Below are 203,940 nucleotides of genomic sequence, written 5' to 3' on the forward strand. Positions count from 1 at the left end.
GGCATATTGTCTCATTGTCATTCTCTTTCAGCTCAACTCTGGCCTCAGACACTTATGACCCTGGCTAAGTCACTTAATCCTGTTGACCTATTTCTTTCTCTGTAAAAATAAGTTGAAAAAGGAAATGGCAAAACTCTCCAGTATCTTTGCCAAGAAAACTTCAAATGGGATCATGAAAAGTTAGATACAACTAAAACAACTAAACCACAAAAATATTATTTTGATATAAATCAATTCCCACAGTCTCACCTCCAAATTAAAAAAACCCTCAGTTCTCTAAATTTAAGTTGTTTTTCTTTTCATTATGGATTTTTTTCTCCCTTTCCACACAGTGATTGTTACAAAAGTTCACTTCTTTAGTATTCCACACTACCTCTTTCCCAAAAATTTTTAGCAGAGGACTTCATCTTATATATTATTGAGAAAATAAGGACTATAAATTCCCCTTCTCCCCTACTCTATATATTGACCTACATATTGACACCACCTTCCATTATGGGGCTTTAATCCAGCATCTCATCCCCTCTACTCTATCATAGATTCCATCTTCTCCCATTTGTACCAGCATATTACCCCCCTAATCATTATCCCTCTACTCTTCAATCTCTTCCTATCTACTGGTTTTTCCAGTTTTCCCGTTTTTTTTTTCAGAAGATAAAACATTATACAGTTTTGTTGACAAATTGATGGGTACACATATTGAAGAAGCTGAAACACACACACACACGCATACACACACACACACACACACACACACACACACACACACACACACACACACACACACACACATTCTTCCACCTCTCCCTAAGCAACCTTAAGTTGAATAATGAAAGAAGTAATGGAGAAATAAATGAAATGCCAATTTTCCTTGACATCTTCCTGTACTTTTCCCATTCTGAATGTACCAGAGACAGTTATAGGGAACTGAATTGCTCAGGATGTTTTAACCTAATTCTGCCATCCATGCAAGCCATATGATAAGTCTTTATACTTAACTAAAATAACATCAGTGAGTGATACAGCATGGGCAGTGAGCTTGCAGGGAGTTTAGGGGGGATATGTGGGAGTGGTCCCCTGGAAGGAAACTCTTTTTCATCTAAGCTCAGTCTATTGACTCCTCAAGCTTCAAGTTCCTCTGACAATTGGGCAGGAAGTGCTTGCGGAACACACTAGAGACAGAGTAAATGCTCACTCTTCTGCAAGTTCCTTCCTTTTGCTCTTGAAATTAACTGAGAAAAGAGTTCAAAAGAAGGAGTGGGAGAGGCAGAACTTTCTAAGGGGGCTAAGCACAACGAATGAGGAATTTTAATGTTGTATTCTTTACCTTATTTTCAAATCCATTCAATAATTTTCTCAAATCTATATGAACGTATAACCCTTTCAGGTCATATTTGACAGGGAAGAAGCTCTGATTTGCAATTGGAATAGGACCACACAAGCTGAATAAGATACATTGTCCATATCTATAACCCTAGACTGGTCCAAACCTGGGCCCCTGGAAGGAAGAGGTTCAGCTCCATGACTGCATGTACAGAAAAACTCAGAAGGGATCTGTGGAAAGAGGGAGGTGTGAAGGAGGGCCACCTGGTGGCTTACACAGAGGTTGTTCCTCATTACAGCCTGGTACTGGAGCTCATCATGAACAGTCTTGCTGTCTCTAGTATCAAAAAGTAGATGTGAGTGGAAAGTTGTATTTCATGCCCCATATAACGAATATACACTTTCCTCAGCTGTTTTTGTTGAAAAATAAATTCCATGTTCTTGAGTTAATCAAATATCATATTTTCATCATCAACATCATCATCAAAATAAGTTATCATTTATAGTGCCTACTACATTGCTAAGCATTTTATAAATATGATCTTACAACAATCCAGGGAGATAAATACTGCTATACTCATTTTCCAGTTGAGGAAAATGAGCCAAAGTGAGGTGTGTCTTACTATATGCATTTGGTTTTCTCTAAGCTTACATAGAAAGCTGAAATTACTATTATTTTTTATGTAGCTTCAGATAATTTATTAGTTATTGCTTTATGCTATGAGTTGGCTGTAAGAATCTCCCTACCTTCTTTTGTATTATTCAATTTTATATTTTGATATTTTGTTCTTTCATATAAAGTTTGTTATCATCTAATCTAATTTTATGACACAGCCCCTCAGGATTTTGATTATGCTAATAAAGTAGCTGGTAATTCAGTATTGTGATTTTTGATTTTTTATTTATTATATTACTTTATTAGGACTATACAGCCATGCAGACTGAATATAGAATGATTTAGTTCTTTATTTCTGTTAAAATTGTTTTGTATTTTTAGAAATTCAGGGCGGCTAGGTGGCGCAGTGGATAAAGGAGAAGCCCTGGAGTCAGGAATACCTGGGTTCAAATCTGGTCTCAGACACTTAATAATTACCTAGCCATGTAGCCTTGGGCAAGCCACTTAACCCCATTTGCCTTGCAAAAGCCTAAAAAAAAAAAAAATTCAAGTTGACGATTGGTAAATTAATTTCCAAGTTTTTATTTTAAAAGAATCTACAACAAAAGATTTGGGTTTTTTTTGGTTTTGATTTTTGGTTTTGTTTTTTTTTTTTCATATACAGCAGACAATTACTAAGTGCTCAATTACTGTTAAATAGAAATTCAGTTTATTTTTTATATCTATTTGTTTTGCTGAAATCTACTATTTTCTCTGCTTATTTCAATATGCCAAATATCTGTGGGTTTGCTTTATTTCTTGTTGATTATCCTGGGTTTTTAAAGTAAATGATCATAATGTCTATAAATTGAGAAAATATAGCATCTTTGTTATCAATGCTCATTTCTTTAATTTATCTTGGATACAGGTATTGCTAGCATTTCTAAAACTATGTCAGATGATAATAGTAAGATTGGGTAAATATAATTGGTTTCCTGGTTTAGTCCAGTATTCATTAGCCTCTCATCACCCTATTTCCCACAGCACTTACTTTTTTTTTTAAAAAACAGTATTTTTTATTTTTCCCAGTTGCATGAAGACAATTTTTAATATTTTAAAAAATGTTAACTAGTAAGCAATTTGACATAGGTTATTAGGTTATTTATATATATATATATATATATATATATATATATATATATGCAATCATACAAAACATATTTCCATATTAGTCATATTGTGAAAGAAGAAAAAAGACCAAAATGGGTGAAAAAAAACAAGAAAAATATAAGGCGAAAATAGTAGGCTTCCATCTGCAATCAACCATGATACCTGCTTGATGAAATAGGATATTGTTTTTCGGTACAGGACAAGTCCTTCCTAGGCAGGTCATCTCACTGACTGACTTCTAACCCATAAAATCCTGTGTAAGATACAAAGATAGGAAAAAATCAGGTCTTTTTACCATTATTTCAATGAACTTCCATTTTTATGAGATTTGTTTTATAAAAGGCCATTTTTTAGCCAATGATTGCTATAGTCCCTTATAACTGCTACTATTGTGAATGTCTTCCTGTAGAAGGGGGTTAAATGATGGCCCTAGCTCTTGTGCATTTATTTATTATTAATTACATGCTGAAACTGTTAGTGCATCTCCTATTTGAGGAAACTCCTTTCCTAGTCCAAAGAAATACTTTATAAAACTTTATCCTATATATTGTTAGTGGTTTTATTTGAAGTAGATCATAACTGCCTCTAACTTCTTAGAATTGTCCTATTAAAAATTCAACAACAAAATTCAACAGTTTTCCCCCCTTTGCAATTTTTATAATAAGCCTTTCTGAATTTAGTATCTTGTTAAGGTAGACCTGATTCAGGCTACTCCTCTTGGGTTATTTGCAAGATTATTTAATGTTTCACACTATCAAGTAAGGCCAATTCCACTGGTTAAATTCTTTCTTTTCCCAGGGGTCTAAATCATAAAAAACATTTTTTCCTACTAGAGGGAGAGACAATGGTAGCATGACTGAGTCTAAAGCTGGATGACTTCCATATTGCTTGTCTCCTTTTCAAATTCCAGAGTTGGGAAGATTCAGAGAAAGCATATCAGAAACAGTAGAGCTGCTGTCTCCTGATTTGGTCCTGTGGACCTTTCTCTTTTCCCACTCTGAGGCCAGGAGTAAGCCAACAGCATGAGGGACTTTAGGCTATGTACTGAGAGGCAGACAAATGGGGATCACATACAAGAGCATGGCATCATCTTCAAAAAACAATTTGTGCCTATGATAGTTGAATCAAAGAAGGCAAACTCAGGATTGGTGGCTAAATCCACACAGTTGCTTCACAGAATCCCAAGGTAGCACATGTTTTAGATATATGAAAAAGCGTGGCTTCTTCCAGGAATAAATCACAGCATTCACATGGACATTCTGCACCTAATGGTGGGAGAAAAATAAATTCAGAATAACTTGTTGACCTATTTCTCAAACTTTTGGGACAAGGTAAGGAGGAATAATTTTGGATTGATAATGAAATTCTAAAATCATCACAACCTGATTTTCTTGTGATCCCCAATTTTATTGACTATATCCTGGTCAACAGGAGAATGAACTGAATTATCACAGTGACATCCAAGTCAAGGGCCACCAGAAACCCAGCACCTTCAAGGATTACGGACCAGAAACCATTAGTCTTTCCTAAGCATTAAGATAAGGGGAAAAGGTCATGATTGCTAAAGAATATTTTTCATCTCCCAGGTTGCCCAGGCAATGTGACAAAGAGAAATCTCTTCTTATTTAGTATTTTAATCTGTCCTTGTTATTGGTTGCCTTAATCTTCTGGAGGCTTACAAATCTCAATAAGCATTCTCACAAGGTGACCTTGTTCTCCCATGAAACACCCCAACAGTCCCAGTTCAGAGAGCTAATGTAATTCTGGATTGCTTCTTGTCCTTCTTTCCCAATTATGTTTTACTTCTTTGTACACCCATGCTTATGGGAGTCTTGCAAGGCCTGACTTAACAGGGATACCTAATACTTGAATTTCTTTTCAAGTGTCCTTCCAAGATCCCAACTATTTCCAAAAGGAGTCTGACAAAACCCAGCATTATGACTTTCTTGTCATATCTGGTTACCTCCTTGGCAGCAGCAAGACTTCCAGAACCCCCTCCAATGATAATTAATTCACAGTGGTAAGACTCAAGGGTCTCATCTGAGACTCTTGGTAGATTTTGAAATATATTTTCTTTATTGATCTCTCTCTCTCTCTGTGTGTGGCAAGAGCATTGTTATCTGCCATGGCCTTAAGGCATCTTCTTCCTCCAGCTAGCTCCCTCCCAGCAGATCTCAACTTTTTTTTAGGTTGTTTTTTTTTTTTGCAAGGCAATGGGGTTAAGTGGCTTGCCCAAGGCCACACAGCTAGGTAATTATGAAGTGTCTGAGACCGAATTTGAACCCAGGTACTCCTGACTTCAGGGCCGGTGCTTTATCCACTGTGCCACCTAGCACCTAGCCACCCCTCTCAATAACTTTTAAGAAAAAACTATCCTAACTTACAAAAGTCAGGATGTGACTTCTGCCAGATCCTCCATTTCAACAGCCAAATTCCAAGGTTAATGAATGTACATTACATCCATATTATGATACACTGCCAAGTACGGCTCTCATTCAGGTAACGGTCATCTGTGTGCCCACAGCCACTGAAGATTTGAAAGTGTGCCCAAAAGTCCAAATCTGAATACAGAAAAGATTGCTCAGGAGTTAGGCCATGTGTTTCCAAGTCTTCAAGGCAAAGCTGAATGTGATGCTCTATTGTTGCTCTCACTGCCCAGACTATTTCTTGCCTTCCATGAATGCGGGAACTGATTAGACCAAAGATTCATTACAGGCTTCCTAAGCTAGACCTAGGTCTTCAAGGAATCTCAAGCTTAGCCCTTGTATTTTATGGAGAGGATATAGAAGCAGTGAGGCAAAGTGACTTTCCTGAAGTCACCCAACAGTTTCAGAGGCAGATTCTGTCATCCTTCCAGTTTTCCATGCTGCTGCCCTACCAGGAACATCAGAGCGAGGCACATCTTTTACGCTTTTTCTATCATCTTGTGACCTGCCTAGGCTATACTCTCTTCCTCGCCCCCCCTTCTCTTTTCCAAGTCTCCCCTCTCTCTCTCTCATTCCTTTTATTTCCTCCCTTTATTTGTTGAATAAAGTTTTATATGCTTTGTTATTAATTTGAAAGCTGGCAAGGTGAATTCTGTTACTCTAGAAATAAAAAAAAATTTACTTGTGTTTCATTTTTTTTTGTTTTTGCAAGGCAAATGGGGTTAAGTGGCTTGCCCAAGGCCACACAGCTAGGTAATTATTGTCTGAGACGGCATTTGAACTCAGGTACTCCTGACTCCAGGGCCGGTGCTTTATCCACTGCACCACCTAGCTGCCCAAAAAAATATTCATAGCAGCTCTTTTTTTAGGTTTTTGTTGGGGTTTTTTTGCAGGGCAATGGGGTTAAGTGGCTTGCCCAAGGACACACAGCTAGGGAATTATGTGTCTGAAGCCAGATTTGAACTCAGGTACCCCTGACTCCAGGCCACCCCTTGTTTGTGTTTCTAAAAAGATTCTTTTTCTGTTTTCAGTGCTCCTTGATAACCAAAAGGATAAGTTTCAATGAAATCTGGGAAGACTTACACATTGATGCAGATGGAAGTAAGCAAAACCAGGAAAACAATTTATATAATAAGAGCAATATAATAAAGACAAACAACTTTGAAAGACTTTATGAATGATGACTAACCATGATTCCAGAGGACTCATGATTCATATACCTACCTCCTGACAGAGAAATAATGGATTCAGGAGAGATTGAACCATATTTTTTTGGATATGGCCAGAGCTTGACTATTCCTATTTGTTATAAAAATGTTGTTTTTCTTTCATTTTTTTTCCCATAGGTAGAAGATAGATTTCTTGGTTCATTGAAAAAATATAATTCAAATTTAAAAAACAAAGCATATAAAACTTTATTCAGCAAATGACTTATAAAAAATGAATTTCTATTTTATAACCAACTAAGAAGATACTAAAGTTAAGTAAGAACTTTGTAATAATATAAATGAAGAGTAAACTAGAGCTAAAAACACAATTCATTTGGAAGGAAAGGTCAAGAACATCAAAGAAATTAATGAAAAATATGAAGGAAGAAGGTTGGGCAGTAGGAGATTTTAAACCATATTATATGGTGGTGATTATCAAAATTATCTGATACTAAGAAATAGAAAGATTGAATATTAGTACAACAAAGACATACAATACATAGTGGTAAATGATTATAGGAACCTTGTGGTAGACAAATGTAAAGACTTAGGGTTTTGGGCTAACTCACTATTTGGTAAAAGTTGTTGGGAAAACAGCTGTCTGGCAGAAATGACCTTCAATGCCTTTCGTGGAATAGTCTTTTTTTGGAATAGTCTCCTGTGGCTCATAAATTCTCATTTGGAATGCAAGGTCTTTCCTCTAAGAATAATCTATCTTACACCATTTACTCATATCTCAAATACATAGAAAACTTTGTCCAATTTATAAGAATATGTGTCAAGGGACACAGTTATAGATTTTCAAATAAAAAAAGTTCTAAATCATTGATTAGAGAAGTGAGAATTAAAATAGCTTTAAGATATTAGTTTTAATCCATTAGACAGGTTAAAATGATAGATGGGAGAAATGACAGATATTGGAGAGAATATGGAAAAACTGGGACACTAATACACTAATAGTGCAACTGTGAACTACTCCAACCATTTTGGAGAGCAATTTGGAATAATACCCAAAGAGTTGCAAAATCACTATTAGGGCTGTTTCTTGAAATGATCAGAAAAAAAGAAAAAAGAACCCATATATTCTAAAATATAACAACTCTCTGTGGTGGCAAAAAACAGGAAATTGAGGGCATGTCCTTCAATTGGGAAATGATGGAACAAGTTGTGGTATATGATTATGATGGAATCTCTAAAGAAATGCTGTGCTTTGAGAAATGATGAACAGGCTGCCTTTAGAAAAACATGGAAAGACTTGAAAAAATGAAGACTGAAATGAGCAGAACCAAGAGAACAGTGGAGAGACAGTAACAGCAGTAATGTTTGAAGAATAACTGTGAATGACCAAGTTGTTCTATTATACTCAAACCAACTGCAAAGGAAAGTCAATTGGACTGAATCAGTCTCTAATCTGTGGATGGCCAGAGACAAACAGAGCAGGCTAGAGACAGGAAAGTTAGAAATCAAACAGATGTTTAATTTCAAAGTGAGGTAAAAAGCGGGCAAACAAGGAAGCAACTCAACACATGGGCCAGGCCCTCCTTAGGAAGGAACCTGCTTCATGCTTATACCAAAGGCCACTAGGCCAGCAATGAGGCTAATAGCAACAATGTAGCAAGTTTGAGAACCAGCAGGGCTTTATAACAAGAGCTTGTCTGAGCTCAGAGAACACCTGGTGCTGGTCAAAGCAATACAATAACTATGGGATTTTGGCCAGAGAATGAGATCATCCAGAAGGCGAGTGCAAAGGTTTGTTGCTCTGTCAGGCTCAGGGTGCAATCTGCTTGCTGGGCATCAGCTCGTCTCCTAATAGTTTGACAGGGCTTTGATGGGAGATGGTATTCACTTCCAAGGAAAGGATAAAAAGAATAATGCATAGTTTGGTCACACACACAAACTGTGCCAAATGGTGGCTTTCTTTAGTGTGGGGTGGGGAAGGAAGTTGGCAATTGGAAACTTAAAATGTAACAAAAAAATTAAATTAAAAAGAAAACTAGAAAGATAAAACTGGAGTAACATAAAGTTATATAATGTATATAATACAATACTAATGCATGGGATAAATCTCCACTTAAAATAGCTCCAAGTCTCACAAATTAGTGAAGATCAAGGAGCTGTAATCAAGATTCACACCACTAAGATTATATGCTCTAGCCTGAACCCCAGCTCCCTAACCCTGTTTCCTTCAACTGGATTGGTTAGGTCTCCAGTTACAATTTTTACACAAAAAATCTTTCCGGTAACAAAGAGAATAGAATATTTTCGTAAAATATTACCTCACCATCCAAATGGTGAGAATATCAAAAAAAGGACTTTAATGATCTTCAATGTCTATCTTTTTTGGAATGATCATTTTTTGGAATAGTCTACTGTGGCTCATAAGTGCTTATTTGGAATGCAAGGTCTTTCTTCTTAGAATAATAGTTCTTAATATTTCTTAACCCTGAGAGGACTTCACTAGGAATAGTAACCCTGTGAGGATTTTACTGGGGAATATTCTACTAAGGTTACAAATGCTGTAGAGAGAACATTCTAATGGGGGAAAAGAAATAGTTATCTTCATACCTCAGTGCCTTCAAAGGGTACAGAGTTAAATAAGAAAACCATATGATTCCTGGTAGATTGTTTAAGAGGAGAAACAGAAATAGGAGTAAAAGGAATATAAAAATAGGGAAAAAGGATTGGATTTTTCCCATATCTGGGGTGCAAGAGAACCCCAGTTACTCATATGGAGGAAAGGACAGGGAAATCAGGCATCAGAACCTCACTCATCCAAAATGGGCAGGATTTTAGATAGACAGCCATGCAGGAGTCTGGAGCAGAAATACATCCACGTCAGCAACAAAGAGACATGATGATGAAAGAGGACAGGGAAAAGAAATTAGACAGCCATGGTAAAGACAACTTTGAAAGACTTGAGAACTCTGATCAGTGCAAAAGCCTGTCATGTTTCTGGAGGACTTAGGATGAAACAGACATGGTATTTCACATGACCACTGTATGGAACTGTTTTCCTTGAATAAGCTTTTTTTGTTACAAGATTTTTATTTTCTCTTGGTTTTCTAATGGGAGTGAGAGGGAAAGGCGGCAGAGGGGTTAGCAAGACTGCTGAAAAAACAAAGAGGGTTGAAACATTTTTTTAAATACATAGAAGCAAACAGAAGGGAATACAGACTGAAAACTAGACATGCCATTTAAAAAACAAGGACATTGAAACAGTCACAGGTTCATATGCAATCCTTTAAGTGTACTGGGGGCCTAAAAGGGAAATGCTTGGTGGAGAGAGGGATTTGGATGTACACTGGACTTAAATTGGGTTCTTCTCTGCTTGCTTAATAACCGCAACCCCATCTTGAGGAGCAGTATTTTTCCCTTGGGGACTTTTGAGGAGAGTTCACTCTAACCTGAAAAAGAAAGAATTAAAGATTATTTTCCTCTTATAAAGGCTTAATTGGAGGAGCTTGGGAGGGAAGACAATGAGTTCATTTTTGCCCTGGGGAGTGAATTGTTTTTTTTTGTTTTTTTTCTTTTAGGTTTTTTTGCAAGGCAAATGGGGTTAAGTGGCTTGCCCAAGGGCACACAACTAGGTAATTAAGTGTCTGAGGCCGGATTTGAACTCAGGTACTCCTGACTCCAGGGCGGGTGCTCTGCTCTACTGTGCCCCCTAGCCGCCCCTGAACCTAAGGAGTGTTAAGATGTACTCAAGAGTACAAGGGGTTGAAATGATAGCAATTTGTATATGGGATTGAAGCCCAGGGGACAGGCAAGACCTGGATGTATAGATCTGTGAGACATCTGCACAAAGATAATTCAAGCCTAAGGAGCCAATGGATGAGGTCACCCGCAGAGAGAGCATCCTTCAAATCTGTCCCATTCTCACACCACACATGGCCTCCAGCTTTTGGTCAAGCCCTCACCTCTCCTCTGGACCCCTGCAATTGCCCCCAATTCCTTTCCCTTCTCCAGTACTTTCTCCACAGCACCAGTGGCTCCCTTCAATTACTCCTCTCCTTCCATTACTGTTCGCTCCTCCAGCAGATGTTGATCTTTCTTCACATTTCACTTCCAAGAATAGTAGCCACTTCTGTTATCTTGAAAAATAAGTGGCTAGAGAGCGCAGCTGGATGGCCCAGGCCAGGAGTCAGGAGGACCCGAGTTCAAATCCGACCTCAGACACTTCATAATTACCTAGCTGTGTGGCCTTGGGCAAGTCCCTTAACCCCACTGCCTTGCAAAAAAAAAAAACCCTAAAAAAAAATTAAAAATAAGTAAAAATAAGTGGACAGGCCATGCCTTGCCAGTACCCAGAAGCGAACATTCATTCATCTTTCCTGTTTAACAACGCTGCACAAATCTGTGAGGTGAGAATGTGGGGGAAGGGGGATGATGTGCCCCAGGCCTGAGCCTGGCAAGTCACCAGGCTTTTCTGCTCTCCGGTTCTCACCCGTGTCCTCATGTGGTGAAGAAAGCGTTTTAAAGTCTTACAGAAATGGAACGACGGTTTTTACTCTGAGGGTTTGGTGACTCCTGGCCCCTCTTTCAACCCCAAACGAGGCGGAATTCGCCCTCAGAGCCGGGTGAACCGGGCATCCCAGGCCGGGGTCGCTTTTGTTCCCTTGTTCCGTCCTCCCGGGCGCGCCTGGCTCTTGGGGGCCGCATTTGGGGTTTCCTGGCACAAGTGCCAGTTTGCCGGAGGAGCGGGAGGCCAGCCGCACGGACAGGCCTGGGACGCTCACGCGAGCCGGGCCGGCCGGGGCGGGGCTCGGGGCCCCGCGGGGTGCAGCTCGGGGCCCCGCGGGGTGCGGGCCCTTTCCCGCCCGGGGAGAGGCTGAGGCCCGCAGCGACGCCTGCGCAGAAACGCCCCGCGCCCTCACGCGAGAGCTCAGCGACAGGCGCGCGCTTAACGCCCCCTCACAAAGTGCCCGCGTCGCGCAGTGATGCCGTCAGCCCCGGCGCGCCCGCGGACGCCGGAGATTCACGTGAGGCGGCGCGCCCTTCGCCTCCCTTCCAGTCCCCTCCCTCCCTCCGCGCTCTGGGGCCCCGGCGCCCCTCCGGAGCGGCCGAGCCATGAAGGAGACGCCGTTATCCAACTGCGAGAGGCGCTTCCTGCTCCGAGCCATCGAGGAAAAGAAGGTAAGGAAGGAAGCCCGCGCGCCCTCTGTTCCCCGGCCGCCACCCTCGCGCACGCGCGGCGCCGAGCACGCCGGAGAGAGGCCAGGTAGGGGCGGGGCGGGGCAACTGTCATTCTCTGCCCCGCCCCTCTCCCGGCCGCGCTCGAGCGCTACGCATGCGCCCCCGGACGTCCGCGCGGGGCCGCGATTCCCTCGCGGCGGCCCCGCCGTCAGTGCCTAGAGGAAGAGCTCTGGGGCTCTTGGGAACGGGGCGCGAAGCTCGAGTCCGGCAGTCCGGGTCACGTGGGCCGCCCGGGGGTGGGGCTGGAGGAGCCGGCGTGGGCACGCATGCGCGCAGGCGCTCCCCTCCCCCTTGCAGGTTGTTCCCCCCCCCCCCAGTTTCTTGAAGCGTCACACGCAAAGCCTTGGGGGCCCGCGCTGGACTGGAAGGCCTCGGGGGCCTCGGGGGGCCGGGCCCGGAGCGGGCGGGAGTGGTGGTGGGCGTGGGAAGGTCACTGCCACGTTGGGGGCGGGGCCGCGGGCTGGGAGACGCGCTGACGTCACCAGCCCAGAGGAGGGAGGGGAGGCGCGGGCAGCCTGGGGGCGGAGCTAGTGGCTGAGCGACAGGAGGCGGGACCCGGGCTGTGGGGCGTGGGGGCGGGGCAGGTGCACCTGGCGCCCGAGGCGCTGCGATCTGCGCCTCCAGCAGCCCCAGGGAGAGCTGTGGCAGAGCCCGGGATGGCGCGCCCACCCCTAGAGACCATTGTCCGGAGCAGCGGCCTTGGAGGCCCGAGGATGCCCGTGACCTAGCCGGGTGGCCTTGGCGAGCCGCCGAACCCCGCTGCCTTGCATAAAACAACTCACAAAAATGCAGTGGGATGGGAGGATCTGACCTGCACAGAAACCTGAGGCCGAGGAGCGAGGAAGGCCCCTGAGCTGAGAAGGAAAGCTGTGGTTTGGACACATGACTGCAGGAGCTAGATTGCTTGGACTTGGGAAGACAGTGAGAGTGAGAAGGGAGTCTTGAGAGCTTTTTCTAGGAGATTCTAGATGAAAGGTGGAAGGAAGCGGAGGGCAGACTGGGGAAGAATGGGAGATTTTGCCCAGAATCATTTCAGAGGTGTGAGTTATGGATAGTAATGAAATCTGAATACATATCCTAGGAGCTGAGGTGAATCACCTGGGAACCAAGGATATTTGGGACATCAGCATGTTAAGGCAGCCTCAAATGTAAGCAGATGGGGTAGAGAGAAAGACTGGGTCACACACTGGACCAATTGAGAAAGGCAGGAGAATGACCCAGGCTAGATGGAATGAATATCAAAAGCTCTTAATAAAGGTTGTAAAACGGTCAAGAAGTGAAGGGAGCAGCAAGGTAAAATGTATCCCTACCTTCTGGCCTAATGTGTCTGGCTTTTTGTCACACACCTGTCCAGCCAAATTGGCCTTCTGGCTGCCCCTCACACCACCATCCAACCCCTGTCTCTGTGCTTTGGCACACACTGTTGCCCATCCTTGACTCACACTCCCTCCTCCACACCTGGAATTCCTGACTTCCTTCAGAATTGAACTCATGCACCTCCATGAGCCCTTCCCGATCTTCATCATTTGTAGTTCACTCCACCACCTCGATAAAATGTAAGCTCTCAGGCGACAGGTACCGCTTGATCAGTCTTCATTTATATCCCTAGTAGGTAGCTGATAAATATTTATGGATTGATTGGGGTCATGAGATAATACAGAATAGGAGAGAATTCTGTGTTTTCTGCAGCAAAGGTCTGTGAGGAGTGGAAGCAGAAGATGTCAGTAATGCAGTTTGTTTAAAGATAAATTGATACTGAAAGAATGGCACTGACATGGATCAGTATGAGGGAGTGCAGACAGGTGCTTAGTCTGAGCCAATAATTCTCAGAGTGTGCCATAAATTCACGTTATTTCAGATTTAAAAAATTTACAAATAATTTTGTTGGCATTGCTTGTCCTTCATTCTCAAAGAAGATACATCTGGGAGATAATGCTATGACAAGTCCATGAATTGGATTCGATTGGGGGGGTGCTGTTCTAAGTCCCCAATCTCACTTTTTCCTCGAGAACCATCTGTGTCCAGTGGCCAGATATAGATCAGGACAATTGGGGATGGCCCTGGATGTGAGGTAATCACATCCATGCTCAAGGTCACACAACTAGCAAGTAAAAAGTATCTGAGGGCAAATTTGAACTCAGGTCCTCCTGACTCCAGGGATGGTGTTCTATCCATTGCACCACCTAACTGCTTTAATTTTTATTTTTATACATTTAACTTACCTAGTCTTTCTGTGTTGAAAACTAGAATAACTGTCCCTTTGCACAGATGTCATTTCTCTGCAGATAAGTCCCTCCTAGCACTCTGTTGTCTCCAGTACTCCTGTTTAAGTTCAGAATCCTCCCCAGGTTGATACTACTCTGACTTTAACTCATTCAGATTCCCCTGAGCACAAATCCTGAACACAGTCTACGTTCTACCCAATTCTGCTCTTCAGAGACCTGTTCCTTCTTCCTTGGTCTCCCACAACTGAATTTTCCATGGTGTGACCAACAGATAGTGAGGACCAAAAAACTAAGTGCCGAGATTTACCTAATCCCAAACCAGCTTCCCTTTTCAAGTACATGTGTCCCAGGCCTTCCCCTTCCAGGGCTAACCCCAATGGGAATCACCATCACCTTATACTCTTCAGACCTTCTCCCTCTCCTTCCATGTGCGTGTTATTCATCAGCAATGGCCTCCCTGTGGATGCTTTATCATCTTGTGCCTCAACTCAGGCTCTCCAAAGCTGGTTTCTCCATTTTCTCATGTCCTGCTTGTGTCTCATCCCTCCATTCTCACTGAAGGTTCAGCTGTTTGTTGCCCATGGAGCTCAGATCTATAGGGGGGTGTGGTTTTTTGGTTTTTTTGGTTTTAGTTTTTTCGAGGCAGTGGGGTTAAATGACTTGCCCAAGGTCACATAGCTAGGAAATTATTAAGTGTCTGAGGCCGGATTTGAACTCAGGTACTCCTGACTCCAGGGCCAGTGCTCTATCCACTGCACCACCTAGCCACCCCGGTTTTGTTTTGTTTTAATGAAGATACCCTTTTATCAAACCCAACACCACAAGCCCTTTATTTCCACTGATGGTGGAGGCCCTTGAAAAAAATAAATGCCTCTGTGATTTTGTTAGTTTTTTTTTTTTTTTGGATGGGGAGAGGGAACTTGTCTTATTACTAGTCTCTACTATTAGAAATTTATCAATCTAGTTAAAGTGTTATAGGTTTTGGAGATAGTTGGTTTCAGAAATAAATGTCAGGATGATAGTTTAATTCAGCACATATTTTGAAATTTTCTATTGTGTACTGTGTCTAGTGCTAGGTGTTAGGGAGAGGTAAGGTTTTGGTAAGATATAATCTCTGCTCTCATGGAGCTGATGAATTAGTAGAGGATCAGATACCAACAAATAGAACTGAATGCAAAAATAACATAAACCAAAAGACTGTGTGAAGCCTGAATTCCTTTGAGTTGAATTAAAGCTTACAACTATAGTAAAGTTAATAACATTAAAATAGTTTAACTGTTAGACCTCCTGAAATGTCTCCCTACCTATGAAATTGTTATTTTTTTGTTGAAGCGCCTTGATGGTAGACAGACCTATGACTATAGAAACATCAAAATTTCATTTGGAACAGACTATGGCTGCTGTATTGTGGAACTTGGGAAAACAAGGTAAGAAAACCATTGGGTTTAAGTATAATAAAAATCAGCTGGAGCAATAATTCATGGGCTCAGCTCTTTTTGTCATTTGAGGAGTCTCTGAAACTTCCTTGGTCCTCCCTTTTTCTCATATGGAAAATGAAAAGATTGAACAGAATGTCCTCTAAGGTTGTGGAAGGGTAGCAATAAGCAGAGGTTTGAGTTTAGCTGACCCTTCTGAGCTGTGCCAGCTGGGCACAGATCTAGGTCCCAAGAAGGACAGATCAGTCCAAGGAAGAAGCAGTGTGTGTGTCAGAGCTCCTTGGCTGGCAGGGGTGGGGTGGTGTCTATCCAGCCTGGGCAAGAGAAGAAGATTAAATTTAGAAAATTTAGCAAAAATAGTGATGAACTGTAAGAAATGCAAATGTAGGTCTCACTGACATATGTTTTGTTTTGTTGTGCAGAGTTCTTGGGCAAGTGTCCTGTGAACTTGTTTCTCCAAAGCTCAATCGGGCAACCGAAGGTATTCTCTTCTTTAACCTTGAACTCTCTCAGATGGCTGCTCCAGCTTTTGAACCTGGCAGGTAGTAAATTCTGCTTCTTAAGGAGGAATTTACTCCGTCTTTTGGCAGGGGAAGCTGTATTACAGCACTGAGTGTTTGTTTTAATGATGAACTGTCATCAGCCCATTCCTATCTATGTTCATAGGCAGTCAGATCTCTTGGTGAAGTTGAATCGACTTCTGGAAAGATGTCTCAGAAATTCAAAGTGTATAGACACTGAATCACTCTGTGTTGTTGCTGGCGAAAAGGTACAGAATATGTCTTTGATAGTTAACACTAGGGAAAATGTCCTAGATTTGTGGGGCTCAACATCCATCCTACCTTCCCTAAGCTTTAGTTGATTTGACATTTTCATGGGGCATTTCATGGCATCTCTCCCAAAAGCTGATTAAGGGCATACTTAAAGCATTGTCCTCTTTATCGTTAGGAAGGCATAAGCATCACTTAATATTGTGAGTAGAATTTGTTCTTTATGAAGATCACTTGGTTTGTTAAAAACAAAAGGAAGCAACTGTTTTCTATGCCTTCTATTTATAGTCTCCCTCCCAATGAGCTTTAGGGTTTTCAATCAAATTCATTTCATTCCTTCTACTTAAGGTATTTCCTAGAAGCAGATAGCACTCTCTTCTTACAAATGAAGACCCTAATGCACACAAACTAAACTTCCCTAAAGCCAGACAAAGCAAGAGTTGGAACCCAGTTCTCTTGAATTTTAGTCCAGTGAATTTCCCCTGGAATGAGGTAGCAGCCTGGCAGAGGGGTCATTTTGGACCTCATCTTGGCAAATCCCATTCTGTTTCTGCATTCCATGCTTCAGGGCTTCTTCTGTTTGCTCGAGTTACAGAAATGTCATTCCAGTCTTAAAAGGAGTCAGAGAGGTTCCATTTAAGGCACTATCTGAGTAGTGGTCAATCTGGGAACATTTTATGTTAGAAGTTTATGCCAACTACCTTTCTAAAATGAGATTCAATTTAGTGAATGAAAACAGACCATTGGAAAATTACATTATTAATATTAAATCATCAGAAATCAAGACACTGTATATTTTAGATAGAGAAAATGGGTCCAGAGAGGCAATGATGACAGATATGTCATTCTCACTGGTAAGAGCCCTCACAAACCACATCCTGTGTTTGTTCCTCCCTACCAGGCTACCTGGTAGCATGTTCCTTGATTTTACAGATTTGCTTCTATATATATTTTTAAAATAATTACATTTTATATATAGTATACAAAGATTACTTTTTATTATTTTAATTTTCTTCCAGGTCTGGCAAATCCGTGTAGATCTCCATCTGTTAAATCACGATGGAAACATTATTGATGCTGCCAGCATTGCGGCGATTGTGGCATTGTGTCACTTCAGAAGACCTGACGTGTCTGTCCAAGGTGATGAGATCACACTGGTAAGTCTCCTAGCAGAGGTTGGGGGATCCTTGTGGAATGCTTGTTTCAGTGATGCTAATGTTTGGGGCTAAAATCCCAATCAACCTAACACAGCACCAACGGCAGAGAGATGCTTCTCAGTGGGTGTCATGGATAGAAGGCCACCTTGGCTCAGAGTAAGCCTTTTGTTCAGGTCCTGCCTCTGACATGTTGGAGCTTTGTAACTGGGAAGTCACTTCAGTTCTCAGTGACCCTAACACATTCTGGCAGAGAGAGTTTTCACATTAGGAATTCTGTACAACTGATGAAATCACAACTCTAGACCAAAAGACTGTATTAAGGTAGTTGTGGTTCTAGATGTGGTTTGGATGGAAGAAAATGTTCAGACTCAGGAAGAGAAGGATGCAGGAAAAAATGTGTAGGGTTGCAGTAAGGATTTTAAAAAAGTGTGATTTGATGGGGTGGCTAGGTGGTGCAGTGGATAGAGCACCAGCCCTGGATTCAGGAGGACCCAAGTCCAAATCCTGCCTCAGACACTTCATAATTACTTAGCTGTGTGGCCTTGAGCAAGCCACTTAACCCCATTGTCTTGCAAAAACCTAAAAAAAAAAAGTGTGATTTGAGAATCCACCAGAAAATGATAGAAGTTTCCATTCCAGTTTGTTAAATGTGCTCCCCTCATTAGATCCTCTCAACTACCCAGTGACAGTCGAGATACAGCTCTAATCCATTTTGCAGATGTAGAAGCCAAAACCCAGAGAGGCAGAAGGACTTGCCTACAGTCTCACTGTGGGTTACAGTCATGCCCAAATACAGTTCAGTGCAACCCACCTTGACTAAGAACCTTCTAGTATAAATGCCCTTTGATTGAGGGGTAACCAAATGAGACTTGATACCTAATAGAAAATCAGTGTTCCATGATAAAAAGAGGAATGGGACAATAACAAGAAATACATCAAGACATCTGTTTCTGGCATTTTGCCAGACAGTACAGATAAAAAGAGCAAAAACTAAAGTATTCCCTGCCATTTGAAAAGCATTTTGCTGGAGTTGGGGAAATACAGCAGAAACAAAAGTAAGCTAAGACAAGGAGATTGGAGGAGGCAGGGGGTTTAACCACTAGGGACCTCTTAGCTTTGAAGGACCCTGCAAGTTAGAGATGAGGAGGGCCCAGGGCAGGATTACCTGGTATATTGTTATAGGAAAAAGAATATCAAGTTCAGGGAGCTCCAGGGTGGTTATAAGGTAAGAGCATATGGAGGAGACTAATGTGAAACAAGACTTGAAAGACCTCAGATGGTAGACTGAGTAGTTTGGGAATCTCTAAAGATTTTTGAGAAGGGACGTGATGGCAATCAGACCTGTACTGAAAAGTGTATGAGCAGCCATGGGGAAGATGGCTTAGAGAGAGAAAATACAGGAAGACCAGTTAGCAGGCTTGTGCAGTACTCAAGGCAAAGGTTTAAGGGGGGCCTGAATGTGGAGATGGAAGAAGAGGATAAGTGCAAAAAAATGCTGGAGGTAAAGGCAAAAAAAAATCTGGTAGCTGTTTGGCTGTGTAGCATGGGATTGAGAGAGAAGAGTCCACAAGGGCCGGATTAGGATCATTAGGAGAGATTGGCATCCAGCAACAGTTGGAGCAGTGAGTTTAGGAGGACGGTTGAGTTTCACTTTGGACTTGTTCAGTTAGGGGTTCTAGATGAAACATTAAGCATCAATGCAAGATTCTAGAGATTAAAACTAGATAGATGTGGGAGTCATTTTCGAATGATGGTACAAAGGGCAGACCAAAAGGGAGAGAAGAGAAAAGGATCCAAGACAGATCTTTGGGAATATCTCTTCTTCCATGATAAAACAGCAAAGGAGACTTGAAAAAGAATAGTTCTGTACGAGGAGAATTGGGTGAAAGCAATGTCCCTCAAGTCAAGAAAGGAAAAATCTGTCTCAGAGGTCAGGATAGTCAGAAGGCTGAAAAGCTGCCCAGAACAGAAATAGGGTGAGGACTGAGGAATGGCACCAGTATTTGGCAACTGAAAGAGCTGGTAACTTCAAAGAAAGGTGCCTGTGAGGTCAGAAGTGTAAGAATCACACAGTGCTAGAGAAGTAAGTGGGGAGTAAGGCAGAGAAGGTTTGGAGAAGTGGCGCAGAGGGAGAAGGGGAAGAAAGGGAGACAACAACTCCCCACCATCTTGAGTCAAGGGAGCCAGCTGAGGTGAGCAGGGAGCCCCCAGACCTTCCCTCCTGGCCCAGGCTGTCAGGGCCATGACCCAGTGCTCTAGGAGGTAACCAGAACACAGGGTGTCAGAGAGAGGGGAGGAGGAAATTAAAAGATCCAGGTTGGAGGAAGAGCTGGTTGATAACAGAGCCAGGAATCCAGATGGCAGTGGGGTGAGACAGGTAGCAGGGGACATCTGAAGTGTGGGGACAACAGGAGGCAAAAGAAGAAACAAAGGCCTTAGCGAAACATTGTTATAGTGTCCATTGTCCAACCAAACACCAGAGGAGAGCTGGGCCATCCAGGCAAATGAGTGTAAGTGGCTGGTCATTTGGGTTAGTAATGGGATCAAGTATGGACTATTAGGGGACCTGAATTTGGATACTGCCTCAGACACTGACAAGTCCTTTAATCTCTTAAGTCCTCCATTTCCTCCTCTGTAAAAGGGGTCTAGTAGTATTTATCCATCTAGATCCTAGGATGGTTCTGAGTAAATTGTTTTGTAAACATTAAAGCACCATACAAATAAGGGGGGTCCAGGGCCAGGTTGAACTTATGCTCCATGGTCCTTTGTGTTCCTGAAATGTTGGGAAAGAACTCCCCCCCCCCAAAGGAGTAGCATATCCTTTTGTCTCTGAGGCTGGTAATCTCTGATAGATCTGAGTCTAGTACCCTCTGAAGCCTAGAAGCTCTCCTGGGGCCAAGGATTTAGTGGCATCATATTGGCATTTGGGTGCCTGAGGAGGAGACTGAAAGTACACTTGGCACTAGTGCAAGAACATGAGTCATCCCAAGGTGATACACTTGGAGGATGCTTCGGCACCTGCGTCCCTGGCAGCCAACCCACATTCTCTTGTGGCTCTCTGGAGCTCGGGTGTCTGGAGATTGTTTCATCCCCCCCCTGAGGCTTCTCCTGGACTGATACCCTCAGACCCAAGGAACACAAGATCATGGAGGCATGGAGAGGGAAATGATTTGTTTGTATTGCTTGAATTTATAGTTACTGGCCATTGTGTTTTTGTGCAGTATACACTGGAAGAACGAGATCCCGTACCTCTGAGTATCCACCACATGCCCATCTGTGTCAGTTTTGCTTTCTTCCAGCAAGGGTGAGTCACGGGAGGCTTATCATCAGCACAGTACCGAATGTCTAATCTGCAGCCGCTTCAGAAGAGTCTCACTGAGGGATCTGTGAGGACCCCCCCCAACATACACACACATACAAGTGCACATACATGCACTGGGAAAACATGAACATCATCATTATTCCATGTTGCCAAAAGAATGACAGAGTAAGATTCAAGTACGAGACACTGAAGTTGCCACTCCTGACTGTTGTCACCTGGCATCCCTTGTACAGTTAATGAATGCATGATAAAGATGGAAATCTGGGACTGCATTGGGATAGGAGACTTCCAGGGGAGGAATCTCCCTCTCTCAGTGAAGGTCAGCCCTAAGATTAGGACTTGACCTTAGAGAGGTGACTGGCCCAGGGTTCCTCCACCAGGACAAATCAGAAGGCAGGTGGGAACTTGGGGAGTGAGGACCTGGAAAAAGGTGAGGGCTGGGGTCAGGCCCAGAAACAACTCAGTGGACTCATTGAATTGATGGGGAAGAATTTCATTGTAAGATGAGCAATTTTGATAGAATATAATCAGAGTTTAGAGATAATTTTAGTTTTGCCAAATAATGGCATTTATTGTACTTGGAAATTTGAAATGAAATCCAAAAATGGAAGAGGTTAGGGGAAAAAATGAACCTGGAATAAATGTAAATCATATCCACATGATCTGTTTTTTTATTGAAACACATAAGTCGGGGCAGCTCAGTGGCAGTGGATAGAGCATCGGCCCTGGAGTCAGGAGTACCTGAGTTCAAATCCAACCTCAGACACTTAATTACCTAACTGTGTGGCCTTGTGCAAACCACTTAACCCCATTTGCCTTGAAAAACCCAAAAACAAAAAAAAAAACAAGTCATCTAGTTAGGCACAGACAAATTACGCATTATTTGAAGACAGTAATATTTGAGCTTTCACAGTAATTGCCCTGTAGGATCTTCAGAGAGAAGCATCTAGCATTCAGTCTGTCATCATTCTCTCTGACTTGCTTTCTGACAGCATGAGATGCCATCAGTTTAGTTTTGGTCATTGTATTTCTGATTTGTTCTGGACTGTGAATATTAATTAAAATATTAAACTAATATTAATTCAGAACTTACTTATTGGTGGATCCCAATGAACGAGAGGAACGCGTCATGGATGGCCTACTTGTGATCGCCATGAACAAGCATCGTGAGATTTGTACTATCCAGTCCAGCGGGGGCATCATGCTGCTCCAAGATCAGGTGAGCTGTTGGTAGATATGATGCTGGGAAGACCCCAAGACTAGAAGAGGAGGTTTGTGTGTGAACAAGGCTAGTTCTCGGCCATATGGAGCTAATAGGTGCTGGTCCTTATTAATACTCAGTATTTCAGAGTTCCACACTGTGAATGCCTCTTCCACAGTGCAGATCACCTCTCCATCTCTGGGTCTATGGAAAGTAGCCATGACCAAAAACTTTCCTCACTCAGTGCCAGCACTCTGGCCATGGGTTCCCCTGCCTTGGGCAAACCTGCAGTGATGGAGGATGGGCTACCTATAGCCTGAGCTAGAGTGTCATTGGCATCATGAAGGCAACCCCCCCCCCACTCCCATTTACTTCTCTTCAAGAGGAGGCACAAAGGGGAGCATGAATGTTAATGATGAGGGAGCAATGTGGGGAATTGTTGATTCTTGTAAGACTTAGAATCTGAACCTTTGGTAACCTAAGTGGTGCGGACACTAAGCTCAAGTCTAGATGGAAGTGACATTGAGGATCCAGAGAACTGAAAGCATGATGCAAGCAGACCTAATCCATGCCGATCCTGTGGTCTTGGGCAGGGTGCTGAACTTCTCAGGGATAGAAGATGCTGTGTTTCCTTGGTAGAGACTGTCCTCATTCAGGAATTCCCTAGGCCAATGAAACCAGACTTTCCTCCTCCCCCCTGTCCCTGCCATCTAAGGATGATAGGGGAAAATATCTGAGGTTGGTTTTTGAACCTAGCTCAAGCTATAAAAGCCTCTATTTGAACTGATGCTCAAAGCAGTGTTTTGTGGATATGAAGTATCTTTTCTCAAGGGATCTGAAAGATGGAGAGAGAGCAAATGTGTGTGTGTGTGAGGGGGGATTAACAGCATTGTTTTTTATCATAAAATGTGACCACAAGGACACAGAAACTCCCCCCCAAAAAAAACCCGCCATTATTCTGTTTTCTCAAAAGTTTTTGTCTGTACCTGCATTGAGGGTATCCTTGATAAAGGTATAGAAAAGGAATAAGGAGGCTCTCCCAGATGAGATTCTGTAGGAAACCAGTCCTGCATGTGACTGAAAGGTATGCTTAGTGGTTGTGATGATGAGAAATGAGACCTTGATGGAGCAGCATGCTGCCCTAAGGGCTCTTTCTCGCAGTGTGTCAGAGGCCTGCAACATCCTTAATGAGGTTCAAGCCTCTGATTATAAAGTTAATAAGCGAGGCAGAAGACGCTTGCTGCTGTCATGTACTTGTGCAGCCCTGAGGCCCTTCCCATTCTGTCAAAAAGCTTGGTGCAGATGGCGTCAAGCCCAGACACGCCGCACTCTCCCAATGAGACCGACAGGCACGGAGAGCTCAGCCTGCCAACCCTGGAAAAATCAAGTGTAGAGAAAAGGCCTCTAGTCCAGACCAGACGATATGCATTTGAGCAGCACTCATCTGTTAGTGATGACCAGCAATAGATGGGGACATTGAGCTGAGTCCAGAATCAGTCAGAAAAAGGAAAGCCAGCTGCTACTTTGAGGTATGGTCATGAACCATGGATGCTGCCCCCTCCAGAGATTTGAAGGTGAGGATGACCCCAGGGAGGCCTAGCAGGCACCAGCACCTGACATTTACCCAGAAATGATGAAGAGAGACATAACCAGGAGTGAAGGTGAAGGAGCCCTGAGGCCTGCGTGTCACTCTGGCATCTAAACTTGCCACCTGTGGGTTCAGCAGTGGCTGCTGGGGGATCAGCATTGGAATCAGCAGAGGAATTCATTTCCTACGGCCAAGTAAGTGATATAAGGGACCTCAAAGGGCATCCAGTGTACTGTCCTCAGTGCAGCCTGGAGAGTCATGGAGCTGGGATCAAATGTGCACATTTAATGGGTGCCTTCTGAATGACTGAGGTCTGCATCTTTGGCACCATTCCAGAACACCTCAGCCTTGGCACAAATGGCCTTTTGAAGAAATGTAGGATGTCATGAACATTTCACCCAACGGGGCAGCTAGGTGGCACAGTGGATAAAGCACCGGCCCTGGAGGAGTATCTGGGTTCAAATCCAGTCTCAGACACTTAATAATTACCTAGCTGTGTGGCCTTGGGCAAGCCACTTAACCCCATTTGCCTTGCCAAAAAAAAAAACATTTCACCCAAAGAGAACTCCTGCTTTTCTGAAAGAACAGCTGGTGACCGAAGTGCTGTAAAACACATTAGGTCAAAATTCAAAGGACCAGAACTTTAAATTATTTTGTCTCAGACAGTTGAGGTGTTTTTTTTTAATTGAGAAATTCTGGGATTAGTGATCATAGTGGCAGTCGTCAAGCTAGTAGTTTCAAAGTCAAATAGAAATGGGGCACAAAGAGGTATCTTAGAAAGCCCGGTTAACATTATTTAACAAATATTTACTGTAGTTTTGTTCACTTTGTTAAATATTTCCCACTTAGTTTCTAATTTGGCACAAGGGTGTTGTGGCCTCCGTAGGGCTGCTCTGCTTGGCACCTCTAGTACATCTCTGACTCCCAGTTCCATGCCCATTCATCATTTGAAGAACATCAGCACTGGAATTCTAGTTATCCCTTCCACATTGCAACTTTCCCTATTGCGGTTTCAGTATATAAGAAATGAAATAAAAATTGGAGGGGAGATTTACAGATACCACAGGTGACAGCTGAAAGGCAGTAGATGACCTAGAAGAGGTTTAGAAACTTAGAAACGCATAAGCTACATTTTACAATAAGAGACTATAAACAACTCAAAAGAAAAACATGGGGTAGCTAGATGGCCCAGTGGATAAAGCACCAGCCCTGGAATCAGGAGGACCTGAGTTCAAATTTAGCCTCAGACACTTAATAATTACCTAGCTGTGTGGCCTTGGGCAAGCCAAAAAGTTAATACTATTTTATCAACAAATATGTCTTTATTGAGTGCTTACAATGTAGTCAGCACTGTGAATGGAGGCAGAGATGAGAGGCTTTTTGTCCAAGGTGCTCTTGTTCTAATGGGAACAACAAACCTGGTCACAATTCTGTGTACAAGCTCCAGGCAGGAGCAGTCATGAAATGTTTAATTTTAGATCCAAGACTTGTAGACTTTTTAAGAACTTGGAAATTCTCCACATTCCTTTTTTTTTTAAATAGCCCTGTTCCCAGGTTGTTTTGACCTTTAGAAGCAAAGAAGCAGACCCAAATTAAACACACTAGTGGGAATCTCAAAAGGACTTTCAAAGATACTTCAAAAGATGATAGGAACATAATTACCTAGCTGCGTGGCCTTGGGCAAGCCACTTAACCCCATTTGCCTTGCCAAAAAAGCCTAAAAAAAAAAAATGATGGGATTGAAAATCTCTAGCAAGAAATAACTTTTATATGCCATCCAATCTTTTATTGCTGTTGGCTTAAATCATCATTTGAGCAGATGACACTTGAATAAGAGACTTAATTAATCTCCATTTCAAATCTTTTAAGTAACAAAATACTACCTTTAAGTCATAGGAAACATTCCAAAGATTGTATTTTTCTCCATTTAAAAAATAAGCACCTCTTTAGGCAAAGTTATTTAAATTTGTGGGCAATGTTTTTAGAGGTAGAACTAGCTTCATAACTGAGATGTGCCTGTTTTTATTGTATTAGGACAAGACATTTGCCAGGCTTTATTCTTTCATTAACATTGGCTTTCACAAACAGGTTTTGAGATGCAGCAAAATTGCTGGTGTGAAGGTGGCGGAGATCACAGAACTCATACAAAAAGCCTTGGAGAATGACAAGAGAGTGAGGTGGGTATGATGGAGATTTCAACTCCTCTGTATTCTTAGCCTGTCTGACTTTTCTCCAATGCATATAAGAGCAGCCACATATTCCACTTTCTTATGTAGATGTTCTACTTAGTGTTGAGACTCTTTTATCTTATATTTTCTGATTTATCTCTCATTAAAAGAAATTTGCTGGGGAGGCAGCTAGGTGATGCAGTGGATGGAGCACCAGCCTGGGGGTCAGAAGGACCTACCGGAGTTCAATTCCAACCTTAGACAATTACCTTGGGCAAGTCACTTAAAAGAGATTTACCAGGTTAAGATAATTCCTCTAAGTTACTGTGACTTCTTAAGGAACCAAAAGTAATAGCATTTATAAATGTTCTCCAGTTGAGTAGTTCCAACTGGATATTTTTTTCACATGTGGGATGAAGTCATGATAGCCAACAAAATGCAAAGCAACCTAATTTTGAGGTTCCTTGCCTATTATTAGATCAATTATTTTGCCCTTTTATTTTCTCACCAAAAAATAAAACAGGAAAGAAGGTGGAAAGTTCGGCTTTGCAGAATCGATAGCAAACCAAAGGATCACAGCTTTCAAAATGGAAAAGGCTCCTGTTGATACATCAGATGTGGAAGAGAAAGCAGAGGAGATCATAGCTGAAGCTGACCCTCCTTCAGAGACGTATCTGGAATCAGTGGCTATTTTTTGTAATAAGAGATCAGAGGAACCTAGCAGTGGGCCCATTACACACTAAATTTCGTGCTTCAGAGCTATTTATCATTTGCTTTTTTTCAAGGTAGTCATTATTTATTGAAATCTAGCTAGCAAAATGAAAAGTTAACATTCTGCTCCTAATTTTGCCTCCACAAAGATTTAAAGAGCCAGGCCACGCTATTCCATTGCTGGTAGATGTGTTTAGCTTAACCAAAATTTTGGGGACACCTGAATGTTATCTTTTGCTCTGTATCATAGAAATGACTGGGTCATATTTCTATTTGGTGCACAGCCTTTTATCTCAGCCATACTCCAATCGTGTTGTCAGTTCCACTGATGCTAAGTGCATATAATGGCCTATGTAGCTGACTTTATATGCAGAAGCAAATTGTGGGTTCATATGATTCTTAAGGGGAAAAAAAACACATGTGCATGGTATCAGATCAGATTTTGGTTGGTTTTTTCATTTCCTTGACAAGTTGAGTGTTTCTAAACCGGTGTTATGGACTCCTGGGACTGCCCAGATTGGAGAAGGGATAGAGAATTCCTGGGGCGAGTTGGAAGAGGAAGAGGAGGAGGATGAAGGGGGCAGTGATGAAGTCACCATTCTTGACAGTGTCAAGATGGAAACAGAAGACCAGAATGTTGGAAACCATATTGATGATGGTAAGTTCTGCTGATTAATAGTGACAGCTGAGCCATTGGTTTTCTTCAGCTCACTGCTTGGCTTCCCTTACTCCTTGGGGAGCTTTCCTGCTGAACCACATGCTCCTCAGGATAGCCAAGTCAACCCACCCCACCCCAGATCCTAGTCAGGAGAGAAGATAGCCAAAAGATGAATTGGGATCCTTAGGAGTCAATCAAGGTGACAAATCCATGCCCAAATAACCCTGTCAAATTGATTTTTGCAAGTCTGCAAAGGGAAATTGAATTCATTATCATTTGTAAAAAAAAAAAATAGCCTTGAATGCTATGATCTCAGGCTCTGAACTTGATGGGGGGAGGAGTGACTAACTCACTTCTTTGTGCAATTCTGCTATAACAGGTGGGGGGGGGGGGGGAGTGTCCCTGTGATTCTGAACTGAATGCATCCAGGGGATCAGAGCAACCTGACAAGCGCTGACCCACACCGGACTGTGCTTTCCTGAAAAGACAATTAGTTTTTTTTCTGGAAACGAAATTCAATAATTCATTTAATGAAATCTATATATTACAGCTTTGAATAATCCATACAGAAAACATTTATTGCAGACCTGCTATTTACATAGAACCCCTTACAAGAAATAAAATACAGTACAACATGGTTAAAGCTGGCCAAATGTCCTCAGACAGCCATCTCCTGACATCAGCTGATGGGGGGGGGGGAGAGACTTGTAGCTATTCTGAAGTTTACCTAGTAATAGGAACTACAGCTTAAGCTCAATAACATCTAACTTAATGTGCTTTTTCATTTTTTTAAAGATACTCCTATAGTTCTGTCAGATAGTGAAGAAGATGAAATCATTATTTTAGAACCAGGAGAAAATCCAAAGAAAACAAGGTAACTGATTATTTCTGATTTATTTCAGCAGTTATTCATGTTAATGCAAACGTGAACCCAACTCTTGATACTATATTTCAATATCAATATTTTCTGCAAATGTGAAACTTTAAAATGCATATTTAAGTAGCTAAATCTCACCTTAATCTCAGCAAATGGCCAAAGGTCCTTTTTATACTGAATATAGTAAATTTCTATGACCAAAGCACATGAAGGTTGGAAAAGGCAATTTTTTTAAGTTTTCTTAAGAAAATCCCTGGCCTGCCTTCTACCGGACAGTTCATTGTACCTGATAGCTTCAGAGGGAAGGCACCACAGACCTGTGGTCCTGACAAAAGATTTTTCATCATTATTCAAAGGGAAACAGGGCCTAGCAATTGCTTTTCCTTAATTGTGAAAGTCTAGTGGGACCCTGGCAACAGAAGCAAGGGTCCCAGGCAGTGATTGGGTCCTGCTCTGCTGACAAGGGGCCTGGAAGGTACCAGGCTCCCCTCCCTGCAGAACCTGAGGGAACACCTAACTAAAGGAAGGAAATGTCTATAATCTCAGATGCTTTGATTTCATCTGTTTACAGGATACAGGCCAACTCCAAACAGGAAAAAGTCTCAAGTAAAAAAGCAATTAGAAAGAAAAAAAAGAAGACGGCAGCTAACTAGAGCTTTCAAAGTACATTATTGGAAAATATTTGGGACTGTTTATATTTTCTTGATTTAAAATAAAAGCATCTAAAAAAGTGTCTCATGTAACTGGATTAATTTGAGAGGTTGAATCTATTAGTGCAGGCAGCTGTGAGACAGGTGCAGGGTCTGTGGCCCTGGAGACTAACCCTGGGGCAGCTGGGCCACAGAATCATTTAATCTCTTAAAATTTATTTCCTTTACCTGAAAAATGGGGCTTGTTTCTATCCCACATCAGATCCTAATTTGTTGTCAGGCCCTGGATCCTGCAAGTTACTAGCTCTACAATCCATAATTACTATCAAGGATCACTTGGGAGTTTCCTCCCTTCCATTTTGAGTTTGGTCAACGTCACTAAGCCTACAAAGAAAACTTAGGCGTGGACTGTTGATGCAGGCTTCCCCTATCTGGAGCAGCCTGGGAGTCATGCCCTTCTGCCCATCAGCAGCTGCCTCTGGTCCTTGGCAGTCCATGAGTGGCATGCATCATCAAGAAGAAGGGCTACATATGGTTTCTGGTTTAAAATCTCATTCTATTTGATGCTGCAGGAGAGCTGTTTTGGCAGCACAGGCAATGGGCGAGATAGGGCACCCTGGCAGGGACCGGCAGAAAAGGCCAATGGTTCCACAGGCATCCTTCCCGACCGGAACACTGTCCAGTCCTGCCCCAGAGGAGTGTGTCCGAGCTCAGGGGCTGGGAAAATAGATGAGCAGACACCAGGAGGGCCGCCAGCATTCTGAACTTGGCATCCTGGAAAGCCTCCTCCTGGGCTCTCGTACCACACTGTAAGGGAGCCAGGTTCAGCACCTTCTGATCCTAAGGGGTGAGCTCCCCTCCTCACTCTGCATAAACACACCACTTAGATCTGCAGCTAAATATGCAGGACAATTGCACATAGAAAAATTTACATTTAAAATCATAAAAATCAAAACAAGGTACTTCATAATCTGTAAGTGACTGCTCGAGCTTCAAGAAGCAAGAAGAGAGCTGAGCCTGATGAAAGCACCCAGCACGGCCCTGCTGGAGAGCCAGCTCCGAGCTCGGGCACCTTACAAGTTTAGTGTCTCTGGAGGATTGATGAGGGACACACCGTGGTACCTGCACAGGCAAGAGAGGAGAGAGAGCAGAGGGATGCTGAGCACAACTCCTGGAGGAGCAGCCTTGGCTTTGCCCACCCTCCCTTACTGCACACCCTGGCTCAGCGCAACCACAGCCTCCCTATGAGGACATACTGCACAGGTGGGCACCTAGTGCTTCCTCTCCACATGTCTAAACTGAGAGCCTGGGCAGGAGCAGCTTACTAAACAATTAGGATTGAACAGCCATTTTCATACAGATGCAAAGCCCCACAGATAGGGTATCAGATCTTTGCTCCTCAAATCTTGCCCCCCCCCCTCTTGGGACAGGCCAGAGGCCCTATCACTTCCCTTTGCCCCTTCTGTATCACCAGCTCTAAGCAATGGGGCCTGCAGGCAGACAGTAAGCACATGATGGGTGCTTCTGACTTCAGAAACAGCATGTATAAATGACAAGGACAACCTGCCACAGTTAGAAAGGCTCTTGCTTCAAAGGGGTTAAATGAAAAGATTTTCACTTGCTTACTTGGGTGTCTTGTATTTTTCTCGTATAGACTGCTGCGCGTGCTGTGGCGCTCTGAGGTAGGTCTGGTGGAGATCCATTAGGCAGGGCTTAAGACTTTCCAAGGTGTATCCTGTCTGTTGAATTAATGACTCAGGCTACAGGAAAGGGACGAGAGCAGAGAAGGATGAGGCTAGTTTGTATCAAGGGGAGCCCTGGCACTGAGCCAGAACCGAAGAGCAGAGTCACCGGCCCGGCTAGCTGCAGTTTCTCTCCCCTTTGGCTTGATGCACCCTGATGTGGATAGATCGCTCCTTTCAGTAGCTTACTAACTGGTTTGCTTTTCTGCAAAAGGGAATAAAGTTTCTTCTGCCCACATGGCAGGATCGTCTCCCCAAAATGATTTGTAAATACTCATATTGGTAAGCCAAAAAACATAACAGCTTTCTTCATAAAGGAGCTGTTGTAATACTGACTTTTCCTTTTAATAAAAGGAAAGCAGATGATTATAGCGATCTTAAACTTCATAAAAACAACAACTCTACAGCACAATTTACAATGTCACAAATACATACCCAGCTTTTCCCAGTGATCGTGTAGAGTGCTATATGAAAGGCAGCTCCTGCGGTAACTGATGGTAAATATTTCAGGTAAGGGTCAGCATCGATTAAGCTTAACTCTCCCAGAAACTAGAAATGTAAAAGTTTTCTTATTTAATCATTGTGCACATTTCATTTCTACTTAAAACATTAGCAAAAGTTCCATGTGTTCATGAATATAGTGTTAAACTGGTGGGAATAGTTAATGAGTCATCACTTGCCCTCTTTTCATCCTAATCAGTTCTTGTCAGTCATTGGCTTTCCTGTTGGCTCTGGGCCTCAGGAACCTCATACTTGAAAGGAGGGATTGTAAGAGGCCAAGGACCAGTGAAGAGACTCCGAATGAGTCCCCCAGAAGGCTGGACTGAAAGAGCAGAGGAGTTTACTCTGGAGAAGAAAAGGCTAGGGTCTGGGGCTCCCCTCAAGCGTTTGATTTCACCACAACTGGTTTCCTAGGTGGTATTTTATGCCTTCAAAGCATTCTGATGGGGACCAGATTCCTGATGTAAAGGGTGGGATGGTTTGCTTTGTAGAAAAGAGGCAAAAAATCACTGGCCCCAGAGAGCAGAAGCAGGCCCAGCACACAGAGATCCCTTACCATGGCTAAACTTTCCACTTTGGAATTGGCCTGCTGCTGATGGAGGAAATACTGAGTGAGGAACTGGTTGATGGTTGGTGCAGCGAGGTCGAAAGCAAGCACCTTGAGCACCAGGTGCTCCATTCTTAACACCTGCTTCTTGGTGTATGTGTCATCCGTGATGTACACAAACTCGGCCACTTCTGGGGGGTAGATCTCTTCAAACTTTCTACGGGAAAGAAAATCATCCAGGACAGTCAGACACAGCTAGCCAAAGCTATCACCAGAGACCTGACCAACAGCCTGCCGGGAGCTCGACGACATTCCAGCGTTCTAACTCTTGGTGGCTCAGGCCCCCAGCAGCACACCCCACACCCCACACCCCAGAGTTCCTCCTTTGGTGCTGCTCTTTCCAGGCTTTCCATTTCTTCCAGCCACCCAGGCTCTACCCTAAAGAAAATGAGTTGCTAAGTCTTGCCTATCTTAACACTGTTTGGCTCAGAGCCTCCCCTTCCCACCCCCTGGCTCAGGCCTGGACTCTGGTATAGCCTCCCAAGCTGAACAAAAGCTGGTACCTCGGGGCTCCAGGATAGACACTGCTACATTCTAGCACCTTGCCTCCCACACTTGGAACCCTGGTGTCCTTCCTGCCCCCCCCCCCCCCGGCCTTTCTTTGACACCAATTCTCATCTCCACATTATCCCACTCAGGATGAAGGCTCCTTGGGGGCAGAACTCACTAGCAGAGACCCAGGTCCATCATGGGATGTCACGCTGGCCAAATGCAGCTCTACCATCCCTGGGTTCTAGGGGGTCCCTTCCCTGCTCTAGGCCTCTGACACTTCATGTGGAGAACTCTGTTGGACCCCATTTTTCCCCCCCTGGCCTTGATGCTGCCTTGGATCCTGGGCCAAGCGAGAAAATCCAGATGGGGTGGGGCTCTAACTCATCAAGGAAGAGTCTTTTACTGGATGGGGCCTGCTAGGGCTCCAGAATCACTGATGCCCATTGTGTAGGGTAAGAAGACTGATGGAGCTATTTCATTATTACTGAGGATAGGGACACAAGGCTGTTGATGAGTCAAAAGCGAGGGACTGAGGAAACCAACTAAGCACGGACACCAAGGCCGAGGAGTACAAAAGGAGACAGTCCACCCAGAACAGGATGAGGAGTGCACAGCTGATGCTGAAGGTGGCAGCCCCCAACCAGGGACCCAAGAGGGTGCCAGCTTTCAAGGTGATCACCTGTCTGAGCCACCTCTAAACCTGCCAACACCCCCCCCCCAAAAAAAGGAAAATCCTATGTGTGGGCATGCTCTGAAAACTCCTTGCTGAGCTCAGCTCTTCTGAAAAGCACATTTAGAAGGAAGTTAAACTAACACATCAACTTTTTGAAAAAATGCTAAGGTCTTGCCAAGTCAGACCTGTAATAAAAGGAGGGTATGTGTTGGCCCACCTCCCCCCCCCATTATTTGGTTCTCGAATACAGGCCTGGTTCCAGCCCCAGGGATCTGACTTACGAGGCAAGGAGCATGGCTGCGGTTCCAACCAGCTGAAGCTTCCCCCGCAGCACCGACATCGAGGACAGGAACCTATCAATGTAGTTCACAGCCAAGTGGAGAGTCTCATTCTGGAGTTTGTACTCCTCTCCCACTTCCACCAGCCAGTCCACTAAGATGGCACGCATGCTGTTGGTTATATCCGGTTGCTTCTTCATGTAGCCCACTTTGGGCTTACACTTAACCTGGTAAGAGATTTGAAGAGCTGGAGGTCAGGGAGGCTGGACCCTGTCCATTGTCCTGACTAGTCCCTTCACCAACTCTGATATACCTCCATTTCTCTAAGGTACAGATAGATGTCTTCATGGTAGTCGGGGACTTCATTGACATTTGGTGGCTTTTCCTCTGATTCCAATACCACGGACATGTCCATAGTGAGGGGAGATTCTGAGAAAGTTTCAGAAAATACAGGACCAAGGTTAATCATTTTGAAGGTGACTGACCAGTCAAGCCTGGTGTATGGATTCATGCAAATGACATCAACCCTCTTTCTACTCATCTCTTGATAACAATAGCAACAGTTTGGATTTCTACAGCACACTTTGGCTTTCCAAACACCTTCCTTAACAATCCGACATCCAAGGAAACTGAGGTCAAGAAGTATAGGCGGCACCGGCCCTGGAGTCGGGGACCTGAGTTCAAATGCAGCCTCAGACACTTAATAATTGCCTAGCTGTGTGGCCTTGGGCAAGCCATTTAACCCCACTGCCTTAAATAAATTAAAAAGAAAAGTCTAGGCAAGAGCCAAGGTGGCCCTGCCAGCATCCAGTATCTTGGGCGCCCATACTGTTGCCCTCTGCGAGCCATTCTCTCGGCCCTCCTCACGGGCCCCGGACCCCAGTGAGAGCGCTGGCCCTGGCAACAGTCCTAGGCCGGAGCCCCACAAGCTGGGGGGCGCCAGGGCCTTGCCCAGCTTAGGGCCGCTTCTGAGCTCAGGCCCGGGGGCTTCCAGGCCGAGCTCCGCACGGAGGGCGGACGGGACACTCGGGGCCGGCTTACGGCCGCATCTGGAGGAAGCTGTCCTGGGGTGCCCCGTGCCCGCGCCCCCCGCCCCGGGACTCACCGAAGCTGCCGTCCATGGGGTGGTCGAGCGGCGCCAGCGGCTTCCGGGGCTCCCTGGGCTCGGGCAGGGCCAGGGCCGAGCTGAAGCCCAGGGCCTCGTCCTCGGGGAACCCCGGGGACCTCTTGGCCGGGCCGCCCCGGGCCCCGTGGCCCCCATGCTCCGCTTCGTCCACATGAATGCTGAAGGCGGGCTGCTTGCCGGCGGCGTTCCAGGGGGGCACCGAGCCGGGCTCCTGCGCCGCCGCGACCTGCAAGGGGAAGCCGGGCGGCGGGCTCAGGGCTCGGACCCGGGCCGGGCCCGGCGCGGCTTGACAGCTGCCACTTCCTGGGGGGAGGGGGCCGAGCGCGCGGGCGGGCCGGCCCGGGATCCCGCGCAAACGTGCGGGCCGCTGCCGGGCCCGGCTCCGGGCGCCCGCTCCCGCCCCCTCCCCCCGCGGGGGCGCCGCACCTGCTCCCGCGGGCCCCCCCCCCCCCGCGCCCCGGGCCCCCTTGCAGCGGGGCCGCGGAGCCCGCGCCCCCCGCCCGCGCCCGGCCCCCCGCCCGCGCCCCGCGCCCCGCGGCCGCCGCTCACCCTGCGGCTCTTGGACTTCTGCGGCGCCAGGGTGGCCGCGGGGCCCGGGCCCAGGCAGGGCCCGGGCCCCGGGGCCCGCACGTTAGCGCGCAGCACGCCCAGCACGGTGCGCGTCCTGGCGGGCTGGGCGCCGCCGCGCTTGTCCGGGTGGATGTTTTCCTGGTTCTCGTCGGGGCCGGCGTCCCGGGCCGGCCTGGGGGGCTGCGGCCCCGCCGCGCCGGCCGCCGTGTGCCCCAGCATGGCGGGGGGCCAGCCTGGCGGGGCCGGGCCCCGCGCTGCGCCCCGCGGGCTGCGCCGGCTCGGAGCGGGGCCGCAGGCGGGCACGCGGGCCCGGGGCGCGGGGCGCGGCGGGAGGCCGGAGGCCGGGCGTGCGGCGGGCTCCTCGGGCCGCAGTGGCAGCAGCAGCCGGCGCGCCGCCCCGCAGCGCAGCGCTCCGCAGCGCACAGCCCGCGCCCGCTCCCGCCGCTGCCCAGGCCGCGGCCCCGGCTCCCCTCGCCGCAGTTCAAGCGTCCCGCGACTATTGAAATGGGCCAATGGGAGCCGCGGGCGTCCCACGTCAGCGCGCGCACGCGGGCCCGGGGCGCAGCGCGGGGCGGGGCGGGGGGAGGGGGGGGGCGGGGCGGGGCGGGGCGGCCCCGGGGCTGCGCCGAGGCGCCGCCCTCCTCCCGCCGGGCCTGGGGATGGCGGGGCCGCCCACGTGGGGCCTCGGTGGAACCCAGGGCGCCCCCCAACCGGGACGGCGGCCGGTGCCCCACGCAGAGCCCCGGCCGGGCCCCGCCCCCGAACTGGCCGGCCGGGCCGGGCCGAGGTCCTCCAAAACACGGCCCCCTGTGGCACCCCGGGTCCCGGGAGGCCTGGAGGGATCGGCATGAACCGATGCCGAGCCAGACGAGCAGGGCCAGGGGAACGCCGGCCACCCCAACAGCACCACGGGGGTGAGGACCAACCTGGCTGGCCCCGCTCGGTCCATCAGGGCACCAACCAGGGACAGTTTGGGGCGTCTGCACTGGAGGATGCCATCTGCGTGCGGAGAAAGAGTCGTGGAGTTTGAACAAAGACCAAGGACTGTTTACCTTCAATTTTTAAAAATTGTCTATTATGTAATTCTGCTCCATCTCATACTCTGTTTCTTCCTTAAGGATATGCTTTCTCTCTCATCAATGTAGACCATGGAAACAATGTAAAGACTAACAGACTGCCTTCTGTGGGGGGTGGGAGGAGGGAAACGAGATTTGGGGGGAAATTGTAAAACTCAAAATTAAATAAATTAGAAGAGTTAAAAAAAAAAGACCTCTTTCCTCCAAGGCTCAAGAGACATCCGTCCTGTCCTGCCCTCCGCCACCTCTGCAGTGCCATCTATGTGCCCTATTGTGTCCCAGGATCATTTCTCATTCCCGGCAGCTCCAGCCTATGGGGCCCACCCAGGGGTGCCATCTCACACATGTGGGAACCTCGATGAAAAAGCCAGAAGATCACACTGACCATTATATGGCATAACCCACCCAATTCCTAACATAACACAGGAAGACCAGCAAAAATACCTAGTCAAAGAAAGTAAGGCAATACACTGACTAGAAGCTGGAAACCAGCTCAGACACCTACTAGCTATGTGATCTGGAGCAAATAAATCACCTGGGCCTCAATGTCATCATCTGTAAAATGAGTCACATCAAAGATCCAAAGGTCCTCGCCAACTCTAAGGGTATGTTCTCATGAAGCTAGATCACTTCCACTCATAGTTCCCTCATTGTGAAGTAAAAATAATAATTATCCATTATACTTCCTGGGGAGGATCAAATGGGAATTCAGGCAAAAGTATGCTTTAAAACAAAACCAAATCTCCTTCCATACTGGAAAGTTGTTACTGTCAATAAGTCATCTCCACAGCTCTTTAAAACTAGTTTTTCTTTAGGCTAAAAATAAAGAACATTCGATTTTTTTAAAGAACCATCTAACAAAAAAGTACAATCTTTTGAAAAATTTCAGGACAACATCCAAATGATACATTTGAGATAGAGTTCAAACTGTAACAATATTATAAATCTAATCTGTGATATGCTTAAAACTATTCTTTCACAGACTGGACTGTCTCAATGTTCAACATCATTTTGCATTTTAAGCTGCATCAAAGAAAGCAATCAGGGAATTTTGGTCGTAACTGTCCAGAATCTCCAGCAGAAGAGGAACTTTGGTCTTCACATTGGTGCCTTTAAACTTGAACTTATCAATGAAGAGGTCAGTGATCATGCCTGAAAGAGAAATGTCCATTTTTCAGCCAATGGCTTTACAACCCCAAAGGACATGTTTGCCAAAAGGCTAATGTATCTTTTGAACAGAGCCACTTAAAGAGGTTTTTTTTAGAGTCTTTCATTTTTTGGTCCAGATTTGTGATTTCATCATTTACAAAAGGGTGGTCATTGTTCTTAAAAAATATTAAGTACAAGAAGACCCACTTCTAGGACAGTGGACTCTAAACCTTTTATATTCAGTCACTAAAGTGATTGATGGGGGCAGGCAGCTAGGTGGCACAGTGAATAGAGCACCGGCCTTGGGAGTCAGGAGTACCTGGGTTCAAATCCAATGTCAGACCCTTGATAATTACCTCGCCTTGGGCAAGCCACTTAACCTCATTGCCTTGAAAAATCTAAAGTGATTGATAGAGAGGCCACAGGAACTTCCCAAGCAAGAAGAGTAACATGGTGGATGAATGGAGGAGAGACTTGAAGTGGGCAGACCTACAAGCAGACCATCACTATAGTCCAGAGGTGACCTGAGGAGGGCCTGTCCAGGGGTTCAGTAGTATCAGAGCTCAAATCAACACACCAGTGGATCAGATAGCGGGGCATGAGGAACTGAGGATGATATGGAGGTTGTGAGCCTAGGAAGAGGGAAGAGGAAGCAGAGGGAGAAGGGAGTCTGGGAAAAGAGTGGGACACATCTACTGGACATCTGATTCACGAGGTCCAATAGGCTGTTGGTGGTGAGATGCCAGAGATGCGCAGAGAGGATGGGGTGAAGGAGTGGATCTGAGAATCATCAGCATAGAAATACTGGTACAGAAGGAGAAGCATGGCCTGTGGGACACCCCTAGTTAGTGCCTGTGTGCCTGTGCCCTGGAGAAGATCCATGGAGGAGATGGAGAGGATGAGAGAAGAGAGGGACTGCCTGTCAAATGGGGCTAAGAGAAACCATCAGACTGGGCAGCAGCTGCCACCCTTGGCATCTTAATCACGGCCTCACAAACTGCCCCTGAGCCTTCTGCTGGTGCCCCTCCAGTCAATCATTCAGTATCTATTCTTATACCTACATCTGTCCACACTGTCTCCCAGGTAGGACCTCAAGTCCTGGAGGATCTAGACTGTTCTGCTTTTTTCTTGGTTGCCCTGGGTGATGGGGGCTTAACAAAGACTTGACTCTCATTGCCTCCCAGAAGGCCCTGGGTCTCGCTGACTCACTCCACTGCAGAGCATATACCAATCTATACTCCAGAATGATAGATAACATAAATATCTAATATATACAAGGTCATAGAGACTATATAATGAACTCAATTCTCATTCCCCCAGACTCCTTTCTCCCTCTTCTTCCTATGCCTGCCTTCTCTTCTTTTTGAGGGCATCACCTTCCTCCTAGTCACCCAGACTCACACCCTCCAGGTCACCCTCAGCTCCTCACTCCCTCACACCCCAAGATCCAGGTCATCAGTGTGTTGATTTGCCCTCTGAACTTCCTTCCCTTGTGCCCCTTCTCCCTTCGCAGCCTGGCCTGGTGAGGCTGCTGTGACACCCCCACCCCCCACCTCCACAAGAGCCCTGCCTGAACCACCCAAGCTGCTCTGCCCCTGGAGAGGCAGAGACAGAAAGATGAACCACAACCCCCCAAATACCAAGGAGTCCACTGTTCTGGGGTATCAGGGTTTCAGGGTATTAATTCCCCGTACCATCAACTTTAGTAAAGGACAGAGACAAGTGTTCCAAGGGCAGTCTGTTTACAGGACACTAGTAACTCATCTGGCTATTAAAAATCCTATCCTAGTTATTTTGCCACAATGCAGATGTCCTGGCCTTCCCCAGATCCATCAAGGTTTCCATTTGATTTGATGAGGTTGTAGTTTTGGTTTGTGGCCTCACTGAGACTTCAGAAAGGGTGGGCTGGGCTGTCTACAACCCACAGCTGTCTTCAGTGTCCAGGGGGTCTGTCTTAACAAGGGTTGCTTCTAAGTGTGGTCAGGACCCTGGGAGGAGGCACCCAGAGCTAGCAACTCCCAGGTGAAGAAACTCTCTCCCCCAGTGTAGGCAGTCCCATCTGGTAAGGGGAGCCTCGAGCCTGGGGGGCCGCACTGAGCCTGGCACTGGGGTCTTCCTGACTCTGCCGTGTCCCATGCATCTGGCTGTCTTTGACAGAGAGCACCTAGAAACAAAACCAAACGCCTCTGCCTTGGACAACAAAGAAAGCAAAGGGAAATAGGAAGGCCACCTGAGCCGGCAGGCAGAATGCTCTTTCCTCGTTTGGAAATTCTGAACAAACGGGAAGTGATCTTGAACAAGTGCCAGCCTTCCAGCATGGTGGCCTGGATGCCTAGCCTCCTGGGGACCTGAACTTCCAAGGCAGACTGGCATGGGGAGAGCTCATCCACTACCCTAAATTCACTAAAAGAGTAGCCACAGGAAGAGCTCAAATATTTCCTCATGAAGATGTCTTAAGGTAAGAGCTGTATTTACAGTTGCAGGATTTCACATGGATCCATAGATTGAATGAGAAGAAATCACACATCTTGGAGCCCCTGCTTTGTCTTAGGACTTAGTAAGCTCTGACAAATGAGCCCAGAGAAGGGGGCCAGGATGGTCTGGCATCGCCTGGCACCCAGCAAGGAGGTGGGCAGGGATGAATGTCCTCACAGGCCTGAAATACACACAGACATTCAGATACACAGAAACACTCACACAGATTTATATACACATATACACCCACACACACACACCCACACCCACACACACACACACACACACACACACACAGACCACAGATCACACACGCACACAGACATATACACAGACCACATATCACACACATACAGACACACATACAGACCACAGATCACACACACACATACAGATACACACACTGACACATGTGCACACACAGACCACAGATCACACATACACACAGACACATGTACACAGACACACAGAGACCACAGATCACACAAACACACATACAGGCATGCACACATACAGACCACAGATCACACAGACACACACAGACACACAGAGCACAGATAACACACACATACAGACACACACTCACAGACCACAGATCACACACATACAGACACACGTGCAGACACACAGAGACCACAGATCACACACATGCACATAGACATATACACAGACCACAGATCACACACATATAGACACACACACAGACCACAGATCACACATATACACATACACATGTGCACACACAGACCACAGATCACACACATATAGACATGCACACACTCACAGACCACAGATCACACGCACATACAGACACGCACACACACAGAGCACACCGACACATACACAGAGCACAGATCACATACACAGAGCACAGATCACACACATACAGACACACACACAGACACAGACACAGACACACACACGGCAGCACTGTGCACTGACCGTAGAGCCTCTCCAGGTGGGCAGGCTGCTTCTTGTACTCCTCCTGAAGGTGGTCCGCCTCTTCAAGGATGCAGCGATATTCGGGGATCAGGAAGTCGGTGTTTCCTTCGTGCACCTGCAGTTCCTTAGTGAACAAAACCAAGGCCCTGGTTGGTTCTCTGTCCAAGGAACACAAAGGCCTCAGCCACTCCCTTCATCAGCCCCAGCAGGAGCTGCATGGGCGTTGGGAGGGCTGGGGACATCCGGGTTCTTCATTAAACCTCCCATCCTGAGCACATCCTTTGGTCCAGTCTTTCTCAAGAACTGGCTCCTGGACTAGTCCTCTGCTATCAAACCTAGAAGCATAACCAAATGACAAGCTCTCCTTCCCCTCCCAGACTCCTTCTCCCCTCACCTCGAACCCAAGCCATCCTGCTTTCTTCCTGGTTGCCCCTCGCCACCCTTTAAATAGCAAATCCACACTGTCACCACATCATGGATCATAGGATCTGGATGAACCCTTCGAGACCACCAGGTACAGAACCAGGGCCCCCAGCCTGGCGTGCCCCGCCCCCTCAGGTAACCCCAAACCTAGGATCAAGGCAGGCTCCAGGATCCTCCCCCCTTCCCCGTGGGCCAGGGCCTCCAGGACTCCCTGTGGCCACAAGGATTGATCTTCCTGGAGGAGTGGAGGATCAGGGCAGAGGCTGGACCTGGGCTGTCCCTGGAATAGGGAATCCCTTCTCTGAAACCAGGTCAGGGCCTCACAACCAGTATGGGTCAGAGGCAGGATGGAGGCCGGGTCTTTCTGGTTTCAAGACTAACTTGCTATTCCTCTGACCCACAACTCAACTCCAGACTTACAGAATGGGAGCAATATTGGATAATAAAATTTGATCAATAAAACATTTCTAAGATTGATAAAAGGCCAGGGTTTTAATCTCTTTCCTTTTCCAGAAATAATTTGGCAGCTACATAGCTACAACAGAACATTTCCTTTTTTTTTTTTTTTGGCAAAATGTCCTTGAAAAAATGGAGAACTTTATTCTTATTATCAGAAATCTGAGATTTAAATATCATGGGAAAATGGCTTAACCAGGTCAAATGAATCTGAAAACAGTGCTTACTTTTAAAGCATCAATTAATTGTACTTTCTTGGCCAACAGAAGCTGGTATTCCAGTTTTGGGTGGATCAGCTTTAATGTGTGATTCACAGATACTTCATTTATCTCTAAGAAAGAGAAGACAACAGATGCTAGTTGGTGTGGTGACTTTAATAATGCATACAATGTTTTTAAACTGAATTTTTTTTTTTTACCATAAGCTATATTGAGATTTATTTTTCTTTTGGTAGCTTCTTTAGAAAGTACATCTTTTAGGATGGATATCGTAGAAATGTTGTCTGATTTAAAGACTCCTTCTCCTTTTCTAAAAAATAATAATTTTGAAAGAACATTAGAAGAATATGGTCCAGTCCACAAATCCCTTCTGTTTGCAGCCTAGAGTTCAAATCTGACTTTAGAATTTATTAATATGGATCATATAAAATTTAACAATCGAGGGTGAACTCTTTGCAAAACTATAAACATGCAGCCGTGCTGAATTAACTCAGAGCCTCAATGAACTGGTAAATCCTTTAGTATCTATCTGAGCTGCCATAGGGTCCCAGCCAGAAGCTGGTGGTGGGTCAGCACTCATCTGGAGAAAGTTGGGGTGAGGGAGGCCTGAAGGTTTTCCAAGGACCACACCTAAGGGAAAATGCAAACATAACACCTGCCAATCTCATGCTTTATTCTAAAGGGGCACGACTTCACTGCCAGTCACTCACAGGACAGGCAGGTCAGCATAGCCCCCTGGAAGACAGGCAGGCAGCCTGTGCCAGGGGAGTTAGACTACCACCATTACCACTGTCCCCACCAACCTGTCCCCTCAGACTTTAATGGGAATAGCTCTGAACCCAAGACCTGGGGTGGCAGACATGCCCCTAAGGAGATGCGGTCAGGTCACTGCCCCTGCGGGGGCTTTAGCCACAACTCCTGGAGACCTGCGGCTGGACCCTCCTCCAAGTGTGGTCTCCCCCCCATTAGAAGTAGAGTTCCTGGAGAGTTGAGCTAAGGCTGATTTGGTCTTCTACCTGTATACCCAGTGCTGAGCCCAGGAAATCATTCATTCATTCATTCATTCACTCACCTAAAATGGTGTCTTCTCTGATTTCCTTCCTGTCTCACAATGGGGGTGGGGTAGGAAGCACCTTTCCTCCTTTTCTAATCTCCACATGTGCCCTCAGATCTCGTTTTTCTCAAGGTCCTTCATCAACTGTCCCCTTTCCTTCTTCCATCTTTAGCCTTTCCCAGATCATCACTTCTACAAATACAGCAGATTCCCTAACCACCACCACCATCACACCTTCCTCTAAGCTATCATCCCATTTCTCCCCTTCACCATCTAACTTCACTGGAAGGAGCAGAGAAGGCCTCTAGCCAGGGATGCTGGTGCAAATGCTTGGGGAGGACCCAGGCAGACTGGCTGGCTGCTGGAGTGAGTTCCAATCCTCAGGTTTGAGGAGCAGTGTTTGCCCCATCACTCTCCTGAAAGGGCTCTTTCAAAGCTTACCGACTTTTCTCCTCCCCAAACTCCCATAACTTGTCTGCTATACTAGGAGCTGCTGATGGTCCCTCCCTCCCTCCATCTTACTCCTGTCTTGTTGTCCATGACTCTAAGAGAGCAGAGTGTGTGTGTGTGTGTGTGTGTGTGTGTGTGTGTGTGTGTGTGTGTGCGCGCGCGCAACTTCTTAAATATGTAGATCCCAGTAGAAAATAATTCACATGCCAAAAGGTAGTTTGCATATACAGATGCAACAGTGAGTTCTTTATAAAGTATTTTTTTAAAATTTAAACCCTAATTACCCCCAAAATCAATATTTCCATAAGCAAAGAATAGAAAAAAGGATTTATATATGAAACCATGAACTACATAATTTCCAAAAACAATAAAATGAATTCAGTATATTACTTCAAAACTGTTCCATCTATTTCCTTCAGAACTTTATTTCTCCTGTTTATGACCAAGGAGGAGATAGAGAACATCATTAAAAACAAACTAGATCATTTTGATTACATTAAATTAAAAAGCTTTTGCACAGACAAAACACTGTAACCAAGATCAAAAGAAATGAGTAAATTGGGAAACAATTTTTACAACTAGTATTTCTGACAAAGGACTCATTTCTAAAATATAGAGAGAACTGAGTCCAATTTATTAAAAAACAAGCCATTCCCCAATTGACAAAGGTCAAAGGATACATAGAGGCAATTTACAGATGAGATCAAAGCAATCCATAGTCACATGAAAAATTGCTCTAAATCACTAATTATTAGAGAAATGCAAATTAAAGCATCTCTGAGATACCACCTCACACCTCTCAGACTGGCCAATAAGACCAGAAAAGACAATGATCAATGTTGGAAGGGATGTAGGAAATCTGGGACACTAATAGATTGCTGGTGGAGCTGTGAACTCATCCAGCTTTTCTGGAGAGCAGTCTGGAATTATGCCCAAAGGTCAATGAAAATGTGCATACCCTTTGATCCAGCAATACCATTACTGGGCCTATACCCTGAAGAGATGATGAAAAAGGGTAAAAACATCACTTGTACAAAAATATTCATAGCAGCCTGTTTGTGATGGCAAAGAATTGGAAATTAAGTGAATGTCCTTCAATTGGGGAATGGCTTAGCGGAACACTGTTGTTCTATTAGAAACCAGGAGGGATGGGAATTCAGGGAAGCCTGAAAGGATTTGCATGAGCTGATGCTGAGTGAGATGAGCAGAACCAGAAGAACATTGTACACTCTAACAGCACCATGGGGGTGAGGATCAACCTTAATGGACTTACTCATTCCATCAGTGCAACAACCAGGGACAATTTTGGGGTATCTGTAATGGAGAATACCATCTGTATACAGAGAAAGAAGTGTAGAGTTTGAACAAAGACCAAAGATGATTATCATTAATTTTTTTTTAGGTTTTTTTGCAAGGCAAATGGGGTTAAAGTGACTTGCCCAAGGCCACACAGCTGGGTAATTATTAAGTGTCTGAGACTGGATTTGAATCCAGGTACTCCTGACTCCAGGGCCGGTGCTTTATCCACTGTGCCACCTAGATGCCACGATTACCATTAATTTAAAAAAAAATTATCTTATTATGTAATCTTGCTTTCTCTTATACTTTGTTTTTTCCCTTAAGGATATGATTTCTCTCTCAACACATTTAACTTAGATCAATGATAGCATGAAAACAATGTAAAGACTAACAGACTGCCTTCTGTGGGAGGTGGGAGGAGAGAAGAAAGATTAGGGGAAAAATTATAAAATTCAAAACTAAATAAATTTTTTAAAAAAGAACTTCATTTCTCATCAGCGCATTTGTTTTTTGTTTGTCCCCCCCCCCCCCCCGTTTTTGCAAGGTAATAGGGTTAAGTGACTTGCACAAGGCCTGAGACTGCATTTGAACTCAGGTCCTCCTGATTCCAGGACCAGTGCTCTATTCACTGTGCCACCTAGCTGCCCGTGTGCTACCTAACTATCCCCCTCAATGCATTTTTAAAAATGCTTCAGTTAGTCTCAGTTGAATGTGATGAGAGAGAAATTATATCCTTAAGGAAGAAAAATAAAGTATAAGGGATAGCAAAATTACATAAGATAACGGGTTTTTTAAAAATTAAAGGTAATAGGGGCAGCTAGGTGGCGTAGTGGATAAAGCACCGGCCTTGGAGTCAGGAGTACCTGGGTTCAAATCCCATCTCAGACACTTAACAATTACCTAGCTGTGTGGCCTTGGGTAAGCTACTTAACCCCATTTGCCTTGCAAAAACCTAAAAAAAAAAAAAAAAATTAAAGGTAATAGTCTTTGGTCTTTGTTCAAATTCCACAATTTTTTCAATGGATACAGATGGCATTCTCCATCGCAGATACCCCAAAATTGTCCCTGATTGTTACACTGATAGAATGAGCAAGTCCAACAAGGTTGACCATCACTCCCATGTTGCTGTTAGAGTGTAACAATGTTCTTCTGGTTCTGCTCATCTCAGACAGCTGGCATTGTTACAGAACCTACTATGAGACAGGCAGTGTACCAAGCACCAAATCTGATGCTCACAACAACCCTGAGAGAGGAAGGGGTCACTCTTATCCCTAGACAAGCAGATTAAATGACCTGTCCAGGTCACATAGCTAATATGTATCTGAGGCCAGATTTGAACTTGTCTTCCTGACTCTAGGCTCAGCACTCAATCCACTGTACCAACTAAAAGAGCATTTTATTGGGGAAATAAGATTGAACAAGTTAATCTAGAAAGATCATGGAAGACCTTCAAAAACAGTAAGAGCATTCTTGGTCTCTTTCATACAATTAGAAGTTAAAACAGTCTGAGCCATGTCTAAAAGGAATCCCCACCATCCTGGAACATGGTCATGAAGCCTCTGCTTGCCCACCCCACCCCAAGGTAGTTACTGCCCTTGTCAACCTGCTCTAAACCTTAGCAAGTTTTACTAACATGAAGACAAAATCTGACCCTGAAACTTCTTCCTGCTGTTCCTGATTCTGCCCTCTGAATCCAAATACAACTAATCGATTCTATACTTCAAATACTTGAAGACCACCCTCCTATCTCCTATCCCCTATCCTTCCTGAGTCTACTCTTGTGATAAACATGTTCAGTTCTTTTAACTGCTCCTCCTGGGACTGCTCTCAACATGCTTTCTCACTTGGCTGTTTTCGTTTGGCTGTTCTCCGGCAAGCTCAGAAGTGACCCCGACCCTCCAGAACCCAGTGGGACCACACTAAAACCATGTTTGTGAAAACTAGGCCTCCTTCTGCTGATTCAGACCAAATTTGTAGTCCACTGAATGCCAAATCTTTTTAGACAAATCACCATCCATACCTTACATCTCCCACACCTCTACTTGTAAAGTTGGGGTTTTGAATCCAAGCGGGATTTATTCCTGAACATTGGCCTGGCGAGATCGTAGTGGCTAATTCGGCTGTCCTTCAATCACGCTGGTAGGACTCTATCTGAGTGGTCTTCTCAGCTCCTCAGGGTCAGGCCTGGCAGGTGGCAGGCAGGATCAGGGGATGCAGAGAGCTTCTGTCTCAGGATGGGGCTCAGTGTAGTCTGCTTCCCATTCCCCTGGGAATGCTCCAACATCTTCTAGAGCCCCATGAGTACCTTCTCCCTGCCCCCCACCCTGCTTTTTTTAGTTTCCTGCTGTATGTTGTATACCCTAGAGGGCAGGGAATGTCTCTATTTTGTTTTGTATCTTCAGTCCTTTGAAGCAGGTGCTTCAAAAAATGTTTACTGGCTGATGTTATCTAGTCTTTTCTTAGAAAAATTACAAACTGGGTAAGTCATTTAACTTCACTGCCTTGCAAAAACAAAGAAAAAGAAAAAGAAAAATTACACAGTTCCAAGATAAGCACAGATCCCTAGGACACTCCACTGGAGACTTCCTACTAAACTAGGGGCCAACCACTGAATCTGGCCAAGCAAACTATTTAAATCTTGGTCTAATCCAACAGTCCTCAAACATTTTGGTCTCAGGACTCCTTTATATTCTTAAAAATTATTGAACAGCCTCAAGGAACTTTTGTTTTATTTAATTATAACTATTACCATTTACCATATTAGAAATTAAAACATCTTGGCATCATTCTAAAAACAGTTTTGAGCTCACAGATGACTAGGGGTCCTAGGAGCACACTTTGAGAATATTTCCCATACCACAGTAGGATGAATTTCACCTGATGTTTTACTAACATCTAATTATTTACAACATTTCCATGATCTACCAATTTATTAGCCTCATCAAAAAGAGAAATAAGAGCCCCATTTTTGTTATCCCTAGCTTCTCTCATCAGCCTGAATCTCAACCCTTGTGACACCATTTTTTCAGGACTGTGCTCTGTCCTTCCAGAGCCCCTTCATTTACATCTACCTGCCCCTGCTGCCATTTCCCCATGTTTCTTTTTAAAGTATAAGTTAGGTCATGAGCTCCCTCTGCATTCACATTGGTCCTGCTTCACAGATAACTCCAGGTTTTTCTTCATCCCTGGAAATGCTACCTTTGTGTCTTCAGAATTTCTCTCAAAAATTTCCCATTTTCCCATAGATTTTTAGTCTATAGGATACTATTTAACCTTTGAACCCCGTGAAAGCTATTTTCCCAAAATATAGGGCCTAAGTATGTCAGACTAGATACCTGACTTTCCTTGCTTTCATCACAAACTCTAAAAGGGAGGAATCACTTCACGTGCCCCATAATTATCCTGTTGTTTCTACCCACTCCCAGGAACCAGAATAGATGCCCCCCTTGTTGGTTCCTCTACCTCCCCCCACCTTTTCACTAAGATCAGTCAAGAAATGAACACCTGAGATAGAGCCATGAAGGCAGAAGAGCAGGAAGCAGGCGAGGTAACTCCCCACAAAACTCCTCCAAGCAAATCTAGAAAATGCATGAGACCATATCTGGATAAGGACATTTTTTTAATAAGTCATAATGAGTCACTTTTTCCCACCAGGCTGACCTAGTGAGATAGAAAGTGAAGCCTGGACACTGAGTATGGGGTTGGGCAAGGAGCTGTGGATCCCAAGCCACTCTGAGCAGGAGGTCTCAGACCCACATGAGGGCACCACCAGCAGCTTTGTCATTCACTCCCCAGTTCTAAGACTGTTCAAAGACAGGAACCTGAACGTGGAGTGGTGTTCCACTGTAGAGAAAGGCTTCAGGTCTTTGGCTTAGAAAAACAAGTTCAGAAACAAAAGTAAAGGTGTGACTCGGGCCCAAGGAGCAGACAACAGTTCTCAGACCCAGCTTCTAGACCAATATGAAGCCTGCAAAGGCATGGCAGATAACCAATACCAACAAGGGGGCTACAGATAGCAACATCTACTCTCCTTCACACCCAGAACTCAGACCCAAGCAGCAGGATCAATCCACTCTGGGAGCACTAGAGATGTATAGGTCCCCAGTCTGAGCTGTTTCTTAGCTCCCAGAACAAAACAATACTCAATATATCAAGAAAGCAGTGAGAGAACCAGCCTAGATGTTTCTTCCAGATGTATAATAAGAGTCCAAGTCCCATCAGGAAGCAGACCCAAAGAATGAGCTAACAAAAAAAGAGAACCCTACCATGAGGAGCTCTTATGGTGACAAGGATGAGCAAGGTGCAAGTGCAGAAGAAAGGAAACCCCAGAGAATAACTCAAGTTGGATACAAATTCACAAAAACTATAAAAAAAAATGAGAGCTATGGAAGACAAAATTGGAACAGGAAATTAATAGCTTGATACAAGATACAAAACTCTGATCAAGCCACAAACTCCCTGAGTTTGCCCATGGAATTTTGTTCTAGGCTAGAGAGAGGTCAAATAATGGTCCAAATATGGTGGCTAGGTGGTGCAGTGGATAGAGCACCGGCCCTGGAATCAGGAGTACCTGAGTTCAAATCCAACCTCAGACACTTAATAATTACCTAGCTGTGTGGCCTTGGGCAAGCCACTTATAACCCCATTTGCCTTGCAAAAACCTAAAAACAAAAAAACCCAAAACAAATAATGGTGCAAATAAATAGAAGCCAATGTTTCCTTGAGGCAACAAGAAATGTTTTCACAAAGTCAGAAAACTAAAAAGTAAAAGAAAATGTAAGGGACAATTTCAAGAAATCTTAAAACTGTCCAAATTTCTCAGAAACAGAGACAAAGTTTAAGTGGAAAAAATTCACCAATTACATCCTGAAAGAAACCTCAAAATGAAAACTCCTAGGAACTTCATAAATAGAAATATACTGAGAGTAGCCAAAGGAGAATTCACACACTGAGAAGCCACAATCTGGATCACAATGAAATTTGGCACCTTTTTTGTTAGTGTTGTTCATACCACTACAAATAAACAGAGGCTTGGAATATGAAATTCCAAAAGACAAAGGGAACTAGGCTTTTTTTTTAATTTAAGGAAATGAGGTTAAGTGACTTGCTCAAGGTCACACAGCTAGCCCATCTGAATCCCCATTTGAACTCAGGTCCTCCTGACTCTAATACCAATGCTCTATCCACTGTGCCACCTAGCTGCCCTGGAACTAGGCTTTCTTGGTTGAATTTAGCCAACAACACTGAATATAATCCTTCAGTAGAGGCGGAAAAGGATGTTTAATAAAATAGAGAACTTTCAATATAAAAGCTGATATTTGTCTCAACTAAATGGAACATAAAGACAGAATTTATACAGGGAAGAAGGTAATGGGGGAGGGGCAAGGAACAACTTTATAAACTAATTTTCATCTGAATTGGTTCAAGGAGGGAAGAAAAAATATAATCACATAGTTGAGTATAGAAATTCATTCTACTCCAGAGAGAAGTAGGAGGAAAAGGGATTAAGAGAAAGAGGAGGAGAATAAGAGGGGAGAATAGATTAAAGGAGGCAATGGTCAAAAACAAAGTAGACTCTTGAGGAGGATACAGGGTTAAAAAAGAGAAAGAAAAGAATAAGAAAATATAATGGAGGGAAACACACACAGCCAAATTAGAAACTAGAATTTAACAATACATTGTTTATAAGAAACACACTTAAACAGAAAGGTCACACTGATTTAAAATTAAAGAGGCTGGAGAAGACTCTATTGTGCTTCATCTAAAGTTTAAGAAAAAAGAGGCAGGAACAGCACACAAAAACAGATCTAACTAAAAGAGAATCAGATTAACCTTAATGGATTTGCTCATTCCATCTATGCAATAATCAGGAACAGTTTTAAAGTACCTGTGATGAAGAATACCATCTGTATCCAGAGAACTGTGGAGTTTAAACAAAGACCAAAGTCTACTATCTTCAGTTTTTTAAGTGTCTTATGTAGAACATAATTTTCTATCTCTAATATTATATTTTCTCCTCAAGGATATGATTTCTCTCTCAAAACATTCAGTTTTGATCAATGTATACCATGGAAACAATGTAAAGACTAACAGTAGGGCAGCTAGGAGGGCCAGTGGATAGAGCACCAGTCCTGGAGTCAGGAGTCCCTGAGTTCAAATCCAACCTCAGTCACTTAATAATTACCTAGCTGTGTGGCCTTGGGCAAGCCACTTAACCCCATTTGCCTTGCAAAAACCTAAAAAAAATGATAGGTAGAAACTACTATTGTATATATAATTGGAAAACAAATAAAATATTAATTTAAAAAATTAAAATCAGAGAAAGTACATTTTTTTCTAAAAGGTACCACAGACAATGAAGTTATAGATACTCAAGCAGTCTTTTACTTCATGTATCTTCAAATTCTTTTTGATTTGCAGGATACCTTGCAAAAATATATTCTTAGAAGGCTTTGTGAGATGTACTACATTTCTGGCCAGGAATCTAACAATCTTATATTGAAGACTTTGATCCAGAAATCCAAATCCATTCTCAGACACTACCTTCTTAGCTAGCTATTCATTTCAGTCACTTGGGGTCTTCCGCGTCTCTTGCATTCAGTGGACAACAGCAAGGAAAACAAGCTACCAACTTTGACCTTTTCTGAGGGCTCCTTTCATCTTAAGCTAATTTCTGACCTCCCCATACTAAAAATGTTTAACTGGGTAAAATGTACCTTTCAGGGAAATCTAGTCCTTTATGTCCTCTCATTCAGGAGGAAGAAAAAAGGATTAGTGGGAGAGGTTAGAGCAGCACCTGAAGGTAGGCCTCCTCCCTCATCTCCAGGACTTCTGAGCTGCTGTGAAGGGGGAGGAAACCACTTGTCTTAAGAGGACTCCTTTCTTCTGAAGGTCACAGTGATCATAGCTCTATGCCACCTCAGTCAATATCTCCTGTCCTCTTCTTTCATCTGCATTTCAATCTCACCCTTCCAGATGCCACCCAGATATTTCTGCTCAAGGACTCTGTTGTCATCTTACAACTCAACTTTTCTGAAACAGAATTCATCACTTCCCTCACCAGACTCACAGGGCAGCCTTTTTTTGTCAAAAATTCTATAGATTCTCCGTTTTTTGAAATGGCTATGCTGTTCACCCATCCCTTCCAGTCCATTCTTACCTCCCTCTCACCTCCCCCACTCCCACAGCCCCAGCTTTTATCACATTATCCCTTCACATTTAATGAAGACTGACAATAACCTCCTGGCCCACCTACCAAACTTCTAGGCTCTCTCCCCTCAAATCCATTCTGCACAGCACTTACTCAGTAATCTTTCTTAAGGAAATTTTTTTTTTTTTTTTAGGTTTTTGCAAGGCAATGGGGTTAAGTGGCTTGCCCAAGGCCACACGGCTAGGTAATTATTAAGTGTCTGAAGCCGAATTTGAACCCAGGTACTCCTGACTCCAGGGCCGGTGTTTTATCCTTTTGTCCACTATGCCACCTAGCCACCCCTTCTCCCTGGTATTTCTGAGCACAAGGCTATCCCCGTTCCCCCACAAAATGTCTGGTAAACATCAGGAATGGACTTGTACTACTGTATCTCAGGTTCTCCAACTCAAAAATGGGATAGGTGCTAACACTTCTCCAGGCTTTTATAACGTTTCACAGTCTCCAGTTTGATCTCCTGTGGCCTCAGCCAGTGGCTTCGGCCTCCCTCTTTTCCAATCCAACCTTCATGTAGTATACAAATGAGCTTCTTCAAGTCTGGGAACACCATGTCCCCACTCAAAAAGCTCTGGGATGGGCAGCTAGTGGATAGAGCACCTGCCCTGGTAGTCAGGAGGACCTGAGTTCAAATCCAACCTCAGACACTTAATAATTATCTAGCCGTGTGGCCTTGGGCAAGTCACTTAACCCCATTGCCTTGCAAAAAATTAAAAAAAAAAAAAGCTCTGGGAGCTCCCTAACTGGCTATTTGTTTTAGAAATAAAAATGTCTAAGTTTGGCTTTTAAGACAACAAAACCAACTTTTCCACCCTGGGTTCAACTTCTCCCCAACCCAAAGTGAACAATGAGTTCTCCCCTGGCTGATCCAGAATTCACTCAGAAACATTTAACTTCCTTAGACTAGCTCTCATTAGAAAGTCTGTAAACTCAAGGACAGGGCTGCTTTGGGTTTAGCATCCCCACCTCCTCCCACCCCAGCTAGGGGCCCTTAGTCAAAGCTTCTCATTGATTCATTCAATTCATTCAATTAATTCATTCAATTCAATTCATTCATTCATTCATTCATTCATTCATAAGCAGAATAGGCTGCCTCAAGGGGAGTGGATCCCCCTGGACAGTGAAAGTTAAAGGTTACAGGAGGAGGCTTGCATTCTCATGACATGCAGCCTCTTTCAGCTCTGGCCAGAGGAAATCCCTCCAGACCCATCTCAGTTACTTCTCCCAGGAAGCTTTCCCTGCTTCCCTCAGGCCATCTCCTCCAGAGCTCAGATGGTGCCATAGCCCTTCTCTCCCCCCTTTCCCCTTCCCTCCCATCTGTCAAAGAGCTAAGAGTAGATCAACTCTGACAGGTTTCCTTCAAGAGATGCACCAGTCTCCTCCCCAGTAATTCTCAGGAAACCTACCAGGGCCAGAACTGGGGTCCCCACGGTTGTGTAAGTTGCTGAAGGGGAGACAGACAAGCTCAAGAACATCAGCTTTACCTGTAAGTGCTTTCCAGCTGTGTATCTAGGAATGTATTTTGAAAATAGAAAGTCACACAGTCTCCTGCCGGAGCTTTTTCTGGAACCTCGGGAAGGCAGAATACAACCCAGGAGTGAACTTCGGCAAAACTGAACTGACCAGTCAGGGTCAACGTGTTCATGGGTCTGCAATTTAAAAGAGAAGCCCAACTGTTAAAAGAGTCATTTTGTTTGACCCTGGAAAGAGAGGTTCCCAGAATTCCACCCCCAATGAGTTTTCATTTCTTCTCCTCAATTCAACTGGACAAGCATCTACTGTTTGACAGATGCCTCAGGATTTGGCACACCTTTTCCAGCTGCTGCAGGACCATCTCTCCCTGGGGGTCCCACAAAAGCATGTCAAAATCTAGATTTGTTGCCATTCTCCCTAGAGGGCAGTGCCAGTGTCTGACTAGACCACTTCTGACACTGGCCCCACCCAATTCCATATTTTCAGAACCAATTTCCCTGAAGCGCAGAGGTTCTCCAATTACAATCTGCAGTAATCTTGTGATTGTGTCACAGAGAAAAATGTCTTTGGAGTTGGGACTGGGGTGGGAGGGGCAAGGGTGATGGAACTGATCCAAAATTATATATGAAAACTGGGTATGAAGAAAGACCATACCAGCCAAGCAGTCTGCCTATAGTCCTTCAGGAGGATGAAAAAGGAAAATGGAGATTCTGCAAATAGTATCCAATGCCCTGCACTTTTGTTCATTTGGGAACAGTGCTGAGGGCACCTCCTATGATCTGTTTTGAGGAAGCAGACTGGATACCATGGAGGACTCAGATGGGGAGAGAGCTAAGACTACGAATTCATCTCAGGAGTCCACTAAGTGAAAGCAAAATGTTCTCATTAATTAGCAGAATCATTTTAAATAAAACCTCAGAGCTTAACCACACTGACCCCACTGAGGAAAAACCTACATATAACTTCACAAATGGTGAAATGAGAAAAACAAATGTCCTTAAATCCAATGAACAAGAAAATCCAAGTGTGGAGTCCTTTGTTTTACCTGTCATGATCGATAAAGTGAGTTCTTTGATGAAGTGAAAGCGGCTTGATCTGATACTGACGAACCTGGCAGGTTTTAGGCTGAATTCTGGGGGTTACATATGCTTGTAGTGTGCCATACTGGCCTTCAATTGATCGAATCTAATTCAGTAAAAAAGGAAAGAAGAGAGGGGGGAAAACTGATTTTAGAGACCAAAAGAATCTAAAGAAAATCTTTAATGGAAATAATTGAGTGTGTAAAGACCTCCTTTTTTATATATACAAGAACAAGTAACCAAAAGGAAAAAATGAGTTTTCCATTAAAAAGGTGATTTTTATAAAATCACTAAGCTGGAATAAAAAAATTAAAATTAAGCCAAATGATTTTATTTTATTAGGTTTTTGCTAGGTAAGGGGGTTAAGTGCGCCCAAGGTCACATAGCTAGGAAATTATTACGTGTCTGAGGCTGAATTTGATCTCAGGTCCTCCTGAATGCAGGGCCAGTGCTCTATCCACTACGCCACCTAGCCACCCCAAGTCAAATGATTTTCATACCATCTGTTACTAGTCAGTCTAATACAAATTCATTAAGCTGTATGCCAGCCACTGTACTAGGCAAAGATAATCTCAGATCTCGCAGTGCCCACAGACCAACAGGATGACAACACACCAATAACTGAGTACAAAGGAGATACACCTTAGGGCACAAGGCAACCCCAGAAAGGCTTCCTGCAGAAGGTGGAATCTGAGCCAGGGCTGCTAGGATCAAGAACAGAATGACTCAATTCTTGAGATAGTTTGAAATACTCCTGGCAGCATCTGAAATGTGCCATCTGTCCAGTTTTGACCAGCTCTGAATGGACTCCTCAAATGCCAAATCAATCTAATGTCTCTCAAACTACTTGGTCCCAGTCTAAGCCCAGAGCCCGGCACATGGCTAGAGCATGATCAATACTGACTCTTTGATAAGAACAGAGTTCCACAGAAGTTTAGATTAATATTAATTAATAATAAATATAATAAATAATTATAATTCATATTAATAATAAAATTATTATTATTATTTTGGGTTTTTGCAAGGCAATGGGGCTAAGTGGCTTGCCCAAGGCCACACAGCTAAGAGGGCGGCTAGATGGTGCAGTGGATAAAGCACGGGCCCTGGAGTCAGGAGTACCTGGGTTCAAATCTGGTCTCAGACACTTAATAATTACCTAGCTGTATGGCCTTGGGCAAGCCACTTAACCCCATCTGCCTTGCAAAAAAAAGCCTAAAAAAAAAATAGAAGCCATGAAAGTTTGTGAGGCATATTGACCAGAGCCACCCCTTGGGGGAGGACGACCTAAGTCCAAGTCTTGCCTCTGGCATAGCCTGGTGGTCAAACTGGGTACATCACCTTGCACCAGGCACCTATCTCAGATTCACTATTGCCAAGGGGGTACCAATCTGCCCTAGTGAAGAGAGTTTTCTCCCTAAGAGTACTCCTAGATAAATTCACAAGTCTAAACCAAAAGAGAAAAGGAACACAAAATTTAAGTAGCACTTCAATGCTCCAGAGTACTTCATAAACTTTTCCCCCGTTTGACCCCTAGAAATCAGATACAACAGATAGCAACTGCATTTTAGAAATTAAGGAACCAAGGTTTAATTTCACACAAGTAACAAATTTCCAAAGTAGAGTTCAAACTCGGGTGTTGGGCTCCAGGACTAGCTTTTTTCTTACTATACTATACAATGTTGCCTCTTTAAAAGTGAACATTTTTTTTAAAGCTTTGGCAACAGACATAAGCTTCAGTTATCTGAAAAAAAATGATTAACTTACTTGAAACAATAGTGTCAAAATGCTTCAAGCCACTCAAAACTAGCTCAGTATTTTTAGGCAGTGATATGCTTCATATGTTATGATAAAAAAAAGGAGCAATACTGACCAATAAGAATTTATTCCTCTCTAAGCAAAGGAGGGGAAGAAGGGCAAAAGTTGCCTATTAGTGAACAATTAACTACATCACTTAACACTTTTCAAGAAAAAAGAGACCTCAATAACTTCTATGTTAAAACTTTTAAACTCTAAGATTGAAAATTGAAAAAATAATGGATTATAATTCTTTTGCTATTAGGTCTGACATAAGTAGTTAATTAACTCTTCATTAAGAATGACCATCATTGGGGCAGCTAGGTGGTACAGTGGATAGAGCACCAGTCCTGGAGTCAGGAGTACCTGAGTTCAAATACGACCTCAGGTACTTAATAATTACCTAGCTGTGTGGCCCTGGGCAAGTCACTCAACCCTATTGTCTTGCAAAAAAAAAAAAGAATGCCAAATCAAGCCAGTGAAATAAGTTTTGAGCTAAAGTCTCATCAAAAAATACTCAATATGACTCTGATTGCAAAAGGGAAGCTTCAAAAAATTTCCTCTAATCATAAAAAATTAACTCTTTAAACAAGGGTACAAACATCTATTATTTAAGGGAAGAATTTAGATGAGGGCTAAGTGTAAGGAAATGAAAAAGATAAGGGCATTAGGCTTTTAATGAAGGTCACTAATATGCTCCTAAGGCAATAATCCAAAGGGAAAGTCAGATAAAAGTGCTGTAACTGATGGAATAGTTAGTAATAAAGACAAGCCATGGGATTTGAGCCACCATTCTGAGCCCCTTTACCTTAAGCTCCAGCCTTGTAGTATTTGCTTGGCACCGGTAAGTGGCCAGGAGGAAGTTATCATTTACCTGTGAGAAATTCATAGTTGATGAGAAGGATGAAGCAATATTATATAAAACAATTTCCAAATAGAACATTCATCCTGAAAGCATTCTGGTTAAAATTTGAGTATGAACAACCACAATCACATCTATATTTTTTTCATTTTTAGAGCAATAATTAGCAATTAGAGAAGATGTGATTCTTTACCTTTTTTTCCATCAATATGGTCTATTTTAAACAAGTCATATGAACAACATAGAACAATTTCTATTCTTCTGAAATCCAGGATCATCCAGCTGAAGTTGAGATCACATTTGAACTCAGCTCTTGCTCACTCCAAGCCTTTTACTCTATCCATTGCACAAGTGAAAACATTTCATGATTTGAGTTTTCAAAATTCAAATTCTTTAAGATGAAAATTCTATAGCAGTAATTTTTCCTAAAATAAAATCCCCTTATAAATGAAAACAGGGAAATTTTAGTCTTTTTTTTCCTCTCAGCATTTACACCTGACACAGGAAACTAATCCACCAAAACAAATTCACTCAAGCAAAATCCAAAAGCCCCTGGCTCCCTCCCACTGGTCTTAGGCTCAGGCCCAGCAGTCATAAGGAACAGCAGACCTGGTGGCAAGAGGGCCCATGCAAGGTAATGCCCAAGAGGTGGCAAATCACTTCGTCTAAACTCAAAGCAATTCTGATTTCGCCACAAGTCCTGTGTATTTAAAAGTCAGTCAAATTCACCAAATATTGGCAGGACTGAAAAGTCTTAATCCCAAGAGCTTCAAGTAGGAAGAAAAATTATGCCAAAATACTTCCCATTTTGGTTTTACTCACCTCGGCATCGGAACTGCTAAAACTAACCACAGCTGAATTCTTATCCACATCAAGCAGATCTATTGGAACATCACTCTAGATGGAACAATTGGATGGGGGGGTGGCAACGAGAAGAGAATAGAAATATTTCTTAAGTCTGGAAAAACCTATATGGTCAAGGGCTTTAAATTCTGCTTTATCTCTTAAATTAAGTTGATACATATACATACAATACTAGAAAACTATCAAAATTTAAGAAAACAATGAGCACAACTTACTGTATAATCAATTAGCATTCATTAAAACCAATAAACCAACCTCTCATAATTTGAGGGCATTAAAATACCCGTCAACATCCTCCGCCCCGCAATACACACACACACATACACACACACACACACACACACACACACACACACACACACACACACACACCCCAGCAGTACTAGGCCGAACTGCAGAATTTTTTTCCTAGCTCTACTGGAACTAGTCAAAACAACAGAAAAACTGGGTGGTCTAATATCAGTGGCAAAATGATGATCTCTAAGGTCTCTTCCAGTCCTAAAACTATGACCTAGGATGCTCATTAAACAGTAGGAAACAACTTGTTTCACAGCAGTCAATTGCTGCAATTAACTCTTACCCCTCGCTGACAAAGAAGCTAATTTTCTGGTCTAAAGTGGGCAGTTAAAATGTTAATATTACTAGGCTGGGAAATCTAGGCTTTTAAAGAAATGATCTTTAAAGAGATGGCAATATGAGATCACCTCTTAATAATGTTCTTCCCTCTTCCTTAGCCTCAGCTTATTCTTTTTTTCATTCTTTTATCTTTTTTCTTTACTCTTTTTTCCTTCCTTTTTTCCTTTACTCTAATTGTCCTTAGGATATTGAGATTAAGAGCTAACTTGGCTCAGTATTTTGGAGTAACTCTGGGTTTGAAACCCAGGCCTCCTGACTAAATCCAGTTGTCTTTCCACTACACCCCACTTCTGATCCCTACCCCATCCCTTCTTTCCTATACATTTTTAATCTGGGGCCTAATCTAAAATGAGAGAGAGAGAGAGAGAGAGAGAGAGACAGAGAGAGACAGAGAGAGACAGAGAGAGACAGAGAGAGACAGAGAGAGACAAGAGACCCAACACCACAACCCATGATACCATTTACATTTTCCTAAACTGGGGAATTGATGGGATAATTGATAAGTTGCAACATTAAATAATCTCATTTCAAAAATATTTTTAATTTAATGTTTTAATGATGACACTTTTATCTTTAGACCATTGTAATTGTAGACTTCCCCTCCCCCCAAGTGAATCTGCCTTCCCCTTTAGTATGAAGAAAAATAATTAGGCAAACACAACAACAAGATATATAATAAACATAGTTTTCCATCTGAGTAATCCATTTCTCTACCAAAATGGAAGAGGTTTTATTTTCTGACCTCTAGGACATTCACTGGTTTAATATAGTTTTTTAAAGTTTTGACAACTCATTAAAAAAAATGAGTTATTCAATTCACAAGCATTAAGAACTTTTATTAATACTGTTTCCCGCTATAAATCAAAATATTTATAGCAGCAGTTTTTATGGCAGTAAAGAAATTGGAACAGATGCCCATTCAGCTGGGTGGTGGTACATGATTGTACACATGATAACTCCAGAGAAATTTGGTAAAGACCTACATGAACTGATCAAGTAATGCAAAGAGAACCAGGAAAATAACATACATGGTGACTACAGCAATGTAAATTAACATAAAAAATGATTGAACTTGAATATGTGAAACTACAATTGACCAAGCTTGGCTCCAAAGAAGAGACAGAAAAAGGCTTCTTTGTCCTTTCTTTGTAGAAGTGGGGAGCTACTTTGTGGAGGTATGGAATACGGCCTATAATAGCATATTTTTTGATGTGTTAGTTTTGCTGAACTGATTTATTCTCTGCTCTAAATCTTATGAGGATTGGCTTTCTGGGAGGTGGGGAATAGGATGGATACACTGAGAAATGTAGGTGATGTAAAAAACAAAAAATTAATAAAAATGCATTCCTTCAAGATTCCTTCCAACCCCCCATGCATGATAGGAACAGACTAAGAGCCTACCCTCCTACAGTTTTAGTACAGTTGGGGTCAAGAAAATGGGACAGTTTGCTTACCTGTACCATGACATTATCAATAGCTGTTTGCACCTCCAAGATGAGGCTATAGCTGGCGTCATCCTTATTTAACGTGAATTTATCATTCACACTGAAGGACAGCACTGAAGAGACTGCTGTACTAGACTGGGATGACTGTTGATATTTCTCTCTTTCCTGAATTACCTTAAACTGCAAATGTTCCAAGTCGCTCCTACAGAAAGACAGACACACATGACTTCTGGAAGCCGACACACTCAGGAGCCTCAAAGATCAGCAACAGATCAGATGAGAAAGCCTGAATTTCTACAGTAGACTTGGTTTGGGTGTAGATGCACAAGAGAAATCAACTTTCCCACCCACATGGGGTAGAGGAGGCACAAACCTGTGGAGTTTGGATAATTATCTGAATTATTTAATGTTACTTCCTTTCAAAGTAGTCATTAAAGAGCCGTTCATTAACCAAGACATCACTAACAGAAAGGGGATGGCTTGAGAATCTGGACAAGGTAACCACAGGCGAAAGGAGCAGGTCAGCTCATAGGACTTTTGCTCCACCCTGTGGCAGGTAGAATGGGTTCAAGGTAAACCTTTATGGCTAAATAAATGCCAACTTCCCTGGCTCCTGCTTCCTGGCCTCAACAAGACACCTCTCTAAGGGGAAGGGGCACTTTCTTTCTCAGAATGGCCAGATTTCCTGTGACCACCAGGCAGGCTATGCAAGCAGTCCCCCAGACCAAGGAGACCCCAGTCCTAGTCTCCATAGCCATGATAATGTAGGCACGAGTACTAACAAGGGGAGCAGGCCTAAATGGCACTTCCTAAAGGCTTGGCTTGACTTCACCCCTCGGGGCTGCCAAGAGCTTCCACAATACTGATCTACACTGGAAGACAGGGAGGACTCTCCTACCCAGATGAAATCAGAGACCTGAGCAAATAACTCTCCCTTAACTGAGAGCACCGAGGTTTACAAGAACTAACTAAAATTTACAGACAGGGAAACTGATTCTCCACACAGTTAAAAATACCCAACCTTTAGAGAGCACTCTAAGGTTTGCAGAGAAATCATTTGATCTTCATGACAACCCTGAGGTTCTATTATCTCCTTCCTCTCCATTTTATAGATAAAAAATTGGGGCAGATGGAAGTTAAGTGACTTGCTCAGATAAAACCAGCTGGTAAGTGTCTCAGACTGGATTTGAACTCGCATCTTCCTGACTCTGACCCAGTGTTCTAACCATCACCAGATTCCTTATCTCACAGACATCAAAAGTGACAAAGCAGGGACTCAATCTCAGGTGTTCAGACTCTAAGCCCAGAGACTGTCATGCAGTAAGAAACTTCTACCGGGTCTCCCCCAATTAAATAGAAGCTCCATGTGCCTTTCTTTGACTCCTCAGTCCTTAGTATCTGCCTCATAGTAGGACCTTCCTCACTTCTTGTGGTCTGACTGAGTGACTTAAAAGGCAATGATGACATGGCCCAAGGAGCCAAGAGACATGAATGCTCCTCTCCACTTCTAAAGGAAAGGAGGGTCTCCAATGACTAGAAAGGAACAGAGATTCTTCACAATTAAACATTCAGGAAAATGAATTTTTTAACCTAAGGAAAAACACTTAGTATAGAATAAAGTTTTCAAACAAAACTTTAAAAATCAAAGACATTTTAAAATAAGCTAGAAAACCAAATGATAATGAAAATGATAACCAAAGACATTTAAAATGTCACTTTCAAAGAATAATGCATTTTCAAGTGAGCAAATCAAATGATCCACTCTGGAAATCAAATAAAAATGTTACCTCAAGGACGCAATCTTGTTCTGCATCTCCTGGTTTATTTTTAGTTCTTCCCCAGGCCCGCTCTCCTTGTGGACAGGCTCTGTGGTCAGACCTGTGACCCAGCCTATAGGAAAGAACCCTGATTATACATCAGAATGCTACCTTAAGGGCATCCAGAGGGATGTGTGAGATGACAGGTGCCCAGCCTCCTCCACCCTAGCCATTCCATCCACCTCCCAGCCCTTTTCCAATTAGCAAATCCCAAATGCATGCAAGATTAACAAAACAGGCTAAGGATTTGCCATTCTTCCTTAATAAGAGAAGCTCGGATTACTGGGTAAGGAATGAGAGTGATATACTTCAATCTATGAGTATGGGGTGGGGATGTACCTAAATCAATCCCTTCTCAGTGCAAGGCTTTGGAGAGCCACTTGGCCCGGAATCTCTCAACCCAGTGGCTTTCAATACTGAGGGACAAAGTGGTTGAAAATAAAGTAGTACCCATGAAAACAGTCATCAAGAGTTTAAGAAATCCTTCAGTTCTATAAAACAATTGGAAACATTTACTCTACCTGAATACGTGGTTAGCACAATTTCATCATAACCATCCTTCCCCACACAGCCACCCTGGATGGATGTGACACTTTCAGATAAGGCCTGTGAGGAATAAAGGAAGCAGGATGGCCTTCATCTTAAAAAACAGACTTCTTGTTAACCTAAGCAACATAACTAGTTATCCTATTTTCATGGTGATTAAAAAAATCTTGACTAAGGGCTCAGAAAAAGGGTTCCTGTTTAAATTATAAGGTTTCCTTAGGAATCCCTTATACCAGCTGGTTGTGATCCCTTACTCTAATACAAACAAAAATTAAACTACAAAGAGATAGTTCCCTGTGGTCAAAATGTTTGATTATAGTTCAATATTATGAAACTGTTCAATCTATAGATGAAGGATACACAAATATCTAGTATATAAAAACATATGTGTTATATAGACATAGGGTATCCATATACATGTTATAATATGCATATTACACATTATATCAATGTTGTTCAGTTGTTTCAGCCGTGTCCGATTCTTTGCAACACCATTCATGGTTTTCTTGGTAAAGATACTGGAGTGGTTTGCCATTTCCTTCTCCAGTTTATTTTACAGATGAGGAAACTGAAGCAAAAAAGGTTAAGTGATTTTCTTAGAGATACAAAGCTAGTAAGAGTCTGAGCCTAGATTTGAACTCAGGTCTTCCTGATAGCATCTAAAATCATATAAAACAATGCATTCAGACAAAATATGAAAATTAAACATTTCTGGATCAAATTAACCTATGGAATTACATTCATAGATTGCTAAATGATGTTGTGGCTCAAGAGCCAGACTTAGAGTGAAGAAACTGTTGTTACTGTTGTTGATCAGTAGTTTTAGCCATGTACAATTCTTCATGATCCCACTTAGGGTTTTCTTGACAAAGACAATGGAGAGGTTTACCATTACCTTTTCCAATTCATTTTACAGATGAGGAAACTGAGGCAGTGACTTACACAAGGTCACACAAGCTTGTTAAGTTCCTGAGACTAGATTGGAACTCAAGAAGATAAGTCTTCCTGATTTGCAGGTACAGCAACTATCTACTACACCCGAAGACATCTACTAGATGGGTAGCCCAGGAGTAGTCATTCATCTCTATCTAAAATGATGATGATAATAATAAGAGAATCTCCCACCCGAGATGGTTATGAGGATCAAATGAAATACCATGGAAAGCACTTTGCAAGCAAACCATAAACTGTTCTACAGAGGTGAGTTATTACTAGTATTATCATATTATATTATTATTATTATTACTATTATCACTTCTTTGATGCTAGAATAAAGTACTATCCACAGTAGGACTGACCTGGTCAAATCGGAGAACAGGCTCATTGGTAGCATCAAAACTATAGACTTCCACCATGCCATCATCTCGGCCAACGAGTAGGTCTTTGACACCATCTCCCACGATATCAAAATAGTCTACACACAGAATGCCTTTATGTAAAGAAGAAAGACAGACATCATGAACTGCAGATGAGAGCTCAGATGAGGTTGGAATTCAAGGCAGCACTTGGTGCTCCGAGGACTCTGGGATCAATTCCCTGCAGGAGGGTTCTTCACAAGGATATGGCCAATACCAGGGCTCATTCTGCATATGGCTCTGATATCTCCAAGTTTCCCTCTGTGGTTTGCAGAACACATTACTCCCTCCTTGAAACAATGTTATGAACAAGGATTAGTCTATAAATATCATTAAAACCATAAAGGAACTAAAATAGGAGTACTCTAATCTCATTAAATATATCCCTCATCTCAAGGACTTTACCTGAGGTTAAAAAAGCCTGGACTGAAAATCTTATTTATTTTGTTCCTATGAAAAAAAAGTTGGCATTTGACTTATTAATGAGCTTTTAGTTCAAGTTTTAGTTTGACATGTATAAATCGGGACCTTCTCAATAGCAGGGACTGATTTGATTTCAGTATAACTCAATAATCTTAGAGTGAGGAAATAGGCAAAATGTAAATGAATGCTTCCCAAAATATAACAAAGGAAACAGAGCTGGAATTCATAAGAAATGTTTAATATTTAAACCTTACTCTTTTCAGTTTGAGAGTAAATAAAAACTTCACTGATGGAAATTTTTATCTAATTCAACTATGATCTTACTGAGAAGCAATATGGCATGGTGGGGAAAAAACAAAATAAAATACTGGACTTGAAGCCAGTCAAGACCTAGATTTAAATCCCATTGATAATACTTCCCATTCAGGTGACTTAACATTTTTAGACTATCTCAATTTCATCATCTCTATAATGGTATTAATATTATCTGAAGTACCTAAAACTTCACAGGATTATTCTAAGAATCAAATGAGGAAAAAAAAATACAACAGAAACTCTGCAAACCTCAAAAGCATGATGGAATTGCTAGCTGCTACTACCATCACCAGTGTTACTTACATCCACCAAACATTTATTAAAACACCTGTTCTATTAATTCATTCATTCATTTATTTATTTAACAAAGTGATGAAAGTACAAAGATAAGAATGAACAGTTCCTGCCCTCAAGAACCCACATGATGCTAGAAGGAATGACACACAAATAAATACAAAGTGATACAAGGTAATTTCAATATGCACCTGTGGTAAGAAAGTGGCAAAGATGCCCATGTCCTCTGGCCCAGAGGGGCAGAGTCACCTGGACAAAACATGTGAGCCATGGTCGAGGAAGCACCTCCATTCAGACCACAACAGCATAAAAGGAGAACCAGGAGGAGCTGGGAAGTCAGAGAGACAGCTTTGGGAAATTGCTGCAGTGGTGGAAGAGGGAGATGGATCTCAGCTGTGGGCACTCTGCCCAGGGGATGAGAGGTGAGAGCCTGCTGAGAGTGCTAAAAAGGCCTGGCAGACATTAGGCACCAACCAGGATCTCACGCCATATCACGTATGCAGGTCATATGAGAAACAAATGAGGAGCATCAGAAGAGGAGATGCATTTTATAATTGGATAGGGGAAAAGTTCTTAATTATATAAGGATAGGAAACACAGTGGATGGTTCTGATTACATAAAAATGAAAAATAAAATTGACCAAACAAAATCAGTGCAATAGAGCGAGAAAGGTAAAGTTAATTAGGAGAGGGGAAAAAACCCACACCAATTCCTTTGCAAAAGTACTAATAACTAAAATTTATTAGGGAACCAATTCAAACACAAAAGAACAAGGCTCACTCCTCAACTGATAAATAGGCAAAAGATATTAACAGGGAATTCTCTCAAAATAAAAGACAAGCTATCAATAGCCATCTAAAAAATACTCCAAATAATTAATAACATGAAAAATTCAAGGCACAAGGGGATATGATGGAGAGTTTGAAACACCTCAATTTGAATCCTACCTTGGATATTTATTACCACTCTCACTCTAGAAACAAAGCCTTCTCAGAGCTTCTGGGTAAAATAAAGCACCCATCTCAAAGGGTCATTATAGGGGGTGGCTAGGTGGCACAGTGGATAGAGCACCGGCCCTGGAGTCAGGAGTATCTGAGTTCAAATTTGACCTCAGACACTTAATTACCCAGCTGTGTGGCCTTGGGCAAGCCACTTAACCCCACTGCCTTGAAAAAAAAAGGATCATTATGAGGATCAAGTGAGATAATATAAGCAACTTGCAAACCTTAAAGCATATATAAATGTAGTGTCATTATTATCATTATTGCTATTATTATTATTATTATTGGATGCACATATGAAAACAACTCTAAGATTCCTCTCTAAGTTCAGCAGACTTGTGAAAATGACAAAAAATAAAAATGATAGTTGTTGAAGGGACTGTCAGAGTGCAGGAACACTTATGTTTTGTGGTGGAGCTGTACTCTGGGAATCAACAACGCCACTACTAGGCTTAGACTCATAAAAGATCAACACAATATCAAATATCGATAGCAGCAAAGAATTAGAAATAAAGTGGGTACCCATCAATTTGGAAAGACAAATGACATTGAAATATTATTATGACATATAAATGGTGAAAGAGATGGGTTCAGAAAATCTAAGCACATGGATAGGAAGCAACTTGTTTATCCTTCATTTTCTTTTCTTTTTTTTTAAGGTTTTTTTTTGCAAGGCAATAGGGTTAAGTGACTTACCCAAGGCCACACAGCTAGGTAATTATTAAGTGTCTGAGGTCAAATTTGAACTCAGATACCCCTGACTCCAGGGCCGGTGCTTTATCCACTGCACCACCTAGCCGCCCCAGAGAAGCACATTTTAAAAATGTGATATTATATGCAATGTTGCATACCCATAGACCTGACCTCTACAAAGAAGTTGCAGGTAGAGGGAAAGATCACTTCTTATCCTCTCTTTTTTTTGGGGGGGGGGGGCTAATTTTTTTTCTTTCATATTAGCCAATTTGATATGATAGGTATAAAGTGATACTTAAGAGTTATTTTAATTTTAATTTCTTTTATCAATAGTGAGTTAGACAATTTTTCATATGACTATAGATAGATTTGATTTCTTCCTCTGAAAATTGTCTATTTATATCTTTTGATCATTTATCAATTAGGGAATGACTTGTATTTTTATAAATTTGACTCAGTTCTCTGTATATTTTTAGAAATAAGGCCTTGTTTCCAGGTCTTTGCAACCACAAAAAAGAGTTGCTATAAATATTTAGATGTCTATGGAAACTTTCTTTTCTTGGCTATTATCTTGGATATATGCCTAGATGTGTATATGTGAGCAGGGGTATTTCAATTATTTTATCTGCCCAATTCCAAATTCTAGCCAGATTTCTAATGCTACCCTTGGCGTGGTAGTAAGGCATTTTTCTTCAATTATTTATTGTAAAATTTTTGCCTCTGTCCTTAAAAAAATTATGACATCATTTCATCATGTTGTACCTCATTTTTGGTCTGCTCATTACTATATCTTTTTCTTTTGGGAATTTCCAGTCATTTTACTTCTTTTCTGGTGCTTCTGTTGCTATTTAGAGGGGTTCCTCCTGAAAGAGGTTCTCTTGGATCCTTTCATTCTGCCATCTTCCCAAAATTTGAGATTTATTTTTTTAATAGTCCAAAGATCAGTTGAGCAAGATTCTTTCATTTCTGGCCTTTTAAACTGCTGATCGGGGCGGCTAGGTGGCGCAGTGGAGAAAGCACCGGCCCTGGAGTCAGGAGTAACTGAGTTCAAATCCGGTATCAGACACTTAATAATTCCCTAGCTGTATGGCCTTGGGCAAGCCACTTAACCCCATTTGCCTTGCAAAAACCTAAAAAAACAAAACAAAACAAAAAAACCTGCTGATCAATCAACCAATTTGTATACCAGGAACTGTGCTAGAAAGTGAAGCTAAAAACAGAACAAATAAAACAACCCTACTTGAAAGTTACATTCTAATGGGGAAGAGAAAAAGAACTATGTAAGTCTCAGTAGAATAACTATAAAGATGGGGTTAATGATCATACCCATTCTCTCAGGATTGACTGAAAGATTACATACTATTTGTAAAGTACTCTACAAACCCTATGCTATTATATCAAAAGGGAATAAATACAAAGTAATTTCATACAAGGTCATCTGAAAACAAGGGCACCAGTAGTTTGAAAGGATCGTTAAAGTTGAATGTAGAAGATGGTGCTTGAACTACTTTGTTTTGTTTTTTATTTTTTGCAAGGCAATAGGGTTGAGTGACTTGCCCAAGGTCACACAGCTAGGTAATTATTAAGTGTCTGAGGCTGGATTTGAACTCAGGTCCTCCTGACTCCAGGACCATACTCTATCCACTGTGCCACCTAGCTACCCTTTGAACTATTTCTTGAAGAGAGACAAGGGTTTTGTGGAGCAGAGGTAAGGAGAAAGTATGTTCCAGCCATGAGACACTGCCAGAAGAACCAATGTAAAAGGACAGAGATGGGAGATTAGAAAAGAAGAACCTGGTTTAGCTGAACCACAAAGCTTGAGGGAGATTAGTGCAAAGAGGGCTGTCCAATGAGATTGGAAAGATAGATCAGAGCCAGGGAGTGAATAGCTTTAAAAATTAAATGAAGGTTATATTTTGATTCTGGATGCAATTGGAAGACACTAGTGTTGACTGAGGAAGGGAATCATATTCTCAGAATTGTGCTTAAGGAAAATCCCTTTGTTTGTTAGCAGTGTGAGGGATGAACTAGAGCAGAGACTCAAGGGAGGGGACCAAGTAGGAGGTCATCAGCTCCTAATCAGCCTTTATCCCATGGGTCACATAGATAAATCTAGGGCTTAAACTGATTAAAGATGATTTTTTTAAAAAATAAAAAATAACTTCTTTTATCTAGAAAGGTAAAACACACAACTACTTTTTTGCAGCCTGTAATAAATGGTAAAAATAGACCTTAAAAACCAAAGAAATGAAAATAAATATTAAAGGACTAAAAACAGGAAAAGTCTTGACTTTAAGATGGAATGATTTCCCTCTGAAAAAAATATTCATATAAACAAAATTAAAAATTATCATTCATAATAAATTCAAAAATTCAAGGAGGTCTCATAGAAAAGGAAATGAAGATTCTTTTTTTTTTTTAGGTTTTTTTTGCAAGGCAAATGGGGTTAAGTGGCTTGCCCAAGGCCACACAGTTAGCTAATTATTAAATGAGTCTGAGACTGGATTTGAACCCAGGTACTCCTGACTCCAAGGCCAGTGCTTTATCCACTACACCACCTAGCCACCTCAAAATGAGGATTCTTTAAGTTGGTTGTCCTTGAAAAGTGAATGAAATGAAATAATACAAACAATTCACTTTTATCACATAATATTTAATTATAAAACACTTAATATTCATTTGCTTTTAAAAAATTTTTATTTATTTAAAGCAATGGGGTTAAGTGACTTTCTCAAGGTCACACAGCTAGGCAATTATTAAGTGCCTGACTCCAGGGCCAATGCTCTATCCACTGTACCATCCTAGCTGCCCCTATTCATTTGCTTTTGATCTTTGCAACCACTTTGTGAGGTAAGGCAAAAATTATTATCCCCGTTAAATTATGATCTACAGATTTAATATGAATACTACTGGACTATTAAATTCCCCCAGTGACAACAAATGACATACCTCCTCTCTTTTTCTCATTTCTCATTTCCCATTTATGAACTGGGTTGGATGTGGTGATCTGAATAATCCCAAATTTTCCATCTGAGGTCCCAAACAGAAGATCCTCTCCAGATTCACCTAGGAAATCAAGGTGAAGTGAATGTTTCTCCCATTTACAATAGAACTTTAAGAAATAAATGATTTTCCTATCAGGTTCATAGGGAAAAATGTAAATCCTATGCAATAGAAAATGATTTGAATTAGTTTCTGGGTACATGCTCATAGAATGTTCAGAGTTTAAAAAGACCAGAGAAGAAATCAGATGTAGCCTCATTGTCAAAAGGGGCCTTGAGAAATAAACTTGCAAATAATTAATTTAGGGACTAGAATCTGAATCTTCTCATCCCCAAATCCTGAGTACTCCCCTGACTCTTTTAACTACAAAAGAGGGTACCCCAAAAGCCTTAATGCAATTTAAATTATTAAAGCTTTAATATGAAATTAACTTAATATTAAAACTGCTAAATTATTTAAATTTTAATTGATTTGATAACTCAATATTAATGTAATTAATAATGAAATGATATTAATATTGAAGCTTTCATTGGTTAGAATAGCCTTTGGTCTTTTGGGTTAGCCTGTATTTCTGCCAATATTTCAAAAAATGATTTCCTCACCAGTGGAAGGACTCCCTCCATGGGCAAAAGCTCGCTCTTGACCTCTCCACTCATACATTTACATAATCTGACTGATAACTTTGAAAGATACCTAAAACCAGTTAGGATGAAAGGTGGTACCTACCGACCATCATATTTATCTGAGCATAAACTTCATATTTTAAAACAGAACTTAAATTTTAAAAGGACATCCTATTTAAAGCTAGATGGTACTTTCTGGTTACTCTGGCAATTATTATGAAAGAAATGTCTTTTTGTTCTCATAAATGTCCCAGTGTTTTTAGTGGTTGTTCAGAATCTTCTTCTACAGTGTTAATTAGTCTTCATTGCAAGACACCCAAATGGGCTGCAATTAGGAAGTAACACTTTTTAGCTTTTAATCATTTTGTTAGGAGTTATGAAATTAGGGCCTATAAACAAGAGAAAATGGAGAGGACAAATTAATCATTGAGTCCACCAATTTCTTCATCAGCAGATCATTGCCTTGCTATAGTTATAATACCATGGGCCCTGATTTTCCCTCCAGTTTTTGTCCTGATAAACAGAAAAAAACTACAGAAATCCCATAACTCTAAACAACACAGGAATTGCTACGTTTTTAAGTTACCTAAATTATAAGTGATGATTTCTCTAAGAGGATAGAAAAAAACAAAATAAAATTTGTTTTCAGTTTTGAAAAAGGTTGGTGCTGGGAGGCTTAACAAAGCCAACAAGCTACCTGACTTCCAACAGCCCAGGCCCAGGCTCGGTCCTTCAGGAACCCACAAGAGATGGCTTCCGTTTCTAGATGCTCATTTCCCAGGTTCAGACACAAGTGCCTTTCCTTTCAGCTGAAGCAACAGCCTCCTGCTTGGTCTCTTTGCCTCTGGTCTGTCCGACCCTTGTGCTGCCCTCCTCCCAGTCCAAGAGGTTCCACGTGACCCACAGGATGACTCAGCTTGGGAGTTCAAGTCCTTCCCAATCCGGCCGAGGCTAGCATTTCCCAGATTGATGGCACCTCTCCCCTTCTCTCTTGCCTACATGTGACATTCTCTCTCCTACCTTAGTCTTTGGACCAGTGTTGACTTGCTCACTAAAGCACTTGTGGAAAACTGGATGTTACCATCATTGGCGCCTGTATCTTCATTTTCCCTATCATGCTCCAGGAAAACAGAGACAAGCTCTTTTCTAAGCCTTGTCCTCTGCCCCCCCCCCCCGCTAATACAAAGTTCTGCATGCAGTAAGGAATTAATGATTGCTGACTAACAAATAGAACACTTTAAGATACATAATTTGACCTATATGTAATACAAATGATATTACAATAGGACTCTATTTTATCAGTTCTTTTAGTTTGAAATAATAATGATAGAACTAGCTTTTATAAGAACAAAGATTGGGCTTCCAGTAACTACATCTACTCACTACTTACTGAAACTACAAAATATGTATTAAAGGAAAAAAAGAGTTAAAATGAACATGTCTTTTAAGATAATCACAAAATCATCGGATTTTAGAGTTGTAAAAAGACTTTAGGAGATGATTTCCACCCCTTCATTTTAATAGATGAAGAACACGACATTCTAAGGGATATTGCAATTATTTGGTAGCGATCAGGACTAGAACCAGGTCTCTGCAGACAGCTTCATAATGCTCATTCATTTCTTTAAAAATACACTGTGGAGGCCACTAGGTGGCGCAGTGGATAGACTACTGGCCTTCAAGTCAGGAAGGCCTGAGTTCAAATCCAACCTCAGACAGTTAATAATTACCTAGCTGTGTGACCTTGGGCAAGTCACTTAACCCCATTGCCTTGCAAAAAAAGTACATAGTGAAGAATACCCAGCTTTTCTGTCTCCTGTTTATGAGTTTGATTATTCTGCCTGTTAAAGGTTACCCGATTCACATAGGTATTGTTTTTTAATTTTTTCTTCTGAACTTCCAAATATTAAATAAAATAGTCACTTCCATATTTACATGAAACAGTAGAATAGAAGAGGATTAAACATGAAATCACAAAGTTCTGTAATACAGATAAACTGCTTCCCTTTTAAAATATATAACAAATTCATCATTTAACTTAAAAAATAAAACTGTAAAAGAATATTACAAACATGAAACTAATAGTTATGTGGTTTTGATAAGAACCTTTAAGCTAAGACATAAACAATGTAACATGCTCCCCTATTTGAGTATGAAAATATTGCCTATTTACCACCATTCCCATTGTGCAAGGCGAGGACAGTGGGGGGACCAGGGACTTCCACTTCATACATCATGTCAGATCCCTGAGGAAAAGCAAGACATAAAAACACTGAAATAATGGAATTCACCATCATGTCTTTGTATGAGTTTTACCCAGAGTAGTCTATTTTTTTTTTTAGGTTTTTGCAAGGCAAATGGGGTTAAGTGGTTTGCTCAAGGCCACACAGCTAGGTAATTATTAAGTGTCTGAGACTGGATTTGAAGCCAGGTACTCCTGACTCCAAGGCCGGTGCTTTATCCACTACACCACCTAGCCACCCCTATAGTCTAACTATTTAACAACTGGCTGTGAGAGGGTGAGGAGAATATGCTCAGGACACAGCTGTAAGCTTAATCTGCATTGTTCACACTTTCTTCATCCCTTTCTTAAGACTAGACAATCAATAAAACTATACATCAAGTCCTGATTTATAGTATTCATCCATTTCCAATGCTGAATTGCTCACAATGAAAATTTAACAACTGGATCTCTTGGGCCTATCCTAGCTGACTCCCAGACTCCCCTGGTTCTATCATAATGAGAAGGAAAGTGATCCAGGAAAATTAAGGGGATAGAAAGAAGGAAGGGAAGTAGGACAAGGAAAGGGAAAAGAAGGGGAAGAGAAAAAAGGGAGACCCTATAGTGTTACAAAAAACCTGTGAAGCCTCACTTGTGGGCAGAGCTCTGGGCTCAGTGGGGAGGGGGAGCCACAAAACCCAAGTCAGATACAGACCTGCCCTCCAGGGGCTGTTGCAAAAAATGGACTTTAAAATAATATTTACAGATATTTTTTCCTGCTTTAAATATTTATTTTCAATTTGTTTTATTGTACAGTTATCACTGACATAAACCATTGATTTGAACTCAATGGTAGGCTAAGCTAAACTCTGAATTCTCTTGTCATTTTTCAGTCCTTTTTCAGTCATGTCTGATTGTTTATGACTCAACTTGGGGTTTTCTTGGCGAAGACACTGGAGTGGTTTGTCATTCTCTTCTCCAACTCATTTTACAGATGAGGAAACTGAGGCAAACAGGTGAAGTGACTTGCCCAGAGTGACAGTAAGTGTCTGAGGCTGGATTTGAACTCGGGAAGATAAGTCTTCATGGATCCAGGACCAGCTCTCTGTGTCCTCTGATGCCTCCCCACTGCCCTTAATTGCAAAGTTGGAAGAGACTTCTAATACCAACTCCAAACTCTTAATCTCTAATCTTGTTATTTTGCTGTCGCTGTTCAGTCATTTCAGTCATGTCTGATTTCTTGTGAGTCTATTTGGGGTTTCTTTCACAGCTAGACAGTGTGACAGGATTTGAACTTCTCAAAATGAGTCTTCCCAATTCCGAGGCTAGTACACTGTGCCTCTGCACTGTCCATGAGTCTCCCTTTATCAACCCATATCACCCACCCTGATTGTTCTCATGTGTCTCCTTCCTTGGACTTTAGGAAGAAGAATAGAAGAGCAGTGCTTTTCATAGTAGCAAAGAACTGGAAATGGAAGGATGCCCATCCACTGGGGAGTGGCCAAGCATGTTGTGGTATATGACTGTGTTGGAGGATTACTGTTCTATAAGAAATGACAAGCAGGATGCTATCAGAAAAATCTGGGAAGGGGGCAGCTAGGTGGCGCAGTGGATAGAGCACCGGCCCTGGAGTCAGGAGTACCTGAGTTCAAATCCGACCTCAGACACTTAATAATTACCTAGCCGTGTGGCCTCGGGCAAGTCACTTAACCCCATTGCCTTGAAAAAACTAAAGAACAAAATCTGGAAGACTCATGTGAACTGATACAAAGTGAAGTGAGCAGAACCAGAAGAACACTTCACAATAACAGCAACTTTGTACTATGAGTGACTTAGCTCTTCTCAGCAATACAATGATCCAAGACAATTCCAAGAGTCATGATGGAAAATGCCATCCCCCATCCAGAGAAAGAACTATGGAGTCTAAATGTAGATCAAAGCATATATATATTTCCATTTTTTTTTTAAATTTTTGCAAGGCAAACGGGGTTAAGTGGCTTGCCCGAGGCCACACGGCTAGGTAATTATTAAATGTCTGAGGTCGGATTTGAACTCAGGTACTCCTGACTCCAGGGCCGGTGCTCTATCCACTGTGCCACCTAGCTGCCCCTATATTTACATTTTTTTCTCATGCTTTTTTTTCTTTTGTTTTGATTCCTCTTTGACAACATGACTAATGTGGAAATATGTTTAGCATGATTGCCTATGTATAACCTATATCAGATTGCTTGCTGTCTTGGGGAGAGAGGAGGGAAGAAGGAAGGAAGAAAAATATGGAATTCAAAATTTATAAAAATGTCTATTATAAACTATCTTTACATGTAATTGGAAAACATAAAATAGCATTAAGCAGGGAAAAATAAATATGACAAAATTAAAAAGGAAGAGAAGGAGCAAAGGGTCATGAAAGTCCTTGGAAGAGTAGGCATGCTTGCTTTGATATGGTCAGAAATTTATATCTTTTTTTTTTAAGGTTTTTGCAAGGCAATGGGGTTAAGTGGCTTGCCCACGGCCACACGGCTAGGTAATTATTAAGTGTCTGAGACCAGATTTGAACCCAGGTACTCCTGACTCCAGGGCTGGTGCTCTATCCATTGTGCCACCTAGCTGCCCCTATGGTCAGAAATTTAGAATCAGAATAATCTCCAAACAACAAAACTGGAGAATGTCCTTTAAACTGTCTCCCTGTGACAATGGATAAAATATTGTACACACTAATCTCACACTAGCAAGACAGTTTAAAATAAAAAATCAGTGCAGCACTAAAGTTAACAAATACAGTGACATAAAGAATATGATTCTCTAAGAGGAGACCTTGGATAGATTTCTTTAGTAATCATTATTATTTTAAAATAAGAGATAAAGGGTAGGGTATGTGTATTTGTGTGTGTGTGTGTGTGTGTGTGTCCTCAGTTTCCCCTTTTAGGTCCTCAGTTTCCCCTTTTAGAATTCTGAGCATCTTTCAAGGGTAGTTTATATAATACATCTTACATAAGACCTTTCCTCCACTCCCTCTTTTTGAAATTGCTTTATATAAATTGGTAAAGAATTACTTATTTATCTCTTGTATTCCTTCAGCCCAATGAGTGGGAACTTGTCTTTCTATTCCACGTCTCCTAATAAATGCCTCTTGAATAGAATATGGCTTAAATATGTCAAAGAAGAAAGCCAACACTAGTTACCTACTTGTAAAACTCGAAGCACTCTATCCTGGCAGGCCAGAATGGGTGTAATACAGGGCAATTTTTCAACCGGGAGACAGATCACATCATTGATTTTGTCCCCTGAGAGGTAATAATGTTGGTCTTTGCAGTCAGAGTAATGGTTATAGATGTAACTGGCACAGAGGAAGAGATCTGAGCCAGAGATGTACCTGGGAATTAGAAACAACACGACAATTAAAAAGCACAGCTCTCCAAGCAGCAAACTGACAATTTTCTTTTGAGACTAATGTAAAACATTTCAATTTTATCTATCAAATGGCACCGTTTTCCTATGGCCTCAAAGGACCCATAAGGCCTTTCTTCACTTCCCTCCTTAATTTCTACCTTTTCAGTATTATATTGACACAATTTTTATCAGGTTACAATTTCAATATTATGTTATTATACAATTTATGTTGCTATAACTTTTTTTTTTTAGGTTTTTGCAAGGCAAATGGGGTTAAGTGGCTTGCCCAAGGCCACACAGCTAGGTAATTATTAAGTGTCTGAGACCGGATTTGAACTCAGGTACTCCTGACTCCAAGGCCGGTGCTTTATCCACTACACCACCTAGCCACTCCAACTTGTTGCTATAACTTTTAAGGAAATCTTGAAGAAAAAGAAGTTTCAGTATTCTCCTGGAAAAATTCAAATAGAAGAAAATGAAAGCAGAGACACTCGAAAATGCAATTGTGTATTAAAGGAAAGCAATTAAAGATGAAGTTATCTTAAGGACAATTTATTCCTCCTAAAATTTTACAGAACGCTAATAAGAAACTCTTAATAGATCAATAGTAAACTATGAATTTTAAAAATCATTTTAAAAGTTTAACTGGTCGCTGTGGTGAGAATAGTATCTACTCAAGACATTATCCTGTGGGCTGAGCAAGGTTTTTTGGTTCACTTTTTCTTTCTCTAAAAGGCAGAAGAACCATCTCCAAGGTTTGACTAGCCAAAGAAACTAGGGCTTTTGATCCACTTAGGCAGAATCCCAGTGAGCTGGCCATAAAAGACCATCCCCAAGGAGTCAGTGCCTTCAGACTTAATGGTCATCCTTTGGGTGGCTTGATATAGATCTATGCTGAATATTCTTTCCCTGCTCAGGCTATTATTTCCTTTTATCTCTAAGTGTTAGCTAGTCTGTCAGAATCTCGACTTATTATCTGGAAAGAATTGACTTATTTTCACTCAGTGCACCACCTTACCCAGTTCAACTTGGATATTTTGTAGGGAATAAATCCAAAGGCTTTGTGTAAGACATACCATGGAAAAGATCTTCTCCAACTCCCATGAAATGGCATAAAATGGGTGGGTCCTATTGGCAACAAAATAAGGTGGCAGCAAACCAGTGTATTTGTGTGTGTGTGTGTGTGTGTGTGTGTGTGTGTGTGTGTGTGTGTGTGTGTAAAGGCACAAATTCTGGGTTTTTCTTTCAACCTGACTCATTTTTCTTAAAAAAAAAAAGTCTAGATAGTTCTCACAAAGAAGACAGGGAGACAGATGGGAAATGCAATATTGTCAAAATCATAAGATAGAGGATCTTTTTATGCCAACTAGGGGGAAGGTAGGTCTAGAAGTGGTATCCAAGCACATCATCTTTTCAGATAGGGTTTGATCACAAACATCTCAGCCAGCCAGAAGACCTAGTATGGTTTAAAAAAAGAAAGATAAAGAAATAATCAACATACATAGCTTTGATGCTTTCAGTGAGGTTAGTTTCAAATGAAAGGAACTGCTTTCCCCTCTTTGTGAAGCCTCTGATTTCAGAGCCTGTAGCCACAAAAATCTTCTCCTGGGGTGTGTTAAGTGCTCCTCCTAGCTCCAGTCGGGCAATCTTCAGCCCTGGTAAAGTCTTAAATACCGGCTGTAAGAATCATTAGTGACATCATTAATAAGTCTTTTTAAAAATTTGTCCTTTTTGCCATTAAAGAACATTGAATATCACAAAGTATCACAACTTTAGTGAGCAATTAAGATAAAATTTCATGTCTATTTTTAGCATTCTTCTTTGCTAAATGTTCTGTAAATATTTACTTCTATAAATAAGCATTCTTCTGTATACATGCATATTTCACAACACTAAAGACCAAGTACTATTAATATAGAATCTAGAAGGTCAACTAGCAAATTCACAAGGGCCTTGCTTATATCTCAGAATCATCAGCTCAAGCAAGAGGTTGGTCTGAATGAAGCCTTCCTTAAGCCTTCACTGTCCTTGGTGCCCATTGTAGCAGCTCAAGTAGGTGAATTTAACCCCCTAAGAACAGAGAATTTTCCTTTACTTTTGCTAACACTGAGATTAGCCTTCACAGCAGAATTTAAACAGAACTCTTATGAATTTACTCACACTTCTCTGCTAATGACATTCTCATCAATTTATCCTTTTTAAAATTTTTTCAATTAATAAATATTTCTTTCTTTCTCTCCTCCTTTACCTTCTGAAAAAGAAAAACAAGAAGCTTGTAACACCTGCATCTTTTTTTGTGTGTGTGTTTATATATGTATGGAGAGAGAGAGAGAGAGGTGAATATACCCATATCTGTATAAAAATGTGTTTATAGCTGTGTGTATCTGTGAAACAGAAGGGGCAAAGTTATGCTTTCTTTGGTATAGGAAGTTCCCATGAAGAACCCATCCTCTCAGCCAGTGTGGATGATTGCCTGCTCTGCAGCCTTGAGTCTTATAGTCACTGAGGGCAGGGCAATGAACATTAAGTGGTCAGTATATATTAGAGGCAAAACTTGAACTCAGGCCTTCCTGACTCTAAGGCTGAGGCTCCATGAATCATGCCCCACTTTCTCTCCCTATAAACACACAGACAATAATGGAAAGCTGTACATTTTCAATATAACATATATGTATGTGAGAATATCTCTTCTAGAATGAATGATTCCAATGATCCTCCAGACGTCAGAGGGGGTAGAAGTAGTCCAGTCCAGCTCTCCCACAACTAGTCCAACAAAGCTATTTCTTAAGACACCAAGACATTATGGAAGAAAAATTGTAATAAGTATATTTTGCCAACCCATCTTCACACAAAGGGACAGCTGGGAGGGAACCTGTGGGTCCTAGGGAAAGGGTCCCTCTAGACAAGCATGGCAGGAAAATAGGGTGGACCTGAATTTAGCCAAGAGCTGCATGCACTTGAACCACAATGGAGGCTCAAGGACCAAGAATATACCAACCCCAGGGTATATACATTTCCCCAAGTTGTCCATCATTCCTGAGGTCCTTGAAGAAGATAACACCTATTACCTGAAACTCATAAACTAGAGAGCAATAATAATAATAAAAGACTTCACACCACACCTTCCAGAATTGTAGAGTCTAGTTCCAACACAAAGTCTCAATCCAGGAAGTATCACTGGAAAAAATGAATAAATACAAGAAAACACTGATAGTAAAGAGGTACAGACCCAGCCATGCCTAAGAAAAAAGAGATTAACTCTGGATCATTTATAAGCAGGGTCACAGAAAAACATAGATATGCTTCAAGCTTTCCTGGAATTCAGAGGGAAAATAAAGAGTGAAAATTAAAAATTAGAAAATGTGAACACTAAAGGAAAGACTATGAAAGAAAGTAAGAACTCTAAGGGGGGGAGAAATAGGGAAAATGAATAAAAATGTTTCAAATAGAAGGTACAAAAATTTACTCAAGTAACAGATCCCTTGAACACTAGATAGACTAAAGATGAATGACTCCTTGGGACAATAGTTCATGAGTCTGTCCTCTAGATTCATGGTTGATCATTCACCACTAGCACTTCTACAAGGTTCTGTGGACACAAAGACAAATGAAGCTTACAATCTACAGGAGATGGTTCAGCAGGTCTGGATAAAATATGCCTACAATATGTAAAAAGATCATACAAAATAAACTGGGGGAGGGGAACTAAGACTTGAAGGGGGTTGAAGAGAGAGGTCCTGAGAAAGGGAGTCCATATCCAGAATTCTGAGGGGGAACAAGGGACTCTAAGAAATGAAGCTGAAATTTCAGCCATGGGAGACAGCAGTACAAAGGCAGAGATGGGTGATGGAGTAGCAGCAATCCTTGGGAATGGCAAAGATTTGAATCCCAGAAGGGAAGCGACCCAGGGAAGGGTTGGAAAGGTAGGAGAGCTAAGCAGCAGTCCTAACTGATGCTAGAGGCACCAGGGAGAGAGCTGCTGACACTTGCACGTCAGAAAGAATGGAGTGAAGAGGAGGCAGCCCAGAGGCAGAGGGCACAATGAGGAAACCCCAGTCTAGGCAAGAGGGGAGGAGGGTTGAAATAAGGGCAGTGGTTCGGGGAATAAAGAAAAGTAGACTGGACAAGATTTGGGGAGGAAAAACTCGCCAATCCCTCTAGAGAAAGCCAATTCAGCTGAATGATGAGACAAGAAGCCAAACTGCAAAGCCTTGAGAAGCAGAGAATGCAAGTGGATCTAGCTTCTTCTAGGAGTTTGTCTGAGAAAGGGGGGAGACAAAGGAAGAGAGCTTGAGGGATTGGTGGAAATCGAGGAAGCACAATTAAGAAAAAAGAAAAACACCAAGAACCCTATCATTTACCCTCCCCCATAGCTATTTAAAAATAAAGAATCCTGGGGTGGCTAGGTGGCATAGTGGATAGAGCACCGGCCCTGGAATCAGGAGTACCTGTGTTCAAAAGCAGCCTCAGACATTTAATAATTACCTAGCTGTGTGGGTTTGGGCAAGCCACTTAACCCCATTTGCCTTGCATAAAAAAAAAAAACACAACTAAAAAAAATGAAGAATCCCAATGTTTTATCTTTTTTTTATTTTTGCAAGGCAATAGGGTTGCCTTATCATACAACCAAATAATTATTAAGTGTCTGAGATCACTTTTGAACACAAGTCCTCCTGACTCCAGCAAGTGCTCTACCCACTGTGCTTCCTAGCTGCCCCTGTGTTTTATCTTTTCCTTAAAACTTTATGATTTAAAAAACTATATCTTATTTACAACTGGTATCCTTGCATTCAGCCATCCTTTCAATTTACCCAGTAAAATACTGACTGTTAGATTAACTTTCCTAAAATCTTTCTGTCCCTCCTTTACTGAAAAGCTTACAATGGTTCCCTGCCATGTCCCCACATCAAAGAAGGCACTGGGTTCTAGGAGCAAAGCAACAAATACTCAAAGGAAATGGGAGATGCATAGATTTAGAGGCATCTCCACTCCAAATGTTCCCATGGACTATTTGTGCCCGCCCTGTGCGGAGCCTTATTAGCTCCCTCTGGCCTAAACAACCAGTCAGACCCAGTCGTACCACTTTGACTCTCTTCAACAACGAAGGGCAACACTCAATAATGGTTCCCTCCTTCCACTCTCACCTTATGTACAAAACCCTCAGCCTCCTCGCCCCCAGCTCCCTGGCTGCCCTCATCTTCCCTAACCAATTCTTCCTTTTTCCCCACCTGATCTTAGTTAGACCTTGGCACCTGTTCCTTCCCCTGCAAGCTGCCCTTCCTCTTCCCTCCAGTCCATGGAAGCTCCTTTGGAAGCCTTCCTTACCTTTAGGCCTGAAGGAATGTCAAAGATCATCTGGTCCACTTCTGGTTAAGAGGTCATAGGAGGGTTCCTAGAGAGGTCCAGCTCTCTCACAACATCCCAGCAAAGTTCTAAAAGCGTGCCCCAGGAACAGAGAGGACAACTAAAGAGAAATGTCAATAAGCAGCCCAGAAACTGGGACATTTTGAGTGAGGAGAAGCCAGGGCAGAAAGAAACAGTGCTAGAAACTGGGACCTGAGACCAGTAGGAGCCCAGTTACTGTCCTGCTGGTGTAGCAGAGACAGAACCCACCCAGAAGGAAGTAGAGAAGGGGAGTGCCCGCATGCTGCAAAGCTCCCAAGAGGCCTTGGCCACAGCAGTCCAGCAATACCCAGCAGGGGCATCAAAATAGGTTGAGTCCATGGCCTGAGCATCACAACCATGGGGGGAAGGGGGGAGGTCCTTGCAGGGGGCCACCTGGAAATGGAGCCACCAGGCACGGTCTGGCAAGGGCAATGAAATCACAAGTGTAGCAGCAGCATCTGGACCAGAGGAACAGATACTGCAGGGCTTGTCCACCCCCTCCTAGAGTACAGGAGAGAGCAGTCAGACTGTAACACCAAATTCCAATACATAAACTAAGGCTGCAGAAAATGCCACCATGAACAATGAAGAAATATATATGATGGTTAAGAGAAGTTCACCAGTAAAACTCAGAAGAAGAGAATAACTCCTTAAGGAGTCCAAAGGGAGGCTAAGAGAACAGAATTACTTTGGTTCGAGGGAGAGGCTGGAAGAAAGGAAGCAAGAGATAAAAACTGAAATTATAAATAAAATTAGAATCCTTAACCCCCCCCCCAAAAAAAAGACTAGGATAGTTCTAGCTTAGAATAGATAAAAAATTCTGTCCAGTTTGTTCTGATTCTTCCACTTGCCCAAGAGAGCCTGGCACCAAACTTCTGGGAGGGTAGGGGTGGGGGTCAAGGCCTCCAGCCCTCCCTTTGGGGGGCAAGCAGTGCAACCCATCAATACAGGGCTCTCTGGATCCGTGTGTTTCTTCTTTCTCTTTTTGGGTGAAGGAGAGTGAAGCTGGCTATGAAAGTCAAGGAGCATGGGCTACCAGAAGTACAGTCCATGTCAGGATAGGCTTAAAGACAAAGAGTAGGGAGCAAAATTAAGTAGCCCAGAGAGCCTGGCCCAGCTGTCATTGCCATGTGTGTTCAGAGGGAAGGAAACTTAGTGAGACAAAGTTCACATGGAGACTGCATTAAATCTGAGCCCACTCTCCTCAAACACTGAGCTCTAAGGGGTGTGGGCCCCAGCTGTTTAAGGGAGGGTATGTTTGTATTTCTAAAATACTGTCCCTCTGTAAAAGCTAAAAAAAAAAGAAAAAGAAAAACTTTTCCCAAGTAGTAAACTCCCCACCCCCAAAATGGAGCAAGCAGAACTCAGTGCCTCTATGAGACATCAAACTATAGTACAACAAAATCAAGACTGAAAAAATAGAAGAAAATTTAAGATCTTAGCTATCAACAGCTTACACGAAAACAAATCAAAAACAGATCATCTAATAATCACTCTCTCTACCTGAAAACCAAAGCAAAATTAGATACCATATTGTAAGAAATCAGAAAAGAAAGCTGCCCAGATCAATTTGAATTAGAGAGCAAAGTAAAAATAGAAGAATCCACCATTCAACTTCAAGGGGGGAAAAAACTCAAAATTTCGAGGAATGTCATAACCAAAATCCTTAGCTTCAAGGTGAAAGAATTTAAAAAGGGAAGAAGCAGCCAATGAGGTCATGTCTAGAGAGATGGACCTGGAATAAGGAAGACCTGAGTTCAAATGCAGCCTCAGATACTGGCTAGATGTCTTAGATAAGTCATTTCACTGTTGCTAGCATCAGTCTTATGGATTTAATGTGAGGGTCACATGAAACCTGCCTAGCACAGGGCCTGACCCAAAGTAGGCACTAGAGAAATGCTTGTTCTTTTGCCTTTCCCATCCCTAAAATCCCTTTGCCCTTCTCATCCCTAAAACCAGGTTTGATGCTATATGGTTTAAAAAAAATTGACTTCAATAGAACAGAGGCATTTCAAGCATCCCTGATGAAAAAGCCAGAATTAGGTAGAATCTGTGACATGCAAACAAAGGAGAAACGAGAAGCCTAGAAAGATAAATATATCTGAACAATTGGAACAAGCTAAATGATGCATTAAAGCTTACTCTTCTAAGGTGAAGAGAGACAAGTGCCCCTTGAAACTCCCTACCTCTGTGCTCACAAAAAAAGGCAAAGTCAAGGGCCTGGGAATCTACAGAAAGAAAAGGAGGGTGGAGGAAAACACTAGAGAAAAACATGACGAAGAAAGGGGGAGAACTTATTTCTCCTAAATCTGACAAATAAGAAGAACATATAAACACAGAGAAGTGTGTGAATGAGGAAGGAGTCTCAGGAATTTCACCCGTGTCTGAACCAGACAAAGACAGGTTGAACACACACCCAACTAGGTAAAGAAATTTTAAAACTCAACAGGAAGACAGGAGGGAACAAGGAGGAGAGAGAAAGAAGGGCTTCAAAGAAGGCAGAACAAATTCTCACTTTGGAGGATAGATCAGAAATGGGGATCAAAAGGAGAGATGAAAAATGGGAGAATGAGTCATCAGAATTCTAGACTAGATGAGGATAAGTGGTGAAAAAGAAAGGAAGCAGGCTACTTCAATTGCTCATTTCTTTTTTTTTCAGGTTTGTAATCTTTATTCATGCATACAGTCAAGCTTTTGGAGAGTAAATCTCTATTTCTTAGTTCACTACACAACTTCAATATGTATCATCTGTATCCTTTTTGTGTGACTCTCCCAGGAAATTCCTCTTATACCCGTTTATTTCTATAAGAATATCATCTTGTGCTATGTCAGGATCTGGTTTTATTTCCCTTATGGTTTACATGCTCCAAGGAAAATAGGGGTTTCTTTTTAAAAAGTTAGTTGTTTCTCCTGTTAATTCAGTGTCTTGATATTTACAGCAAGTCTTTCAGTTGAGGAAAAGAACTGTTCTAACTGAAGTGTAAAATGGTTAACAATGGAAAAATGACAGGACAGGAATCCATCCTTACAATATATAAAACATTTTCGTCAGAGACATTTAATAAATAAAACAAGGCATTTGAAAAAAAGTCCATTGGAAGCAGGCACCAGAGGGTTGCTTGTGTCTCTGGGCACAGAATATATTAATAAAAGGCCCTCTTTAGAATGTTTGTTCCGTCGAATATGCAACCCCAACATACACGGATAGTAGCGAGTCTACAACAGGTTGTTCTATTGTGTCCATTAGGAGTGATTGCTGTGCAGCGCCTCCTAGGCGCTGCTTTTAATCCAGGTCTTTGACTCTGAGGCAGATCTCATTCATAAAGTCGGAGCACTTGGCGTTTCCTCCCAAATCTTTTGTCAATCTCTTTCCATCTTTGATTGTCGCAAAGCAGACGGCTTCTATCTTTACTGCGTGATCATGCATTCCCATGTGCCGGAGCATCATCACTGCACTCAGGAGCAGGGCTGTGGGGTTGGCCATGTCCTTCCCAGCAATGTCTGGGGCCATTCCATGAACTGATTCAAAGATTGCAATTCCATTTGCAGCAATATTTCCACTGGGTGTGACACCAAGACCCCCAATCAGGCCAGCACATAAATCACTAAGGATGTCCCCATACAAGTTTGGCATCACAAGCACATCAAACTGGGATGATCTTGTACCATGTTCAAACATACTGTATCAAGGTACATCTCATTAAATTTAGTATCTTTACAGTTTTCTGCAACTTCCCTGTACTTTTGGAGAAAAAGCCCATCTGACATTCGCATGATATTTGCTTTGTGCACAGTGGTCACATTGCTTTGGTGATTGTTCCTGGCATACTCAAAGGCAAACTCGGCAATCCACTTGCTTGCTTCTTCTGTGATGAGCCTGATGCTCTGGACAACGCCATCAACAATCACATGCTCAATGCCACTGTATTCTCCTTCAGTGTTCTCCCAAATTGCTATAATATTGACATCCATGTAAGGGGTTTTGTAGCCTTCGATGGAGACACGGGGACATACGTTTGCATAAAAGTCAAATGTTTTACACAGCAGGAGATTCATAGAAGGATGTCTGGCTGCTATCGGTATCTTTAAGGGGCCTTTCAGTCCCATCTTATTTTTGTCCATGGATTCTTTGGCTTCGGGAGGAGTCACCCACTTTCCTCCAGCTCCTTTAATAGCAGAGACATTCCTTTCTTACCACTGAATGGGTGCTTTGGCAGCATCAAAAATCTTCATAACAGAAGCTGAGATTTCTGGTACAATACCATCTCCTGGGATTAAGGTCACTGTCTGTACACCACCAGCCAAACCTTGGGTCACCTGTTTTGGGTTGCTGAAGGCCCCCAGCAGCCAAGATACCTTCGGAATCCATGTGGAACCAGCCATCACGTCCGCTCCACCTTTGGAATCCATGTGGAACCAGCCATCGCGTCCGCTCCTCAGGCCCCGGTGGTGGTGGCTATGTGCCAATTGCTCATTTCTGATGTTGATCATATTTCTCTTATTTTACCACTTTTTTCCCTTATATCAAGGGAAGTGGGGAGTATAAAAGGATATGCTGGAGGGACAAATATAATTGGTAATCATAACAGTGAATGTTACTTTAAAAATGTCACTTTAAAAACAAAAACTACATAGAAATTTAAAAGGAAGGATTAGAACAGAATTTACTGTATTTCGTGTGAATTCAAAAAAGCCGAAATGAACTTCATGATATCAGAAGGCAAATAAGACAGGTTGGGAGCAGCAACAGTGAATAGAACATGGGCCCTGGAGTCAGGAGGAGTTCCATCAGACCTCAGACACTTAATCATTGCCTAGCTGTGTGACCTTGGGCAAGTCACTTAACTCACTGCCTTAAATAAATATAAATTAAAAAAGAATGACAGGTTGGTTATGCAATATAATAAAAATGACACATTTCTTAAAATTAGTTTATTTATTCCATACCATATCATTTAAATTACCAAAAGATTATTTTACAGACCCTCAAAAACCAACAAAATTCATCTGGAGGAATAGGAAATAATAAAAAAAGGGGAGGAGGAAAAGGGTCTAGCAGTGTTAGTTCATCAACTATACTACAAAGTAGCAACCATAAAAACTATATATTTTAAAAAGAGAGAAAAAAAAAAAGTTGGTTAAATAGAACAAATTTAGCACACAAGACCAAGAAGCAAATGATCTTTTTTTGAATCCCTATAGAGCCTTTATGTATAACATTCAAATGTCTTATTTGTTTGCAGATTTTTTTTTCATATATCTATTATCATAATGTAATTTCCTGGAATTATGTCTTCTATTCTTTCTTTTTTATCTAGCTCAATGCTTACTGAGCTAGATACAGGGAAGACATTTAATAATGAATATTTAATTTCTCACTTTGTCTTACAACTGAGCTCCCATCATTATTTTTCTCCAATTTAAAAAAAAATCCCTAATGCTAATTGAAAGTATATCTAAGTTTAGGTCTCTGGGACAAGGAATTATATACATTTTATTCCCAACTATGTGTGGCAATGACTTTTCCCAAGACATTTATCAAGCAAATATATGCCAAGCTTTCTGTTGTTACCCTATTCAGTGTAAGTACTTGTATACAAAACAAGTTTTCTTTTTAACTTTTTTTAAATACTGTCTCCATCGTCAAGATATTCATTTTGAGGCTTTTTAAACTTAAAAGCAGATTCCAAAATGCTCCACTTACCATAGCTTCTCCTTTTTTGATGCCAAAACATGTAACCACACCATCTTGATCTCCAACAACCACCTTGGACAAATTGAACAGCATAAAGTCACTACTTTTATATTTTATTACTCATGCATAAAAATATTACTATTTTATTATTCAACAAATATTTACTTGGGAATCGATTTTGCGCAAGATACTATACTCAATATATAAGATATTACTTTGATTTGTGCAAATTAGAAAATCCACAAAAAACAAAACACAAAAATTCATAAGATTCAAAAAATTGGACCTGGGAGGAAAGGTTATGGATATGTATTATAAGGACATGTTCTCCAAATGAGAAGAGAACAAGAGGAGATTTGTCTTAAATTTCAGCAGGACAAACACCCATTAAGAATTTCCAGAGATTATCCCTCAAAGATCCCAGATGCTATAGCTTCCTCTGACATTCTTCAATAACATAAGAGGCACCCAATATGTGTGCAATGGTTTAAGCAACATTGTGCATTGAGGCAAAAAGATACAATAGACAATGCTGAAATTTTGTCTTCAGATGAAGTATGGCATTCCGGTAGGTGCTGAATTTGATTCACGATTTTAGATAGTGATCACAGATTTTTATATAGAAGCCACTTCTAATTACTTTTGTCTAATTTCTTCCTTTTATGATGAGAAAACTGAGTCCCAAAAGAGATAGTTATTATTTCAGCAGAGACAAGATCTTTAACTCTTGTTATTGTTTAATTAAAATAAGCACTCTTTCCTAGGGAGCCAAAGAGGATGCCTCCATCACCCAAATGTCTGATGATTTCTTTCTATGTAAATCCTCTTGGCAAGGCAATATTATCATCATTCAGAAGTTGACTAAAAATCCTCCTAAACTAATGAATACTCACCCTGTAGAAATTACTGAATTCACATTTATATAAAAACAATCCATCTTGTTCATCAGATCATGCCAAAGTGATGCTATTGTACCATTCCTGAAAATGTGATCAATAATTAAAGGAAACTGGGGCAGCTAGATGGTACAGTGGATTAGAGACCTGGCCCTGGAGTCAGGAAGACCTGAGTTCAAATCCAGCCTCAGACACTTGATACTCACTAGCTGTGCGACCTTAGGCAAGTCACTTAACCCCATTGCCTCACCAAAAAAAGTAATAATACTAATTAAAGGAAGCAGTTCTTTGTTCTATTTTATGTGGTTTTCTTTTCTTTACATATATCCAAAGACAATGCTACAGGGAACATTACAGGGATTATAAGAAAAAAATCAATAAACATTATTTGTGGAGTCTGGATTGTCAAATTTCAAATGTATGTTGATCTTCCCACAGATGACATCCAGCTCAAAGTGGCACCCATTGAGTTAGTCTCTGGGTACTTCCATGAAGCCTTTCCTCAGTTCCCCAGTTGCTGCAGCCCTGCTTCCCAATTACCCTATACTTATTCTCTATATATTTAATAAGTAGATACTTCTAGAGGGACACACTATGGTTCGTGATAGAATGTAAGCTTCTTGAGAGAGGACAATTTCATTCTCTGTATGTATATCTCCAGTTCCTAAGGCCAGGATTTGGTATTATATGTGTGCATAATAATATTGCTTGACTGATTTCAGGCAGGATAGATGGACAATGAGTTGGCTCCAGCATTTAACTGGAAAACTGCAATTTTTTTCAAAAGCCAGACTGCTCCCTTATGTAAGAATCATCTTCCTAAGACAAGTGGGCTCCACTCAAACAAGAAGCATAGGCCAATCCTGGGGCAAATGCAAGTGATGAGCCATGGACAGCTACAGGATCCCACTCATATCCCCAAAATGTATGTTGAGGGTCTGGAATCCCAAGGGTAGAAAAGTGTGAGTGGTTCTCCTGAGGCACAGGCAACATGGGGCTGCACTGCCTATAGAGAATTTTAAAACAATAAACACTGTATTCTGCAATGACCTTTAATTTGAAGAACTCCCAGTCAGTCTCACAAGACTATTCTGTGAAACAGTATGGGAACTGCAAAGCATAATATTTTTGTTGGGTACATGCAATTTTAGTTTTTGCAAGAAATACTTTACTGAATTTATATATATCTTTAAAATTGAAGTTTATTCTTATTTTTAATGGTTGATATTTTAAAACTAAAGAACAAATCAAGAAAATAAAGTGACATTGGTGGTATAATTTAGTACTCGCCTAAACTTTGTATTTTGCAGTCGTTTTGGTTTTATTAAACTTACTTGTGAAATGGGATTTTCATAAATCTCTTTACAAAACTTATGTTTATGTTTAAGACTTTTTCTAACTATTTGTTTATCTGTTGTTTCCTATGAAAGTATCCTTTTTAAAATTTAAATTAGTAAAAAGTATTCTTTGACCTAAGCAAAAACAGAATATCAAATCTGGCTCCATTCTCTCCCAAAAATGAATATATAAAAATAAATTTTGAGGAACTCATTGACAAATTTGCAGAAGTTCAGGCTCAAAAACAAACTGTGATATTAATATCCATTATTATGAAAAATCAACACGTATGTATAAGTTTTTTCTCTTTTTAAAAAAGCAAGGCAAGTAAAACACTTTCATTCTCTTTTCTTTTTAATACTACAATATTTTAAAATTAAGACATTTTACTGTACAATTATATGCAAAATTCAATAAAAGACAATTTTTGCTAGCTTCATTTCTTTTCTGGTTAATACAATTATTGTTTCATGATTATTGCTGAAAATAATTTTGCCATAAAGAGGAAGGAATGTTTACAATCTGTTCTGAGTGTCATATCTCTTGGGTATGCCACCAACTAAAGAACAGAATCTAGCATAGTGGGCAAATCCTTGGTACAGAACATGCAGAAGAATGTGGATAAGAATCACCAGAGAGAAGGATAAATGGAGTTCAGATCTCCAATGATGGGAAAAAAAATCCCTCATCAATGAGATCACAAATATACAAATATTGAAGCCTTTGAATTAATAAAGGAAAGAAAGCATTTTTAAAAACACAATTTCCAAATTTCCCTTCCCTATTCAATTTCTCACAATTAAGTCAAATTCAAGAGAAAACACATGAGCAGAGATTGCTACATATGTGGGAAAGAACTGGCACCTTCTGGGTTGCTCTGCGTCCTGATGCTGGGAGCAGCTTCATGGTCTTCTGAGAAGTCACACCAACCTAGGAAAACATAAGCCAGAGGGTTTTTAAATTAATAAATTATGATCACTGGAAACAAATTTCAGCCGATGAAATCATTTCCAATGAAATCTTCATAAATATCACTAAAGACAAACTTATAATCTGAATCCTTAAGGAATGCTAAAATTTTCCAAAGTCAGAACATCAACTTTAACCAGAAATAAGAACTTTTATATTTTAAATTACAAAATAAATAACACTGAAAACTTGCTTATGATCACACTAATTATTGCGGTGAGGGGCACCAAGAAAAAATACTTCTAAAAACTCTGGGTTTTTTTTAAACAGAGTAACAAAATATAGATTCTTCTTTAATAAAGTAATTTTCTTAAATCTTAGCAAATATGTAAATGTAATGCAATAGTTAGTTGGGGATCATATTGATAATATTTATTAAAGATCAAAGAGAACAATGATGATAACCAATTCAAATGATTAAAGCTCTTAGTTCAAATGCCATAAAATGTGCTGCAGTTTCATACTCTTTTCCCCTCATTGGATCCTCCCCTTATGGGGGGAAAGTTAGGTATAATTTTGCCCTCTTTTTTCTCTCTCATTGTCTATCTATAAACTAATAAGGTCTCCACAGATAATGTCCAGAACTATATACCTGGCTCTTGCCTCCCTCCTAAGCTGTAGGTACTCATCACCCATTGCCCATTGGATACCTATCTTTTTTTTTAGAAAGATTTATTTATTTTGATACAATTTTCCCCTCATTCTTGCTTCCCTCTCCCACCCCCCACAGAAGGTAGTCTGTTAGTCTTTACATTGTTTCCATGGTGTACATTGATCTCAGTTGAATGTGATGAGAAAGAAATCATATCCTTAATGAAGAAAAATAAAATATAAGAGCAAAATTACATAATAAGATAACAGGTTTTTTTGGACTCCTATCTTATAGGCAACTCAAACTCAACCTTTGAATTCATTATTTCCCCCACCACCAAACTTTGCCCTCTCCCAAACTTCTCTATTTCTTTTTTTTTCTTTTGGCAAGGCAATAGGGTTAAGTGATTTGCCCAAGGTAACACAGCTAGGTAATTATTAAGTGTCTGAGGCTGGATTTGAACTCAGGTACTCCTGACTCCAGGGCTGGGGCTCTATCTTCTGTGCCACCTACCTTTCCCTTGCACATCTCTATTTCTGCTGAAAGTAGCCCTATCTTTTCAGTCATCCAGATTGGTAATCTCATATTTATCAATGACTCTTCCCTCTTTGTCACTCTTTTTATCCAATTGGCTTGGGAATCTTGTCCATAACTACAAGATCTCAAATGTCATTGGTCCTCTTCTCTGACACAGCCACCACCCTGATTCAGGTCCTCATCACTTCTCACTTGATACTCCAATGACCTTCTCATCTTCTAGGTCTCATCAGACCACCCTCTGCTCAAGAAACTGCAAAGGCTCTTGTTTGATTCAGGGATGAAAGACAAGCCCTTCACTTGTCTCCAGACTGTGCTTCCAGGTTTAGAACACATTATCTTTCCTTCACAACTCTACAGTGTAGCACACCAGTCTTAATGGTCTGTCTCCATACCTCTATAGACTTGCTTTCATCCACCACTAAGAATCCTAAGTTTCTTCAAAGTTCAGCCCCTCATAACCTACCCCTACTTAAGCTTCACAGTCTTCATACATCTTCGTATGCTTTCTGTTAGCCCCTACATATACTCTGTGATCCTGTGATCCCCTTCCCATCTCTCTGCCAGAATGATTTCCCTCTTTTCTCCCCCTCTTGGCTCCTTTGATTCTCAGTAAAAATTCTGCCTTCTCCAGGAATCCTTTCCCAAGCTCCCTCAGAGCTAGTGCCTCCCCCTGCCCCCAAGACTGACCCCAGCTGACTCTGATGGTTTGTACATGATCAAAATGTTGGCCTGTTGAGACTGGGAGCTCCTGGAGAGCAGGGACTGCTTTCTGTGTGTCTCTCTGTATATCCATCATGGTGTACCAAGCCTGGTGACCAACACCCCAGTTAGTAGTGAGAGCCCTCCCCAAAAGTACAAGCACTGGAAACAGAGGAAACTGAATTTTCTAGGTACTCATTGTTCCCATACAATAGGAAGGAACCTCCCAAAGGCAGGAGCTGCTTCATTTTGTCTTTAGTGCCAGGTCCATTTGGAGGGAGGGGAAAGGTCCTTTCACTAGTATAGGTGGATTACTAGAAGGAAAGCTCCACCACTGATGCAGATTAGCATATATTGTCCAAATTAATTTTCCAGTTACTTAGAGCAAAAGAAGATTTTAAATAAGATACAAAGAGCCACAAATATATATATATGTATATACATGTACATATATATATATATATATATATATATATCAGTAAAATAATTTGTACTCAAGGTAAAGTTGGGTTCACTATCTACCTCCATTAGAATGTGAGCAGGAACTGTCTTCCTTTTTTTGGTACCTGACCCTGGGGCTTAGCAGAGGGCTTTGCACATATTGCTCACTAAACTCATTCAGCTAGGGGACTTGGACCAATGTATATCATGGAAACAATGGAAAGACTGCCTTATGGGGGAAGGAAGCAAGAATGGGGGGAAATTGTAAAACTCAAAATAAATAAATAAATAACATAAGCAGCTAGGTGGCACCGTGGATTGAGCACTAGCCCTGGAGACAGGAAGACCTGAATTCATCCTCAGATACTTGACATATAGTAGCTGTGTGACTTTGAACAAGTCACTTAGCCCTGATAGCCTCACATCCAGGGCCATCTCCAGTCATCCTGACTCACATCTGGCCACTGGACCCAGATGGCTCTGGAGAAGAAACGGAGGCTGGGGATGCAGTACAGCCCCACCTTATTCAAAATCAATTCATGTGCCTGTCATGGCATCACCTCCATGAAGCTATGAACTGTCCTTTGAGAACAAAGGACAAACATCATCAGCTGCATATAAACTTTATGAGATTCAAGACAGGTAACTCTCTAGGCTGGTTGTGCTTCTGTTGAATTGTTTTAGATGTCACTGATTCTTCATGACCCCTTTGGGGTTTTCTTGGCAGAGGTACTAGAATGGTTTGTGCTATTTCCTTCTATATCTTATTTTAAAGAGGAGGAAACTGAGGCAAACAGAATGAAGCGACCGTCTGGGTTCACACAGCTGGTGAGTGTCTGAGGCCAGATTTGAATTCAACAAAAGGAGTCTTCCTGATCCCAAGCCTAGTGCTTTATGCACTATGGGCCCCTAGCTGGGGTCAAACTCAAAAAGGGATGAAGGCCACTAAACCACACAGAAGTTTTCCCAAGTATCCACTCAAGAGAACCACCTGCTCACATTATCCATGTCCTGGTGCATTTTTATTCATTTGGGAGAGTGTTGATGGTTCCATGTTGGATAGCTCTGCTCTAGGTAATGACCCTTGACCTGCTCTGGGGAAAGAAATGTCATCAGTTTTCTTATCTGTAACTTGGGGGCAACATGTTGGGTCAGAAGGTCTCTGAGGCCCCTTCCAGCTCTCTATCTCTAACTCCACAAGCCTTTGTGTGACCTTGGGCAAGTCATTTCCTCCTCCATTAGACCTCAGTTTCCCTATCTGAAAAATGAGTGGGGTCCTCCAAGATCTGGCCATGGGGTCCTGTGAAAGTAAGAAGGGGAGAGCTCGGAAGAGGGAATGAGGAGAAAGTAGAGAAATGGGGGGGTAGAGAGATGAGGAAAGGGGAGAGTGGTGGAGATGTAGGGTTGAAGAGAGGGGGGAGGAGGGGAGGGGGAGATGAGGAGGGGGATGGATGGGGATGGAGGAAGGATGGGGAGGGAGGGGGTGGGAGTGATGGAGGGAAGGGGGAAGGGGGAAGGGGAGATGAGGAGGGGGATGGATGGAAGAAGGGAAGGATGTAGGAGGGATGAGAGGGAGGGGGCGTGATAGAGGGAAGGGGGAAGGGGAGATGAGGAGGGGGATGGATGGGAATGGAGGAAGGATGGGGAGGGAGGGGGTGGGAGTGATGGAGGGAAGGGGGAAGGGGAGATGAGGAGGGGGATGGATGGGGATGGAGGACGAGGGGACGGAGAAGGGGGGCTGGAGGAAGGATGGGGGAGGGGAGGGATGGAGGACGAGGGGACGGAGAAGGGGGCTGGAGGAAGGATGGGGGAGGGGAGGGATGGAGGCGTGCAGGCGGGAGGGGGTACGGAGGCCGCGTGGCGCGCCCCTCCCCGGGCGGCGGCGGGCGGCGGCGGCCGCTCGGGCCGCGTCTCTCACCTGTAAATAGTCGGCGCGGTTCAGGGCCAGCTCCATGGCGGGGCGGGGCGGGGCGGGGCGGGGCCGCGGCCGGGGCGGGGCGGGGCCGCGCACTAAGCCCGCCCTCCACCGCGCCCAATGGGAGCGCCGGGAGCCAGAGGGGCCAGGCGCCCGCGCAGCCTCCCTGACGCCCGGCCGGCGGGCCGGAAGCCCGGCGCCGGGAACTGTTTCCATGACGACGGTGACGCGCGGTTCGCTCTCCCAGCCCCGGTTAATTAGAGCTAACAAGCACTCACTAAGCGCCTGCGCTCCCGGGCCGGGCTGTCCGAAGTGGGTGCCAGGGGTGCCAGGGCTTATAATCCAGTGGGGGCAGAAGGGGGCAGGCGGCCGCCTCGTAGGGAGCCGCATCAGAAAAGTCCTGGCGAGGGCGCGGCAGGTGAGATGGCAGAGCGCCCTCCTGACAGGGAGGCGTGGAGGTGCGGCCCCTCCCCCTCAGGGGCCCAGGTGCCAGGAGGCCGGGGACAGTTAGCCCAGTAAGGAGCTCCCGAAGCCTGGTGGAAGCGTCAGAGAAATCCCAAAGCAGAGCGGCCGGCTGAGAAATGAGGGTCTCCTCCCACCGCTAGGCTTCTGCCCTCCTCCTGGGGGATGAACACACTCACCCCCCTCAAACCCCTGAGCTCCCCGTGCCTCCACTCAGGGCCCTTGAGCCACTCCCCCACCCCACTTTGGCCCCTCCACAAAAATGACCACACTCTCGATTTTACCCTTACACAGGTGCATGAGCTCTGAAATTCCCCCGTTGGATCCCTGCCCCCTGAATCCCCAACCCTCTTCATCCACACTGACTTCCAGGCCTCATGCCTTCATTTCTTTCCCATATCCTCACCCCTTCGCTAGCGAGGCTCTCATCCTTCCCCCATCTTGGTAAATCAATTCAACCCTACAATGTCCTCTTCTCTTGAGGCCCTTGAGTCTCCTTACCATATTGACAACACGCCCCAGCAAGCCTCAGCCTTGGATCACTTCTCTACCTGTACTACTAAATGATACTGGGAAAACATCATGAAATGGTTCACTGGGTCACTACTCAACTGGGCCCTCACTGCTGCAAAGCAGTCCTTTTGGTGTTCACTTGTTTGTCCTGTCTGACTCTTCTTCCCTCTGTTTGTATTTTTCCCCTTTTTTCACTTTATCCATATTCCCCAGTATTTTGTTTCTGAATACCACCACCTTCAGTGTGTTTGCCCTCCTATATCAGCCCCCTCCCCTTTCTTCCCCCTTTCCCTTTGCCCCTTCTTCCTTCCCTTCCTTCTGTTAGTTCCCCTTTTCCTCCCTCCTCCCTCTTTCCCCTTTTAATACTTGAAAGGTAAGTTTCTTTTCTTTCTTTTCTTTTTTTTAAAGGTTTTTGCAAGACAATGGGGTTAAGTGGCTTGCCCAAGGCCACACAGCTAGGTAATTACTAAGTGTTTGAGACCAGATTTGAACTCAGGTACTCCTGACTCCAGGGCCAGTGCTCTATTCACTGCGCCACCTAGCTGTCCCGTAAGTTTAACTTAACAGAGTGTATGTATGTTAACTGTGTCCAACTCTTCATGACCCAATGTGGGGTCTTCTTGGGAGAGATACTGGAGGGGTTGGCCATTTCCTTCTCCAGTTCATTTGACAGATGAGGAAACTGAGGCCAACAGGGTGAAGTGATGTGCGCAGGTCACACAGCTAGTAGAGTCTGAGGTCAGATTTGCACTCTGTCCCAATCCTTTTGTACCACTCTAATTGATTCACTATACCAGAACACAGTGGCTCTTCCAAACTTCTCCCTCTTCAAATCTCCCATGACTTAGATGAGAAACTGGCCTCATATTTTGCTAGGAAATAAAAGTGATAGTTTAGGGTCTCAGAGCATAGAATGGCAGAACTCAGAACAGATCACAGATTGAAAGCTGACCGGAACCTGAGGGCTAGGCTAGCCTTCTCAATGTACCCCTGACGCTAAGAGGGAACATGATTTGCCCAAATTCATGGAGATACCATAAGTACCATACCAGAACTTGGACTAGAGTCCTGGGACTCCAAATTTAATCTTGCTTTTTTCTTTCCTTTCCCTTTTTTTTCTTTACCAGAATACCGGATCTGAGAGAGGGGTCTTTGACCAAAAACTGTGAAGATATGACCAGAAAAATGGCAGAAAAAAACATCTTCTCTAAACCAGACCAAAAAAGAACAATTATATGACCAGGCTGAAGTAATGAAAATATTTCACAAGAAGACATGGACATGATAAGTAGTTAATGAATTAATAGTGAACCAGAATTAACCCAAACACCCTCTTGGTGAGCTCCTATCAACCCTCCTTGGGTTGGGAGCAGGAAGCATGAACTTCTTAGGGTTGTAACCTCAGCTACAGATTCTTCCCAGATACCCTCCCAAGCCTCAATCCCCAACACTCAAGAAGCAATGGTCAGCCCTTGATTCTGTCCAACCAAGTGAAGGAAATGAGGGGAAGGAAAGGAGCAATTGGACAGGCTTCAATTGCTTTTTCAGGTTCAGACACACAGGTTAGAGCCAGTGATAAAAAGAGGTCTGGGAAAGCAGCAGGAGCTAATCCTGGTCCTCTGGCAGGGATGCCAGGCAGCGCTTTATCCCTCAAGATGAAGTTAAGCCAGGTCCTAGAGACAATGCACCAGTGGAGGAGTCAAAAGATAAGAAATAGGGAAACAATATAAAATCCGAACCCCCCAAATGAAAAGGCCAGAGGACAACTTTACTTTCAGATATGTGTGATAATGAAAAATTAAAGCACTTTGGCTCCAGGTCACAGCACACACAGATATTCTGGGATTGTTCCCTCTTATTATATGAGGAAGACACTTGGCAATCCTTGACCAAAAAAAAGAAAAGCCCATCTTTTTAATGCTTGGTGCTTCTGTGCACCATGTGACCAAAGCTATATATGCCTCATCCCCCTCATCCCACAACTCTTGCCTGGTGTTTCTTTGTCAGGAAGTGGATAGTAGGTTTCCCCACTGATCCTGTAGAATCATGGTTGGTCATGATTAAGAATGAGTTCTTAAATCTTGTTTTTCTTTACAATATTAAAGTTATTATACAAATGTTCTCCCAGGTCTGTTCATTTCAGTCTGCATCAGTTCATACAAGTTTTCCCAGATTTCGCTCCTCCTTTTTTTAGTCTATTTTCTTTTTTTATTATATAAATATTTGCTTTTCCAATTATACACAATAGTGGTTTCTACCTATCATTTTTTGTAAGCTTTTGAATTTTACAATTTCCCCCTCGCTCCCTTCCCTCCCCTTCCCCCAAAAGAAGGCATTTTACATTGTTTCCATGATAGGTATTGATCAAAATTGAATGTATTGAGAGAAAAAAAACACATCTTTGAGGAAGAAATCAAATATTAGAGATAGCAAAATTATGTAGGACATAAGACAAGGTTTTTTAAAAAATTGAATATACTTTGGTCTTTGTTTAAACTCCACAGTTCGTTCTTTGGATACAGATTGGATTCTCCATCACAGATCCCCCAAATTGTCCCTGATTGTTGCACTGATGGAATGAGCAAGTCCATCAAGGTTGAACATCACTCCCATGTTGCTGTTAGGGTGTACAGTGTTTTTCTGGTTCTGCTCATCTCACTCAGCATCAGTTCATGCAAATCCCTCCAGGCTTCCCTGAAATCCCGTCCCTCCTGTTTTCTAGTAGAACAATAGTGTTCCATGACACACATATACCACAATTCGTTCAGCCATTCCCCAATTGATGGACATCCCTCAATTTCAAATTCTTTGCCACCATAAACAAGGCTGCTATAAATATTTCTGTACAAGTGATGTTTTTACTCTTTTTTTCAATGATCTATTCAGGATATAGGCCCAGTAGTGGTATTGCTGGATCAAAGAGTATACACATTTTTGTTGCCCTTTGGGTAGAATTCCAAATTGCTCTCCAGAAAGGTTGGACGAGTTCACAGCTCCACCATCAATGCATTAGTGTCCCAAATGTCCCATTTCCCCTCCAACATTGATTGGTGTCCTTTTCCAGGTTTCTCTTAAGCCATCCCTTTCACTATTTCTTTTCACAGAATAAAATTTGAATACATTTCTATATCATTTGTTCAGTCTTTCTCTCTGTCTCTCCATCTGTCTCTTCCTCTCTGTCTTGCCTATTAATTTACCTATTTATAATCTTTTTATTTATCCTTTTCCTTTTAAAGTATCCCTTTGGGTTCTCTACATAACAGTGGCATCACTTGCTCCAAGTATGTGTTTAGTTTAGTGATTGCTTTCCAGTTCCAAATTTCTTTCCAGAATGATTGGACTGAATCACACTTCCACCAAGAATACTTTAGTATGCTTGTCCTATCAGAACTGTCATTTTCCTTTTTTTTAAAAAATCATATTTGGGGGCAGCTAGGTGGTACAGTGGATAGAGCACTGGCCCTGGAGTCAGGAGGCCCTTAGTTCAAATCTGGCCTCAGACACTTAATACTTGATGGTGACCCTTGCTCAAGGGAGTATTACAAATGAAGTAAGCCATGGGGCTGTGTGGCCTTGGGCAAGCCACTTAATCCCATTGCTTTGCAAAAAAAATAATATTTGCCTGCGTGATGCCTGTGAGATAGAACTTAGGAGCACAGGTAGTGTGAAAAAATATCACTAAGTCACCTCAAAAATTAACAAAAGAAAAATTCACATAAACATTGTCATTTTGGACATGTAGACACTAGCAAGTCTACCACTACTGGTCATCTCATCTACAAATGCGGGACTAATAAGGGAAACATTGAGAAATTCAAGAAGGAGGCTGCTAAGATATGAAAGAATCTTTCTACTGTGACTGGATCTTAGATGAACTGAAGGCTGAATGTGATTATGGTATCAGGATTAACATCTTCTTGTGACTATTATTGATGTTCTAGGACACAGACACAGTCAAGAACAGGATAGCATTCAGACTGACTCTGCTGCCATGATTGTGCTGCTGGCATTCTCAAATTTGAAGCTGGTATCTCAAACAATGGCTCATCTTTTGAGTATACCTTTCTGGCCTATGTCCTAGGTCAGAAATAACCAATCGTTGCTGGGGTCACAATGGTTTCCACCAAACCACCCACCATCAGAAGAGTTTGGAGAAAATTTTCAAGGAAGTCAGGACTAATATTAAGAAAATCTGCTATACCCCTGGTACAATGGCTCTTGTGCCAGTATCAGGTTGGAGTCACCCTCTAATATGTCTTGGTTCAAGGGATGAAAAACTACCCATAAATCTATTAATGCTAATAGAACTATTGAAGGCTTTAAATTGAAACTTGCCCCCAACTCATCCAACTGTCCAGCCGCTGACTACCCCCCAAGATGTCTACAAGACTGGGGGTGTTGTTACTACACCTATCGACTGTGTGGAAACCAGCATTCTAACACCAGATTTGATAGTGACCCTTGCTCAAGGGAATATTACAAGTGAAGTAAGCCATGGAGTTCTGAGTGAAGTTCAAAAGGGGTTTCAATTTTAAGAATGTGTCTGTCACTAAAGCACTGATGGTGGAGTTCTGAACTAATCCAACCTTTCTGGAGAGCAATTTGGAATTATGCCCAAAGGGCAATCAAAGGCATACCCTTTGACTACTAGGTCCAAATCCCAAAGAGATCATTAAAAAGGGGGAGGGGGAAGGATTTACATGTACAAAAATATTTATTTTAACTCTTTGTGGTGGCAAAAAATTGAAAACTGCTACACATTCCCTTTCTTAGCTACAACAAAAAGTGCTGCAAACTCTTTTCTCCCTCTCTCTCTTTTCCACCTTCCCCTCCTTTATCTCTCTTACCACATATACACCTATCTATCCCCATCAGTTGGGGAATAGTTAAAGTGGTGGTATATAAATGTAATTCAATATGAATGTTATGCTATAAGAAAGATTTTGAGCAGGCAGAATTGAGAAAAACCTGGGAAGAACTGATGCTGAGTGAAGTGAGTAGAACCAGGAGAACATTGCACAACAATCAACTATGATTGACTTAGCTCTTCTCAGCAACCCAATGATCCAAGACAATTCCAAAAGACTCATGTTGGAAAATGCTAGCCACATCCAGAGAAAGAACTATGAAGTCTGAATGCTGATTGAAACATACTATTTTCATTTTCTTTGTTTTTTGCTTTCATGATTTTTCCCTTTGTTCTATTTCACAAAATGACTAATGTGGAACTAAGTTTAGCATGATTATACATGCATAACCTATATCAGATTGTTTACCATCTTGGGGAGGGGGGAAGTGAAGTGGGGGAGAAAAATTTGGAATTCAGAGCTATTTGGAACTATGCCCAAAGGGCAACAAAAATGTGCATACCCTTTGACCCAGCAATACCACTACTGGGTCTATACCCTGAAGAGATGAGGAAAAAGGGTAAAAACATTACTTGTACAAAAATATTTATAGCAGCCCTGTTTGTGGTGGCAAAGAATTGGAAATCCAATAAATGTCCTTCAATTGGGGAATGGTTTAGCAAACTGTGGTATATGTATGTCATGGAACACTATTGTTCTATTAGAAACCAGGAGGGACGGGATTTCAGGGAAACCTGGAGGGATTTGCATGAACTGATGCTGAGTGAGATGAGCAGAACCAGAAAAACACTGTACACCCTAAAAGCAACATGGGAGTGATGTTCAACCTTGAAGGACTTGCTCATTCCATCAGTGCAACAAGTGGGAACAATTTTGGGCTGTCTGCAAAGGAGAGTACCATCTGTATCCATATAAGGAACTGTGGAGTTTGAACAAAGTTCAAGGACTATTCCCTTTAATTTGGAAAAAAAAAAACAGATATCTTATTGTCTGATCTTGTTACCTCTGAGAATTCTGTTCTCTTTAAGGATATGATTTCTCTCTCATCACACCCAAATTGGATCAAGGTAAAACATGGAAACAAAGTAAAGACTGACAGAGTGCTATCTGTGGGGTGGGGGTGGGGGAGGGAAGCAAGATTGGGGGAAAATTGTAAAACTCAAATAATATCTTTAATAAAAAAATCTAAAAAAATTTGGAACTCAGAAATCTTTTATAAAATGGATGTCAAAAATCATCTTTACATGTAATTGAAAAAATAAAATACTAATTACAAAAAGAAACCCTCAAATATGTAAGCATCAGAGATGTCCATCATGTTTATGTTGCTGGTAAAGCAAAAATGAGCCACCAATAGTCCTAACCAGACCAAATCAGGGCTGGCTATGTCCTTGTTCCCAATTGTCACAAGGCTCACATTGTTTGCAAGGTTGTTGAACTGAAAGCTAAGGTTGATCATGGTAGTGCTAAGAAGCTATAAAAGGACCCTAAATTCCTGAAATGCTGCCATTGTTGGCATGATTCTAGGTAAGCCTGTGGTTGGAGAGTTTCCTTGATGATGCTCCTCTTTGTCATTTTTGCCCATCATGATATGAAGCAAACCCTTATGGTTGGGGTCAGCAAGGCAAGCTCTGCCACAGCAAGTCACTAAATCTGCCTAGCAGGCTCAAAGGCTAAATGAATATTCTGTATAACAGCTGCCACCCCAACCTTTTTTTTTTTTTAGGTTTTTTTGGCAAGGCAATGGGGTTAAGTGGCTTGCCCAAGGCCACAAAGCTAGGTAATTATTAAGTGTCTGAGGCCAGATTTGGACTCAGGTACTCCTGACTCTAGGGCTGGTACTCTATCCACTGCACCACCTGGCTACCCCAAATAGATTAGGCACAACATTTTATTTCTCTGGGAATTACCCAGCAGCTTTTGGTATGGAGACCATCTCAGAATGATCTTTTTGCTTTGTTTTTTCAAGGTAATGAGGGATTAAGTGGCTTGCCCAAGGCCACACAGCTAGGTAATTATTAAGTGTCTGAGGCCAGTTTTGAACTCAGGTCCTCCTGACTCCAGGGTGGATGCTTTACCCACTGGGCTTCCTAGCCACCCCCTGCCACCCCAATCTTAATCAGCAAATTCAGTCTGCTTTAAATCATATAAGTCCTCCCAAGTTTCTCTTAATCCATCCCTTTCACTATTTCTTTTCACACAGTAAAATTTTAAGTTTTTGTCAATTGGTCATTGATAATTTAATAGTAAAAGACTGGTAATGATTATAATATGTTGTAAAAGCTTCAGGAAGAAAGGAATGTTTTAATTTTTTCTGGACATTTGTTAAGTCATTCATTCTTAAAATTGGGTAATTTTTAAATGGAAACGATTGGATCAAAAATCTGTCATTGAATTTTCAGACCATTAAAATGAATTTTAATGTGAAAAAAAATACTTTTTCCAGAAAAAAACAACTTGTAAAGATTTCGACCTTTTTAATTACAATGATTTTATGTGGACAGAAGCTTGTCAATTTTATGCAATAAAATGCTTCATTTTTTTCTCTTGTGATCCTAAGCTGCTTGCTTTGTCAAGAGTTATTTTTTTATATTTAATAGTGTAAAGTATCTCTCTTCCTCTATTTTTTTAATGTGAACTTTTAAATCTAGGCTCTGAACCCATTTGGAACTTAATGCCATAGCATGTTGGTTTAAACCTACCTACAACAACTGCCTGCTTTCTAATTTTCCTAGCAGTTTTTATTGAATAACAAATTCTTACCATAGTAATTAGAATCTTTGGCTTTAATAATATTGCTTTTTTTTTAGTTTTTTTTTTTTTGCAAGGCAATGGGGTTAAGTGGCTTGCCCAAGGCCACACAGCTAGGTAATTATTAAGTCTTTGGCTTTATTGAACACAATACTACAATGCTACCATGCTCAGTTGCTTCTGGGTAGTGTGTACCTGATCTGCCCAGTTTATCAATTTTCCTAGTTTTAACACATTCACAATGGTTTTTTATGATTACTGGGTTGTTTTTCTTTGACAAGGCAATGAAGTTAAGTGACTTGCCTAAGGTCAACCAGCTAGGTCACCCAGCTAGGTAATTATTAAGTGTCTGAGGCTGGATTTGAACTCAGGTTCTCCTGACTCCAGGGCCGGTGCTCCATCCACTGCGTCACCTGGCTGCCCCTATGATTACTGTGTTTTAGTAAAATTTAGGTCTGGAACAACTAGGCCTGTTTCCTCCCTCCCCCTTTCATTATTTGCCTTGAGATTTTTGACTTTTGATTCCTTTAGATGAATTTCATTTTCCCCAAGTTCTATGACTGGTATGGTAATGCCATTTTTATTGTAATGGCACATCCCAGTCTTGAGCAATGGAAAGGTTCCCATGCTTTTCGGGATTTTTGTTATTGCTGATGTTAAAAAATGAATATTATAATTTATCAAAAAGATTTTCTGCTTCTGTTGATGTAGAATTGGGACTTAATAGTTTATGAGGTTTATAGTTTACCCCCCAATCCAAGAACAAAGAGAATCTATTACAGAACTTTGGCCATATCAGGCTGCATGATGTTAGTCAGGTGGTTAACCCTGGTAAAGAGCCCAGAAACCAGAGAGGCTTCTTTGAAATCACCCTTCTCAATCTAGTTTAGACCACAGAATAGATCATGTCTTTTTCCAGACCAGGGAAAGAATACAAATCTTATACTGTCAAACTGAATTCTGGTTGTAGATGTAATCATTGAATTATTTTTAAAAATAATTAGTATGGGGGCAGCCAGGTGGCACAGTAGATGGAGCACCGGCCCTGGAGTCAGGAGGATCTGAGTTCAAATCCAGCCTCAGACACTTAATAATTACCTAGCTGTGTGGCCTTGGGCAAGCCACTTAACCCCATTGCCTTGCAAAAACCTAAAAAAAAAAATTAGTATGGTTTATTAGCTTTGGAATTTTTCCAGACTTAGAACCTACCTTGGGTATTAATCCAACTTGGTCATAGCATATAATATTTTTAACATGTTTCTATAGTCCCTTTATTAATATTACTATTTTGCATAATTATTTATGAATATCAATATAGATTTCTATCTGTTTGTCTATCTATGAAGAAATTTTGTATGATTCGCTCTTTTCCTATTTTTTTAAAAAGTTTGAAATTTTCCTTGAATATTTGATAGAGTTTACTTTTAAATCTATTTGTTCCTGCTTTTTTTGGGGGGGGATGAATGCAATGGCCTTTTCAATTCTTTTCAATTTGGGTTATTTAATCATCTATTTCTTATTCTATCAATCAAGGTATTTTATATTTTTGTAAATACTCTCACACTGAAGTTTTTAAATATATAATTATTTTCTCTTTCTTTGTTACGAATTCTCCTTTTTAAATTTTTAATACTATGCTATAGTATTAATAATAATGATATTTAATACTGTCACAGGAAAGTATGGTAGTGAAGGCATGAGTTTAGGATTCAGATTGCCAAAGGGAGGTTAAGTTAGCTATAGCAGGGAGAGGCTCTGCATTCAGGATAGAGCATTGATCCTGTGCTACCTGATAGAGTGGTCAGAAGAGAAGAGGAGAGGACTCATGGGACCCTGGATATCTTGTATTTGGGTCACCAGGAAGTTCTAGTCAGATCCTTAGGAGTCACTGGTATTAAGTCATTTTTCAGTAGTGTCCAACTCTGTGACCCCATTTGGAGTTTTTTTTGACAGAGTTACAGTTCTCCAGTTCATTTGACAGGTGAGGAAACTGAGGCAACGGGGTTTAGTGACTTGCTCAAGATCACACAGCTAGGCAGTGTCTGAGGCCAGACTGGACTCAGCTCTTCCTGACGCCAGGTCTGGCATCCATTCCACTGTACCACCTAACTGCCAAATAAACTTTTTTTTAAACCTATGATCAGACACTATGCTAAACACTAGGGATACAAAAAAAAGAGGCAAACACCCCTGTCCTAATGATCTAATGACAGGAGATGGGTAAATAAAGGCATTCCTCCTTTTGCTGCTGGACATGTCCTAAGTATGCAAGGGATTTCTGTATTTAAATGATAGCAAGAGTTCATATTTTTATCACAGTCAATATAAGTGGATATTAACACAACACTTAAAATATTCACTTTTATTAAGGTCTGAGGATTCACATCAAATATTCAACTGGAAAATACACGTGAAATTTGGAAAGCTGGTTTAGAATGAATATGCTATTAGTAGAGCATGAAGGGAATTGTTTTTCCTTTTTCCTGATAACAGAAACAAAATTCTCAAGGTAGAAACTATAAAATCATTTGAAAAGTTATGAGTATCTCCAGGACATGCTAACTGTTGTCCCTGAATCTGGGAAGTTGTATTTGGCTCTGCCATTTGAGCAGGACTTTTTTTTATCTGGATATAGGATAGAAAAAAATTACAGTTTACATTCCTAAGAGAGTGTTATAGAACAGCTTGCAGGGTGAGAACTCATGATCTAGAATGTAAATCTCTAAGTGATTTAAACTAGCTGGCAGAAGTCTTTTTGAGTCTTTCCCCAGTTTTTGGTAATACATTTTTGCAAATACAAATCCTTGTGTTGAGATGCCTTATTGGCTCCAAACTTGATTCTTTATGGATTGCCAGAATCTTCCAGGAAGGGACTTCAAAGGGCATGTGGTTATCTGGAGCAGAATCTCCCCCACCCCATCCTAACATTCCTGTAAATGGTCACCCAGCCTTTGCTTGAAGACCTCCAATGAAGGGGGAAAATCCACTGCTTTCTGAGATGACTCACTCCACTTTGGGAGAGCTCAGAATGTCAGGAAGTCCTTCTTGACACAGAACGTAAATCAGCCTCTCTGCCCTTTGGCCATGTACTGTTCCTATTTCTTCTGTCTTGTGGCAAATAAATAATCTCCATTTCTTATGACAGCCCTCCAGTGCTTAGAGTTCGAGCCATTGTAGGAGTATCCAAATCCATTCAAATAGACTTCAAATACAAATGTGCCAGTGACTATGTTATTTCTACAGTTGAAGAGGCAGTGTGACAGTGGATAGAGTCAGCTTTGGAGTTGAAAAGACCTGCCTCTGACACATTGTGGAGTTCTCTGTAGAGATTAAATTGCAAGTATAGACCAAAACCAAGAAAGTTGGACTGGAATGATTTGTAAGATGAAAACATCCCTCAGTAAGGTGTTTGCAGTGATGGACACAGATGTCCCCTAGAAACAGGACTGCCAAGGGTCACCAGGCAAGTATAGATGTCCTCTAGAAACAAGATGGCCAAGGGTCACCAGACAAATATATAGTTGTCCCCTAAAAACAGGATGGCCAAGGGACATCAGGCAAGTATACAGATCATTCAGAAGGGTCCATTAGGAGATGTAGTTGTGTTTCAGAGACAGCTTTCCCTGCTCAACTTGGGAAGAGCCAGGATTGATTTTAGAGTTTTGAATGGGGAAGGGCCTTCATTAACCCAGGAAATCACAATTACTTTTTTTAGGGACAAAGAGCAGGTGATTTGCAGTAACAGCGGCAATAGATATTTGATAAGAGGACTGTCTTCTTAAGAATTAACTTCTGGAACCTTTTGCTTACAGATCTGTTTCTTTCTTTCTTTCTTTTTTTTTTTAACGTTTTTGCATGGTAAATGGAGTTAAGTGGCTTGCCCAAGGCCACACAGCTAGGTAATTATTAAGTGTCTGAGGCTGGATTTGAACTCAGGTACTCCTGACTCCGGGGCTGGTGCTCTATCCACTGAGATCTGTTTATTTCTTAAGGATCCTTCTGGGGAAAATGAGCCTGAGCTTTTCTGAGGAAACTCAAATTGTTGTTAATTGTCTCCTTTTGCTCTTCCCCCTACCTCTTCTATTTGAGATGATGGAGGCTGAAATTCAAAATCTTTTTTTCTTTTTGTTAAACTATTCCTTATTAGCATTTCAGATTTGTTTTCTTTTAGATTAAGATATAATTTCTAAAATACCTTTGACTTTATTTAGGTACAAAGATTGGAGGGACTATTGAAATACACAGATTTTTACAACCAACCATCTTGGAACAGGCAATTAGAAGTCACTTGAACCTGGAGGCTTTGAATTTTTGTTTTTATTTTTCTTAATCTGCATTAATAAGCCTCTAAAAATAACTGGGGGAAAAGGACAACTAGGAGGCCATCACCCTGGGTTGGAACTTGTAGTTTATCTCTTTGTCCCTAGAATTCTCACCTTTTTTCCCTAAAAATTTCCAGAGATGAGGTGTCCACAATTGGAAAAGTAATCTCTATAGTCAAGATCCATGGGCAGAGACAAGTGTGGGACATTAGACCTATCCCCTTTCTGTTAAAAGGGGAAAAGTCCTGCTCAGTCAAATTCTGCCCTCCTTGATGACATCTGCTGGCCGCATAAGCATCTAGCCCATGATATTTAGCTCCTGAAGCTCCTCAGAGCTCGGTCTATATAGAACTTCAGGCATTTCTTTTATCGTTCTTCATTTTAGTGTATGATTTCTTTGCATAAAAAACACACTCATGAAAATCAAAATCCACTCAGTGAGACTATCACATTGAGCTGCTAAATATCCAAGGCAGCAAATGAGAAGCCGGCAATAAGGTGTCAGCCTGGTAGAGAATTTAAAAGAAAGGCTCTGCCCTGTGAAAATGCACTTGGGACTAAATTCAAATGACCTTGAGAAATGTAAAGGAATCTAAGACTGAAAGGACACAATACACAATATGTATATACAGATATATAAATTAAGTACATGACAGTGTTCATTGCTTTGGACAGTACAATATCTTCTGGCTATCAAGCTTCTGATTCACAGCTCAAAGGCAACATCGATAATCCCAGAAGAAAAATTGTCTCAGTAAGTCTTCCTGAGCCCCATTTGCACATATAGAAATTTTTTTTTGGATCATTTGCTGCAAGGGAAGGTATAGGCTATTTCTTTTTCTGGCCAACCAGTTAGTGCAAATGGGGTCAGTTGTAAAAAAAGTAAAATGATCCATAATAGTTTAATGTAGTGTAGAGAGTCAATTAGGAGAGGCTAATCAACTTGATGCCATTAAGAAGGTGAGCCTTGGTTTGGAAATTTTGGTTTCTCATGTGAGTGTGAAAATGCCCCACAATGGGACCAAGGGCATGGATCACACTACATAGATGCCCTTCCTGGGATGGTGAGAAAGGGGGCTCTTTGGGGCATTAAACGTTGTTCTCCCACTTCCATTCAGGGCTTATTTGTCTGTTCTCACCTCTCTGGATCCCTCTGAAGGAAGATCTAGGCTCAGACTAAGAGCTCCCTTTGTGCCTAATACCAAGAAGTGGCTCAAATTCATTGCCTGAGTCAATCAAATGATGCCCATGAAGTTTAATCAATGGTTCACAAGTACTTAAGCTCAGGAAGCATCCTCAGTCTTCTCAATGAAGCCAACATAGTGAGATCATCATTGAGTTTTTTTAACTGGAAGGGACCCTGGAGGTCATCTGGTCGGACTCCCTCACTTTACTGATGAAGAAACTGAGAGGTGTGGCCCAAGGTCACAACTGTAGTAAATTCAACCCCAGGTTCGATGATTCTCAGAACATCTAAGTACTCTTTCCTCAACATCACACAAGAACCAAGACTACAGCTTCCCAAGGAAAGTCCAAGTAAAATGTCAAAGCAAGGCTTACCAACTTGTACCTTCATCCAGCTGGTCAGATTCCACTGATCAGCCCTCTACAACTGAACTGTTTTGTAAAATGCTCTTATTTTTTTAAAAATGTAAAAATATCAGTGCAGACAATTAAAATAAGATCATTTTGTTGATGGATTGAGCCAGTCAAATCTTAAAGTCTTTGCTTTCAAGGAAAGATTCACATAATAAAGGCAATGTATACTAAAAATGAACGTAGTCTTCTCCCTCCTCCCCCCCAAGTATCTGTTAGAAATATTATTGCCCGTATTTTGTGCTATGATCAACAAGAGACTCCCAGGCCTTGAGTCATTCACATCTCATCATGCTGGGATTTAGCTTCTCTGTGAGTTTATGGATCAGAACTGCTAACTCCTCTGTTGCTTGGGACTTGTCTTCCAAGAGTTCATAGCGTAGGCTTGAAATGTCTTGTTTTATTTCTTTCAGCTCACCTGTAGTATTTATGAGAAAAGATGGTGAAAAGTCATTTTTGGTCTCATCCATTGATTTAGAAAATATGTAAAATACATTCAGTGCAAAGAAGTGTGAGGATATCTTGAATTTCAAATTTTTCCCTTTAAAAATTCTACTAGGGGCGACTAGGTGGCACAGTGGATAAAGCACTGGCCCTGGAGTCCAGTCTCAGACACTTAATAATTACCTAGCTGTGTGGCCCTGGGCAAGCCACTTAACCCCATTTGCCTTGCAAAAAAAAAAGTCTACTAAACTACTGACATTTGCAATCACCAATCCCATGTTTATTTAACAACTGGTTTTGGATACAATTTGCTGGTAGGTGCAGAGGGATGACAGGACTTAGACCCAGAGATGTAAGGAACCTTAGAAGTGTTGTCTAACACCCTCTTCTCTGACCCATAAACAAGAATGCCTCCCACACCCATGGCTGTCTAAAAAAGGTGGGATACTACAGATTCCTTTAATTGAGAGGTATACTCTGGCTGCATTTGGTGGTCAGACCAAGGGTTTCCAACTAACCTCAGAGTTATGTTTGAGGAAGCAGAATGGGGAATTGAAAAACTTCGGATTTGGAGTTAATGAACCCAGATGTCACTTAATAGCTGTGTGATCTTGGCAAGTAAGTTTAACTCCTTGGGTCTCAGTTTTCCTCATCTGTAAACTGAGGAAGACTATAGAAAACAGATTTCCTTGACGCTCTAAAGCTAAAGGTCTATGAACCTAGTTTGATTCAACGAGGATTTATCAAGTGCACTTCCTGGAAGTGGTCAGTTCTGAGCAAGTTTCAGGACAGGAGATGGGAACAGAGAAAGAAGGTACTCCAGAGAAAGGGAATGGTATTTGCAGGTTGGGAACATGCCGGAAAAGGGAATAGTGGGCAGACAAGTTGACCGGTCCCAGGTGTCTGTACCAGAGAAACAGCAAGAAATAAGATGGTGAAACAGGAGACCTGAGGCACAGACTATAAGAAGAGGTAGGGTAGGCAGGTTCTTTAGCACAGCAAGGGCTGCTTTGCCTATTAAGGGGTTCCCCCCCATCCCAAGGATGACATTTAGCATCACAACAGCTGTCATAAATGATTTGGCCCATCACCCAAACTATGGCTCACTCTCAAATTATGATGTTAAACTCAAATAGGGGCGGCTAGGTGGTGCAGTGGATAAAGCACCGGCCCTGGAGTCTGGAGTACCTGGGTTCAAATCCTGTCTCAGACACTTAATAATTACCTAGCTGTGTGGCCTTGGGCAAGCCACTTAATCCCATTTGCCTTGCAAAAAAACCTAAAAAAAAACCCCCAAAAACTCAAATAGCAACAATCCTTGCAGGGTGAATTGACTTTGTTGTTGCTTAGTGGTATCGAACTCTTTGTGATCCCAAATGTGGAAAAATAATGGAAAGGTTTGCCATTTTCTTCTTCAGGGAATATAAGGTAAACAAAGGTCACACAGGTGGTCAGTGTCCAAGGCTGGATTTGAATTCAGGTCTTCCTGACTCTAGCACCAGTTCTCTAGCCACTGAGACAAGTATATTAATATATATATATAAAGTATATTAATAATATATATAATAAGTATATTAATAAAGGAAAGCACAAATTTACATTATCTATGCCGTATTGTATTTTTTATTTATTTTTGTTAAACATTTCCCAATTACATTAATTTGGTTGGGGAGATTGATGCCTAAGTTTAACATCTCTGAAATAAAGTACCCTTCAGTCAACATCCCTCAGACCTCCCTTATAAAAGAGAGCCTTGTGAATAAGGCAATAAGGCAAATATTGGTCTTAAATTCAGGAATTTTCTTAGAAAGATATTTCTAAGTCAGTTTGCCTTTTTATTTATAGAATCATCTATAAAGCAATAATAGAGTCTAACATTTACTATGATCTTTTTATTCTTTTAGAATATGTCTCCTTAACCTATAGATGAAGGGAATTCAGCATGAAACTGCTAGTGATGAAAGTTTTGGCTTTGGAGACCCAATACTTAAAATAAGTTAAATGATTTCCTTTGTTTTTACTAATATTAAGAAGATGGGTTTAATTTCCACATTTGCCTCTACCTACTAGCTGTATAAAATTTGGGGCAAGTTTCTTCAGTATCCTGAAAATGGGTTTTCTGCTTAACCAAGATTAATACACCATCAGTGCGGGAAAAGACTTGTAAAGATGGTTGGGAAATGTCAGGGGAGTCAGCATGACCTGTCACCAAAGGCTCTGCCCAGAGATCTTTGGTTTTCACCAAATGGGTATTTGGAGCTTCTTAGATATGGAGTCTTCATGGAATCCCTAAGATCCTAGACTGAGATCTGGAAGGAGTTTGAAAGGTCAGAAGCATCAAGCCCCTCATTTTACAATTGAGGAAATTAGAAAGGGGAAGTGACTTGCATGGAGTCCCAAAGCAAGTTTCTGGGATAGGATTTTAATCCAGATATTGGCCCCAAGTCTAGTGTACATATCATCTATGGTGCCTCTTGAAGTCATATCTAGGCCTTTTCTTCAGGACACCTCTCATTCCCAGTTCCCTCCCTTACCAGAGGAGGAGAGCTTCCTCTGGACCCTTCATTCTTACTCTCTTTTCCTCATGAACAAAAAACCCCTAATTTGTGACTGCTCAGATCCTTGAAAAACATGCCACAGCTTGCTCAGAAAGACAATTCAAACTTCTAATTTCTGGAGCGTCCAAAGGGCTCTTCCTACCCCCTCTTTCCCTCTCTCCTGTTTCCTTTCTCCCTCTTTTTCCTTTTCTCTATTTCCATCTTTGTCTCTGTCTTTGTGTTAGTGTATCTGTCTGTCTGTCTTTCTCCCTCCATCCCCTCAAGAGATATTGTCTTTCATCTTTGCTAAAACCCTTGGCCAAACAAATTTCTCCTCTGAGGACCACTCACCTTCATTGACTTCATCATTCTCCTTGTCCACCTGGGCTTTCAGAACATAACGCTTTATGAGCCTTTTCATTATTTGCTGCAGAAAGAAGACATAATTATACCCCTGTTTACATCGGGAAAGAATTCACAACTCACTCTCCCAAGAGTCCTAGGCACCTGTAAGCAAACATGCCAGGAGAGAAATGACTTGAATGGCCTCTGTCAGCGTGGAAGAACCCTGACAATCACTGGGGCCTGGGTGGCTCTGGGGGAGGGAAGGGGAGATGTCCCAAAGGCAGTGCCTATGGAGGCACAGATCTGGGTTTGAATTCTTTGCTCCGTTCTCCCCATGTAACCCTGGGAAAACTCCTTACCTGCTCACAGCTTCTGGGGTTTGTTTGTTTGTTTTTTTCCAAGTGAGGAAGATGAACCAACTAAGAGCCTAAATCCTAGGTCCCCTCTAAGCTTTGAAGATTGTATTTCTCCTGCCAATGAACTAGACTCCACTGCAGGATCATTTCCAGGATCCTCCCCCTCAATAATCCTTTCTGAAGTGGCCTTGCCAATGCCATCTCTGGGCCTCGGGGGTCTCTAACCCATCAGAAGACATAACATGGAAGCAGAAGAGTAAATGAGAAGTCAAGAGACCTCCAGGGCCCAGCAGCACCCCCCCAGGGCCTCAGGACCCTCATCTAGAGAATCAAGACGTTGGCATGACCAGTGGCGTTACCCCACCTCCCAGGGTGGTGACCAATGTTCCTGGAACCCCAAACCACCATCTAAAACCAAGTTCTTATCACTTCTCCACCAGAGCTTAGGGTCCAGGGCTACAGCACTTCCTGGACACTCTCCCTCAGGACTTTACTGCTTCCATCATGTCATGGAAAATCCTGCCTGACCCCCCCAATAGTATGCTAGTAGCAACATAGAGCACTCAACCTGGGGGGGGACCAGTGGAAAGAGTATGGGGCCTCAACACCCTAGAGGTGCCTCACCTTGGACCTCCCTCTACCAGGGACAGGGAGAGCAAAGTGCTGGTTTCCCAGTGACCTGTTACAAGTCATTTTGCTGAGAAATGCTAAGAATTCACAATTCATAGTATTTTGTGTTAACCAAATTTGGGAGCACTCTCATCCCCCTCCCCTGGCTGTTTCTCTCTTCTCTCTCTCTCTCTCTCTCTCTCTCTCTCTCTCTCTCTCTCTCTCTCTCTCTCTCTCTCTCTCCCCCTCCTCTTTCCCTCTCCCTCTGTCCTCATTTCTTTCTCTCCTTTTACCCTTTTCTTCTCTTTCCCTTATACATTTTCTCTTCTCTTTTCCCCCTTTTTTCCTCTTTAAAGCACTGGGTCCAAAGTCTGAAGACCTGAGTTAAAACTGAACCCCAAGAACTTACTACTGTATGACCCTGGACAAGTGTCTTCCTCCCTTTTCCCAACTATAACAACAGCCTTCCAGGGTTGGTGGGAAGATCAGTAAGGTAACAGTTGAAAATTGTTTAGCACCTTGCCTGGGACATGTGGGCACTTAAATGCTGGCTTTATTCCTTCTTCCCTCCTCTCCACCCTTTCTCCTTCCTTCTTCCTTTCCTTTTTCTTCTATTCTTTTTCTCTATCTTCTCTGCCTCTCCCCTTCTCCTTCTCTCTTGGCTCTCTTCCTTTCTCCTCATTTCCTTTCTCTCTTTGTGTTACCTCTCTTCTTTCCTCTTTTTCTTCCCTTTTCCCCCTTCCTCCTCTATCATCTTTTTCTTTTCTCCCTTTCTACTCTGTTCTCTCCTTTTCTCCCATTTCTCTTTCTCCCCGCTCCTGTTCCTCTTATTTTCTTTCTCCCTTAAAAAAAACATATTGTTAAGGCCACTAAGTGATAAAGGAAATAGAATCCCGGATTTGGAAGCAGAAACCCCTGGATTTAAATTCAAATCCTGCCTCAGATTCTTCCTAGCTGTGTGACCTTAAAGACACACATCATTTATCTTTCTTGCCTTATGATATCTATAAAACCTACCTGACAGGGTGGTTGGCTGGACCAAATGAGACAATCTATGTAAAATACTCTGCAAACCTTAAAAGTTCTATATAATGCTATTTTAAAAAACTTTTTTAATTTAGTATTTTATTCCCCCCCCCAGTTTAACACTATTTGATATGTTTGTTGATTGTCTATTTGAATTTCACTAGACTGGTGTATCTGTTGTGTGAATTCATTACCTGGGACTGAGGAGGGGAGTAAAGAGTGGGTGGATGCCCAGGAGATCAGAACCTCATTGCTAATGTCAGCAAGGGATCCCCCAGGAAGAGAAGGAAGGAGTCAGGACAATGTCTGGTCTAAGGGACTGGGGGCTTGGAGAGGATACTGCCAGGATGAGTGAGAGCAAACTGGGCAGAGGTCACAGTGAGAGAGGGTCCACAGTACAATGAGCAGAGCCCAGGTGGGGTGGGGAAGAGTGAGGCAGGCAGCACTGGACCAGCTTCACAACCCTTGGTACCTGGGCAACTTCCAAATCATACATCTAATATTGGTTCAGTCTTTGGATATCTGTCTTTGGCAATGATAGGTTTCTTATTTCAGTTCATAGCAGAATATTTAAACATCAAAGTCAGCTTTGTGCTAAACAAATTTGGGAACACTCACACCCCCCTCCCCAGGCTGTTTCTCTCTTCTGTCTCTCTGTCTCTCTCTCTCTCCATTTCTCTCTCTCTCTCTCTCTCTTATCCATGTGGAAGTAATGTGGAAGAAGCCCCAGCCCCCCCAGCCCCCTTCCCCCATATCAGCTCTGAATTTTACAACCATTTAACCAGCTACCCATCCTCACTTTCTGATACCCTTTATTCTCATCTGGGGGTTGGATCACCACCAGAAACAGCCAAAAAATTTGGAGACTAAATGATCAACTCAAAGGGAGAGGAACCGTGCTCAAATCTGGGTGCCCTCCACCATCCTTAAATTTGAGATCAGCTTCCAAATGTTTCATCCAATATTAAAATGAAAAATACACAATATCATTCAAGGCAGCTGAGTGGTACAGTGGATACAACACTGGATTTGGCATCAGGAAGACCTGAGTTCAAATACAGTGTCAGAGACAGTCTAGCTGTGTGACCCTGGAAAAGTCACCTCCCCACAGTCTACTTCAGTTTTTTCATCTATAAATTGCAAATTATAATGGCATCTGTCTTCCAGGGTTATTGTGAGCATTCATTGAGATAATAATTATAAAGTGTTACTAAATACTTAATAAATCTTATTTCCTTCTCCCCAACTCCCATTCTCCCTTCAAGGTGGTACTTATGAAGAGAAAGCCCCAAGAGATAGAAAATAATTTGGGGATAAAAGAGTTGCCTAAAGGCAAGACATTTATGAATCTGGGCCAGGATAACATGGCTAGATGGCTAGTCAACAAACTTGTACTGGTTTTCTGTAGCCTGACCTGGTGTTAACTGGTCTTCCCAAACCATAGCCACACTTGACTTAGAATATTCTGGAATGACTCCTTTGCACTCTCACATCCAACTCTAAAACTCACAGTACAAATGAAGAATGGATTCTACTCACAAACACACAGTTACACATGTGCACATACACAAATACATGCCCAATAAGCACTTACCTGATAGCGTGTTGGCTGATTGAGAATGCTGTTAAAACTGTGTGATTCAAAAACTCTGGAGTTAGACTGAGTGAAGAGGTTTAACTAGGAAAAAATACAATTAACCTAGTAAATGAGAATACATTCATTGGAAATCAAAACTACCATCTACCTTTCTATTTTCTCCCTGGGATTTCCGGAGTTCAAGTTTGGGGGTAGCACTCTTTTCAAACATGTTTTAGAAATAATAACTGAGGTTGGTTGGCAGAAGTTTTTTGAGGCAACAAGGTGGTGCATGATAGATGATGAATCTGGAGACTGGAAGGCCTAAATAAAAAATTGTGATTCTGGACAAGTCACTTAATCTCTGTTTGCCTCAGTTTCTTCAACTGTAAATTGAGAATAATTAAAAATGAAAATGAGATGTTTAAAAAGTATTTAGCACAGTATCTACAACTATTATTATTATTATTTTCAATGAAGTCAATATCCTTGTTCTTTAAAATATGGAGCTACTTAAATTTATAAAACCAATAAATACATTGCCCACATTGAAAATGTTTTCTTCTTTCTTAGCCCCACTATTGGTCCTGCAGATTGTTCTGAGGCTCTGAGGAGCTGGTGCTCTCTAGAAACGGGTCTGTTGTTCATTTTACTGAAGTGTTTTTCTTTATGAAATAAAGAAATTTTTTTCTGGGCTCCTTTTCTCTCATTAGAATATAAGATCCTCGAGAGTATTTTGGTTTTGGTTTTCTATCTGCAATGCCTATAATGTTATAATGATCCTGAATTTCCCATCAATGGAGGTCACCCTCCAAGACACTTTAAGAATTAGGCTAAGTGTTGCCTATGCTTTGCCATTTTGAGTGGATGGGAATGATCAATCAATCACTCCACTGATGAACCAGTGATACAGAAAAGGCAGAACTAACTCTGCTTCCCATGGAGGCAGAGGATGGAAGCCCATCACTATAACAGGAATGGCTCTCTATCCAAAAATTTCATTGCTACCATTACAGCTTCATTTCTTTGGATCTCAGAGTCCTTTTGGGATAAGAAAGAGTTATACCATAAGCTATTCAAAGCTCACACCTTGGCATCGGTGAACAAAATGTAGCAGAGTTCGATAACTACCAGATGACAGTAAGATCATGGGGGAAGGCAGGGAAAAAGGGGGGCACCTGGGAAGTGGCTGGGAGCAAGGGTGGACAAAATTGGAGTGGATATCAGAGAATCCTCACTGTCTCTACTAGCTTTCATTGTTGTCTACAGGATGATAGGATGGAATAGTGGGTAGCCAGCAGCCTTGGAGCCTGAAAGGTCTAGGTTCAAATCCCATATCTGGTACATCCTGGCCTGTGACCCTTTGCAAGTCATTTAACTCCCACCTCCCCCCAAGGCTCTAGGTGACTTTCTAAGTTGCAGATTAGATGACACCCAGCATTGCTAGCATTTCCTCACCCTATAGCAGTGAAATCTTTGGACTTCAGACAAACCTTCCCTAGACTGGTCAGATCACTATATAAGGAGGTATTTTGTTGCTTCCCACAAGAGGTTAGGGTTAAGGTTACCTCCACAGTTTGCAAGAGAGTTTTTTTAAGGTCACAGATCAAAATTCTCCTTCCCCACCCTTAATATTAAAAATATTGCAAATATTGTCATTCTCCCATTTTGGATTGGTTGGTACAGAAGCGGCATCTGTGAAGAGGATTAGGAAGAGAGAACACACAGCTCACTGTTAAAAAGTTGGAAAATGTGGATGGTGGGTTTTCCACTAGGTTTATTTTGGCCAGGAAGCCCCTGAGAAGGGGCTCTAGAGGGATCAACCTTTTTTCTATTTGTAGGATCTCTATTCTCTCTGAGAGCAGCAACATGTGTATCAGCTGCGCACCTTAAAATAGAACTCAGCTCTGTGCCATCCCTGCCACCATGCCTGTGGTTTTCTTCTCCATAGGTTTCAGTTTGCAAAACACAATCTGGATTAAAGATTTGCACTGGGGTAGCCAACTGCTACCCTCTTGTGAAGGTTTTCAGTTTTCACAACAGGAAGGATAGGGGATTGAGATTGGAATTGGACTCCACTGGGATGGGGTGCTCTCAGATGAGGAAATTCCTTAGAACAAGGCAGATCCCTTTCTCTATAATTATTGTTTTAGAGAATTGCTAAGAGCCATTGAGAGGACTTGTCACAGCGATAGTATATATCAAAGACAAGACTTGAATCCATGTCTTCCCAGTTCAAAAGTTGAAAATCTTTAAAAACTGGTTAAGTCCAGTTGTTAAAAAGGAAGTCAATTTCAGCCCCTGAGACATTTTGGCAAACCTGATCTTCAAATGGGCTAAATCTCAAGATAACAAATATTTCTTTATGGGGAGGTAGGATGGGACCATGAAGTTAATTTTAAGATTAACCTCCCTGGTCTTAGTTTCTTTATCTCTAAAAAGAAAAGGGCTGGGGCCAGCTAGGTGATCCAGTGGATAGAGCATCAGCCTTGGAGTCGGGAGGACCTGAGTTCAAATTCGGCCTCAGACACTTAATAATTACCTAGCTGTGGTTACCTTGGGCAAGTCACTTAACCCCACTGCCTTGCAAAAGAAAGAAAGAAAGGAAGGAAGGAAGGAAGGAAGGAAGGAAGGAAGGAAGGAAGGAAGGAAGGAAGGAAGGAAGGAAGGAAGGAAGAAAGGAAGAAAGAAAGAAAGAAAGAAAGAAAGAAAGAAAGAAAGAAAGAAAGAAAGAAAGAAAGAAAGAAAGAAAGAAAAAGGCTGGACCAGAGAGCTTTTGAGGTCAAATGCCTCTGTTTCCTTCTCTCTAAAATAAGGGAATTGGAATGAATGGTCTCTATGATTCCATGACTTATGTCAACCTCTACCTCATTCCAATGGTGACCAGGGTGACATCTAGTACATGGTGCCTTCAGGGAATAGCTTTGCCATCTGGTACTAACAATCATAAAGTACAAAATCTCTTGGCATTAGACCCTGCAGGAGAAATGTAAATCTCTAGAGAATTCCTCCAAGGAGGTACTGAAAAAACAAAAGGAATGTGTTGAAGTTACAAGAGTGATGGCTAGATTTTCAGTGTAAGAATATATACTTTAGAATTAGGCAAATACTACAAATTAGGGCTATTTTGAAGATTAGAGTTAAAGTGATGGAGAAGATGGGAATGATTAAAAACTTAAAAGTGTGTCATGCATGTATTTTTTCAATTTCAGAAAGTTGATTGTAAAACATTTGGTAAACTAAACTCAACCTTTTCAACTTGCTTTCTAATTATCCTTATGTTAGCTCATTTTGATTTTGATTTTTTTAACTTTATATCTGAATACTTTACTTTTACACTGAAGACTTGATACTTATCCCCAATGAATTTCATTTTATTTGATTTAGTCAGGGCTAAAATGAATTTTTGAATTTTCAGTGGGAGTATTTACACTTTGGAAATTAGGAAATAATACAAATCTGGGTTTGATTTATTGTTTTATCAATTGTCTAGACTTCAGACAATGATGGAGAAAATGTTAATACTATAGCTCAAACTTTAAAGTATATCATGTTTTCAGCTGAGTTGACTGTTAAATATTTATTAGCATACCTCTGGGTTTAGCCCAGTGCTTTAGACGTTTTGGATCTTTATGGTTCTTGACTATTATTTATTTTGTTAGCTACCTTTCCCATTCTGTGTCATATACAGAACTGATGAACATACCATCTATGTCACTGGAAAAAAATAAAACTTCCCAGGACCCAGCACCAATCCCTGGGGTATTCCATCAGAGACTTCCTGTCAAGTTGACATGGAGCCATTAACAACTATTTTTTGAGTCTAGCCCTTCAGCCAGTATTAAATCCTTTAAACTATATTACCCTCTACTCCACATCTCTCTATCTTTCCTCTAAAAATTGTATGACATACTTATCAAATGCTCCACTAAAATCTAGCTAAACTATATCTTGGCATCCCCTGGATCAGTCAACGTCTTGTTTAAAAAAAAAAGAAATAAAATTAGTCTGGTCTGACCTGTTCTAGATGGAAACAGGCTGAGTCTCTGCAATCACTGCTAACTTTTCTTGACATTCACTAACCATCTTTCATGACGTGTTCTCTAATTTCCCTAAGAATCAAAATCAAGTTCGTTGGTCAAGAGTGTGCAGACTTTGTTCTCTTCCTGTTTTTGAAAACTGGGACAACATGTGCCTTTCCCTGGTCCTGTGATACCTTGCCCTATTTTCCCTTTGCATGACGTAGCTTGTCTGGACCAATTCACTTGAATTCCCCAAGGGCAACTAATTTGTGTTCTCTTATTATTGCCTTATTTATCTTATAGAGCAACCCTCTGCTAGTCATTTTTATCAAAGCCAGACAGACATCATTCTCTCCCTGGCAGAGAAAACAGTAATAAGATCTGCTATCAGCATCATAGTCCCATTACTTCTTTTAATCTTTTTTCTCTCAACTGTGATGTTTAACAAGTGTGAGAGACATCATTTCTGAGTTTTTAATAATTTTAATAATAAAGCTGGAATTTTATTAATTAAAGAGGTCAGTGGCACTCTCAAATTCCAAAGAACCATCATAGAACTTACTCAATTCTTATATGCCCTGGGAAGAGTAGGTGTTCCTGAGGATGGCCATTGACTTGATTGGTTGACAACTAAGGAGAAAATGAATATTTTTATAAGATGTGGGCTCATTCTTTTGGGGTTATTTTTAGATTTTTTTTCAAGGCAATGGGGTTAAGTGTCTTGCCCAAGGCCACATGGCCATGTAATTCTTAAATGTCTAAGTTCGTATTTGAACCCAGGCACTCCTGACTCCAAAGCCAGTGCTCTATCCACTATGCCACCTAGCTGCCTCTAATGTGGGCTCATTCTAATGAGGGTCTTGACAGTATATAATTTGAATCACCCAAGTCTTGGAGACTAAATGGCTTCCATATCACCTGTCTAACGAAAAGAACTCTCATTTCCCCAATCAACCCATTCACCTAAACTTAGAATTTCTTTTACTGTCTTTATCAGATTTTAAGCTGGGTAAGGTTTTGCTCAAGATTTCCTGCATTGGTTGATTTCTGGATGAGAAAGTTAGGAAAGGGGGGAAATCTTATCCCAATACAATAATTAGCTCTTAAATGCAAGAAAGAAATAATAATTTCTCTCAAACTATAATGTTTTTTGAAAAGCCTGGATATTGTGTATGTATGTATGTATGTGTATAAGTGTGTGTTTGCATATGTGTGTGTACATTTCCTTTCTCTAAGGTCCTGAAGTCACTCCTCAACCTACTACATTAATTATACCCCTTTGGCAATGAAGTTTTTTAAAATAAGTTGCTTTTATAGAACACAGTTATTCCATCAATCTTGCCCATTCCATTTTGATTCCCCAATGCTACCATGGGCTAATTTAGTCCCTGCATATAATAACTGAAACTGGCTGCAAGAAAACTTGATGAGGCTGATTTGAGTTCTTCTATATCTGTATTCATTGCTATATCCTCAGTCCCTAAAGAAATTCAGATTACTTAGCCTGGAGAAAAGCTTGCTTGCAGATATTTTTGGGGGGTGAGGGAAGAGGGGGAATGCTTTTCAAAAATAAAAATAGATGATGGGAAATAGGCACTTGTTTCTACTCCAGATATAACGAAAGGAAAATGACTTTAAATTATAATAGCTTAAAGAATTAACTTTAAACTTTTAAAGTTTCTATTAATGGTAGATATATGGAATTAAAAAAAGCAAAATTTATAGTATCTACTCCAGTGGACATTGTTTTTGTCTCCAATGGGTTAGATGAAGCTTTAATTAAAGGCATGTACATTATCTCTAAAAGTCCTAGGATGGTACTAAAATATGGCTTATTCTATGAAAGTCCATGAAGAGTTCCAACACCTTTCAACTTCACAAATAGAAAATAGTCTACAAATAACAAAGGACAATGATGGGGAGACAAACACATTTATTTTAGACCTGGAGAAGTTTTCAATACCTACCCTGGACTTGGAGTTACCCATCCCCATTTCTATATCCTTTTGCAGTCTTCTCCTCCTGCACTTGGAAAAATTAACAATCCGCATGATGAGATAAATAAAGGATTTGGGACTGGGCACCAGACTGAATGGTGGAGGTAGCGTCTTCCCATCATCAAAGTAAGATAACCAAAGTTTTGAGCGAGCAAACTTCCATTCAACATCACTGTCATCCTGTATTACAAAGTGGGAAAAAAGACACCAATTTATATTTTAAACTAAGTAGTCTAGAGCAGAAATTCTTAATCTTGGGACCCCTGACTGACTTATTTTCATTACTGTATTGCAATATAATTGGTTCCCAATATAATTGATTCCACAATTGTCATGATGTGCTTATTGGTGGCAGATTATGTAGCCTGAAGCTAATTAATTGTTGAGATCTGGGATCCTGAGCTACAGTAGGACATAAGCCAATGAGAGATCAGGGGGTCTGCACTAATTGAGCACCAATATGGGGGAGAAGGTATAGATGGCCAATAAGCTTCATAAAGAGGAGAAAACAGAATAGGTGAAAGCCTTCCAGTTGATCAATGTGGGATTAGACTAATGAGTGGCTACTGTATTTCCAACATGAGGGAGATAGTGAGACAGTCTTCAAAAAATTGGGTTTTATGGAGAAGCTAGGTGGCACAATGGATAGAGCACTGGCCCTGAAGTCAGGAGGACCTGAGTTCAAATTCAGCCTCAGACAATTAAATTACCTAGCTGTGTGTGACTTTGGTCAAGTCACATAACCCCTCTGTCTTGTGGGGAAAAAATTATTTTTTTCCTTTAGTTTTTTATTTTCTTACTTTTTTTATAATTGCAGTTCAATATAATTGGTTTCATTTGTAATCCCTAAATATTTCATTTAATGCTTTAAAAATAGTATCCAAAGAAGAGTTCCATCAGCTTCTCCAGGCTGTTAAAGTAAAAGTAGTTCATGATACATCCAAGGTTACAAAGCCTCATTTAGGTGCAACAGAATCCAGTAGAACTTTTCCAGGATAGATACAGGTACATAAAAATATGTAGGTGATTTGTTATTTTATTAATCTTTTATTAGCTTTTCTTTATATTATAATCCCAAAAAGCAAATGAGATAACATTAATTACTACTGGGCTGCACTTTTTTATCTCATTACATTTTTATGAGAATTTATAAGATATACATATGGAGGACCAGCCTTGATGAAAACATGGAAATGCAGTAGGCAGACTTTTTTCTACAGCAGACACACCCCACTTTATTTATTGTCTATCTTTAAAAAAAAGGCATTTGGCTAAGTAGGGAAAGTCACTGAAAGCCATCCCTCCACAAGGAAATCTTTCATTTTATATGTTAAGATAAAACAAAATCCTTGATAAATGAAACTCTAGAGATAATTGTTCAGTAATCCTCTATTTATTAATGGAGTATAACAATAATAATAATAATAATAATAATAATAATAGTAATATCAAGATATGAGCTGTAGCTGGGATTTCATTGTTATTGAGTATTCTCAGGAGAGAACTCCTTCCACTAATGCAGGGCAGCACCCTCTCTGCAATTTGCAGTCTCAGTTGTCCAAATCTGAGTGGGGTTAAATGACCTGCCCAGGGTGGCACAGTTTGAATATGTCAGAGGTAGGATTTGAACCCAGGCTCTCAATCCACTGCAACACCCTAATCCATGACTTCTTTGGGAAGTAACCCAAGGGGCTGGCCATGACATTGAGAATACTCTACACAAGGTTCAAATGGAAGAGGGATTCCTCATAAATTATTGAGTACCCCCAATGTTCTTGTTTGTGGATGATATTATGTTGTATGCATCATGCTTCAAAACATTACAATAAGGTCAAGACTATTAAAAAGAAATTAGTGTAACAATGCATACAAGAAAAATTCAGTAGCTGAAAAGAGCCCATTTTCTAATTTTGGAGAAAAAGCTGTATGGCCAATCTATTAAGATGTGTTAGTCAAGACTGCTGTCTCAAGGTACTATCCCCCACCCCAAGTTGTTTTGCCTCTTGCTTTGGGAACAGCAGCCAAATCAATACTATCATTATTTCTGGAAATGGAAGGTCCATTGATTTCCCATCAGTCTGAACTTACCATCCCTGTGACTTTTCAAACCTAAGCATAATTCCTGGCCTTCACTCCTTTACAGGTGTTTTCTTTTCTTGAGGGTAGGGACCATCTTACTTTTTTTCCTGTATTCTCACTGATTAGCACAGTGCTTCATTCATTCAGTCTGGGATGGGCAGGTGAACAACAGATCACACTCTCCAAGGTTTACATTCTGGGTTAGAGGTTTGTGAAGGTTTGATCTGGTGTGGAATTACATTAAAAACTCAACCCTGATGCTTGACTACCTGTTTGATTGGACAGGGGTGGGACGGGGCTCTTCACCTCTTTAGACAAGGATTCCTCATTGGCAAAATGAGGGGCCTGGTTTAAGGTCCTTCCAAGCTGTAATCAATGATCTTTCAATCTCTACCATTCAGGGCAAACCCCCATAAATACCATATTATTAGAATGTCCTGGAAGAGATGCCCTCCAGACCTTACCTCAATTTCCTGGTAAGAGCTATTAATCATTGCAATCAGCATGTTCAAAAGGACCACAACCATGGTGACATTGTATATTCCATAGAGCACATAGCCAATATTTTCGATGAATTTATGATCATATTTGAGCACCACGGAGGTCACTTCTGATAATCCAAATATGGACCAAAACAAAGTCTTGAAGCTCTCCTCCACTCTGTTAAAAGAAGGGGGATCACAAGGATCAACAAACAATTCTTGTCATGAGGAATTAGACTAGAGGAACTCTGTAAAGCTCAGTTCCATGAGCCCTGAACCTTTCACTGTGCCTCTGTCTCTTCAAGTCCCCTCATCTATAAATGGAAATAATAATGTATGCATTTCCTGGGGTAGGTGCTAGAATAGCAGTGAGATGAAATTGAGATTATACAGGGTGTCCCAAAAGTCTTAGTGAATTTAAAAATTTTTAACAATAACAATAAAAATAGTTAGCACTTATCTAATACCCATAATGTGCCAGGTGATTTACAAATTTGATCTTCAAATGTTGATAGTATTATCTCCACTTTACAACTGAGAAACTGTGGCAGAGCTTAAATGACTTCCCCAGGGTCACACATCTAGTGTCTGAGGCTGAATTTGAACTTAGATTTTCTTGACTCTAGGGCTAGCATTTGTACTTAGAAGCATCTAGATATTGCTATATTTTAAAATTATAAATGTAACAAACTTACAAAAAATGGTACTTGAAAGGTTGATTATTTGAAATTTTAAGATACTGATTTTTCTTATTAAAATTTCAAACTACCATTTCATGCTATTTATTGTTTCAGGATCTTTGTAAAAACTTTTCTCAGCAGTGCCTCAAAGGATGGCAGTTGTAATCTCAGCCTTCCAGTCATCCAAAGAATGACGTTTTTGATTCATATATGACTGCTTTGATGTGTGATCACCCAAGAAAAAGCCCAATAGTGATAGATCAGGGGACCAAGAGAGATAAGCAAAACAAAATCACCTCCTATGCTGCTCCACAGTCAGAGAGAGATTCAAGCCAAAATTGACAGCCATACAATGAACAAGGATAGGGTGTGCCTTCTTGTTCAAATGAAAACTCTATTATTCAAAATATACAAAACTACTTAGTTTAAAGGAAATTATTCAGTGTAAAAGAAATATAAATGAAATGTCCAATTATATTTTTAAAGAAAATTGTAGCATTTATATTTTTGAGGTTATTTATCATTAAAACAGCACTAAGACTTTTGGACAGCTAGGTGGCACAGTGGATAGAGCACTGGCTTGGAATCAGGAAGACTTGAGTTCAAATCCAGCCTCAGACACTTAACTTCTGTGACCTTGAACAAGTCACTTCACCCTGACTACCTTGCACCAGGGCCATCTCCAGTTGTCCTAATTCATATCTGGCCACTGGACCCAGATGGCTATGAAGGAGAAAGTGAGGCTGGGGTCTTAGCACAGTCCCACCTCACTCAAATTCATGTGCTTGTAATGGCATTACCTCCATGATGTCATGGTCTTCTTCAAGAATGAAGGACAGGGGGTAGCTAGGTGGCACAGTGGATAGAGCACCAGCCTTGGAGTCAGGAGTACCTGGGTACAAATCCGACCTCAGATACTTAATAATTACCTAGCTGTGTGGCCTTGGGCAAGCCACTTAACCCCATTGCCTTGAAAAATCTTAAAAAAAAAAGAATGAAGGACAGACATCATCATCAAGATTTTGGGGATCACCAGTATTTATAAAAGCACTTTGAAACCCTTAAGACAATATTTTGCTGTATCTGTTTCTGGGCCCCCATTTGGGGTTTTCTTGGCAAAGGTACTGGAGTGATTTGCCATTTCCTTTTCTACCTCATTTTAAAGATGAGGAAACCGAGGCAAGGAAGGTTACGTGGCTTTCCCAGGGTCATACAACTAGTGTGAGGCTGAATTTGAATTCAGGAAGAGGAGTCACCCTGATTTCAAGCTCAGGATTCTGTTCACTGCCCCAGCTAGGGCCCGAAGCATAATATAAGTGCTGGTTGTTATAGTTATTGTTGATGATGATAACTATCATCATCAGACTAGATGCTATCAGACTAGACAGAGTCTCTTAGAAAATGCTTCCCAAGACTGGGAATCAGGCTGAAATAGATTGACCCCAAAACTCCTTTATCTTTGGGGTTTTATTTGTTGGGTTTGTTTGGGAATTTACCCCCTTATAATTCCTGAGGCTGTTTCCCAAACTTCAATGGCATTTCCTTCTTCTAGGCATTTGTATAGGTCATTCCCCATCCCTGCAATGCCCTCCCCTTCTCATCTCTTGTTTTCAAAATTCCAGTCCTCTTTCCTGGCTGAGATTCAGATGTCAGCCCCTCCATGAAGCCTTCCTTCCCTGACCCTCCTCCTGGTGAGGGATCTCTCCCTGTGCAGAATTCCCTCCATCACTTTTTCTGCTTCACCTCATCACACCCCACCTTCTATTAATTTATCTCTGTTTACACTGTTTTCCCCATCTCTTTCTCCCTGTAAAGGCACTACATACTTTTAAAATCTCTGTATAACCCCCTTTTAAATAACTTCTCTCACAGAGGCTTTGGTTATTGTTACTATGTTTCTATAACAGAGGAAATAAAATCTAGACAGTTTAACTGCCCTTGCAGACGGGTCTGTGAGGAAGAGAATGTCATGACAGAAAAAGTCTGTGAGAGATTACTATAGAAAGCAAGTCTGTGCAATTTTGAGAATTATGACAGCGATCCTTGGAGAGATTATGAGGCACACAGAGGATTAGGAGCATTTCTTTAGGTCCAGGCTCCACAAAGATGAGAAGTTGCTATTCCTAAAGAAGAGCTCTGATTGTACTTGTCACCAGGGTACTCTCCTGATCAAGAAGCTTCAGTAGCTCCCAATGGCCCCGAGGATAAAATACAAACTCCTTTGTTTAGCATTTGAAGTTCTTCTTAATAGTCTATTTGTCAGATCTATGGATACGGGAAGAATTTAGGACCAAAGAAAATATAAAGAGCATTACACAATAAAAAAATAGATAGTTTTGATTATATAAAATTAAAAAGTTTTTACACAGAGATTAGAAGGTATGTAGAAAACTGGGAAACAATTTTTACAATCAGTGTTTTTGATAAAGGTCTCATTTCTAAAATATAGGTGGAACTGAGTAAAATAAATAAAAATACATGACATTCCCCAATTATATTTTTTTTGTCCATCATTCTTTTTTTTTTTTTAGGTTTTTGTAAGACAAACGGGGTTAAGTGGCTTGCCCAAGGCCACACAGCTAGGTAATTATTAAGTGTCTGAGACCAGATTTGAACCCAGGTACTCCAGACTCCAGGGTCAGTGCTTTATCCACTATACTACCTAGCTGCCCCTTTGTCCATCATTCTTGAAGAAGACCATGACATCGTCAGGGACGTGAGTGTGTGTGGGGGGTCTGTTCTAAGTCACCTGCCTCACCTTTTCCTCCAGAGCCATCTGGATCCAATGGTCAGATAGAAATCAGGACGACTGGAGATGGCCCTGGATGCCAGGCAGTCAGGGTGAAGTGCCTTGCTCAAAGTCACACAGCTAGTAAGTATCTGAGGCTGGATTTAATACTCCCATTCTCCTGACTCCACTGCATAATTTTCAGATGAAGAAATTAAAGCTAACTATAGTCATATGAAAAACTGCTCTAAATCATTACTAATTAAAGAAATGCAAATTAAAACAACTCTAAGATACTACTTCACACCTATCAGTCTGACCAATATGACAGAAAAAGGAAATGATCAGTGTTGGAGGGGATGTGGAAAAACTGGGACACTAATCCAATCATTCTGGAGTACAATCTGGAACTACACCCAAAAGGCTATAAAATTGAACATGTCTTTTGATCCAGCAATGCCACTACTAAGTCTGTATCCCAAAGAGATCAGAATAAAAGGGAAAAGATTCACATGTAAAGTCAAAGCAGCAAAGAATCAGAAATTGAGGGGATGCCTATCAATAGGGGAATGGTTGGACAAGTTGTGATTTATAAATATGATAGAAATCTATTGGTCTGTAAGAAATCATGAGCAGGCAGACTTCAGAAAAACCTGTAAAGACTTTCATGAACCAATGCTGAATGTAGTGAACAGTACCTGGAGAACATGCAACACTGTGACGATTAACTATGATAGACTTAGCTCTTTTCAATAATACAGCGATCAAAGACAATTTCAAAAGACCTGAGATGGAAAATGCCATCCACATCCAAAGAATTATGGAGACTGAATGCAGAGCAAAGCCTACTATTTTATCTTTTTTAAAATTTGTTGTTTTGTTTTTCTCTCCCTATTATTTCAAAGGTTCAAATGTAGAACTCCCTGTTGGCACCGAAGGCTTCTCAGAATATGACCCCAGTTTACCTTTGCAGGCTTATTACACAAACCTCCCTCACAAAGGACCCTCCATCTTCTTTCCCCTGAAAAAGACCCTCTCCTCCCCATGTCTGGAATGCCTTCCCTCACTTACACCTCTTGAATCCCAAGTCCCCTTCAAGGCTCAGCTCAAGGGTCTCCTTTCAAAGGAGGTCTTCCCTGATCTCCACCTAGCTTCTACCACCTCCTTCAACTAAAGAAATAAAAATAAAAAATAACAACAATCAACAAGCCCCTCAGATTTGCTTTGTTCTATATGTATTTATATGTGTCCCTGAGGCATATAGGAATGGTGGTGGAAAAGGAAAAGCTGAGTGAAGTGAGAGAAACCAGAACACCAACATCCTGGGATGATCAACTTAGGTAGGCTTAGCTCTTCAGCAATACAGTGACCAAAGGGAATTCCAAAAGACTTGGGATGGAGAATTCAGTTCAATTTTTCCTTCCAACACTAGCTCTGTGATCTGGACAAGTCACTTCCCTACCTAGCCTCAGTTTCTTCATCTGTAAAATAAAGACAATAATAGCACCTACCTCACAGGTTTGTTGTGAGAATCAAAGGAGTTATTAAGAACTCCTTTGTAAAAGCTAAATCATCATAAAAATGCTAGACTATTCCCTTGTTGTGGTTGTTTCCCTCAGTAGAATATAAACTCCTCCAGGGTAGGGGTTGGTTTTGTTTGTTTTTGTGTTCAGAATGGGGAAAAAGCAACTAGGAGGTGCCAGGTCTGAAGTTTAAAAGATCTGAGTTCAAATCTGCCCTCCGACACTTGCTGTGCAACCCTAGGCCAGTCACTTAACCCTAGTTGCCTTAGTTTCCTGATTTGTAAAATGAGCAGGAAAAGGAATGGCAAACTGCTCTAGTATCTCTGTTAAGAAAACCCCAAATGGGGTCACAAAGAATCAGAGATGACTGAAAAACAACCCAAATGAAATGGAAAAAACATGCAGAATCAATGCCAGTTAAGACTGAAAATTATTTTTCAAAAAGCCAACAAATCTTTAAGCCAAATCCTTTTCCAATGAAGTGTCATATATCACAAGACTGATGACCATTCCAAAGACTGGCCCTTTGAAACAGAGCTTTGCTGGCTGAGGACCAGACTTTACATATAACCAAGAGCATGGTTGATGTTGGATCATAATGGTTTGGACAGGCTAAAAGCAGTGTCAAATCAAACAAGAGCAAATTTATTTTGAGATAATTTTATATGCATTTTCTCTCCTTTTTAATTTGTTGGGTTTTTTGTGAGAGAATTCTGAGTAATTTTTTACATTTAGAAAAATTCTGATGTTATGGAATTTAATCATAATAAACATGAAGTCCTTCATTTGGGCTGGAAAAAAAGCTTTATAAATACATGATGGGGGGGCAGCTAGGTGGTGCAGTGGATAGAGCACCGGCCCTGGAGTCAGGAGTACCTGAGTTCAAATCCAGCCTCAGACACTTAATAATTACCTGGCCGTATGGCCTTGAGCAAGCCACTTAACCCCACTGCCTTGAAAAAACTAAAAAAAAAAAATACATGATAGGGTCAGCTAGATGGCGCAGTGAATAGAGCACTGACCCTGGAGACAGGAGGAGCTGAGTTCAAATCAGACCTCAGACACTAATAATTACCTACTTGTGTGACCTTGGACAAGTCACTTAACACTACTGTCTTGCAAAAAAACCTAAATGAATGAATTAATGAATAAATAATTAAACAAACAAATAAATAAATACATGATGGGGGAGTCATAGATGGACAGCAATTTATCTGAAAAAGTTTTTGAGGCTTTAGTGAACCACAAGCTTAATACATCAACAATGTGATATAGCAGCCAAAAAAAAAATCTGTGATTTCAGGTTGCTTTGGAGGGTGGTAGTTCATATGTACTATCCTCTTGTTCAGAAATGATCTAGCAGAGATGTGAAAATTGTAGCAGCAAAGCTGATTCTATTGAACCAGATTAAAACAGAGAAATCCAGAGAATATTTAGCAAAAAAACATAAAAATTCCATGCCACATAGATAATGTGAAAGTAAAGTTTTCAAGGTCTCTATAAGCTGTCCCCAAAGATTCATTTCTATTTGGCTTTGCATCCAGTTACTGCCACTGTTAACAGTTTCCTCAGATTCCCATGAAGACTGGTCTTCACTTGATATATTTTTCTAAATGAAGTCTTGACCAACAGATTTGCAGTTTTATATCAAATTAAAAAATCAAATAAGAACAGAGTCTTACGTGGTGAAAGCAGAGTTGACCTTGGCCCCCAGGTAGTAGGAATACAGGATGAACATCCCAATCATGAAGGCTAGGAACACCATAATGAATAGGACCATGAACTTGAAGATGTCCTTCACCGTCCTGCCCAGAGAAATCTGCAAGGGGCCGAAGCTTTCATTAGCTGGCAGGATGTAGGCTATGCGGGAGAAGCTGAGCACGACGGCGATGGCGTAGAGGCCCTCAGATATGATCTGAGGATCAGAGGGGAGCCATTTATCTCTAGCTGGAGAGGGTGAAAAAGAGGTTAAAAAAGAGAGGCTTCCATTTATTATCCAGTTTGCTTGCCAGAAGAGCATCTACCGTGGCAGGCAGTATTTATCTCAGTGGCAGCTCCATGCTGTTGTTGACCCAATCATCCCCCTGGTCCCATCCTTCTTTTTCACTCAGATTTGAATTAAATGTTCTTTTCAACTGGGGGTGGAACAATCACAAAGGCATGTGTTGTCTTTTCCAACTGGGAGAAGACAAAATAAAATACTTAAGGGAAGAGATAGGGGGCAAATCCCTCTGACAGAGGTTGGGGTAACAGGATGTCAAAACAACTGATAGGGATTCAATTTTTCCACACCAGTAGATAAATAAGACCAGCTGACATTTTTGTATCAATCTGAGGTTTGCAAAAGATATCTTTGCTCACTGAGGCTGCCTGAGCCTAAGGCAACCGGAATTCCAATCTTTTTTGGACCCAAGTACTGATTTATATATGGGTGGTCTCTTCCCTGGGTAGGTAAGTTCCCCCAGGCAGCACCAAGTTTTTCCTTTTGTCTTTGTCTCACCAGTCCTTAGCAATGTGCCTGGCCAGATGATTTGACCTTCACAACAATCCCAGTAAGGTCATTACTATCTTTCTCACCAGTTAAAACTTGAAGAAACTGAAATGGTGGATTCTGAACCCAGAACTTCTTTTTTTTAAATTTTATTTTAAGGCAATGGGGTTAAGTGACTTGCCCAAGGTCATACAGTTAGGCAATTATTAAGTGTCTGAGGCCAGATTTGAACTCAGGTCCTCTGACTCCAGGGCCAGTGCTTCAGCCATCTTGCTGCCCCAAACCCAGAATTTCTAGATTCTATTTTACCACTTCTGTATAACAGTGTTCGAGGAACCAATCTCTGAGCATCATGTTCCATAAGAAAATGTCCCTTTTGGCAGCTAGGTGGTGCAGTGGACAGATCACCAGCCCAGGAGTCAGGAGGACCTGAGTTCAAATATGACCTCAGACACTTAATATAATTACCTAGTTGTGTGACCTTGGGCAAGTCACTTAACCCCACTGCCTTGCAAACACAAAAAGAAAAAAAAAGAAAATGTCCCTTTTCACAAGAGGGATAGCTCCTAGAGATTGTACAGGATCACTGATTAGCAACTCATAATAAGACTATAAATGAAGGACAAGGGTTTTTACATGTGGCCTACAGGTTTTTGATCTATATAGTCTGTGTATCTGCCCATTTCCCAAGGAATAAAATCCCAGGCTCTCTTCATAAGACTACCTTAAAGTCAGATGTAAGCAATATCTAACTTTGTAGGATAACACTAATAATGGCTCACATTGATCTAGCTAAGCTTCATTAAAGCCCTTTTTATCCATGATTTCATTTGATCCTCAAAATCATTCTGAGAGGGGAGGCTAAGTGGCACAGTGGAAGGGTGGCTAGGTGGCACAGTGACTAGAGCACCAGCCCTGGAGTCAAGAGTACCTGAGTTCAAATTTGGCCTCAGACACTTAATAATTACCTAGCTGTGTGGCCTTGGGCAAGCCATTTAACACCATTTCCTTGCTAAAACCTAAAAATAAAAAAATAACTCTGAGGGAGGTACCATTTCTACCCTCATCTTACAGATTGGAATCTGAGGCTCAGAGATAGACTCTTATTTGCTCACTGGTGACAATCTGAGAAAGGATTTGCCTTCCTGACTCTAAATCCAATGTGCAAGCACAAAGAAAAAAATAGCTAGTCTAATATGCATATACCTCAACTCTCTCTGCCTCCACACCTTGAAACATCTCTTTTCCTTCCCCTGTATCTTTCTCTATTTTTCTCTGAGGAGATAATCAGCTTAAGCCCCACCTCATCATAAGCACAGAAATTCCAATCAACCAATAAATACTTTAAACTCAATATGAAGTAACATTCCTAAAACCCCACCACAGAATGAAAACAAGCCCTTGATCAATTTGAGAGGTTTCTAGGGAATTAATCATTGGATGAAGGGAGAGTAGCTATAAAGAAAACATCTCTTTTGGAGGGAGGAAGGAATTTCTGTTACTCTTCTACTCCACCCTCACCTTTGACCAAGTCATCAGTAACAAAGAGGATAATCAGCTAGGATCAAAGAAAGGAGAACCATAGGAAGCATCTCAGCCAATCAGGAGCAGAATGGACCCTAAGGATAGATTGATCTAGAAATGCAGTCACTAGAGAAGAGAAGCAGCTTCAAAGCACCCAACCCCTTGTACCAGAGAAGAATGTCCATTCTGGCCTCCAGAAAGGTCTTCTAGGCCATAAAACTCAAGGAATTCTGAATTACCCCTGTCCACATAGCTATCCAAATGTGTGCCTTGACATCATCATACCCCCGATTTTAAGTCTGCTGTTCCCATGAACCTGGGAAGATCTGTTAGGTAGTAGGCCCCATGGTTGGTGAGCAAAAAAAAATGTTTCATGCCATTGTTCTCACTTTACTACTGCTTTTCCTGTGGTCTTATTAAATCTATTGACTGATTGTTATGGGGGAGCATACCAGTGGGGTCTTGGGAACAACAATATTAGCAACTTTTATCTTAGAAACCTGAGTAGTGGCTGAAGAACTGCAGATAGAGAGAAATGCAAAAAAATAAAAAATAAAAAAAACAACAACAAAACCCAAACAGCTCTAACTTTTCACTGGTAAAGAGGACCAAAGATAGGAATAGCTGGTGTTGGAGGACTTTTGAAAAGATAGGCACACTGATGCAAGGTTGGTGAAACTGAATCAGTCAAAAACCATTATGGATATCTGGATCCAAAAAAAGGTAATATCTCAAAAAGGGTTTTGAGGAGAAGGGAAGGATACCATATGGGGAAGGATACCATATAAAAATAATGTCTAGATTTTTAAAAAATTGACCATCCAAATAACTATAACAAAAGATCATTTTGATAAAGCTACATAATTCTCATGGCTATATTAGGAGGAATCATAGAGCAGCTAGAATAAGCAGTGGATGAGAGCTCTATGGAATGCAAGTTGAATTAGTTGATAAACATATATGGTTTCAAAACTGACTTAGCCTAGTCATATTTTTCTGACACTGGGGCAGAGTGCAGGCAGGTGATGAATGGTCTGTACTCAGGGGCTGGCTTAGCTAAGTTCATAAAAGCTCATCCCACAGAGTCCCAAAATCTTAGAGTTGGCAGGACCTTAGAAGTCAGCTGGCTCAACACATACCTGACCAAGAAGTTCTACTACAATGCATGCAGCATTCGATGTCCAGGACTTTGCTTGGGGAATGCCCTCCTGGGTGGGAGAATATGGCCATACTTTTGGATTGTTAAAGTGGATTGTTAAAGACCTATGAGTAAGAGCTAGTAGGGAAACTGATACTAGTGATGATAACTGATATTTTTATACTGCTGGAAGCTTTGCAAAGCACTTTTCAAATAGTATCTCTTTTTTCCTCACAACAACCCTGAAAGATAATAATTATTCCTATTTTACAGTGGCAGAGGCAGAGGTTAAGTGACTTGCTAGCCTATGTCTGAGGTAGGATTTGAACTCAGGTCTTCCTTACTCTCAGGTTCAGCTTTTTGTCCACTACATCACCTGGAAGAAGTTCATCTGTAACTTCTACTCTGAACTTCTCAATGTACTAAGAGATTAAGTGATTTGCCCAAAATCACAGAGTTAGTGTGCTTCAAATGAAAACACTGAACCTCAGCCATTTCCACTTCACTAACATCTTCATAGATCTGGGGCAAAATTGAAGGCAAAAATTCTTTCATTTTTTGGTCTCTCGTTTGAATTTTGCATTTTTTTCTAATTACATGTAAAATCTATTTTTAACATTCATTTAAAAAACTTTGAGTTCCAAATTCTCTACTACCCTTCTTCCTCCCCTCTCCCCCTCCATGTGCAGTCATGAAAATTATGTTTCTATATTAGTCATGGTGTGAATGAAAAAAGATAGGCTTTTCCTAACAACAAACTGGTTAGTTTTTCAGGAACTTTCATCTATGACTTCTAGTGCTGCCCTCAGAGGTCAAGCAAAACAACAGTTACCACTCCCACAGATACAGACTGCTTTAAGGTTTGCAAAGCAGACATATACTTCCCTAATGCTCATCACAGTCGGCTTCAGAGGGAAGTTGTATTGAGATGCACAGCAGAAAGCCCAAGATGACTTTCTGGGTGGAGAAGAGAGAGGGGACCTGAGGGAGGAGAAGATCTGGAGGGAGATGGGAGTTGCGGAGCTGTTGGTCTGTAGAATATTAAGCAGGACCAGTTCCAAGAGAAGGGACATGAGTCAAGGATGACTCAACAGTAAGAGGAGGCACCAGTAAAGAGGAGAGGGGGATGGGGATAGGGAGGGGATAGAAAGAGAATGTTCTGCTTTTTTTGGTAGTCAGGCATCACCAGGCACTCACTATACAATACCTCAACAGAGTTAATGCAAGGCTTCCCTTCAGAATGACTTAGTTCTCTCTGGTGTCTGTGATTGTGGTGACAGAACCCTAATTCATTAATTTGTGGAGAGATGCTGCCAGTTTGATCTTCCTTAACATATACACAATCAACCCATATTCAAGGTAGGAAGTAGGAAGACCCAGAAGTACTGTCAAAATCTCCTGACTGGTGCTAACCTGGGTAACCTTACACAAGTCATTTAACCTCCATGAGCCTCAGTTTCCCCAGGGATAAAATGAGGATGGTGGAATGAGGTAGCATCTTGAGATGACATAGAAAGGGTCCCTTCCAGCTCTAGAGTTAGGATTCTCTAAGTTTTCTTTAATTTTTATGGGTTTTTTTTTTGTTTTTATTTTTTTATTTTTATTTTTTTGTAGAGGACAATCTGGCTGTGTGATTTGATTACTCTAGGGAACTCCCCTTATGGAGCAGTCCTTCGTTGATTCGGCTCAGCAAGTCCTTTCAAGTTACCTGGGGGCACTGAAAGATCAAGAGATTGGCCAGGACAGCCCAGCAAGCCTTTCTGTCTTGGAGGAAGTTTGCTTTCTCCCTTATTTTAAATGGGTAACTTACCATAAGTGAAATACTGTATTTCTGGAGGCAGAGTGACTTCACTGAGGTCACTCCCTTCAATATAACTGTCCACATACTGCTGTGCTTTGGTGGCCTGAACAAAGGCTAGGAATCGGGCTGTGAAAGCTGCGATGAAGATGGAAAGCATCCCGAAGTCCAGAACATTCCACAGCTGTAAAATGTATTCCCTCGGCCCTTCGAGCCAGAGTTCCTTACATTCTGACCACATCATCCCTGTTGGATTGACCGGAGAAGAGACACAATCAGAGTTCCCAGCGAGCCATCTTTGTCCCCATTCCCCCAGACAGAAAGTGGACTTCAAAAAGCTCAGCTCCTTGGAGGGCCAAGTAACCAAGTCTTTACCTTCAGGAAACAGTCATGTTAAAATGCTAGAGAAAGATAAATGGAAGAAATGAAAATTGACAGAAAATAATCCACCCCAGGGGCAGCCAGGTGGCAAAAGACTGGCCTTGGAAGCAGGACCTGAGTTCAAATCTGACCTCAGACACTTGATACTCACTACCTGTGTAAAAGCTGGGCAAGTCACTTAACCCTTATTGCCAGAGAAATTCTTTTTTAAGAAAAAGTAAAGTAATTTACACCCCGCAAAGACAGGATTAGTAATATCCAAAGACTCGATACTCAAGGAGGTCCTAGAAATAGGAGTGCTACAACACTACAGATATTAGACACAAGAAGGAATGGATACCACCGTATTAAATGGGAGACCCTAGGCAAGTGTGAGACCCTTACGTGTTTCCAGGCAATTCTCTAAGACTATAAGTTGCCTATCTTCATTGATGGAAGGAGTTTTCACACATGGAACTCCCAACGCCCATGAAAACCCAGTCCAGCCTCCATCCAAACCCGAAGTATCACTGTCCCCATTTCATAGATGAAAAGAACTGTGGGACTCAGAGAATTGAGGTTAATGAACTTGCATTGAACTTAGCATTGGCAGGTGTGGTGGGGTAGCAACTAAATTAATCCTCCCTGACTTCCTGTGGAAGCATTTGAACCTTTTCCTTACTTATCATGGGCAGGATTTACTCAAATCTTGTTTTCCTGTCTATTGTTTTATTCACTATACCATACTAAAAAAAAAGTATGAGGATAAAGGACCAATCAATTAAATTTGTCATTCGGCCATTTTCAGTCACATTCAACTCTTTGTGATCCTATTTGGGGTTTTCTTAGCAGAGATACTGGAGTGGTTTGGCATTTCCTTCTCCAGTTCATTTTATAGATAAAGAAACTGAGGCAAACAGGGTTAAGTGACCTGCCCAGGGTCACACAGCTAGTTGGCTGAATCTGAATTCAGGAAGATGAGTCTTCTTGACTCGAGGCCTCGTGTTCTGCCCACTGTGCCTCTAAGCTGCTCTCCCTGGGCCTGCCTTTCCAATTATTGTAGAGGGCAATACTATCTTCTCAGTCCCTCAGGTTCATAACCTAGGTGTCATCCTTGATCCTTACTCCCAAATCCAAACTGTTTCCAAAGCCTGTCAATTTATCCTTGCAACATCTCTTGAATATGCTCCCTTCTCTTTTCTGACCCTGCTATCACTCTGCTACAAGTCCTTATTACCTTGGGCCTAGACCAGGGATGGGAAACCTTTTCTGCAAAGAGCTTTGTGAATATTTATAACATCATTCGCTGACCATAGAATATTATTAACTTAAAAGTAACCAGCTATATTTGGTCAAATATTTAATTAATTCACCCCTAAAAAACTCCAAGGTTCATTGAATTTTGAGTCCCACCTGGCCAGAAGTGCCAGACCAAATGATTTCAAGGGCTTGCTGGCTAGAAGCTCCTTGCCCCTGGCCTAGACTACTGCAGTACCCTATGGGAGGTCTGCCTACATCCAAGCCATTTTCCATTCTTAAGTGTTAATTTGATTGTCACCCCACTCCACCATGACTTATTCAATAAACTCCAGTGGCTCCCTATTGCCTCTAGAATCAAATACAGAAGGCTCTGCTTGCCTTTCAAAACCCTTTATAACTTAGCCTCCTCCTTCCTTTCTAGTTATCTTACACCTCACTCCCCTACATATGTTCTTTGGTCCATTGACATTGACCTTCTGGTTGTCTGTCCCACATTTAAGACATTCCATCTCTCCCCTCTGAGCATTTGTCTGGTTATTCTCCATTCCTGGTCTGGTCTTTTTATGAGTCAACTGAAATTCCATATTCTATAGGAAGATTTTTCCCAATTTCTCCTAATTCCAGTGCCTTCCCTCTGTTAATTATTTCCTATTTATTCTGCATTTTGCTTCTTTGTAGATATGTGTTTGCTTGAGGTCTCCTCCATTAGATTTAAGATCCTTGAGGGCAGGGACTATTTTTTGTAATCTTTTTTGATTCCCCAGGGTCTGGTGCATAATGCCTAACTGATGACTGACTAAGAATGGCAATAACTCTAATTCTTAAGAATATTTGGCCTTCAAGTCTAACTACTCAAATTTCAGTTTAGTAGCAGGGTTGAGAGAAAAGAGATTTATTGCCTCACTTGGACAGAGTAGCAACTCACCTGAGGGAAATTTCTCTCTTGTATTTGACTAAGTTCTGAATCAGGACCAAGGTTTTTCCTCTTTTCTACTTCCTCATCCAGAAATCAACCAGTGTGGGAAATCTTGGGCAAAGATTTACCTACCCAAGCTAAGATCTAATCAAAGACAGTAAAAGAAATTCTAAGTTTAGGCAAATGGATCAATTCCTGCTCATTGTACTTACTCAGAAAAGTCTGGGAAAATGTGGATTCTCCCTTTTGTCAGACAGGTGATATGGAAATCGATAAGTCTCTTGGACCAAGTCTTTGGTGATCCAAGTCACACAAGACTCTTATTAGAATGAGTTCACATCTAATTAGAATATGCATTCTCGGGGTGGCTAGGTGGCTCAATGAATAAAGCACTGGCCCTGGAGGCAGGAGTACCTGGGTTCAAATCCAGTCTCAAACACTTAATACTTACATAGCTGTGTGGCCTTGGGCAAGCCACTTAACCCCATTTGCCTGGCAAAAAAAAATCTAAAAATAAAAAAAAAATTAGAATATGCATTCTCTTATCAGCTAACTAGTCAGAGATTGCCATTCTCCAAGAACACCTACCCTTCTAAGGCCATATAAACTGTGAGGGGTCTTTGGCATTCAAGAGTGCTACTTTTTATTAATAAACATGTTAGTCTTATTAATAAAATGATTAAATTACCCAGCTTTTTTAACTTTCATACACATTTTCTTAGTATTTTAAGATTTACAAAGCACTACCCCACAATCCTGTGACAAAATTAGTGTATTATTCCCATTTTAAAGATGAGTAAACTGAGGCTAAAGGAGATAATACAAAGCTAATCACTATCAGAGCCAAAGCATTGAGTCTCCTGACTCAAAGACCAATTTAGCCCTTTCTATCAATCCATGCTGCTTCAATACATTTTCCTCAGTGTCTGAAGCTGACATGTAATGGCCCTCATTATTCCTGAAGGATGGCTGCACATACCAGAGAGCCACAATTGGCTTGAAGCTACAAGCACTGGTTGCTATTTTCAGGTCTATGGCTTGGCCTAATAGAGTCACCTCATTCCTCATGATTAGAAGCTATGTAGGACTGTCTGAAAGTTTACAATAATCCATTCCTCATTTGTTCCACTCTCTGAGGATCAGATGGCTTTTCTCCTTGCCAAGGTCAACCTCTCTTTCCCAAGTGATGTCATTCTCTCCCATTTCCTTCAGAAGCTGGCCCATTTTTGTTAATTTCCTGCCCCTCTCCCATCTTCAGTCTCTAGCTAAGAGTCTCTTCCCTGTTGCCTCTAAACATCCTTCACTTTCTCTAATTCTAAAAACAAACAAATCAAAAAACCCCAACAAATACACACTTCACTTAGGTCAAAGAAAGAACCTAATTTTTAAAGAAATGCACAAAAATACATGTTCCAAATCACTAACAGTAAAAAAGAATGTGAATTTAAACACCACTGGGGTTTTATTCCATACTCAATAAATGGGTCAAGATGATAAAAGATGATGGAAAAGATTTAAAAAGGATCATGATGTTGTGGCCTCCATGGGCATCAGTTGCAAACAAAATCACACCAAATCCCCATCCCTATTGACTTCTTTTTTTGGGGGGGAGAGGGGTTTTTTATAAGGCAATGGGGTTAAGTGGCTTGCCCAAGGTCACTTGGGTAATTAGTAAGTGTCTGAGGCCACATTTGAACTCAGGTCCTCCTGACTCCAGGGCCGATACTCTATGCACTGTGCAACCCTAGCTGCCCTTTCCCCCTTCTTTTTGACTCTACTTTATTTCATTTTTCTCACTAATTAATCACTTAGCTCTGAGCTCCCTCCCTCTTTTCTAGCTTAAAAATATCACATTAAATAAACTGGAAAAATTGCTTTCTCCATAAGCTTATTAGCAGCTTAAAACTGCACTAAAACTTTTGGACCATGTTGTATGTACCCAACTCCCTCATCCTTTAGGCTTAAATAAATGACAAAATAACTGTCTATATAATTTTTTAACAACGTAGCAGACAATGAAACAAAGACACAAATCATTTTTTACAATGTATTAGAATGGTCCCAGCCAAAGTCAACTTTCACTGCTAGAGCTGTCCTCTGCGTCTCACAAGTCAGCTCTCTCAAGATAGTAGCCAGTCTCTCAGGGATACTCTTTACGTGTTTCCTCCCCAAAAGAGTCAAATTTAGTCTTTTAGGAAAGGAGTCTTTTCTTAGTCTTTTCTCTCTGTACCTGGGTCAGAGTCATAGATAACTCTCCAGAATAAAAATTAAAGCCTTAGTCTCTTCAGAGTCTTCAAAGATAGCACTAAATCTGTAACTTTCTGAGATTGAACATTGCTTCTTTTTTTCTGTGAAAGATCAGGGTTAAGTGACTTGCCCAGGATTACACAGCTAAGTAACTGTAAAGTGTATGAGGCTAGATTTGCATTTGGGTCTTCTGGGCTCCAGAACTGATGCTCTATCCACTGCACCACCTACTACCCCATTGACCTTGTTTCTTAAAGGCAAAGTTAACAGTATACTCCATAGTAAAGGCCTCAAAGCTGGTATAAAAACTGGTGTCAACTTTATTTAAAGTAATTTATGGATAGCTATGGGAAAAGGCATCCAAAAGCATTTCTGTTATATTATGAATTGATGAGAAACAACTGGAGAGAAGTCAGCAAACTGTTCATATCCTGTGACCTTGTAAATGTTTAAAAAAAACCACAATAAAACTTAAGACAACACAATCTTTCACTTGAACTGCCATTCCCTTAAGCTACTGTCCTATATCCTTCTCCCTTATTGCAACTACCCTAGAAAAGTAATCTACTCTCTCCACCCCAACCTCTTTACTAAAGACCTCTCTGTTTACAAACCTCTCTGTTTGTCTTTCTCTCCCTGTATTTATCTCCTCTCTCTATCTATCTCTGCTCTCTGTGTCTCTCTATTTGCCTGTCTCTCTCCTGTCTTTCTCTTTCTGTCTCTCCATGTATTTGTCTGTCTCTCCCACTCTCTGTCTCTCCTCTCTCCCTCTGTCTGCTCTTTCTGTCTCTCTCTCTCTCCCTCCATCTCTCCCACTTTTTCTGTCTCTCCTGTTTGTCTTTCTCTCCGTCTGCTCTCTGTCTGTGCCTCTCTATTTCTCCCCCTCTCTTTCTGTGTGTCTGTCTGTCTCTCCCACTCTCTATCTCTCTCCTCTCTCTCTTCCTTTCTTTCTCTACTCTCTCCTTTTTTTCCAAGGCTCCAGCTCAGGCTCTAGTTCCTATCTGAAGCCTTCCCTGAATTTTCCTGGTTGTCTTTAATGCAGTTTCCCTCTTTGAATTGTTTTGTGTGGTCTTGCTTGAGGATGTGTTTCCCTACCACCCAAGCTAGAGTAAGTTCTGTGAGGGTGGGCACTGCTTCATTTCTGTTTTCAAGTCCCTTGTACCTTGGCCAGTGCCTGATCCACAGTAGGCAACCTGAGTTTAATGAAGCAGCTAACTGCCATGCTTCTATCTCCAATCAATCCATCATCAAGCATGTGGTTAGGCTCTGTGGATTGTCACTCAATGTTTAATGATTGATCTTGACATCTGAAACCAACCACTCTGATTTCATCTGTGCCATATGTTCAACCCCAACTCTGCCACTTCCCAACTGGGTGAGTTTGGAGAAATTACTTCACTGCTTGGTACCACAGTTTCTTCATCTGTAAATTCTGCACCCTCTCAATTCTAATTCTAAATCTATTGGCTGCATTTTTTAGTCTTCAGGAACCTCGAGTTCCTGTGGTAATGGAGGACTTTTAAAATACTTATAATTGAGGACTCACAAAAATTCTGCATTATCCCTTTAAATGGGAGCCTGATCTATTAATTATTTTTAGGTTTTTGCAAGGCAAATGGGGTTAAGTGGCTTGCCCAAGGCCACACAGCTAGGTAATTATTAAGTGTCAGAGACTGCATTTGAACCCAGGTACTCCGGACTCCAGGGCCCGTGCTTTATCCACTATGCCACCTAGCTTCCCCCTGATCTATTATTTTTTAAAAATTTTTTAATTTTTATTTAAGGCAGTGGTTAAGTGACTTGCCCAAGGTCAGACAGCTAGACAATTATTAAGTGTCTGGGGCTAAATTTGAACTCAGGTCCTCCTGACTCCAGGGCTAGTGCTCTATCCACTGCACCACCTAGCTGCCCTCTATTACTAAGGCTAATCTTTGTCATCCTCACAATGGAATCCATGGCTCTTGCTGCCTCTGCCATATTCTTAACACGATGCTGCCTTTCCTTTCCTTGAAGGAGATTTCTAGTGGGAGGAAGTTGATATTATTCTGAGGATGTGCCCCCACCACTCGCAGATCTTTTCTCAGTAGCCAGCCTACCCATCCAACCACAGATCTCAGTTTCTAACTTCCTCCAGCCTAGGGAACCTAGAAATGAGCAGTTGTCTGAGCTAACTAGAAAGCCAAAAGGCTTTCTATGCATATTTGTAGTCAAGCCTTTTGAGATTATGGAGAATTCCCATTCATCAGATCATACTTATCAAGGGCCTTGGAGAAGAGCAATAGGGCCAAGATCTGTGATTCTACTGACACTGAGAACTCCTCTAAAGAAGAAACTGCTCTACCAATCCAGGGAAGCATTTTCTCTTCAATTTAGAACCTCAGAAGGCTGCCTCAAGGACATGGCTTGTCCAGTATAAAACAACCCATATATGTTTTAGGAGACTTGAACCCAGTCAGCTCTTCCTGGCTCTGAGGTCAGCTCTCTATTTTCTTTTTTTTTTTGACTTTTTGATGTCAGTTTATTTTTTATGCATGCCAACATGCAGATATGAAACATTCAAAAGATACTGTAAAAATGAGGTGGATCAACTTTTTTTCAGTCAAGAATATCATGTTTTCTGCTAGAACAGTATTAAAAATATTTATGATATTAAAATATGTAAAAACATTTGCTGAGAAAATAGTTTAATTTTCACTTTTATTAAGAGGAAATGCATTCCTCTTAAATTGATCTCTGTGGAATATCTAATACTGCTTAGCAAAGCGCTACGTATACAGCAAAGGAGTCCATTCTTGTCACTATTGAACTTCCTGTTATGATATTGCTTAATTAGTAATACTCTTTTCAAAACAAAAGCTTACTAAGTCCACAGTAACGTAATTCGTATCCTGTCAAATGTCTTCAATAAAGAAGAGGATATTGTGCTTAAAGACTTATTCAAGAATTCAATATGCACAATGTTGAAAATATATGAGTAGGGAACATTCAGTGTAAACTCTGAAAGCTCCTAAATAACAGTGAAAGGAAGCCAAATTTCACATGTAAAGAAGTCTCAAAAAAACTTCTTAACTTCATGGCCTCAAAATATTTTCTTTTTTTCTTATCATTTCTCAATTTGCAATGATGTAACTTTTTTAACACACCTTTTTCCTTATGACAATAATTTTTATGATAGGAAAAGTTTCCTATTTTTGCAGGAAACATGATCAATAAAACTAATTGTGTTTTTTTTTGTTTTTTGGTGGTAGTGGGAGTTCTGGAAAGATAGAGTATTCAGAACACTTGATAATGTGCATGTGCTCAATCTATCACATTTTCTTCATCATTTTTTCCCCTTTAATTATGTCTATTTGCTCTCTTCCAGGTAGAGGTTATGGACCTTAATGTAGGAAATAATTGAGTCTAGAAGCAGATACTTCACGCTTCATCCTTGGTACAAGGCTTGTCTTAAGTATGTGGCACTCAAATCACTCTGCACTACAATCTTAACTAGATGTACATTATTTTGATAGGGAGTTAAAATGGCTGATTCAGTGATATATTGTTGAGAGTCATGTCCAGCCCTGCTAATACATACCAAGCCAAACTTTTCAACTATTTCTTTTTTTTTTCAACTATTTCTTGAATGCATTCATCTTTCCAGAGGTTGGGGGTTTGAAATATCCTCAGGACATCTGCACCACAGAGCAGCTTAACTCAGGAGCAGCTGTATGGGCTGGAGTGGCAATATCCTCAGTAGATATCTCAGAGTCTCACCTGGAGCATGTGGCCTCTTTCCTCTTGGGTAAGGATCTGAGCAATTCACTGTAGTGGTGTCTCAACACCTTCACTGTTTCTATCCACTTCTTTTGTTCACTCTCCCATTGATCCACTTGAATCCAGTTGGATGTCTGGAGGGCCACTTGTACTATGGCCACCTAGTGTTTTGCTGCTGCAAGATATTTCTTTTTATAGTTGTCATTTACTGGGGAAATTATGCCTTCAATCACCTGGTACATTCCTATTTGGTGAAGATGATCTCTAGCCACTTCAAATAAATGCAGGTGCATATTTGTAATGGGGTTAAAGGAGCCACAGGCAAGGAGAATAACTGATATCTTGCAACTCATTAGGAGCATCAAAATCTTGTTTAGCAGTACATCTCACATGGAGATTAGAAGTGATATAAGGACTTTTTCAAACTCTCTCTGCAGAATTCTGGAATGGATTGTGAGATAGGGAAGACACTGGCATAGGGCCGCTCAGCAAGGTGTACCTGAGAGGCTTCATATTTTTAGGGTGCACTGCTCAGGCAACTAACAACAAATAAGAAGGAGCTGGTCTGTCACTCAGGTTGAGATTCCAGCTCTCTATCTTCTATGCATGTTGTCTTTAGTATACACCAAGGTCCTTTAGGATAGTTTAAACTTCTCACCAAACTACTTAATAAACAGAACTGTTACTTATTACTTTGGGCCTAATGGTGCTGTGAAAAAATTACTTATATCCTAAGGGCACCATGAACTGAGAAAGTCTGGGAACCTCTAGATTATAGGTCTTATGCAAAAATATTTTAAGCCCTGGATAACCCAGGGCTTTAAAAGAAAAGTACAGTGTTCAACTGAGAAAAACCAAGGGGCATTGAGAAAAGAACCCCCTAGACTTGAAATCAGATAATCTAGATCCACATCTTGGCTGTTATTTGCAATTTGTGTGACCTTGGGCAAGTCACTTTTGGGCATTTATTTCTTCCTATATAAAATGAAGAGGTTAAACTAGATGGAGAAAGCTAGGTTGCAAAGAGAACAGAGTACTGGGTCTGCAATCAGGAAGTTCTTGAGTCCAAAACAAGCTTCAAACACTTATTAGCTGTTGGGATCTTGGAGAAGTCACTTCACCCTCTTTACCTAAATTTCCTCATCTGTAAAATGAACTAGAGAAGGAAACAGCAAACCATGCCAGTATCTCTGCCAAAAAAAACCCACAAATGGGATCGCAGAGTCAGAAATGATTGAAATGACTAAAACACAGCAGACTAGATGACATTTAAGGTCCCTTTCAGATCCAAATCCTATGCTATATGTTGTTTAAGATGCTCCTAATAAACTCGAAGAGAAGAATGCCATTTGGGTGGTAGGTTTTAGGGATAAAGGTCAAATCCTATATTGCTATTCAGGCCCAATCTTGTCATGGGGTAAAAATTATGAGGTTTATTGCTATAATTTTTATTTTTAAATTGAATGAACCAAAGTAAAAATGGTCTATTAGCTGATCTAGGATAAAACTGCAGGGAAGGAAATGACTATAATGCAAACTGAGAAAATGCTAAGAGCTAGGAGCTGTGAGAAAGGAGGGTGGGTTGGGAGAGGAATGAGAAGTGTAAAAATTTCCTGGTATCTGATGATTCACTATCTTGTTTTCATTTCTATTTGCTAAGAAGAAAAGGTGGGATATAATTCCTCTTCCATCATTGTAAGCCCATGAAAACTCAACTGACTGCTACAAAGGATGCCAGTATGCATGCCCCAAATCAAGGGAGCCAGAGATTAGGCATTGCCCCCTCCCAAGCTCCCTCTTTGCTGTGTGGGGGCCACACAGAGTTGAGCTTCCTGAATCTTTGCCCCTCATTCCTCATTCCTCTTAAACAAGTCGGAAAATACCTTCAGATTAGTCCTCCAAACTACCCTCCTCCCTGCCTTCCTTGCCTCACCAATCATTGGACAGTTGATTCTTTATTTCAAACTATCCAAGTGTGAGAAAGCTTAGGACCTGGGACTCAGGATGTTGTTTGTGTATGTCTGAGCAACCAGACTGCTGGAGAGGGGGCAGGGCTGGTTCCTACTGGTACCTGCCATCCCTGGGGGGCAGTATCGCTCTTTGGGAACAGCTGCCTCCCCTCTTGCCCTCAATCATCAAAAAATCTGGTTCTCCCACACTGCTTGGACTTCTGCCCAGGAATTTACCATCTGTGCAAGCAAGCCGGAGGTGGCCAAATGGATGAGGGATCCTGGGGGGAAACAAACAAACTAGCAAAATACCCAATTGAAACCTCTGATCCTAAAGTACCAGGAAACCTTCTCAAACAACCTTTCTACAAAGAAGACCAAGGTGAAGAGCTCTCAGTCCCTTGGGGTCAAGGGGCTACTTGGCCCTCAGGGGCTGACAAATCGAGGTATTCAAGGCCACACGGCCAGAAGAGGCTTCAGGCTGCAGAATCAAGTGGCTGGTTTTGGACTCAAAGACATTTTCTTTCTGGTTGGAGAGGCAATCCTTAACATTTCAAGGAGGCAAATGACTGGCTTGGGAGTCTTTAGTCAATATGCATTTATTACATATTTCCTATGTGCTGGGGACTTTGCTAAGCCCAGACTTACCAAAAAAGAGTCTGCCTTCAAGGAGCTTTCATTCTAGAGAGGGAGTCCTTCATCTAAATAGCTTCTTGCAAAAGGGGGCTTCAAGAAAAGGGAGTCAGAATAGCAAAGAGGTGGGGGTAAAGAGACAATGATCTTCTTCCCTCTCCATGAATCACTGCTCTTACATAGTCAGATCCAGTTTCTAAAGATAGGGGTGATTATTTTCAGTAGAAATCCATAGCAAATGAAGTAAACACTTGGTCCTCCCTTCATAACTTCCTAAGTCTGAAAAACATGAATGAATGGAAAATCACTCACTTACCTAGGACCCAGACCATGATTAACATCTCAGTCCAGGTGAACTGGGTTGTTTTCACTCTGAAGATTTGCTTTGGGTAGTCGATGACGGTGATGTTAGGGAGTGTCGTTATGCCCTCGAATCTGTCTGAGGCGTTAAATACCAGCAGGCATAGGAAAATGATGAAGGACGCAGCATGGGCCACAAATTTCATGAATGGGCTTCGGAGGACTTTTCCAAGCTACCACATGTAAGACAGAAATTAGAAAAAAAAAATTCACTTGAAGAAACCTGGCTCCTACTTGCTTATCTTTGTATTCCTAGTCCTGACCCAGTCCTTTGCACATACTAGGAGTTCTTAAAGCTTATTGCATTAAATGGAGGTCCTACTCAATTGATAAACAGTGTGACATAGTGGATAGAGTGCTAAACTGGGGAGGGGGTTCCAAAGACCTGGCTTCAAATGCACCCCGCCAAACTTACCAGCTTTATGAATGTGATCTTGTTTGAACCTCACCAGAATTCTGGGAGGCTGGTGCTATTTTTTTTAATAATTGAGGAAATTGAGGTTGATGTTGGTTAAGTGATTTGCTCACAATCATACAGCTAGTAAGTGCTTGAGGGAGGATTTGAACTCATGTCTTCCTGGCACTGTGGAGTCCCTAATGGCATCTAAAAGACAAGGGAGACCTGCCTTGGGGCAAACCTACCATATCAGGTCATATCCCTAAGATATCCTTGCCTGCCCTTTGAAGCTCACTGACCTTGTTTAGAAGGTCATGAAAGGAGATGCTGACAACGAGAAGGCCAAGTATGATCTGGATTCAGAAGACAGGAAAGGTTGGAATCTCAGCTCACTTACTAGCAGTGTGACCTTGACCAAGTCCCTTTCCCTCTCTGAACCTGCTCTTCCCTGTAAAATAAGGGGAGTAGAGTGTCTCTTAAGTTCCCATCCAGTCTTAAGTGTATAATCAAAAGACCCCAATAGTCATGGCTACCATTTTATAGTATTATAAAGTTTTCAAAGAGCTTGTCTCACCATAGCCTGTGACATAAAGTAGATGCCATTAGTAACCCCATTTGACAGAGGAGTAAAATGAGACAGAGTAAAGGGTCCCACAGCTAAGTGTCTCCAAATCTCATTATGTCCATTTAACAGATAAAAAGATTGAAAGTCAGGGGCTTCATCCAGTCACTTGCATGAACATGGGTTCATGCAGCCAGTAAGTTCAATGATGTTCAATGTCAAACACCTGCAAATGAATTTCAGGAAAGAGGATGGAATGACCAACTGCCTGCTGTGCCTATTCTTGCAGAAGATTACTGTGACGAGCCAATTTCTTAAAAGTCAAGGAGGAAAAGGACTATCCTCACCCCCCATTCTCAAAAGATGATCTTTTCCTGGTTAGTCACCCATATCAGCTATCCTAGTGTTTAGCACTCACCTCTATTTGCCTATTACCTCAACTATAAAACAGGGATCATAATAGCACCTATCTCTTGGAGTTGTTGTGGGGATTAAAAGAGATAATATTTGTAAAGCATTTTGCAAACTTTAAAAATCTATACAAATGTTATCACCACCACCACCACCATCATCCCCACCTAGAGCCACATATTTAGAGCTAGAAGAGACATTTATAAGTAACCAAGTCTAATCTTTTCATTTTATAGATAAGGACACTAAGGCCAAGGGAAGTGGTTTATGCAGGATCACACAACTAGTAAGTTGGGGATGCTGGTTTCAAATTCTTGCTAACTCCAGGATCCTGTGTTGCCTGTTGAAAGCCTTATCCTCCTGGGCTCAGTTCAGGTGATGTCTCTTCCATGCACCTCCCCAGGTCCATCTTCTCTCCCTTAAACTTTCTTGGAGTCCTTTCCTTACAGTTTGCCCTCTTATTCCCTACATTACAGAATGCTTTTCTATAGCTGTTATTTACCCAGGAGACATTGTATTCTAAGACAGATATGTATGGGTCATCTTTGCATCCCCAAACTGGCCTAATAATTCTTTGTTTAGTTTCAATGAATTAAATCAGATGAAAAAGAACTTAAAATGTTTGGTTTGGGGTCAAAAATAGAATTGCCAAGCAACCTAAAAATAATCCATTCTTTCAGATAAATTATATGCACAGTTGTGAAAGCAAGGTGAAATTAAAGGAGAGCCTGGGAATATTCTCCCAGAGGTTTCCCGGAAGCAGGAATGGGACTTAGATTTTATCAAAGGGAAACAAGGGATCTACAATGGGATATCTATTGGGAGAGGTCATGTTGATCTGGGGAATGCAACTGATCTTTTTTTTTTGGCAAGGCAATTGGGATTAAGTGACTTGCTTAGGTCACACAGTATCAAGTGTCTAAGGTCAAATTTGAACTCAGGTCCTCTTGACTCCAGGGCCAGTGCTCTATCCACTGCACCACCTAGTTACAATAATCTTAATAAAAACCAGAGTTTTGGATTTGAAACAGAAGTGGGCCCTCTCAGGACCACAATTGCAGCCTAACTTGTATGATCAGCCTGGCCTCCCCAGGCTTGTCAGAGGCATTTTGGTGTGACCAGACTTGGGTATATTGAGTCTTGGGCATCTTTGCCAGGCGCCCATCTGATCTTGATGTGGCCATAGCTGGTCATTCTCCTAGCTGGCTCCCAGGCTGAAGTAAGAGTAGCCTTAATGGAGTCTTAAGGGCCTCATCTTTAACTCCCTTCTGTCTAACCTTTCCCTGGGCTTTCAAGGACAAATTGAAAGAGGGGGGAAAAAAGAGAAAAGGGAAAAGGAGGAGGTGTTTGGTTCTGTTTTTTTTTTTTCCCTGAAGAAGCTAAGAACATTTTGTAATACTGGTTTGTAAAGGAGTCACTTCTTTTCACTGCATCCATTTTTCATCCCATCTTGAACAAAAATATAAAATGGCAAATCTTAATGCATAATATAAAAATCAACTTTTATTCACTTCATCCCTCTCTTTACTTAACTAGTTCCAAGTCAAACTCAGTATTTCTTTTCTCTCAAACCCACTCCACTTTCAAACTTCCATAGTTCTATCAAGAATACTATAATCCTTTCTATCTCACTGTTAGGAAGATATGGATTCAAACCTGATCCCATATTTTTACTATCAATATGACACTGACTAAGTTACTTGACCTCTGTCTCAGTTTCCTCATTTCTAAAATGGGCCCCTATAAACATGGTTTGTGTGACTGCATGTGAACAAATTCTCACCATCTCAAGTTGGGGAGAGAAAAGAGAAGGAGGAAAAGATTTGGGACCCAAAATTTAATTTTAATATTTAAATTTAAATGTTAAGTATAAACAGTAAAAATTAATGCTAAAATTGTCTTTACAATAAATAAAATACAAAATTAAAAATATCATTTACATATTTAAAAATATTATTACAAATAGTATCATCTGTCTCCAGGGGTAATATAAAGATAAAATGGGACAATCTTTATAACACCCATCATGAACGAAGTGCTATATAATTGCTAGCTGTTATTATTATTATTTTTACTCCTTACTATGTCTCATCCAACATATCTATGTTGTTGCTGCTCTTCCTGTACAATCTTCTCACTTCCATCTCCTTGTCCCTATTCACGTGTTGGCCAGTCTGGTTCAGGCTCTCAACGCCTCTCACCTGGACTATTACAATAGGCTTCTAATTCTAAGGGCCTCCCAAGATCCATTTACTCAGAGCTGCCTCACTTATTTTCCTACAGCATATGCAACTTTTTGACTCATTAAATTCCAATAGCTCCCTATTGCCTCTAGGATGAACTAGAAACTCTTCAATTTAGCTTTTAAACACCTTCACAACCTGGCCACCATCTATCTTTTAAATTTTTTGTATATCATTCTCTTCCTAAGAACCATGGGCCTAACCCAACAACCCTCCTTGTTGTTCCTCACATATGACTCTCCACTTCCCATCTCTGTACCTTTGCCTGGTGACCTTCAAGCCTACAATCCACTCCTGTTTCACCTCTTCCTCCCAGAATCCCATTTCCTTCCAAATTCTGCTCCAGTAACATCTTCATCAAGCCTTCCCTGAGCCTACCTGCCACCCCTAGCCACCATGCCACCATGCCCCCACCTCATCCAAAAATCTACCAAAAATTTCTTTTGTTTCTCTCATACAGATTTTTCTACTGGGACATTCACAAAAGCTCCTCAAGGGCAGCAAAGGTTGGCTTTTTTTTTTGCCTTTGTCTCAGTACTTATCATGGTCACTGATACAAGGAAGGCATTTAATAAATTCTTCATTGATTGATTGATTGATTGAGTTCAATCAGAAAGAGTTCAGGAACAAATAGCTATTATATATATATAAATGTATATCTACATTATAAAATTTATGTTATATTAACAATTATTAAAATTAAAAAGTAATCATAAAATTATATGTGTATATAATTTTATGATTTTACACACACACACACATACACATATATATATATATATGTATATGAATTTTACATTAAATATTCTATGGCCCAAATCTTGGGTAGATAAAATGACAGCCTTTGATGATTAAATAAAAATACTGGGATTGAAGACCAATGATGGAATCTCTGGGACAATCCAGCACAACAAGGTTCATGTTCATTCTGGTCCTAGCTAGTTTTAATTTCTTCTCGTGAGTCTCAATTTATTATCATTACTACTACTCCTAATAGCTAGCATTTTCAAAGCATTTTATAAATATCGATTTTATTCTCACAACAATACCAGAGAAAGTTGCTCTTATCATTATCATTACTGCTATTATTATTGTTGACTGTTCTTACTCCTTACTCTCTCTTCATCCAACATATCTAAGCTGTTGCTGGCCCAAAATTCTTGATGCAGTTAAATAGCTTTAATCAGCTATTAAGTTTAAATAAATTAATGCTTTAAACTGCTCTAGGAATTTTGGGGCACCATGCTTTTTTTATTCATGGAGTTTGGGTAAGAGAGGGTCTAGGAATAAGTTAGCAACCTTGTTGTTATTCTTATATGTTATATATTATTATATTATATATATACTATATATTATATTGTATCATATATTAATGCTCTGAGGGCTATTGCAAAATGACCTTTCTATAATTAAAAATTGATAGATTGGAATTTAATTTCATCTTCTATAGATTTATTATTATTATTATTTATTCTCAGAATGAGGAAACATAATAGATATTGCTGAGTCATTTAACAGTGAATGGAGAATGCCCATTAGCTGGGGGACTGTCTGAATAAATTAGGGTTTATGAAAATGATGGAATATTATTTTGCTGTAAGAAATGATGAAGTCTGGGAAGACTTATATTAACTGATACAAAGTAAAGTGAGAAGAACCAGGAGAACAGTGCACATAATAACAGCAACATTGTAAACGATGTAGTAACTGATCAATATAGTGATCCATCATAGTTTCAAAGGACTCAAGAAGAAAAATGCTTATTCACCTCTAGATAAAGAACCCAGAGACTGATTAAAGATTTTTTCCTCCCTCCTCCTCCCTCCCCTCCTTCTTTCCAATACAGAAATTTCTTTTATATTACTATGCATATTTGTAATGATGTATGTGTGTGTGTGTGTGTGTGTGTAAAGAGAAAGAGAGACAGAGACAGAGAATTTAGACTTAAAAAGAATTAAAATTTTCTGTGCTTTTCAAAAATAAAGAATAAATAAAAAATAAAACAGTGAACAGGATGGAGAAGCTAACAATTGTACTCCCTCTCTCCCTCACTCTCTCTCTCTCTCACACACACACACACACACACACACACATACACACACACATCATCACAGGACATTAAAGCAGAAAAGTCAGTACCCTGCTACATGGGGCGATCCAGTAGCCAATGGCCAGGAAGGGCAGGCCCAAGGCCACCACCAACACCACCAAACACTTGATAGCAATGGCCTGTTCTCGTAATCCTGAGAGGTTCTCGTACCAGATGGTCAAAAGCTGCTGCTGACAGTTGGGATGAGCCACAAACTGCAGACAAATAGAAGGAAACATATGTTACAGAGCCATGATCAGGGCAGGACAAACAGCTGATGTACTCATACTCTAGTCTGCCAGAGACTCAACTGCTTCTTCAGGACCTTAGGAGCCAGAAACTTCCCAGCAGAGTGGCTCAGGTCACTTACATGAACAAATAACCTTCTTTATGTCAGGGATCTGTGATGCTGTTGGCATGCACATGCCCTCCTGGCCCATCTAAGCCTCAGCACACTGCCTTGTGAATGTCTATGGCCAAAAGAAAATCATTCCCTGGCTGCCAGCCGCACTTGAAATAATGAGCCCCTTAGGACAATTCTGGTCCTTAGCTAGCAGAACTACAGAACAGAATGTAGCTGAGCTTATATTGAAAAATCTTTTCTCTTTTAATGTAAAAAATTGTGGATTCTATTCCTTTCCTCAGTCCCATGACTAAAAGTAATCAACCACTGATGGAGAACCACTGATATAAGACCAGCTGTATTTATATTTATTGATTTTTTTTTAGTTTTTTTTTTCCAAGGCAAATGGGGTTAAGTGGCTTGCCCAAGGCCACACAGCTAGGTAATTATTAAGTGTCTGAGACCGGATTTGAACTCAGGTACTCCCGACTCCAGGGCCGGTGCTCTATCCACTGTGCCACCTAGCCACCCCATTTATTGATTTTTTAAAAAGTATTTGCCTTGGGAAAATCTTTAGCTTAGTCACAAACAGAACTGGAAGGGATGTTAGAGGCCATTTAATATGACTTCATCTCTTAACAGATGAGGAAAATGAAGTCCAGAGAAAGACTAAGTAACTTGCCAAGGTCACACAAGGTAGCAGGGGTCAGAGGCAGAATATGGACTCAAGTCTGCTACTCTTGTACTCTTTCCACTGAATCTTATGTAGCCAATCTTCTTGCAACATTCAATGCTAAAGGTCTTTACTACAATAACCTGTAGAAGAGTGAACAGCACCCCCAACTTTTAGTAATAATAAGTAGTATTTTATATAAAGCTTAAGAATTGTAAAAACATTCTACAAAGAGTCTCTCATTTGATCAGTTATAGTTTTATCAGCAGAAATAATATTAGGGAAGATGCATCACCAGCTGGATAAGAGTCTTTTCCCCCAATGATGAAGCCCACAGTGCATCTGTGTCTAACCACCCTGGACCATTCTTGTCTAAGTCCTTCTTTAAGTTCAACCCAGGGATCCATCCAATGTGTTGGAGACCTTCCTTGCATTCTTCTGATGTCATGAGGACCCAGCAGAGCACACTGGATGTCCACTTGCACCACTCTCTATAGGACTAGCTGATCTTTTCTTCCACTTTGGAAGTTTCTCATTGCTCCTACATTGCAGCCTGCTCACACCCATCCTGCTGCAAATCAAAGGGCACAACAATCTCCAAAGAACCAAAGCTGTAGGACATGCAAAGGGCCCTAGAGAAGCAGACACAACTAAAAGCAGGCCAGAGCATTGTATCAAATGCCACTTGTGCCCAAGAAGTGTCATTCAAAGATGGCACCTGGGAAACATACAGTCACAAAAGGAGATGGACCAGCCTGTGGGTGAGAGCTCCAGTACTGTCCTGCAATGCACACCAGATGACCTAGAGGCCCATGTAGCCTATGTCCCATGAAGGATATAGGGGAAGGCAGGGATAAGAACTGCACAGGAGGAGGTTTGAATGAACTGAAATTAGCACCAATGATGGAGAACCTCTTCTGTTGCGATCATCAAGCCACCTTTGAGAGAAACATGTCCAAGTGTTAGAGGAAACATAATCACTAGTGGTTCTGTCAAAAATATACATTTTGGTAATAGAGCCAGTGTGGTAGAATGGCTCTGAGTTCAAATCCCATATCTGATGTTTATTATCTATGTGTTCTTCCTGGATCTCAGTTTTTTCAACTTGTAAAGTGAAGAGATGGGTGAGACAACTCCAAAGTCCCTTCTGGCTCTAACTCACCAACTCTAGATTATATATTACATTGCTTTCATAGCTGTTACCTAATTCTTTTAGGTAGATTCCCTGAATAAAAATTAAATTGAGTTAAATGAGGATTTCATTGAGTTCCTGGAGGCTGACTTCTTTTGGTGGCTCCTTACATTTATATCATCTAAAGCTTCCATGTTAAAAACAAAACAGGTATACATTCCAGGTAAAAGTGCTTCTCATAACCTTCTTGAAACATTGAGCATGAAAGACCTTTACTCTAAAAACATGAGGAAGAGTGAATAGTACCCTGGACTTTTTAGTATAAATAACTAGCATTTATATAAGGCTTAAGAATTGTAAAGCACTCTACAAATAGCCAGCCCTATGACCTTCACAACAATCCTGGGAGGTAGGTGGGAGAAAACTGAGGCAGACAGAGGTAAAGTGACTGGTCCAGGGTCAGACAGCTAAGAAATTTGAACTCAGCTCCTCCTGACTCCAGGTCCAGCACTCTATCCACTGTACCAACAAGCTGCCTTTGCCAGAAGATCCCAAGCAAGCCACTTTTCTTTTAGGTTTTTGCAAGGCAAATGGGGTTAAGTGGCTTGCCCAAGGCCACACAGCTAGGCAATTATTAAGTGTCTGAGACCGGATTTGAACCCAGGTACTCCTGACTTCAGGGCCGGTGCTTTATCCACTGTGCCACCTAGCCACCCCAAGCCACTTATTTTCTCAGGGTCTCAGTTTCCTCCTCTGTAAAATTAGGGGACTGAACTCGATTCATAAAATCCCACCCAGTCATAAATATTTCTTTTATTCTATAATTCTCAGAGGAAAAAAATAAATATTTTAAAATAGGTAGAATAACTGACTCTGACTTGGCTAAGTATTGATTCTACTTTAATCAAGACAGAATTAATGCTGTTCATTACTTTTAAGTGATTTTCCATATTATCTGACCATTTGCAAATAGATAGATACATGGGCCAATAGGTATATTTTCCTATAAGGAAACTATAAGGGACTACAAAAATGATTATATTCGTCAAAGATAATAACATAATAACAAAAACTTATTTTTATAGCACTCTAAAATTTGCTTAATATTTTATGTTTTATAAGGAACTTTACACATAGTATCCCATTTGGGTCTTACAACAAGTGTAGGAGGTACATATTATTGGTCTTATCCCCATTTTTCAGATAAAAAGGCCAAGGTTCAGAGAAGCTAAACGAGCCATCCATGGTTTCACAGCTAATAAGTGTCAGAGACAGGATTTGACTCGGGTCACCCTACTTCTGAGACCTACATTTGGTCCACTCCATGTCTTGTGTACATATATGATTGAAGACTTAAGAGTAAGTGAGGATCTGGAATGAACACCCCTAAAAGAATTATGAGAAACTGGCTTTTTCCTCTCCTAGACTGAAGCGATATCAAGGGCAACTAGATAAAAGTACAGTAGACAGACATTTTGTCTCAAGAGGTTTCCTAACTGTGTCGCCCTGGGCAAGTCACTGAGTTTGTTTGCCTCAGTTTCCTTAAATGTAAAATGAGTATAAAAACAGCACCTACCTCCCAGGGCTGTTGTGAGGATCAACTAAGATAATATTTATAAAATACCTTTTTTTTTTCAGTTTTTACAAGGCAATGGGGTTAAGTGACTTTGCTGAAGGTCACACAGTTAGGTAATTGTTAAGTGTCTGAGGCCGGGTTTGAACTCAGGTACTCATGGCTACCATTTTATAGTACACACACACACACACACACACACACACACACACACACGCACACAAAATCATTATCCAATCATCCACAGTTCCACTCTGTAGATGAGCAAAAGATGACACAGGGCCACCAGGTGGAGGCTCCAAGTTACCCTTGACCCAAGTCACCAGCTAACCTCTTTTTTCTGGCTTGGCTCCAAGGCATCTATGTGCTTCCAAGGGCATGGGATGAGGGAATCTTTGTTTTCACATCCCTCTGACTCTCTTCTTTCAGTATCATGTACTGGAAAAGATCCGTGTTGGCTTTGAGGGCTGACTTTAGGTAATAGGGCTTTCTGCTTTTAAACTGAAGCAGTAAGTAAATCAGTATCTCTTGAGTGCCTACTGTATGTCAGATTCATCATACTGGTGCTCGGGATACAAAGGCAAAATCTCACTCCCTGTTTTGTTTATGAACCCAGAGGCTAAAGAAAACTTATTCCAGTGTCAGTGAAGTAGGTCTGAAGAAAAACTATTTTAATGCATTAAAGTCATCTCTACTTGGTACTCTTGATTCCTCTCCTCTTAATTTCTTCTTAATTTTACATCTTCCATCTTCACCATTCATTGTAAACTATCTCTCTGAAGTTACTCTTGATGATCAAATATAATGCTTCACCTTCCTTAGTCTTTCTTTCTCTGACCTGGTCTCCCATTCCCTTTCCTCCCCTCTGCTTTTCTTTCCTTGCTTTCCTTTTCCTTCTCAATTGGTGTCCCTGCCTCAGATCTTGCCCTTCTTCTCAATTCTTCCCCCACTCTCACCAGTCTCTCAGTTCTTTATCTAGAGGTGAATAAGCATTTTTCTTCTTGAGTCCTTTGAAACTATGATGGATCACTATATTGATCAGTTACTACATCATTACAATTGATTATCTTTACAATGTTGCTATTATTACATACACTGTTCCTGGTTCTGCTCACTTTACTTTGTATCAGTTAATATAAGTCTTCCCAGACTTCATCATTTCTTAAAGCAAAATAATATTCTATCATTTTCATAAGCCCTAATTTATTCAGACAGGCCCCAACTAATGGGCATTCTCCATTCACTTTTAAATGACTCACACAAAAGCTCAGTATAACCATGTCACCCTTTTCTCAATAAACTACATTGGCTCTCTATTACCTCCAGGATCATAAAGAAAGTCCTCTTTTTGGCATAGATACTCATCCCAACAGTCATTATTCCCTTCCACCCTCGATTGTCCAGACATCCTCAAATACTTGCTGTCCTTCACCAGCAATGCTACATTTCCCTTCTCTGTGACTTGACAGTGGCCACTATCTATGCCCAAAATACTCCAGGAATTTGGAGTTCCTGTTTTCCTTCAACATTCAACTCGAACAGCATCTTGATGAAGACACCTTTCCTGGTCCCATCAGAATAATCTGTGACTGTGTCTTTAGAAATTAAGAAGTTTAGATGGTAATAGTTGAACTATGAGGTGTAATTCTACAGAGGTATTAAAAGAGATAGTGTGAGAGAGTCAGAGATAGAGACAGAGTGAAACAGAGACAGACAGAGACAGAGACAGAGAGACAAAAGAGAAGGTCTACCAAAGTTTGGGAGTTACACATATTGATATGTGTATATATCATCTCCACCATTAATAAATTCCTGGAGAGCAGGGATTGTTTGATTTCGATCTCTGCACATCTAAACTCAGAACAGTACTGAGCCAGGGGAGGTCTTAATAAATGCTGACTTGAGTTACTTAATCCTACTTAAGAAGTTAATACCAAAAATCAGCCTTTAGATTTAAATGTCTCAGAAGGAAAATCATTTTTCTGGTTTCCTTTTTTTTTTTTTTTTTTTGCTTAGAGTTTCTCTAAACAGTTACAAAGCCCTCTGTACCAGCTGAAGTCACAACTTCTCAAACTCATCATTGTGTTTAACAGAGAGAGGCAGCCAGGCACCAGGGCCCAGCACCGAGGTTCTGAGTGAGGAGATTTGAGTTTGAGATGCAGCTCCAACACTTGCTAGCTGTGTGACAGGGCCTTGCTCAGCCTGTTTCCTCATTTGTAAAATAAGGCTTATGCCCTGAGCTCTCAGGCTTGTTGCGAGGAAAATTCTCTGTAAACCAACATGTCTGGCCTGTGTTCTCCCCTCCCATGTTGCAGGTGTTATCTTCCTCCCATGTATGGGATCTGGGAGTGTTCCATAGATATGGTGATTATGCCTTAAGAGTTTCCAAACTCAGTTCTTTCTCTGGAGGTGTAGATCACTGTTCATCATGGAACTTTGACATCTCCATGAAGTGACAAAGTGATTCTGTTATACTATGTGGTGGTTTCTGTATTTGTGTCCCCAAGGCTTAGCACAGTTTCTTTCTTTTTTTTTTTAAGATCTTTCAAGGCAACAGGGTTAAGTGGCTTGCCCAAGGGCACATGGCTAGGTAATTATTAAGTGTCTGAGGTCGGATTTGAACCCAGGTACTCCTGACTCCAAGGCCGGTGCTCTATCCACTGTGCACCTAGCCACCCCCTTAGCACAGTTTCTTAATAAAGACTTGTTGCATAATTCTGTTGCTTTTTTCCCCTAAAAGGCTGGGGAGAGTTAGGAAGAGGGAAATTTTATTAACTTTTTTAAAAATGAAATTGAATTTTAAACTATATTTGTGAAACTGCATGGCCTAGAAGACTAAGGTCTGGCCAGGGTAACAAAGATCTGGGATTGACTCCTCCTTCTGTCACATTCTAGATATATGACCATAGCTGAGTCACTGAACTTCCTCTTGGCTCCTAGCAAATCTCAAAGACTATCTATACAGAATGGACAGACTTTTGATCTAGATCAGCAGAGGGAATTTCCACACCAGGAATTCCTAGACTACAGATATTACAGGCTCAGACCAAATAAAAAAAAGTTTGTGAGATTATAATATTTTATCAGATAATAACCATGGGCATCCACCAAGTGCTTCAAAGTATGTGAAGCTCTATAGCGACATTATTTCACTGGTTCCCCACAACAAAGAGAGGAGGAAACAAGAGTCCTGTTTGGAAGAGGTAAATACCTGGAGAGGTAAATATCTGAGCTGGGATCAGAACCAAGGTCTTCTCTAGGGCAAATTTAGCAGGCTTCCCACAACGTAACACTGTCCCAACTCATAGGATCTATTGAATAGAGTCTGTACCTTGCTTTCCCTAGGGCAAACTTTAAGATCAGGATTTTAATTTGGGGAAAGAAGAGAGCCTACCACCACAGGAAAAGGAAAAAGAAAAAAGGAAAGCAAACCCTATTTAGAAGCTGCATCTAAAGAGAGAATAATTCCCCCAAGAGCTGAACCTGGGCTCTTCTCATGGACTTCCATCCAAGGAAATAGTCCTAATCTATGACAGGGGGCTTCAATATGTAAGGCACAGACAGTTTAACAACATGATGATGCAATTTCACAAATGTAATGGGATCCTGGATGGAGAGCTCTGAAAAGTAATGAGGAGGACATGCAAGTCCTAATAGGCACCAATTATCACTGAATTAAAAACCAGTCACCATATCTGCCCCCAAATCAGGATCTGGAGGCTGATGAGGGGAGGAACATTTAAAAGTAGTAGCTCTAGAAGAACTCAAATCAGAGTTTGACCAGAGATTTTCCAGAAAATGAAAAATCATCCCTGGGTGATAAATCAGGAAGAAGTCTTGAGATACAACCCCTTTGTTGTACAGAGGAAACAAAGGACCAGTGAGGGGAAGGGTCAGATTAGAATTTCCGCTCAACATACAGTTACCTCTTCTATATTGTGGGGGATTGAGGGGTATCAGCACCCCCCAAGATCTAGAAAATCCACATAAGAGTTTTTGGCCTTCCCTTAGTGCCAGAGAAGTTCAAATTATAATGGCATTAAAAGATAAAATGTCTTGATATTATACACTACTACACATATATTTTTTCTTTGTCCTCTGCTGACCTTTGTGTGTCATCGGAAGCTACTGCAAAATTTTCTCATAATTTCCATCTAATTTTTTGTGCTGCTAACCCATAATATGTCAAAACCATGATGGGGAAAGTCTAGATGTGGAAGGGGTTAACTGAATTCTGTGTGCACTGCCAGAGAATGAGTGATGGGATAAGAAAGATGGATTGTAACCTGTGATCTCATTGGTACAGTATGGGGAACCTCTAAATGAGGAACCTCCAGTTCCTAATTGATGCAGGACAGCCCCTTCTTTGCACATACGCAGTCTTTTTAAAAAACTTTATTTTTAATATTCTTTTTAAAATTTTTTGACCACCAAAGTCCCTCCTTTGATACTCCCCTTACCTATTGAGAAAGCAAATAATGTGATATCAAATGTACATGTGAAACCATGCAAAACTTCAACTATGTAATGAAACCATAAAAACAGTTCTCTCTTATTCATGTTGTCCCCCAAAAGGCAAGAAAAGTAAAATGACAAAAGTTGACTTGAATTTGCACTCAGTTCATCAGTTCTCTCTCTGGAGGTGTAGATCATTGTTCATCACGGAACTCTGACATCTCCATAAACTGAGCTAAGGCTTTCACGCAACTTATATGGCCTTCAAGAGTGGCCTACAACAGTAAGGGGCTAAAGGACTTACTCCAAGTCACACGCTAGGAGGTGTCAAAGTCCTAGTGAACCAGGGCTTCTTGACACCAAGGCCAGCTCTTGGCATACTAAGCCACACTGCCAGAAAGCAGCAGACCTGGGAATAGAACCCACATCTTCTGGATCCTAGTTCATTATCCAGTATCCATGCTGCTTCCCTTAGCAGTCAAAGGCACTGTTGGGGCTGATTGAAATAGGAAAGGTTTCAGACTGACTTCTGTGGGGGGGTAGGGGGTGGAAAGCAAGATTGGGGGGGAAATTGTACAATTCAAAGTAAATAAAATCTTTCTTTTGTTAAAAAAAAAGACATAGGAAAGGTTTCTACGAATTCATGAATTCACCAATGTAGTCTGGTATAGACTGTAACTCCTCATTCCTTAAAGTTCTTATCTGGGCCCTGCCCTGACTTTTCCACAGAAGGGCTACACGGGACCCCAAAACAGGAAGAAGGCATGATTGGACAACAGCTAATCTCACAAAAGTCTGAGGGTTTCAGTGAAGAACAAGTTAAAGAGAGCAGCTAGGTGTCGCAGTGGATAGAGTACTGGCCCTGGAGTCAGGAGGACCTGAGTTCAAATCCAGTTTCAGACACTTAATAATTGCCTAGCTGTGTGACCTTGGGCAAGTTACTTAACCCCATTGCCTTGCAAAAAAAATTGTGTGAGATGAGAGCCCCCAAGGGAGTGCCTTCTTAGAAGTCATTGAGAGATCCATAGCATTCAGAACAAGGATGCTCATCATCCCATATTCCCCTGGCTGGACCACCTTTAGAGTACTGTGTTTCATTCTGGGAAGAACATTGATAAAAGCATTCAAAGAAGGGTCATCATGATAAGGATGATGAAGAAACTTCAGAGTGCCCTGGAAGGATGGGTTGAAAGATCTCAGAATATTTAGCTTCTAGAAAACTCAGGGGGTCATGAAAGACTTCTCTCTCTCTCTCTTTTTAAAGTTTTTGCAAGGCCACCTGTCTGCCCCTAAAGAGTTTTGGTTGTTTTTTTTTTGCAAGGCAATGGGTTTAAGTGGCTTGCCCAAGGCCACACAGCTAGGTAATTATTAAGTGTCTGAGGCTAGATTTGAACTCAGGTCCTCCTGACTCCAGGACCTGTGCTCTATCCACTGTGCCACCTACCCACTCCCGAAAGCCTTCTTATAGGACTTGAAGGACTGACATATAGAAAAAAAAAAGACTTTCTCTGTTTGGTCCAAGAGGACAGAATTCAGAACAATGGGTGGACATTGTAGGGAGACAGAAGCAGCTATGATGGAAGGACCTATTTCTCAATAGGCAGCTAGGAAGCACAACACTCAGGGATTAAATTCAAATCCAGCCTCAGACACTTGAATGACTCTGGATGAGAAACTTAACATTTACCTGCCTCAGTTTTTTCAACTGTAAAATGGGGATCATAATGGCACCTGCCTCTTAGAGATGTTGTAAGGATGAAATGATATTGTATTAGGAAAGCACTTAGGGACAGCTAGGTGGCACAGTGGATAGAGCACTGGCCCTGGAGTCAGGAGGACCTGAGTTCAAATCCAACCTCAGACACTTAATAATTACCTAGCTGTGTGATCTTGGGCAAGTCACTTAACCCTATTGCCTTGAAAAAAAAAGAAAGCACTTGGTCAGATGCTTAGCACATAGTAGGCTCTTAATATTTGCTACTCTACCTCCAGGTCATGTCCTTGAGATTTTTCCCTGATAAAATCTGATTTTTCTCTCCAATTTCTTCCCTGATCCCCAGATCCAGGGAAGAGTATTTTCATTCTCTTCCACAACACAGGAAAAGGTCAGCTACTGGAGGGAATTTTAAGAGCTGAGTTCACAGAATCACACAATTTTAGGCCTGAAAGAGATCTCCAACATTCTTGACAAGTAGTCTTCCAAAAGGCCTTTGGTAGCAGACCCCTCCCCCCGCTCCCGCCAGTGTCCAAGGCTCTATTAGTGCATTTTGCATAGACTGACTACCAGTCTAAATTTTCCGCTTTGCAATGTCTAACAAGTGCTCCTTTTTTTAGGTCTCAGAACCAAGGCCAACAGCAGGCCAAATAAAAGTCTTTCAAATACTTATATACAACTCTTATGTCCCTCACCCCCAACATCCAGTCTTCAGTTCTGCAAGCTATCACAATAATTCTTTTTAACAGATTATACAGTCCTGTATCTGTAACATCTTCCTCTGGTACTCATGGACTATTTGTCCTGGACCTGTGGTAGAGCATTCTGAGCTCATATTGGTCTGATCAGCCACAGTCAGATGCACTGTCACTTGACTTTACCATATTGATGCCATTTTGGTGACACATCTTTGAGAAAGAAGGACAACAACCAGGTGTGGTGTGGAGGTGCTGGAAGTTCCCAAATCTGTGCCAACAGAATAAAGGCTTTGGCAAGTTCTTCCAAATAAGAAAGGTTTTGAATAGGGATCCGGCACTGGACCATAGATTTGCTGTCAGGACCAACCACTCTCAAGAAGCTTGGACACTCATTAATTAATTAATTTACTAATATATTATCTAATACTAATATATTATCACCAGGTTGGCTACAGAGTGATAATTTGTATGTGTGCAATTTCATCAATATGAAGGAAACTTCCAGCATGAAATCTCCCTCTATCAATGAAGATGGGCAATTAATCTGTAACTTGTAACCTTAGGGAATTTCCTGGGACACTGAGAAATTAAATGACTTGCCCATGGTTATAAACACATATCAATCAAAAGTAGGACTTGAACCCAGGCTTTCTTGACTCCAAGATGCTATCTAGTCCAGCCTTTAAATAGAATGAAAACAATTTCTTCTTTCACTAATTGCTCCCAGTATTTTCTTTAACTCATTATTAAGTCCATTGGTACACACAAGATGAGCACTAGATGATGCTTCGCATGGTCTGGCTAACAAGGTACTCATTGCCCACTCACCTTTTTTACTTCATACTTGATGGCTAGCTTTACACGACTCAGGGACGCTCTATGGCGCTGCCCAGCAACTGGCTCTACCGAATCCACATCTCCATTGAGGATGGCCTCCACCTCTTCCGAGTCTCGGCAAAGGTCCAGCACACCCACCACAAAGTCTTTGCACTGCATGGAAAGCTTCCGGTAGTCGTTCTAAGAGGAAGACATCTGGAGATTAGTGTTGAAGTGGATCTTGGATTTAAACTGATACCCTAGAAAAACACAAGAGTCTGAAAAGAGCAAACACAAGCATCAAATAAAGGAAAGGCCATGAAAAACAACGGAATCTCTCTCTTGTCAGTGAGACCTGAAGCTGCAGATCAACTTACTATTCCTTGTAAATATACTACAAAGTTTTTGTGCAACTTTTTCCCCTCTTCCAGGAGTTGGCTACTGTTAGACACAAATATATATATGTATGTATATGTGTATATATATATATATATATATATATATATATATATATTTATGTGAATTTGGGTATTTCTATTAGAATGACTTAAGTCGCTCGAAAAGTTGTTCTTAAAACAATACTGCTTTTTACTGCATACAATGTTTACTTGGTTCTGCTCATTTCACTCTTCATTATTTTTTGCAAGTCTATCCATATTTATCATTTCTTTTTTGTATTTAAAATATTTTATTTATTTTGAGTTTTACATTTTTCCCCTTAATCTTACTTCCTTACTCCACCCCCCACAGAAGGCAATTTGCCAATCTTTACATTGTTTCCATATCCATATCATTTCTTAATAACATAATAGTATTTCATCATGAATATATAGCACAACTTGGTTAGTCATTCCCAAAATGATGGGTATCCCTGCAATTTCCATTTTTTTCCAACAAAAAGCTGTGACAAATATTTTGGAACATAAACGTTCTTTTCCTTTTTCTCTAATCATCTTGGGAAACAAACTTAATAGTGGTACTGCTGAATCAAAAGGTAGAGGCAGTTGAAGACACTGAAATCTCAAAGGAACACAAGCAGAGTCACAAGAAAATTTCTCCTAAGCTAGGAAAGTAGCTTGAAAGACATGTGTCCTGTGGAGCCAGATACACATTGAGGTCTCTTTCTGGAAGGCATGGGTCTCATCATCAGAGCAGAGTGAACTCCAGGTTGGTCCCCAAAGACTGAGGTTGTGTCAAACATGGAGCAGTGGATACGGAGCCTGGCCCAGAGTCAGGAAGACCTGAATTCAAAGCTGGCCTCAGATATTTACTAGCTGTGGGACTTCATCTCTATCTGCCTCAGTTTCCTCATCTGTCAAAAGGGGGATAATAGCATCTACCTCCTAAGGTTGAGGATCAAATGAGATAATAAGTGTAAAGTTCTTGGCACATTATATAGGATGCTGTAAGCCCTATGTCAGCAATTATTGCTATTTGTTGTTGTTATTATTATTATCCACAGGGAGGATCAAGAGAATGGACTTGGGAAGTTCTATTGTTTTGGCACTTTTGACTGGAGAGGTAGGATAGGGTTAGGTCATGAAAAGATCTAAATACCAAATGGAGGAGTTTATATCTGATCATGAAGGAACCTTGGGTGCCACTGCATTTGGTCACGAGACAATAATAGTGGTGTAAAATACAAATGGGAAAAATAGAGGGTGCCATAGTGTAACCTTTAGAATCTGGAAGACTCATCTTCTGGGATTCAAAGCAAATCTCAGATACTTCCTAGCTGTATGCCTCTGGGAAAGTCACTTTACTCCATTTGCCTCAGATTCGTCATCTGTAAAATGACCTGGAGAAGGAAATAGTGAACCATGGCAGCATTTTTGTCACAGAAACCCAAAATGGGGTCACAAAAGGGTCTGAAATGACAGAATCACCACCAATAAAAAACAAATGTCATTAGTAAAACTTATAAATAGAAAAGGAAGAGGAGAGGAGACAAAAAAGGAGAGAAGTAAGAGGAAAGGAAATGACTTGCTCAAGGTCACACCACCAGCTTATGCTGCAAGTGAGATTGGTTAGCCAATCTCAACCCAAAGTTCCTGTCTTGTGGTCTCTTTAATTCTGGGTCACTGAAACTGTAAAGAGGTCCCCGAGTCCAGCCTGGGCAGACTCCTCAGCTGTCTTCCTAAGGACAGTTCCTCTGAGCTCTCGAGGATATGCCCAGGTCCTGGAGCCAGAAGGACATGTAACTGAATCCTCAAGGGCTGCAGAGTATCAATGCCTGTGAGAACATTTCCCAGGACACTGGAACTAACACTTTGCTAAAATATTCTGTGAATGAATCTTTCATTTCATTTGCATAGCTCCTGAACACAGAGCACCATCACCTGCCCTCTTCCTTCCCCAATAAATGGAGCCCCCCACAGTGAGGCTCTCCCCCCCAGGGTCCCCAAGTGCCAGCTTACCTAAAATAACCACAGTTAACATTCTTAGAGCTCACTTTGCAAAGGACTGCCAAGATTACATATCTCATTTGAATTGATCCTCACAACCGAGGAGGTCACTAATATATCTCCCATTTAATAAATAAGGAAACTGAGGCTGAGAAGTTAATTGATTTGCAAGCGAGAGGGGTCAAAATGCTAAGAAGTTTCTGAGGTAGGATTTGAACTCTGATGAATAACAGGAACTGATATGAGTGAAGGGAACAGAACCAAGAGAACACTGTACACAGTAACAACAATGTTGTGAGATGATCAACCTTGATGGAACCAGGTCAGAGAGCTAGGACAATCGGATTAGACTGGCTATGAACAATGTTATCCCCATTCAGAGAAAGAAAAACAAAAAAAAATAAAAAAAATATACAGACTCTAAATGCGCACTATGTTCAGTTTTTAAAATTTTCTCGTTTTTCTTTCTTATCCCTTAGTCCTAATTCCTCAGACAGAAAATGATTAATCTGTAAACATGTTAAACACAAATGTATATGTACAATGTTCACCAGACTGTTTGCCCTTGGGGAGGGGGGTGGGAAGAGAGGGTGCAAGGAAATTATGTAACTTATACATAGGCATATATATGTGGATGAATGTTGAAAGCCTTTCCTAGAATGTAACTGGAAAAATAAAATATCAATTGTGAGGAAAAAAAAAAGAAACATGGGCAGAGTGGAAGCTGGTCATTTCCTCTTTGTCCAAGTAGGAAAGAGGCCCAAGTTGTACAGTCAACCTTCAGACATCCTCCATTTCAGAGCCAGGGGAGACCAGGGTCAATGCCAAAAATGAGCTTCTCAGAGTAGATAATCTCCACAAACTGTCCAGTTCTAGGCAATCAGTCAATGAGCATTTATTAACCATTGACTGGAGATACAGAGGGCCAAAAGACAGTCCCTGATCTCGAGGTGCTCACAGACTAATGGGGGAGATAACGTGCAATTCTACACAAACAGGATAGAGATAGGAATAATTAAGAGAGAGAAGGCACAAGAATCACAGGTATTGGGGAAGGTTTTGGGAAGTATTCTGTGAACTGCACAAAACTCAGGAAGGACGTAGACTTTTCTGAATACAAGCACAACATATTTGCTGAGAAACAAAATTAAGCTGCAAGTAAGAAGAGTGCTAAGCAAAATGGCTTGTTTTCAGTATCTCTGGCATAGAGGATGAGGTATAGAAGTCAGGAAGAGCTAGCTTCAAAACTTTCTCATACACGAACTTGTATGTATGGAGTGCACATATACATGAGCACATGCATCTTTGTTGGATACACTGACATTAACATAATATATGCTGTGATTACATCCATTATATGTGCACTAACATTATAAATACTTCACACACACAAACATTACATAACACACATATAGTATATGCATACATTACCATGTACAGCCTAACATTTTACATTTTATATATATATATATATAATGTTATACATACACTAACATTTATACACAATATAAACTAGTACATATGCTCTCCATACACTAACATCTATACTATAGACACTATCTATATTGTACATACACTCCCATCATATATACTATATGTACCACCATTATATATTACACTATACCCATACTATTTACACTATATATTATCATATATATATATATATATACATTAACATTGTACACAGATATCCCAACATACATATACTAACATTATACATATATACTAATTATATAAACCAACATATACAATTTATCTATCAAAGTTAGCCAGAGGAAGGCATCACTAATTCCGGGCTCTTTCTTGCTGGGGAACCTTTGACAAGTCTGTTCACTTGGCTTGTCAAGGTTCAACTGCTTTCTTCAACCAGAGTTCTGCCACTGTTTATTTTGGCTTTTTTCCCAAGCTGTGTTTTCCTTGAAAATGTGTCTCTTCTTCATCTTTTTCAGCTCTGTGTCTTTACCCACCCTTCCTTTTGGCCATCTGGACTGAATTCCACAGGGTCAGTTGGTGGCAGTCAGCTGGTGTCCACTTTAGGGGAAGTCCAAAGCCCAGACCTGTCTACTCCTTGTCTCTTCATTTCTACTTCAGTGAGTAACCTTAACTTTTAATCTTTTTTTTGCCCCTTAAGAAGAAAAAGAAGGCTCGCCTCTAAACTCCAGAGATTTCACTGAAATGATTGAGTGGTCTCTGTTCTTGAAGACCACGCCTTGGGGAGATAATGCCATAACAAGCAAGTGAGTTGGATTTAAGTGGGGAGAGGGGTTGCTATGCTAAGTCACCAGTCTCACTTTCTCCCCCAGAGCCGTCTGGGGCCAGATATGGATCAGGATGACTGGGATGCCCACCACGGAAATGCAAGCCAGGTTTGGTAATTAGAATGAAAGACTGCTGTGGTTGTTATTATAGTTTGGGGCAGTGGCGGTATGGGGGAGGGTGAAGAAAGAGGACTGATATTGAACCCAGATCCTGGCTTTCTAGTTCTGACTCTGCTATTATCTACACTGCATGGTTGGGATAACTGAGACCAGAGTCAAGGCCACACACAAGTTTGTCTTCTCAAAATAAAAATCTCATTACAAATGAGCTCCAAGAAAATGTGGGGTTCTCCCAACAAGGATCAGAGCCCTGGGATTTGCTGGAAGTCATCCCCTCACCTTCAAGTGAAAAACTCATGGGAAAATATTTTCCACTGAAGGGATCTGAGGTTCACAAGTTTGTAACCTTGGTGATGACCTCAGATTCCCCATATATAAAATACAGAAGGTAGTCTAGCTGGTCTCTCAGAGATCCCTTCTAGCTCCAAAGTTACATGACCTGGTATGTTGATGTCAGGGACCTTTAAAGCTACTGCTTGGGGGGGTCTTCATTCTCTATAGGGTTCTGCTTCACAGACAAGAAAACTGAGCAAAAGAATTTAGTTCTTGTCTATCCCTCAGCAACAGAATGGAGTGATGCCTCCAGAGAAAACTGATTGAACCAGGAAGAACCACCCACCCAGTAGACTTTAAAGGGATCTCTGACTTCAGCTTAGGGTGCAGAGGGTAGAGCACTGGCCTTGGAGTCAAGAGGACAGGGGTTCGAATCCAGCGTCAAGACACCTGACATCAAATGACTGTGTGACCTTGGCCAAGTCACTTCACCCTGACTGTGTCACATTCAGGGCCATCTCCAGGAGTCCTGATTCATATCTAGTCAATTGAACCCAGATAGCTCTGGAGGAGGAAGTAAGGCTGGGGACTTAGCACAGCCCCCCCTCCTCATCACAACCAGTTCACATGCTTGTCATGACATCACCTTGCAGACATGATAGTCTTTCTTTGAAGAAGAACAACAACAGTGGAGGGAGACCTGGGTTCACCTTAGACACTCACTAGCTGGGTGACAGAGCAAAAGCAACCTCTCTATGCCCGTTTCCTCAGCTGGACCCTAACATCCTTTCCAGCTCTATCTACAGCCCCCTGACCTGATGTCCCACACAGCAGAGGACCAGCTCACTTACCCTTCTACATCTCTATCTTCCTCCCCATCTCCCCATTGGTCTCTCTGCCAAATTCAACTCTGAGAACAGTCCTGATAAAGTTGGCATTAGTCACACTGAAGCCCAAAGAGGGAGGTGACTGCTCAAGAACTCAGAGGTACCAGGTAGCAGACCTGAGCCTCCAAGGTCCTGACCCTTATATCTATTCCCATTCCCCAGCACCTCCCAACTAGACCCCCAAGAGTGACCAGGACATTACTGAAAACAGACTGGCTGCATTTGACCTGTTCTGGGGTGTTTGCTTAAAGGCTACAAAAAGGCTGGAGAAAGTAGAAAAAAAGTTTCCCTCAACAGCCATAAACAAGAATGAATAATTTTGCTGATTGTTGATGAACTACCCACATAAATTACCTTTGATTTAAAAATAAAACTCCTATTTCTCAACTACTCCTTTTATCTCTCTCCCTTTCTTTCTCTCTCACTCTTTTTCCTACCTCTCTCACTCTCTCTTTACCTCTCTCTCTTTCTCTCTTTCCCTTTCTTTCTTTCTGTCTCTCTCTCTCTCTCTCAACTCAGAATCCCCAGAACCTATGGTCCATTTTACAGAGGAGGAGAGGTCACAGGACTTGGGGGCAAGTGTCAGAGCTGTGATTCAAAGCTACATCCTTTGAGCCTTCAACCCTGTGTTCTTTCCAATACATTCCTCTGCCTCCTAGGGAAAAAAGGAGATTTTTTGGCCAGCGCCAATGACCTGGACTGTTTCAACGTTCATTCGGAATTGTTGTGGGCCTTGTCTTAAGTAAATTTATTTTTACTAATTCCTTTTCAAGTGATGCCAAGATGCAGTCTGTCTGCTTTTGGTCACATCCTTGGCTGTGGATTTCAGGGGTGGAAGTTCTCCATGTTTTTTAATAAATGAATCATAATAAATAAAATTCTCTAATAGAATGTTATCTCCATTTCAATTCAATTCAAAGAAAATTTCTCAAGTGTTAGGGATAGCAGGGTACACATGTCTCACACATTTATCAATATTATATACTGGTTCTCAATAGCATACTATTTTTTTTTTGCCCAGAGCAACTGGAGTGGATGCTGAACTGCCAACTGAAGTTGGCAAGAAAGAATACCTGCCAGGCAGTAGAGCTTCAGGGCTAGGATAGGGCAGAGCTGCTGTGGCCTTCCTATTGCTAGCCCAGGCACCCCAGAAACTTGGGTCTAATATTAGCTGCCTTTATAAAGCACTCACTATGCAAAATGCTTTATAAATATTATCTCATTTAAGCACCATAACCACCCCCATTTTGCAGATGGGGGCACTAAGGTAGACAAAGGTTAAGTGACTTGCTTAGGGTCACACAGCTAGTAATGTCCAAGGAAGGATTTGAGCTCAGATCTTTCTGACTTCAGGCCCAGAATTCTATTCAGTAACCCACTTCATTTTTATGAGAACTACCATAATGTATGATTCTCTTAAAAGAGCAGAGGTTAGAAGGGATCCTAAGGTCATCTAGTCTAAATCCCACCCCCTCATTTTATAGATGAAGATCCTATTAAAATGTGTGTGTGTGCGTGTGTGTGTGTGTGTGTGTGTGTGTGTGTGTGTGTGTGTGTGTAGAAACTAATGTACTCAATGTAACTACAACAGGGGAAGAAAAATGTGGGACTAAGAATACTGAGCTAAAACCCCAATCTTTTTATAAGAGATAAACTGTCTCTAATTGCTCCTGGGGCAGCTGGCTGGTGCCCCACAGAGGATAGGGTGCTGGGCTTGAAGTCATGAGCAATACTTCTTCCTTAGTTCAGATCCGGTCTCTGACACTTAACTAGCTGTGTGACCCTGGACAAGTCACTTGCCTCTGCTTGCCTCAGTTCCCTCACCTGTAAAAAGAGCAGGAAAAGGAAATGGCAAAAACCAGTCCAGGATCTTTGCCATGAAAATCCCAAATGGTGTCCTGAAGGGAAGAATAGGACATGCTTGAGCAACAGTGCCCCCCCCCCCACAACACCGTGCTTTGGAGTAGCAGTAAGGTCTGTGACTCCAGGAGGAGCTTCCCCATCACTCCCCCCCCCCCCCCCCGGTTCCCCACTGTGTGTCCACCGAGTCAAAGTAGTCTGGAAGAAAAAATAGCTTTGGTGTCCGGGGAACTGGATTCAAATCCTTCAGGTCCTTGACAAGTGGCTTCTGATTCCTCCTTCCTAAAATGAGAGGGCTGGGCTGGAGGGCTTTCTAAGGGAGGCGGGAGCAGCCCCTGCCCAGCCTCTGCTGGACCACCAGTCAGGCCTCTGAGAGCCCGGGGGTCACCTTCCGAGGGCACCGCGCTCCATCCGCACATGTTATCCCCAAGAAACCCAGAGGCAAGGCTGGAACCCCCAGTCCTACCCTTCCCACCCACCCCGGGCCGGCGCTGGGCCGCTCTGTAAGGCTCCCCGGGCACCCAGGCCGGGCCCAGACTTGGGGGGCCTGGGAACCCCGAAGGGGGTGAAACGGACCTCTCTCTCCCTTCCCGCCTCCCTCCGTGTGTGATGCGCTTACAAGGAGGAGGCGCGGGGTGGCCAGCAGGGCGCACGCACACGCGCGCCCCCTCCCCACGCCCCGCCCCCTCACCTTGAACTCCTTCTCGATGTTGGCCAGCTTGGCCAGCTCGTTGCTGAGCTCGAGCGCCGTGAGCACCGGGTCCTCGCTGGCCAGCGACAGGTAGGCGGGGCTGGCCAGGCCGCGGTAGGCGTTGATGCGCGAGCGCGAGTGGCTGAAGGAGTCCCGGCGCTGGCGCTCGGCGCAGTCGGGGCACTTGCAGAAGTAGTCGTGGGGCCGCGCGATGCGGGCGCCCTTGCTCAGCAGCATGTGCACCACCTCGTACTTGTGGCAGTGCGCCGCCAGGATGACGGGCGTGATGTCGGCCGAGAAGCGCGTGCCGTCCTCGTCGTAGGCGTAGAAGTCGTCGTCGTCCTCGTCCGGCCCGCTGCCGACGCCGCCCGCGTCCTCGGGCCGGCCGCGCGGCGCGGGGCCCAGCGTCAGGCGGCGGCCGGCCGCGAAGCCCGGGTGGCCCAGCAGCGCCTCCACGATGCGCACGTAGCCCTTGCTGATGGCCAGCAGCAGCGCGTCGCCGATGCGGCCCAGGTGCTCCTTGCGCAGCAGCAGCTCCGTCACCTCCAGGTGCTCGTTGCCCACGGCCAGCTGCAGCGCGTTCTGCCCCATGTAGTCCACGCAGTTCACGTTCAGCGTGGCCGACTCCTCCAGCATCTTGCGCACCACCGGGATGTTGCCGTACTCGGCCGCCGCCAGGAAGCGCTCCTCCTCGGCCGTCAGGCTCGGCCCGCGCGCGTTGAACATGAAGGCCGGCCCGCGCACCGCCGGCCGCCGCGCCTTCTCCCGGGGGCCCGCGCGCTGGCCCGCCGCCGCCGCCGCGGGGCTCCGCTCCGCCGACCTGGGGGGGCGAGGAGAAGGTCACTGCGGGGAGGGACCCCCGCGCCGCCCGCCCCCGCCGGACCCCCGGCCTTCGAGGGCCCCCGAGGCTGCGGCTTGCTCCAGACCCTGGGCCGGGGGGCCCTGCCCTTCCTCACACGGACAGGTGGGGGGCAGCGAGGGGGGCCCCTTCCGAGAGGGGGGGGCCTAGCTGCCCTCCTCCCGCGTTCCCGCTTGTTTGCCTTCAAAATCCTCTTTCTGAGAAGGGGCCTTCGAGCTTCGTCTCACTGAAAAAGGGGCCCGGGCCAGAGACGGGGTTCGAGACTGCCTCTCTCTCCGGGTGAAGGGGAGCTAGCAGGCGGCTGGGACCTGGTAAAAAAGGTTCTGAGCACTAGTTCCATAGAAAGAACTTCCTCCGGGCGGCTAGGTGGCGAGTGGATAGAGCACGGCCCTGGAGTCAGGAGGAACCGAGTTCTCAAACCCAGCCTCAGACGCTTCATAATGACCTAGCCGTGTGACCTTGGGCAAGCCACTTAACCCCATTGCCTTGCAAAACAACCTGAAAAAAAAAGAAAGAACTTCTTCTCTGATCCTGGTTTGTTTCAGTTTGCCTTAAAAAAAACATTTCTGAGAAACGGGCCTTTGAACTTCGTCCTACTGAAAAAGGGGTCGGGGCAGAAAAAGGGTTCGAGACTGCCTTTCTTTTTATTATTTATACCCCAGCTGTGTGCAGAGTCCCTGTACAAGAAGATACTTAGTAAATGTTGATTGGGTTGGATTGAATTAGATGACATAGAGGTGGCCTGCTCGGGATCCCACAACTAGTAAGCACGTGGGGTGACGCTGCAACTCTGATCTTCGGACCCCAAGTCCGACATATCCATTGGACCACCCAGCTGCCTCGGCTCCGAAGGTAGGAGAAACCAGCAAGGTGGGATTGGAACTCCTGGGAAACCATTAGACAGAGTGAGTTTCACTCCATGTATGGGGGTGAGGGGGGGGTAGAAAATCCAGGGGGGGAGCTGGATTGTAGAGGGTCTTCAATGTCAGGATAAGTATTTCATCACAGAGGCACTAGTGACACCCTGACAGCTTTTGATCTAGGAGTGATGTGGTCAGATCAATGCTGATTTTGGTAGATTGTGAGGGGAAGAAGGGGAGGAGGAAGAGGAGTAAAGGCTGTAGTCTGGGGTAGAGGTGTCAAACATGCCTCCAAATGGCAGCAAACAGATTAAAATGTAATTGGGAAAGAGTTAACAAAATAAAGGAAAATACAATAGAACACAGATAAAACTGAGTGGTTTTCTAAGTCACTCTGTCACATGTTTTATATGAGTTTAACATCACTGGTCCAGGGTAGAGGTGAGGAGGAAGTGAAGGAGAGGACTGGTTTTGGAAGAGGAGAAAAGATGTTTGAGAGGGTTTCTCTGTCACCTGGTGAGCAAATAACTTCATCTCTCTGGATCTCAGTTTCTTTATTTGGCAAATGGGGGTTGGGGGTGGTTTTGATGGCCTCTGAAGTCCTTCCCAGTTCCAAATCTAGCTAGGGCCATGTGATCTGTGAGCTGGATGTTGTGGAGGCCATTATTGAGTTTTTACATCTGCCTCAGGACAAAAAATAATTTTGTTTTGGTTGAATGTATCCTTTCTAAATCACTAAGATCAATCAACAATCTTTATTGGGCACTAACCACATCCCCAGAACTGTCTGAACAACAGTAATAACAATGTCGCCTTGATGGGGTGCCTTCCACCTTTTAAAGAAAATTGTGTCTGTTGTGATGAGACTGGAATTATCATTATGATTCCATTTTTTTAAGCCACCCCACCCCCAAAAATCATTTTTCTTCACTTTTTTCCTAGAAGGAAAATGGAGCTATATCCTTCTTCCAAATTTCTTCAAATGTATATGAGATGGATCTTTTCAAAGATCATAACTCTTTCCCAAAGGTTGCATTTCCTCCCAAGCTCCCAACACATCCCAAACTCCTTCCTTACCTCAGTAACCTTGTTAACTATCTCCTGCATTTTAAAAAGTCTAGTGGGATTGTAATGCTAAATATACACATCTATCCTACATTCTTCCTGGGACTCTCGCTAAGTTGTCATTTCAAGATGTAGTCTTTTTTAAAAAATTCATTTTTATTGATGTCTTTTGTTCTTATTTTGCCTCGCTATCATCTGGATCAAATAAAAGTCTATCTATTCAGCATTGGAAGTTTTTATAGAATAACTTGGCCCCTTCCTACCTTTCCAGTCTTCTTAACTCTTATTTAACTTCTTAACTCCTACTTAAATTTTGAATCTTTGTGCACACACACACACATACACACACACACACACACGGAATAAATATTTTCAATAAATATTTGTTCAGTGAATAAATGAATAAGAGGTATTGTGAATGAATTGGGAAGATATTTGGAGACAAGAGACCTGGCTTCAGATCTCTGGGCTTCCATTTCCTCAACTATAAAATGAACAGATTGGACCTTCCTATCCTATAAAATCCCTTCCAGCTCTAAAGTTGTGATTTATGAAGTGATGAATAATAAATGGGAAACTGAATGATTGTAGTGATTAAATCAAAGCACATGATTCCCATATCCTGGAGGGATATCTTCAAAAGTTGCAGGAAAAAGCACCACCACACCCCCAAATTTACTGGTGCACCCGACTGATGAGACCACTACCAGAGATTCATTCCAGTTGTCTACTGGTCCTTGGTCATTCCCCCTTCAACAAGTACTTGAGTTCTACTAGGCTTAGGCTCTCCACTCAAGTTGCTGCCTCAGACACCCAGTCTTCCTGGTTCATCAGCTTCACTGCTTTCCATATCTTCATTCTTCCTCATCCACATGCAAGAATTGCCATGCCCTTGATGTCACTTTTCAACCTCCATGATCCAGACTGGAAAATTCCTCTCTCAAACCACCACTTCTCTCCTTTCATCCCTTTCTTTTCCTTACTCTTTCCAAACTTCTTTATCTTCATTTCAACTGACATCTTTCTACACTTCTGTGTGCTGGCCTTATTTTCCTCTATTATAATTTTGGCCCTATAGTTATCCAGTCCAACTGTATTCTGAGTCTGAATCTCTTTCCCCCTTTTCTCATCATCTCTAATTCCTTGCTAAACCCAAACCCTCATTCACTCATATGCTTCCACATTCTTTTTCTCTGGCTGCCAAAGGATTCAACCATGTTGCCCAGGTTCCTACAAATTTATGGTATCTAACCTCAACTGGATCATCTTTGCTTATTCTTTGAATTGATGATTGTTTCATTTCTGATTTAGTTTCATATCTCATTGTCTCCAGTGACTGCTCCAAACTTTCCCTTCTCTCCATATACTTTCTATGGCATATCCTATATGACTATTTGTAAAGTAACTGTCAGAGGGGTGGAGCCAAGATGGTGGTGTGAAGGTAGGAATTCCTGGAAAGTTGTTCCCCCAAAAACTCCAAAAGCCATCAAATTATGACTCTAGCCAAAATCTAGAGGGGCAGAATCCACAGAAAGACTGAGTGCTACCATTACCCAGTCCAAGACAACTTAGAAGTTTCGCAGAAAATGTCTGTTCCACCAAGACCAGGGGTTGGAAAAAGCCTGGGTCTGTGGCAGAGGGGGTGGTTTCCAGACCTCTTGACCCAGGGATCACCAGGGACAGCCAAAAGGGGTGGTGAGAGAACTCAGCCCTGCCATGAGAACCTGCAGCTAGAATCAGCGAAGCCACCAAGCACATCCAGAGCTCTCAGACCACAGACAGTAAGGGGGCTGGGAGAGATTGCAGAGGTCTCTCTGCTCTCCCTGAGGTGGAACTCAGCTGCTTGCCCACACTCAGATCCAGGTTGCAGTCTGGGCCCCCACAACATCACTGTAGCTGAGGGGGAACCCTCCTCACAGCTCCAGGGCAGAGAAGAGGGCCTGAATACAGATAAGAGAGCAGTCAGAGCCTCCCATAAGACCTTGGAGGAATTAAGGTCCCAGTGGGGTATCCCAAAAATCCCCCAAAGCCTTGGAAGTGCAGTAAATCAGTCATAGGCTGAGGAAATGAGCAAACAAAAAAAGAAGCATCTGACCAAAGAAAATTACTTTGGTCCCATGGAGGACCAAGATACATATTCACATGATAACAAAATCAAAGCTTCTGTAACCAAAAAATCCAAGAGAAATAGAAAATGGGTTCAGGCTATGGATGAGCTCAAAAAAGACTTTGAAAAGCAATTAAGGGAGGTGGAAGAAAAATTGGGAGGAGAAATGAGAGTGATGTAGACAAATCATGATAACCAAGTCAGCAACTTGGTGAAAGAAATACAAAATCATACTGAAGAAAATACCATATTAAAAACCAGTTTAGGGGCAACTAGGTGGTGCAGTGGATAGAGCACCAGCCTTGGAGTCAGGGGGACCTGAGTTCAAATGCAGCCTCGGACACTTTATAATTACCTAGCCATGTGACCTTGGGCAAGTCACTTAATCCCATTGTCTTGCAAAAACAAAAACAAAAAACCAACCAAACCAAAAAGAGTTTAGGCCAAATCAAAAGGCAAATGAGGAGAAGAATGCAGAATTGGCCAGCTGGGAAAGAAGATAAAAAAAATTCTCTGAAGAAAATAACTCCTTCAAATCCAGAATGGAACTAAAGGAAGCTGATGACTTTTCAAGAAATCAGGAAGAAATAAAACTATACCCAAAAAACCCCAAAATTAGAAGAAAATGTGAAATATTTCATTGGAAAAACAACCAAACTTGAAAACAGATCCAGAAGAGATAGTTTAAAAATTATTGGGCTACCTGAAAGTCACAACCAGGAAAAGAGCCTAGACTTCATTTTTCAAGAAATATTATAGCAAAATTGCTCTGAGATCCTAGAAACAGAAGGTAAAATAGAAATTGAGGGAATTCACTGGTCATCTCCTGAAAGAGATCCCAAAAGAAAAAAAAATCCAGGAATATTATAGCCAAATTCCAAAACTCCCAAGTCAAAGAGAAAATACTAAAAGCTGCCAGAAACAAACAATTCAGCTACCATGGCTCTATAGTCAGGATTACACAGGATCTGGCAGCATCTGGCAGCATTAAGTTCTCGTAGGGATTGGAATATGATATTCCGGAAGGCAAAAGATCTTGGTTTACAACCGAGAATCAACTATCCAGCAAAATTGAACATCCTCTTTCAGGGGAAAAGATGGACTTTCAATGAAACAAAGGACTTTCAAACTTTTCTATTGAAACAACCAGAGTTTAACAGAAAGTTTGATCTCCAGGTACAGGACTCTGGTGAATCATAGAGGGGGTGGATAAGAAGGACTAACCATGAGGAACTTAATGATGTTGAACTGCTTGTATTGCTGCATGGGAAGAAGATACTGATAACTCATATGAACTTTCTCATATATTAGAGCTGTTAGAAGGAGCATATATAGACAGGGCACAGGAAGGAGTGGAATATAATGGTATAACATAGTAAAAAGATGGAGTCAATGGGTGATAAAGGAAAATACTGAGAGGAAGAGAAAGGAAAGGAAGAAGGGGCTAAGATATTTCACATAAGAATAAAGCTTTTTTTTCAATGGAGTGGAATGGGGGAAGGTGAGGGGGAATGAGTGAGCCTGCATTCTCATCAGAAATGGCTCAGAGAGGAAATAACATACACACTTGATAGGGTGAGGAAATCTATCTTACCTTAGAGAAAAATGAGAGGAAAGGGATGGGATAGGGGGAACAGGGGGGAGGGAAGGGGGGGAATAGGTGATAGAGGAGAGAGAAGATCAAAGGAGAGGGTACTCAGATACAACACACTTCTGAACAGGGACAGGATGAAAGGAGAGAGAGAATGAAAGAGATGAGAGTGGAAGGAAATACAGCTAGTGATAGCAACTATGGGAAAAATATTGAAGCAGCTTCTCTGGTGTCTAGGATGGGGAAGGCACTCATCCCAGAGACAGAGCCATTGGAATCTGAACACAGATTGAAGTATACTTTTTTCTCTCTTGAGATTTCTCACCCTTTTTTGGGAGGGGAGGGGTGTTTATGATTACTCTCACAACAAGATTATTATAATAATATAAAATAAATAAAAAGTAATTGTCAGAGCCACTTGTTTGTAAACTCAATTCCAAATCATTCAACTTATGCAAGTAAAGAGTAAAGTGTCTTAGTCATCTTAATATTTCTCCTTAACATTAGTTATTTTTTCCTCTTCTCTCCAGCAATGACAGGAAACAATCTTTTCCCATAGAATTTTCTTTATAAACTTCTCTTTACATGATTTTATTTTAAAATAGTATTCAAGGCAGTCATCATAAGAAAGAAATCTATTCTTATCTTCTTTCTATCACATTGATTCTTCATAAATCCTCATGAGTCATAGATTAAACGCAACCTTTTCTTAATTCTACTGAGAATAGTGCTTCACATGAATTCATTTCTCTTTTAGGAGGTATCTAGGAAATTTTTTGTATTTCCAGTTTGCCCTCTGGTTCAAAGAGATCTGGGCAACTTTCTAATATGACTTTTTGAAATATTATATCTAGGCTCCTTTTTTAAAGATCATGACTTTTAGGTAGTCTGAAATAGGAGCAGATAAAATACTTGGTCCTGAGTCAGGAATACCTGAGTTCAAATCCACACACACTAACTGGGAAAACCAATGTAATCTCTCTCTGCCTCAATTTCCTCATCTGTAAAATGGAGATATTACTAACTCCTATATCACAGGGTTGTTTTTATGGAAAAAAATGACATCATAATTGTAAAGCACTTTTCATACTGCCTAATGCACAAGCAAGTACTATATAAATATTGGCCATCATTATTCTGGTGGATAGCTGACTCAGTAGATAGAGGGTCAGACCTGAAATCGGGAAGACCTGAGTTCAAATCTAGTTCATGCACTCACTAGCTGTGTGGCTCTGAACAAGTCACTTAGTCCTGTTTGCCTTAGTTTCCTCATCTGTAAAATGATCAGGTAAAGGAAATGATAAACCAATTCACCATCTTTGCTAAGAAAACCCCAAATGGGTTTACAAAGAATCAGACTAGTTGAACAACAACAAAAATCATCATCATTATTACTGTTGTCTTTCATCAAGCTGGTTTCCACATCAATTGTTTTTGCTATGAAATACTTGATATTTTCTTCTTTTAGTCTTTTGAATTAGTTTTTAATATTCTTGTTTCATGTAGTCATGAACTTCAGTTTGATCCATTCTAATTTTTAGGGAATCTACTGTGTGGTTCAAGTTTTATACCTCTTCTGCCAAACTTAGTTCTCTCTTCATTTCTCTCTCTCTCTCTCTCTCTCTCTCTCTCTCTCTCTCTCTCTCGGCAAGGCAATGGGGTTAAATGACTTGCCCAAGGTCATACAAAGGCTGGTGCTTTATCCACTGCACCACCTAAATGCCCCTCCATTTCTTTCTTTGACAACTCTTAGGTCTTGTCCAATTTTTTTCCTCTAACAACTTTTTAGCTCTTTAAAAAGAAAAACAAAACACATCTTACTTCACCTTTTCCAGAAATTTTAGTTGATCTTGTACCCAGTTATTTTCCTTCAAGGCTTTGCTTATAGATGTCTTGGACTCAATCTCTTTGGAGTTTGAATCTTGAATCCCATCAGCATAATAGCTCTTTAAGCTGGAATTCTATTTGTTTGTTCATTCTGCCAGCCTATTTCCCAAGCTCAGGTTTTATGTTAGGGCTGGCAGGGCTCTCTAAAGTTCTAAAGAAAGTGTCTGGACTGAAGTTCTATATGCTTCAATCATGCTGCTACCTTCTTTGTGTAATTGGATGTGGTATTGTTCCAGGCTCAGAGACAGGTCAGATTGGAGACCTACAAGCTCTTACTATTCCCAAAGTGACTTATTAAGGAGCAAAACCTTTATGGAACTTCCTTTTTAGGTTGGCACTTCTCAAATTTCTGACCTGGGGTTTTGTCTGAGGAACATGTGTAGCTTATTGACACTTGGCTAGAATTCTAGCAGCCATTACCAGTCAGCTGAAAAGCCCACCAGGGTCAGTTTAACAGAATTGCAGACGCCCCTTTGACTTGGGATTTCTGCCTCGGTTATTTTGTTGGAGACTTCAGACTGGGTTTGGGGCTGGATCTGGAGCATTTTTTCACATGATTTTATATATAGCTTTAATTTCTTCATTTGAAAACTGTCCATTCGTATCCTTTGGCCATTTAGCAATTGAGGAATGACTTGCAACCTTATAAATTTGATACAATTCTCTGTAGATTTTAGAAATGAGACCTTTACCAGAACTGCTAGTTGTCAAGGTTATTTTTCAGCTTCCTGCTTTCTTTCTAATTTTGGCAGCATTGATTTTATTAGTGCAAAAATTTCTTAATTTAATATAGTCAAAATTATTCATTTTACAGCTTATAATGTACTCTATTTCTTGTTTGGTCATAAATTTGTCTCCTTCCCATAGATCTGATAGAGTGTTTCTTGGTCTGTTAATTTATCTATGGTGTCATCCTTTATGTCTACATCCTCTATTGGGGTTGAATCTGAGACCCTACACAGCTCCTGAAGTCAGATTAAGCTGGTTGTGTCATGGTCAATGGAGGGGATGGGGGAGTCAAGGTAGAAAGACCTGATTAAACCATGGCAATGAGAATCTGAGCTAGTGGGATCAATAGAAACAAGAATGGAGCAGATTTGAGAATTAATGAAGGTACATAAGCCATAGCCTTTGACAAATGAGTAAATATGGGAATGGACAGTTGGTCAATGAAGCAGATAGAGCGCTGGGTCTGGAGTCAAGAAGACATCTTCCTGAGTTCAAATCTGATCTCAGACACTATCTTGTGTGATCCTGGGCAAGTCACTTCACTCTGTTTACCTCAGTTTCCTCATCTGTAAAATGAAATGGGAAAGGAAGTAGCAAGCCACTTTAGGATTTCTGCCAAGAAAACCTGAAATGGGGTCATGAAGAGTTAGACACAACTGAACAGCGAAATGGGAACAAAGTTCAAGAGACACTCCTAAGGGAATGGTGGTGAGACAGACTTAAAGAAGATGCCTAGGGAAGTTAGATTTGCCTTAAGTACCCCCCCCCCATTTTTACTTTTTCCTCCTCCAATTCTCCCATATTTCTTCATCTTGGAGGAAAAGCTCACGTGTGATGAATAGATTCACACTAAGTTGTCACAGACTTCATGGGTAACATCTCTGTGCAAACACATATTTGCACTTAACAGAAAACCTAAGGTGAGAATACTACTTAAATCAAAAAGAAAGGAAGTGGGGTCTAGTAGAAAGCATCCCAGAAGGGGAATCAGAAGACCAGGACCCCTCACCTACTTGGCCACAAACTTCTATTGACAAGTAGCCTCTGGGTCTCAGTTTGCTTACCTAGAAAATTAGGGGGTAGACAAGAGAGACAGTGTGGGGCAATGGAAAGAGCACTGGCCCTGGATCAAGGGTAAGCTAATAAATTTTTAACACCAAGATCTTCAAATAAAAGCACTGGAACACACTTCTCAGTTTAATGTACATTATTAATATTTTCACATCATTTTCTTAAGTCTAGATGATCAACAAAACAATAAATCAATCCTGATTTGTATCATTTGTGATTTCTGAAGTATAAATGTTCATATCAAAATTTTAATCTGTGCATATCTGTACTTCAGACTCTAAAAATGAGGGTTCAGATCCTGGATATGTTCATTATTATAGCCGTTGAGAAAAATCACTTTAATTTCTCTGGAGTCTATTTCTGCATCTAGCAAATGAGAAGGCAGAATCAGATATTCCCCATGATTCATTCCTACCTTCTAGTTCTTAATCCTGTGACATAGAGAACAAAGAACTTTTCAAGTCTAATATTCTAGAAATCTATATAATGATGAATTCTCAGGCACTAAGGTGAAGATAGCCACTTCAAGAAATTATTTATCATCTAGTAGCTGGGAGACTTCTGTCTGCTTCCCTTTTTGGATCTGAAATTGGGGTTACCAATAGCCCCTACCCCCAGAGTTGTTGTGAAGATAAAATGAGACAAAATATATAAAGATTTCTTTGCAATCTTGAAGAACTATATAAATGTTATTATGCTGTTGTTGTTATCACATTTTTTACTCTACATCGATTATTTTTCTAGACACCAGGGATACAAAGACAGACATTAAAACCGGTCTTCAAAAAATTTACATCTTACTAAATACACTCCTTCTCATCTCATCATGTCAGTAATGATCTAGTTGATCCACAATGAAAATATTCTATTGTAACAATTATAAAAGTTTAAGGTTTACAAAGAACTTTACAAATATCAATCTCATTTTATACTTGCCACAATCCTGAGAGGCAGGGGTTATTATTATTGTTTCCATTTTTAGTTGAGGAAACTAAAGCATAAAGAGATTAGATGACTTGTCCAGAGCTATGCTGCTAGTAAGTAGCTGAGGCTGAATTTTAACTCAGGGCTTCCTAACTTCTGGCCCAGAGCTAGTTTCTCCTAAAAAATGTTCCAGTGTGATCTCTTCAATCTAGGGACAGCTTGGTGATACAGTGGATAGAACACCAGCTCTAGAGTCAGGAGGACCTGAGTTCAAATCTGGCATCAGACACTTAATAATTACCTAGCTGTAAGACCTTGGGCAAGTCACTTCACTCCATTACTTTGAATAAATAAAATTCTAAAAACAAGAAAATCTTTAATCTAGCTGCTAGTACCTTAACCAATTACTATGTATTAATTTTGCCTTTATTTTTCATTCCCTGCTACCACTTTTGACAATACTCACAAAGGACAATGACTCAAGTGACTTCTGATAAGGGACCAATTTGTGAGATGGGTGTTTGCCCAGATTCCTAGGTCCTGACCTTGAAGGATTTTGTAGGAAGACAGAAGAAGCATGAAGGAAGGAGGATGGCATGACAAGTGGTAGAAGAGACATCATGCTAATTGGGAACTGGGAGAAAAGATGGAATCCTCTCCTTTTTTTTTTTTCACTCCAAGAAAAATCTGGTTCATAGGCTCCTAGATTCACAGAGCTACAAAGTGCTTCAGAAGCCATCTAATTCAGTCCTCTTATCTTGCAGATGAGGAAACTGAGACCCAGGGAGATTAAGTGATGTGCCCAGGGTCACACAGATATCAAGTGTCAAAGGTAAGATTTGAATCCAGAGTCAGTGAGTGCTGCCTCTTTAGCCTGGTCAATTCCTTTACTTCCTGATCCCATTCTCCCAGTTTGATTCTTTGGAGAGGTCACTTGGGACTCTGGTCCCAAATGTTCACTTTCACTACCAATCCTTTAAAATAAGATAAAACTTGTTAGTCAACAAATCCCAGGCTGTTTGTTGTATTTTACTTTATACACAGAAGTATAATTATTAGAGAAGAGTGAAGGTTTCCCTTTTTCCAGAGACCCATTATTTTTTGCACTGCAAACCTGTCTAGGAGCACAGAAGAAGGGGAATTTTACTAATTCCATATAAGCCAAACCAGAGGTGTTTAAGACCAAAGCTATCCATCACCTTGTTTTCATTCCTTTCTTTTGTGAAAGAAATCAAACAACCAGTCTGAATGTCATTGAGTAGTTTGTCCTCTTCACTGGCTTCCCCAGAGAACCTCATTGTGAAGGTTGGGAGGGCACAATTTCGATCACTAATGGAACCAGAGGGCTTCAATTGAGCATGTTCATTGGCAAACTGATACTACCATGACAACCAATGCTGAAGCTTGGTCACAAGCTCTCTGAAGGGGAGACTTTCATGGCTACATGCCTCTCTTCAGATGGAATGTAAGCTCCTTGAAGCCAATTTTTTTTGTCTTCGTGTGCCCAACAACTGGCACAGTGACTAGTATACAGCAGGTGCATAATAAATGCTCGTCAATGAATCAATCTTATTTTAGATATGTCTGCACAAGAACTTCATGGACTTGGAGCTTCAATTTGGTACTTCTCCTTAGGTGAATTTATGAAGAAAAGGGTGGATTATTGATGTGCTTTTCAAGACTTACATTGAAGGAGAAAGCATTTCTTTTAAGTTGTGGCTATTAGAGATTCACAGAATTTCAGAATTCATTAAACCATCAGACTGACAGAAACCTAAAATCCGGACTGCCAGTGGCTATCTAGACTTCGCTTAGAAGACCTCCAGAAAAGGAGAGCTCCCTACTTCCCAAAACATCTCATTAGACCTGATGTGTGTTTTTCCTGACCTCGTTCAAAATTGGGATGTTTGCATCTTCCACCCATTGCTCCTCATTTTGCCTCTGAAGCCAAGGTCAACAAATCAAAATCCCTTCTCACAGGCCAGCTATCCATTTGGTTAAAGGCAGCTCTCATGTCCTCCTATCAACTTTTCAACCAGCTGAACATTCTGAGAGTTCCTTTAACTCTGTTCATTTGGAATGTCCTCTCCATCCTGAATGCACTCCTTTTCTTGTTCCAACTAGTTAACATGTGTCCTCAAATATGCTTCCCAGAATGGAATACAGCATGTAGGTATGGTCTGATCAAGACAGAGGAAAGAATTTTAATTTACTTTTAATGTATTCATGTATAATAAAAGATCACTAACTCCCAGGATTTGCATCATTTCCAAAAGGTCAGCAATATTAATGATTGTAGCTAACATTTATATAGTGCCTACTATAGGCTAATGATTTACAAATATTATCTCATTTGATTTTCATAACAACTCTGGGAGCTAGGTACTATTATTATGCCCATTTTATAGATGAAGAAACAGAAGCTAAGTCCAGAGTCACACACCTAGTGAATATATGAAACCGGATTTGAACTCAGGTCTTCCTGACATTAAGCTTAGGTCTCTATTACTTCACAAGTATTAGAATAATTAGAATCATTAAAATGATTATGTGCCTTGCACTATGAGAGCAAGAGAGAGAGACAAACAGCCAGACAGACAGAGATAGAAGAAAGAAAAAGGGAAAAAATTCACTTAAGCTTAAAAATTATTCTCTACTGACAAGTTTTAGATGATAAAAGGGACTAAATAAAGAACTGTATTATACTGCTTTTTAAGACCAAATCATAATAGCAAAAAACTGTAAGGAAAGAAGATGCCAATCAATTGGGGAATGGCTGAATAAATTATGGCATATAAATGGAATAGAATAAGTTACTGCATAGTTGTTTCAGTCAGGTATGATTCTTTGTGATACCATTTGGGATTTTCTTGGTAGAGATACTGGAGAGGTTTGCCATTTATTTCTCCATCTTATTTTACAGATGAAGAAACTGAGGTAAATGGGGTTAAGTGACTTGCCCAGAGTCACACGGATAGTAAGTATCTGAATATAATAAGAAACCACAAATATGAGAAATTTGGCTCAACAAAGAAAGACCTATATGATACAAAACTGACATAAAAGTAGCATTAGGAGAATATATAGCCAATGACCACATTTGGTGGCACGGTAGCTATTGTCTTTTGTCTGTTTTTGAAGCAATGACATTACAGGTGAGTTGGATTTAAGTGAGGCAGAATGGTACAGAGTCATCAGTCTCAGTCTCTCTTCCAGAATCATCAAAGTTCAGTGACTGGACAAAAGTCGGGAAGACCATGCAATGGATGACCTTGATGTCTTCCAAAGGGTTTCTGACCTAAGGGTTTCATAATTCCTGCTTCAGTCTCTTTCTGGCTGCCATCTGCCCATTTCTCCAGTGAAGTCTTGGCATGCTTCAGGTAGACATCCCCCTCACTCTCCCAAGGTCTGAGGCCTGTTGGGTTACCTTCAACCTAGTTTAGCTTGTCTGCTGAGATGTGATGACTAGGGCATATACTATAGTTTCTTGGAGCCACAGATGAGGGTTCAGGGCCAGGTGGAGACCAGAGGTGGAACAGCAGCCCTCCCACCAGAGGTACTAGTTCTCCTTAAACACCCATATATACTAGATAAACTATTGAGGAAAATGTGAGTTCAAATCCTACCCTCAGACACTTACTAATTGTGTGACTTTAGGGCAAATCACTTAATCGCTGTCTGCCTTCATTTGTAGTAGTGGCTAGAGAGCCAGCCTTATACCCAAGAAAATGTGGGTTCAAATCACCCACCTCTGACATGAATTGACCCTGGGCTAGGTCCTCTCAGTGTTCTAGCCACTCTCTAAGACCCTCAGGTGCAAAAAATGTGCATCGATGGAAGGAATTTTCCTCCTTCAGAAGTTCTATAGCCTAGCAGACCCACAGTCCCACTCTGATTCCTATCCTTAAAATGAGAACAATCCTAGCACTTGCCTTCCAAACTTTTCCTGAGGATACATTGAGGTGATATTTGTAACGTATTTGGCAAATTTATGGTGTATGAGAGGCCTTTAGCTAATGCTGCTACCATTACAAAGGAGACTTTCTGATTCATTGAAATGAACATTTTCAGTTTTAGAAGCCAGGTAAGGAAGCCCTCTGCCCTTGTCTCAGGAGAGGGCTAGGAGTGGGGACCTGAGTGAGCTGTAATATGTACCCTCTACATCCGTCTCTTGCTGAATTATTTTGCTTGGCTACATATTCAGAGTCTAGTACATCAGGAGATAGCCATGGTGTGAGTAAAATCAAAAGGTATCTACAAAAATATTTTTAAAATAATAAATCACAAACTCTTTGCTAAATAAACAGTGAATAGTATGAATTCAGAAAGACCAAACAGCCTGCCTCAAGGACCAATTCTCAACTAGTATGCAATAGATATATTGTGGAACCTTCAATAAAAGTTCCACCAATTGGCTACAACTCATTTGTCAAATGATGGCTAATGATGGAGCCTAATTTAAAGTAGTATTGTTTAAATTAGTATAGATTAATTAATATAAATCATTGTTCTCTTGACTAACTCTTTGGCACCAATGGCTCCTATATGCAGGCACACTTAGAGTGGAAGTTGATACACACAACAACATCCTCATTTCTACCATCTTCCTTATTTTCCTTAACTGTGTTAAAGGAGATGCCATTGAACAAATCAGCAACTTTCTCATGAGCCAATTTCTCTAAAATAAGCATAGATGAACTTTCCTTAAAGAGTCAACAGCAGAACAACTACTCAGGTATTTTGGATTTTAGTTTCTCTCTTCGAGGGCCTTCTGCAGACCCTCAGTGTAGTGCAGAGGTGATCTTGGGGGACCTACATGTCCTATTGAACTGGAAAAGCACAACAGCTCCTGGAACATACAGAATCTATTGGTCAAAGAAACCTCAAAAGTATTAGTATAGTGGAAAGAACACTAGATTCTGACTCAAGAACCTTATTTTAACTCCTGGCTTTACCCTTGAGAAAGTTTATTGTTGGGGTGGCTGGGTGGCACAGTGGATAGAGCACCAGCCCTGAAGTCAGGAATACCTGAGTTCAAATCCAGCCTCAGACACTTATTAATTACTTAGCTGTGTGGCCTTGGGCAAGCCACTTAACCCCATTTGCCTGGCAAAAATATAAAAAAAAGTTTATTGTCTAATCTAGATGTCCTTTTCTCCTCTGAACTGTTGTTGTTGAATCTTGTTTGAATCTTTGTGATCCCATTTGCGCCTTTCTTGGTAAAAGTACTGGAGGGTTTCTCCTGTTCATTTTAACAATGAGGAAACTTGAGACAGTGTGACTTGTCCAGGGTCACATGATTAATGAGGCTGTGTTTGAATTCAGGCGAGCTCTATCTACTCACTGCAGCACTATCTAGTTATACCTTCAGTTCTGAAGCCAGGAGAAACGTCTCGATTGCAAATTGTCTTCCAAGTGAAGGCACTTTCTGTTTTCCTGCCACAACTTAAGGTTTTGTCCTCAGGAAGGGTTTGGAGAACTTATGCATTTATTAATTGACGAATCAAAATCCCACAATGTCCTCTTCCATATAAGCATTTTCTATAGAAGCATTGGTTTACTAAGATTTGGTTCAAATCATTGAGTCACAGATGACCAGATGATAAACATGGATGAAATGATGCAGACATCCATCCCTCTGGTTGGTTTGGTCTCAATGCCTCAATGTAGCCCACTAGACTTGGAGTAAGGAAGACCCATTCAGACCTCTCAAAATTACTGTGTGATCCTAGACAAGTCAATGTGCCTCAATTTCCTCATTTGTAAAATGAGAGGTTGAACTTGATGGCCAACTCTAAATTCATGATCTTATGATAGTATCATGATATTACATCAGGTAATGAAACAAATAACCAACCAAGAGGCATTGGTATGTGTTATGTGCCTTGATCAGCTAAGATAGTATTTCTGGACACAGTATACAATGCTCTCTCCAGTATCCTGGCCAAATTTCTAAATGGGACACCATATTCTTTGCACCAAAAATGAACCCCTTTGGTTTTAGTGTCCCCAGCTCAAGAGGTGCTAGAGATGAATCCAGATCCGTCCCTTCCTACAGAATCTGAGACCATGGGCAAGATATTTCACCTCTCTGTGCCTCAAAGTCCTTGTCCATAAAATGGGCATCCCATCATAACAAGAGAACCCTTGTGGCATAGTAAAAATAGTGCAGACACTGGAGTCAAAGGACATGAATTCAAATCCTATTCAAACACTGAGTAGCTGAGTCAATGTAGGGGATGGGTAGGACATTTCTCCTTTTGGGGTAACAGATTTTTTTTCATGTTTAAAATGAAGAGGTTGGATTATATAGTCTATGAGATCTCTTCTGGCTGCCCCCTTCAGGAGAACAAAGCTTTGTTAACCGTTGAAGCTATGAGAACACAAGCCATCGGCTGTCTGCTCTGAGCTGCTGCTGACTTGGTGTCCGTGGTCCTGTACTTGTGTCTGCATTGACTACAGAGGGTCTATGTTCAGTGGTGGGCAGACAGAACAACAAGCACTCCTACTTGAAGAAAGTATTTCATTTTTGACTCTAGCAGTAAAACCTCTTTTAAACTATATAACTATGTAACCAAGAAGTAGCACAGTCTAGTGAGAAGCCTGGGAACTTGGAACTCGCAAGACCTGCATTCAGATTCTGCCATGGACACTTTCCAGCTGTGTGACTATGAGAAACTCCCTCAGCCTCTCTGAATATCCATTTCCTCATCTTCAAAGTGGAGCTAATATTACCTGCAGGACTAGCCCCAACAGGTTTGTTGTAGGAATCCAAGGAACTAATGTGAGTCAAAAGTTCCTTGCAAGTCATAAAATGGGAGATGACTCCATAGATTGGAAATGACATAGATTTGGATTGAATAATCAGCAAGCATCTATGAAAAGACTAATATATGGGCCATTCACTGTGTTGAGTGCTGGGGATAGAAATTCCTATTCTCAGGAATCAGGTCCAAGTCTCTGTCACCTGTTCCTGATGAGACCTGGGACAAGTCATCTTCCTCCTTTGTGATTCAGTTTCTCAACCCATAAAAAGTAAAGGACCAGATGTCTAGCTTTGTTTACAGCCTATTCAAGTTCCAGTTCTTTGATCTATGCATATTGGTTATTATTAATAAGCACACACAATCCTCCATGCCAGCCATAAAGGCTGTGAGAAAAATTTTCTGCCTCCCCACTAGACTGGTGTTCAGTTATTTCAGTCCTGAACTACTGTTCATGATTCCATGTGTTTTTGTTTTTGATTTTTGCATTTGGACTTTTGGGGGGGAGGGGGGCAAAGATACTGGAGTGATTTGTATGCTTACTTCTCCAGGGGATTAAGGAAATAGAGGTTAAGTGACTTGCCCAAGATCACACAGTTAGTGTCTGAGGACTGATTTGAACTGTCTTCCTGACTCTAGATCCTCCAGTGAGCCACCTAGTTTCCTTTACCCATTAGACTAGTCTGTATGAAACAACACAATTGCTTCAGAGATTTGTTTCACTGACCCAAAACTTTAAAAAGCAATATGAACCATCTCCCACATGCCCTGCTTTATCAGGTCAGAGCCTTCAGGTGTCCTCTTTAAGTTGAATTTTGTGCTGAAAGAAACAAATGTGCCCAGACTCAAATATTGGAGCAAATTATATATTAAAAAATTCACATTTTGGCAGAAGGGTTTCACCTTGCCATTCAGCAGCGGGGATGAACTGTGCATATACACCATCCTCCCAGGATCAGAAAATGTTTCCAACTAGAAGCTGTCAGGGGTTTCAGAGATCACGCTGTCATTTTACAGATGAGGACATTTGAAGGAAAGAACATGTTCAAGGTCACCTACCTAGTATGGCTCAGACTGCATTCTAACTCTTTGGAGAGGAGGTCTAAGGAAAGAAGCCAGAGTCTGACAGTGGGAATCTGATCACAGGGGACCTGGGTGGGCACCCCAGCTCTGCTTGTAACTTGATATGGGGCCTTTAGATCAGGTTTCTCTTAGTTTATAAGATTTAGAGCAGAAAGGGATCCCTGGGGGTGTCCAGTCCAACTCCCTCATTTTTGTTACAATATTTAAATTTTAATATTTTATTTTCCCCTCAAATACATGTCCTGAGATCTGGAGAGATTAAATGATTTGCTCAAGGTCATGAGAAAGGTAATTAACAAATGCAGATTTGAACTCAAAACCTTTAAGCCAAATCCAGAACTTTCCATGATATAATCAGACCGTATCAGGGGTCCTTTTTTGTTTTTAAAGGTTTTTGCAAGGCAAATGGGGTTAAATGGCTTGCCCAAGGCCACACAGCTAGGTCCTTATTAAGTGTCTGAGAGCAGATTTGAACCCAGGTACTCCTGACTCCAGGGCTGATGTTTTATCCACTGTGCCACCTAGCCGCCCCTATATCAGGGTTCTTAATCTTCTTTTGTGGCAAAGGCACCTTTGGCAGAAGTGACACCTCTAAGAATTTATTCTTAAATGCATAAAATAGATAAGAATATTGAATTATATAATTATTATTAAATATATACATTCAATATATTAGTATGTAATTTAAACATTATATATTTCTATATTACATCATGTATTTATATAATATATATTTATATATAAAATAATATATTGAAGGGTGAAGGGTTAAGTTGAGATCTTCCCTATCAACTGTCATGGTCCAAGGAGAAGGAACTTCCTAAGCACATTGAACCGAAGCATGATTGGTCAAAAGCATGTTCTGGGGCAGGGAGGGCTGGGAAGCATTCCTTGTAAACTTGTTTTGGTGTCCACACCTTGGCCCATCCTTGGGTGTTTACTTCAATGGGCTGATTAAGTGCCATAGTGGATTGAGCACTGGCCTTGGATCAGGAGGATGGGAGTTTGAATGTGGCCTCAGACATTTGTAATTTACCAGCTGTGTGACCTTGTCCAAGTCACTTAACCCTGATTGCCTTATATCCAGGTCTATCTCCAGTCCATCTGAATCAGATCTCCTTCAGATGGCTCTGGAGGAGAAAGTGAGTCTGGTGACTTAGCATAGCCCCCATTCACTCAAATCCAATTTATGTGCTTGTCATGACATCATCTCCCTGATGTGATCTCTGAAAATGAAGGACAAATACTATTACCTCAAGACACCTGGGGAAAGTGATTGTACTTAGAATCTGAAGGTGTTTTGGATGAAACTCCCAGTTCACTGAGTTCAGTCTTGTAAACCCTTGGTTCTTTGCCACTTTCGTGTAAATACTAGAGGAAAGTGGACTTTGGAAGTCACCCCTTCGGAGAGGATGCTCTGCCAAAGGGACTTACCCAATGGAGACTCTGGAGAGTGTGTTCTTACTCAACTTCCCTAGCCAGCCAAATTTCCAGGTGTGGGAGCCTTCTGGGTTGGGTCATTCTTTCTCTTCTTTCTTTTATCTTTCCTTTTTCTTTATTTACTTTGATGTTTTCCTTCACATATATGCATATATGTAATTGTGTATCTCTTAGGTTATAAGTATATTTAATTTGGGGTTATGAGTATAGGTGGGGCAGTGGGTAGAGCACTGGCCCTGAAGTAAGGAGGACCTGAGTTCAGATATAATCTCAGACACTTAATAATTGCCTAGCTGAGTGACCTTGGGCAAGTCACTTAATCCCATTGCCTTAAATAAAAAAATTTAAAAATAAGTATATTATCATTAAATTTTCATTTAAAGACTTAAGACAAAGGGAAGCAGGGTCATTGTAGGGACAGATCCAAACTGACCAAATTAAAAATCTGCAACAGTCCCTAACCCTTTCTGATATATACATACAAATATATTCTATATTACTTAGAGATATATAAATAAATGAAATTATTATATATAATTATATGAAATATATTTGTCAAAAACCAGATTAGAGCTGGTGGAGATGAAATGCAAGCTAAAGTCCCTTTGTATTTGGCCATTCTTTGGTCCAAAGATCCGAGGTTCCGGACACCTCACTTTTCCAAGCTGCCTACCTCACCTCCAAAGCCCAGCTCTGATTCAGGCGCTATTAATAGACATCCAGTACATAACTACACTGATGATGTTTGTCCTTCATTTCTCTAAGAAGACCATATCATCAGGGAGGTGCCATGACAAGCAAGTGGATTGGATTGGAGGGAGGGGGGTTGTGCTAAGTCACCAGCTTCACCTTCTCTTCTGAAGCCATCTGGGTCCAGATAGGAATCAGGATGACTAGAGATGACCCAGGATGTGAGGCAGGGTAAAGTGGTTTGCTCAAGGTCACACAGCTAGTTAAGTACTTGAATTTCGAATTTGAACTCAAGTCCTCCTGACTCCAGGGTTGGTATTCCACCCATTGTACCACCTAGCTGCCCCCCAGTACTATCAATAACAAGCCTGGCACACACCGAGAGGATCTTTTTTTTTATAGGTTGTTTTTTTTTGCAAGGCAAATGGAGTTAAGTGACTTGCCCAAGGCCACACAGCTAGGTAATTAAGTGTCTGAGGTCGAATTTGAACTCAGGTACTCCTGATTCCAGAGCTGGTGCTCTATCCACTGCGCCACCTAGCCGCCCCTCACCGAGAGGATCTTGCTGGGAAAGGTGGGATCTTGGTAGAGAAGACTCCCGACTTAAGAGTATTGTTTTGCAGGCCAGGGACCAGATTCCCCGAGCTCTGCTGGGGAGGGGGGAGGGGGAGTCCTCCCTACAGAAGAGCGATTAGACTCATGATGCTCCCTCTCCCTGCCTGGGGTTGTTTGTTCTGCCAACAAGTCTCTTCAACCCCTTGTAGAAGTAGGCACCCAAAGCCCCTGGCCCCTGGACTCCTTCCCCAGCCAAGTGGCTCGGACCCCTTCCCTTCCCTTAAAGGAAGGAGCTGATGAGATGGCCACTGAGCCTTCTGCCACTGCCACCTTCACACAGTTTCCTTCCCCGACCCCAGCTCTAGCGGCTTCCACGGACATCCCTCCACCATCCCTCCTCCCCTTATGTAGGCTAAAGTAGACAGACAAGTCCCCCAGCCCTTCCCCGCCCCGCAGGCTCCGTTGCCCTAGGAGGAGGAAGCTAGCTTTCCCAGGTTGGGGGCAGAATACGATCACTTTGGCGGGGTGAGAGGGGGAGAGACACGGGCTCCCCTTGTACCCCATCCCCCGGCTAGACAGAGCGCATCTTAGATGGGCTGTGGGCTTGAGCGGGCAGCCGGGGCCGCCGGAAGGGGGGGGGCGCGCCCTTGTCCTTGCCTGGCCCAGGGCCACCTGCCTGTCTAGGCCAGCCTGTCTGATCACTGCCTTCCTCTGTGTGTGTGTGTGTGTGTGTGTGTGTGTGTGTGTGTGTGTGTGTGTGTGCGCGCGCGCGCGCGCGCGCCTGCAGATTGCCTCTCCTTGAGTCTTGTCTGTCTTCGAGTCTCCCAGGCTGATTCTCTGCCTCTACCTGTCTGCCCAGCTGCCTGTTTCTTTGTCTGCCTGCCTGGCAGTGCCAGCTTCCTCTGCTGGCCGGGGTCTCCTGTCTTCTGCCAGTCTAGTTTCCTGTCCGTCTGCCTAGCCATTGATTTCCCTGCCTGGCTCTGTCTCTGCCTCCTGGGGCCCAGCCTGCCCTCCTGTCTGCCAGCATGGTCTTGACCTCTTCTACTTCCTTTCCGTGTTTCACTTAAGGACCTTCCTGCCTATTAGTCTCTCTGCCAGTCTATCATCTCTCTGTTTCTCTCTCTCTCTGACTCTCTCTCTCTTTCTGTGTCTCTCTGACTCTTTCTTTCTCTCTCCCTCTCTGTCTCCCTCCTTCCCTTCAATCTCTCTGTCGATGTGTCTTTTTGTCTTGTCTAGCTCTCTGATTCTCTTCTCTTTTCTTCTCCTCCTCCCCCTCCCCTCCTCCTCCTCCTCTTCCCTCTCTATCTCTGTCTTCTGTCTCTCTCTGTCTCTGTGTGTGTCTCTCTCTTTCTCTCTACCCCCTTTTGATCTCTGTCTGTCAGTCGATGTCTGTCTCTTGTCTCTCTTTTCTCCTCCTCCTCCTCCTCTTCTCTCTCTCTGTCTCTTTGTCTCTCTGTGTCTCTGTGTCTGTGTCTCTGTCTCTCTCTCCCCCCTTTGTTCTCTCACTGTTTCTCTGTCGATGTCTCAGTCTTTTGTCTGTCTCCTTTCTGCTCCTTTTCCTCCTCCTCCTCCTTTTCTCTCTCTGTCTCTCTCTCCCTCTGTCTTCGGTCTCTCTCCAAGTCTCTGTCTCTGTTCTTCTCTTTTCTTCTTCTCCGTCCCCTCTTCCTCTTTCCATTCTTCCTCCACCTCCTCTCTGTCTCTCTCTTCCCTCATCCCCATCTTTCCTCTCTGTCTCTGTATGTCTCTCTCTCCTCCCCCCCCCCCTCTTTGCTCTTGCTTCCCTCCCCCTCCTCCCCTCGTCCGTCCGTCCTCCGGACAGTCTAGATGCCAACTCCCGGTCTCCCTACTTCCCCGTCTTCCCTCTGACCGGAGCAGCGGCTCCCCCCTCTGAGCCTTTGCCCCTCGCAGGCAGCTTCAGAGAACTTGCTCGGAGTTTTCCCCTCGGGCCGTTTGAGTGAGGGGTGGGTCCAGTGACCCGGGGCACAAAGCCCTAATTCGCAGCCCCCCTCCCGGTCCTGCCCCCCGCGTGCCCGCGCTCGGACCTCGGTACTCACAGGCTGCTGCCCAGCGGGGGCTCAGAGAGGCTCTCCCGGGAGCCGGCCGGGGGCGGCGGCCCCAGCCCCCCATTGACGCCCCTCCAGCCCCAGCGGCCATCAGGCGGCGGCCGCGGCGACTGCTCGTCCTCCGGAGCCGGGAAGGTCACGGTGGCCCTCGGCGGCTCCCTCCACTTCCCGCCCTTGCTGGACATCGCGCCGGGCGGCCGGGGCCGGGGGCCGGGGGTCGGGCCGCCCCCGCGGCCCCCAGACGCGCCTCTCTCGGCCCCGGCCCGCTGCCCCGCCAGCGGCCCCGCGCGGGAGGCCGGCCCAGCAGGTCAGAGCGGGCCAGGGCAGGCCAGGGCCCGGGGCTCAGCCGCCGGAGGGGGCAGGAAGCCCGACCCTGGCCGGACCCGCGCCCGCGCCAGCCAAGCCGACCCGAGCCAGCGGCGGCCCCCGGATGGGCGCCGGGATGGGGCAGCGGCGGCCAGATGGGGCAGCGGCGGCCGGGGGGGCCCAGGTGGGGCAGCGGCGGCCAGGGGGGCACCCAGATGGGCAGCGCAGCCAGAGGGGCGCCCAGATGGGCAGCGCAGCCAGCCCGCCCGCCGCCGCCCTCGCCTCGCTCTCCTCCAGCACCACATCGCTGCCGAGGACAGCAGCATTCCCGGGGGGAGAGCGAGGGCGGGGCGGGGGGCTGGGAGGGGGGCGGGAGGAGGAAGGAGCCGCCGCTGCAGCTGCCCCAGCTCAGCCACTCTCCCTGCCTTCGGGGGGCCTCTGCTTCTGGGGGGCAAGGAGCCAGGAGGGAAGGGCGCTAAAGGAGGGAGGAGAAGCCTCGGAACCTTCCCTGACCAGAGAGACAGAGAGAGACAGACAGAGACAGAGAGACAGAGATAGAGACAGAGACAGACAGAAAGTGAGAGAGACAAAGAGAGACAGACAGAAAGAGGGACAGACAGAGGCAGACAGAGAGAGATGTTTTCTACTAAAGATTCAGGTTTGTGAAAGGGAAAGGCTTTCTCTCTCTCTCTCTCTCTCTCTCTCTCTCTCTCTCTCTCTCTCTCTCTCTCTCTCTCTCTCTCTCTCTCTCTCTCTTCTTTCTTTTCTTTCCCCCAGGTCTCACCTTCCCCTTCTCAGCACCTCAACTTTCTAACTCCTGGCCACAAACCCTCCCAGAGCTTGGAACTAATTGGGAACCTGGGTTGGTTCATTTGGAGGCAACTTTCCCTAATCCTGAACTGTAATTCCTTGTGTCTTTCAAAACAAACGGCCTGCCCCATGTAACTAAGTCTCAGTGTTGACAAAGACAGGTAATCAGCCTGAGCCCTCTAGGAGCAGGCTGATGCTAGCTAGGTGGCACTATGGATTGAGTTTGAGGCCTAGGATTTAGGAAGACTTGAGTTCTAAGAAGACCTCAGAGGCTTCCTCCCTGGATGACCCTGGGCAGTTTACTTGACCTGTTTGCCTCAATTTCCTCATCTGTAAAATGGGTGGGAGAAAGAAATGGCAAGGCACTCCCATCTCTTTTGGGGTCATGAAGAATGGGATATGAATGAACAATAATCCCTCAAATCCCTGGCAAACAGCCAGGGGCACCCGTTTACCTTGGGACACCCAGCAGCTGATCCTTGTCCCTGATTTCCTCAAGGGCAACAGTTTGGCTATTTCCTTTGAACAAACTTATAAGGTAATCAAAGAGGGCATAGTTTGCTATAAATTTAGAATTGAGACTTTAGACATAGGGAAAGGACCTTGGATAGCAGCTAGTCCAAGTTTTACAGTTGAGAAATCTTTAAGATCATAGACTTCTTGATAGGAAAAATCAGTGTTATTGATTGCTGATAATAATAATAATAATACCTAACATTTATATAGAACTTTAAGATGGCAGAATGCCTTACATAGATGCTCTCATTTGAGTCTAATTTCACTCATTGGGAACCCATTCTTTTGTATCTCTGCTCTTAGCACACAGTTCCTGCCACTTAAGGATTCTACAAGAATCTCTTCATGATCACAAAAGAGATTGGAGTGATTTGCCATTTTCTTCTCTTGCTCATTTTACAGATAAGGAAACTGAGGCAAACAGGAACAAGTAACTTGATCAGAGTCATACAGGTAGGAAGTGTCTGAGGTCACCTTAGAACTCATGTCTTCCTAACACCCTCCTTTTCCAGATGAAGGAACTGAGGTCCATAGGAGACATGCCATGTTTGCAAATTCAATGCCCTCTCCATCTTTGGGACACAAGAGTCATAAAGATTTCTTGTTAGAAGAATCCTAGTCTAATTCTCTCCTTTTACAGATTTAGAAATAGAAGCCCCCAGAGAGACCTGTCCAAGGTCATCTAAGCCATAGGGAGCAGAGACAAGAGTAAAATACAGTTCTTGTGTCTGCCTCATCCACAAAGTTTCCTTGCTGCCTACATACCTTTAAATGAATCCTAAGAACTCTATCTAGAACATAATTTTAAAATAACCTATTTTTAAAATCCACAACAGCCACCTCCCCAATGACTTCAACAGGGGAAAATTTGTTCTGAATAGGCTTACTTAAAGTCATAAATTGAAAGGACAGCTATTTTCACAAGAATACCTGATATGTTCTAATGAGAGCTAAAATAAGGTCTTCATTTCAGCAGTATATCTAATCAGACTGGTTTCTTTTCTTGGGGGGGCGGGGCTGGTTGAAGCTCTGCCCCATCCCCATCCCTGTCCTCAACTCCTCCTGCTCAAGGTCTTTCTTGAGTCCTGCAGTGTTAACACCCTTCCTCTTCTTAAGGTTACTTGTATTTGCTTGTCTGTATATGTCCTATCCTCCTCCCCTACCCAATAGAGTGTAAGCTCCTTGAGGGTAGATCCTGATCCATTTTTGTCTTTGTAACCCCCAAAAGAGACTTGTACTTGAGGATAGGAAACTGGACTTGTGACTTCAATGATATAAGAAATAATATATGTATGTGTGTGTGTATACATATAATATCAGGAAATTCCTATTGATCCAGACAAGAATCTTTGTAGAAACCTAAAAGTCAAAACATGTTACAGAAGGAACTCCACTCCATCTCCCTAGTTCTGAAACCTATTTTTTGTCTAACTCCATGGCAGTCTTAATAAATTAATAATTAATAAATAATTAATAAATTAATAAATGATAACAAAAATTCTAACATGTTTACTGACTTTAGTTCTGTTGATTCCTAAAACAAAACAAAAACAAAATAAACCATGGTGTTGCACTGGACAGAGTGCTGGGTCAGGAAGAACTGAGTTCAAATCCAGTCTCAGATACTTCCTTAGGCTTGCTCTGGATGACCCTAGGCAATTCACTTCTGTCTACCTCAAATGACTACATGAAAGAAGGGGATTTGTTAAGTATAGACTGGAAAGGGAAGGGATAGTTTATGAAGAGCTTTAAACACCAAGCAGATGACTTTTTTATTTGATCTTGGAGGTGATAGAGAGCCATTGGAATTTCTCGAGTGTGAGAGGCGACATGGTCAGACCTGCATTTTAGGTCAGTCTCTGTGGCAGCTTGTCAGAATCTTGATGCCAAGACCACCCCTCTCTTCTCTTCCTCTCCTTTTTTAAAATTTTATTTAAGGCAGTGGGGTTAAGTGAATTGTTCAAGGTCACACAGCTAGGCAATTATTAAGTATCTGAGGTCAGATTTGAACTCAGGGCCTCCTGACTCCAGAGCCAGTGCTCTATTTACTGTGCCACCTCGCTGCCTCTCACCCTTCTCTTTTCACTCTTTTCTTTTTATTCTTAGGATACACTCTGTTTTCCAGAGTTAAGGCCAGAAAGCCTTATGGTCTGAGCCTGAAATAACAACAGTCCTTTACAAAATACCAGAATTGCTTCACATCAGCTCCAGGTAGTCCCTGAACTCAGACCAGCACCTGCAGGTACTGGTCATGAAGCCCTGCTATGAATCAAACTTGACTCATTGTTCCTGTTATCTTTTATTGTAACGACTTTAGCCACTGCTATATGCATAAAGACTTGGTCTTGCTAAAATAGGTCTCCTCTTAGGAGGAGGTCCCAGCACAAGTATCTAATTTCCTGTCTCCAATGGAATAAAGCTTTTTGTTTATAAACATTGTTAGATAATTGGCTTTGTTTTATTTTTTTTTCAGAGTTAATAGTTGTGATTGCTTCTCTTTGTGAACTCTTTGGTATGTTTCTTTTTTCAGATTTAACATCAGCCAGTGTATAACCCCTGTGGCTCTTTGGTCATTTATTTTCAGGGTTTGATAAGCTAAAAATGGAGAATAAACTGGAGAAAGGAGAAGGGCTTGTGACAGGCCAGCCAACAAACAAGCTATTGCAATAAACAAAGCAAATGGAGATGAGGGCCTGCTCTGAGTGGTGGCAGTGTCAGAGGAGAAAAAAGGAAAGTATTCAAGAGATATCACAAAAGCGAAATCCAAAGGCCTTGGCAACAAATTGCATGTTGGTGGGTGGAAGATGGGGAGAGTACAGAGTTGCAGATGATGACTAAATTGTGAACCTAGATGATTAGGATGATGTGGTGCCTTTGACAATAAGAAGGAAGTTTAGAAGTGGAGATGGTTTAGGGAGAAATGTAGCAAGTTCAGTTTTGTATATGTTGAGTTGAATATTTCTATTGGACATCCAGTTGAAGATGTCTGATAGGCAGTTGAAGACACAGGCTGAACATCAGCAGAGAGATTAGGACTAAATAAGATTTGTGAATCATTGGGATAGAGATGATAATTCAATTCAGGGAAAACTAATGAGATCATACCAAGTGAAGTAGTGTGGAGGGAGACGAGAAGAGGACCCAGGATAGAGCTCCCACAATTAATTGGCATGACCTAGATGGAGATTGAAAAGACAGATTGAAAACCTAGAGAAGAGAGTATTAAGGAGAAAAGGATGATCAACCATGCCTACAGAAGGGATAAGAAGGGTAGAAATTACAAAAAAGTCACTGGATTTGGCAATTAAGAGTTCCCTGGTGATTCTGGAGAGAGTCCTTATGGTTGAATGATGAGATTGGAAGCCAGATTGTCTTTAATGCCCCTTCTCTCAACCAAGTTATATCTGAAACATCTTCCTAAGTAGAAGAAAAAGCTGTGCCTTTATCCTCATCTGTGGTTATGATATCTTCAAAAATCATGGAACTCTATTATTCACAGCTAGAGCATTACTGGGGAACTTTGAATTTTCAAAAGTTCAACTTTTCTGGCTTGGGATCATTCAAAGTGCTGAACAATAGGGGAAATAAAGAACAACCTTTCACTTCTCCCTGAACTTCTAGGCAGCAGGTAGTGCTATTGAAATTCCAGGTCACCATGACCTGATTACCTATGGAGGAATGAAAATCATTCTGAAATGGAGTCAGAGGTCCTGAATTCAAATCCCTGCTCTTATAATTCCTAGCTGTGTGACCCTTGGCAAGTCACTTAACCCCATTTTTCCATCTGAAAAAACGGTATTAAATATTTGCTTTAATAGGGCAGCTAAATGGTACAGTGGAAAGAGTGCCCAGTCTGGAGTCAGAAAGACTCATTTTCCTGAGTTCAAATCTGGTGTCAGACAGAGACTGATAGTATGACTCGGGGCAAGTCATTTAACCTGATTTGCCTCATTTTCCTCATCTGTAAAATAAGCTGAAGAAGGAAATATCAAACTACTCCAGTATCTTTGCCAAGAAAACCTCAAATGGGGTTGATAACTACTAGTTGGACATGACTGAAAATGATTTAGCAACAACAATTTGCATTAATTCATAGAACTTCTACAATTTGATTAACAAGTAAATGGAAGGAGAAATAGGATACATTTGCTTAAGAGGGTGCAGAGTCTAGAGGGAGCCAGGTGGTGCAGTGAATCTTAAAAGCATTGGCCCTGGAGTCAGGAGGACCTGAGTTCAAATCTAACCTCAGACACTTAATAATTATCTAGCTGTGTGACCTTGGGGAAGTCACTTAACCCCATTGCCTTCCAAAAACTAAAAAAGGGTGAAAAGTCAAGGGAAGAAAAAGGGGATGCTTTTATAATGAGGAAGATATGGAGTGATCCAGGATTACAGAGAGAGGAAATTATCTTTAGGGGTCAACACCTGAAGGAGGAAGAAGGGGATGAAATCAAACCCTTATACAAGGAGAGAGATTGATATGAAAACTATAAGAGTGATTTTATCTTTTGAGACTGGGACAAAGAAATAAAGGATGGATTAAGAACTAGAGAGGTTTTGGAAGGAGAAGACCTGGAAAGGAATGAAATATATACAAATATATTCAAAGAAGAAGACATTGATATGGGGAAAAAGTAAGGAGGCTGTTGATTGCTCCCTAATCTTACTGGGCCTCAGTTTCCTCAACTGTAAAATGTGTATGTGTTTGTATGTGTATACGTATGCATGTGTGCTCAGCCTATATAGATTTGAGTTCAACAACCACCTTTGGAAAGTAATTATCTCTGAGTTACAGGTTTCTCTGAGTTACAGATCCATCAGATTAGCTGTTTGGTTCTGATTCCAGGGAACATCTGCCTCCCCCAGGATAAGCAGATCACCGTAAATCTCATCAACAAATGCTAATTGATTCAGTTTTGGATAGACAGCACCTTCTCAGTTCCCCCAGATGCCTCTCCTTTCTGATTTCAGAGCTGAAGAATGGAGCCCTTACTTCCTTCCAAAGCCATCTTTTAGAGAGAGCTGGGAACTTCCCAGATAGTTCTCCATTTTCTATCAGTTACTCTGCTCCCATATCAGGTACCTTGCCCAGACATGGTTTTGTGTGTTGATTGAACATACCAAATGAAACTCCTTCAAGTCAAGGACTATCTGTTTCATTTCTAATCTGTATCCCCTACACTTTGCACAGTGTCTGGGACATAGTAAGTACTTAATGTTTATTGAATTGAATTGGGAATAGCTATACTCTCTCTGCCAGCCAGAGAATTATATACACAGATGGTATGTGTCTATGCAAAAGACTTTCCAGGATACATAACTTTAAGACAATTTTGAGAGAGAGAAACAATGGTGATTGAACTCAGGAAGGTTCACTCACCCCTCTTTGCCTCTGAAGAGACTTCAATAGCAAACAATAGCCACTTCCCTTTGGAGAAATCCAACTTACTCTGTTCCAGAGCAAAAGTGGCAAATATAGCAAAGGGGTTTAGTAGGACCCAAGACTGTATATGACCCCCGGCTGCTATATGTGCTATATTTATGAACGTTTGAATTACATGGAGATAACCTCAGAAACATTTTATCAACACTCCATTTCAGCACTGGGGGATTAAAGAAACAAACTGAAGCTTCAACCTCCCTGGACCTTAATTTCCTCATTTATAAAATGAGACCGTTATATAACTCAGAGGCTCTGGACTCATAATGTAATTGAGGCAGAGTCAAATAGAGTTGATGCTCACCTACCTAAGGTACATTCGCTTCAAGAGCTATAGCCCAGCTGTAGCACCAGTCCAATCACTCAGGCAGTGTAAGGCAGAGATGAGACATTCATCTGTTTCCCTTTCTCTCCTATTTTCTGGTACCCATTCCTCCCCTATCCCCACCCCCATTTTCTTTTCTAATTCACCCACTTCTTTCTAAATTCATATTGGCAGACCTGGGAGTTTTCA

General features: G+C 41.7%; 4 protein-coding genes, 2 long non-coding RNA genes and 2 pseudogenes across 9 annotated transcripts; 2 read left to right on the plus strand and 6 right to left on the minus strand.

Annotated features, from left to right (window-relative positions):
• Positions 1-2,518: 2,518 nt before the first annotated feature.
• LOC141517380 (uncharacterized) lies at positions 2,519-11,845 on the minus strand. Of its 2 annotated transcripts, XR_012476837.1 has the most exons (3): positions 11,167-11,845; positions 5,473-5,649; positions 2,519-4,353 (listed from the first exon to the last, which is right to left on the minus strand). It is a non-coding gene; the product is annotated as an uncharacterized LOC141517380 (long non-coding RNA). The 2 variants fall into 2 exon arrangements; XR_012476836.1 differs by lacking the exons at positions 2,519-4,353; positions 5,473-5,649 and adding an exon at positions 9,945-10,126.
• Positions 11,660-28,775, plus strand: EXOSC9 (exosome component 9). Its single transcript, XM_074228340.1, has 12 exons — positions 11,660-11,855; positions 15,473-15,567; positions 15,999-16,118; positions 16,243-16,345; positions 17,366-17,503; positions 20,725-20,807; positions 21,912-22,044; positions 25,703-25,791; positions 26,306-26,452; positions 26,970-27,151; positions 27,947-28,025; positions 28,600-28,775. The coding sequence occupies exons 1-12, from the start codon at positions 11,790-11,792 to the stop codon at positions 28,679-28,681; spliced, it is 1,317 nt and encodes a 438-aa protein (XP_074084441.1). The 5' UTR covers positions 11,660-11,789; the 3' UTR covers positions 28,682-28,775.
• Positions 26,961-34,886, minus strand: CCNA2 (cyclin A2). The gene is made up of 8 exons (XM_074228339.1): positions 34,647-34,886; positions 34,077-34,323; positions 33,285-33,400; positions 32,975-33,198; positions 31,478-31,685; positions 30,856-30,969; positions 30,305-30,438; positions 26,961-29,800 (listed from the first exon to the last, which is right to left on the minus strand). Exons 1-8 carry the CDS (start codon positions 34,884-34,886, stop codon positions 29,752-29,754), a joined length of 1,332 nt encoding a protein of 443 aa, XP_074084440.1. The 3' UTR covers positions 26,961-29,751.
• A 1,712-nt stretch (positions 34,887-36,598) lies between these two features.
• BBS7 (Bardet-Biedl syndrome 7) lies at positions 36,599-93,910 on the minus strand. 3 transcript variants are annotated; one of them, XM_074228341.1, is made up of 19 exons: positions 93,722-93,910; positions 89,427-89,492; positions 86,338-86,400; positions 76,750-76,925; positions 75,045-75,231; positions 71,811-71,883; positions 68,961-69,077; positions 63,228-63,358; positions 61,905-61,989; positions 61,354-61,456; positions 59,576-59,768; positions 57,444-57,518; positions 56,568-56,633; positions 53,932-54,071; positions 52,898-53,062; positions 41,607-41,716; positions 41,416-41,519; positions 40,310-40,433; positions 36,599-36,895 (listed from the first exon to the last, which is right to left on the minus strand). In XM_074228341.1, exons 1-19 carry the CDS (start codon positions 93,755-93,757, stop codon positions 36,762-36,764), a joined length of 2,148 nt encoding a protein of 715 aa, XP_074084442.1. In that variant the 5' UTR covers positions 93,758-93,910; the 3' UTR covers positions 36,599-36,761. The 3 variants fall into 3 exon arrangements, with proteins under 3 accessions (XP_074084442.1, XP_074084443.1, XP_074084444.1); XM_074228342.1 differs by lacking the exon at positions 93,722-93,910 and adding an exon at positions 92,803-92,887; XM_074228343.1 differs by lacking the exons at positions 76,750-76,925; positions 89,427-89,492; positions 93,722-93,910 and having other exon boundaries at positions 86,338-86,397.
• LOC141517382 (isocitrate dehydrogenase [NAD] subunit alpha, mitochondrial pseudogene) lies at positions 82,161-89,451 on the minus strand (annotated as a pseudogene).
• On the plus strand, positions 93,816-96,814 carry LOC141517384 (uncharacterized). The gene is made up of 2 exons (XR_012476838.1): positions 93,816-94,136; positions 95,821-96,814. It is a non-coding gene; the product is annotated as an uncharacterized LOC141517384 (long non-coding RNA).
• A 7,834-nt stretch (positions 96,815-104,648) lies between these two features.
• Positions 104,649-196,539, minus strand: TRPC3 (transient receptor potential cation channel subfamily C member 3). The gene is made up of 12 exons (XM_074231536.1): positions 196,346-196,539; positions 172,667-173,486; positions 164,185-164,373; positions 152,819-152,983; positions 147,023-147,239; positions 135,598-135,831; positions 130,317-130,581; positions 123,686-123,881; positions 121,113-121,322; positions 115,142-115,225; positions 111,563-111,638; positions 104,649-108,648 (listed from the first exon to the last, which is right to left on the minus strand). Exons 1-12 carry the CDS (start codon positions 196,537-196,539, stop codon positions 108,506-108,508), a joined length of 2,793 nt encoding a protein of 930 aa, XP_074087637.1. The 3' UTR covers positions 104,649-108,505.
• LOC141517385 (nicotinamide/nicotinic acid mononucleotide adenylyltransferase 3 pseudogene) lies at positions 142,843-147,008 on the minus strand (annotated as a pseudogene).
• Positions 196,540-203,940: the final 7,401 nt, after the last annotated feature.

This window comes from Macrotis lagotis, chromosome 3, assembly GCF_037893015.1.
Source record: "Macrotis lagotis isolate mMagLag1 chromosome 3, bilby.v1.9.chrom.fasta, whole genome shotgun sequence".
NCBI classification, from domain to species: Eukaryota; Metazoa; Chordata; class Mammalia; order Peramelemorphia; family Peramelidae; genus Macrotis; species Macrotis lagotis.

Bases quoted from the DNA above. Each gene is read 5' to 3' on its own strand.
- EXOSC9 (XM_074228340.1), top strand. From the start codon at position 11,790: ATGAAGGAGACGCCGTTATCCAACTGCGAGAGGCGCTTCCTGCTCCGA. The intron at 15,568-15,998 runs GTAAGAAAACCA...TTTGTTGTGCAG, and splicing joins GTGGAACTTGGGAAAACAAG to AGTTCTTGGGCAAGTGTCCT. The intron at 22,045-25,702 runs GTGAGCTGTTGG...TTTCACAAACAG, and splicing joins TCATGCTGCTCCAAGATCAG to GTTTTGAGATGCAGCAAAAT.
- CCNA2 (XM_074228339.1), bottom strand. From the start codon at position 34,886: ATGCTGGGGCACACGGCGGCCGGCGCGGCGGGGCCGCAGCCCCCCAGG. The intron at 33,199-33,284 runs GTATATCAGAGT...ATCTCTTACCAG, and splicing joins TGTACCTTAGAGAAATGGAG to GTTAAGTGTAAGCCCAAAGT. The intron at 30,439-30,855 runs GTATGTATTTGT...CCTTTCCTGTAG, and splicing joins CGATCACTGGGAAAAGCTGG to CCTGAGTCATTAATTCAACA.
- BBS7 (XM_074228341.1), bottom strand. From the start codon at position 93,757: ATGGAGCTGGCCCTGAACCGCGCCGACTATTTACAG. The intron at 76,926-86,337 runs GTAAGTGGAGCA...TGATTCTTACAG, and splicing joins TCAAAAAAGGAGAAGCTATG to CCGGTATTTAAGACTTTACC. The intron at 57,519-59,575 runs GTAAGCAAACTG...TGTTCCATCTAG, and splicing joins TTGATAATGTCATGGTACAG to AGTGATGTTCCAATAGATCT.
- TRPC3 (XM_074231536.1), bottom strand. From the start codon at position 196,539: ATGTCCAGCAAGGGCGGGAAGTGGAGGGAGCCGCCGAGGGCCACCGTG. The intron at 147,240-152,818 runs GTACTGACTTTT...TACATGTGGTAG, and splicing joins GGATCGCCCCATGTAGCAGG to CTTGGAAAAGTCCTCCGAAG. The intron at 130,582-135,597 runs GTAAGTTACCCA...CACCCTCTCCAG, and splicing joins AATACAGTATTTCACTTATG to CTAGAGATAAATGGCTCCCC.